We start from the raw sequence: 288,358 nt of genomic DNA, 5'->3' as shown, positions 1-288,358 counted from the left end.
TTTTGTATATCGTGCTTGTATCCTGCAACTTTGCTGAACTCACTTCATTCTTTTTCAATTCTAATATCTCCATTTGGTTCTCCTTTGTATTTCTATTCATTTGCTGAGACTTTCTATTTTTCTCATTCACAGATTTTATTGTGTTCTCACCACACAGAGAATATTGTAACTATGTGACCTGATGTATATGTTAATTAGCTTGATTGTGGTAATTATTTTATAACGTACACATATATCAAAACATCCTATTATAAACCCTCAATCGATGCCATTTGTATTTGTTGAGTATACCTCAATAGGGCTGGAAAAAAATTCTCACAAAACAAGAGTGGCAAACAATTTATCTCAAGAAATTTCAAAAAGGAATCATAGCAGCTACCATTTATGGGGCATTTCACCTATGTTGGAAATATGTGCCTCCTACACGTTATTTCATGTAATTCTTGCAATAATTATGGGATATAGGCAAATATTATCATCCCGTTCCAGAGGCTCAGAGAGGCTAAGTGGTTTGTCCAAGGTTACCCAGTCAGTATGAACCTGAGCCCAACTTGACTCCAAATTTGTTTGACTTTCAATCTAATCTCTTAAATCCTATGTGCATTGTTTTCCATAAACTCCCTCTGGCAGCAAAATAGGTATTGGGAGTTCTTTCCAATATTAAAATAACAATAAACTGTTCCATAATGAGAACATTTAACTATTTTCTTTAAGTGCTTGTCCACTTTACCATATAATGGACTATTTGCGGATGACTTGAATTACAAATAGGGAGACATCTTGAGTTAATTTCTGCTTCCCTCTTGTGTCAGAGACCGGTAATGACAATCGCAAGGGCTGTATACATTGACTTCTGCCTCATTTATCTCTCCCTTTTATTTGTCTTGTAAATGATTCCATTTCTTCTCTGTCTGAATGACTGAAAAGGCTGAATTTGAAAATTTGATCTGTTAGCAAAATATATCCCAGCTCCCTTGAAACTCTCAGTAAAATGTATCTATTTCCTTAAAAGCAACAATTTCAGTGTGTGATAGAAAGAGATTAAATCAATACAACACAACACAATAAACCTTCTTTGTCTCATGTCTTCTATAAAACCCGCCTCAAAACAATTTTCAATCTTAAGTAATACCATTACCAAGTTATAGGCAGCTCCCTGAGGAAACCTGAAGGAATGCTGAGCCGTAATGGGCTTCGGGGCTATTTCAGAGCATTAGTCTCTGGTTTATAAAATACAGGGGAATCTTTGCTTTTCACATAATGTCTCCAAAAATTCATGCTATTTATTGCACCATTAAATGCTTTAGAAGGACTTTCTATGTAAAGAAAACCTTTGGTGGATCATTTTCTAAAACAAATGAAGACTCCTCAATTTTAACTGCTTTACAAATTCACTTCTTATGTGGATCAGATTTACTTTGGGACGATCTAGAATTTTTATTTAAAGGGGCCTGTGGGTAGATTTGGCCACTGTTTTTTCTTAGATGGTGCATTTCTCCAGGGTGGTTTCAGGGGGTGGCTGTGGATGCTGTTGATTAAGATGCTCAAGGTTCGCCCATTACCAGTCATCCCCCTTGGCACTACCACTAGGATTACCCTTAAATATCTCTTATTTCTTCTACACAAATAGATAAGACTGTAGTAAAGTCCAGATGCCCACCTTTACATGTCCAATTTTTTCTTTTCTCTGGCTTATTGTGAATAATGTGTCACCCAAGCCAATACCAGCACCTTTCTGAAGATTACTATATCTGAAATGTGCAGAGCTGGCTTTGTTACTTAAGGATGCTGAAGCAAACTATATCATAACACAGAAAATAACTATAAGCCGCATGTTCCTCATAGCCATGCCTTGCTCCCTGAAGAAGCAAGTGCTGGGAAGTATGCCAGAAGGAAGAATAAAGGATACTTTGGGCACAGTGTGGTGCAACTGTCCTTTCCTCTTCTCGATTAGGGAAACTTGGTAAGTGATTGGAGTGGCAACACCCCAGCAGAACGAGACGTTTACAGAGAGAATCCACTAGTGTCTATACTATACTATGTAACACGGTATTCACTATACACACGGGCTTCTTAATTTTCAACTCATTAAAATTAAGTAAAACTAAAAATTCAGTTGCTCAGTTACATTAGCCAAAGGTGCCCATGGCTACTACGGTGGGTAACATGATATAAAACATTTCTATCATCACGGAAAGTTCTAAAGTGCTGATCTGGACAACTTCGTTTCACAGGAAGTTTATTGGCTCTGACAAGTTCATAATAAATGGCCCAAAGAATCAAGATTGAGAATCCTCAGATAGCTTTCCCTTTATAACTACAAGGGGTTAAGTCTGACATAGGTAACCAAAGAATCGAAAAAAGCAGGATTTACAAATTGCACAGGGCCAGGAGGGGGAGCTATGATCCTCTGACATTGAGTCTGACTCTTCCCCGCTACTGGAAATTGGATATTGCACAGCTGTGGCTGGATTAAGGCATCAAAATAATACAAGTCTAGTTTTGCTATAACTGTAGAATAGTTATAGCAAAATAAAAAAAACTTTTGTGACACTCTTAATTTTCGACATTTTAGAAGAAAAAAACTGATAGATTTTTTTATAGCAAATAAGCATCAGGTCATTACACAAAGTATATACAAAATAGCACTACATAATTTTCAAGGCAATGTACATATCTAAATACATTTATGGGATTCATTTGGAATGCACTGTCAATACACACAGTGACTTAGAGCTGTGATATGAGTGAACACCGATGACTTTTCCATCTCAGACTCCTGAAATGCAGTGGAAGAGGGGATGTCCAGTTACATGTTGATGAATAAAAATAGCAAAGGAAATATATAAGTAGAAAGCCCATAATAAGACAGAGTCTCCCAGTCATCCACACGACCACAACAGTCCCATTTAGTAAACTGTACTGCAGTTCCCTGAGTGATGGTCTGGTGTCCGTAATGAATAGTGCCTCTGTCCAATGTACCAACGTCTGGCCCTCAGGAAAAAAAAATATATATATATAAAATATATATAAAATATATAAATATATATAATATATATTTATATATTATATATCATATATAACATATATTATATATCATATATAACATATATAAATATTATATTGTATATATCATATATATAATTTATATATAAAATATATATATATATATATAAAATAATGTGCTGGGCTCATCTGACTTTTGTACGTAAGGCCCTGCACATGGAAAGTTGTCCACTTAGATAACAGGAATTATGCAGCATCAAATATGTCATTACCATACATCTAGAAGCATTTAGAGCCTTTCTAAATTTTATAACCACAGGACAGATTTGACATGATGGAGTTAACATTCATGCTTCAGCTATTTGTGAGTCATACGTGAAGGATATTTTATGTGTCCTTTTGTGGAGGCTTGATTTGGAGACAGGAGTCAGTCCCTGGGGTCTTTAGTGACCGTCTTCAACTAGGCTGCATTGCATCCCAATCGTGACACAACCTCACTGCGGCCAGGCAGTAAATTCAATGAGTAGATATTGTCAACCCCATTGCACTGATGAAGAAGCTGAGAAGAGTATGTCTGCAGTGGTGGTTTGGTAATGGACTATCTCAATGATTTCTAGACGCATCTCTTGTAAATTATTCATCCCAAATGTCAGGTATCTACTTTGTTGGCTCTTCTTTGAAAATGCCACATGGAAGAAAATCCCTCAACCATATGAGAACTGTCTTAACTGCCTTTGTCTGTTTTCTGTCTTCTTTTTTTCAGAACCAGCTCTCACAAGTGCCTCTAATGAATTTGGCTGCTTATTGGGCTTATCAAATATAGGGTAACTTCATATTTGCATTGCAAATTCATCACCTAAAGAATGAGCTGACATTTCATTTGTTTCTAGGCAGGTCTTCAAGTCTTCCAATTGGAGCACGTATTCTAGATATACTAAAATATATCCGAATAGATTTTTAAAATTTTTATTTCAAAAAATCATTCTATGAAAATAGATCCTCACACTGGCTTAAGGAAAAATAATTTATTATGAGAATGTGAAAAGGTCTTTCGAAACCTGAGAATGAGAATGCAATTGAACCTTATAAAAAACTAAAACCAGGAGCCTGAATAAGCTGCGTACTGCGCTCTGTCTCCTGTCTCTCCCCTCTACTCTTATCTGCACATCTCACTTGGTTTTTTCTCTTGTTCTGCAGAACCGCATGGCAGGAAACAGGGCTAACAGCATCTCTTGTGCTTTCCATCTCACTGCTTCAGGCACTAAACAGATACCAAACAGACTCTCAGTTTCAGACCTAGTATCTCAAGGAAGAGACTCATCAGCCCAGCCTGGAACAGGTCCTATGTTTGCACAGACCAACTCTGGACATGAATAAGAATCGCGTCTTTTTTTTTTTTTTTTTTTTTTGAGACGGAGTCTCGCTCTGTCGCCCAGGCTGGAGTGCAGTGGTGCGATCTCGGCTCACTGCAAGCTCCGTCTCCCGGGTTCATGCCATTCTCCTGCCTCAGTTTCCCGAGTAGCTGGGACTACAGGCACCCGCCACCGCGCCCGGCTAATTTTTGTATTTTTAGTAGAGACGGGGTTTCACCGTGTTAACCAGGATGGTCTCGATCTCCTGACCTCGTGATCCGCCCGCCTCGGCCTCCCAAAGTGCTGGGATTACAGGCGTGAGCCACGATGTCCGGCCTTTTTTTTTTTTTTTTAATGAACAGATAATTGTGTGGAGTGTGTGTGCGTGTAAGCACAAATGCCAGGAATTGTTACTACTGACTTTCTTAGTCTGTCTTTTATCTTTAAAGCCAAAATCTCAAAATATCACTAATGATTTTTCTCTATTTACTTGGCTAAGCAGGAATAAAATAACTTCATATTTAAATGTTCCTTTAAATTACACCAAAACGTTTTCTTTTATTTTTACCAAAGTATATATAAGTATATCAAGGCTATAATGTTTTTCATGAGTTTGTATTAGGTTGATCAGGTATCCAGATGATATACAATTATCATCCAAATATATTTTGAATTGTCTGAAATATTTGAATTGAATTTAACTTGATCTTCCTTCTCAAAAAATTTGTAATAACAAAAGCATACTGGAGAGTACTAAATAACACATTATGGATTCATAATATTTACACATCTGCAAAAATAATGATTAAGACATATGCTCCAAGCATTTTTTTAAAAGGAAATTAGCTATATTGTTACTTGCTAATTTCTTCAAAATTTTCCTTACTCTGTCCACATGATGGACCCTGGCTTCCTAGGTATGTTTTTATTCTAAATCACAACCACTTGTTATCTTAAGGATAATCTATTAGCTTGATAACAAGAGCAAAGTAATAAATGTTTTGAATGATCCTCTATAGCAGTAGGCAAGATTAAAAGGTAAACATGAAAATGTAGACAGATGATTGTTAAACAAATGTAGTAATAAATAAGAAATTATTTTTAAACAAATAGATACTAAAAATTGACGTATGATATGTATATAAAGGCCTAATAAATTGATTTGCTAATGGTTCCTTGGGTTCATTAACATCGATCTTTGGCATACCGTCCATTCATAAGTATACTGAATTCCTTTCCAAATTGCCAGTATCCTTATTCCTCAGCCAGCAATGTAATCACTTCAATTAGAATGAGAGAGAGTTTATTTAGTAGATACTTGTACAGAACTATCTCTGATTTCAAGGAAAACAAATTAAGCAATATAATTTGGGAGACTGAGTCATGAAATAGGAGTCCGAAGACCCCACTTTTATTCTGGATCCAACACAAAGCTATTATATGACCCTAAAAAAGTCATTTCAATATGCCAAGTCTCAGTTTTTGCATGTATCAATCATTTCACAGAGATACAGGGAAGATTTTATTTGACAAAAACAAATGTATATACAATGAAATGCATAGCTGTTGAGTGTCCAATTTGATACATTTTAGCAAATGTAAGCATGGAGTGTCACCAACACCCAGGTGAAAATACGGAACATTAGCCAGGCTTGGTGATGAGTCTCTCTAAAAAAAATTAAATCAAAATATCGAACATTTCTCTCTCCCCAGAAAGTTTCCTCGTAGAGTGGAAGAATTTCAAGATGTCTTCAGTACTGCATCACCTATAAATCTGGACTTCATTATGAATCACAACCAGGAGGATAGGCCCGTGAATCTACTTCCCTGTGACTAAATTATTCGTTTTATTCATACTATTTTCTCCCTAGACCAATAGTTCCCAAACTGTACTAGGATAATTCCTGGGACAAATCATCTGGCTTGAGAGGTGGGAAACAGCCAATACAGTTAGCCAGGTAACAGGGTCAAACTCATGGGAGCATCAGGCAAAGCTGAGCATGTCTCTTTACTGCAAGACCCGTCAGCACCTTTTCATTGTCTTAATGTGCATTGCAACTCTGTCCTATGAAAACATGCAATGCCTATTTCCAAAACTTATTGTCCACAGTGTATTTTTATTTCAAAACACCTACTTATATCTCAAAGGAACTCAAGTTGCTGCTAAGACAATTGGGAAATGCTTACCTTGATCATGACAGACTCAAAAACTGTCAAGGAAGGCTGAGAACATTCCAAAGACCTCAGCTGCCATCGACTTGTGTTACTGAGACGTCCTGTGAGGAAACCCTCTTTTCCCAAGGTTTCTGACTAGTTCAGTTCACTAATATTGTGGAATGGATAAAGTCAACATGGAAGAATCTCCCCTCTCCTACCATTTTGGGGGAAATTGGTGTCTAACACTGCAGCTTTGTTTTGTTTTTCATACTTTAAGTTCTAGGGTACATGTGCACAATGTGCAGGTTTGATATATAGGTATACATGTGCCGTGTTGGTTTGCTGCACCCATCAACTCATCATTTACATTAGGCATTTCTCTTAATGCTATCCCTCCCCCAGCCCCCCACCCCCTGACAGGCCTCGGAGTGTGATGTTCACCACCCTATATCCAAGTGATCTCATTGTTCAATTCCCACCTATGAGTGAGAACATGCGGTGTTTGGTTTTCTGTCCTTGTGATAGTTTGCTGATAATGATGGTTTCTAGCTTCATCCATGTCCCTGCAAAGGACAAGAACTCATCCTTTTTTACAGCTGAATAGTATTCCATGGTGTGTATATTCCACATTTTCTTTTCTTTTTTTTTTTTTTTTTTGAGATGGAGTCTCACTCTGTCCCCCAAGCTGGAGTGCAGTGGTGCGATCTTGGCTCACTGCAAGCTCTGCCTCCTGGGTTCATGCCATTCTCCTGCCTCAGCCTCCCGATTAGCTGGGACTACAGGTGCCCACCACCACGCCTGGCTAATTTTTTGTGTTTTCTTTTTTTAGTAGAGACCGGGTTTCACCGTTTTAGTCAGGATGGTCTCGATCTCCTGACCTCATGATCCGCCTGCCCCAGCATCCCAAAGTGTTGGGATTACAGGTGTGAGCCACCGCGCCTGACCTATATGTGCCACATTTTCTTAATCCAGTCTATCATTGATGGACATTTGGGTTGGTCTGTGCTATTGTGAATAGTGCCGCAATAAACATATGTGTGCATGTGTCTTTATAGTAGCATGATTTATAATCATTTGGGTCTATACCCAGGAATGGGATTGCTCAGTCAAATGGTAATTCTAGTTATAGATCCTTAAGGAATCGCCACACTGTCTTCCACAATGGTTTAACTAATTTACACTCCTACCAACAGTGTAAAACATTCCTATTTCTCCACATCCTCTCCAGCATCTGTTGTTTCCTGACTTTTTAATGATTGCCATTCTTTTTTTTTTTTTTTTTTTGAGATGGAGTCTGGCTCTGTTGCCCAGGCTGGAGTGCAGTGGTGTGATCTCTGTTCATTGCAACCTCCACCTCCCAGGTTCAAGTGATTTTCCTGCCTCAGCCTCCCAAGTAGCTGAGACTACAGATGTGTGCCACCACGCCTGGCTAACTTTTTTGTATTTTTAGTAGGGACAGCGTTTCACTGTGTTAGCCAAGATGGTCTTGATCTCCTGACCTCTTGACCCGCCTGCCTTGGCCTCCCAAAGTGCTGGGATTACAGGCGTGAGCCACCGCACCCGGCTTGGATTGCCATTCTAACTGGCATGAGATGGTATCTCATTGTGGTTTTGATTTGCATTTCTCTGATGACCAGTGATGATGAGCATTTTTTCATGTGTCTGATGGCTGCATAGATGTCTTCTTTTAAGAAGTGTCTGTTCATATCCTTTACCCACTTTTTGATGGGTTTTTTTTTCTTGTAAATTTGTTTGCGTTCTTTGTAGATTATGGATATTAGCCCTTTGTCAGATGGGTAGATTGCAAAAATTTTCTCCCATTCTATAGGTTGCCTGTTCACTCTGACGGTAGTTTCTTTTGCTGTGCAGAAGCTCTTTAGTTTAATTAGATCCCATTTGTCAATTTTGGCTTTTGTTGCCATTGCTTTTGGTGTTTTAGACATGAAGTCCTTGCCCATCCCTATGTCCTGAATGATATTGCCTAGGTTTTCTTCTAGGGTTTTTATGGTTTTAGGTCTAACATTTAAGTCTTTAATACATCTTGAATTAATTTTTGTGTAAGGTGTAAGGAAGGGATCCAGTTTCAGCTTTCTACATATGGCTAGCCAGTTTTCCCAGCACCATTTATTGAATAGGGAATCCTTTCCCCATTTCTTGTTTTTGTCAGGTTTGTCAAAGATCAGATGGCTGCAGATGTATGGCATTATTTCTGAGGCCTCTGTTCTGTTCCGTTGGTCTATGTATCTGTTTTGGTACCAGTAGTATTGTATCATTCTTATGCCTTTGTGTCCTCATAGCTTAGCTCCCACATATCAGTGAGAACATACGATGTTTGGTTTTCCATTCCTGAGTTACTTCACTTAGAATAATAGTCTCTAATCATTTTTAATGTTAATTGTGGCTTACATTTTTTGAATAGGCAAAACCAAATTTCCAATTTACAGTAAAACAGGAGCTAAGAATAACCACAGAGAATCATACCCTTGGATTAAAAAAAAAAAAAACTCTTAACTTTTTGTAATTTCTAATTTAATTTAATACACTTTGTATTAACTTATGAACACTTCTCATTTTTTTCTTTGATCCTGAAATAGAAGGCATTAAATTATGCACAGATTATTGAAAGGGGCAAAGAGAACAGGCTCTGGAACCAGATCTGCCACTCAGGTTGGAATCCTGACTATGTGCGAAGTGAGGAAGTCCCAGGAGGCAACATGAGAAGAAGATAAAAAGGTTCAGAGTTACAATTACTCCACCAAAATAAAAGGTCTGGGGCTACTACTGAGGTTTATGAAATTTGTGGGGCTGATTACAGATGGTTTTCTATAAACAAGAAGAAAAAAGATCACTTCTTTATTCCTAGCTCAGCAGACATCTCCAAGAGCTCAACAGACTGAACCAGAGATAAATTTTCAAAGTATAATTTACTATGCATTTATTATGTGCCAGGCAGTGTTGCAAGCAGTTTATATTTATTAACTTATATAATCTTTATCAGAAGGAGTTGAAGGATGTCAGCAGGAATGGTGGAGTAAAAACCTCTGAAAATCCACTTCTCCATAAAAGCAATAAGAACACTGAGAAAAAATGTCAAATCATCATTTCTGGAACTCTGAAAATTAGCCAAAGTCTTGAAATAATTTGGGGAACATTTTCTTATTTATTTATTTATTTATTTCATTTGAGATGGAGTCTTGCTCTGTCGCCCAGGCTGGAGTGTGGTGGCACGATCTCAGCTCACTGCCTCCTGGGTTCACACAATTCTCAGCCTACCCATGGTAGGCTACCCATGTAGTCCCATGGTAGCTGGGACTACAGGCACCTGCCACCATGCCTGGCTAATTGTTTTGTATTTTTAGTGGAGACAGGGTTTCACCGTGTTAGCCAGGATGGTCTCGATCTCCTGACCTCGTGATCCACCTGCCTCGGCCTCCCAAAGTGCTGGGATTACAGGTGTGAGCCACCGCACCTGGCTGGAGAACATTTATTTTTAAAAAATGGCCAAAACTTCGTAATAACAGTGATCTTTGCATCATTTTCAGTTCCTCTATACTCACTTTCCTCTCTAGCTCTACAGTAGCCTTGAAAACAAAGAGCCCTGTGATCATAATGAAAACAATCATCCTAGAAGCTCTGAAGAAGGGAGAATAGCTTTGGAGCTCCCCTAAAACATTCCCAGAGAACTACCGTCATTTGCCTAGAAGTTCCCTGGAAACTTCCTCTCGAAGGGGTTGTCTTTATTTGGCCTGAACCAGTGATCACTGACTGTGAACAGCCATTCTCCAGATGTGTTTGTCAAAAACAATCAGCAGTAACTATTTAACATTAAAGCTGCCTAAAGCTGTGATAACATTTGGAGACAAAAAGAAGCTAGCCAAAAAAACTTAAAAGGAAAATCTGAGGAATAAGATGTCATAGGGAACTTTGAAGAGTTCTAATATATTCCTGAAAATCTAAACAGCCACACACATGAGAAAGAATGTGTGACTGCCCAGGGCTCTGCATATGACCAGGAAATACCTCAGAGGGCCCTAAGCTCTCACCTCTTTATTACCTGGGGAATCTGCACAAACAGGAAGTGAAGGATAAGGCAGAATTATAAACTGCCTTCCTACACATTGAAGGCATACCTCAAAACCCACACAGCCCCTTATCAGAGGCTTGAAAGACAGGAATTCCAGGCATTTCTGAAAATCTGTGTCCAGATATTAGCTGACACAATAAACTAATCATGCAGAGACTCCAATAAATACATGTGAAAAATGATGCAGACTTGAAAGAGTCAGTCCAGAAAATTAATGAAATAAACAAAGAGCAGCAACAAAAACAAACCCTGTGGAGAAGAAAGAATATGATTTCCAGAGTGGCCACATATTATTATTTAAAATGCCCAGTTTTCAACAAAAACATCCCAGCAGTTTCTTGAAAACTTAAACATAGACTGGGACCCACAAGCCACTCCCAAGTATATCCCCAAGAGAAGTGAAAAGAAAGCAGTAACACTGCCTCTATTTGAAGATGACAAGATCTTGCATATAAAAAAAATCCCAAAGAACCCACAACATAAAAACTCATACGCAACGTCTGTATAAAAACTTGTATACAATGTTTATAGCAGAATTGTTTGTAATGGCTGAATAGTGAAAAAAATCCAAAAGTACATCAACTAATGAAAACATAAACAAAATGCCGTATATTCATGCTGTGGAAGAGGATTCAACCATGAAAAGGAATGAAGTACTGATAAATGCTACAACATGGACGAACCTTGAAAACATTATGCTGAGTGAAAAAAGTCAGAGACAAGAGGCCACATACTGTATGATTCTATTTATATGAAATGCCCAGAATAGGAAAATCCATAGAGGCATCGATTATTGGTTGCCAGGACCTAGGGCAAAGCAGGGTGTATGGAATGACTACTAGAATATATGAAGCTTCTTTTTGGATAATGAGCTTGTTCTGAATTCCATAAGGGCGATAGTTCACACCTGTGTGAATATACTAAAAACCACTGTGGGGGTGGTTGTGGGGCTACTGCAGTCTTCTCTATTCAACAGATGATAAAATGGAGGTACTAGATATTAGGCAATTTATGCTAAGTCACAAAAGTAGTAAGTGATAAAAATGGGATTCAAACCTAGACACTCTGTCTCCAGCATCCAAACTTTTAACTACTATGTCATGTGGAACTTGCAAAAGTCTCTTTCCTAGCAAAATTCAACTAACAAACCAAACAGGTGATATCTTGTTTCCTTTTTAGCTGGAGACAATGATATAAAGCAGAGATATTTGTACCATTTTTGTAGATTAGGTGATATACCCAGATATTCTGTAAGATTACAATGACATATAATGAAACCTATAAGTACCTTTACAGAAATTGCCTCTCATCAGATCATTTGGTTCCATCTTTGCCATATGTAAAATCTTCTACTATAATGGCACAGGAATAAGACTTTTTCCGCAGAGACTTTACCAGTGTGGACTTGTCATTTTCTGTTTCACAATGTTACTCAAGCCCTTGGTGTTTACCTTCCTTGTTTATAACACAGGGATAATAGTGGTATCCCCTTAGAGGACTGGAATTAACACAATACGCTTAGGCTACTGCCATGAACATAGTGCTCCTTCATAAGTGCTAGCTATCGTAGTAATAATTAATATTATGCTCATACCGATACCATAAACTAATCATCACTTTCCTCATAATTCTTGTTAATATAGGCAATATGAGAAAATAAATAACTTAAATGAGAATATGATCAATGTTCACCAGCCACTACAACCATTGCAAGAATAGCTAGTAACTCACGGACTGGGTGGATGGAGAGTGAACTACACAAATAAGGTGAGGACACAAGGAGAGAAGTATTCTGCTGAATTAGCAGATATTTTCCCTAAGTGAAAATTTTGGAAATGGATGGAAACTATAACCAGTTGAATTTTCAGAGTAGGATTGTGAGGCTGAGTAACATTTTCCAAACATTTTTAATCCATATTTGGTTGAATCCACAGATGTGAAATCCACAGATATGGAGGATGACTGTGTGTTTAAATAGAATAAATATGTTAATTAGTTGGATTTATTTATTTATTTTTTAATTCTCAGATGGTACTTGGACTGGGTCACTGGTCACTAGCTTAATTTTTGATACCTAGGGAAATTTTCTCACACAGGCACAAGACTGTAAAGAAGTCAGTGTTTATCCTCAGATGCAACACCAATTCCACTTAGCAGAAGGTCCCTGGATTTCAAAAGAAGGAAATGAAGTATCTTGGTTTGATGAGGGGAAGTCACCGACTATAAGAAGGATGCCAAGTATTTTGGATTGATAAGCAGAAGTTGATGAAGAAAACAGAACGAATTCAGAAGAACTATGATCTTGTCCTGTGGTTTTTCTCTGACTTTATAAAGACCTAGGCTTCATATCTTTGCTTCTATGGAGACCAGATGCCTCATTTCCAACATGAAGGGCTTGATCAGTTGATCTCTGTGTTCCTTTCTCAGAGGTCTAATGTTCTACAATTAAATGCCAGTCAAGTCAAGAGCAGGCATCTCAGATTCTTCAGAATAACCACCATGAAAGGAAAAGAATGGAGAGAAGAAGAGGAGTGACTGAAGGAATAAACATTCTGCTTTCTGAAAGGGCTGAAGACACTTGACAACATAGCAATTAATAAAAGGACAAAAGAGATCTGGGAGCAGAGTTTTCATGTTTGAGTAGACGGACTCAGCAGGAGGGTTAAAAGATGGACAAGGTGGGCAAGTCACCAATGAGAAATGTAAGGTGGGGGGGTGGGTATGGTGTTGTGCAAAGGGCATGGGATTTGGGTCCTAAAACCTGTTTGAAGTCATTCACTAATTTATATAACTGTGGGTAAGCCACCCATGTTTCTGAGCCTTATTTCCTCATATGTAAAGTGTGAACAATATTTGTACTAGATTCCCGAGGATTCACATAGGATCCTTCAAATGATACATAATAGTAAATTAATTAATATATCCTGCACCTAGTTTCTGCCCACAAATTTCTTTTTGGATGCAATCTACAAAAACACAGAGTTATCTTTATCCCTCGAGTTTTGTCCCTGAAGTTATCCCTGGAGTCTGGCAGAGAGGCACAACAAAGGTCATCTCCTAATCCCTTCCCTTCTCTGTCCAGAAGTCTACAAAATCCCCCTCAAAACCTACAAATATTGTAAAGCCTTACCAGTAAAACCTACTGTGATAAATAGAAGCCACACAATTTACTCATATAAAATGCAAGTTCACATTATATGAGCTAAATGAAATGAACTCAGTAGCCTTCAGAGTATTCCACTGAGGGTTCTGATCTGTCCCAACAAAAATCCCAGCTGTACTTTGGCACACATGGTGAGTGTTACCTTCTCCTGCTTAAATATTGATGGAGATGATTCTGGGCTCTGTGGCTCAGCAGCTCCAGGGATCTTCTGTTCATTTGCATCTTGAGAAGATTGGGCCAGGAGACTATGGTGGCTGGGAGGATACATCCTCCTCCTGCCCTCTTTCCAAGATGGGCTTGTCTGTTTCATCCTTCCCTCCACATTCCCCTCCTAGGTCAGAAGATAAGAACTTTCGGAATCATTCTCCCCATTTAAGAATGGGGGCTTGGCAAGGAAGAGATCCAATCACTAATTTTAATGTGATATTGGGATATTTTACTGTAACTCCCAAATCTGAAAAGCATCCTATCAATGAGTGTTTGTGTTATCTACTATTTTAACTGATAAGGGCTGAATTCTGTCTCCCCAAAATTCATACGTTGAAGTCCTAACCCCCAGTACCTCAGTATTTGGAGACAGCACCTTTATAGAGGTCATTAAGTCCAAATGAGGCCAGTTAGGATGTGTCCTGATCCAATATGACTTGTGAATTTATAAGGAAAGGAGATCAGGACACACAGAGGGATGCCAGAAATGCACACAGAGAAAAGACCATATGAGGTCCCAGGGAGAAGGTGGCCATCTGCAAGCCAAGAAGGGAGGCTTCAGGAGAAACCAACCCTGCCAGCACCTTGATCTTGAACTTCCAGACTCTAGAATAGTGAGAAAATAAATTTCTGTTGTGTAAGCCATCCGGCCTGTGGTATTTCGTCATGGCAGGCCTGCATCAGTCCATGTTTGCATAGCTATAAAGAAATACCTGAGACTGGATAATTTGTAAAGAAAAAAGGTTTTGTTGGTTCACAGTTCTGCAGGCTGTCCAGGAACCACGGCACCAGCATCTCTTCCTGCTGAGGCTCCGAAAAGTTCCAGTCATGACAGAAGGTAGAGGGAGAGCTGGTGTATCACATGGCAATAGCAGGAGCAAGGGGTGGGGGAAGATGCCAGGCTCTTCTCAATAACCAGATTGCACATGAACTAACAGAGCAAGAACTCACTCATTGCAATGCGGATGGCCCAAGCCATTCATGAGGAGTCCACCCTCATGACACAAACACCTCTCACCAGGCTCCACCTCCAACATTGGGGATTACATTTCAACATGAGATTTGGAGGGGACAAACATTCAAACCATATCACAGCCCCGGTGGACTAATATATTAACCAAGTGATAATGGTAACCTCTAGTGAGGGAAATGGACAAAATGGAGAAAGAAACCCACATTGCTGAGTCTTATGCACCTTCTCCTTCCCTATTCCTTAAATAATGGAGGCTAACTCTTCCCGATGGGAGTTAAGGCTCAGAGAAACACACTGATTTGAAGAAATTATTCAAAGCTCAGGACAGCCTTTCTGCACAGGAATGGTTACAATAGGCCATTCTATCAGTTATCTATTACTGCTTAACAGAGTGCCCCAAACTGAGCAACTAAAGCAACAAGTGTTATCTCACAGTTTCAGTGGGTCAAGAGTACAAGACTGGCTAATCTCACTGGTACTGGTGCAGGGTCACTCATGAAGCTTCAAGCAACCTGTTAGCTGGAGCTGCAGTGCCATGAAGTTCCTGAAGCTGTAGGCTCCAGTTCTAAGCTCACTCACATGGCTTATTTCCTCATCTCACAAACCTCTGTTTGGGCTGATCACAATGTGGCAGCTGACTTCCTCCAGAGCAAGCGTTCTGAGACCAACAGTAAGAACAACCAACATGGCAGCCGCAGTATGTTTTATAACCCACCTGCAGTATCTTGTATAACCCACCTGCAGTTTCTTGTATAACCCACCCGCAGTTTCTTGTATAACCCACCTGCACTATCTTGTATAACCCACCTGCAGTTTCTTGTATAATCCACCTGCAGGAGGGACATATCATTGGGTCTTCCATGTGCTATTGGTCACACAGAAACCTCACACAATGTAGGAACGGACTAACACAAGGGTGTGAATACTGGGAACTGAGGACCAGTTATTTGCAGCCACCTTGGAGGCTGACTACCATTTAAAAAGTCTCAGAAGAGAGTGTGGAGCCCAAGTATCCTTACCAATTCTCCGTGCTCACTCACCTGAATCCATTCCTTTTCCCAAACCCATCCCCCCTGACTAAATAAAGGTCAATAGAACCCAACATTTCCTTTACATGTACTCATGAAAAAGAAAAAAAAAAGAAGAAGAAAGCTAGTGTCAGGTAAAGTAGTAAAGTGTGAAGAGAGTCAAATAGTTATTTATCCATTATATTTGTGAGCAAGTGGCATGTCTGGAAAGACCCATCTAATCATAAAGAAGACAGAAAGAAAAGGCATGTTATATAATATTGACATCACACAGTTAGAAAACACACACACAACCCACAGCAAGGGAAAATTTGGGTCCTAACCTAGGAGAAGGTATAAATTGGCTCTTCACAGTTGGTTTCTGCTACAAAATAACTTTAAAACAGTATTGATTCAATAAAACAGCATCCTAAAGATAAGATGATGAAACAAGAGGGAGATTGGAAATGAAAGAAATTAAATTGTCAACCACAACCACATCCCTTTGGAAGTCATTAATTAGAAAAAGCAGGAAACAGAATAGTCATCTCTGAAAATCAAATTAATGACATAAAAGAAATACTCCAATATAGATTAAATAGAAAAAAACAATGAGGGAGAAACTAATAAATAGAAAACACATGAGAATATTATTGTACCTACAGCAGAAAAATCCAACAGATTGACAAAAAGATGTATGAAAAGATAGAAGTGAATGTCTCTGAAATGGAGAAAGTATTGAAGCTGCAAATCGCAAAAGCAAAATGTGCCTAGGGAAATTCGATATAGAAAGCCTACCACCAAGATTTGTCCTAGTAAAGATTTTGAAATTCAATGATAAAGAAAATAGTTCTTCAGGCACCAAGCAGAGAGAGCGAGTCGCTCTAAAGAAAGATGTGATCATGGTTGGTTTTACAGTGTTCTACAAATACCATTCAATAAGAGAAGACATCAAAAAATACCTACAAAGTTCTGAGAAGAGAAGGCACGGGGCCAAGAATATCATACCTAGTTAAGATGTCATGAAGACATAAAAGTGACACATATATATTCTCAAACAAGGAAGAACTAAAGAAATGTAATGCCTAGGAGCCTTTCTTTCATTTAAAAAAAAAAATTCCTTGGCATTAAAATTCATCGGCCGGGCATGGTGGCTCACAGCTGTAATCCCAGCACTTTGGGAGGCCAAGGTAGGCAGATCACAAGGTCAGCAGATCAAAACCATCCTCTCCAACATGGTGAAACCCCGTCTCTACTAAAAATATAAAAATTAGCCAGGCATTGCAGCATGTGCCTGTAATCCCAGTTACTCGGGAGGGTGAGGCAGGAGAATTGCTTGAACCTGGGAGGTGGAGGTTGCAGTGAGCCGAGATTGCGCCACTGCACTCCAGCCTGGCGACAGAGCTAGACTCTGTCTCAAAAAAAAAAAAAAAAATTATCCATTGCAGAATGAATTTAAATGTAGAACTCATGAAGGTAGAAGCTATGACGAAAGGGTAGGTAATCAGCACCTAAGCCATTTAAATATAAAGCTAACACTTAATAACTATACAAGTTATGGTCATAGAACAGAATATGCATGCTATAAACCTAGACAATAAAAAATAATAATAATACTATAAGCAACAAAAATTGTCATTGAGGGAGGGGAGCTATGAAACATTGAATGATTGTGAAAGGACTCATTCCTTCATTTTTCAAAGCAAAGTATCAACAGATACTTTCCTAAAACCTGAATATGAGTTTACCAAAAACAAAACAAACAAACAAAAAAACCCCCTCATGTCATAAGGAGTGCAATCTTGTAATATTTCTGAAAACTTCTCTTAATTTTAAAATCATCTTTAGGTAATAGTAATAGCTGTTCTTGGGATGGTATTTATTTAAAAATTAAGAATTTGTTCAGTATTTTTCTTCTATTTAGTTAAATCTAAAAAGCCAAATTTAAAAATAACATCTGGCATATCATTCCATTTTTATAAATGTATTAAAGACATAATTATCTATTTATTCTTCCCCTTCTTTCTGAATAAATATATAGAAAAAGTGCTGAAATAACAGCCTAACAATTGTGATAACAATTTCTGGGTACCTGGCTTGGATGCTTATTTTTAGTTTTATCTTTATGCTTTTACATTCGTTGATTTCTTTACAATTTGTAAACATCATTCATTGGAAAAAAAATGGAGACAAATATATCAAGATGCTATCCATGGTTAAAACTGGGCAGTAGGACCAGAAGTGATGATTTTTTTCTTTATATTTTGATGTTTTCTTAATTACGTTGAAGTGGAAATTTTTTTTTAAAAAAGGAAAAACATTAAAATTGGGAGAGATTTTAAAAATCATCTAGTCCAGATCTTTTATTTAATAAATTTAAATAAATGCAACACACATTTATTAAGTGCCTACTGTATGCAGATCAACTGAAAGATGAATAGGATATAGACTTTGCCCTTAAACCAGTGATGTGCTTGAGTTGGCTTGTGATCGCACACAAGGGTTTATTTTTAAGTTTTCAGGAATTTAGGGTGCTTTTTGTTACATACAGTTATTATTTAAAATTAAATTATATACTTCACTGTAGTATTTTTCATGCTGGTGAATATCTTTAATCTTATTTTGATATGCCACATTATAACTAAAAATGGGCTACCAACAGTGCCTTTCTTAAAAAATTATATCCAGATGTAGTGGCTCATACCTGTAGTTCCAGCTACTTGGGAGGCTAAGGCAGGAGGATCACTTGAGCCTAGTTGGCTGAGGCTGGAGTGAGCCATGATGGCATCACCTGCATTCCAGCTCAGGTGACAAAGCAAGAAAAAATTAATAAATTTTGTCCAAAAAATAAATTATACAAACTTACAATTAAATAAGTTATATTGAAATTCTTAAATTTTATCTAAAAAATTATACAAACTTATAATTGAATAAATTATATTAAAAAGAAAAGTATGGTGCAAATGTAATTGTGGTTTTTGCCATTAAAAGTAATGGTAATTTTTAAAAGCAATTAAAAATATTTTTGCCATTAAAAATAATAAGTACCCAGACACTTCCAAGTGATTTTATTCCATGCGCTGTTTCCTGGGCTCTTGGGAGCCGGTTCGCATGTTGCCTCTGTCTGGTGGAAACCTGTGCCGTGAGGGCTACTGCACACCTCTTCTCAACTCTCCTTCAAGGACATCGCATTAAGAGGCTAAATTTGGCTTTCGTGGGAGGATTTTCACCAGAGAAAGCATTAACTATTACACATTTGAGCTTCACTATTTTAAAGAAGCCATGAGAAAAAATGGGAATGATGTAGATTGTACTTCAATGTTTGCCACGCTTGTAGCTATGACGTGAATAGCACAAATTTAAGGAAAGAAATATTCTTCCAGTATTTGGAAACTGTCACTCAATTCAGTAATCACTCATGTTACTGAAAAATGAATGAAGTTACAACTATGTCTTCATTGTTTCAGTTTTGTCTTGCTAATGCAAATGGAAATACCAGCCAACTGTCACAGCAGAAGTACATTCGTTCTTCAGTTGCAACCATGCGTTGGCGGCAGTTACTGGAGTACAGTTAATACCAACGAAAGCATCTCGTGAGAATCAACTGACTAACTGGAATTGACAATAAAAGGTATCATATGATATAATATTTTATTATTATTTTTAAGTGGCATGCTATATACTCTTTACATTGGTGAAAGCTGTAATAAACATATGAGTGTGTGTGCACCTGCTCACATATAGTTTCTTTTAGAGTTGGTCATTACATATGCCAACGCAAAACTGTTCATAATCTAGTGTGAAAGAAAAATCTGTGAAAAACGATCAATAACAAAAGGCAGAATGAAAGAATCAAAGTCTTAGCCTATAAGGGAACAGTGTGATCATCTGCCTGGTGAAAGAAAGCAAGGAAAGAATCCAAGGTTCAGAAGGATGATGAGAATGGTGCAGTTCATTCCGTTTGCCAGCAAAATCAATCATTGCCAGAACTCAGCAGCCTTTCTCCCAGCAGCCCATGGAGAATGACAGACTCTTTTCCCTCATTCTGCTTGTATGCTGTATGCACATGAAATCGTGTTCATTTTAAACCAAATTCACTGAGATTTTGTGCTATCAAGATGCCTAGGAGTGACGTGATCAATAAACCGAGAACCAAGAAGAGATTTCTCCTCTCCAAATCACCGTTCCATCCCTTCCGTCATTCCTCTGTGATTCTTCCCACAGGAATCCTCTTACACCTACAAGCCTGAGCAGTCAAGAGAACTATGGCACATTACAATACATGACAGGGGAATTTTCTAAAGAGACACACATCCCTGACTGATGCAGAAGCTTCATCTGAGGATGCAGGAAGTGGAACAGCCACTGCGTCATTGCCTCTTCTAAACAGAAATGGAATCAGTGGGAATAATTATAAAACTGGAGAATATATAAAAATTGCCTCTAAAATAAACCTATCTCCTTCCTAAGAAGTAGCCATGCTCACCAGATGGAGTGGAAAGGCAATTGGGGAAATGGGTCAGTCCCACCTGGGCCTCCACCCAGCTGGGTGACCCAAGACCTTCATTTTTATCACCTATAAAATGAAAGTGTTCAACAGGCTGCTTTTCATGTCTCTTTTCAGCCCTAATGTTTCTTAATTCTAAGGACTAGCAGAGTAGAGATCTCTCTCTAAGGAAAGTTAAGAAGTTCCTAGTCCCAAATAGAGTCTGTTTTGCTACAGTGCATGTTTGTGCAATCTAAATTAACTCATCCATGACTGACGATTTGGGGAATATCCGAATGGGAGAAAAGGCATGCTGACTCACAGTTTTTACCAGGAGTTTAGATTTTGTACCTCCCGGTAACAATAGCTTCCTGCAAAGTCCACTAGCCCAGCTGAACACAGCCAGGCATGGAGGATTCAACACAGTACTGCATATTCAGGCGACCCAAGTGTGCTCCAAAAGCTCACAGTCGGAGCATCTCAGGTAAGCCTGTTGGAAATGCAGAATCCCAGACCCTACTCCAGGCTGACTAAATCAAAATCTGCATTTGAACAACACCTCAAGGTTATTCATATGCATATTGGAGTTTGAAAAGCCTTGATACCTTCAACATTCATTCGTGGCACTTTCTGCTACTCAACTCAGTTTTACCACCTGTTCTTTCTTGGACCTGCTTATTAAGTGGCTCACCCACTTCTGTTAAGCTACTGATATGGTTTGGCTGTGTCCCCACCCAAATCTCATCCTGAATTGTAGTACTCATAATCCCCATGTGTCATGGGAGGGACCTGGCAGGAGGTAATTGAATCATGGGGTGGTTACCCTCATGCTGTTCTCATGATAGTGAATGAGTTCTCATGAGATCTGACGGTTTTATAAGGGGCTTTTCCTCTCTTCGCTCTGCACTTCTCCTTGCTGCTGCCATGTGAAGAAGTATGTGTTTGCTTCTCCTTCCGCCATGACTGTAAGTTTCCTGAGGCCTCCCCACATTGCAGAATTGTGAGTCAGTTAAACCTCTTTTCTTTATAAATTACCCAGTCTCGGGTGATTCTTCTAAGCAGCATTACAATGGACTAATACAGCTACCTACAATTTTGTTTTGGTTTTAAGGGATTGAAACTGTCATTTTTACTCTGATTCTTTCTCCTAGGATTCCTAATGTTTTTGTCAGTACTGTGGTTAAAAATTTGCAACATTCTTTTTCCCAGAAGCCTTATTATATTTTAGCACATGATTTTGCAGTACATAAAGTTTTTTGTGATCTTATATATAACATTATAGCAGAAATGCCAATATACTGCTTCAGTTCAGTTCTATCTTTAATAAATTAAGTTATTGAAAAATAAACTTATCCTTTTTTAAGCTAGTGTGGACTATTTGGGAAAAGAAGGAAAAGTAATTTTCCCTTATTCTTTACCAACCCAACCTCAGGAGGGTTGCTTTCCTTTCCCTTTTCCCCAAACCCACACACTACTACTGAAAGTGGTGTCTCTGCTCTTGGCTCTTGGTATGGGAACCACAGTGAGTATGAATTACTGATTATAAAAATTTTGGTCTGATATTTTAAAATTCATTGCATCCTCACCCTAATAAACCTAGTAACCCTTTGTGAGGCTACAAAAAAAAAAGGCATATTTGCTTGCCCAGGGGGCTTCTCTTCCAGTTCACCTGGGTAGAATTCTGGGTGTAGTCCCCACTTCTACCACTAGGGACCACTCCCGTCCCCAGGGACCTTGTCTCAGTCCTGGACCCACAGCATCCGTTCCAGTCCCCAGAGCTCAACCACTGGGCAGGGAAAGCTCCCAGGAAGGGGCTCGGCTTCACTGTGGTTTTCTGTGAGCCACGTTTTCTGCTTATAGACCCGGGAGGTAGGAGCTGACCCAGTCTCCCACCGGCTCCTCCTCTGGTGGTTATGGCCAAGCCAGCCTGCACACCCCTGAGGCTGGAGAGGAGCATACTGCCCAGCCCGCCGGGCCCCGCGCTGCGGCCCTCAGACCTCTCCTGTTAGCTTCAGCGCGGTTCTCGTTCTGGCCTAAGGAAGCTGCTCTTCTTCCAAACCATCTCTCTCAAAATAGGTTGCCAGCCACTATGGTCTACTAGAATTGAGTTTCCCTATTTGAAAAAAAGGTTTTGTCTTTAAAAATAAAAAAAGAAAAAAAAAAAAAAGAGTCCAAGGAAGAAGCCGATTTTATTTATATTTGATTGAAATATTATTCCCTAATCCTCCATTATCATTTTCATTTCCCTCTATCTTTCAGCATTCTTTATTATTCCAGGGGTAGACCTGCCGTGGGTCTGATCACACCATTAATAATGTGACTTAAAAGCCTGTAGGTGCACACCCGGGAAGGCTGCCTTATTGGTCGAGCACTGCAGGGCCCTTCTCAAACGGACCACCATCACTGGGCCAGAGGCACTGACCCCTGAACATTACTTATACCTCCATGAGGAACTAGTGAGGCTACAGTGCCCAGACATTTAGCCTACAAACAGTACTGATGTTTCTGTAAAGGTATTTATAGATGCAATTAACATTTAAATTATAGACTTTGAGAAAGGAAGATGGGAAGGAAGGAGGGAGGGAGGGACAGAGGAAGGGAAAGAAGGAAGGAAGGGAGGGAGGGAAAGAGAAAGAAAGAAAGAGAGAGAGAAAGAAAGAAAGAAAGAAAGAAAGAAAGAAAGAAAGAAAGAAAGAAAGAGAAAGAAAGAGAAAGAGAGAGAGAGGGAGAGAAGGAGGGAGAGAGGGGGAGAGAGAGGGAGAGAGGGAAAGGGAAAGGGGCAGGGAGGGAGGGAGGGAAAGAGAAAGAGAGAGAGAGAAAGAAAGAAAGAAAGAAAGGGGGAGAGGGAGAGAAGGAGGGACAGAGAGAGAGAGGGAGGGAGAGAGGGAGAGAGGGAAAGGGAAAGGGGGAGGGACGGAGGGAGGGAAGGAAGGAAGGAGGGACGGAGGGAAGGAAGGAAGGAAGGAAGGAGGGAAGGAGGGAGGGAAGGAAGGAAGGAAGGAGGGAAGGAGGGAGGGAAGGAAGGAAGGAGGGAAGGAGGGAGGGAAGGAAGGAAGGAAGGAGGGAAGGAGGGAGGGAAAGAAGGAGGGAGGGGGGAGGCAAAGAGGGAGGGAGAAAAAAATAACACCAGGTTGCAATGAGCGATTTCATGACTTACAAGATTTGAAAGTGGACAGACTGACAGCTTCACTGCTAAGGAGCTTCTAAGCTGAAATGAAAACTGGAATCCCAGACTTTTTCCCACATCTGCCTCCCACGTTGCTGTGCATATAAGCACTAGGTTTCTGTCCCTCTGACTTCACAACAGAAAAGTAGATACTGGAATTCCTCTATATATCACCTTTTTAACCACTGCTATATCTTTCTGGGGCTCTTGCTAAAGTAGTAAGATTAATTTATATGATGAAAAGTGTTTTTCTTTTCTTTTCCTTTTTTTTTTTTTTTTTTTTTTTTTTTTTTGAGATGGAGTCTTGCTCTGTTGCCCAGGCTGGAGTGCAGTGGTGTGATCTCAGCAAACTGCAACCTCCGCCTCCGGAGTTCAAGTGATTCTTCTGACTCAGCCTCCTGAGTAGCTGGGATTACAGGCGTGTCCCACCAGGTCCGGCTAATTTTTGTATTTTTAGTAGAGATGGGGTTTCACCATGTTGGCTAGGCTGGTCTTGAACTACTGACCTCAAGCAGTCCACCCCACCTCGGCCTCCCAAAGAGCTGGGATTACAGGCATGGACCACCACGCCCGGCCTGAAAGTGTTTTTCTACAGGACACATTAGCACTTTCAACAACCACTAGTTCAGAGCCTCAGAAGTCCCTAAAAAGTGGTTCGCAACCCTGGGGGCACATGGAAATCACCAGAAGAGTTTGTCAAAGCTAGCGATGCTCCAGCCCCATCAAAAAGTATTAACTCAGAATCCTCTGTGTAGACCATGCAGAGGAAACTCCTTTAAGCTCCCGTAGTGACCCAGCCATGCAGCCAGAGTGGAGAAACCCCATCCTGAAAAACCAGGAGTGGGCCACCACCACTATTTGTCCCTGAACTGATGTCACAGTCATTGTTCAGTGGAGCTTGTAGTAAATTGGCTAGCACAGGCTTATTTCTCAGCTTGACTCTCAGCTTGGCTCTCTGGGGGACCCGATGTCCTTTCGGGCTCAGCTTACCAGTCATTTGACATTTCAGCCCCCATCCAGCATCGGCAACACCACCAGCACCATGGTGGAGTGGTGTCAGGAGCAGAGGTTCAGGGTCAGATACATGGTCACCTGACCTACAAGCCAAGGCATTGGGCAGTGACCCTTCGTTTTCATCTCTGTAAAATAGGAAGAATTATCAAAATTCAACCAATGGGATGTCTGTAATATTAATGGAATATGTGTAATATTCACTAACATACCCATCAAAATAAATTGCTGCTGTGAGTAATAGAGGTTCTTACCAAGAGCTCAACAGGTAAGAGTCAGGAGGTGCTTCTGGGATTCCAATAATTTGGAATGAAATGATGATGAATTGCAATTTGGTCGCAAATAAAAACAAGACAAACTAATAGGACTTGAGGTAGGAAGTGCTTGTGTTTGCTCTCTATGGCAGCCATTGAGGCTGCTCTCAGATCTGTGACTTGGGCCTTGATCCTTTATGGCATTTCTTGACACCCTTTCCTGCCCTCCCCACGATTGCTGCCTTCTCAACCTGCACGAGCCAGCCAGGATGATGGTGACTGATACTCTCCAGTCTCTGTCCATTGCAGCATGATTTGTAATAATAAAGAGTGAGAATAACAGACATATTGAACAATAAAGGGGAATTTGAATACATGATGTCTTTGTTTTTCAATGGAATCAGTTTGAAGAATTTCAAAAGAATTACAAAATGCTCACAAGATAATTTTAACTGACCCAAAAGCAAGATCAAACTGATTCTGTAGGTCAATTTTAATTGTGCATGTAGGTGTGTGTTTGGAAAAATAATCACTGTATCGAGCACCTATGATTAGAAGCCTATCTTGAACGTTACCTCACATGCTCATCTGAGACTAGCCAAGTATTCCTTGTTTTAAAGAGTCAGTTACCTTGTCAGTATATCTAATAAATGACAGTATCTACGCAGTCACCTTGAGTGCTTTAGGAATTAGGTGGGGAGGAAGATTAATTAATAAAGATAGATAATTTTTTTCTAAAAATGTTTACCTTTAGACATTTCTCTGGCTCCTCAAGACATCTCAGAGATTAAATTTCATCTGTTTTTTTTGTGTCCCAGGTTAAGGCTTTCCACCATTTTTCCTTGGGAGCACATGAGACAGCTGACATGCACAGATTGGACACACCTCCATGCACTGACAGATTATTCTGTGAGCTGTGTGTTTATCTAAAAGTCTTAATACCAAGGAAGATGAGGGAAAAAAAGCCATTGAAGGGCAACTGGAAATCTCTCCCACAGTGAACAGATATAAAAAGCCCCACGGGCTCTCAAGAAGAGCTTTCGGGAACTTTGAAAATGGATTCACATTCAGAAAATGCTGTTTTGTAACTCTTGTTTCTCACCCAGACCAAATCTGAGTTACAGGCAGTTCAAAACAAGCACAAACAGGGCTCGTGGTGTTACTAGGTTGGCTTATTTTCTGGAAATACAAGATCTTTCCAGAACTTCTTTATTAATTGATATGAGTAAAACTTTCCCCCTTTCCTGTCCATCAGACAGAAATAGTCACACCTCAGAAAATGACTAAGTGTTTTTGTAGTAAACCTCAGATGAAGACTTCAAGGAAGTGATTGGGGTGCCTCTTGCATGTGAATACTTTAAATATTATTTCAGCTCCAGCGTTTATTACAGTCCCTGTAAGCTTCTCAGAGGTAAAATGCAATAATCCAATAGTCAACCAAGTGGTGACTTGGAAATGGTATTTATGCTCAGCCTTCCACTTGTTATGTTGTTTTCCCAAACACCCCTCATCAGGTTGAGAAGCTAAATGCCAAGACGTCACCCTGGCCTCCTTTCTCCAAGGTCAGATACTGTCAGTCTGGGTTAGGTTCCAGGAACCTGTATTTTCCAAAAGTTCTGAACATGATTTTAGTATGTTTAAGACTTGAAGTCCGCAAGCTTGTCAGGGAAACATTATACTACGTTGTAAATAATTATATTGATAAATTAACATACAGAGGCAGAATGCTATGAATTAACAACTATAATATTTAGAAATGTTTTTCAGCAATGCTGTTAAAAGAATTTTGCTGTATGTATAATAAAAGTTAATAACCCTTAATAACCCACTTATTGTTAGCTGGGCATGGTAGCACGCACCCTGTAGTCCTAGCTACTCGGGGGCTGACGTGGGAGGACTGGTTGAGCCTGGGAGGTTGAGGTTGCAGTAAAACGTGATCGCATCACTGCACTCCAGCCTGGGTGACAGAGCAAGACCCTATCTCATAATAATAATAATAATAATAATCTACTTATTAAACTACCGATAAGTAGCTCTTGCTATATGTAAAAATATATGGAGGTGCATCTCATTTTATGTAAGAACTAAATGAAAATCTTGCATATTTTATTGGTTACTGACCCACCATTAAGAATCATAATTATAATCATTGATACTAGTATAGACAATCTGAAAATAGGGCAGTTTGTAAGAGATAGTGTCTGTTAGCATTTAACTGGGAAAATGAAAAACTCTTCAAGCATGTACACAAAGGAAACTCATTGCAGGGAGAGGGTAACATGGGCGCGGAAGGAACTGAGAAGCCACATTGAGGCAGCAGATAACCCGGGGATTTGCAACAGCAGGAAACGACTGCTGCCCTTAGGCTGGGGGCAAGAGAAGGAAGTAATGCCACCTGGGACCTGGAGCCGCTCCATCTAATGGAAGCTGGAACCACCTCAGGTGTGTCTGTATGGTCAGAGCAGGATTCACAATGGGGTGCAGGTGCTAACAGACATACCACATAAGGCTGTTGGGGAGGAGAGCAATGCCCCACCCTCTCCCTCCCAGCCCTCCAGTCTCTCATCAATTAGCTGAACCCAATGGAAAGCCAATGGACCTGGGAGCCCGGGAAGCACAGACCGGGAGTCAACCCTCCTGGATACAGAGCAAGGCAGGGGCAGGATGAGGAATGGATCTGTGGGCAGCAGACAGAGAGAGGCCCAGCATAGAGAGTCAGAGATGCTGTGAAGGTAAGTACCTGGGTGATTAAAGGTGTAAAGAGAGGGGAAAGATGGTCAAAAACCAAGAAGGTTGACAAAGTTTAATTACGGGCCAAGACAGAATTATTGACTATGAACTTCAAACTGGAACAACAGGCAGAGATCAGGCTTTCTGCTTCTGCTATGAATTAGACCCTCAAGCATTAAAAAATACTGAAAACATATAATATATTGTGTAAGGATAAAACATATATTGTGAACCCCAATAATCTGAGACAGGTCTCAGTTAATTTAGAAAGTTTATTTTGCCAAATTTGAGGATCTGCACCCCTGACACAGCCTCAGGAGGTCCTGATGACATGTGCTCAAGGTGGTCAGAGCACAGTTTGGTTTTATACATTCAAGGAAGACATGAGACATCAATCAACATATGCAAGATGAACATTGGTTCAGTCTGGAAAGATGGGACAACTAGAACCAAAAGCAGGAAGACTCAAGCAGGGAGGGGGCTTCCAGGTCATAGGTAGATAACAGACAAATGGTTGCATTCTTTTGAGTTTCTGATGAGCTTCTCTAAAGGGGGAATCAGATATGCATTTGTCTCAGTGAGCACAGGGGTGACTTTGAATAGAAGGGGAGGCAGGTTGGCCCTAAGCAGTTCCCAGCTTAACTTTTCCCTTTGCCCTAGTGATTTGGGGACCCGAAGGTTTATTTTCCTTTCACAATATCAAAAGTCATACTGATGTGGTCACTATTAAGAATTGTTCTTGTGTTCTTATTGTTCAGTTCCCACCTATGAGTGAGAACATGCGGTGTTTGGTTTTTTGTCCTTGCGATAGTTTGCTGAGAATGATGGTTTCCAGCTTCATCCATGTCCCTACAAAGGACGTGAACTCATCATTTTTTATGGCTGCATAGTATTCCATGGTGTATATGTGCCACATTTTCTTAATCCAGTCTATCATTGTTGGACATTTGGCTGGGTGCAGCACACCAACATGGCATATGTATACATATGTAACTAACCTGCACGTTGTGCACATGTACCCTAAAACTTAAAGTATAATAATAAAAAAAAAGAATTGTTCTTTATTTCAAACATCTCATGACTGTCAGGTTTCAGAAATATAAATTAGTCTGAGGTATATTATACATAATAGAGAAAAGAAAGATGGAAAAGGATATCTGATTTTCTTAGAATCACTTGTAAGTAACTCGGTTGAGAGTGAATAATTTTTCTTACGTATAATGAACTTTTATTAACATTCTTTTTTTTTTTTTTGAGATGGAGTTTCACTCTTGTTGCCCAGGCTGGAGTGCAATGGCACGATCTCGGCTCACTGCAGCCCCCGCCTCCCGGGTTCAGGCAATTGTCCTACCTCAGCCTCAGGAGTAGGTGGGATTACAGGCACCAGCCACCATGCCCGGCTAAATTTTTTTTCTTTTTTGTATTTTTAGTAAAGATGTGGTTTCTCCATGTTGGCCAGTCTGCTCTCGAACTCCTGGTCTCAGGTGATCCACCTGCCTCGGCCTCCCAAAATACTAGGATTACAGGCGTGGGTCACTGCGTCTGACCCTAGTATTCTTCTTTTCTTTTGTCTGTCACAGCGAATTTAAATGGACAACACTTCTGATTTATAATCAGTTTTATTTTCTTATTCTTTGAGTTTTTTTTAATGTCCAATACTTCAAATAATGTCCAATAACATCTGATACTTCAAATAATTCTATATTTTATGAAACTCAATTTGGAGATAAGATATATTAACTTCATTGCTAAGCTTCATTGAAATGTTTAGTCTTAGAATTTGCATTTTTATGCTAGTTTGGAAATTTACATCTATATTATATTAGAAATGCTAGTTTCTGGATGGTCTATAGATAAGGAAAATAATGAAAGAAGAGAAGAGAAGAGAAAAGGAGGGGAGGGGAGAGGGAGGGGAGGGGAGGGGAGGAGAGGAGAGGAGAGGAGAGGAGAGGAGAGGAGAGGAGAGGAGAGGAGAAGAGAGGAGAGGAGAGGAGAGGAGAAGAGAGGACAGGAGAGGAGAGGACAGGAGAGGAGAGGAGACAGAAGAGAAGAGAAAAGGCATCCAAGCAAGGATTTGAATCCCTTCAAAATCTATTGATTGAAATGCAGGTAAATAATAGCTACACTAAGGAAAAGAACTATAACCTATTCAAAGAAAATACTTTTACTTTAAAAAGTCATTGGCTAACCTTGTTTATATCAACTTATTTTTTACCTTATAAAATATACTTTGTATCAGATAGGTAGACTAAATTTGTTTTTTTCTAATCTCCGTATGTGCAAAAACATCTTTGTACTATGTCATTCTGCTCACAGATTTACTTCTAAACTTTCTTTGCCACAAATATCTTAAAATAAAAATTATTTAAATGTTAGTTTCTGTCTTGCTGTGGTTGTGAAAAACATGATCTTACATGACCCAACAAGAAAAACATGATCTTACAGACCCAACAAGCTCAGTGATCTCTAACAGAATAAAAACAAAACACATTCGGCTTTAAGCATATCATAGGCAAACTTCTAAAAACTAGAGGCAAAGAGAAAATCTTGAAAGCAGACAGAAAGAAATGACACATTACATAAGGGAACAAGAATTATTTCTAACTTTTCATAAGAAGAAATTTCCCCCAAATTGATTTATAAATTTCATCCAATCCTTATCAAAATTGTAGCATTTTTGGTAGGCATTGACAGATTCTAAGATGTATATGGAAATTGAAAGGATTTACAGTTGCCAAAACAATCTAGAAAAAGAACAGTAAAGCTAAAGAGCCTATCTACCTTACTTTAATACTTTCTATACAGCTACAACTGAAAAGTTAGCATGGTATTGGCATAAATATAGAAAACAAAATCAATGGAACAGAATAAAGAGTCCAGAAATAGACCTAAATTCATATGGTCAATTTATTTACAAGTGAGACACCAAAGCAACTGAATGGGAAAGTGTAAGTCATTAAGTAATTGGAGATGGAACAGTTACATATACGTACAGAATAAAACATACCTGGAAGCATATCTCACATTGCATATAAAAGTAAATTCATGGTGGATTATAGGCCTAAATGTAAAAATTAATACTATAAAACTTCTAGGAAAAGCATAGGAGAATATCTTCAAGACCTAGCAGACAAATATTTATTAGACAGGATCCAGAAATCACTAACTATAAAAGAAAATATTGATTAGCTACACTTCATCAAAATAAAAAATTTCTCATTAAAAAACACTGTTAAGAAAATGAAAGGGTGAGCCACAGACTGGGCAAAACTATTTGCAATACCTAAATCTAAAACAGAACCTGTATCCAGAATGTATAAAGAATCCCTTCAATTTAATAATAAAAAGACAACCCATTAAAAACATGGGCAAAACAACTTGAATAGACACTTTACAAATACATTTGTGTTAATAGTCAATAAGCACATGACAAATACCCAATGTGTTGTCATCATCAGGGAAATGCAAATTAAAATCATTAAGAGATATCACTATAGAGCCACTAAAATTGCTAAAATTTAAAATATTGAACAATCAGAAGCGGCATACATTGCTGGTAGGAATGTAAAGTGGTAAAACAATTTTGGAAAAAATTTAACAGTTTCCCATAAGGTCTTTCCCCTACTACCCAGCAATTGCACTCCTAAATATTTACCTAAGAGAAATGAAAGTATGTGCCCACACAAAGACTTGTAAACAAGCATTTACAGCAGCTTTCTTTATAGTAGCCCAAAACTGGAAATAACCAAAACATCTACCAACGGTTGAATAGATCAACTTCAGAAAGATCAAAAAGCCAGTGTATTCAGTTAAATAAAGGGCCCTTTTAAGAGAGTAAAGGTATACGTCAATCACGTCAAAGAGCCTCTAGGGAGAACTAGGGTATCCTTCAGCCATTTCCACAGAAGCTAAAGAGAGTGAACTGATTACCTTGAAAAGATCTGTGGATGTGGCTTTTATCAAATACAGTGACATCCAGTGAAATTCACCAAAGACCCACTGACCTTTTTTTTTTCTTTTTTCTTTTTTTTTTTTTTTTTTTTTTTGAGACGTCGTCTCGCTCTGTCACCCAGGCTGGAGTGCAGTGGCGCGATCTCGGCTCACTGCAAGCTCCGCCTCCCGGGTTCACTCCATTCTCCTGCCTCAGCCTCCCGAGTAGCTGGGACTACAGGCGCCCGCCAACACGGCCGGCTAATTTTTTGTATTTTTAGTAGAGACGGGGTTTCACCGTGTTAGCTAGGATGGTCTCGATCTCCTGACCTTGTGATCCGCCTGCCTCCACCTCCCACAGTGCTGGGATTACAGGCGTGACCGACTTCTTAAGAAAATTGTTCCAGCGGAAAAACTGCCAGCTTGGGCTGAAAGAGACACAGTAAGAAACGAAAAGATGCTATTGAATCCGCAAAATTCTCTGTCAGGGAGCAAGCTGACAAAACTACTCAACTGCAAACAGGAGCTACCTTTCATGAAAAAGGAAAGATGATTCCTAGGATGGAATCACAAGCCCCGGGGGGAGATCCAAGAGCCTGGGAAAATTATTCTGCAATCTTGAAATCTAATCAAGAAACTTCTATTTGCTCAGATGCATTTTGGAATTGCCTTTAACAGGTGGCTTTTACCTTTCATTTCTCCATTTTTTGAACGCAAAGTCTGCAGCTGTGATTCTATGCCTATCCTACCACTGTATGTTGGGAGCAAATAATTTGTAGTTTTAGTTTCACATATCAGCAAATGAAGAGAAGTGGTGCCCCAGTAGCTGTACGCAATGGATTACACCTAACAGCCTCATTTCCATTTGGTACTGATTTAGATTTTAGATTTGAGCTGATAAAATATAGATGAGATTTTAGGCTTTGAACTAATGCTGTAAATGAGACTTGCGACTTTTGGAGATGTTGATGTAGTTTGCATTTGGGATAAATAAATCATTGAGGGCCAGAGGGTGGATTGTGGTAGGGAGAATTCTAATAGCATCTCCAAGATTCCCACCCCATGTGTCATCCCCCTTCCCTAGAATGTGGATGGGAACTGTGAATGTGAGAAGATACAGCCGTGATTGGGTAGCAAATCAGTTGACTTTGAGTTAACCATAAGGGAGAACATCCTGGGTGGATATGATCTAGCCAGGCAGGTCCTTATAGAGAAAAGAAGCAACAGTAGCCGTGCTCCTGCTGGCTGGAAGGAAGGAAACAAATGGTCATCTTCTGAACTTCCTGAAGGGACCACATCATAGGGAGCTACCAGCAGCCTCCAGGAGCTAAGAGCAGTGCCTGTTAACAGCAATCAGGAAAATGGGACTTCAGCCATACAACTGCAATGAAACGACTCTAGCCACCAGTGAGCTTGGAAGAGAACCCTGCACCTGAGATGAGATTAGCAGCCCTGGCCCACAGCTCCCTTTCAGCCTGGTGAGATGCCAAGCACAGAACCCAGCTGAGCCCTCTTGACTCCTGACTCATGGACACCGTTTTAAGCTACTGCATTTGCAATCACCTGTTATGCAGTATAGAAAACCGATGTTTTACTTAAAGAGGTGATCTTTGGAAAATAATTATGGATCTGTTTCCTTTCTCTTCCTCAAAATCATGCAAAACGTGCAACTGAAACTGAGACAGGGATGAATGACATCCTTCACCCAGCAGCTCCTCAATCCTGAGAATGGCAAACATGCAGAGGGGATGCATGTAGCCTTTTAGCAAATGTTAAAACTCTCCTATTTGAAGATAGATGGCTGAGTGGATGGATAGATGGACAGATGATGGAGGTGAGGGCTTTGCCAGGAGTTTGCTGCCTGAGTTGATTAAGGTGCTGTGCCTGCAGAGGTTTTCATAATCGTTCCCTACTTCAGACTTAGCAGTCTCTATTTCATTCTCACCAGATTTTCTCTCCAAAGTGAGATCATTTGACCATGATTGGGAGATAAAAAAGGTAAAGTATTTTTTTTTCTAATGTCATCCCTGTGGCAAACCCATTGTCTATGATGTATCTGGGTTCAGAATATCCTACGAGCCTGCCTTCATGCTAATGCCTTGCTTCACCTGCCTGGACTGGACCACTCCCATGTATTAATGGCACCTTGATTAAGGGATGACTCCAGACACTACTGTTTTCAATGGACCATTTGACTGAAGGCACAGAGGATTTTGCATCCTGGGGCAATGCATCCTGTTAAGATACCAGATGGGTGAGAATTCACAGAGGTTTTTGCAGCCTGGAGCAACGCATCCTGTGAGGATCCCAGGTGGGTGAGAGTTCTACCTTTCTTTGAGAAAATAAGAGAAGGGTGATTGTGAAGAGAAATGGCAAAAAAAGAAAAGCATGAGAAGTTGCCCCAAATGCATTCTCAGACATCATCTTTGGGGAAAGGACACATGAAACTCGAGTCAAGAATCTGGACATTAACTCTTTTAATACTACCAGGCCCTTGTACCACCTGAAAAGACTTCTTGAAGCCTAAGTCTCCACTTTGGAAATTGAAAATCAAGATATTTCTGAATAAAAAGCTGAGAAATGTAACTGCTAAAAGCATGAGCCAGGGCAAAACAGGTCTTCCCCAGTTCTCCTGACTTAAAAGAGATATTTTAAAACAATTACTGGAAATTACTACCAGAGACCTTGATTTGAAACAACCAAGGTCTTTAGTTTCATTTTAGCTAGACATCAGAAAGTTTTGTGGGGTGTGCATGGGGGATGTGTACGTCTGTCTGTTCTTCAGTGTGTCTCCGTGTAAGTATTCTGAATAAAAAAAGGAAACTGCTACCTGAGCTGAGTTGATAATACAGTTTCAAATATTTATGCATTAGTTAAATCTTCTCTAACATAGGGGCTCCTGTGTGAATCTGGACACAAGACCCCACTCACAGATAGTGTCCAGTCTAACTGCCCCATTGCCCTATAGTAAAAACCTGAGCATAAGAGTTACTATTGCTTCGTGACTCAAAATATGATCATCCAAAAGGCAAATAAATTCAAGGAGATGACTTCTTTTTTGATGAGATTTTAAAAAACAACAATGAACATTTTTGCCAATTCTAGTTTTGGTGAATGGCAATAGGAAGGTAATATAATTTCAGGACTCAATAACATTGTAGACCTACTCTTTATGGCAATATGGATGGAAAGAAGTTTATGTCACGCCTCTGAGCCCAAGCCAAGCCATCGCATCCCCTGTGACTTGCACGTATACCCAGATGACCTGAAGTAACTGAAGAATCATAAAAGAAGTGAATATGCCCTGCCCCACCTTAACTGATGACATTCCACCACAAAAGAAGTGTAAATGGCTGGTCCTTGCCTTAAGTGATGACATTACCTTGTGAAAGTCCTTTTCCTAGCTCATCCTGACTCAAAAAGCACCTCCACTGGGCACCTTGCGACCCCCACTCCTGCCCGCCAGAGAACAAACCCCCTTTGACTGTAATTTTCCTTTACCTACCCAAATCCTATAAAACGGCCCCACCCCCATCTCCCTTCACTGACTCTATTTTTGGACTCAGCCTGCCTGCGCCCAGGTGAAATAAACAGCCATATTGCTCACACAAAGCCTGTTTGGTGGTCTCTTCACACGGACACGCATGAAATTTGGTGCCGTGACTCGGATCGGGGGACCTCCCTTGGGAGATCAATCCCCTGTCCTCCTGCTCTTTGATCCATGAGAAAGATCCACCTATGACCTCAGGTCCTCAGACCGACCAGCCCAAGAAACATCTCACCAATTTCAAATCCGGTAAGCAGCCTCTTCTTACTCTCTTCTCCAACTTCCCTCACTATCCCTCAACCTCTTTCTCCTTTCAATCTTGGTGCCACACTTCAATCTCTCCCTTCTCTTAATTTCAATTCCTTTCATTTTCTGGTAGAGACAAAGGAGACATGTTTTATCCGTGGACCCAAAACTCTGGCACCGGTCACGGACTGGGAAGGCAGCCTTCCCTTGTTGTTTAATCATTGCAGGGACGCCTCTCTGATTATTAACCCACGTTTCAAGGGTGTCAGACCATGCAGGGATGCCTGCCTTGGTCCTTCACCCTTAGCAGCAATTCCCGCTTTTCTGGGGAAGGGGCAAGTACCCCAACCCCTTCTCTCCTTGTCTCTACCCCTTCTCTGCTTTTCCAGGGACAGGGCAAGTACCCCAACCCCTTCTCTCCTTGTCTCTACCCCTTCTCAGCTTTTCTTGGAGAGGGGCAAGTACCCCTCAACCCCTTCTCCTTCACCCTTAGCGACAAGTCCCGCTTTTCTGGGGGAGGGGCAAGTACCACTCAACCCCTTCTCCTTCACTCTTAGTGGCAAGTCCCGCTTTTCTAGAGGAGGGGCAAGTACCCCAACCTCATATCTCTGTGCCCCAATCCCTTATTTCCATGCCCCAACCTCATATCTCTGCACCCCAATCCCTTATTTCCATGCCCCAACCTCATATCTCTGCACCCCAATCCCTTATTTCCACGCCCCGACCTCTTATTTCTGCGCCCCATCCCTTATTTCCGTGCCCTGACCTCTTATCTCTGAGCCCCAACCCCTTTTCCCACTTTTCTGGAAGGTAAGAACCCCTGAACCCCTTCCTTCCATTTCTCTACTCTCTCTTTTCTCTAGGCTTGCTTCCTTCACTATGGGAAACTTCCACCCTCCATTCCTCCTTCTACTCCCTTGGCCTGTGTTCTCAAAAACTTAAAACCTCAACTCACACCTGACCTAAAACCTAAATGCCTTATTTTCTTCTGCAATGTCTCTTGACCCCAATACAAACTCGACAGTAGTTCCAAATAGCCAGAAAATGGCACTTTGAATTTTTCCATCCTGCAAGATCTAAATAATTCTTGTTGTAAAATAGGCAAATGGTCTGAGGTGCCTGATGTCCAGGTATTCTTTTACACATCAGTCCCTTCCTAGTCTGTGCCCATTGCAACTCGTCCCAAATCTTCCTTCTTTCCCTCCCGCCTGTCCCCTCAGTACCAACCCCAAGCGTCACTGAGTCTTTCTAATCTTCCTTTTCTACAGACCCATCTGACCTCTCCCTTCCTCCCCAGGCTGCTCCTTGCCAGGCCGAGCTAGGTCCCAATTCTTCCTCAGCCTCTGCTCCTCCACCCTGTAATCCTTTCATCACCTCCCCTCCTCACACCTGGTCCGGCTTACAGTTTCGTTCAGTGACTAGCCCTCCCCCTCCTGCCCAGCAATTTACTCTTAAAACGGTGGCTGGAGCTAAAGGCATAGTCAAGGTTAATGCTCCTTTTTCTTTATCCCAAATCAGAAGCGTTTAGGATCTTTTTCATCAAATATAAAAACCCAGCCCAGTTCATGACTCCTTTGGCAGCAACCCTGAGACACTTTACAGCCCTAGACCCTAAAAGGTCAAAAGGCCGTCTTATTCTCAATATACATTTTATTACCCAATCTGCTCCCGACACTAAATAAAACTCCAAAAATTAAATTCCAGCCCTCAAACCCCACAACAGGATTTAATGAACCTCGCCTTCAAGGTGTACAATAATAGAAAAAAGTTGCAATTCCTTGCCTCCACTGTGAGACAAACCCCAGCCACATCTCCAGCACCCAAGAACTTCCAAACGCCTGAACCACAGCGGCCAGGCGTTCCTCCAGAACCTCCTCCCACAGGAGCTTGCTACATGTGCCGGAAATCTGGCCACTGGGCCAAGGAATGCCCGCAGCCCGGGATTCCTCCTAACCTGTGTCCCATCTGTGTGGGACCCCACTGAAAATTGGACTGTTCAACTCACCTGGCAGCCACTCCCAGAGGCCCTGGAACTCTGGCCCAAGGCTCTCTGACTCCTTCGCAGATCTTCTCGGCTTAGCGGCTGAAGACTGACGCTGCCGGATCGCCTCGGAAGCCCCCTAGACCATCACGGACGCCGAGCTTCCGGTAACTCTCACAGTGGAAGGTAAGCCCGTCCCCTTCTTAATCAATACGGAGGCCACCCACGCCACATTACCTTCTTTTCAAGGGCCTGTTTCCCTTGCCTCCATAACTGTTGTGGATATTGACGGCCAGGCTTCTAAACCTCTTAAAACTCCCCAACTCTGGTGCCAACTTAGACAATACTCTTTTAAGCACTCCTTTTTAGTTATCCCCACCTGCCCAGCTCCCTTATTAGGCTGAGACACTTTAACTAAATTATCTGCTTCCCTGACTATTCCTGGACTACAGCTATGTCTCATTGCCGCCCTTCTTCCCAATCCAAAGCCTCCTTTGTGTCCTCCTCTTGTATCCCCCCACCTTAACCCACAAGTATAAGATATCTCTACTCCCTCCTTGGCGACCGGTCATGCACCCCTTACCATCTCATTAAAACCTAATCACCCTTACCCCACTCAACGCCAATATCCCATCCCACAGCACGCTTTAAAAAGATTAAAGCCTGTTATCACTCGCCTGCTAAAGCATGGCCTTTTAAAACCTATAAACTCTCCTTACAATTCCCCCATTTTACCTGTCCTAAAACCAGACAAGCCTTACAATTTAGTTCAGGATCTGCGCCTTATCAACCAAATTGTTTTGCCTATCCACCCCATGGCGCCAAACCCATATACTCTCCTATCCTCAATACCTGCCTCTACAACCCATTATTCTGTTCTAGATCTCAAACATGCTTTCTTTACTATTCCTTTGCACCCTTCATCCCAGCCTCTCTTCACTTTCATTTGGACTGACCCTGACACCCATCAAGCTCAGCAAATTACCTAGGCTGTACTGCTGCAAAGGTTCACAGACAGCCCCCATTACTTCAATCAAGCCCAAATTTCTTCCTCATCTGTTACCTATCTCTGCATAATTCTCATAAAAACACACGTGCTCTCCCTGCCAATCGTGTCCGACTGATCTCTCAAACCCAAGCACCTTCTACAAAACGACAACTCCTTTCCTTCCTAGGCATGGTTAGCGCGGTCAGAATTCTTACACAAGAGCCAGGACAACACCCTGTAGGCTTTCTGTCCAAACAACTTGACCTTACTGTTTTAGCCTAGCCCTCATGTCTGCATGCAGCGGCTGCCACTGCTTTAGTACTTTTAGAGGCCCTCAAAATCACAAACTGTGCTCAACTCATTCTCTACAGTTCTCCTAACTTCCAAAATCTATTTTCTTCCTCATACCTGATGGATATACTTTCTGCTTCCTGGCTCCTTCAGCTATACTCACACTTTGTTGAGCCTCCCACAATTACCATTGTTCCTGGCCCAGACTTCAATCCGGCCTCCCACATTATTCCTGATACCACACCTGACCCCCATGACTATCTCTCTGATCCACCTGACATTCACCCCGTTTCCCCAAATTTCCTTCTTTCCTATTCCTCACCCTGATCATGCTTGATTTATTGATGGCGGTTCCACCAGGCCTAATCGCCACACACCAGCAAAGGCAGGTTTTGCTATAGTACAAGCCACTAGCCCACCTCTTAGAACCTCTCATTTCTTTTCCATCGTGGAAATCTATCCTCAAGGAAATAACTTCTCAGTGTTCCATCTGCTATTCTACTACTCCTCAGGGATTATTCAGGCCTCCTCCCTTCCCCACACATCAAGCTCGAGGAATTGCCCCACCCAGGACTGGCAAATTAGCTTTACTCCACATGCCCTGAGTCAGAAAACTAACATATCTCTTGGTCTAGGTAGACACTTTCACTGGATAGGTACAAGCCTTTCCTACAGGGTCTGAGAAGGCCACCGCAGTCATTTCTTCCATTCTGTCAGACATAATTCCTCAGTTTAGCCTTCCCACCTCAATACAGTCTGATAACAGATGAGCCTTCATTAGTCAAATGAGCCAAGCAGTTTTTCAGGCTCTTAGTATTCAGTGAAACCTTTATATCCCTTACGGTCCTCCATCTTCAAGAAAAGTAGAAAGGACTAATGGTCTATTAAAAACACACCTCACCAAGCTCAGCCACCAACTTAAAAAGGACTGGACAATACTTTTACCACTTTCCCTTCTCAGAATTCAGGCCTGTCCTTAGAATGCTACAGGGTACAGCCCATTTAAGCTCTTGTATAGACGCTCCTTTTTATTAGGCCCCAGTCTCATTCCAGACACCAGACCAACTTGGACTGTGCCCCAAAAAACTTGTCATCCCTACTATCTTCTGTCTAGTCATACTCCTATTCACCGTTCTCAACTACTCATACATGCCCTGCTCTTGTTTACACTGCTGGTTTACACTGTTTTTCCAAGCCATCACAGCTGATATCTCCTGGTGCTATCCCCAAACTGCCACTCTTAACTCTTGAAGTAAATAAATAATCTTTGCTGGCAGGACTATGCTGAATCTCCTTAGGCACTCTCTAATCAGATATCCTGAGTCATCCCAATTCTTAGACATTTTATACCTGTTTTTCTCCTTCTGTTATTCCATTTAGTTTCTCAATTCATCCAAAACCGTATCTAGGCCATCACCAATCATTCTATATGACAAATGTTTCTTCTAACATCCCCACAATATCACCCCTTACCACAAGACCTCCCTTCAGCTTAATCTCTCCCACTCTAGGTTCCCAAGCCACCCCTAATCCCGCTTGAAACAGCCCTCAGAAACATCGCCCATTCTCTCTCCATACCACCCCCCAAAAATTTTCGCTGCCCCAACACTTCAACATTATTTTGTTTTATTTTTCTTATTAATATCAGAAGGCAGGAATGTCAGGCCTCTGAGCCCAAGCCAAGCCATCACATCCCCTGTGACTTGCACGTATATGCCCAGATGGCCTGAAGTAACTGAAGAATCACAAAAGAAGTGAATATGCCCTGCCCCACCTTAACTGATGACATTCCACCGCAAAAGAAGTGCAAATGGCCAGTCCTTGCCTTAAGTGATGACATTACCTTGTGAAAGTCCTTTTCCTGGCTCATCCTGGCTCAAAAAGCACCCCCACTGAACACCTTGCGACCCCCACTCCTGCCCGCCAGAGAACAAACCCCCTTTGACTGTAATTTTCCTTTACCTACCCAAATCCTATAAAACGGCCCCACCCCTATCTCCCTTCACTGACTCTCTTTTCGGACTCAGCCTGCCTGCACCCAGGTGAAATAAACAGCCATGTTGCTCACACAAAGCCTGTTTGGTGGTCTCTTCACACGGACGCGCATGAAAGTTTGTGTAAAGATTTATTATACCAAAACTCTGTGAGCAGTTCATTAACCTTCAAGGAACTACCATGTATTACATTCAAAGACAAAGAAAATCAAAACTTTATCTATCTTGGGGCAGCCACGATATTGAAGACAGGTCCGTAGTATTTTCTTGATTCTGAACATTAATTTTGAGCTCTTTCAGAGAAGTAGAGGAAGATGCAACATGGAATGTCCTTTATACATCATTATAACTCCTCCCTGGCTTTCTAGCTTGCCCTGAGGTGACCCACGTTTTAATATGCAACTTGAAAGTCTGTTTAATTTAGAAAGAGTCATGACCAGGAATTTTCAGAGCAAATTTTAAAAGTCATGATGGGGACTGGAAACTAGACCTAAACTTGAAAGATGTTTGTCAGCAAGGTTTTATTGTATTCCATTCGAATCTGCAAGCAGACAAAGCACCAATGATAACGTAGCACCAGCAATAACAATTATAGTAATAATATCTGCCATTTTTGACCATTATCCTGCAATAAGCATTGTGCTTGATATGCATGATTTCGTGCAAGTCTCACACTAACCCTTTGAGGAGACAATACATTTTGTATCCTCATTTTATATACAGAACAAATGGTAGGAGAATTGGGTTATAACAAGGAATCAATAAACAATGTAAATGCATGCTATATGATAGTAGTAGTATCTTCACATTGAAAATAATTTGGCTTCAGTAAAACACATTTTAATCTGTCCTGTTAAATTGCTAATTCTACACTTAATCTTAATTTTTAAGTTTCATGTTTAAGGACTATGAACAGAAGGGTTTTAAATCTTAGGTTTAAATAATAAAAACTAATTCAGTCAGTAATCAGATATATATATATATATATATATATATATATATATATATATATATATATATAGAAAGAGAGGGGAAGAGAGAGAGAGAGCATAATATTGTGATTTATTTTAAGGAATCTGCATTTTACTCAAATTTATGAAGCATTGGAGTACACACTGATAGCTGCAAGAAGACAAAAGCAATGGCCAGGTGTGGTGGCTCACGCCTGTAATCCCAGCACTTTGGGAGGCTGAGGTGGGCAGATCACTTGAAATCAGGAGTCTGAGATTAGCCTGGCCAACATGGTGAAACCCCATCTCTAATAAAAATACAAAAATTAACCAGGCGTGGTGGCACATGCCTGTAATCCCACTTACTTGGGAGGCTGAGGCAGGAGAATCGCTTGATCCTGGGAGGCAGAGGTTGCAGTGAGCCCAGATCACACCACGGCACTCCAGCCTGGCTGATAGACCAAGAGTCCCTCTCAGAGAAATAAAAAAAAAAAAACAAAAAAAAAAAAACAAGAACTGATTATGCTAATCCTGGAGGAAAGAGATCGATGGTAAAGAAATAAAGAAACATGTCAAAAGAGTACTCAGTCATCTAAAAGCCTCCTGCCCAGAAGAGTTGTTGCATTTTTCTTCATGGCCCCAACTGCTAGAATTACAATTAATGGGTGGAGGAAGCCACACACACATGGACCAACACACACATACACACATGCACCCACACATTTACACACACGCACACACACACACAGTTGTGGCAAAATTGAATGAGCTACCTTGGGTGGAAATGAACCTCCTTTCACTGGGGGCATTTCAACAAAGACTTCCATGACTAGTGTGGGCAAGAAGGGTTGACCAGAACATTAAGACCCCTTACTGTGCTAGGATTCTCTGCCTCTTAGGGGAAGAGTGTTGAAGCTGGGAAGTCAGAATTAATGTCACCATTTTGCCATGACTAGATCTGTTTGTGTTGAAACCTCAAAAAAATAGGCAGTATCTTGAAGACACAGAGACACCAACCAGGGGAGGGAAAGTACTTGTTTTTTCCAAGGAACTCCTTAACAACGACAAGGGGGTAGAGGAAGGAAAGTATTAATAACTGGGCTGATGACATGTGAATGACAATAGAACAGCCTCTCATGCCTTGCAGATGATAATCTCCCCAGTGACCTTTCTCCTTGCTACACGTTTTCACAGAGAATCCAGCTCCCCAAACCTCCTTTCCGCAACTCACCACACTCCCACCTAAGACATGCATTAAATTGGCTCATTCCTCATGCCAGAGAAGTCTAGATAGGAGAAAATGAGTCTTTATTGGCAAGAAAGAGCCAGCAGACAGATAGCAGATGAATGGGAAGGAAAGATCACTCGGCTATTTTAAGAGAACTGACAGGAGGCGGGTACAGTGGCTTATGCCTGTAATCCCAGCACTTTGGGAAGCCAAGGCGGGCAGATCACTTAAGATCAGGAGTTCGAGACCAGCCTGGCCAACGTGGTGAAACCTTATCTCTACTAAAATTACAAAAAGTAGCCAGGCATGGTGGTGCACGCCTGTAATCCCAGCTACTTGAAAGGCTGAGGCAGGAGAATCACTTGAACCTGGGAGGTGAAGATTGCAGTGAGCCAAGATCGTGCCACTTCATTCCAGCCTGGGCGACAGAGTGAGATTCCATCTCAAAAAAAAGAGCGAGAACTGACAGGAGATGCACAGATGAGCATCTCTGAGAAGTGAAAGAGCCCAGGTCACTGAAGCTGATGGAGACCTAGGGGAGCTTGGTGACAGTGGAAATGGCCACATTCGTGTCACGGTCCAGCATCTGTGGCAGAAAAATATAACAATCAATTAAAGTTACAGTAAATAAACAAATACAGACCAATTACATATCTTCCTCCTTTTCTGCAGTATAAAAAGCAGTGATCACCGTTTCCAAATTTTACAGGATGTTGATAAGTGGGAAAACATACTTCAAATTATTTTGTTTCCATAAAGAATGTACGTAATATTTCTGTAAAGTTGCATTGATTCAACATACCTAAACCTGATTTCTTGTATATAGTAAATAAAACAGTGCATATCTTATTTTTCCCTGGTTTATAAGTTATCAAAAAAATGGATAAAAAATTATGCCTGAGCGGTTGTGTATTTCCTCCATATAATGGTTCCGTATACACTCATCATAGCATACCCCCTCTGCCACCCAGTTTAATGTTGCAACCCTTGCCATTCCCTCTTACGGGTGTCATTCCTCTAACTCTGCTTTTTCTTTTCCCCATAATTACCCTCAAACGCAATGGATAACATACTTCTTTGCTTTGTTTATTGCTTGTCTCTTTCTGCTAGAATGAGGACTCCGTGAGGGCAGAGGGTCTCTGTCTGTGCTTTCCTTCATATTTCCCGTGTCCACAACAGAACCTGCCCCATGGGGCACTTGGTTCATATTTGTTGACTAATTAATTGCCCATTGTCTATTTTCCATCTGCTTTTAACACTCATTGTAGATCCCTTAAAGACAGAAACCATTTCTACTGTGCGACCCCAGCACTCAGTGAGCGCTTTAGCGACGTAGAATGGATGAGGAAAGAGAAAGCAGCAGCCCTTCGCATTCAGAAGCCGGCCTGGATCCCACAGCCAGGCCATGTTATTCTCCCACCAGACATCAACAGTCACACAGAACACCAACCTCAACGAAGCTTACTCTGAGGCCACTGTCAAATGAAATGAAGCAGGCCCACCTCCGTGATCTCAGACACCATCCTTTGTACTCAGTGTGGTTGTTCATCTGGGCACCATTTATAATTTCATAACTTCATAATTTTATAATTTTATTTATAAATTATAATTTTCATAACTTCATAATTTCATCTAAACACAAAGAAAAGCAAGGCCACTGTGCCACCCACAAATGTCAAACATCCCCTCTCTAGACTAACATGAGTGACTGCTACTTCTTTGCCAATTGCAGCTTTATCCTCAGTTTAGTCTCTCCTCTGCATACAGAAGATTGACTGAGATCATAGGCATAATCCACTCTAGAGAAACCTCTACTTCCTTAGAGCCCCCTCCCAGCTCACCCAGTCAAAGCCTAAATCCTATCATTGTTTGTTTTCAACACCTCTTACGGGGCCGCCCCATTTCCTCCGTGGTGTGTGTTCTCTCTTGCTGCAATAAGTCATAAGCCCAACTTTTAACTATAGGGGTGTTTCGGTGGCCTGTGACTGAGGGTCATTGATGGAATAAGTGAATTACTTAATTGATGCTAGCATTTCATAACACATCTGCCTTGGTATTCCTTGGGTATCTTAGACATTACAACTCCCCAAAGCCTTTTGAAGGAAAAGAGTTTTACCTCTTTGCTTCCCTAGCAAAATAGATGGATTCTTCCAACTCCAGGAAAACCTCAGGAGATTTAGCTCAATGGGATTTAGTCATCTGAAAGTAAACCCATAAGCCAGACATAAGGGATGTGAAAGACTTTTGAGTAATTTTTAAATTACAAAATTTGCTACATTATACATTGGTATAGGTATTTATTCACAACCACAAAGTTGTCACCTATAAAAACAATTTCAAGTTACGTCTCTAAGCCATAGCCAGCTACTTTTTCAAGGTATTGGTACATGGAAGATTTCAGCAGTTCTTCTAAGTACAAAGTAATGAGACAGAGTAGCCCACCTGTTACTCAGCCCACCCTGACTAATGTATTTTTCTATACATGTCTGCTGACCGCCAGAGCTTGCAGCACCCGCCAGCTGGCGCCACCCCCACTGATCAGATCTTGCAAACTGCGTGAAGAAGCTAACATCAGGAGCATTCCACTATAAATCTTACTCAAGGGAGTTAACCCTGTCACCTGCATGTGCACAAGACCATGAGAATGACCAATCCGGACCCTTGCCTCATTATAATACTAAAATCCCTGCCCGATGAGAGGCTTATCTGCCATGTGATATATGAAAAAGTATGTCTCTACACTGCCCTTGCATGGCTGAAATTCCTTCCAAATCATGTTTACATACCTTTTATTTAACGTTGACCCCTTTTCTTCCCCCAAATAAAAGATCCCAAGCAGCTCTTCCCAGGGAGCCAGCCAGGGAATCCTTCATCCTGTGCTGTCTCCCTTGTGCTCAAGCATAAGCCCTCAATAAAGCCTTGTCTGGGAAACTTGCTTGGCTTTGTGTCAATTTCTATTGCGTGGGAGCTTAAGAACCTGTGGTCCATAACAATAACAGGTCTTACTTTAACTCTGTGTTCTACAAACACAAACCACAATGAAGAGGGCTGGGAAGGAGTAGGGACTTGGAAGTCATTCTTAAAGAACATGGTGCCAATGCTGGACGCTAGTTAAAGTTGATGAGAACAGATTTTATTCAGTCTATTGCAAAGGGAAGTGTCCAGCATAAACTGAGTTCATCTTTTGTTCTGTGCACAGGTGACTGGGTGTTTCAAGGAAAGAATCAGAAAGTAGGAGTAGGGATGGAACATAGGCTCAGTGGAGTCAGGGAAGCAGAAACTTAAAAAAGCGGGAAGGAGGTGGTTGGTTTACGTGATTAGTCCATCTGTGTTTGTTAACTGGCGATTATCCAGTTAGGCTTCTGTCCTCCCATGGAGACTAGAAGGCAGGTGCCCTATCTTCAGGGGTTGGCTGGAACAAAAAGTAAATCATTCTGGCAGCCTTGAGTTTTCCCAGGCAGGAACTTAAGGAGCCTGGAGTCCTCATCCCAGGAGTGCATCCTTGAGCTATTAGGAACCGTGCTGTGACAGTGCTGACTCCTTGTTAGAGAAAAGCTTGCTTGAATGCAATTATTGCTTCGCTTGAGTTTGTGCATTATTTACTAATAACAGCTACAGGAAAACAAGATCTTCAACAGAGATAAAAGAAAATTTGCCAACCAACAGCTCTAAGAATGGGCTGACGAACCTGTAGAAGCTCACGAAACACTGATGAAGAAAGCAATGATTAACTGGCTGCCTATTGTGCACATTTCACAGAAATGTTTTGGTCATCATTTCCCCTAATTTCCCTTAAACCCCCCCTGGATCAAGATCCAGAAGCAAAGCTCCGAGAGGTGGTCTCTGAGTGCTAGTTCACTCCCTCCTCTGGTTTGCCGGCTTCTTGAATGAAGCGAACTTTCTTTTCACCAAAGCTCTCTTGAGTTTTTGGCTTTCAAGCAATGAGTAGCCCAGATCTGAGTTCGGTTACAATGATAGTGTTTGTTTGTGTCTCTTAGTGTGGGAATGGGTAGAAAAAATTGTCTGTGCTGAGAGTCAGCCATCCTCATGGGCCAAGGTTAAGGCCTAGTTGAGAAGATGGCTCAGAGGAGCCTTAGCTTAATCAAGAAGAGAGTCTTTGTCAGCGGGCATGTAACCAAGTATCCCCATTTATTAAGACAAAGAGAACGCGTTATTTTTTCATTATTATTTTCTTCTTTTCTCTTTTCTCCTTTTCCCATCTCCCCACTTCCTACTTAGCTCTTTAGAAATGCAATTATAACATTCTGCCTTCTCCAGATGTTCTTTACAAGGCAAGCTTATCTAACTGTATACTTACTTAGAGGCTCCAGAGCAGAAACCTCTCCCCAAGGAGATGCCTCAAGAAACAACAGTCAATTTACAACCCAAAGTATTCCCGGCATGAAACTCTCTCCCACCTGGAGCATATCTTGAGACAAGTCTGCTTTGCAACCTGGTTCTGCCTGTGATGGTGCCGGCTTGAGCAGTAGATAAAGCACCGAGGCAAGTCCCATGGACCCCCAGCTGCTCACTCCCTCCCCCGCATGCCGCTCATGCCAGGCCCCCTTTTAAAAGTGCCCACTTTCTCCTCCAAAATTGAAGCAGTACCCTTAAGGCAGGAAGCCTGGACTTCTTCCCGTAAGCTAGCTTTAGAATAAAATGTCACTTTCTTTATACCAGACCTTGCTCTTGTTGATTGGACTCTGCAGGTGGTGATCAAGTGAACCTGTGATTCGGTTACAGGGAGATTGACCAAGCAGCTCCGGAGCTCAGTTTCTCCCAAAAAGTATCGTATGTAGCTTCTCCCAACGTGGTGATGAGGTTACTCGTGGACACGTAAGTAGACATAGTAGTTATCTCCACACCTTCCATGCTACCCTCCCTCTACGTGTAGCACCCATGAAATTTGAGTGTCAGAGAAGGGCAGGGTGGAGAGACACATCAAAGACTAAAACCAGGACTCTGATTCAAGAGCTAGGCCTGCTCTGCCTCTAGCCGCTAGATCTCCCTTTTTGTTTAAGACAGTCTGAGTTTGCTTTTTGGTTACTTACAACTGAAACCATCCAAACTGAAATATAAATTTTAATATAATCTTTTGGGGTAAATAAGAGAACAAATCAAACATAATCAGAGGACAAACTCTTCATTTATTGTCAAGGGAACTGCAGCTGGAAAGAATAAATACAGAATGGTTTTGCAGTTTAATAGTTTGGTGCTTCATCCATAGAAGGGATAAATTTCCAAACCTATGATTCTATTTGGAAAGATGGTGGCTAAGTCGGGCCCAGTAGTGATCTCAGACACCATCCTTTGTATGCAATGTGGTTGTTCATCTGGGCACCGTTTATTATCCCCAGCAGTAATGGGTTGCTCTAAGCATATGTTAAAATATAGTTAGTGAATAATGACCCCTTTTAAATTCATGTACCTACATAATGTCAATTTATTTGAATACTTGGCTTAAAAACCATTGTATTGAACTAGGCATGGGCACATTGACATGCTACTGCCTTTTATAACCCTGGTCTCTCTACAAGCTCATCCATTATCTCCTAATTAAACAACAAAGGTTCCTTGGAAAGGAACCCCAGTTAGACATCATTACCAAGCATTTTGCCATCATTTGCTAGATTAATGAGACTAATTATACAACCTGCAGCGATGAGTCAAGACCTTGGCGAAACAGGAGAGATGAGGTATCCAAATCCTTTTGTAAATCGCTTTAAATCAAAGCAGTCCATCTCCTATTGATAGACTGGATTACTTCAAGTGTTAGTATCTCTCTTCCTCTCAGTCACTGCATGCTCTGAAAGGGGAATGGATGACTCATAACTCTTGGGAATTCACTCTCTGCCTCTCTGCGACAGCATTGGATCCATTTTCAGCTTTACAGCATTGAGCATGTGGGCTGGGTGAGAACACTAGATATTATATTGGGTCTTCTGGTTTCGATTAGAAGAGGAGATAAGAAGAAAACTCAGTGAAACATGCAGCACATGATTAAGAACCATTCTTATCTAAAAGAATTGGAAAGAAGATTAACATTGGTTCAAAAGGTGGACTCTGAGGGTAAACGACCAGGGCTCCTGGCCCCCTCTCCTTCCTACTTGTGCAACCATAGGGAAATTACTGCATTTAATGTTTTTAAGCCTCATTTTCCCATTCTGTAAAGTGGGAATAATAATAGTACCTTTCATACACTGTTGTCTTGAGAACTCAGTGTGAGAAGGTGCTCAGCCCCAGTGCTTATTAATGCTCAATAAATGTTAGCATATGGTTTCACAAAAAGGATAATGACACTGTTGTTTTAAAAAAAGCTAATATAGATATGTTTATACTTACATGTATTCTTACTGCAGTCTTAGTAGCATTTCAAAGGAGGGACTTGGACGTTTGTAAGATTTTGAAGTCTGAATTAAGATAGGTCTTTCAATGTGGGTGTGTAATTAGGATTGAGTAAAGATCAAGATATAATAGTTTAGGATTGGTAGATAAAGCAATTGTACGGGTTTCCAGGTAAGAGGTTCACACAATCTTAGGATATAATCTGTCGTTTCATGTTTTCTAATGGTGAGTTGATGCGTCTTTCAAGATATTCCTGAAATGAGCAATAAGGTTATTTTCAGGTTTATTTTCCTGGGCAAGAGTTTAATAGACTAGCAAATTATGTTGAAAGAACATAGTGGAATAATAAAGTCAATAAGTTCTGTGAATTTCCATGTTCAATGTAAAATAAAATAGTGGTTAACCCGAAATTCATTTCTATATAAAACTTTTGGCAGTTAATTTTGCAGCAAATTTCTGTGTTAAATTTTATTTTATGAAAAGTGCTGCTAATAACTTTGTATGCATTTACCATCTCTTCATGGACACAAAGGAACCATTAAGGGAAAAGTTGGCCTTAGATCAAAATTTCTCTTCAAGAGAATTCATATTTGTAAAATCAAGAAGCAAGTTACCATACTAAATAATAAAGGATTCCCTGAGGGGCCAGTCTCTTCTTTACTTAGGGTGTCATTAAGGTTTAATTTGTGGTCACACTACTGAAATCTTATTTTTAGAGGAGAAAAAGAAAAACATTAAAAAGAACATGGCAAAAATTCTTCCTTCATGTCAATCAGTAGACTCCATCATATTTTCTCATCATTTAACCACCCCCATGACTACATTCCTCCTAATTCAGTTTAGGAGGATGAATATTCTACAGATCCATAGTGCAACCACTCCCATTGCCCATCCTTCAGATCTCTTGCCCCTTTCATTCTAGGTCCCACCCCCTGGCAAAACACTATCCATTGGTAAACCTGGCTGTTGCAAACCGACAGCCATTTCCACTTGTACTTGACCATGAAAAATTCTTGGTTATTTTGGAAGAGAAAACAGTAGTGTGGAAAGTTCTATGTGAGTGAGGGTTGGCTACTTTCCTGCCACCTGGTTATAATAAAACCAAGTCACAGATTCAACACCACCACGTATTTAGACATTTTTATACGTAATCGTTTATTAGCAGGCAGATGGGGAGGGTTCTGCAAGCTTCGTGGAGACTGAGCTCCCCGACCTTTTAGAGATCTGTCCACATCTTGCCAGAGACTCTCTGGGTCATACACAACATCGCAGAAAGAGGACTCTGTGACCCCAACGCCTGTCACCAGGCAACAAAAAACCGTCTGACTCATTCTAAACACAGGCCCAGATAGGGATGTAATTTGCTATTCTAAGTGTAAGTAATGTCTCTAAAATATTTTAGGCCACCCATACCGCTTTACTACCACTAATCTTTGTAATCTCAGCACTTTGGGAGGCCGAGGAGGGTAGATCACGAGGTCAGCAGTTCGAGACCAGCCTGATTAACATGGTGAAACCCCGCCTCTACTAAAAATACAAAAATTAGCTAGGCATGGTGGTGCGCGCCTGTAGTCCCAGCTACTCAGGAGGCTGAGGCAGGAGAATCGCTTGAACCCAGGAGGCAGAGGTTGCAGTGAGCCAAGATCATGCCACTGAACTCCAGCCTGGGTGACAGAGTGAGACTCCATCAAAAAAAAAAAAAAAAAAATTCCCATTTCCAACAATTGTGTTAATTAATGAGTGTCAAACTTCACAAAGAAAAATGCACTCTTAATATTTATTAAGCTACTTTTTTAAAAAGCCTGGAGTTGACCAGGGATAGAAGGAATCAAATTCCTTGTTGTAAATGCCTATGGAGGATGGACTTTCTGACACCCTGAGAGTGAATTTCTAAGACAGCAACTGAAGGCCCCATGAGCAGACTTCAACTTTCTAATCTGGAGGGAAGTTTTAAATGATGTTCAGGATACAAAAGGCTAAAGATGTGTGACACATAGTACATGCAAGTGGAATTTGTTTCCCTTGTTTAAAACTAATCATATCTTTTTTTTTTTTGAGATGGAGTCTCGCTCTGTTGCCCAAGCTGGAGTGCAGTGGCATGATCTCAACTCACTGCAACCTCCGCCTCCTGGGTTCAAGCGATTCTCCTGCCTCAGCCCCCCGAGTAGCTGGGATTACAGGCGCCCACCACCATGCCCAGCTAATTTTTGTATTTTTAGTAGAGGCGGGGTTTCGCCATGCTAGCCAGGCTGGTCTCAAACTCCTGACTTGAGGTGTTCCGCCCGCCTTGGCCTCCCAAAGTGCTGGGATTACAGATATGAGCCACTGCCCCCGGCCTAATCATATCTTTTTAAGCAATCAATTGTTTCCTAGAGAAAAATATAACTAACTTACCTTTTGAAATTAAGCTCTTCCCTTTTGCTTCAGGAAAAACTCACTCAAACCAGGCTTCTCCTCTGTTCTCACACTAGAACAATAAACACAGAAGACTTCTGTGACCAAAGGTGTGGGAGTTTCTTCTCACCACCAAGCAGTGGACACCAGCTGGGTGTCCTCCAACTGAATTCCAACTCTATCTACCTGGAGATAGTGACCAATCCCATTGGTTGTAGGCTCAGTCCCCAACCCCCTCCTTCCTCCTAGTTGCAAGTCCAAGCCTCCTGAACTCTGACCAACTGGCATCAAGTCAGGGTTTCCACGACTCTCCCTGGGTTTGATTAATTTGCAAGAGCAGCCCACAGGACTCAGGGAAACACATTTACTGGTTTATTCTAAAGAATGTTGCAAAGGACACAGATGAAGAGATGCATATGGTGAGATACATGGGATGGGGTACAGAGCTATCATGTCCTGGGCATGACACCCTCCAGGGCCCTCCACGTGTTCCACTAACTGCAAGCCCTCTGAATTCTGTCCTTTTTAGTTTTTACGAAGCCGTGACTGATTAAACCATTGGTCATTGGTGATCAACTTGACCTTCTTTAATGTGACACATGTGCTGCCTAAAAATTCAATTCTGAGTCAAACTTGAGGTACACACAGATGTCATTGTCAACTGAAGGGCTACAACTTTTTCCCTTGCTCTTGGTGTTTATTAAATAACAGAAAATTTGTTCCTATGTGCGGGAAGTTGCAACTGCAGTGAAGTGTTCATGGTTTCCCTGAGGCTGACAGAGCACTCTCTTACCCAGAAACCCAGGACTCGCCTCCAGAGTGATATGTGAGTCCCATCTAGAGAGTCTGGGGTTGCATGGGGTGCAGGATTCTTCCTCTTCTCTCCAGACTCTGTTCTCAGACTGAGTCAAAGATTCAACGAAACGCTCCCTCGCCTGGTCATGCACTTGTGTTTAAAGAGAGGGTAGGTATGGTTCAGTTTCATTCTACAGTGCTGCCAGGTTCTGCTCAATAAGAATTGAGACTTACTGATGGCCCCAGGCCCAAGCAACAATGGAAACATCTCAAGGATTTCTTTTGCCTCATGGTTTTTTCCAAAACTTTAGTTTTCTTTTAAATCCAAAAACTCTTGACATTTTTGGTGAAAACATTTTCTCCAGGGCTGTGCAGAGGCTTATTCAACTGGTTGATGTTATGAAAAACATCTGCCAATGTGACTAGTGTTAATAAGCCATTCTCCATCTTCAAAGCACTCCAAAAACCTGGTTTTGTGTCATCTTGAAAGTATCCCTCAAGCACAGTCATGACATTTCTGTTTGGAGGAGAAGATGATGTCTCTTTATCTGACTTTTCACAAAATTTTAAAAATCTCAGTTGAACTTATCCCTGTTTGACTGTATTTGCAGGAGCATTCAAACCTTTTGTTACTTTCTTTTCTTTATTTTTTTTTTTTGAGACAGAGTCTCACTCTGTTGTCCAGGCTGGAGTGCAGTGGCGAAATCTCAACTCACCCCAACCTCCGCCTCCTTGGTTCAAGTGATTCTAGTGCCTCAGCCTCCCAAGTACCTGGGACTATAGGTGCCCGCCACCACACCTGTCTAATTTTTGTATTTTTAGTAGAGATGGGGTTTAAAAAATTCTGAGCAAACTATTGCAAGGACAGAAAACCAAACACTGCATGTTCTCACTCATAGGTGGGAATTGAACAAAGAGAACACCTGGACACAGGAAGGGGAACATCACACACCGGGGCCTGTCGCAGCGTGAGGGAGGGGGAAGGGATAACATTAGAAGATATATCTAATGTAAATGACGAGTTAATGGGTGCAGCACACCAACATGGCACATGTATACATATGTAACAAACCTGCACATTGTGCACATGTACCCTAGAACTTAAAGTATAATTTAAAAAAAAAAGAGAGATGGGGTTTCACCCTATTGGCCAGGCTGGTCTTGAACTCCTTACCTCAAGTGATCCGCCCACCTTGACCTCCCAAAGTGCAGAGATTACAGGTGTGAGCCACTCTGCCTGGTCATTCCAAGAGTTTTTGACCCCAAGCACTACTGCATGAACAAATCAGTGTGTTGTGACAATGCCAGGTTTTTTTCTTATTCTACAAAAAATGTGAAGCCTCTTATCAAGCCAACCCTGGATGAGGTGTTACCGGTACAGATGCTAACACAATGCCCCCAAGACAGATGCCTTGTTTAAAGATACGTAGACAAAATTTAAAGTAGATCTTGGCCTTTGCTTGGTTTGAGCAGCTCTTCATAGCTGAAAATATTGCTTGAATTTCATTACTATTTACCAACCTTACTTACAAATGACATGACTGGTGTCAAGTTAGATGCTGCTGCTGCTTTTATCAGTTTATTATTCAGAACTTTTCAGGGTCAAGAGGCTTTTCAGCAATATCTCAATTTGTCTTACCATTTGAGAGTGGATTATTTTTTTCCAGTTTCTTGTACTAAAAATGGGACTAGGATTTAACTCAGTATAATTTTACATCCTAGGGATTATTAAGTTTTCACAAAAAGTGTGGCCTTTCCTTTTATGGGCAATAAGTTCTGCTAGTACGTAAGTCGAATTCTGAGTCATTTCTCAGAAAGTGACTCTTTTTAGCAAATGCTTTACACTGTTTTGAGATTCCAATGGCGATGTCAAATAATCAGCATCTTTACTTCTGAGATGTGAGGTAAAGGGTCTTTTCCATTCTGCTGGAGCCATCACTGTGGTCACAAGTTGTTTGCCAGGAAAGACACAAAATCTGGCAAGACACAAATGCCCCGTGAAATTCATTGATAAGCAGTTTCCGTTGTAAATATGAACATACAAATTTATTACATACCCTTTATTGCACTTATACAATGAAATGACTAAGAAGATTGTAGTTCTTCATCACTTTATCAGCACAATCTGTAGGTCTAGACTTAAATTATCCTCTTCTTTCTCACATCTCGTTTTCAGAAATCACCACATGGACTCTCCAACATGATTGGCAATATAAATGCTAATAAATGATAACACAGAGGGCATAATAAATACTTGAACAGAAATTGCAAAAAAAAAAAAAAAAGAAAATGTCACAATAAAATTCTCTTCTAACCTATATAAACCTTGCCTTGCAATGCTTACCACAGCAAAATGCCAGAGCAGAAGCTGAGTTGCAACACACACAAAAATTCCTTCCTTAGAATGGAAATGTCCCTGCAATTTACTATTAGGTTGGGTGCAACTTGCTTGCTCCCTTGTATCTGTCAGGAGTGCAGAAGGTTGGTCAGGGGAGGTGATCTTGGGAGGGAGAGACTGGTATCTTCAGACTAGAGTCTTTCCATGGGCACTATAGCATCCACCGATTATCAACAGCCTTCCCCAATTTGCACAGAAAATTGAGAATGGACTCCTGCAAATAAACACAGTCCTGTTCACAGCAACACAACAAGGATTAAGGATCCCTAACAAAATCCCAACAGGGCTGCTACATCACCAGCATTGTGCAGTATGTGAAGTTCAAAAACTGGGGTTTATCCGTAATGTGATACCAACTTACTCCTGCAAGAATGGCCATAATCAAAAAATCAAAAAACAGTAGATGTTGGCGTGGATGCAGTGATCAGGGAACACTTCTAATTGCTGGTGGGAATGTAAACTAGTATGGCCACTATAGAAAACACTGTGGAGATTCCTTAAAGAACTAAAATGGAACTACCATTTGATCCAGCAATCGCATTACTGGGCATCTACCCAGAGGAAAAGAAGTCATTATAAGAAAAAGATACTTGCAGATTCATACGAAAAGTCATTATACGAGAAAGATACTTGCAGATTTATAGCAGCACAATTCACAATCACAAAATTGTGGAACCAACCCAAATGCCTATTAATCAACAAGTGGATAAAGAAACTGTGGTAGAAATATACAATGGAATACTTCTCAGCCATAAAAAGGAATGAATGAACGGCATTTGCAGTGACCCAGATGAGATTGGAGACTATTATTCTAAGTGAAGTAACTCAGGAATGGAAAAGCAAACATTGTATGTTCTCACTGATATGTGGTAGCTAAGCTGTGAGGACACAAAGGCATAAGGATGATACAATGGACTTTGGAGACTTGGGGGAAAGGGTGGGAGGGGTCAAGGGATAAAAGACTGCAAATAGGGTGCAGTGTATACTGCTCGGGTGATGGGTGCATCAAAATCTCACAAATCACCACTAAAGAACTGTAACCAAACATCACCTGTACCCCCAGTAACCTACTGCAAAAAAAATTTTTTTAATTAGGGTTTACTTTTTCATTCACACTCCCTTGCAGAATCACCAGTGACATCTCACAAGATGCCATTAGAGAAACTGTGTCCTAGAGCGTAGCTTAAATGAGCATGCACATTTATGTCTGACTATTTCTGCTAAAGAGTTCTTAAAGAACAGATGTCAGCCTGCTGATGCTCCACTCTCTCATTGCCCTATGCATTTGAGTGTTTCAGAAGAAATTCATATGACCCCGCTGGGGCAGAGATTCGTCTGATGCCATGAAACTTCGAGTAGACACGAAGGAAAGGCAAGAAATTAAACACAGGAGAACTTGGTTCAGTATCTGGGGCCAGCAAGGAATTATGCACTTAGAACCCAGATGATAGGTCTCAGTGAGGCAGGTTATCTCCACCTCTCCCTATCCCCACCCATCAAGCCCAAAGAAGGTGGATTAGTCTGTTTTCATGCTGCTGATAAAGACATACCCAAGACTGGCTGATGTATAAAGAAAAAGAGGTTTAATGGACTCACAGTTCTGTGTGGCTGGGGAGGCCTCACAATCATGGTGGAAGGCAAAAGGCACATCTTATATGGCGGCAGGCAAGAGAGAATGAGAGAGCCAAGTGAAAGGGGAAACCTCTTATAAAATCATCAGATCTGGTGAGATTTATTCACTACCACAAGAACAGTATGGGGGAAACTGCCTCCATGATTCAATTATCTCCCACTGGGTCCCTCCCACAGCACGCGGGAATTATGGGAGCTTCAATACAAGATTTGGGTGGGGACACAGCAGAACCATTTCAGAAGACATAAAGGCTTCTCTCACCTGGAGGATCCTTCACACTAAAGGTTCCTGGAACAGGCACCACCGAATCCTGGATTCATCTATAGCAGGAACAGGTAAGGGATCAGAGAACAATGATCCCTTACCCCATTACAAAATGTTCATATTTTAAATGTCTCCTTTACTTTCTTGCTAAGTACATGGTAAAACCTAGTGAAAGCAACATTAGGCAAGCCCAAGTCCTTATTTTTGTCGATTTTTTCACCCAGACCAATATTTGGGGTCTGCTCTAGTTCACAGATTGGTCTCATTTTGAACTCATGTTGATAAATCTCCAATAAACACTCTTCATGGCCTGGAAATTCTTAGAGGCTTTTCAGGTAAGCCTGCTCTACCAGCTCTTATCAAAGTGACCGCTCTCTTGCGTGTTACCAAATATGTTGGATATTTGTATCCTGATTTTACACCACCTTTTAGTAGCATTTTGTGCATTTCACTATCTCATCTTTTATTTTTTGCTACAAGAATATGTATTCATTGTAACAACTTTATTGAGATATAATTTACATACCATGCAAATAATTCATTTAAAGTATACAATGTGGTGGTTTTTAACACAATCTGTTTTGGAATATTTCATCACCCCAGAAAGAAACCTGTACCCACTACCCATCACTCTCTAATCCCCCCAGCCCTCCTTCCAGCCCTAAGAAACCAGTAATCCACTTTCTGTCTCTAGAGATTTATCTATTCTGGATATTTCATATAAATTGAATTATATATCATGTGATCTTTTATGACTGGCTTCTTTCACAGAGTATGTTTGCAAAGTTCAGCCATGTTGTAGTATATATCAGTATTCCATTCCTTTTTATTGCCAAATAATATTTCACTGTATAGATCTACCACATTTTGCTTATCTATTAATCACATGGCGGGCATTTGGGTTATTTCCAGCTTTTAGCTATTATGAACAATGCTGCTGTGGTCATTCATGTACAAGTCGTTGTGTGGACATATGTTTCATTTCTTTTGGGTATATGCCTATGAGTAGAAGTGCTGGGTCATATGTTAACTCTGTGTTTAACCTTTTGAGGAACTGCCAGACTGTTTTTCAAAGTGACTAAACCATTCTTACATTCCCATCAGCAATGAATAAAAGTTCTAATTTCTCTGCATTCTCATCAACACTTATTATATCTGTTTTTTTTAAAAAAAATTACAGCCATCCTAGTGGGTGTGAAGTGGTTGTGGTTTTCACTGGCATTTTTCTGATGACTAATGAGGTTGAACATCCTTTCATGTATGTACAGGTTATTTTTATATCTACGTTGGAAAATGTGTATTTAGATCTTTTGCCCATTTTTTTAAATGGTTGACTTGGTGTTTTTTTTTTAATTAGTGAGTTGTGTTATTTATATATTCTAGACACAAGTCCTTTATCAGATATATGATTTGCAAATATATTCTTCAAGTCTCTTGGTTGTTTTTCCACTTTCTTGATGATATCTTTTGAAGCACATGTTTTCATTTTTGAAGTTCCATTTTTTTTCCTTTTGTTGTTTGTGCATTTGGCATTGTATTTAATAAAACATTGCCTAATCCAGAGTCTCAAAGATTTACCCCTATGTTTTCTTCTAAGATTTTTACAGTTTTAACTCTCACATTTAGGTGTTTGGTCCATTTTGAGTTAATAATTGCATATTATGTGAGGAAGGGTCCAGCTGTTTTCTTTTGCATGTAGATATCCAGTTGTTCATGCACCATTTGTTAAAAAAAATTCTATTCTGTTGATTGTTTCGGCAACCTTGCTAAAAATCAATTGACCATAAATGTGAGGGGTTATTTCTGTGTTCTCAATTCTCTTCTATTGATTTATATGTCTATTTTTATGCAGCACCACACATCCTCTTCTTGAAACATTCTTCTCGTGGCTTCCAGACCACAAAACTTTTCTGGGTTTTTTCCAATCTTTCCATCTCCTGTGTAGTTTCACCTACTTGTTGCAGCCATATCCCTGAGCTCTAAATTTGTCTATCTGACTGCTTCTGCTGCATCTCCATTTAAATGTCTCATTTAAGGCATTTCATACCTTACATGTCCAAAACTAAACTTTTGCTTATCTAAGATAGCAAAATATTCTTATTCAAGTCTTCCCATGAAAATGGCATTTCATCCACCCAACTTAGCTAGAAACTTGAAAATCACTTGTCTCCATTTCCTAACATCATCTGTATCAATTGGGATCTAGTCAAAAGACAGAAATCTCACTAGTTATTTTAACAAAATGAATTTAATATAAATAATTTCAACCAGATGTTAGAGAATGCAAAAAGACAAAAAGAAAACATTAAGATATCACAAAACTATTAAATGCGGTGAAAAACTATCTGCCTTAGGTCTGGGGGAACACAGAGATAAGGTTGGAGTTATTAAGAGCTTGGGATTATGAGACACCTGGAGGAAATATTCCATAAAGCAGGACTTAGACCTCTAAGGAGGACTCTCCAGCCAGCCGTTGCTCCTGTCTCAGGATGGGTTTGGAATGGGAGTGAAGCTGAACCTAGCAATATTAGGAAACGTGCAAACTGAAATCTACTGTCACTGCCAAGGTGTATTAGTATCATCTTTGCTAGAACCTTGCCAACAGGAACTGGAAGCAAAAAGGAAAGAGCAGGTCTCTTCCTATGATGCCTCTAGCCTTTCAGTGTCCCTTAGTGTCTTCCTTCAGCAGAGCTTAGCAGGTTGGCAGCTGATAATGCAGAAATTTTGTGATATAGAGTCTCCATCTCAGCATCCAGAAGAAATGGGTGTGGAAGGACAGCTTTGAAGCTGAGAAGCAGTAACTTAGTAACCAGCTCAGTCCATCCTTTTGATTACTCAGCACCCACACTTCCTGTTGTTTCTGCCTGAATGCTCTGGACCCTACCTGCCTCTCTAGCCTCAATCCCTAACTCACAGTATGTTGACCATTTTAACATTCTTTCAGATCCCCAAATCCCCAAAATGATTTCTGGCCTTAGGATTATCACATTTCACCTGGACCACTCTCTACCCCATATCCATACCAGTTCTTTGCCTGACTGGCTCCTTCTCATCTTCAAGTCTCAGTTAAACTATCTCTTCCACAGAGCGGGCATCCTTAACCATGCAATTAAAGAAGCAACTGACTCTTGCGTATAACAATTTTTCTTTTCCATCATTGTATTTATATATTCATTGTATGTTTATTCATGTGACAATTTTTTATGTCTGTCTCCATCAATAGAATATGAGCCCAATATTTACCTTGTTTATCACTTTATATATAACATCCATCATAGCACCTGATATTTCGTAATGCTGAATAAATATATGTTGAATGGATGCTACTGAACCAACCCACTGTGTTGTCAGGGGTACCATATTCATCTGCAAAAGAGATCCGTTTTGTTTTGGGCAAGTGTTAAGTCAAGAAGTGGAGGTGAACATTTAAAAAACCTAGTGGAGAGAATATTTTTCTTGGCCTAATTGTAACCATGGTGCACCCAGACCTGAGATGCATTTAAAAACTTTTTTAGTTAAAAAAAGAAACATTTCAAGAAACAGGATCATAGTCATCTGGAAAATAAAAACAGAAAATGGGTATTTGGAAGAACTGGAAAATAGGTAAAAGTAGTTCAGATTATGAATACTTTGAAGGCCAAGCACAGGATACACAGCTGTTTGATTTCCCCTGAAAACTCAGCAAAAAGGATGAGCTTCTGTTGCAGTAGCAGTGGTCTAGTTTTACCAACAGGAAGAAATTCCAATAAAAGTCATGTGTCATTTGAATAGATCAACAACAGGCAGGTAACATGTGTATTCAGTAGAAGAAAGGGGATGTTTGGGACTTGAAAGTGGAAGAGAGGAATAAGGAAACAGTGTCTTTCAAATTGACTTAGAATTTCCTCTTTTCTGTGTTCATGTTTTTCACTAGCTGTTCCCAAGTGTCCTCAAACAAGTCATTTTTCACTGCAAGGATAAGTCTCAGCCAATACCTTTCACCAGATAACATGGAAGATTCCTAACTTATAGTAGGGGCCAGCATCATGGGCATGCAACCCATGTAGTCACAAAGAGCCCTGTGCCCAGAAGGGCAACACACTTGACATGAGGTTCTGCTGTTGCCATCATGAAATTCATCGATTTCTGATTAAGAGATCCTGCATGTTTATTTTGGACTAGACTCTGCAAATGGTGTAGCTAGTCTTACTCATAGTCTAAGTTCTGAGCCATATTATGCTAAAAGAATTTCCACATATAAGTCCTTCCCAACCCTGGGCTTCATTTGATAACTTTATTTTATTAATATGAGTTTAGAAGGTACTATGTCCAATCACCCTTCCCAGTCCCTGAGATTCCCTCCCCTGCCCTTGATGACATGCACGATTTCTGCTACATAATAAGCATGGGTGGGAATTCACTATAATTTGAATTTCCCAAAATAAAGATCACAAATTAATAAATCTGCTAAAGATGATCTTGCACATAACTAAATGACTTTTGTGCAAGGGGACATTTAAAAATATATTCCCCGAGTGTAAATTGCCTCCCTCCTTTCTCTGCTACCTCAGATCCCTGACCTCACACCAACTAGAAATACAGTGGAAATTATCAGTACAGCATTATTAATTCTAGTTTTCCACTAAAAGACCTGTATTGTTGAAACAAGACTTTATACATGAAGCATTTTGTAGTTCTGTGAGTGCTTTCACATACTTTGCATCATTTGACCATCACAACAGATGTGTGGTAAGCAGAGTGGATCTTATAATTCCATGTAGTAACAGTGTCAAGGGCAAATACAAGGAGATGGCAACTCAGGGTCAAGTCTAGCCTAGACCACTTCCTTGGTTGTAAAATGAAGATGAAATGTGATCATATGTGTGAAACTCCTAGTACAGTGCCCAGCGTGGAATACATAGGCATTTTTGCTGTTGTGTGCATGCCACCCTGGAGAAATTGAGGACAAACATGGTCCTGATTAGAATCCCATCCACTCACCACCATCCGTCTCCAGCAGTTCCCACAAGCATCCTGCTTTCTCATGGCCCCTTGACTTTCCACCTGCTGCTCTGTCCAAAATTGCTGCTGCCCATTTTCCATCTGGTTAACTCCCACTTACTGTTAAAGACTTATCTCATGTGGCCCTTTTTCTAAGGCTTTCCCCTCTCAGCTCTTCTCCAGGCTGTGTTAGGTGATCCTTCCTGGGACTCCCGTCTCCCTCTCCTAGGTATGGCTGCACCGTGTTGTGCTATAGCTGCCTGCTCCCAAGTTTGTCTCCTCTGTTGCCAATACTTACCTTTAGGTCAGGTAATCTCTGTTTTGCAGTTCTTGAGTAGATGTTCAATCAATATTCTTTCCTTAAATGAATGAATACATAAATGAATAAAAGAAGGTAGGAAGGAAGCAATTAATTTGCTTTTTGTGTGTGCCCCTTGTAACATAACTGAGATGCCAACAGCTTTTCCACTATCCTGGAGATAAGCCAGCACTCTGTTTTAAAGCAGAAAGCAGCAGGGCATGATTTCCCTCAAGGAAAGCATTTCTTGAGTTTCCAGGGATCTAGCCTGTGGCCACAGGTTTAGAAATGATAAGACAGCTGAATCTGAGTTGGGGGAAGGAGCATCAGTTCATTGCAAAGATCATTTTTCTTGGCACTAGTCAAAGAAGAGGACAGAGACATCTGCATGTCCCAATGACATCACTTGGCCCTGCCTTGCACAATAGAGGAAAAGAGCTGTCAGGGCAAATTTCCAGTTTATCTAGACATAGCTGGGCCAAGGCCAAGATTTTCCACCCCTCTCCCTACCCCTACTGCTCCCAACACCGAAAATGGCCTTTGGAGCATTGAATAAAACTGCCGGGAAAGAGCCAAGCTCTTCATCATGAGTTCAAGGTGGTGTCATCCTATACCCCTCACCCTTCTGTGCTTCCACTCGCCACCCCCAACTTCCACCCAAGAAGCCACTCCCTGAATTTGAAGATTAGCATTACTCCACATTTTTTATACTTAAGCTATATATGCATATATCCTCAAAAATGTAGAGCCTTGTTTAACATTTCTTAAACTTTATGTATGTTTTATCATGTTGTACACACTCACCTTAACTTACGAGTGTCTTCTCAATATTACATTGTGAAATTTACCCATTTGAATATTTGTAGCTCTGCTTCATTCATTCCCTTGGGTGACTCTCAGGTCCCCAGGGTGGGTGTCAAATGTGACAGAAGCTAGTCAGAAATGTGCTCTGTGTGGTATGTGAGGCTGGTGGGAGGGCATGAAGGGGCATACCACTCTCAGCTCTTAGCCTGCTCTCATCTTGGGGTAAACGTGTATCCGGGGAGGATCTGTGATCTGCTTCATCACATGGAGACTGGGCTGATCTCATTTCCTGAGCTTTGCTCCCCTCTTGAGTGATTCTACAATCAGACAGTATATTGTCACCAAAACAACGCTGGGCTGGAAGTCAGAAACCTAGATTCTTGTCCCAGTTCTGAAATAAGAACCCATGTGACCTCTGGTAAGTTATTTCACCTTAGCAAGCCTCAGTTTCCACGTGGAGTATAAGTTGGTTTTCAGAAGCCTTACAAGTCACAGAGTACCCATGCGGCACATTTCTAGGGTGGCCTGCCGTGAAGTTGCCAAACTTTGTACGGAAGGACCCTGTGGTGGTCTCTGCACCCCCACTTCCCACCTAAAGATAACCACGCAGATTACCTAACTTTCCTAAGCCTCCCTTACCTCCTCCCCACAAGTTGAGAAAATGATGAAGTTATAAAATGCATGTAGGGTGGGCACGGTGGCTCACGCCTGTAATCCCAGCACTTTGGGAGACTAAGGTGGGCGGAACACCAGGTCAGGAGATAGAGCCCATCCCGGCTAACACGGTGAAACCCTGTCTCTACTAAAAATACAAAAAATTAGCCGGGCGTGGTGGCGGGCGCCTGTAGTCCCAGCTACTCGGGAGGCTGAGGCAGGAGAACGGCATGAAACCCAGGAGGTGGAGCTTGCAGTGAGCCGAGAGAGATTTCGCCACAGCACCCCAGCCTGGGTGGCAGAGCGAGACTCCGTCTCAAAAAAGAGTAAATAAATAAATAAAATGCATGTAAAGTGCTGAGCACAAGGCTGGCACATAAAAAGTGATAAATGTTAGTTAATAGTATCAGCATTTTTCTGAAGATAATATTTTCCCTTTTTTGCATAATCTCTGTCCTCCTAAAAATATGCATCCCCCATACCTATTCCTATAAGTCTTTGGAGGGTATTTTGTCTTCTCCTGTAACTGCCACTGATCATGCCCCTACACCCAACCATGTCACCACAAGGACACAGAGGCCACGGCACTGGTGCTGTGCTGCCTTTGACCACCATAGCCAGCCTCCAAGTCTGGAGCACCAATGCTTCTTTAATACTTTTCCCAAAAATCCTAGACTTTGTTCCATTTCCCAAAAGTAAAAAAGCCAAAGCAAAGAAGGAAACCTCTCAAAGTCATTCTTGCCTTATTTTGGTTGCTGATTTTGATCATTGTTGTTTATTTTCAATCCCTTTTCTTCTGAGCACTCATGGAATATAGGCTGGGAAACAAGTCTAACAGAACTTTGCCTCTCTCTCTCCCAACAGCCAAGGGTAGTTTTGTCTCTTGAGCGTATTTCTGAGATCTAGGTCATATCTATGTACCTTATGCTCATCTCTGCAAATAGGCTGTTGCCCAAGAAACTTTTTGGTTCCTCAGAAACTTCTGGTCACCAGCCGGGCGCGGTGGCTCACGCCTGTAATCCCAGCACTTTGGGAGGCTGAGGCGGGTGGATCACGAGATCATGAGATCGAGACCATCCTGGCTAACATGGTGAAACCCCGTCTCCACTAAAAATACAAAAAATTGCCAGGTGTGGTGGCGGGCGCCTGTAGTCCCAGCTGCTTGGGAGGCTGAGACAGGAGAATGGCGTGAACCTGGGAGGCGGAGCTTGCAGCGAGCCAAGATTGCGCCACTCCACTCCAGCCTGGGCGACAGAGCGAGACTCCATCTCAAGAAACAAAAACAAAAACAAAACTCCTGGTCGCCATGCTCGCTTTGGTTCTGTCTCTAGCTCTGCCACCCTGGGACTTCAGGACCCTTCTGAGCTACAGTATTCCCACCTCTGCCCGTCAGTGCAGAGGCCCACCCCTCAGCACTCTGTAAAGACCCTCCCCTTCCCCTTGTTGGCCGATTTCTCCACCTCTTAATGAAGGAGTAACCATCTGGCCTCTCTTAGGGGACATCATTAGAGGGTGTCATAGAAAAAAAATAATTGTCCCCCAAAGATGTTATTGTAATCCCGGAACCCGTGGATATGTATTTTTTATGGCAAAAGGGTCTTTGCAGGTGTGATCAAGTTAAGGCGCTGGAGATAGGGTGATTATCCTGGATGACTGGGGCAAAGATAGGGTGATTATCCTGGATGACTGGGGTGGACCCAATGTACAAGAAGGAAGTGGGCTTTGGAGTTAGAGAAGAAGATGTAGTGGGATGAGCAGAGATGGGAGAGAGAGAGACAGAAAGGGACTTGAAGATGCTATGCTGCTGGCTTTGAAGGTGGGGAAGGCAACACGAGTCAAAGAAAGCAGGAAAAGGCAAGAAATAGATATAGATGCTCCCCCACTCCCGCAACCCAGGGTACCCAGGAGGAACACAGCCCAGACCACACCTTGATTTTAGGACTTCTGACCTCCAGAACTGACACATAGTAAATGTGTGTTGTCTTAAGCCACTACATTTGTGACTTTGTTACAGCAGCAATCCGGACCTAATATAGGTGAGTGAGCAATTTCCGTGTGAAGGATCCACTCAAGTCCTCCCAGCTCCTGAAGTCTTTTAGTCCCCTCTTCTGCCTTAACGTGAGGCACTCTGGAGTCTCAGAGTCCTTGAGTCTGGTCAGCTACTTCCTGAGGGCAAGCTTCAGCCAACCTTCCCAGAAAACGTTTAGAATCACTCTCTCTTATTTGAGCTGGTACATTGAATCCAGAATCTCTGGTAAGTGCCCCTAATTTGAGAAATTCAGCCTCACCTAAAATTGCGTTCCTTTCTTCCTGGTTTATGACCTTAAAAATTCATTCTCACCTATGCTTCTCTGGTTTCTGCTGGTATTCATTGGCAACATCTTGTAATTCATTGAGTCTGTAAGCATTCTCCTCCCAGGTAAGACCGTATTTACCCCCTGAGCCTTGCTGGGATATGGCTCTGGAGTTACGAGGGATAGAGAAATCAAGAGTCTGGAGGCCATGAGAGAATGGTCCTGTGTGAGAAGCGTGATCCCTGTTAGAAATCACCCAGGTGAGATGTTTGCATTAAGCCTTAGGGGAGGAGGGCTTGCTTCTGTGGCTGACAAAGCCTCTCTGGGGTTTGAATCTGCCCAAACATCCTCTTTCCAATCCTCTCTTTCCCAGAATTGTCCTATTTTCACACACACACACACACACACACGAGAATGGGAAGGCTGGAAAGGCAGAACCTGTGCTGTAATTCAGCAGCCCATGAGGACAGACCATGCCTGATTGCCAGCTGCATCAGCCCCATGCCTACAAGACATGAGCACACGCAGGGAAGTGCTGTGGTCCTCTGCCTGTTTCTTTAAAAGAAAATCTCAACCCTGAGCTCATCATATTATTTTAAATTAAGCTTTCTGGCACAGTTAAAAACAGGTAACCCATATTCTGAAGGCAAAATATCCTTGTTGCTTTCACACGTAATCTGATAAGATTGACAATCCAGATTGCCCATTTTCTTGAGAATAATCACACCAATTAGGGTAAAAGTTTACTGGCAAAGAACAGACTTCACTCTGGCTAGTTTACGTAAGAAGAGATTCTTATCACAGGCTAGTAAACACCTTCCAGAATCATTGCGAACGCTGCAGAAACAAACTCTGGGCTGTGCTTTTAGGAATAACGTTCAAATTATACTGCAGTCTCTGGCAGACAAGAGAGTGGTTGCTTTTGCCGCAATCAGGCACGGGGAATATGCTGCTTGAGGGATGAACCTGCCTCTGCACACAAGGGTCCCTGTGCCAAGCCGGCTCACTAGGATCCGTTTCAATGGAAAGGAGGTGTGTTGCCCACCTCAAATCCAAGTTCTGAGCAAATGTTTCTGCTCGCAGAACCTAAATCACATCCCAAACTCCAACTGCAAGGGAATCTAGGAGATGTCATTTTTAATATTCCAGCCTCTACTCCAAGAAGGCAGTTGAAACCAATCCGCAGTGTCTGCCCACTCCCGTGGGGATTCCTCAAGGAAGTACCACCAAGGGACTATCTGGAAAATCATGCAGTGAGGGTAATCCAAGCCCAACAGCTGCATTCGTGAGCTCTGGACATGCCAGAGACTTCTTGGCAGATGAGCTGGGAGTCAGAGCCTTGAGAAGAATGCAGGACCAGTTGTTTGGCAAGTGAGGGAGGCAATTCAAACTCAGCTCAGATGTTATGCGGATCAGGAATTTGAACTTCGAATTGTGCTCCATTGTTACCTTTTTGTGTGTTGGATTTTTCTTCATAGTTACTTTTATCTTATTGTTTAAAGTTCTCCTATTTTATTTCAGAAATGGAGAAAAAAGATTTCTACACCATAGTCAAGGTCTCTAATGGGAGAACTAACTAGTGAGAGAGGAATTATTCCCACCAGAGGGGAATTCCCTCTGACAAGCTTCTCAATTTACAAATTCTCAGCTTATGTTGAATTTGGCAAATGAGAGCCATATACACATTGTTTTTATTTTGGAATTTGGATCTATACAATTAACTAAGTGAAAGCTAGTATGCTATATGAATGCTAATTAATTGCTCCTCTTTTAAATAACAACAATTAAGACATTGTTAGCTGTACTGGTTTGCATACACAAATTGTTTGTCTTTGCTACTGGAGAAACTCACTGATCACAGCTGCATGAAAAATGTCTGGTCTACGAAACTTCCATCCATCTTCACATGATAATGCTTAGTTATGCACAATTAATTAACACTTGTAGATCAAAGGATTTTACTCTTATTTATGTCTACCTTTAACTCCTAGAATTGTGTACAATTACTTCCTGAGAAAATTTGTGCAGAATAATCACTTAACATGAAATAAAGTAATAAAACATTGAAACTGGGATGTGCATATGTGCATGAGTCTGGGATTGGGTGAGTTTCTGACAAATTGAGCATATGGAGCCTTGTGATTGATACAAAAGTAGCCATCTCTGAGAAGCCCCAAGCAGCTCGTGTTTGCACAGATTCTCTAGTGACTAAGACTGTTCTTATTTTCTCTACGCCTTTTTCCACTTTCCCATAAGCATTTTTAGACTATGCACTGTTTTTCTACACTGAAATCATCAAGTCACCTCCAAATCTTAAAACCAAGCAGAGAAAGGCCATTATTTAATCATAGCAGTTATGGGGTACAGAAGCAGTCTTCACATTTCCTACATCACATGCAGCCAGAAATCATTTCCTCCCACTGTAAACCCACCAGATTTTTTTTCAACTCACAGGAAGAAACAATGTTTTGGTCTCACTTATTTGCAGGTATATTGGAGGTTTGTATATCTTAAAAGAGAAACTGTCTCTAAGCCCCCAAACCCAAACCAAGGTTAAAAAATGCCCCCTTTTTCCTATTTGGCCTGGAAGCCAAATAATGCTTTCAAAGTAAACCTGTGCATTTTTAAAAACCAATGAGGATAATTCAGAATAAATAAATAAATAAATAAATATTCAAGTTTTCTCTCAATTTTGCAGATCTGGCCACACATCACATCAGCCTCAGGGTCTTCAACATTTTGTGACTGCCACGAGCTTTCCCCAGAACGATAAGATCAACACCGGTGGCTGAATATATCTCTGTCTCTAATTAAAGGCTTCCTTCTGTGCTGTGCTATGGATTAACTTGTAATCTACCGGCAGGTCTTCTTATGCTAGTTACCAAATACACAGTTCCAGGGACGAATTCTCTTTGAAACACCTCATTGATGAGTATTTAAAGCAGGGATCCCTAACCTCTGGCCTACAGACATGTAGCATTCCATGGCCTGGTAGAAACCAGGCTTCACAGCAGAAGGTGAGTGGCGGGCCAGCAAGCCAAACTTCATCTGTGTTCACAGCCGCTCTCCGTGGCCCACATTACCATCTGAGCTTCGCCCCCTATCAGATCAGTGATGGCATTAGATTCTCACAGGAGCATGAACCCTATCGTGAACTGTGTGTGCGAAGGATCTGGGTTGTAAGCTTCTTATGAGAATCTAAGGCCTGATGATCTGTCACTGTCTCCCATCACCCCCAGATGGGGCTGTCTAGTTGCAGGAAAACAAGCTCAGGGCTCCCACTGATTCTACTTTATGGTGAGTCGTAGAATTATTTTATTATATATTACAATGTAATAACAATAGAAATAAAGTGCATAATAAATGTAATGCACTTGGATCATCCTGAAACCATCCCTGTCTCCACCCCATCCATGGAAAAATTATCTTCCATGAAACCAGTCCCTGGTGCTGAAACGGTTGGGGACTACTAATTTAAAGGACACCCCATCATGCATCTCAACTACTATTTTTGAGGACAGATGTTAGTTATCCTGAATAATCAATTTTGTTATTCATCTGTTTCTCTTTTATATTTCTCACAGATACGATTTATCAACTGGATAATTTCTCTGAGTAATCAAGAAATTAGTAGCCTACGCTTGTAGTATGTGTTAACTGGGGAGATAAAGATTCCAAGGATAAAGAGAGTAAATTGATGTACATCTAATCAATGGATGTAACACCAATTTAAATGTTTAATCAATTCTCACAAACTCTTCAAACCCCTTGAGATGCTCTGTGTTCTCAGGTGGCTGCCATGCAGAGCCTGCGAATCCAGCAAGGGACTCTTGAGGCACCAGCAGCCTCCTTGTGAATGGCACCTGTCCCCCTAGCAAGACCACCGCCCTGGCCTGGCTTCATTACCTGGTCGTATAAAGACGGCAATGTTTCACTACCTTCCCAGAATTAGTGCTGACTCCCTTGAGTACCCAAACAGGAAATCCACAAGTTTTAAAGTACCCGTTCAATCAACCATGCTTGGTAACTTTCACACAGGCTTATGCAAGAACTTGCTCCAGTACTGTTTTTAATCATCTCTTCTGGAGCTGGCAAATTGTTTGCTTAATTTTGCATATGCCAACTCCAACGAGCTCATAATAGCTCCCAGGAGCGCTGCATTGAGAAGGATTCTGAGATCCTATATGAGCTTATGGGAAAGCACATTGTGTCAGGCAGCATTTATGCCCCATCAGTCTTGCTCCAGCCACTGCTGTAGGAACCACCTGTGCACAAGTGAACCTCACAACACCTCACTTCAGTTTCCTGCTGTCTCTTTTGCCTTCTATCTGGGGGCAGTCCTGCTCCTGTGGTGAGGAATCTCTGTAGGAACCAGCCCAGCCATGCTGCCAGTGGGCTAATTGCTGGGGCAGCCCTTGACCAGTGGGCTGAGAGCCAACAGGGAAATACTCCATTTCTGTGTCTTGGGTGGACAGTGCTGAGGAACATCCTACACCATTCCTCAGATTGCCCTTGATATGGTTTGGCTCTGTGTCCCCACCCAAATCTCATCTTGAACTGTAGCTCCCATAATTCCCACGTGTTGTGGGAGGGACCCAGTGGGAGATACTTGAATCATGGTAGTGAATAAGTCTCATAGGATCTGATGGTTTTATAAGGGGTTTCCCTTTTTGTTTGGCTCTCATTCTCTCTTGTCTGCCACCATGTAAGACATGCCTTTTGCCCTCCACCATGATTGTGAGGCCTTTCCAGCCACGTGGAACTGTGAGTCCATTAAACCTCTTTTTCTTTATAAATTACCCAGTCTCAGGTATATCTTTATCAGCAGTGTGAAAACAGACTAATACAGTCCTCCCTGGGGTTGATCCCACAGCCATAACCAGCTAATAATGCATCTATAAACCGGCTGGAATTCCCACTTTCCCTCCTCACTCTCCTCAGTTCCCCATTCCTGTTCTCTCAGATCACTTCTCAAAGTAAATTGTTTCTATAAGAGTTCTTATCTCAAGTTCTGCTTTCTTGGGGGGAAATCCAAGCTAAGAAAAGTCGCTGCTAAATTATTGGGGTTAGCCATGAATGAAGGTTTCATGGGGAGTTCTACCTCTTAAGTTCTACCTCCTGGTGTCTTCCATCCCTTACAATGATTTCAACTCCAATCAGCAGCGGAGCAACTGATACAATATCACTGAGGAGGCGGTTCAGTTAGCTGACAGTTGTTATCATTATGTATAGTTTAGAATAAACAATGTGTTTGTTTTAACTCCAAGTTCAATCTTTCGTTCATCATCTTTAAAAATTAAGACAAATGTTTCATCCTCATTATCAACAACAATATCAACAATCTTTTCTGGGTGATTTTTTTTTCAGAGTACTGTCTGAAAAGTACTGTTGAGAATGACCAAGGAGACAAAAATAGAGAACTACTTGCGAGACTAAAGTATAAATGATAAAAGAGGGTAGGGAGCTGAGGGGATGAAGAGAGGTTGATTAATGGGTACTATACTAGTTCGTTCTCACACTGCTATAAAGAACTACCTGAGACTGGGTAATTTATAAAGGAAGGGGGTTTAATTGACTCACAGTTCTACAGGCTGTACAGGAGGCATGGCTGGGAGGCCTCAGGAAACTTATAATCATGGCAGAAAGGTGAAGGGGAAGCAGGCATGTCTTCATATGGTGGCAGAAAAGAAGGAGAGCGAAGGGGGAAGGGCTGCACACCTTTAAACAACCAGATCTCATGAGAACAGTAAGGGAGAAGTCTGCCCCCATGACTCAATTGCCTCTCATGAGGCCCTTCCTGTGGGGATTGCAGTTTTACATGAGATTTGGCTAGAGACACAGAGCCAAACCATATCAGGTACAAACACACACTTAGAAGAAATAAGACCTGGTGTTTGATACATCAGTAGGTTAATTATAATTAACATGAAGTGATTGCACATTTCAAAATAACTAGAAGATAATAATTTGAACATTCCTAGCATAAAGATAAATATTTAAGATGTTGGACATCCCAATTACCCTGATTTGATTATATGAATGTACCAAATTATTACATGTACCCTAAAAATATGTACAGCTATGGTGTATCAATAAAAATAAATAAATATTTTTATAGCAAAAAAGATCTGAGAGCAAAAGCTATAATAATAATATAAATTGCATATTCTGAAAACTAAATAAATGCCACCAAGAAAAAAATACTATCTTTAGGGAAGAGGTGGAACTTGAATTGGATGTGCAAAAAAAGGATTGGATTGGCAGAGGAGTAGAAAGGGAATTCCAGGCTGAGGATTGGTTTTAGCAAAAGTGCAGCATGGGAATGCATGTGGCATGTTCAAGAATTAATTAGGCAATGAGTTTAGGATAGAGAATATTTATGGAAATAGAGGGAGATAAATTTAAAGAAATAGACTGGGACTATACTACGAAGGATGATAAAGACCAGAAAAAGGAGTCTGAATGTTTATTCTATAACCCATAAGGTCTTATTGGCTATTTGGTGACTCAAACTATCAATAAGCCTTGAAGCTTGCAGACCAGAACTAACAAAATATCCCAGATAATATAGATGAACACAAGGAAGACTGCAGTGTGCTCTTGAACCACACAACTGCTACTCACAATTCTTTCGAATAATAAAAGGTGAAGGTGAGAACTTTAAGAAATGCTTAAAAGAAGGGGAAATAAAATAAAAATTGGGATGTCAGAGAGCTATATGCACTCCCATGTTCCCTATAGCAATATTCACAATAGCCAAGATATGGAATAACCTCTGTCCATCAAGGGATAAATGACAAAGAAAATGTGGTATAAGTAAAGCCTTAAAGAAAAGAAAAATCTATCATTCTTGACAACATGAATAAACCTGGAGGACATTATGCTGGGTGAAATAAGGCCGGCAGAGGAAGAGCAATACCACATTATCTCAAAACATCTCATGATGTGGAACATAAAGACGTCAAACTCATAGATGCAGAGAGTAGAATGGTGGTTACCAAGGACTGGAGGTGGGGGGGGAAATAGGGGATTGTTAAACCATACAAAATTTCAGTTCGACAGGAGGAACAAGTTCAATATATCCATTCTACAACATGGTGATTCTGGTTAACAGCAACGTGTCGTATACTTGAAAATTGCTCAGAGATTTTAAATATTCTCACTACAAACAAATGAAAACTGTTTGAGGTAATGTACATGTTAATTAGCTTGATGTAGCCATTCCACAATGTACACATATTTCAAAACATCATATTGTGCACCATAAATAGACACGGTTTTTAAAATTTCTCAATTTGAAAAAATGTTTTAGAGAAGAAAGCAAAGAAGACAAAAAGCAAGACCTTACTGCTGAGCCTGAATCCACCGGCCTGGATACCAGTGGATTTTCCTGAATGAAGTCACTGATTTTTTTTTTTTAAGTAATCATTACTTTTCAATTCTAGGACTTAGAAAATGCTTGTAACATATTTGCAAGGCAGTAAAGGATTAGTCACTGAATATATCAATGTGTTAAAATGATAAAATAATTAGGCAGGCAAGATGGAAAAGGAAAAAGGCTTTAAAATCTGCAGCGGAAGGATGGATTTAGATAGCTGCCTCATACCTCCTCCTTCTTGTTTTATATTTTTAATCCTGTTAAAAAAAATCACTCCCTCAACAAATATTCTTTGAATGGTGACTGTGTATCATGGGAAGGTTACTGGAGGCACAGGCTTAAAGTCAACACTGCTTTCAAATCTACACTCTGCCATCTACTCACCCATGGTTTTTGCAAATTGTGCGTATTTTCTGATCCTCAATTTTCTTTTCTGTAAAACAAAGATATAATATCTACCTCATAGTCTAATGTAAGAATCATATTTATAAAAGTTCTATAATATGCAATCAATTAATGGAAACTTAAAGATTAAAAAGTTTCATTTTCCATATCATCAAAAAAATGGAAAGATAAATTACTGTATGATAGGGCATTTGCTAATTTCCTAGCTATAATTTCAGCAATTGTGATAGGCTCTGCCTACAGAAATAATTTTAGTTGGAATTTAAATATCTCTATTAAATCTTTAAATTTCATTAGGAAACATAAATTCTGACTTCTCATTTAAAGATGGCCTATCCAATGTCCATGTATTTAGTTTCTCTGCTTCTCTGACTTAAAAAGAAATGGTATACTGAAAGTTATTTATTTGTTTCACATAATTCTACTTAAATCGCTTGAGATATCTGCTTTCTAGCTTCTCATTTAAAAAATCTCTCAAGTAATCTTGAAATACACAGTAACTTTTATTTTGATTTTCCCATTCAGCTTGGTGTTTAATTCTTTGAGATTCAGTGATTCAAGCTTTTAGTAAATTACCATTATGATTCTATTACATCATCAACTCCAGAATCATAGTACCAAGAGAAAAAAAATATATAAACTCACAAGTTTAAATTTGCTACAACTAATTATTGAAAAAAGCATTTTAATACTAAATCAGATTTTTAAGGCAGAGATCATACAACTGATACAAACTCCAAAAATTAGCAAAATCCCTGACACTCATTAATAAGCTCATTGTCTTTGATAGTGTCGTAATGATGTTTTTATTACATGAAAAGCTTTGTATAAGTTGGAAAAATACTTACGAGACATCATCAAATGTCTTTTTTTAACCTACATAAAAATAGCAACTAAAAAAGCACATCAGAAACATAATACCCTCAGTTAAAGAGTCGTTTTTGTCTGAAAATGGAAGAAAATCTAACATATTTACCATTTCCCCACAGTTGGCATGTCTCTATCAGTTAGAAAGGAGGACAAAAGTATACAGTGAAATGTGATTTCACTCAGTAGCTTGAGGCAGCCAGCAAAAGAATTTTGACCTTACAGTGTCTCCTTCAAAGGATGCTGTTCGAGCAAGTGTTTTCTTCACAAAAAGCAAAACCAGTCACTGTTCAAAACCAACATGGCTAGGCTGAAAATTTCAGCAACATCTGTGAATTTCTCTGCAAACTCATCAACAGGAACAGGTGGTAATTTACCAACCAAATAAGCAAGGTAAATGACTCCACAGAGAACTCCTTTGTATAGGACGGACTATGGGGGTTGAGGAAATCAGATTGCATTCTAGAGATCCACTACGTAACATTGTGCCTGTAGTTAACAACACGAAACTGTGCACTTAGAAATCTGTTATGAGGGTAGATCTCATATTAAATGACCTCCTAAAATATGCTGGAATGATGTCTCTCATCTTTTTTTCTGTTTAAAATTAGGTGTAGTATTTACACTGTTTTATTAATTTTACTATTTTTGTCAATAGTGTTAAGGAATAATTTACATACAATATAATTCACACATTGTAATTGTACAAGTCAATGATTTTTTCCAAACATGTATCATGTAACCACTATCCCAATCGAAACATAGAAAACCGGTGGCAGTGGGCTTGGGGGAGGGGTTGAGGGGGGGCAAGGGAAGACAGGGAGATGTTGGTCAAAGGATACAAAATTTCAGATAGAGGGGAGGACTCCTTCAAGGGATCCATTGTGCAACATTGTGACTCTAATTAATAACAATGTATTGTTATTACTTGAAATTGCTAAGAGAGTAGATTTTAAGTGTTCTCACCACAAATCAACCGTAAGTATGTAAGGTAATGCGTATGTCAGTTAGCTTGATTTAGCCATGCCACAAGGTGCACACATGTGGAAATATGTTGTATACCATAAATATATACAATTATATTAAAATTAAGCGTTAACTTAAATAAATAAATAAATAAATAACTTTTTCAAAAAGATATAAAATAGTTTCATCTTGCCAGAAATGTGTCTTATGTTCCTGTGTAGTCAAACTCTGTCCACCACCCTCTGACCCTGGAATCCACTAATCTAATTTTGACCGCCACAGATAAGGTCCTGCCTGCTCTGGTATTTGAGGCAATGGAATCACAGGGTCTGTGCTCTTCTTCCGAGACTAGCTCCTCTTACTCAGCATCGTGTGGAAGGGGGTCTTCCTCAGCCATTCATTTGCACAAGGTGTCTGCAGCAACAGCACCAAAGCCACACTCCAGACTAGTAGGAGTTATCCATATGGCACGAGTGCCATCTGTGTCAGTTCTTAAAATGTTTCTCCTCTGGCCAAGGGAGGGAGGCAACCACAGTGCTGCTCAGGACACTGAAGGGATCCCTTCCTCCCACCTTGCTGGAGCCTCCCGGTAGGAGCCCAGGCCAGCCAGCAACCCGACGTTCTGCCTTGTGAAACCTGAAGAAGTCAACTGAGTGAGCCTGGACTTCTGACCTACAGAACTGTGCAGCAATACATTTTGGTTCTAAGCTACTTAGTTTGTAGAGGTTTTTTACAGCACCTGTAGAAAACCAATACAGCTCCCTATCTGAAAGATAGGGACTCTGACTCTACACTGTTAGAATGATGACCAATGAATAAAGAAAGATGACCATTGTGTTATGACTAATGTTCACGGAGCCAATTTGATGCCAGCTGTCCAAAAGAGGATATTCCATGTGAGGTAAAGAATTTGCTCTTTGTTTATATTTGTAAATGAATTAAATACTTCTTAAGACGTGAAAGGACTAATTAAATCCATAGCTACCCAATTCTTCTGCATAAGTAAGTGAATTATTTCATATATCTGTGAATGTATTGTGATTAGTTACATTTAATTCATGCATTCATTGAACGAACGTTGTTTGAACGTCTACTATGTGCCAAGTACTCTCTAGTTGTTGGGATACAATAATAAGTGATACACGGGGAAAATCCCTGCTTGCATAGAGTTTCTATTCCAGAAAGGTGAAGCCAACTGGGAAGAGGGATGGGGAGGGAGATAGGGAAAGGGAGCATAGGGTCTAGTGTGTATGTGTGGACAGGGGTTACAGAGGGCCTGAAATTTAAAACAGAGTCATCAGGGAAATCATCCTGGAGAAATTGATGTTCAAGCCAAACATGGAGACTTGTGCCCTGGGCTCCAGCCTGCCGGCATGCTAAGAAGCAAACAGGGGCTGATGCAGCTGGAGCTGGGTGGGGAAGATGAATCAGAGGCGGATCTGGGGCCTAGGGACTGGCCAGGTCCTGTAGGGAGAAGGAAGCCCTGGGGGCTGGGACAGAGTGGCAGGTATGACTCTGCTGTTAGGGAATCTTTCTGGCTGCTTGTGCCGAGGGCAGGCTGCAGTGGAACAAGTACTGGAGGAGTCCTCCCACCCATCAGGAGTCCTCCCCAGTGCTATCCTGTATTGATACAAATGCATGTTTCACCATGCACATCTGTGCTTGTGTATAAATACGTAAGATAAGATCTTGTCTGGCAGATAAGAGCTTGGTACAGAACAGCTCAGTCCCGCTCTCCTGTTCTATGTATGCTGCGGTTCTTCCCTTTAAAACTGAACCTGCACGTGAACATGACTTGCATCTGTTTTTATTGATACCCTGAAGAGCTCTACGCATATTCTTATTTGATTGTCATCAGTAAAGCAATTAGAAGAAAAAAATCTAAACTACTATGTATGTATTACTCCGTTAACACATTTTTCTCTTGCAGGTTGAACAGCTGGTTTCTTGAACCAACGCATAACATTTATTGGAGTGGTTTCCCACCCCCTCCTGCTAGGTACCCCGGCCATCTGGAAAGAGGACTTCCGAAGTTCAAATACCAGTCTCTTGTGAAAATAGAATTTACTTAAAACTTACTCCATATCTCTAGTAGTTGTAGATGTTTACAATTTAGAAAATTCAAAAGAGTTTTTCTTTTGTGTTTTGCATTTCTTTCTGATTAACCAATTAACTCAGATGTGTGCGCATGTCGTAAACTTAGTTGGTGCTCTCCAAATATTTATTGAAGAATTAATTAATTTTAGGTATCAGGTAAATTCAACTGATCACAGCAAACTACGGAACCAGTAGCTGAAAATAACTGTGAAGGTAATTGCTACAGAGGAAATGCTATTTGAACAAGCTAATTTGCTTCAAGATGGGATCTGAAAAGGGATTCTTGGAGCTACTTGGGTATGAGAAGGACTGCCTGAAAAGACATTTTCTTTAGGCTTCCCAGAATTTGAATTAAAAGAGAAGAGAGAGACTGCTTGAAGACACAGTGGAAGATTAAAAATATCCCTGGCACTAAAGCCTTCAGAGTTCTTCAACCACAACTGCCCTGGTTGCAACAACAGAGGCCACTGGGCCCCATTTTCATCAACTTTTGAAAATTGCAACAATTAACAGTGTTCTTCTCAAGAGAAAACTCTTCTGACATGGGTTTTCATGTTTAAAGTAAAAAAGGAACACCCCACAAACATTCTTTCTGACCTACACCTTTTCTATTTTCTAGTGGAAATTGTAACCACAGGTTACCATGTTTTCCTTCCTGTGTTTGAAAACCACATGTGTTTTAGTGAAAACATTAAGGTGAGTAATGAAATGGAAGGTTTCAAAGTGCCAGCCACCTGTCACTAGAAATGGAAATATCTCACTTATTCTTTCTTCTACAGCAATAAATTAGAGTGAGCAGAAGGTGTAATTTTTAGTCAATCCATCTCAGCTGAATACAAATCATGCATCCTGCTGGAGTAAAAATATTATACAAATATTTGTCAGAGTTAGGTTCTTTTGCACTTTATGGATTTATCAAGTGGAAAGAAATGTTATCTCATCCATTGCTTTGTTTTACAGCAGAGGAAACTGAGGCCCAGAGAGATCATGGGACTCCCCAAGTCCTCATGGCTTGTCAGTGGTGGAGCCCAGACCTGTCATGATCATGAATCTGGGAGTTCTAGGACTCTGAAGTCCACCATCTGCCACCACAGCACACTGCCCTGCTCCCCTGCTCCCACAGCAGATAACAGCAGAAAAGGGGCAGGGAGGGGCAATACTGAGTGCTTCCTAGGAACTTCCACGTTTTATTTCAACTCATTCTCACCTGTGAGTAGATAAATACAAGCAGAGGCGTGTTGTACAAACTAGCCAGCACCTACTATGTGAGCATGTTCTTCAAGTATCAATGGAAGATGTTTGTTACGAGGATTTGTTGCCGTTACAGGTGAGGAAGAAGGTGACATGTTTCTTTAAGGCTGAGAGTCAGAAGCCAAACAAGTTAACATCTACTCTTTTCTAAAAGCATAGCTTGACATTTTCCTCTATTTCTCTGACTTTCTCAGCAACACCAGAAATATCCTTAGGACCATAAGCTAATTGCCAGCCGACTCACTGGAGGGGATGGTATCTCAGCAGCCACAGGTGTCTGCCAGTGAAAAGCTGAAGGTGTAGCTGGGTGAGGAGAGCAGTCAGGAGCCTGATGTCCATTCCCACCTGGCCATGTGCGGCTTCCTCTGCCTGCCTCACTCTGTCACCCTGTGCCCCTCTCTGCTCTGGGCACAGCTGGCTACTGAGGGATGAGCCCCTCAGGACACCTCCTCCTTGAATGACTACTATCCCAGCACTTGATCCTGGATTTAGCAGCTGTGCCAACTCAGTTTTGTCTGGGTAATCAGTACATGATGCAAAAACATGCAAGAGACTCACCTGTTATCCGTCACAGAGGGTCTGCCTCAGATCACCGGTATTGTTCAATCACCTGGGAGGCTAAACCACGGATCAAAATGGTTCTCCATGAGCAAAGACAAATATGGTGAAACAATGATCAAGAGGATATTTGTCTCAAGCTATCAGAGGTGTATCCTCCAGCAGTTTAGGAAGATTTTCAACTCCTTAAGGAAAGAAGTACAATTAAGTACAATTGAACAATTCAGAAAACAAGATGACAAATTCTTATCATCCAACCCTCTTTTATTTATTTTTCCATAAGTTTTTGGGGTACAGGTGGTATTTGGTTACAGGAGTAAGTTCTTTAGTGGTGATTTGTGAGATTTTGGTACACCCATCACCCAAGCAATATACTTTGCACCATATTTCTAGTCTTTATGTCTCGCCGCCCCCTACCCTTCCCCCCAAGTCCCCAAAGTCCATTGTATCATTCTTTTGCCTTTGCATCCTCATAGCTTAGCTCCCACATATCAGTGAGAACATATGATGTTTGGTTTTCCATTTCTGAATTACTTCACTTAGAATAATAGTCTCCAATCTCCAGGTCACTGCAAATGCTGTTAATTCATTCCTTTTTATGGCCAAGTAGTCTTCCATCGTATAAATATACCACAGTTTCTTTATCCACCAACCCTCCTTTTAAATATTCTTTGTCCAGCCCCAAGACTTTTAGCCTGAAAATCTCATCTCTTATTAACTCAAATTAAAATCTCCCAGATGATTATGTTCCCTGTACTTATACTTTATGTCAATGACGTGATGACACTTTCACCTCACAGATGAGACGCGCCACCTCTGAGGGACAGAGTGAGGAAATCCTCACCACTCCTGCTTGTTCTTTGTGCATTCTTGCTATTGGATTCCATTTAGAAATTGGCATGGACTGCCTTCTGCCCAGGTTGAGATAAATTCTACTTTTTAAGTGTTTGAGGCATTTAACCACTGACTACAATGTGAAATTCACACTTTACTGAACTTTTTCCTTTATCGAGAATTTTTTAAAGCATTATTATTTGCTCTACGTAAGACATGGTGCCAGAAAACCAGAGGAGATACCAAAAGAGATATAAAACAAACTCGGCCCTGGGGGGACAGAGATGGGGGTGGACAGGGAGGAAGCAGGAGAGAGAGGAAGAGAGAAAGGTGACAGTGAAATCGAGAGGTCGGAGGAAGCCCCACAGAGAAGGAGGGGGCTTGAATCACAGCAGCGAGGACGGGAAAGGGCTGGAGACACCATTTTAACTAGCACGTCACTCACCAAATAAGAAAAAAGGATTCAGAAAGCATGCATGGCTTATTTAAGGTCACACTGGCAGTAAGCCTAACTTGTCACCTTACAGAACAGCAGAGAGAGAGGGAGAGAGAATGAACACACTTGTCCCCTGCCCTCCACTCACTAAGCTCCTGACGACCTCTCAGTCACCTGGGAAACCAACCCTGTTTCTGGCTACGTAGAAAGGGCTTTGTAAATACAATAATATTATACTTGATTTTCAAGTAATCTTTTTACTGGAATTGACACATGCAGAAAAGACTGCAAGTCACAAATACACAGCTAGATGAACTTTTCCAAAGTGGACCTACCTATTACCTATCCCCTACATCAAGTCATAAAAATAGCACCATGAGCCATCCTGGTGCTCCTTCCCTGGCACTCCACCACCTGCCTCCCCAGATGCAGTAGCTACTCTCATGACTTTCCATTGCATGAATTCAGTTTACCTGTTTTGGGACTTAATGTAAATACAATCATACAGTATGTCTTTTTTTGGGACCTGGCTTCTTTCACTTGACGTTATGTTTTCAGCGTGTGTTCAAGCTGTGGCATGTTTCTACCGACGAAAGTACCACAGTTTTATTGTGCAGCCTCCAGCTGGTGGACGCTTGAGATGTTTCCACTTTGGGGTGATGATGAACTGGGCTGCAGTGAACATGTTGTACATGTCTTTTAGCGCATCTGTCTACATTTTTGTAGGTTATGTACCCATGACATTCCTGGGTCACTGGTTTTGCATATGCTCAGCTTTAGTAGGTACTGCTAAACCATTTTCCAAAGCTGTATGAATTTACATAAGAATTCCACTTTCTCCACTCCCTCCTCATGATGTACATAATGGACTCACTATGTCCAGGGAGTTACAAAGTAGAGCATTGAATTTTTTGAATTTTCTTTCGTAGCTAAGAAATAAAAGAAAGAATTTAAGTTGAGAACTGTAGGAGAGGTCTTCATTCTATCCAAATGCAATCACAAGGAAAAGAGAAAGCATGAGTCTGCAAAAGGTAAGTAAATGTAGAGAGGTTTGGGGAAATAGATACAGATACAAGTGTTTTGTTTTCTAAAAATCTTTTTAGGGCTTTGACTTTATGGAGTGCACAAAGACTATAACCTCAAGAACTCAAGTTTAAAGAATTTCAGTTCTATTGTTTGGTTTCTTTGGCTCAGGTTTTTACTGCGCTCCTAGGAAAGGTGGAAGCTTGGGAGTAAAGCTGTGATAGCTAAAATGTGTTGCACCAAGCTGAGTTTTATCCAGAAGCCTTTTAAGTTCTTAAATGTTTATTTCTTTTCTAGCTCCCTTGGCAAAGCAACGGACAGGACAGAAAGGTTCTAGAGAACAACCATCACGTCTTTTGCTCAAAGAAACTTCCTCAGTGTGATTAAAATCTGATCCACATTTCTGCAGCCCTCCCAAATTGATGTAACTCCTAAATTTACGTACCTACTCTGGCAGTTCCATATCAGTTGCTTCAGATTGACCTTTTCCTCGTGTTAAAAGCACGTGATCCCACTTATTAAACAAGGAGTTTGTGGTTTTCTTTCACTGTGCAGTGGAAAGGCTTTTAAAAGTTGCTTTGGAAGAAAGAAAATTTGAAGTCATTCTTTGGAGTTATAAGGGCAGATTTAAACAGTATCATTACTCATTCTTTGAGGTTTTTTATGTGTGTAGGAATAATATTTGTCCTTCAGTAAAAAACAAAGTAGCTAGTCCTATTCAGAGCAACCAGAACATTCCAATCAGCTGCCTAAAAATCACATCTGCAATTTTCTAAAAAATAAAACATCAGCAAATCAAGTAAAAACCAAAGAAACAATTTTAAAAATGATGTTGTGGCCTAAACTATAAACTGTATGGTATAGAAATTTTGTGCTTCAGTCTCAAGATATGTGACCTCAGCCACAAGGAGGATAAAATGCCAAAGTACTGACAGGTATCTATATTTTGAGATTAGCAATCATTTCAAATTTCTTTTATAGACAGTTTTATATTTTTCAAAATATTTATGGTGAATATTTATTACTTCATAATCAGGCAACCAGTAAAAGTTATTTTTAAAATAAAATAATTCAAAAAAGTATAGATAAAAGAATATTTGAAAACACCAAAATATTATCTGTCTTTAGGTGGTGACATTCTGGCTAATCTTTTTTCTTTTCTGTAATTTCTAGTTGTGTGTGTGTGTGTGTGTGTGTGAGTGTGTATGCATAACCTTTATCATAAGAAAAATAACAAATATTTCTCAAAATCTACATGTGGAATATGACCCTTTCTTTTAGCCTTTGCAGCAGGTGGTGAGAATTCTCTAGACAGAGTTCAGCAGAGCTCCTAATGAAGCCTGACTGGGTTCTGATCCTGGCTCTGGCAGTCACTTGCTTTGTGATCTTGTGTAAGTTATTTACTTTCTCCGAGCCTCAAGTTCTCATCTGTAATGTGTACATAATCCCCATATCATAGGATTGCTGTAGGGTTAAATAAGATAGTATTTGGAAAATACTGTGATACAAATGCTCTATAATGGGTAGTTATTAATTCAAATTGCACCATTCTCTTCTTGAGGCTTATAGGGATCAAAGCACTTTAGAGGTTATAGCTGCTCAATCTTGCCTATAAAAATGCCAGGATGTGATATGAATATACCCTCCTTTTACTAATTTTAAAATCAACACTTTGAGAAGAGTTTGTGAAATAATGCATGATATTTGTAATCTGTGTAGAAAAGCAAACACATTTTCTGATTTCAAATACCACGTATCTTTGATCTTCAAACATCATATCTCCATTAAATTCTCATAAGAGATGTAAAAAGATTAGTTCATTTTTAAAATTACTTTTAATATTATACAAATATTAAAAATAGAAACGGAAGCTAATAGAAATACAGATGTAAGCTATTAAAACTATTCCTTAAATATAAGATATTTTTCTTCAATCATCATAGTGCATTTTATTTAAGTACCAGGCAATCCAGGTGTGGTTTTGTTTGTTTTAATGAGTAAAATGGAGATAGAACATCTGCCTTCTGGGTGATGTGCTGGACTCCACGCGCATGGCTTTCCCTCTCTTATGTGCTGCCTCTACGTAGTGATAGGCAGACAAAAAGGAAAGGAAATGTCAGCTTGGCTCCACTCCCAGCAGATGAGCCAATCCAAGGTGAAAGAAATAACCCATCTCAAGGTTTGCCTCTTGGGTCCCAAACAAACATTTTGAGGGTGAGATGCTTGAGTTGAGGGATCAACTGTGACCAAGAAACAAAGCACGTCTAAGTGACTCACACAACAGGTGCACATGGTCAGCCACATTAGGCCACTGTGCTAAGCCACCAAGAAAAAAAATAAATCTTTATATTTTTGTTCCACAAAAGTTTTTCTTTAAAAGTGAATGGTCGAAGTGATGATGTAACCAAAAGAGCTGGACACCACACAGAAAGTAATGATTTTCAGCGTTTTCCTGGTACCACCAGTATAGGCTTTTTTGAGGGTGTTTGAAATTTTTTTATACCAGTGAATATAGGAAATGAGCAGTGAGTACCACTAGAAGCAAATAGCAGTACATCCCCCATCGCTGACAATTAGTACTTTCTTTAATTTGATATTTAGTCTCAGAATTTTATAGCTGGAAGAAACCTGATAGAATATCCTGTGTAGCCCAGCATACTTTCTGTAAAATGAGAAATCCTCTTCCCAATTTGTGTGTGTGTGTGTGTGTGTGTGTGTGTGTGTGTTAATGGCAGAATAAAGCCAGGCTATGGACAAAGGAGAAGGGAGTGATGAGGATCAGGTGTGGCATTTGCCTTTCCAAAAAAGAGATTGAGTGACTTACTCTAAAGTAAGTTCCCCTTCAAATCTAAAGCAATTGCACTATGTCAAACTATAAAATTGCAACAATCAAATTTATAAATATGATAGTTTTCATCTTGATTTCTTCCTCCTGGATTTACAGATAATAAATCTTCCTCCTGAGATTTATTAATCCTTCCTGGGGAGGACTTACCATTAAAATGTATGGTCTTTTGCATTTTCAGGCTGCTGTTGCTTTTACCCTGGTGGAAGATAATCACTAAAAAGTAGTCTCTGTGGATTATCTAATCAATATCTCTTCAATTTCAGATAAAATTTTATACTCACTTGGGCCTTAATTATTGTGCTAATATCTCTAGGCTTCCCAAATCCAGGAGAACTGTGTCTGTGGATCTTTAGAAATACTTGGACTGACTAGTTTTATGCTGGTTCTACCCTTAGAATCCAGAAACAGGCCAGAAGCATATCCTGTTAACTTGTATCTATGTTAAGAAAACATTGAAAATGTAATTATTCACTATCTGATTTAGAAACTGATGTTACAATTAGCATCTCTGTATTGGTAGTGGTAACAACAATGACAACAAATTGTACCCATAGAATTTCCACAGCCATAACTAAAACCAGATGGCAAATACTGTTTTTATAACTCCCACCTTTAAAAAAAAAAACCAAAGGAACCGTTTCTTGTTTAATTTCATTCTTTGATAGTTGTAATAGTAATTGACACCGAGGAAAAAACAATCTACTCTAAATATTCTACACAGTAAGGATTAAATTTCATTTTCTATGGTTTTACTATTTAGTGGGCATTGTGATACATTCTAATCTACACATTGCCCCTCTACCCATGCCTTGTCTTTTGTCCTCAGAATATCTTATTAATCAGAACTTTCATAAACATACACAATTCTTTGACTGTTTCAAGAGTCAGGCTATATTTTCAGCTCTTGTCTTGTTTCTGTGAATATGGTGGCAGAAATCATGGATTTGAGGGTCAACTGGACTGGTGTCAAGCAGTCCCCTACCGTTTATTAGCTGAATGAGCTTAGGAAATCATTTGTTTAACCTTTAAGTCTCAATTGTCTCATCTGTAAAATGAAGAGGATATTATCCATCTCAGGGGATTCATTGTTAGAATCAAATTAAATAATTGAAATTAAGTGTGTAACACTACGCTTCGACACAGGTAGTAAATGTACGATAAATATTAACTAATATTCACACATTATCTTTCTCTTAAATGAAGGAATAATACATACTTCCCTTCCCTTGTGTAAGATTTTTTGAAGTAACTTAACATTACAAAGCATGTCTAATGAATATTTTAAATAATGGAACTTTCAAATATATATTATGAACATTTTTTAAACCTTAACCTAGGGTAAGGTTTCCATTCACCTTTCACTGGTTTCGAAGAGTTGATATCAGTTTTACTATCAACAGTAATTGAGGTTTATCACTCCCCAAGAGGAGGGTCAGTTTTTTTTTTTTTTTTTTTTTTTTTCAGGGTTTAGAGCTATTTTCTGGCAATAACAATTTCTAACTTCTAATTACCCTTTTTCCGGCTTGAAAATCTAAAGTTGGATTGAAGAAGAGAAATGACAACATCTCCCTTTTACTTATCCAAGCTGTGAATTTAAAATACCTTTCGTTTTTGTTTGTTTGTGCCTATCAACTTTGACCCATAGCTCCCAGAATAATTTTGATATTTTCTGAATAAATTGACACTAGACTTTATACATCACTCATGTCTTTATTTAGGGTAGGCCACTGTCCTCTAATTCCATACTGATTCTTCTGGGTACTCTGGTGAGCCACTCAAAAAACAATTTCTGCCAAACCTTTGGGAAAGTATCAGTGGTTTGGTGGCCAAATTCCTCATCAAATAGTGCAAACTGGTTTCCTCCAAGCTGTGACTTCTGCAGAGACAGAAATGTCCTTGTTAAGTAACACTGTCCTCAAATTTTCTATGTGTATCATAGCCTACTTCCTCCTGAATACTACCTTTCTCCAAATCAAGACTCAAAATAATATGTTTTCTTTTTAATTTCTATCCTAAATCCCATATAGAAGGAAGGATGCAAGACGTGGTCTCCATGGGAGACAGAGTATAATCACCAACTAGGTCCAAAAGAAAAGCAAAGTCGTGTCCTGGGTTCCTTTTTCCAAGTTCCGAGTTGTGGGAAGATGGGTTGTGGCAGCTCCGGGAGCAGACACATAGGATTTCCTCCTTCCTCAGCTCTCAGGAGGGCCGCTGGATCCAAGGCAGGGGTCAGGTATTTCCGAGATGAAGTGAACTGAATAGGGCGGCTACCCGAAAGGCAGTCCTCAGCATTATTCCAGGAAACATCAGGGCAGAACCTGAAAGAGGAAAAGAAGTACACAGCTGAAAGTTAGGGTGTGTTTAACGTAGTGAGTGGAACCTCACCGCCCACGTGTCATCCCCTCCAGGAAATGCCATTTCCTCTTCCAGGAAACAAAGGTGTGGAGAACTTCTGAGAGCAGCCACGTTTATATAACTAAGAGACAGTGTCTAATAGAAAACAGAAACACCCCATGGCCTGGGAAAGGAGATGGCGGGTCTACAGGATGCTGGCATCAAGAATATCTAGAGGTGTCCACTACACCTAATGGATACCAAGAACAGATGTGAATTTTTTGTTTTAGATGAAATTTTACGATAAAAAAATCCCAATTTTGTAGATATATGATGGATGTTGTTTTAAAAGATCTGATCTTCAGGTTAACGGGTTTCCTGTTGTAGGACTATACGATTATAGGACAATTGAGTAGCCAAGAGTCCTCAAAGATCAGTTGTCCAAAAGAGAAAGAAAGAGAAAACTGAGTGTACGATGTAAGAATGGAGAATTGGCTGGGCGCAGTGGCTTATGCCTGTAATCCCAGCACTTTCGGAGGCTGAGGTGGGCGGATCACCTGATGTCAGGAGTTCGAGACCACCCTGGCCAACATGGTGAAACCCGTCTCTACTAACAATACAAAAATTAACTGAGCATGGTGGCAGGCACATGCCTGTAATCCCAGCTACTCAGGAGGCTGAGGCAGGAAGAATCACTTGAATCCAGAAGGCAGAGGTTGCAGTGAGCCAAGATTGTGCCACTGCACTCCAGCCTGGGTGACAGAACAAGACTCCATCTCAAAAAAAAAAAAAAAAAAGGAGAATTAATTATTCAGCAGCTCTTGAGATGGTGGCTCCAGCCTGACCTGGGTTTGAATCTTGGTTCTGGTACTTTAGTAATTGTGGGATCTTGAGCGAGGTACATAACCTTTCTAAGCCTTGTTAGTCTCTTCTGTTAAAGAGAGATGATAATGATGATGATACATATCACATCAGATTATGAATATTATATGAGTAGTGCGTCTAAAGTCATCACAGGCTGGGCATGGTGGCTCACCCCGATAATCCCAGCATTTTGGGAAGCTGAGGTAGGAGCATCACTTGAGCCCAGGAGTTTTAAACCAGCCTGGGCAACATAGTGAGACCCCGTCTCTACAAAAAAATCTTTTTAAATATTAGCTTGGTCATGGTGATGTGTGCCTGTAGTCCCAGCTATTTGGGAGGCTGAGGTGAGAGGATAACTTGAGTCCTGGGGGATCAAAACTGCAGTGAGCTATGATCACGCCGCTGCACTCCATCCTGGGCAACACAGCAAGACTCTGTCTCAAAAAGAAAAAAAAAAGTCCTTATCATACCTGGTGTATATATGAAACTTTTTCTAAAGCCACTAACTACTGATTAAATTAACAGGACATATGAGCTTCCTTTCAGTGCCTAATTGTCAATGAGAAACCCAGATATGGAGCGTGAGGAATCTACCATCTTCTAGGCACAGTAGCTGTTATCCGTTTGCCATTTCTTCTTTGCACTGTAACAGGATCCGCTGAAAAACAATTGGAGAAAGAGCCAGATGGATGGCAGTCTGAACTAGGGAAGCTTCTGTTTTGTAGTTTGCAGAAAGAATCTGCATGGGGATCACTGCTTAAGCTTTGCCTCTTTGTTTCCAGACACAGACGCACTTTCCTGCCTAATTTCCATAGCAAATACCCAATGAGCGCCTACTGTATGCCAGGTTCTGATGATGTCAGAGTGAGCCAGCACTTCCGAGGTACTGGCCACTCTCAAACCTCCTGGCTAGGATCTTCCAAGAGCTACAGCCTCTGGCCTGAGGGTCAGTCCAATGCTGTTAGATATTGACAAATGCGGGGCTAATTTTAATGGAATATAGTTTTATCCTTAAAAGGTGTGTGTGTTTTGGCTTTATTTGGGTTCATATAGATTAGGGGCATCATCATAACTCGCTTCCTAGTGCAGACCTGAGTGATTTAATCAAGTCTTGAAACACTTCGGGGCCTCAGTTTTTCATCTGCCTTCCCAACCTCTGAGGTTCTTTTTAGTTGACATCCTACATTCCCATGATCAGAAGGCTGCTAATTCAACTTTTGGCTTTTGTTAAACCTTTTTTTTTTTTGAGGCAGAGTTTTGCTGTCACCCAGACTGCAGTGCAGTGGTGAGATCTCAGCTCACTGCAACCTCCTCCTCCCAGGTTCAAACGATTCTCCTGCCTCAGCCTTCTGAGTAGCTGGGATTACTGGCACGTGCCACAACACCCAGCTAATTTTTGTATTTTTAGGAGAGACACGATTTTGCCATGTTGGCCAGGCTGGTCTCAAACTCCCAGCCTCAAGCGATCCACCCGCCTCAGCCTCCCAAAGTGCTGGCATTACAGGCATGAGCCACCGCACCTGGCCTGTTTTGTTTTGTTTTAATCGTTTTTAATGTCTCTCTCAAAACAAGAAAAGAAAAAAGGACAAAAAATTACTATTTTACTTCTCAGATTAATCTGATCTTAGTACACTACAGCAACAAAAGTCTTAATCAAGTACGTTTTAATTATTTGGTGTCATCATTGCAAGGAAACCATTCAGTAAGAATATTAGTAACCAGACATATAATTTTCTAACCTGAATGAGAAATTAGTTACATGGAGTATAGAAAAAGAAACCACCCCGTTTATCCTCCCTGTGACCATCATTAGTATTACCCGCAAGGCATAAAAAGTCCTAAAATGACACGCACGGCGGCAACATTACCTTTGCAGCTTCAAGCACAGTAAAGTTGAAAGCAGTCCCACCTTGGCAATTGTGTATAAAACGACAATGTGCAGATACAGGAAAAGTCCCAGGTCCGAAGCCACCTAGGAACGATGACCCCAGGACAGAAGTGTGCCCAAACAAATGCCTGGGGTAGGTCATTTTAAAAGGAACAATGTTTACAAGCCCTTTCTAGCGTGAAAAACAGAGAAAAGAGACCCAGCTCTTTCCACCCAATCTGCTGGAGCGCCGTTTCGTTTTCAGTTGGGCGAGAGGGAGACATGTGGCCTCTCGCCCCTTTTCCTGACTCTGAGAATGTGGCCGGAGCCGGGGCGCTCCTGCTCCGCCTCGCCGCCCTCCCGGGGCTGTCCTGGGCCCTCCGGCCGCCGCCTCCCGCTCCAGTTCGCAGCTGGGCGACAAGTGGCTGGTAAGGAGGCCAGGGGCGGGAGCCTGGGCGCGGGACCGGGGGCGCACGGCGGGGGACCGAGCGCGCGTCCCTGGCTAGAGGTGCCGGGTCCCGGGAGGCCGGGCTGGCGGGGAGGCTGGCGAGCGCCCCCTGGCGGGCACCGCCTTCTAGGCGCACCCGCAGTGCGCCGGGCCCGCCAGCCCCGCCAGCCCCGCCAGCCCCGCCAGCCCCGCCAGTCCCCGCGCAGTCCCCGCGCAGTCCCCGCGCAGTCCCAGCGCCACCGGGCAGCAGCGGCGCCGTGCTCGCTCCAGGTAGGGCCCCGCGCCCCGCGCCGCCGCCGGGAGGGAGCGGGCTGGAGGGGCCGAGACCCGTGGCGAGAAGGGCTACCCGGGCCCCTCGGAGAGCCTCCGGGAAGGGGTGAGGGCTGCCGGGTGAGCAGGCGGAGTAGGAAATGGAACCAAGCGGGCGCAAGAGCGCACCGGGAAGAATTTCCCCGCTGGGTTTCTGGGACGCAGGTCGCACGGGATGCGGGATGCTGGCGACCTTAGCCGGGTGGGGGCCGCCGGCCTGGGGGCGCTTCCTCCTTTCTTCTCCCTTTTCCTTCTCACCTGAACGAAAGGGGGCCTGCGGGGAGGGAAGAAGGTGGAAAGTTTTTGTATTCTTGGTAAAAAAAAAAAAAAAAAATGCGTGAGGAAACATGTTTTCTGGAGATGGTATCCTGTCCACAGGGGAGCATAACCCCTTTTCTGGGAATGTATTGGAGCACGGACGGGGGTGCCATTGCTCAGGCTTCTAAACAAGCCAAGTTTCTGGTCAAGGGCCTGGGGGAGGGGGAGGCAGGTCTTTGAAAGATACCAAAAAAAAAAAAAAAAGAAAAATCTGCGTGCTCATTCCTGTAGCCTCAAGTGAGGTTATTCCCCAGCTTTGAGGGCCAGGTTAACCAAGCAAAGTTTGTGCAATAAAGTATCTTTGTGGTATTGGATTTTCGAGAGCCACCGTTATCAATGGGAGAGTGACTGTTGAATGCTACAGGCGTGTGCACTCCCCCGTGGGCATGAAGAGAGGTCCACGGGCTGGCTGGATTGGGAGACTCCGGTCATTTCTGCAAGGAGAGCGCCACAGGACTGCCTTGTTCCCTGGGCTGTCCTGCCCCTGTGCGGGCTGGACGTGGTGCTATAAAAGATGATTCAGGAGTGGCACAGGCTGAGGGGGACTAGGCTGGAGAAGGTGGAGGGAAGAGGGAGCACTCCGTGCCCTCTTCCTGTCCATGGGAAATGAACCATCTGTGCCTGGTGTCCAAGTCCTTGACGTTCCAGTTGCCCTTTGAGAGCACACCTCAAGCCTGCTGAATTCTTTTAAGAACCACCTACAAGATCTGAGAAGTCCGCCCATGCTTTCTGTCAACTCCGGCCTCTTTGACCTTTTCTTTTGCCAAAGAAAATTCTAAACCACTGGGATTCGTGAGGCTCCGTGAGAGAGGCAAGAAGCCTGGAGGGTCCACTCCGTTGCTCTTTTCCCTTGGTTTGCTCCCTAGAAGCCATGGTCCCCACTGGGCCCTTCTTGCCCGAGGCTGTGTGATAGACAAGCCCTATTCCTAAGGTCCTGGGTCCCCCACCCCACCCCACACCCCGACCTTGTGAATCATCATCTTCATATTTTCCCTAACTTATCTTTGGTAACCCTTGTAAAATGGCAGGCTTACTGCGGATGCTTAATCTCTTTTAAAAGTGCTGTGTCTAGCGGGAAGAAGAGTGACATTTACTAATATGGTTGCAAATTACTTTTGAAGTTTATGCACAGCTGTTTAAAATCCCTCTGAGATCAGTGCCATTGTTTGATGCAGGTGCTTACCGCAGAAGGCTCTTGTTAGTCCCTTCCTCCTGCTGATTGAACATACATATATTTAAAGACGTGGCGTAGGGAGAGCTTCTAAAACCTGCAAAGCCAAAGCTGCACAGCTCCTGCAAGTTAGCGATCCACTCTAAGTTTTTCAGTTGTTGTTTCTGTCTTCTTGCCTCTCATGAACTTCTGTTTCTGATTTCAAGAGTAACCTGCTGGGCACCATCAGCCTTTGTTTCAGTGACCTGCGATTTTCTTCTACACTTTAAAAATGTCAATATCCAGGCAAGACTCTTGTCACCCACCATCCGCGTTGTCATGTTCATTTCCGCTACTGTCTTGTGCTGTGGTGCCTCGGGATGGCAACTGTTACTTGAGGAGCTAACTTCTACCTCTGTTCTCCTACAGACATGTCCTCATTGCGTCTTCGCTCACCATACACGGTGCAGCTCCTGGAAATTTGATTTGTTTTGCTGTCTCACTTCTCCTTCAGGCAACAAGGGGATGGTGTTCGATTATTCACACCTCAGCTCCTTCTGTAATCTCAAAGATCCCTTTCAACAATAATACTCTCTGTCTCTTGTTAACGCCAGGCATCAGAAGCCCCCTTACATAGCCGGCTTGTCACTGGTCATTTCTATAAAGTATTCTCATTCTAACACATGCTGTCTCTTCCGTGGAAAAGACTAAATTCTTCTCTGCAATGAATTAGATGTTTTAACCAAAATTCCATGTGGACTGGGTCCAGAATTTTCTTTCAAGAGTATGGGCTTGTGGTACAAGTATGTAACTTCGGGGATTCAGAAGTAGACCTACACAGACAAATCTCCTTATAACGTGTTATTTAATTATGGTATATTTGCCTTTCTGGAAATTAGGAATTAGAGTTAGTACTTCCTGTTTTTAATGCATTTGATTGATGTCTTAGAGTTGCTGATTATGTTGTTGCCCCTAAAAATGTTGCTAATGTGCTGGTTTGTTAACAAGGTTATATTTGATTTCAGGTGATTTCCTTTTTATGGAGTTCAGTCTTTAATTTTTTTCAATAATTTGCCTCAAATCATTTAAAATGATATATTGTTATATAATGAAAATCCCAGCAATATAGACGTGATTCCGTGTGTGTGTGTATGTGTGTGTGTAATCTGTAATTTAAAATAGAGAAATTAGTATTGTGACGGCATACATAGCATTAAACTCATGCTTGCTGTTTCTGTTGTTTTAACACTTTAAGCAGCTCATTTCTAAGCAGCTATGTGTTCAGCTCAGCTTTTTCATACCTATTCCAATTGTTAAGGAAGAAGTCATGAGAAACTATAGAAAAATGTGATGTTGAACCAGAGAGATGGATTAAAAGCTGTTTCCTTACAATGGTGAAAATATCTTTCATTATTTTAACATGCCAAGCATTTATACATGTCAAATTCTGATTGCTCTGTCATCTAAACACATTCTTGGGGACAAAATGAGCATCAGAGTTTTAAAATTAGGAAAGCTCACTCAAGCCCAGAATCATAGATTTTTGCTCCTGGATTAAATTAGCAAGTATTTGGCAGGACATCTTTCTGCAGGTTGCTGTAGGTTGATGTTAGCTTTTGAATTAAGCTAATAGTATTAATTATAATAATAATAATCAGCATCAACAAAACCAATGAAATATGGTTTTGAGTCTTTATTATTTAGAATTTATGTGCTGTATATCATACTCAGAATTTTATTTATATGTAAGAGGCATTACTGCTTCATTTAACCTCCAAAAGCCTTTATAAATTAGATATTATTATTATTCCAGTTTTTCAGATGAGGAAACTGAGGCTCAAGGGGTAGAGCCCCTTGTCCAGGTCTTATAACCAGTCAGTGGTAGAGTCAGGTTAGTTGGACCATCCAGATTAGTCTAACCATCAAGCATTTGCTTTAAACCGCAGTCCCAGGTGACCTACCAGTTAACTTTTTTATTGTGGTTAAAATACACATAACTTAAAATTTAACTTCTTAACTATTTTCTAGCGTACAGTTCAGTGACATTAAGTATATTCACATTGTTTTGCAACCATTGCCATCATCCATCCACAGGATTCTTCTCATCTCCTAAAACTGAAACTCTGTCCTCGTGGAACATTCGTTCCTCATCCGTCTTTCCTCTCAGCCCCTGGCAGCCACCCTTCTACTTCCTGTCTCTAAGATTCTGACTGCTCTAGGGACCTCACAGAAGCAGAATACAGTATCCATCCTTTTGTAACTGTCTTATTTCACTTAGCATAGTGTTCTCAAGCTGTATCCATGTGACAGCATTGGACAGGACTTCCTTCCTTTTTAAGTCTGAATACTATTCCATTTATGGATATACCACATTTTGCTTATCCTTGTATCTGTTGATGGTTGCTTCTATCTTTTGATTATTGTGAATAATGCTGCCGTGAAGAGGAACACGCAGATATCTGTTTGAGGTCCTGCTTTCAATTCTTTGGGGTATGTACCCAGCAGTAGAATTGTGGGGTCGTAGGGTAATTCTATGTTTAATTTTTTGAGGAACTGCCATATTGTTTTCCACAGTGGCTGGACCGTTTTACATTCCCACCAGTGGTAGAAAGGGTCCCAATTATTCCACATTCTCAGCAACGCTGTCTTTTGTTTTGTGTTTTTTGAGATGGAGTCTCGCTGTGTCGCCAGGCTGGAGTGCAGTGGCATGATCTCAGCTCACTGCAACCTCTACCTCCCAGGTTCAAGCAATTCTCCTGCCTCAGCCTCCTGAGTAGCTGGGACTATAGGCACGCGCTGCCACACCCAGCTAACTTTTGTATTTTTAGTAGAGATGGGGTTTCACCATGTTGGCCAAGATGGTCTCGATCTCTTGACCTCATGATCCACCCACCTTGGCCTCCCAAAGTGCTGAGATTACAGGCGTGAGCCACCGCACCTGGGCTTTTTTAAAAATCTTCTTTATAGTAGCCTTTCTAATTGGTGTAAGGTGCTGATAGTTAACTTTTTACCCAATCATTGAATGCCCAATGGCAGGGATCTCTGGGCTGATGCTACTCCTGAGTTCATTGTTTATTTCCTATCCCAGCTTGAGCATATACACCTTTTTCTAGTGTAGAATTAATGGAGGAAATACAACTCACACAGCACCTGAGGGACTAGGGAAGCCATGGAAAGGACAGTCCCTAAAACATAAACAGAATGTCCCGGTAGGTAGGGTTATCTCCACCTCCATGAGGAACCTTATGATTCAGAAATGAGTAGTTGTTGAGAATAAAGTGAACATGGCATCAGTGTTAATAACCCTGAATGTGTGGGACAGATGCTTTTTAGAAGATTAGTTACAGATATAATTATCTTTTGTATGTTATCAGAGCAGGACAAGTTCCCAGGACAATGGAGAGAATGGAAAGGGAAACTGCTATTGAATTCACCAGGCCTTTGTTGCAAGCCTCAGATCACACACCGTGCTGCAAAACCCACAGGGAGATGTGGTCAGGCAAATAGGAAATTATAATGAATTGTGATGAATTCATGAGATATTTGTACTATTTTGTATCAGTTTATAATGTCATGCAACTCTGTTTTATATTTGCTAGTTTCCTTTCTGTCTCTTTTTTCCTCTAGCATGAAACTCCATGAGGGCTGGCATTTTGTCCCTACATGTGTCCCCAGCCACTCTAACAGGGCCTGACACATACCAAGTTGTGAACAAATATGTGCAGAATGATTGTGTGTTTCAGTAGGGGACACACTTGGTATTATGTGCACAGCTAGATTTGGGGTGTCGCAGAGCTGTCAGTGACGGCTCAACTGAGACCTGAAGGGGAAGTGGCAGTGAGCCAGATGGGGGTTCTGGGAGGTAGGAACAGTGTTTGTAGAATGTCCCTGCAGCATGTGAGTCTGGAATCCCAGTGCAGTCCAGTCTAAGCCTTGCAGATGAGTGGAAATGAGCAGAGTAAGCATCACAGCTTCCATTTAAACCTCTGCTCCCCATCCTAATTTGCCATATGACCTTAACCAGTGAACTTCTTGGAGTGTCATTCTCTCCATTTGCAAAGTGAAGAAAATTGTGATCTCTGATAGCAGTGATGCTGCGAGAAAGGAGCATGTGCCAGTGTGTGGGCTATTGCTGGGTGGAGCTGGAGGAGTCAGCTGTGCCAGATCACATAGGACCTGTAAGCAGGTGAACCATATACGTTATCCTCCAGATGGGGACTGTTTATAGAGTGAAAGAGCACGTTATTAATCACTAAGCTTGGGTAACAGGTACAAACCCAGATTGTCCTGGGCAGACTGTCCCGTAGAGTTGTCCTGCGTTAAGTCATACGAAGGAGTTTGATCCTTTTCTAAGAACAGGAGGAACCCTTTAAATGCTTTATCTACCAATGTATACAAGTGCCATTCAGGTTCTCTCCAGCGTTTCAGAGAGTTTTACCTGCCCATGAACTCACAGCACTCGGCTTGCACTGCAAACTCACCTATACGTTGGCAGCTGTCTCCTCACTGGGCACTTAATTCATGAACAACTAGGAGGGAAAGACAACAAGACAGCCAGGGGTCTGCTCTTTGGCTCTTTGCATTTTTTTTTACGGGGTCTTGCTCTGTCGCCCAGGCTGGAGTGCAGTGGCACGATCTCAGCTCACAGCAGCCTCCGCCTCTGAGGCTCAAGGGATCCTCCGGCCTCAGCCTCCTGAGTAGCTGGGACTACAGTTGCATGCCACCATGGCCTGGCTAGTTTGTGCACTTTGTAGAGATGGTGTTTTGTCATGTTGCCCAGGCTAGTCTCTAACTCCTGGGCTCAAGTGATCTGCCCGCCTTGGCCTCCCAGAGTGCTGAGATTAAAGACATGAGCCACCACACCTGGCCTAGCTCTTTTCGCCTTTAACTGGAGTGTTAGCTGATATCAAGAACACATCTTTTGGGTTTTTCTTTTTTTAACCTTGTAACACCTAAAGGACTGCGGCTAAGTGTTAAAAGAAAAAAATTTCTATCTGGTGGTTTAAATATCTGCAGAAGCAGAATCCTTGTCATCCTGAAATTTTTTCCCTGTGGGCAAGAATTCCTAATAAGCGTACAATCTATTGGAAAAATCAAAAAGTAAACAAACTATGGCAATATATTCTAACATGTATTGACTTGTCACTATCGGCCGTTTGCTGTGCTAAGCACTATATGTAGATGATTGCTTGGGTGCTTTGAGAACATGTAGAAGGGAACCAAGTCCTGATTCGGAGGTTCAGGAAAGGCTTTCAGAGGACAAGGTATCGCGGGTGGGGATGGAAGATGTATGGGAATTAGCCAAAAGGACAGGGGTTCAGAGGTGAGCCAAGTCTGTCCTGAAAGTAAGCAGAAATGTTGTTGTTCTTGTCGTTTTGAGAGAAGTTCATCTCAGCTGTGTTCAGCATTTTTAGGGCATAAGCTTCAACATTTTCCGTTCTGTTTTCACTGATATGTTTTAGCTATACAAAAGCAGGCCTTCTACACAGTTTTTCAAACTCCAAGACACAGTCTACTAGTGGGCAATGACATTAATTTTGGGGGTGATAACAAGCATGAAATAGAATAAAACAGAAAATATTAAGATGCATTTCATGTAGGAAGGGTAATTATTTCATGAAACTGTATCATTTGGTTTGGGACACATTAAATCTGTTCGTACCTAAAAGAAGACATTCATGCAGCCAACAAACATGGAAAAAAAACCCTCAATATCACTGATCATTAGAGAAATGCAAATCAAAACCACAATCAGTTACCATCTCCTGCAAGTCAGAATGGTGATTATTAAAAAATCAAGAAACAACAGGTGCTGGCAAAGTTGCAGAGAAATAGGAACGCTTTTACACTCTTGGTGGTGGGAATGTAAATTAGTCCAACCATTGTGGAAGATGGTGTGGCAATTCCTCAAAGATCTAGAACCAGAAATACCGTTTGACTCAGCACTCCTGTTACTGGGCATATATCCAAAGGAATATAAACCATTCTGTTATAAAGATACATGCACACGTATGTTCATTACAGCACTATTCACAATAGCAAAGACATGGCATCAACCCAAATGCCCACCAATGGTAGTCTGGATTAAGAAAATGTACATACACACCATAGAATACTATGTAGCCATAAAAAGGAATGAGATCCCTGTCCTTTGCAGGGACATGGATAGAGCTGGAAGCCATCATCCTCAGCAAACTAACACAGGAGCAGAAAACTGGACACCTTATGTTCTCACTTATAAGTGGGAGCTGAATAATGAGAACATGTGGACACAGGGAGGGGAACAACACACACTGGGGCCTGTCGGGAGGTGGGATTGGAGGGAGGGAGAGCATTAGGAAAAGTAGCTAATGCATGTGGGGCTTAATACCTAGGTGATGGGATGATAGGTGCAGCAAACCACCATGGCACGTTTACCCATGTAACAAACCTGCACGTCCTGCACCTGTATCCCAGAACTTAAAATAAAAATAAAAATTAAAGAAAATTACATACCTATGGCATTTAGTTTTCTATACCATTCCTTTAAGTCATAGAATCAGATGAGCTCAGGGGCTAGAAGGAAGAGGGAGCGATGGGAAGGCAGTCGTTGGTCATGCCCTGGGCCTGGATCGCGGGAATCAGTCATTCAGAAAGCCCCATATGTTGGGTGGGTCTCACAGCTTACAGAGAAGCCAGCTGAGGTGTGCAGGTTAAGAAACTTGATCTAGGGTCACAGATTAAATTACTAGCGCTGACCCCTGATCTCTTGGCTTCTGATGTGGTGGTATTCTTTCCATACCTCCAGGGACTGTGTTCCCAAAGTTTGTTAGTTAGGTGGCTGTTTAGGGAAGGACCACACCTGGTTCCTGTTTGTTTGTTTCTTGGTTTGTTTGTTGGTTTGTTTGTTTGTTTGTTTTTGAGGCAGGGTCTTGTTCTGTTGCTCAGGTTGGAGTGCTGTGACTCAATCTCGGCTCACTGCAACATCTGCCTCCCAGGCTCAAGCAATTATTGTGTCAGCCTCGAGAGTAGCTAGGACTACAGGCATGCACCACCACACCTGGTTAATTTTTATGTTTTTAGTAGAGACAGGGTTTCACCATGTTGGCCAGGCTAGACTTGAAATCCTGGCCTCAAGTGATCCTCCTGCCTTGGCCTCCCAAAGTGCTGGGATTACAGGTGTGAGCCACCCCACCTATCAAGGGAAGATATTTTCTTAAGGGGAGTATGTAATAACAACCATGTCCCTGGTTTGTTAGGAAGGTTATAAACTTTGAAATATACCCATCAGTTTCATAAAGAGCAAGACAGGTTAGGAAGAAATAGTGTTCATTATACAGACTAGAGAGCTTTCAGCTTGACATTGACAAATATAAACTTGGCCACTGTCCCTCCACTAAAGCGTTTCCCTTGCTGCTGGGGAAGGACCGCCTGGTGATGTTGTGTGAGATGATGCACTTTCTTTGCCCCCTCTGTGGTCACTGGGATCACAGCTAAATCCAACTGTCTGCTTTTTCCAGTGTCTACACATAGGCTGATGAGTTCTCCCGGAAAACACGCCGCTCTGCAAATTCAGGATGCCGTAGCTCTGTGACTTCCCACTCCATCTAGGATCTCTGTCTTCCCCAGCTCCCAGACGTTTCCCTGGCCAATGATCTTCCTTCCCACGGCAGCTTCTCCACAGCTGCTCCTGCCTCCGCCGTCCCCTCGCACTCAGCAGCTGTCTTGCCTCCTGCTTCCCTGAGAAAGTACAAGTTTCCCGATTCAGAACTGCCCCCACCTGGGGATCACAGGGCTGCACGCCTCACTTTATCTGAATCCATCCTCTCATCCTTCTTTTCTTTCACAACGAAAGAAACCCCTCAGTTCCAGCCAGGCACAGTGGCTCACATCTGTAATCCAAGCACTTTGGGAGGCCAAGGTGGGTGAATCACTTGAGGCCAGGAGTTTTAGACCATCCTGGCCAACACGGTGAAACCCCGTCTCTACTAAAAATACAAAAATTAGCCAGGCGTGCTGGCGCATACCTGTAATCCCAGCTACTCGGGAGGCTGAGGCAGGAGAATCGCTTGAACCCAGGAGACAGAGGTTGCAGTGAGCCGAGATTGCCCCATTGCACTCCAGCCTGGGTGACAGAGCAAGAGTCTGTCTTAGAAAAAAAAAAAAAAAAAGAAGCCCCTTAGTTCCTGTCTGAGGCTCACCTCCCCTGGGGCCCTGGAATCCATTTCTTTCTTGTTCTTGGGAATCTCAATCTCTTATCTTCCCTGTCACCTGCATTTTCCTTCTCTCCCTCATTTCTGGCCCCATTCTCTCTGTATTAAGTGCGCTTAAATCCCTTCCTTCTGTGAAAAAAAGAATATATATCCTTTTATACCTTCCTCCAGCTACTTCCTTGTCTTGCTTCTCTTCACAATCAAACTCCTCAAATTGTTGTCTACACTTGCTGCCTTTGCTTCCTCACCCCACATGTCTTGAACGACAGATGCCTGGCCTTGCCTCTTGCACCCCTCAGAAATGATCACCCGCACTCTCCTCATGGCCGATTCCCGTGGAGTTCTACCCGCCTCTTACCTGACTTCCTGCAACCAGATGTGCCGTGAGCACACATGCATCCTGGGACATTGTCCCTCTGTGTCTCCCATGACCCCCCTGCCCATGTTTCCTTCCTTCCTTCCTCTCTTCTCCTTTGCAAGCTCCTCTTCTTTTATCAACCTGGATGACTGATGTTCCTCAATTTTCCCGCCCTGTGAGCATCCTCTTCCCTCATCAGCCTCCATACCTATCTCCTCGCTGACTGTGACCCAGTCATGACTGCCCCAGATCCTTGCCATTCTTCCCCAGAAAGTTCCTGGGCACGTCTAATGCCTCATGCCCCAAACTGGATGCACCACCTTCCCCTTTCTCTTTCAACACGTTTTCTCCTCCTGCTCTTTTCTGCAACTGGCATAGACATCACCTGCTGCACGACCTGAAATCTGTGTGTCTTTCCTTGATTCTGTCTCCCCTATCTCCATAGCTTGCCCCAAACCAATTTTATTCACTCACCCCAATTCCTCTGTGTTCCCTCCAGCCTGTCACACTCCCACCACCTCTGCTCTAATTACAGGCAGCACCGTTTCTCTTCTGGGTTGGTGTGGAACCTCCTCCCTAGCCGTGGTTACCATGGGCTGCCTTCTGGAACCCAGTGTGCCACTCCCTGCTCTTAAGTTCTCCAAAGGCTACCCAGTGCCCCCGGGATAAAGCCCAGCCTCCCTGATGTGGATTCGAAGGTTCTACTCCTTTCCTCTCCAGCCCTCACATCGGGTTCCTCCAAGTCTGAGCCTCTTTAAGCTCCTAGGAGGTCCCAGCATCCCCTCATCTCGTGGACGTCTGCTCAATCTCTGAGCTACTTCCTGTACATCTTCAGCTCCCAAGATGTCTCTTGTCCTCTGGAAAGCTCTTCCTGATCCTCCACATCAGGACTTGGCTTTCTTCCACATTGTACACTCCCTGAGGACTGGATCCACACTCTCTCTTACTCTTTTTGTTGCACTTCTAGCAGTCAGCATTGTGTCTGACACGTAGTAGGTGCTCAGTAAATATTAGTGGGATAAATAAATGAGTCATATATTTTAGAATCTGTAATGCCCAAGGTACTGTGTGCTAAGTGTTAGAGGAAAAGAATCCCAATCTAGTGACTTAAATGTCTGCACAACAGAATTACTATTGTCTTGGAAGATTTTGCCTGTGGACCTCTGGAGTTATCTAGATAAATTCTACCAGAAATCAGAGCTGAAGGGGGTGGGAAATGTTTAGAATTCCGGGAGGTGACTTGCTGCAAAGACTCCATCTCCCCTTGTCTATGGTGTGATTTTTCCCCTTATCATCCCCTTGGCATCCTGCTTTGTGGACCACTGTAATGTCAATAATTAAAAAAAAGATTAAACTGGCCGGGCGCGGTGGCTCACGCCTGTTATCTCAGCACTTTGGGAGGCCGAGGTGGGCGGATCACGAGGTCAGGAGATTGAGACCATCCTGGCTAATGCAGTGAAACCCCGTCTCTACTAAAAATACAAAAAAATTAGCCAGGAATGGTGGTGTGTGCCTGTAGTCCCAACTACTCGGGAGGCTGAGGCAGGAGAACTGCGTGAACCTGGGAGGTGGAGCTTGCAGTGAACCAAGATCACGCCACTGCAGTCCAGCCTGGGAGACAGAGCAAGGCTCCATCTCAAAAAAAAAAAAAAAGGTTAAGCTAAGAGTGATCAGGAAATAAAAGATAATATTAAAATATTCAAAAATATTCTATAAGCAAAAGAATGAGGCAACAGGTAAACATAAAATGTAGACATAGCAAAAATTCATAAGTGATTTTAATAAAGAAAAAATAGTAAAGGATAAAAGATAAAATTTTGTTTAAATTAAATGAAAAGATATTTTAAGTCTTCTTCAAAACAAAATCATAATTTTTTTTGTTAGTTTTGGGGGGATTTTTGTTTTTGTTTTTGTTTTGTTTTGTTTTTTTCTTTTTTGGAGACAAGAGTCTCGCTCTGTCACCCAGGCTGGAATGCAGTGGCGTGGTCACAGCTCACTGCAACCTCCGCCCTTCGCCTCACCTGAGTAGCTGAGACTACAGGCTCACAGCACCATGCCTGGATAACTTTTGTATTTTTAGCAGAGACATGTTTTCATCATGTTGGCCAGGCTGGTCTCCAACTCCTGACCTCAAATGATCTCCCAACCCCCTGCGCCACCACCAAAGTGCTGGGATTACAGGCGAGAGCCACCACGCCCAGCCTATAATCACTTTTAAATGTACTAAAATAGATACGAGTAAGAAAGGTAAAAGACTAAATTCAAGAATTAGGATGATAGAGGTATGCCCAAAACAAAATAAATGAAAGCATTCACAAAAAAAAGAATGTTTATCTTAAAAGGAAAGAGTAGTAAACTATTTAAGGGACTCACTTAAAAGTAGAATAAACCAACATTATGAAACCAAAGAAAAACATAATCTTTCAAAGAAGATTAGAAATAAATCCCAGCAGCAATAAAATAAAATGGGCACTCACATGTATGGGTTTCTAACAACAGCTAAACCCCAGCTAAAACAATGTTAAAGCCAGTGCTGAGGTTTCCAGCTTGTACCCCAGAAGGCCTTGGTGACCTCAGGGATGTCATAGAGGGAAAACACTGGGACATTTCCCTCCTGAGGAATGTAAGCACAGGGTCAGATAAGGGTAGAGAAGAGAGCTACACTCATCTTTGTCTGCAGAATTCGGGTGACGCGTCTTACTGTGCAAGACTTGGCACCTTGTGCATTCTGGCCCCAAATTGCATCTCCATCCGTGTGTTCTGCTATCCTTTCAGAAATGGGAAGATATGGTGGGCCCTTTAGGGCCAAGCATATCCCTGTCTTTGTTCATGGAGGCCTCTTCTCAAACAGAATCCCTATGTCCTGTTCATGAAACACTATTTGCCCCTACTATATAATTGGCATTTTTTTAAGTGTCCTATTGTGTTAGAGCTTTTCCAAGTCGCCTCTGATGTGTGGACTGACTTTCTGCTTCCTGTGTCTCTGGGAGCTTGAGGCTTCTATCCTTCTCATTAGTGGAGCTCCCTAATGACATTTTAATGCAATTATTGTCTCTTGAGTAAGCCTGAGAGCATGTACCGAGTCTTCTCTTTCTCTTTCTCTCTTTAACTCTCAGCACAGAGCTCAGACGGAACCTTGGATTGAGGAGGTTCATGAGGCCTCCTGTAGCCAGGGAATATATTTTATTTCCCTCCAGTTACCAATATGAAGGTTTCCAAACGTTCATATCATATTTTAGGCCCTAATCATTAATATTGAGAGCCCTAAGCACTCCGATTTGGGTCCATATCTAAAGGTGAGTTTTAGGGGATCTGACTGAGAAGTGTTCCGGGCCAGCTCCCTAGAAACCCTTGGGTGCACTGACTTCTTCCTGGCCAGTGTCGTCTGCTTGGTCATCAGTGTGTTCCTCCCCTCCTGAGTTCTCTCCATCTTTCTGTTCTTCTGTTTTCTTGCAGTAATCGAGGACAGGTGGTCGCTGGCACACAAGGATATTAGGAACCCATGAGGTTGTCCCTTGTAGGAGAAAAGACTGGAGAGAGGCCACTGAATCTCGTTGTGTCATTCACCCTACCTAGTCCTGCTCTGCCAGGGTCATGCTCACCTTCCAGACCCACCCAACAGTGAAGTCGGACTGAAAAATCCCAGAAGTGGGAATTGGGAGACAAGGTTGAGTGCATTAGGGGGATGTCTAGGATTCCCCCTGATTCGAATATTTTGTAGCTGTTTTGAGGGGTCCTTTTCGCATCCAGACCAGGATTTCACCTGGACAGCTGGAGTGGGAAAGAAGTGGATACATTTCAAGCTCCTAGGGCTGTAGTTAATGTGTCCTGTCATAACCACTGCAGAACAGCCAGTGTAGGTCAGAGAATGCAACCACTGGTGGCATGTATAACCCTTCACCAATAAACCGAAGTGCAGTCCCACAAACATGGGAGTCATTCAGCTACAATTAGCTTTGCTATGGACAGGAGGAATTAAAATTTAATACCGTAGCAACAGCAAAACATGATTCGTTCTACAGTGTTAGTGGGGATGGTAACACAAGGAAGGTTATGATAACCAAGTTTCTCTGAAAAGGTCAAGTGGATTTCCTCAGTGGGCTATGTTTCTGGAATATAAGGTAATGGTGAATAATAGAGGAAATCTCCCTCTAAGAATGGGAACTCTTTAATTCATCTGCATTAGTCATTCAATAAAAATAAATTAGCATACATTTTACTGGGGACCTATTTAGAGGGGTACTATGAACAGTAGCCATAAATAACTCTTGCATAGGAAGAACGTGAATTACTCTACTTTGTAAATATTAGTTTGCAAAAGTAATTGTGGTTTTGCAATTACTTTTGAGGAACGTAATTCAGTGGGAAGTAACTTGCATAATTCCAAGTTCTGAAGCAGAGGCAGCTGAAATATTTGCCATTGCAATGAAAAGGACTTTCCTCCCGGGATTCTTCCCTAGTTCCTGGACAAGGAGATTTGTTAATATTTGTAGTACACTTGAGATCTGCGACTAAAAGTGCTTTAGGAGAGAAAAGCATCACAAGAAGAAAGGGCTTTTTGTTTCTTTTTAAAATAAAATAAATGCAATTTCTTTCACCAAAAAAAAGGCGAACATTGCTAAGCATAAATGAGCACTTCCTTTTAGAAATGAATAAAGTAAAACTCAACCATTAGCAACTTCCCATAGCTAGAGCTCGCAGAGGAAAATGTTAACACATAGCATCATGTTTGAATTTTATTATTTTCATAGAGAAGAAAACCAGCAAGCAAACCCCTTCTCTTGAGAGAACAGCCTTGAAGTACTCAGAACAGAGAGCATATGTATCTATTGAAATAAAATAAAGTCACTTTTCTCCAGGAAAATACTATAGATATTTTCTCATGGAAAAAATAGACTAGACCTATGGGTCTAAATATGTAAACATAAAGAGAGATCACACTATTTATTCAAGTACTGTGCTATCTCAAGACACCCAGCCATGCTGCTAAGAAGGCGCATTATAAAGAAGCATCAAACATTCTGCAGTTTCAAAAAGTGAAACGTATATTTGCTTGAATGTTCATCTAAACACTACCCATAGGAAAATTCAAACGAAACTCCAGGGAATTTTAATCCACATGCCACATTTTCTTAGTCTTTTGCAAGATAGAGTCAGAGGATTACATTTTCTGAAAACCGCTTTTTAAAAAGCTTAAGCCCTAATCAGTTAAGTGTGACAAAGGCTTGAAATGGGATTTGGTAGCAAGTAATTAAGGATGAAGTACAAGTGGGTATATATTGACAGTGGACCCATGCTATTGTCCTGAAATTGTCAGCGGGGAGTTTATTCTTTATTTGACATTGTTTATTTGACCCAGAGCATTGCTTTGAAGATATCAATTGCTATGGAACAAACTGCTCCCAAACTTAGTGGCTTAAAAAAACAGCACCATTGTATTTGTTCTTGATTCTGTGGGCTAGGGATTTGGGTCAGCCTTGGCTTGGCGGTTTTGGTCTTCAGAGCATCCCTAGGGCCCTCTCATAAGGTTGCAGTCAGACCTGAGATGAGGTCACTCCCTTATATGGCCCCTGGGTGGATGCAGCTAGGAGGTTGAGATTCCCCCACCCCGTCTTCCTCCATATGTGGCCCCAAAGTAGGAAGTTCCTGCTGCTTTGGTCTTTGGGTGAAAAACAGGTCACGGGCCAGGCAAGATCAAGGAGGGGCAGCAGAGGGCACTTCTGGGCGAGCAGTACAGTGGCATCGCAGAAGGACAGGTGGGAGGGAAAGGGATAGGCTGCAGCAGCTGCCTTTGAAAACGCCATCGAGCAATAGTATTGCAGCCATTTATACCATAATATTTCCTACAGAGGACCTCGTTTAGTTTCCGAGATTGAGCCTCTAGTCTCGCTCTTCACACCGCTGAAGATGTGCGGTAGAGGATCTTGCTGAAACGAAAATGATTGCTGCACTCCCCTGCAAAGCTCTTTGGTTACTCCATATCACCTGCAAAATAGAATCCCGAATCTTTGCGGGGCCCGTGAGTTCTTCCCAGCCTGTGCCCTGCCTGCCAGACTCAGGTTTCCCTTGGGTCCTTGAGCACCTCGTAGCTCCCCAGAAGCCTCTTGCATTTTACAGCTCTGCACCTGATCCCAGGCCTGAGTGCACTTCCTCACGCTCACATCGTTACTTTGCTAACCCCTGAGACCTCACCTCCTCTGCAAAGGCCCCCACGGGCTGTGTCAAGGTGTCCCTCCTCTGCGTGCCCTGGCATGCTGTGCACATGGACAGCTCAGCAGCACTAACACACCCTTCCTCCCTCCCCAACTGCACTGTGAGCTCCCAAGGGCAGGCTCTGCATCTCTTTGTCTGTCTAGCCCCTAGCCCTCGGCTTGAGCAGAGAGTCCCACACATAGCAAGTGCTCAGTAAATTTTGGTGGAATGTCAGCTCAGTATAGGTAAATGACAGAGTGGAGGAGTGTCGGAGGGAAAAGACCAGAAAACCCTGTACAGGAAGAAGGCGGTGTGATCCCATGGAGAGTTGGAGCCTGGGGAGGCAGGAAGAGGAGGAACAAAGCGGTGGGCTTAGACTGCAATTGGAGGCTGAGAGCACTCTAGGTAGTCAAGAGACGCGAACAAGCATAGAAAGTAAAGCAGAAAATCTGATTCGATGTAAGAGAAATCGAGGCATGTGTCATGGTGAGGGGCTTATAGGGAAGAGGCAGTGACAAGGTAGGAGAGATGGCCCAACATCAGGACGGGCCATGGAGACCTGTCCCCATGGGGAGAGCCCTGACCTGGACTCAGAAGGCAGGGCACCCAGAATCCCACCCACGCACCTCCAGACATGCAGTAGAGCTCAGTCATAGTAGGCATGCAGTAGACCTCCCTGTCACCGAGAAGAGGAGGAGAGGCACTGGGCAAAGTGAGGTTGCTGCTTCCGGGACTCTTGGAACTGTGAGACTTACGCTCTGAAATCCTAGCTGTCACTTACTTCACTTTCGACTGAATATCTTCACTCTTGAGCCAAAGTGATTGCATGCCTTTAAAGTGAAACTGTGCGCTGGGATCTAGTTGACAAGGGACAGGGGCTATTGTTTTGTTGGGGGAGGGGAGGTGGCAGCTGAGAGCCAACCAAGGAAGCCCACCTTGAAAGAATCCATAGCCTTTTTTCAACAAAAAAACTAAAAAGTAATCACTACAGAAAATATTTTAGTGCTAAATCTTGGAAGAAAACATGATGAGTGTTCTTTTGACTCTGAGTATATAATAATTATAGCTAACATAGACTGAGCTTTTTCTGTCTACTAGTAACTGTTCTAATCACTTTGCATCCATTAACCCATTTAATCCTATTATGATCCTCATTTTTCAGATAAGAAAAGTGAGGTTAAATAGCTTGTTTAAAGCCACAGAGCTACCATACAGCAGAACTGGAATTTGAACTCAAGCAGTTTGATGCCATGATCTGTGTTCTTAATACTCCATGTAGCAAAGCCTGATTTTGGGACTATACCTTATCTACTGACTTATGTTTAAAAATACTACCTGACATTGGAGTTAATTCTGAGAAGTGGGTTTTGAGACTTCCTTCTCCCTTTATATCTCAATTACTGTTTGGGGCTATTTCCTTGTTTTGCTGTCCAATGTATTACTTATGTTAGTAATGGAGAGAACACTCACTCTGGTTGAGCATAATCATCAAGCCGGGAGCTCTGCTAAGATCCAGTCGGCTTGGCTGGGTTCTTCTCCAGGCATTCTCTGCTGGGCCCTGAAGCGTGCGTCTCTCTGCTGAAGCATGTGAACATTCCTCCTGGTGTTTAGAGAGATTTGGAAAAGGCTGAAAAACCGCATGGAACTCCGGAAGTTGTTGTCTTTTCAGGGAAAACTTGTGAGGGAGACAGGAGATGGCCACAGTGGTTTTCTTTGGGGTCCAGCACTGACCGGGGCATTTATGAGGCTGCCCTGCAGGAGAACCACACAGATGAGTTCATAGACAAGCCTGAGTGGGCTTCTCCTTCGTTCTTCCTTACCCACGAGCGTCCACCTCAATCCCTCTCTCTTTCCTTTCCGGTATCTCCAGATGCCAGGTCCGTGGCTCAATGTATTTCCTTCCTACCAGCATTATTTTGAACTGACAATGTTGTAAATTTTAAACTATATTTTAAGTAAACCTTAAAAGCTTATTTTAGAATCCTAATCTGCTTTTTCAGACTTTTATTCACCTCAGATCTCCAACTCCCTTTACTTTTTGCTTGAACTCTCCTCCCTTCTTCCTGCTTTCCTCAACTCTTTCATGCTGTGTTTAATAACATGCTAAACACATTAAAAACAGCAAGTTCTATCATATCAACATACATGCCCACACCCACACACATACGTACTGACGACTGTCACTTGCAAAGAGCTGTTAAGAAGAAAGTTTGTTTAATTAAAAACCAGCGAGAATGGTGGCCAGATTAACATTCTTGAGTCATAACTTGGAGGTTTGAACTTCAACTTTATGGAGCCGTTCTGAGAATTTAAAAAAGTAATCTATTCTGTCATACTGTGAGATCTACATAAATTATTTTTTGGCATAGGCCTTTGTAACTTTTTAATTGACTTTTGAGTCAGTGTGTTTCTGTGTATGTAAATCAATTGTAGGTTCACGTCAAATTTCTGATTGTCTCAGATATGTATTGTTTAGTAATATTTGACAGGGTCCTGAAGCACAAGATTCCAAAAAGTTCAAAAAGATACCCTTATTCAAGGAAACATTTCTTTTTTTCTTGTTTCTTTTTTTTTTTTTTTTTTTTTTTTTTTGAGACAGGGTCTCACTCTGGTGGTCCAGGCTGGAGTACAGCACAATCTCAGCTCAATGTAGGCTGCACCTCCCAGGCTCAGGTGATCCTCCCACCTCAGCCTCCTGAGTAGCTAGGATTACAGGTGCACACCACCACACCCAGCTAACTTTTTGTATTTTTAGTAGAGACACAGTTTCGCTGTGTTGCCCAGGCTAGCCTCAAACCCTTGGACTCAAGCAATCTGCCTGTCTTGGCCTCCCAGAGTGCTGGGATTACAGGTATGAGCACCCAGCCTCAAGGAAGAATTTTTTAGTCAGCAATTTGAAAAGAATAAATTTTTTTTTTTTTTTGAAATGGAGTCTCCCTCTGTCGCCCAGGCTGGAGTGCAGTGGTGCAATCTCGGCTCACTGCAAACTCCACCTCCCAGGCTTATGCCGTTCTCCTGCCTCAGCCTCCTGAGTAGCTGGGTCTACAGGTGCCCACCACCACGCCTGGCTAATTTTTTGTATTTTTAGTGAAGATGGGGTTTCACTGTGTTAGCCAGGATGGTCTTGATGTCCTGACCTCGTGATCCACCCGCCTCGGCCTCCCAAAGCGCTGGGATTACAGACATGAGACACCGCGCCTGGCCTCAAAAGAATAATTTTTAAAATTTCAAGAAACCTATACTTTGTTTTGGCTTGGTTTCTAAAATAGAAAATAAAATGGATTATTTATATTTGACCAAATAGACACATTTTCAGAGGCTGAACAATTCACTGAGTATGTAAGCATTAGGCCTGAAAATGAATACGGAGAAAAATTAGAATAGCCACGAAGTGCAGCATATCCGTGAAACACTATCTCAGGGGCGGAGACAAAGTCGCCACACTTTCTACGGGTTCATTTTGTCCTGATGGTTCCATGATGCGCTGCCTCCCAGCCAGTGTTTGCAGAAGGTTTTTAGATTCAGTCATGGAGGGGAAGAAGAAGCTGTGAAAACCAAAAACAGCACAGAGGGGTTTCTTTCTCCTTCCAGTAGGCTTCCCAGCAAATCAAGGATGACTGCCTGTAGCACGCCGCTCCTCACCTAGTCTCAAAATACTCCAGAAAGTTCTCCCTACACCTTATTCTATCCAGCACCTGAAATGCTGTCAGCTAGGATCTTAGGGGACACAGATCCTCTTAAAAATGCAAGCACTGCTGAGATTCCCTTCACCCATTAGGGTGGCTTAGGCAGTAACAAAGAGAAAATGGATATTTTCAAGGAGAAGGGGAAAGCTGGGTTTTATTCAGTCACTAAATGTTGACTGATCAAACACCTAACATGTCAGGGCTTTTTCTGGGCGTTTAAAATACAGGGGAGAAGAGAAGGAGAAAGGTACTGACCCTCGTCAAGCCTATGCCTACTTTTTTTTGGAGTAGAAAGACAATAGCTAAGTAAATAACACACAAATAAGGTAAAGTCAGGCACCTCAAATACAGTGACTTGACCACTACACATTCTGTGTACGTAACGAAATACCACATGTGCCCCATAAATATGCAAAATATGATGTATCAATAAAAACAAACACACACACACAAAACTCAAAGAACAATAAAACAAAGACGGTGAAGAGGTAAAGAGAATTTCTAGAACCTGGCCTGTTTTTAGATTATTAAATGTTTCCTTTTTTGATGGAGAGTGAAGAAAAATATCTGATATTGTACTTGCTGCCACAAAATCATGGTTAACAGAAAAAGATACAGGCCAGGCACGGTGGCTCACACCTGTAATCTCAGCACTTTGGGAGGCCGAGGCAGGCAGATCACCTGAGGTCAGGAGTTCGAGACCATCCTGGCCAACTTGGCGAAATCCCATCTCTACTAAAAATATAAAAATTAGCTGGGTGTGGTGGTGGATGCCTGTAGTCCCAGCTACTCAGGAGGCTGAGGCAGGAGAATCTCTTGAACCCAGGAGGTGGAAATTGCAGTGAGCCGAAACTGCCACTGCACTCCAGCCTGGGTGGCAGAGCGAGACTATCTCAAAAGAAAAAAAATTACAAAGGAGTCACTAGATGATCTAGAAAAAGGCATGTCCCTCCTTCCCTGGCCCAAACAATGCACAGCTCTTATCTGCCCCAGTCCTCAAGGGCTGGGACCAGGGCTCTTTTATTACCCAGAAGTTCCTTTGCCAGTTCTTTTCCTGGCACCTAGTTGGTGACTAATGAATATTTCTTCCTAGTGAGCGTAGTATAAGGTATCTGACTGTGGTCATTTATGTTCCTAATGAGGATACGTAACTTTTCTTTTTAAACCTTAACTTTTTATTGCCTATTGCTGAAATGTTAGCAGATAGGCCAATGAGTAGAAAGAACCCCAAGAATTGCCTGATTAATTCCCACTCATGCAGCCCAGGCCCAAGCTCTCACCTTCTGCCCTGCTTTTAACGGCAGCACATGTCACCGCTGACGGGACCTGCCTCTCTGCGCGTGACCATGCACTTGGGACTCTCTAAATGTCTCACCGGAGAATCAATAGCCCTAGTTCAGCTCTGAATGAAGTTTCTCGTCGCCCCCTTCTCTTACACCCTAAGGATAAAGACTGTCTCTGAGAATTTTCCCCAAATCTTCCTAACATAGAGATAAAAATAGTAAAATAAGAAATTAGACCCCTCAACTTCAACTTTAAAATCTTATTTCTCTTCCTGCATCACGGTGACCACCTCCTCACAAGTGCAAGAATAGATGACGATATTCCAGCATGCTGTGATTCTCCTAAAAACCTGCTGCTCCTAGGGACTCTGTGGAGTGAGTTTCCTGGACCGAAGTCACTTCTCAGATCTTCATGTTACACCCATGATGTTTGCTTGCTAAACCATCAGCTTAAGTTATTTATCCTGTATCTTTTATCTCAGTTTTCTGGTTGCATTTTATCTGTGTCATCTTTACTTTAGTCAAGCTAACGCTGTGGTTTTGCAAATTAAATCAGCTGTGGGTTTCAGTATGTAACTCCTCTTTGTGTTTACTAAGCCTTTTTTAAAAAAAACAAAATAGTACTGTATGTCTGTTTACATCTTTAGTAGTGTGTAAGGGAAGATTGTTTTCTTTAGAGTTCTTTTGAACAATTTCAAGGCTATTCAGAAGGATCCATTTTAAGAAACCAAAACATCTTTTTAAAATGCCTTGTTTAATATATATCTTTAGCCATAATGGAATCCCCTTAAAATTTTGAAGTTGATCTGTAATAAAGAGGTTGTGTGGGTCATGAGTCTGGACTTTATAGTTCAGACAAAGAGAATCTGCTTCATGTTTCAAAGCAAGGAAGAGATTTTTTTAAAAGACAGCTCACATGGCCCGTGTAGGGGTGGAAAAGGCAGCGTGAAAGAGCAAGGGGATAAGTAATTAAACATCTATTGGAATCATGAAATTATTAAGAGAAAATGTCTGAAGTTCCAGAGCTAAAAGACTGAAGAGCAGTGATGAAATGCAACAAAAATAACCAGAAAAATCCATGGGACTTGTTGCGTAGATGGTTGGAGGAGATGAAGATGAAGGAGAACTCAGCTGGTTCCAATATTTCTAGCTTGGAAGACTCAGTAAGTGGTAATTCCATTGATCAAGACAGGACAGAGAGGAGAGGTACAGACACTGGAAAAAGTAGAATTCATGTTTGTTTCAGTTGTGTTTGAGGGGCTGGTGGAACATCACCTGGAAAGGTCCAATATGGAGTTGAATACAGGGGACCGAAGAAAGTGAATGTATAGTTCAAGAAAGATATTCTTTTTGAGGCTACTACTAGGTAGAGGGTCATAGGAGCCATCAAAATAGATGAGATTGACCAGAAATGTTGGTTTAAAAAAAAGGGGGAGGAAAGTCAAAATGTATTCCAAAATAGTTAGGTAAAGAAGTGAAACCAACAGAATAAGCTGAAGAGTGAGCTGAGAGGGAAGGAGAGCAGGAGAGAAGAAGGGAGTCGACAGTGTCCTGTGCAGTGTCAAGGAGGAAGACCAAGAAATTGAATTAAAATACAATTGATAGTACAGAGTTACATTTGGTATAGAGAAAGGTCTCTGGAACAAAAGGAAGAAGGTCTCTGGTTGAGGAGGAAGACCATTTCCAGCCGCAGGGTCTGGAAATGACCAAGTCATCAGCGCTCTTGCAGGGAGCAAGATAGATCCACAGAGTGCTGGCTGGAGGAATCCATATGGCAGAGGGCAGAGAAGCGAATGGAAGGGGAGGAAGCAAAGATGGTTCAGGAAGCTGGTTGGTGAAGGAAGGGAGGTAAGGCCATAGCAGCGGGAGAAGCCACGGCAGAAGTTGTTAGAGGTTGCAAAACCGGAGGGTGTTTATAAGCGGGAGTGGGAGACAGGCAGAAATCACAAGAATGGCAAGGGGTTAAAGAAAAGAACAATTCCAAGAGTGTGTACAGGGTTAGGATCATGTATGCATGAGGCATTCAGGGAAGAACTAGATGGAGACTGGGATAAGTTGAACCAGAGCGAAGGAAGTTGAGCCATTTATGTCTTGCGGCTTCCAGTTTTTCCTTAAAATTAACAAGCTCATCTGCCGAGGTGGAGAAGGCAGAGTCATGGTTTTGGAGACATAAGGGGAACAAGTGTGGGACAGCCCGTTTAGGAAATTGGAAAATAAACAGGCCAGGAATAAGATCAAAAATAAAGCCAAGATTGTTGGCAAATTCAGCAATAAATCAAATGCTTACATAATTCATTGTTTTTTATTGTAGTGAAAATAAACATAAAATTTACAATTTTAACCACTTTAAGTGTAAAGTGCAGTGGCATTAATTAGATTCATGACTGTTTCCAGAACGTTTTCATGACCCAAGCAGAAGCTCTGTACCCAGTAAGCAGTAACTCTCCATTTCCCTCTCCTTTCAGTCCCAGGCCACCCCCTTCTACTCTTTGTCTCTATGAATTTGCCTCTTCCAGGTAGCTCATATTAAGTGTTGCTTTTTTTTTTTTTTTTTTTTTCCCAAGACAGGGTCTTGCTTTGTTGCTCAGGCTGGAGTGCAGTGGTGCAATTACAGCTCACTGTAGCCTCTAACTCCTGGGCTCAAACATTCCTCCCACCTTACCCTCTTGAGTAGCTAGGACTACAAGCGTATGCCACTGCACCCAGCTGGTTTCTTAAATTTTTTGTAGAGATGTGAGTTTTGCTATGTTGCCCAGGCTGGTCTCTAACCCCTGGCCTCAAGTGATCCTCCTATCTCAGCCTCCCAAAGTGCTGGGATTACAGGCATGAGCCCTCATGCTAACCTATTTGTTGCTTTTAAAGCATTAATCATGGGATAAGAAAAAGGAATAAGTTATTCTTCTGCTGTATAACACTCTGTAAATGAAGAGGTCATTCCTAAACCATATCCTGGTTTTGTTGTTGTTGTTGTTTGTTGGTTTTTTGAGGCAGAGTCTCGCTCTGTTACCCAGGCTTCAGTGCAGTGGCACGATCTCAGCTCACTGCAACCTCTGCCTCCCGGTTTCAAGCGATTCTCCTGCATCAGCTTCCCCAGTAGTTGAGATTACAGGCATCCACCACCACCCCAGCTAATTTTTGTTTTTTTAGTAGAGACGTGGTTTTGCCATGTTAGTTAGGCTAGACTTGAACTCCTGATCTCAAGTGATCTGCCCACCTTTGCCTCCCAAAGTTCTGGGATTACAGATGTGAGCTACCGTGCCCACCTGGCCCATACCCTGTTTTTTTTTAAATCCACCATGTGGTATCCATTTATAAAACCTTATTATTAATACAATGCTATGAAATTGATATAATGCTTTACCCTTAAAGTGATTCAAATCAGCTGAAGCTTTGAACCTCTCTAAATCCTACTTTGAATTAAATATTTTCTTTATCATACGCATACACAACAATGAATGTCTTTTTTCCCCCATCCAAATGATAGCACAGAATTGTGAATCTGTTTCTGTTTAGTGTTCTCTTCCAGAGGATTGCATTATTCACTGAATGTCTGTTGTCTGAAATAGAAGTTCCCACAGTAGTTTGTGTACGCATCATTTAGGAAGATAAGTGGTTTTTCCTGTTATGTATACAAATAACCAGTCTGTGTTAATGTCTATTATGGGTGACATGAACAGATCCTTCTCGAGGAGGTTTACATGTGTCACTATAGCATTAGATCTTTTTTTTTTTTAACTTTTATTTTAGATACAGGGAGTATATTACATGATACTGAGGTTTAGGGTGCGATTGATCCCATCACCCAGGAACTGAGCATAGTACCCAATAGTTAGTTTTTCAACCCTAGACCCCCCCCCTCCCACCTTTACTTGTCCCCAGTATCTATCGTTGCCATCTTTATGTCCATGAGTACCCAATATTTAGCTCCCACTTCTAAGTGAGAATATGCATTATTTGATTATCTGTTCCTGCATTCACCACTTAGGATCATAGCCTCTAGCTGCAATCATGTTGCTGCAAAGGACATGATTCCATTCTTTTTTGTGGCTGTATAGTGTTCCATGGTGTCTATGTACTACATTTTCCTTATGAGCATCTAGGTTGACTCCATGTCTTTGCTGTTGTTAATGGTGTTGCCACGAACATAGATATGCGTGTGTCTTTTTGGTAGGGTGATTTATTTTCTTTTGGATATATACCCAGTGATGGAATTGCAGGTTCAAATGGTAGTTCTGTTTTAGATTCTTTGTAGACTTAGTAATTTTTAATGGAAATGAATTATCTTCCCAATGAAAGTAAATTCTAATAAAAGACTTATTGAAAGAAATGTCTGATATTGGGATCATTTTCCTAACACAATTTCCATTTTCATTTTCTGTAAAGCCCCCACAAGAGTTGACAGAGTTCCTGAGGTGGCGATGAGTGAGCCGTGCCTCTTTCTACAGTGGATGTAGTGGATGTGGCTTACAGATGCCTTTTACATTTCCAGCTGTAGACAGAAAATGCCAGAGGCCACAGCATTTCCCCAGGCCCTGAAACTAAGCTAACACCCTCTAAATATTGCCAAATCAAAGTAATAGAAAGGAAAACTGTTCTCATATTGTCTCACTTCCCCAAACATATCTCCCCTAATTCAGTTCCAACCACACTTTAATTCCCAGTTTGGACCCCCATTTTTCTCCTGAAACTACTGCTGGAGAGTTCTCTCTCTTCGGAGTTGCAGTTCCTTCTGCAACGTTGCATGGACTTTGGTACCAACTGGCCTTGGTTGCTTTGTATATGAGTCCTGTATCCCAAGGAGACTATAATCTTCCTGACGGTCGTGGGTTTCAATTCCTAGAATCACGAAATAGCAGCACTTTACAGATGAGAACATTAGACCCAGAGAGGTAAAGTAACTTGCCTAAGGTCACACAGCTGAATTCAGCAAACAGGTGAATTAGTCTTTCTTCCCTACTTGAACTACTACTTGAATGAGTGCTCCGAGACTTGATGTCTGCGACACTCTGTTTTTTTTTACTGTTTCCACTGCACTTTTTTGTTCTAGAGACCTTTCTCCATACCAAATATAATTCTGTACTATCAATTATATTTTAATGTATAAAATTATAGTCACATTTCAGGTCCTGCCTCCCAGGGATAACCTTGACTAAAGTTTTAGGTGCTCAGAAATAATTTAGTGACACATTTATAGATTTTAAAGTTTGGTAAGAAATTTGGAAGTAACTGCCAAAGTTGAAGATATGTGCATACCGCAACTTTGTAGGTCTATTGCTTTGCATGTATTCTATCGAAACTCTCAAATATGTTCCCAAGGAGGTATCTACAAGGATGTTCACAGCAGCATGAGTTATAAGAAAGTGGAGGAGAAGGAGGAGGAAGGAAGAAGAAGGAAAAAAAGGAAAAGATGAAACATCAATAGAAGAAAAGATGGATAGCATATTTCTTTCTTCTTCTTCTTCTTTTGTTTGTTTGTTTTTTTTTTTTTTTTTTTTTTTTTTTTGAGACAGGGTCTTGCTCTGTCACCCAGGCTGGAGTGCAGTGGCACTATCTCGGCTCTCTGCAACCTCCACCTCCAGGGCTCAGGTGATCCTCCCACCTCAGCCTCCTGAGTACCTGGGGCCACAGGAACACACTACCATGCCCAGCTAATTTTTGTATTTTTAGTAGAGGCAGGATTTTGCTATGTTGCCCAGGCTGGTCTCAAAGTCCTGAGCTCAAGCGATCTGCCTGCCTCGTATGTCTATTCCGATGGAATCTGCAGCAGTGGTTCTCAAAGTGTGGTCCAGGAGATCATTAAAACCTTTTCAGGGAGTTTGCAAAGTCAAAACTGATTTCACAGTATTACTGAGGTCTATTTTTCCTTTTCACTCTCATTCTGTACCTTGAAGTTTTCCAGAGACTGCATGTTCTGATAGCCACAGGCTAAACGCAGAAACTGTCTTCTATTAAACCAGACATTAAAGAGATCACAAAAGTGTCAAACAGTGCCACTTTTTTTCAATGTTTTTTGCTTTGAAAAACATAATTATTTATCATAAAATATGTTGTCTTCACGTATTACATGATAGGTTTTCATTATTTTTAATTAAAAAAAAATTTTAATTTTTCTCCTTCTTATTTTCTGATGTGGTAAATATTGACAGATATAATCCCTATAAACCAAAGCTCTTTGTTTTTCTCACAATTTTTAAGAGAATAAAATAATTCTTAGAGTAAAAAGTTTGGTTGGGTGCAGCGACTCACACCTGTGATCCCAGCACTTTGGGAGGCCAAGGCAGGAGGATCACTTGAGGTCAGGAGTTTGAGACTGGCCTGAGCAACCTAGTGAGACCCTGTGTCTACAAAAAATAAAAAAGAAACTAGCTGGGTGTGGTGGTGCATGCCTGCAGTGTAACTAGTTGGGACACTGAAGGGGAGGATCACTTGAACCCAAGAGGTGGAGGCCGCAGTGAGCTGTGATTACACCACTGCACTCCAGCCTGGGCAACAGAGCAAGACTCTGTCTAGAAAGACAAAAAAAAAAAAAAAAGACTAACAGGTTTGAGCCCTGCTGTTGCAGACAGTGAGAATGAATGAATGGAGACTGCACGCACTGAGCCTGAATCTTGGAGGCACGATCACTGGAGTTGCAGGAGAATATAAACAGTGATTTATATTGTGTTTTATAACTAGTAAAACATGCTGTATGCAGAATACATGTTTTTAGGAATATACAGGTATATAAAACATGTATAAAAAGTTATTTTTATATTTGTGTATATCTGAAACACTTTATAATACACTTGAAAAACTATAAATAGCTATATAAGCTCAACAACCACAAAAAAAATTAGAAAATGAACAAAAGACTTGAGTAGACATTTCCTCAAAGAAGATATACAGATAGCCAACAAGCATATGAAAAAAAGTTCACTATCAGTGATCATTAGAGAAATGCAAATCAAAACCACAATGAGATACAGTCTCACACCAGTCCGAATGGCTATTACTGAAAAGCCAAAGAATAACAGATGCTGGCAAGGTTGTGGAGAAAATGGAATGCTTATACACTGTTGGTAGGAGTGTAAACCAGTTCAACCATTGTGGAAAGCAGTATGGTGATTCCTCAAAGAGCTAAAAACAGAGCTACCATTCGACCCAGGAATCCCATTACTGGGTACATAACCGAAGGAATAGAAATCGTTCTATCATAAAGACACACGCACGTGTGTGTTCACTGCAGCACTATTTGCAATAGCAAAGACATGGAATCAACCTAAATGTCCATCAGTGGTAGATAGATAAAGAAAATGTGGGCTGGGCGTGGTGGCTCACACCTGTAATCCCAGCACTTTGGGAGGCCGAGGCAGGCGGATCACAAGGTCAGGAGATCGAGACCATCCTGGTTAACATGGTGAAACCCCGTCTCTACTAAAAATACAAAATATTAGCCGGGTGTGGTGGCAGGCACCTGTAGTCCCAGCTACTCAGGAGGCTGAGGCAGGAGAATGGCATGAACCCAGGAGGCGGAGCTTGCAGTGAGCTGAGATGGTGCACTCCAGGCACTCCAGCCTGGGTGACAGAGTGAGACTCCATCTCAAAAAAAAAAAAAGAAAAAAAAAAGAAAATGTGGTACATATGCACCATGGAATACTATGCAGACACAAAAATGCATGAGACCAGGACTTTTGCAGAAACGTGGATGGAGCTGGAGGCCATTATCCTTAGCAAACTAACACAGAAACAGAAAACCAAATGTGGCATGTTCTCACTTATAAGTGGGAGCTAAATTATGAGAACACATGGACTCAAAGAGGGGAACAACACACACTGGGGCCTGTCAGAGGGTGGAGGGTGACAGTAGAGAGAAGATCAGAAAAAAATAACTATTAGGTACCAGGCTTAGTACCTGGGTGATGAAATAATCTGTACAACAAACCCCCGTGGCACAAGTTTACCTGTATAACAAACCTGCAGGCGTACCCCTGAACCTAAAATAAACATTTAAAAAAAAGAGAAGATGCTCAACATTACTTACCATTAGCAAATACAAATTATAATCCCATTAGAGAAGTGCAAATCAAAGGAGATATTGCCTTGAACCCATTAGGATGGCTAGATCAAAAAACAAAAAATAACAAGTGTTGGTGAAGACGTGGAGAGTTGGAGCCTTTTTGCACTTTTGCTGGGAATGTAAAATGGTATAGCTGCTATGGGAATCAGTACGGTGGTTCCTCAAAAACTTAGAATGACTGCATGATCCAGCAATTCTACCCTGAGTATATATTCAAAGGAATTGAAAGCAGGGTCTTGAAGAGATATTTACACACCCACATCGATTAGCAGCAGGATTCTCAATAGCCAAGAGGTGGAGACGACCCACATATCCATCAACAGATGAATGGATGAACAAAATATGCTACAAACATGCAATGGAGGCTGGGCACAGTGGTTCATGCCCATAATCCCAGCACTTTGGGAGGCTGAGGCAGGCTGATCACTTGAGGCCAGGAGTTTGAGACCAGCCTGGCCAACATGGCAAAATCCCATCTTTACTAAACATATAAAAATTAGCCGGGCATGGTGGCATGTGCCTGTAATCCCAGCTACTCAGGTGGCGGAGGCATGAGAATAGTTTGAATCTGGGAGGTGGAGGCTGCAGTGAGCCAAGGTCATACCGCTGCACTCCAGGCTGGGCGGCAGAGTGAGACTCCATCTCAGAAAAAAAAGTGCAATGGGATATTAGACTATTAGCCTTAAAAAGGAAATAAATTCCTTCACATGCTGTCATGTGGATGAACTTTGAGGAAATTATGTTAGGTGAAATAAGCCAGATACAAAAGAACAGATATTGCCCGTTCTACCTATGAGAAGTATCTCAAGTAGTCAAATTCACAGAAACGGGAAGTAGAACGGAGATTGCAGGGCTTGTGGAAAGGGAGAATGGGGAGTTATTGTTTAATGGGTGCAGAATTTCAGACTTGCAAGATGTAAAAGTTCTGGAGATGAATGCCCAACAATGTGAATATACAGAACACTGCTGAACTATACATTGAAAATGATTAAGATGGTGAATTTCAGCCGGGCGCGGTGGCTCACGCCTGTAATCCCAGCACTTTGGGAGGCCGAGGTGGCCAGATTACCAGAGGTCAGGAGTTTGAGACCAGCCTGGCCAACATGGGGAGAGCGCTGTCTCTACTAAAAATACAAAAATTAGCCGGGCATGGTGGCAAACACCTGTAATCTCAGCTACTCGGGAGGCTGAGGCGGGAGAATTTCTTGAGCCTGGGAGGTGGAGATTGCAGTGAGCCAAGATCATGCCATTGCACTCCAGCCTAGCCTGGCAGACAGAGTGAGACTCTGTCTCAAAAAAAAAAAAAAAAAAAGATGAATTTTATGTTATGTGCTTTTTACCATGATAAGAAAAGCTACATAATTGCAGTTTTTGTCATTACTTTTAATGGCAAAAATTGCAATTACTTTTGTACCAACCTAGTAATCGCTATGACAAACCTTTGTATGATGGGGGAATTTTCTGATTCCCTGCCCTCACTCCAGTTATCATAAAAATAAGTCGACTGTTTCTGAATTTCCCAAGTGAGTATCTTGCCCAGACTTCTTGCTTTAGTCCAGTCTTTGATGTTGGCTCATATGAAGCATTCTGCCCTTCCAGAATATCCCGTACTTCCTCCCTATCTACATAAATTCTACCCAAGGGAACTCTAATGAATCCCATTGCAGCATGCCCAACTCCATACTGCTTTCTCCATGATACAGTCAGAAGCCAACCCAGGGCACTTGGATTCCTCTTGCCTTAAGGACCCAGGACACTTATTTTGTGTACAACTAGATGTTCATTACTTATATGGCCCCATGTACTGCTTCTTAAGTTTTCAGAGCTGTTCCATCGCTCCCATTAGAATGTAAGCCCTTGGAAAACAGAGGTCCTAATAACACAACATGGCTTATACGTGCCTGCCTCAGAGCTTTGGCATATGGCTGTCACACAATAAGACTGGTGAATGAATGGATAAATGGATCATGGATGGATCAATGTGGTCTTTCACTGTAGCTGAGCTGGATGCATTAAGAATTAAGTATAACATCTTCTTTTTTTATTTTATTATTATTATACTTTAAGTTTTAGGGTACATGTGCACCATGTGCAGTTTGTTACATATGTATACGTGTGCCATGTTGGTGTGCTGCACCCATTAACTGGTCATTTAGCATTAGTTATATCTCCTAAAGCTATCCCTCCCCCCTCCCCCCACCCCACAACAGTCCCCAGAGTGTGATGTTCCCCTTCCTATGTCCATGTGTTCTCATTGTTCAATTCCCACCTATGAGTGAGAACATGCAGTGTTTGGTTTTTTGTTCTTGCCATAGTTTACTGAGAATGATGATTTCCAATTTCATCCATGTCCCTACAAAGGACATGAACTCATCATTTTTTATGGCTGCATAGTATTCCATGGTGTATATGTGCCACATTTTCTTAATCCAGTCTATCATTGTTGGACATTTGGGTTGGTTCCAAGTCTTTGCTATTGTGAATAGTGCCACAATAAACATATGTGTGCATGTGTCTTTATAGCAGCATGATTTATAGTCCTTTGGGTATATACCCAGTAATGGGATGGCTGGGTCAAATGGTATTTCTAGTTCTAGATCCCTGAGAAATCGCCACACTGACTTCCACAATGGTTGAACTAGTTGACAGTCCCACCAACAGTGTAAAAGTGTTCCTATTTCTCCACATCCTCTCCAGCACCTGTTGTTTCCTGACCTTTTAATGATTGCCATTCTAACTGGTGTGAGATGGTATCTCATTGTGGTTTTGATTTGCATTTCTCTGATGGCCAGTGATGATGAGCATTTTTTCATGTGTCTTTTGGCTGCATAAATGTCTTCTTTTGAGAAGTGTCTGCTCATATCCTTCACCCACTTTTTGATGGGGTTGTTTGTTTTTTTCTTGTAAATTTGTTTGAGTTCATTGTAGATTCTGGATATTAGCCCTTTGTCAGATGAGTAGGTTGCGAAAATTTTCTCCCATTTTGTAGGTTGCCTGTTCACTCTGATGGTAGTTTCTTTTGCTGTGCAGAAGCTCTTTAGTTGAATTAGATCCCATTTGTCAATTTTGGCTTTTGTTGCCATTGCTTTTGGTGTTTTAGACATGAAGTCCTTGCCCATGCCTATGTCCTGAATGGTAATGCCTAGGTTTTCTTCTAGGGTTTTTATGGTTTTAGGTCTAACGTTGAAGTCTTTAATCCATCTTGAATTAATTTTTGTATAAGGTGTAAGGAAGGGATCCAGTTTCAGCTTTCTACATATGGCTAGCCAGTTTTCCCAGCACCATTTATTAAATAGGGAATCCTTTCCTCATTGCTTGTTTTTCTCAGGTTTGTCAAAGATCAGATAGTTGTAGATATGTGGCCTTATTTCTGAGGGCTCTGTTCTGTTCCATTGATCTATATCTCTGTTTTGGTACCAGTACCATGCTGTTTTGGTTACTGTAGCCTGTAGTATAGTTTGAAGTCAGGTAGTGTGATGCCTCCAGCTTTGTTCTTTTGGCTTAGGATTGACTTGGCGATGCGGGCTCTTTTTTGGTTCCATATGAACTTTAAAGTAGTTTTTTCCAATTCTGTGAAGAAAGTCATTGGTAGCTTGATGGGGATGGCATTGAATCTATAAATTACCTTGGGCAGTATGGCCATTTTCACGATATTGATTCTTCCTACCCATGAGCATGGAATGTTCGTCCATTTGTTTGTATCCTCTTTTATTTCATTGAGCAGTGGTTTGTAGTCCTCCTTGAAGAGGTCCTTCACGTCCCTTGTAAGTTGGATTCCCACAAAAATCCTCAATAAAATACTGGCAAACCGAATCCAGCAGCACATCAAAAAGCTTATCCACCATGATCAAGTGGGCTTCATCCCTGGGATGCAAGGCTGGTTCAATATACGCAAATCAATAAATGTAATCCAGCGTATAAACAGAACCAAAGACAAAAACCACATGATTATCTCAATAGATTCAGAAAAGGCCTTTGACAAAATTCAACAACGCTTCATGCTAAAAACTCTCAATAAATTAGGTATTGATGGGACGTATCTCAAAATAATAAGAGCTATCTATGACAGACCCACAGCCAATATCATACAGAATGGGCAAAAACTGGAAGCATTCCCTTTGAAAACTGGCACAAGACAGGGATGCCCTCTCTCACCACTCCTATTCAACATAGTGTTGGAAGTTCTGGCCAGGGCAATTAGGCAGGAGAAGGAAATAAAGGGTATTCAATTAGGAAAAGAGGAAGTCAAATTGTCCCTGTTTGCAGACGACATGACTGTATATCTAGAAAACTCCATCGTCTCAGCCCAAAATCTCCTTAAGCTGGTAAGCAACTTCAGCAAAGTCTCAGGATACGAAATCAATGTACAAAAATCACAAGCATTCTTATACACCAATACCAGACAGAGAGCCAAATCATGAGTGAACTCCCATTCACAATTGCTTCAAAGAGAGTAAAATACCTAAGTATAACACCTTCTTTGAACTAATGTAGCTTCCACATGGCTAAGCTTTGTGTATATTCCTTGCACCACGCTGAAATTTCCTTTCCTCTGCAACCTCATCTTGCTCTACCCCAAGGGGCACTTCTACTGTAAACCTGGATGGTGTGTGGAGTGAGGCAGTCCTGACTCCCCTACCCTAATCCCACTGGCACCCCATTTTACTGCCCTTTTTGTTTTAAGACGCTTACTATTAATTGATACACAAAAACAGGAGGCAGGTAACAAAAATAATAAACATCAGGGCCTGTACACCATCATGAGTAACACCTAACATTTGCAGTTAGATATCTCTGAGCTCAGTTCCCCACCATCCCACTTACTAGCTGTAGGTCCTCGGACAATTCACTTGAACTCTTTCTTTTGTTGTTGTGCTAGAATACGCGTAACACAAAATTTACCATGTGAACCTTTTTTTTTTCTCGTTTTCCTGAGATGGAGTTTTGCTATGTCCCCCAGGCTGGAGTGCAGTGGCACAATCTCAGCTCACTGCAACCTCCACCTCCTGGGTTCAAGCGATTCTCCCCGCCTCAGCCTCCCGAATAGCTGGGATTACAGGCACACACCACCACACCTGGCTAATTTTTGTATTTTTAGTAGTTTCACCATGTTTGCCAGGCTGGTCTCGAACTCCTCACCTTGTGATCTGCCTGCCTCAGCCTCCCAAAGTGCTGGGATTGCAGGCATGAGCCACCGTGCCTGGCCTGAACCAATTTGAAGTGTACGGTTCAGGGACATGAGAACATTCACAGTATTATGCAACCATCGCCACCACGCATCTCCAGAACCTTTTCATCATCCCAAACTGAGACTCTGTCCCCATCAAGCATGAATTCCCCATTTCCCCCCTTCCAAGTTCCCGGGAGCCACAATTCTACCCTCAGTGTCTGTGAATGTGACTCCTCTAGGGACTCATTTCAGTGGAACTGTTTAACATTTGTCCCTTGGTGTCTGGCTTCTTTCACCGAGCATAATGTCCCCAAGTTTCCTCCATGTTGTAGCAGGTGTCACCACGTCCTTCCTTTTTCAGCCTCAAGAATATTCCAGTTTAACCTTTGAAAGCCTCCATTGCCTCTTCTGTAAAATCGGATCAGTAGGCCATTTTTCAAAGGTTGTTGTGAGGATTTAATAAAATCAGGTAAAGCAACAGACAGCGCCCAGTGCAGTGCTTTGAGCCATGATAAAAATTAATTTAGCCTCCTTCTCTTCCCTTTCTAAATGATAAGTTACATGAAGACCAGGTGCAAGAAAAATGCCTTTCTCATGTCCGTGGTTCCTGAAGTCACACATTTGTGAGTGCTCAGTAATTAATATTATTTTTAACTGAATTGGATAATCTTCTTATTTAGCAAGTTAGAGATTAACTCCCAGAGTCCCAGTATCGTAAAAATAAAAATGTTACATTCACATTTTCCCGCTATTTTTCCCCTATAGATTAAAAAAAAAAAAAACAGAAAGGAAATAATAGCAGACTTTGTCACTCAGGAAAAGAAAGAGTTGACTTAAGACAATGTGGGTCTGGGCGCAGTGGCTCACGCCTGTAATCCCAGCACTTTGGGAGGCCGAGGCAGGCGGATCATGAGGTCAGGAGTTCGAGAGCAGCCTGGCCAATATGGTGAAACACTGTCTCTACTAAAAATATAAAAATTTAGCCAGGTGCGGTGGTACGTGCCTGTTGTCCCAGTTACTTGGGAGGCTGAGGCAGGAGAATCTCTTAAACCCAGGAGGTGGAGGTTGCAGTGAGCCTGGATCATGCCACTGCACTCCAGCCTATGCGATAGAAAGAGACTCCTCAAAAAAAAAAAAAAAGAGTGTGGGGTAGGATCTCCAACTGCTTAGGCGAGAGAGGAGGTTAAACAGTCATCACACAAATTCAGATTCTAAGGGCAGGTGAATGAATAGAACCAATAAGTGAAGACCCAGTTTCCAGTTATCTCCATTTATCAATGTCCTTGGCCTAAGTCAATTAGAGTTAATCACTGTGGAGTTAATTACAGTGTCTCTCCTTGCCGTTAACAATATATTCTGTGGTCATCGCATTATTAGAATGGGCAAATTGGTTCTTCAGTTGACAGTGTGACCAGGTCATTAAACAGACAAATCTCCCCGATGAAAAACCTTGAGCGATGTTGATTTTGGTGGAAACATAAAGCCATCCACAAACCATCCTTTCCAGGATGGATGTCAGGTAGTGGGAATTAAGCTCAAAACTGTGACTCACAAACAGTTTAACTTCCTTCAGGTTGATTTTCCCCATTGGTAAAATTCCCATGAATATTCTACATAACCCTTTGATTCTTCCAACATCGTTTTTCCCAAACATCTTTCCTGAGAGCTCTTCAAAAGATGGTAAAGGTACCATAGTAAGATACATGATGTAATGAACTTGACCTCGCTGAGGGGAAAATGGCCATGGTAGCCTGCTTGGAAGAAATATGCAAACCATCTGAGAAAGAGACAGCTCTCTCAGTGTCGTGGGGTTGGAGGTCATGTCTTTCCTTTTCACAACAGGAAGGGCTGGCACCTTCTGCTCTTTCGGTCCTGACAACTGTCTGCTCAGAGCATCAGCCAAACAAGGCCCTGTCATCCCAGCCAGGAAGGATGCGCGGTGCATGGGAGTGGCAGGACATTTGTGGAAGGAGTACAGCCGACCCCCCAGTTTCCTCCAGTCCTTGTCCCCAGGCTGGGGTTCCTTCCAGCACTTGCAGTTCAGCCCTGCTCAGCGTGTTTCTCTGGAAAACAGAACCGTGGGCCTTGTCAGCAACCTGCTGTGTGAGTTGGGTTGTGTGTTTGATCATCGAGGACAGTGTTTCAGCATCTGGAGGTGTGTGTTTGCTTTCCTTAGGTAACCACAAAGTAGTGGTTAGCGTCTCTCTAATTGATAAGGGTGACAGAAGCTGCTGCTGGCTTTAGAATGATGCCTGAACTCTTCTTCTGAAAATGAATGTGGTTAATTTAGTCATGACAGACACATTTCTGACTTCTTCCTCCCTCCTTTTTTCCCCAACGCCACCTTTCCCCATGGTGTTGTGTTTTTGCTTTTGTTTTTGTTTTTGTTTTCCTCTGTCTGGAGACTGAAAGAGACCAGACTGCGCTCAGCTGAAAGCTAAGGGAAGCCTGTGCTGCTCCGCCAGGGCTGAGTATTTTGTTTTCAGCTCCGCGAACTCCACCTGTGTGACTTTTTCTTCCTTTCTTTTTAAAAGTAAACATGGCAGGATGTGTGCTCACCAATTACTGAGCGCACAGAAATACAGGAACTGCTGGGCTAACGAACACGACTTCAAAGGACAGTGGTGAGGAGCCCTTGCCTCCCTGCCAGGCTTGAAAGGGCTGAGCTCTCCAGGGAGGGCAGGGCCCACCCTCAGGGCTCCACCAAAATAGTGACTTCCCAGCCTGTGACTTTCTTAGAGCCCTGAGGAAGGACTCAACGCAGGGAAAGGACGTGATGGCAGTGGGGATTCCCTCTTGCTTTGAGCCCTTCTGAATGCAAGCAGAAAAAGAAACCCTTTTATATTACTTTTTAATTGAATATAATAACAGAAACAATGAAAAGAATGTGACCTTGACTTTGCAACTCTATTTCCCAGGCATATTCCTAACAACACCTAAGAAAGCTAGGATGTAGGTAGCTTTTATCACCTTCGTTCTTTTTAGGTAATGAGTTAGAAGCACAAAGCAGGCAAGAGACCTCGTAACGTCAAATTTAATATTAAGCTGATCTTCTGATGGCCCAGGACATACCCCTGGGTGCTAGAATCTAACACGGAGACATGGATGGTGACGGGTACCTAGTGATCCAGCTGTTGAACTACACACAATTCTGCTGTTGTCCCCGAGGGAGAACTGTTCACTCTGAAGCTGCAGATGCTGTGTTATAGGGTGTTAAAGTCTCTACAGTTTCTATCAATGCTGTTGCATTCATGTTTTATTGCTTCTGCCAAAATACGAGTATTTCAAGGATGAAGTTCATGTTCTCCCACCAGCTCTTGTCTAAAATCCATGCTCAATGAGTATTTACTGTATGCAGGTTATTACTGAAGAGAGGACTTATGTGTTCTTCCCATGACATCAGAATGCAAGGATATTTCTCCAAGAGAGCAGGCTTCTATCTGCAAATGCATTCACCTGAGGATAGTGGTGAGACAGCCACTGAGCCTGGCAAGTCAGCACCACTCCAGGTTGTTGGGCTGAAAATAGACTAGAGAGAGTAATCTCTAGGCCCTCATTTTATAGGCAAAGAAGCTGAAACCCACAGAGGGTAAGCAGTTTCCCCATGTTTACTCTGTCCTTCATTGAGCTTTGTATTGGCTTCGTTGCTCTTAGTGAAAACACAAGGACTGGCCACAGTTAGAGCCGGGGTCCATGTGTGCATCCCAGGCTTCTGCCTCTGACAGAGTTGAGGAACGTGTTGAGAAGGTGTGGTTGCTTTCCTTGACCTTAAACTTAAATAGCGCAGAATTGCTTTGGGCTCAGCGTTTTAATCATGTCACATAAAAATCAGATGCTATCCACAGAGAAGAAAAAAAATCATTTGAAATGTGCATATGAATATTTATTAGAGAAAGAGTAAAGAGTAGATATTACTTCATATGGAAACGAGGAGGCTTGGAGGTGGCTTTAATATGCAGCATCAGTAAGAATCAATGCAAAGAGAATGCTATCTAGCAATTTTAAATGTTCACTCAAAGAGAAATGGGCTTGAATTATAGCAGGAGGATTCCTGTTTAGTTGTTAAAAAAAAGATAAAAAGTAATCAGTAGGTCTCAACATGGACTTACTAAATTCATGCCAGATTCACCTAGTTTCCATTTTTGTAGAGTCCCCAGACTAATGAATTATTAGACCAGTGAGAGAACATGATTTCAATGAGATATCTAACAAAATGGCTCATAACACTCCTATTAGAAACGTGAAAAGTACCTAGTGGGCACCTAGGGGGCAACAATTCCTTCAGATCCAGGAAAAGGGGGTCTTTAGGGGCAGGTCATAGAATTCGGTACTGGATTCTGCCCTAGTCATCAGCATTTCTAGAAATAAATGTCCTTAAGATTTAGAAGTTAGGCCAGATTTATAGCAGACCACACAAAACTCAAAGGGTCAGTAGAATGCAGAATCAAAATGATCATGTAGACTGAAAAACTAGGCCAACGCCAAATTCAGATCTGACTTTGGCAAAAGCCTTTACGCAGAGTCAACAGCTTAACTGGTCCAGGGCCAGGTGGGGAAATCATGAGAACATTATGATGAACAGGACTCCGGGGTTTTAGTTAGTTGACATTTCTATCTGAGTTGGCAGTAGAATGTAACGTCTGCAAAAGTCAGTTCATTCATGGTCTGCATTTATGGACCTTCAGTGCATCTAGAACTTTTACCTTCTGCTTATCAAATAGTATCTGGAAATACTGATTATTCTGGATATGCATTGTAATGATATTGACACTCATGAAAAGATGCTCAACACCCTTCCTTAGTAGGGAAATACAACACAAATCAATAAGCTCTGCTTCACACCCATTAGGATGGCTATTACCAAAAAAAGGGAAGGTGGTGTTGGTGAGGCTGTGAAGATGTGGGACCTTCTTGAATTGCTGGTGGACATGTGAAGTGGTACAGACTCTGAGGAAAACAGTGCAGTGATTCCTCAAAAAGTTAAACAGAGTTACCACATGATCTAGCAATTCCATTCCTGGGTATTCTCAAAATAGTTGAAAATGAGGACTGAGATACTTGTACACTAAACTCCGTGGCAGCATTATTCACCATGGCCAAAAACTAGAAACAGCCCAAATGTTCATCAGCAGAGGAACAAACAAACAAAATGGGGCATATTCATACAATGGAATATCACTCATCCTTAAAAAGGCATGAAACTTTCTGACACCTGCTACGACACAGATGAACCTTAAAAACATGATGCTAAGTGAGATGATCCAGAAACAAAGGACAAATACGCTAAGACTCCACTTATACGAGGTTCCTAGAGTAGTCAAATTTATAGGCATAGAAAGTAGACGAGCAGTTATCAGGGGCTGGTGAGTGGGAGGAATGGGGCGTTAGTGTTGAATGGGGACAGAGTTTGAGTTTGGGAAGATAAAATAGTTCTGGAGATGGATGGTGGTGATGGTTGCACAACAATGTGAATGTATGAATGTCACTGAACTATACAATTAAAAATGGCTAGCATGATACATTTTATATTGTATATATTTTACCACAATAAAAAGGTTATTAAACATAGACTGAGTATCCTGGCAGCAAGAACTAGTACAAAAAGCAAACTGACAAACTTTGTGTGTCTGGGCAAAGATGATCAAGACCATAGGTCTAGAAACTCTGACAAAGAAAGATAACTAAAGGAATTTAGTTATCATTTACTGTCAAGAAGAACAGGCAGAAGAGGGTGCTGGCCACCCTTAATTAGTTGAAGGGATTTCCTGTGGCAGAGGCATTACATGAATTCCACTTATTCAGAGTAACCAGAGGGCAGAATCAGGACCAATGGAAGAAATTATATCCAAGGAGGTAAATTTCAGTGCAGGAAAGAACTTTCAGCCAATTAGAACTATATTTTGAAAAGAAGCAGGGGCACTGCTAAATGCACAACTGAGTGTTCACAGTATACTCAAGAAAGACATTTTATGCAATTTGTGATGCAGAGTGCTGCGCTGATGAGTTCTCTAAAGCAGCGGTCCCTAACCTTTTTGGCACCAGGGACCAGTTTTGTAGAAGCCTATTTTTCCACAGACTGGGGTGGGGAATGGTTTCAGGATGATTCAAGCACATTACATTAATTGTCCACTCTATTTCTATTATTATTACATTGTAACATATAATGAAATAATTACAACTCACCATCATGTAGAATGAGTGGGAGCCCTGAGCTTGTTTTCCTGCAACTAGATGGTCCCATCTGGGGGTAATGGGAGACAGTGACAGGTCCTCAGGCATTAGATTCTCATAAGGAGTGTGCAACCTAGATCTCTCACTTGCGCAGTTCATGATAGGGTTTCTGCTCCTGTGAAACTCTAATGCTGTGGCTGATCTGACAGGAGGCGGGGCTCAGGCAGGAACGGTCACTCACCGCCTGCTGTGCACCCCAGTTCCTAACAGGCCACGGACCACCACTGGTCCATGGCCTGGGGGCTGGAGGACCCCTGCTCTAAAGGGTCAACATAGGTGAATTTAGAAAAGTCAGCATCCTCCAAGTTCTCAGAAACATTCTCCGATTCACTGATGAGTCGTGAAAATATAGTGAGGCAGAATGTTAGGGCCAACAGAAAGGAAAGTAGGGCTCTAGGGATTACAGTCACCAAGGTTTCTACCCTTGTGCAAGAGAACCATCACTTAATACTTAGTCATGTCATTTTCAATTATTAAAAATAAATTCATCACGCCTGTAATCCCAGTACTTTGGGAGGCTGAGATGGGCAGATTGCCTGAGCTCAGGAATTCAAGACCAGCCTGGGCAACATGGTAAAACCCCATCTCTACTAAAATACAAAAAATTAGCTGGGCGTGGTGGGGCGCACCTGTAGTCCCAGCTACTCCGGAGGGTGAGGCAGGAGAATTGCTTGAACCTGGGAGGTGGAGGTTGCAGTGAACTGGGTGACAGAGCGAGACTCCATCTACAAAATAAATAAATGAATAAATAAATTCAAAGTCCTTCATTTCTAGAGAGTATGGAAATAGGTAAAAGTCAACAGCTTAAAATCTGAACTAGGAAAATCAGTCTTATTCCAACTCCGACTTTCCAGAGTCCATGACCAGCTGGCACTAGGACAACTCTGGCAGACTTATGTCACTTTGGTGACGTCAATGTGACATCACAGCCAAGCAAGGAAAGGCCCCCATTATCTTAGTGCCGACTAGATGTTCTAAAGGCAGGAGGAGCCAGGGAGGGGGCATCTTGGTTTGAAAAAGCTTTTCCCCATGTCCTTCAAACTGAGCCATGCCTATGATAGATTTGAAATGCAGCTTTTGTCGTGACATTTCCCAATGGAACAGCTTCTGTAAAACGTTTCCTCTCTCTCTGCTAAGAGGTCATTCCTGTCTGGAATGCCTCCAGTACAAAACTAGCCTTGCTTCTTTAGCTTCCCCGAGGTCCAGCAAGGAAAGACCTGAAATTGGTTATGAACAGGTTGGCCCAGGCTGGCATACCCGTCTTCTGACAATGCCGCCTCCAAGCTCACCCACCTCCAGGCTCCAGTCCTGGCAGCAATGGGAGTTGGACCACTGGAACTAGCACAGTGGGCCTCACCTTAGAGCAGGTACTCCTGTTTCTGAGCCCACAGAGTGAGGCACAATGAAGGGTGTTTCAGCTGGAACAGAAGGCACATCCTTGGGGAAGCCAGCAGGAGCCTTGGTCCCGCTTTCCCTGCTCCTGGAGGCAGTAAGCCCCAAGAGAGCAATTCCCTTCCCTCCTTCTTTTCCTTCCTGTTTTGCAGGAGGCCAGATGTTCTTTTCATGCCACTTAGCTTTTATTTCCAAACCATCCCCGGTGAGGAAGCGCTAAACTGCAGAGGCCTCGGAGGAGGAAGTGCAGGGAAGGGGGGCGCTGTGGAAGAGGAACCAGAAAAGGGGAAAGTTAGCTTGCCCTCCCTAGCCCTGAGTTTGCAAGTATCAAAGTCAAAATGTGTGGCTTCTTTTCTTGGAGCAACTGAGATGAAAGTGTCTTTGAGAGCCCCAGAGAAGTGTCAGATGAATAAGATCGGTCAGTCATCATATCTCTGCAGCAAGGACCAGCGAAGAGAGCTCAGTGGGAGCCAAAGGTCTCCTGACGAAGATCTCACCATAACCAACTCAGCCAGTTGCCATTAAAAATCCTCACAGAACAGCACTTAGTTTACAGGAGCTCAAAGACCTGTGAATGCTTTCAGAATAGATCCCGAGAAAGGAAGAGGTTCTGGGCAGTGCAATGTCCTCAGGTTAGCTTCTGTGGCACCTGAGTTCCCGTTCCCGCAGGGCTGGAACAAGCTGTGCAGCCTTGAGCAAAGGTCTTCACCTCTCTGAGCCCATTTCCACATCTGTAAAGTAAGGACAAGAGACCGACTTGGATATGTCACAAGATGGTGGCATTAAAATGGAGAGATGGAACTTGAAAACACTTTGAAAAAACATCGGATTTTGTTAGTCCTCCTCATTTATTTCCTTAAGAGGTAAACTGAGGTATAGATTAACAAAATGGCTTATTGGTTTCAGTCCTTTTAGAACAAGATGAAATTTTATTTTAGAAAACAAAGCGAGAAATAAAAAAAAGAATCACCAACTTCCCTGCAAGCATTCAACAAATGCCCATAGTATAAAACCAACAAGAGGAGTCAAACCGCCTCTTCTGCATCCCCACCAGCCACACTCCGACACCCCCACTGCGCCCCATCTTTCTGTCCCTGATGCTTGTCAAATTGTTCCATCGTCAGCCCCACCAGAGCTCATGCTACTCTGAGCCCCTGGCTTGGGAGAGCGAGAACTGGGATGGGGAAGGGTATTCTTCCAAAGGCACCGTAGGTATTGTTTTGTTTCTGGGAGGGAAGGTGGTGCCTCCAGCCTCTCCTTCCTCTTGCAGCTCGCAAGCAAACACAGATGGAGGAGATGCTCTGGCTGTTTTTAATTCTGCTTTCTCTCCCAGGGTTCTTACCCAGAAAACCTATTGGAATTTCAAATTTTCAAACCTCAGGAAAGTGTTGTGTCGGGAAGATGATTTGGGGTTGTTTTGTGCTATCAGCTGTGGGGCTGGGACAGGACACTGAAGCCCAGTACCCCATTTGGATACCGCTCTTCATCCTATTTTTGCCTGGGAGAAGAACAGGGAGAACTGGCTGGAGGAAGAGGAGAAGGGGAGCGGAAGAAGAAGAGATTTTTAGAGCATAATAATAAAATCGTATTTTACTATTAGAATAATTTTTTATCTTCCAGAACATGTTTTCAGTTATAGCCTTGTCTGCTTCTTACTAAAGTCTTATGAGGTGTGCTATTCATTAGTCTACAAGTCTGCTGCTGTCATAGGGCTCCCAAGTAACAGTGACTGAAAGAAGACAGTGGACATCCCTCCCATGTCAGAGCCCGGGCTCAGGCAGTCAAGGGCATAGCCAAGGTCATCGCCAAGGTCACTGCCAAGGTGATTTGACACCATCACATCCATGTTCCAGCCAGTGGCAAGTGGCTGGGCCCACCCTGGGGGTTATACCCCTCAGCAAAGGGACATTGAAGGAATCTGTGTCTGGGACCACCCAGGCTCAGTGCAGGTGGGGGATTAGAGCCATGGGCTGCCCGGACCTTCAAATGCCCTCACAGGTGATCATGTTTCACACATTCCATTCTCCTCATCCTCCTCATTCCACGGACACACACAAACCTCCCCACGCACATCTGCTTCCCCAGGGTCCCCCTTACTTCCTACTGTCCCCAAGGGTGACCTAGAACCAGGGGTAGGGCCTGACTCCACTGCTCAGTAGGAAGGAAGAGGGCTTGTGATCCACTGCCATGGCTGCCCTAGGGTGGTGCTCCTAGAACTCCATGTGGGAGGCTGGGGGCATTTCCTCATAGATCGATGGCAAATCCACAGCAGTTGGTTTCGTCAGCTTAAAATGAGTGACAGACAGACTGACTTTCCAAAGCATAGAGCTTATTTGGGAAGAGCAGGGGACTGTAATCGGGATCTGTCCGCTTTGATGGATCTCAGGTGCGTCTAAAGAGGCGCGGCGAGGGGAGACTTCAAAAGACCAAGAGGGGAGGTGGACACGGGCTGTTTTGAAACAGCGCTCAGTGCAGGAGGTGGCCTTGGCGCATGGCTGGAGACAGGCGTGTCAGGCCGGCAGCTTGTCTGGAATACTTTGGTTTTGGGGAATTCCTTGCCTACTTCCTTCGTAACCTCCCAGGTCTTTTTACTTGGGGTTTGACATAAGTGACTCCATTTTGATACTGGTAACTTTCACATTTTCATAGCACCATTTGGTACTGAAAAAAAAATGTATTAATACATATGTGGATTTAACATCATGGGTAACATTTCTATGGAAAAAATGTATATTCCCTCACCTAAACAAATAACTTATTAGTAAAGTTATAAATTTTTGCTGTTTCTTAAATTGGGAATCTCCCATTATGAGGATTGGAGGATTCTTGGAAACAGGAACTATGGCTTAGATACCCACAATACTTTCCACATATGGAACTCCTGATAAGTTGGTATTAGGTGAAAGAGAGACTTGTTAAATTACCAAATGTTATCAAAACTGGGCATCCGAATGGTGCCAGGTGATACCTGGGACCAGGTGAACAGAGAGGTCTTGTAGTGGAAAGAAACTAGTGTCAGAGTCAGCAGAAGTGAGCCAGGTTACTTACAAGCTCGGCAGCCTTGGAGAAAGTGTTAATTTCTGTACACATCCATTTTTCCCTTCTTTATAATGGGAACAATTCATCCTACTTCACAAAATTGTTAGGACTTCAAACCGAATAAATATATGAAAAACATTTTCCCTTTTTGTTACACAGAATTATTTTTTAAAATTTGAATTGCACATTCCAAAAAGAACTAGTTAAAATCAACTAATATCCAGTATACTGAAAGATAGCATTTTACTCCAAATTTTTTCCCACTGACAGATTTTTATCTTTGTAATGAGTTTATATATATATATATATATCTATATATATATATATATAGATATATGTTTCTATTTAACTTTTAAGTATATTCTGTAAATATCTTTGTTTCAATAAGTAATAAGCCACTGGTTATAAAATATTCCATTATAGTTACATGCCATTATATATTTAAACAATATCTTATTTTTGAATCTTCAGGCTGTTTCTAGTTTTATTATTATTAAACTGTGCTGCAATGAACAGTCTTGTAAGTATATTTTCTTACACTTTCCTTATCACTTTAAAGTCATTTAATACACATTTCCTTCTATAAAGCTTGTAGAGGTCTCTTATCCAAATTGCTATGGCGAGATCTGCTTCATAATTCATATTTTATAAAGGTAATAAAGTTACATGCTGTATATTACAAAATTTTCCCAAAAAGCTATGTACTGGGGAAGGATATTAAGAGTCATGTTCAGTAGAATAAATAGACTGTAAAGAGCTTCATGTCAGACTTTGGATTTTGCTACAAAATTAGTTTATATCACAGAATAATTATTTTCTATTTTTAGAGCTTTTTGGCATTTGGAATCACAGAGAAGGGATTAAAGACCTGGATGATTTACCTATCTTTTATTTCTAGTAAAATGGAACTTGTTTTATTGGCCCTTGATAACTTTACTTTTGTAAATTGCCTGTTGTTAGCCTTTGCCCATTTTTTCATTAGGGGATTTGCCCTTTTTAATGATATTAAATAATTAAATATTTTGCCACATATTTTGCAATTATGTCTCCCAGCTTTACGTGTATTAATAACACACAAGTTTTATGTAAAATAGTTTGGAAATGTTTACCTTTTTGGGGCTTGTCTGTGGGATCATATCTAAGAAGTCATTCCTAATTCCAAGAGGGCATAATTATTGATCTATGTTACCTAGTACTTTTAGTGGTTTAGCAGTTTTATTTCTGGATGAATATCTTCAATCTGTCTGAATTTAGTATTATATTAGCTTTAATGTAGGTTTTAGCTGGTAGACACAGTCTCATTCATTAAGCAATCTTTCCCTTTCCCGTTGAGTTTAAATACCATCTTCTTTAAACACAAAACTTTTATATGTAATTGGATCTGTTTCTGGACATTCTGTTTTGTTCCGGTAACCTGTCCATCTCTTTTGCTGCCAGAACCACATTATTCCCATTATAATATCTTTATTTTAATACCTATTAGGGCTGGGAGAAGGAAGGATGAAGAGACAGAGGGCATTTTTAGGGCAGTGAAACTTCTGTGTGATCCACTGTAATGGTGGATCCATCTCATTATCCATAGAATGTACAGCGTCAGGAGTGAACCCAGGCCAGGCACAGTGGCTCGTGCCTGTAATCCTAGCACTTTGGGAGGCTGAGGCGGGTGGATCACCTGAGGTCAGGAGTTCAAGACTAGCCTGGCCAACGTGGTGAAACCCCGTCTCCACTAAAATACAAAAATTAGCCAGGCATGATGGTGGGTGCCTGTAATCCCAGCTACTCGGGAGGCTGAGACAGGAGAATCGCTTGAACTCGGGAGATGGTGGTTGCAGTGAGCCGAGATCATGCCACTGCACTCCAGCCTGGGCAGCTGAGCAAGACTCCATCTCAAAAAAATAGAAGAGTGAACCTGAGGTTCACTTATGGACTTTGGGTGATAATAACATGCAAATGTAGACTCATCCCCAGCTCTGGTGGGGGATGTTGATAATGGGAGGAGCTCTGCATCTGTAGGCACAGGGGTTAAGTGGGAATTCTCTGTACCTTCTTATTTTACTGTGAACCTAAAACTGCTCTAAAAAATAAAACCTATTTTTTAAAAAAACAAAATCTAAACATTACTTTTGAAGTCATAGAGCTTAGATTCAGGGGGGAATATGAAAAAAATAGAAAATTAGAATAGATTGCAATTTAGCAAGTATTGCAGTAAAACAGGATCCACAGAATAGTGCTTCTTTAACTCTGTGGTAAAGGGCCAGTGAAGAAATAAATTACCAATATCTCTTAGATTTAGCAGCCTCTTAGTTATTCTCATCTTTGAAAAGCTATTTGTAAACTGTAAAGTGCTCTTGCCTATTAGTTATTTGCCACTAATCTATAATGGACTCCTTTTAAAAATGAAGGTATTCACTCCATCTACCTTCTGCTCTGGAGAATAATGAAATTGCAGTTAAAAAATGCTGTCATGTTCTCTTGAGAGATTGGTGTCTTGTAAGAACAGGCTGAAGTACGTTTCAGACAAGATTGGGTGCAGTCGGGGTGGGATGACTGTAGACTGAAGCACATGTCAAGATTGGGTGCATTCGGGGTGGGATGACTGTAGACTGAAGCACATGTCAAGATTGGGTGCAGTCGGGGTGGGATGACTGTAGACCGAAGCACATTTCAAGCAATGTCTCTTGTCACAAAATAATCTGAATGGCTCAGGACAAATTCACCAAGTAAAGTAGAAGCTTGACATTTGCCAACTATGTATCCCATAACCAAGTACTGTTTTTAAACCATGTTTTTCTTAAAGAAGCTAAGCTTTTAATCTCTTCATATTATATGCATATGATGAATATAGAAAAGCCCCTTTTAAAGTATGAAGAATGAGCATTTCACCCGGCCACTGGCTGATTGAATGCCAGCTACTGCACTGGATGCTGCTACACTGCTCAGAAATCAGTACAAGTCACAAGCATTAAGTCTGATAGGGTCCGACATCTGGCCGATTAAACAATCCTTCGGCATATGTAATATTAATACTCTGTGCATGAGCAAATCCAATCACCTATTCAAATCAGATCCTCACTGAGTGATGCCTGGAAGAGTCAAACACTGGCCCGGCCAAAAGAGGACCGAGGGAGGCGCTGGGAGAACTGGCTCCTAATCCCTTCCTGCTGCTAATTAGGTAGATAGCTTTGATCACTCACCTTAATTTTCTGAGCCTCAGTTCTCTCTTCTGTTACATGAGAGGGCAGACCACGAGATCAATAAGGGCACTTTCAGCTTTCAAAATGAAAAAAACAAAAAAACAAAAAACAGATCCACTAACTGATTTATTTCCTGTCTTATTATAATGGATTCATCCATTTACTTATTCCAAAGATGCTTATTATGAACATCTTACATGGTCAATTCCTGTGCCACGTGTGGTCCCTAAATGAGAAGGGAATATGGGAAAGAGAGAGAGACAGAGTCCCTCAATCTACCTTCTTCCATTCTCTGGGTGGGGCCAGAATTCACTGAACATGAGGAAGTGATGAGAAGTGGTGAGGAATGGGTTGGGGAGATATTCTCGGCATTGCCATTTATTTAGAACAGGGTTTCTCAGCCTCCGCACTATTGGTTTTGGGGGGGTGCTTGGGGGACTAGCCTGTCATCGTAGGTTGTTGAGCTGTATCTCTGACCTCACCCTACTAGATACCAGAAGCACACCCTCCCGCCATTTGTGACAACCAAAAATATCTGTCTCCAGACATTGCCAAATGTTGCTCAGAGGAGCAACATCACCCTCTGAGAACCACTGATTTAGAACCACCAGGCACTGTGCTGGATTCTGAGCAAATAGAAACGAGAAAGCTGCTGGCCTGGCCTGGTGGAGCTGACTCCAGGGCAGCTTTGCGAACTTCAATATGCATCCGTTCCCTGGCGGCCTTGCTAAAGCTCCATCCTCACCCCAGAGCTTCTCACCCAGCAGCTCTGGGTGGGGCTGCAGGATTTGCATTTTTAAAGAGGTCTCAGGGATGCTGATGTTGCTGTTTCTCCAGGACCATCTCTGAGAACATGTGGGCTCCACCCTGCTGACAGGTGAGAGTACAGATGTCCTTTTCTCACATCATAAAACAACTTAATAGTTTTCTGAATTCAGAAATTAGGCCTCCAGTGGATACTCAGCCTACAGTAACTCTGAAACGTCACAGTGAGGAGGAAAAATAGAGAGTCCCGTAAGCTAGAACAATGCCAATGGGTGGTCAGTTTCATATATTCCTTTTGGCTCCTTTCTGAATTAGCAGATGAACGGTCAGTGAAGGGGCTGGCCTAGGAACCTAAGTATTACCTAATTTTAGAGTTTCTGTGGATTCTAAACCCCAAACAACTGCAGCCAAGTTTTTACGACACTTGCATTTGTAAGCTGGCGACGTTTCTGACTGCAACTGGATGTGAGCAATTCACATTGCCCTAAACGCATGCATCTGCCCAGATAGACCCAGCTCTTTCTTTCTGCACTTTCTTTCTCTTCCCCCGGTGCCCTTCCCTAGTCCACCCTGTCCCTCTATTTGCAACAACCCCCCCTGTGACTGTGATAGCCCAGTCCCCCGTTGCCGGGCAGAGCCGGCACATGCGGGCTTCCGTAGAGTATTCTCTATAAAACTGTTAGCTCACTGCGGACTGAGCACTGCTGCTTCCGCTTGCTGTATTGATACTACCAAATACTGTATTTTCTTTGAAAAGTGTCACACGCCCGCGGGAGGAAGTGGGGTGTGGTGTCACAGCAGCATAGGAGGACAGGAGTGTTTTTGCTACTGGTGTACCCAAGGGCGACAGCTCACTTTGCCATTTCTTGCTCTGACTCTGACGCCAAGTTCATGGGAACCAGCCATGTCTCTATTCATGGGATCAAAGGTTAAGAAAGTGGAGCCCAGGCTCTCGAAGGCTCCTTCTCTGACCGCGCCCTAGGAAGGAGAGGTTTGCCCCATACCTACCCCATGATGTGTTGAGAACATGACCCTGTCCCATATGCATATCCAGTGCAGTGCTTTGCAATATAGTAGGCAGATATTCCAAATGCTTCGTGACTAACAGCAAAAAACAAATGTGTGTGTCACTTCATCCCCTTGGCAAGTGGTTCAGAGGTGTTCTGGGCCATGTCTGATGACCCATGAAACAAGTTCCTATGGTATTTTCATGAGGGAGAATTTCTAAGGATGTTTTAGAAAAGTGTGGTGTGATCATCGTAGCCATCTTTTCCACCAAACACTGTCATACGCATTTTCCATGGATTAATTCATTAAATCATCACAACACAGACATAGACCCAATCCTTCATAGACCCTGATGAAGTGGGTCCATTATATACCTTGTTTTGCAGATATGATAATGTAGTCACAGAAAGATTAAGTCACTTGTCCAAGACTGTACAGCTTGGAAACTGATAGAGCTGGCCTATACTCCATGACACCAACATTTACAAACTGCAAGCTCCTTCACATGTTAACTCCTTCCTGGGTCTCTGTGCCTTTTTGAACTCGGCCATGCAAAGGTTCGAGAATGGCAAAGCCTCATGCCCAGGGGCTTCAGATCCCCTTCTCAGTCTAGGTACCCTTTGACCAGAGCACCTGAGTCCCTGGCCCCAACTTGACGCCCCTGTTTTGGGTGGTGTGCTCTTCCTCACTGAGCACCTACATGACAGGAAGAAATGTCAGGAGGACTGCAAGGGATCCAGCATCTCAGTTAGAGCTGCTGGGTCACAAGATGGTAGAGTCAGAGAGAAGGTTGTCTTTTCAGAGTAAATTTTGACACAAGAAGCAGAGTCCTACATTTCCATTTACTCCTACAGAAGGCAGCATCTTTGTGTCTAGTAAGTGATTATCCTAACCATGGTTAGAAAATGATGCCAGGGAGGCTGAGTTCCTCCCAACTTTATCTGATGAAGTTAGCTTCTTTCTAGACTTTGTCCATAGAAATCCTCATTGATCCCAATCAGCCACTTCTAAAGGCATGAATGGCAGAAGCTTGGAGGGAATTGCACAGGCTTATGACATGCTGAGAAAATTACCCAGATAGGCACAGGCGCCCTGACATCCAGAAGAGAACTTAGGGTATTCCGAGAAACTCCATCTCTGTTTATATCACCCAATTCTTCATTCTTCAAACCACAGCCATGGAGTAGAAAGAAAGATCATTAAGCCCCAGGTACAAGGAGAAACATCCTAATAGTGCTTAAGATAATTAAGCAAGTTGCCAGGAAAGCCTGTCCCTACAGTCATAACATGTCCTTTGCAAGTAGGGACAGGTGGGAGCAGACAGAAACAGTCTACAGCGAAAACTCTATGCATTCATGTCCTCCCTGACCTAACCTTCAAAGACATTTGCTAACAAGAAATAACGTATTAGTTTGGGTGGAGACACTTAGCCACCAAAGCTGGGTTCAGGTGCTGTTGCTTACTCACTGTGAGTCCTTTGCACAGTTTTGTGGGTTGTGGGAGATCCAACACATAAGCCCTCTTGGCTATGCTTGTGCTTAGAACAAACGGAGAGGCAGATCAGGAGACAGGGAGATGGAGAAGCATGTCCACCAGTTATAACAAAGGCCAGATCGATGGAGATGGCTAAAACGTTCAGGCAAATAAGTTGGTCGTCTGTTCACAGCGTCCCAGGCGATGCTGGACTGTGTCAGGGACCCTCTCACCCCTGCCAACCGAGGAGGATGCGCCCCCACCCCACCCCAGCCTATGACATGGCCAAGGATAGTGCAGAAATGGTTCTGCAGATCAGCAGATCCTGCAACATGAGAAGAGGAGGGTGGAGATGGGTGGGAACGGTTTATTCATGTAGAACATGTTAACCAAAAAATGAGTGACTGAGGCAAGTTTCTCTATCAGTTGAGGTTTATTGAGCTAAAGTTTGAGGACACACCCGGGAAAAACACCAGCCCCAGAAGCACCTGTGACCTGTGCTTTCCAAAGAGGGTTTTAGGAACTCAGTGCTTAAGGAGAGGGGGCAAGCAGGAGGGAAGAGGGAGGAGGGAGGCAGTGAGGCTCTAATTAGCGCTTACCAAATCCATGTCTTACATAAGATAAGGTAAATGTGTGAGAACAGGGAGCAGAGGAACAAATCCATTATGCACCTGCCTCAGAGTCAGGAGAAGAGTGACTGATCTCAGCTGGCCCTTCTTCTGTACCTGGGAAGATGAGCTTGAAATCAACATTGTCAGTTGAGTTCCTAAAACAGAACTCAGTTTTAGAAGTTAAGCTTAGGTTGCAGTCCTAGGGTTGCAATCGGCATAGGCTTGTTTTGTAGGGGAATGTGGATCCTGAAGGATTTAGGGGCCAGAAAGGAATTTCCTCGTAAGCAGTGTGTGACGGTGGCCATCTGGGAGAAGCTCGGGGCCTTTTGTCATTGTGGGAGCCTGGCTTACGTAGAATGCTGTGACACAGGGTTGTGAAGTGACCGCTGTCTCCTGGGGAAAAAGAATGGCACGGTGGCAGGACTTGGCTTCCAGGCTTACCTCTCCCCTTGGCATAACTGGTTTGGGGGGCCTGAGATTTTATTTTCTTTTACAAACGTATCCATCAGATCAATCACTCTTCTTCCTGGGGTACAGGGATGAGGAGTGAGGATAGGTTAGAGGGATGCAAGCCTCTCTGTTTGAAAACACAGGGAGGGAAAATATGAGCCTTCTCATAATGACCATGATTAGCAACTGCTCGGTAAGTGATGGGTGCTGTTGTCCTCATAACCAACATCATCATCATTACAGTTTTTATATCTTTTACTGACTGCTGTTTTCTAGATATGGAAATTATATGACATAGACCTCAAATATCTAGTCCCATGATTCCCAATAAGTACCCACTTGCCCAAGAAGTTTCAGTACCTGGCTGCTGAAAATACAACTTTTACATCCTTAGTTCATGTGTCTTAATTCTTGATTCAGAAAAGCTATCAACTGTATTCTCCATATCTCAAAGTTAACGTGTCCAAAATAAAATGTCTCATCTTCTCATGCCATCTAGTTCTTCCCGCAGTGCTCCCATCTTGTGAATGGGGATGGCCTCCTACCATGGGTTGGGGCCCCAAACCTTGAGGCCGCCCTGCTCCTCCTTTTCCCTCCCCTCATCTTCAGTGGCTTGGTACATCCCATCAAGAGATATCGGAATCCCTGCACGCTGCCAGGGTCCTTCTGCTGGTGCCCTCCGACCATCAACTGGAAGAGTGAAGTCGCCCCCAGTAGTCTCTCTTCTTCTGCACTTGCTCCTTACAGTCCTCTCAACACAGGGACCAGGGTACCCCCTTTCTAGGTGTAAATAAGTCTGCTCTGCACTCAAAGCTGAAGACAGCACGTAGACCCCTCGGGCGGTGTCCTACCTGAACTCCAAGTTCTCACCATGGCCTGTGGACAGCCCCATGGGCACACCCACCTCGTCTGTCTTCTCTACCCCTTGCTCAACTCCACGCAGCCCATCCGCCTTCCCAGAACGTGCTTGGCAGCTCCGACCTCACACCCATGTTTCGGCCGGGAACGTTCACCTGCCATTGTCTGTGTGACTCAGTCCTCTCCTCGTGCAGGTCTTTACTCAACGTCATTTCACAGAGACCCTTCAGGACCAGCAAAGCCCTCCCTGCCGCCCCACCCAGCACTCCCCACCTCCCTCCTCTGCTTAGTTTGTTTCATGGGAGTCACCTGGTGTATTTCATATTATATTCTTCTGCTTTCTTGTCTGTCTCGTGCATCTGGACCTCTGCACAAAGGATGGGTTTTGTCTCTTTGGCTGACTGCAGTGTCCTAAGACACTTAGTGCCTAGTAGCTCTAGTAACTGTTTGTTGAATGAATGAATGAGTGAATGGATGCATAGTCACTAAATCAGAAATCGTGGATACTGTAATCATAGAACATTAGGTCATAAATACCAAGGATCCTGAGGAAGAAGAAGAAAGAATATCTATGATTTGGACAGCCATTTTTCCAATTGTGGAACATTGTTTAGCATTTCAAATAATGAAAATAAACACATATAGAAGGCTTACTATGTGCTGGGCATTGTTCTGTTTTATACATATTAACTCGTTTAATCTGTGCAATGCACGTAGGAGTTTATGGAGTTTCCTCATACCTTATCTCATTCAGTTCCCAAAATAATACCAGCAGATTGTGGGTGATTACAACATTTTCAAGGATTCTTCCCCAGGGCAGCTGCTTGTGGGAGAGCTGAGGTCTAGAAAGGAGGAGTTGAGAGCAGGAAAGGAACCAAGCCTGACCCCACCCCCATGCCAGCATTTTGATTTATGGAACCCTGGGAGAAGAGTTTCTCCAAAATGATACTTCATGGCCTCCAGCAGATCCCCCTCAAAGAAACCAACCTGGGAATGACCCTCTGTGTGGAGATCAAGGAGGAAAGAGGCAAGTGAGCCTTTCTTTTCTCCTGCTCGTGGACTTAGAGTAAGAGTGTCTGGGACATCCAGGTATATACTATTTCCATTTTTCCTTTTGACATCTTCGATGATCAAGATACCTGCTAAGGATTTGTTCAGAAATCAGAATTAGTTGTAAGGCAGTTGCCTGAACAACTGAAAGCGTAATGACCCCACAGAGAGCACTAAGGCAACAGAAAGTACGGCGAGGTGGGATTATTAGGTTGGTGCAAAAGTAATTGTGGTTTTTGCCAATACTTTTAATGGCAAAGTTTTTTTAAAAAGTATTTTTAGTAGAGGCAGGGTTTAGCCATGTTGATCAGGCTGGTCTTGAACTCCTGACCTCAGGTGATCCGCCTGTCTTGGCCTCCCAAAATTCTGGGATTACAGGCATGAGCCACCATGCCCAGCCTTTTTTTAAATTTCCATTACTTTTAATGGCAAAAACTGCAAATTACTTTCACACCAAATTAATAGGATATTTGATGAGTTTTAATATAATTATCGTTTTTACCACAATTGACCTTCCCCTACTCTTACCCTCAAAAAAAAAAAAAAAGAACTTAAAATAAATCCATAGTCATTTCAAAAGTGACTTCAATAATTTTAAAGTCATTAGTTGTTGGGACTCTGAAAATGTAGGAATCCTGTTATGCATGACAGATTTCCACGGTGGGCAACAGTCACCTAGCACATGCCTGGTAGTTCAGCTGTAATGTGGGCTAAAAGCTGATGGAAAGCCTAACCCCTTTTTAAACAGTATTTCTATGACTGGCTGAACTCCGTGGTGGATGGCAAGGCTGTGTCCTACATCAGTGAGAGCCTGCCCGCTGCAGCCAGGAGGCACCTCACAGAGACTGGAAGCACAGAGGGAGGTGGGCCAGCTGGGGCCCGAGGATCCAGACTTGGTGAGACTCACAGACCTTGGCCCACTACCCTCCTCCCTCCTCCCTCCTCACCCACTTTTCTCCCTTCTTCACATCAGTACTGGTGGCAGCACCCTGAGCTGAAGGAGAAAAGTTCATATTCAACATCAGAAGTTATTTTATTTGTATGTCGCTTTGGTGAGAGCTCTGTCCTGTAAGAGGGGACCTTTCTCATCTAGGAGAAAGTCTACCCGTACCTGTCCCCATCTGAGCTATTAATTCTATAGATTCTGGAAGGAGAAAAATGAAAGTGAAAAGTAGGTAAGAAGAAAGCATGGCAGACATGCGCTTGGAATACGGCTGAAGACGGTAGATGTGGCAGGTGGTAGGATGCTGTGGAAAGGGACTGAAATCTGAGGCCTGAGTTTGAATTCAGGCCCTCCAAGCACTTTGTAACCATAGGCAAGTCACCTAAACTTGCTGAGCCCCAGCCATAAAATCTATAAATTAATAAGATGGAGATAACTACCATAGTTGTCCTGTCCACCTGACAGCTACTGGAAGGGTTTATGGAGATAACATAAGTCAAAGTGTCTATGAGAGTTCATTACAATAATTAATGTGATGACTATTTTTAATATTATTAGGTGAGTAACTAGTAACACCCACTCTTTCTCATAGGATTTTTTAAGGACCTCATGAAGCATGAGAAAGATTTTGAAAGATGGTAATTGTGCTTGGGTGGAGATGGCAGAGCTCAGAAACAGAAGGAATGGCGTGAACAGAGCCATAGAGACAGATATTCAGGGAACCTTCAGCAAATCGAGAGAAGTCCAGGCAGGCTGGGACTCCGCTGAGAGTCGTGCTGTGTGAAGGAGGCAACTTGAACCCAATAAACGGAGGCTTTTTAATAACAGGTTAAGAAGCTGGGACTCCACTGAGAGTCGTGCTGTGTGAAGGGGGCAACTTGAACTCAATACACGGAGGCTTTTAAATAACAGGTTAAGAATTAGGCTTTAACTCAACAAACACTGGGACAGCTTTCTTAAGTAACAGTGTAACTTGACCAGGGCTATGCCTTAGTGGGACTATCTATTCATGTAACCTATTAAAATTTGTGTCAGAAGATTAATAATGTCATCCCAGGTGTTTTATTTTCTATATTTCAAGGTTTAACTTCAACACTATTGTTGGTTTTTTGGGGGAAAGTGCAGAGTGTTGTTAATGTTGGCAGGCAGGAGGGCAACACTTGGTCTGTCCACGAAGCCTCCTTCATCTCTAGTTCTGACTGAGGGTTGACTGTTAGCCTTCGGTTTCCTTTGTCACTGTATTGTAGGGGTTATTTTAAAATATTATCTTCAATTTATACTTTATTATTATTATCATTATTTTGAAAAGGGTCTTGCTTTGTCGCCCAGGCTGGAGTACAGTGGTGCAATCACAGCTCACTGCAGCCTCGACATCCTGGGCTCAAGTGATCCTTCCACTTTGGCCTCCCGAGTAGCCGGAACTATAGGTGTGTGCCACCATGCCCAGCTAATTAAAAAAAGAAAAAATAGAGACAGGGTCTTGCATTGTTCCTGAGGCTGGTCTCAAACTCCTAGGCTCAAGTGATCCTCCCACCTCAACCTCCCAAAGTGCTGGGATTACAGGCATAAGCTACTGCACCTGGCCCATACTTACTATTTTAATTCACTTTTGAGATCATTTTTGTTGGTGAAAGCTAATATTTAATCTCTTTATTATACTACTTAGTAGAAGTCTTAGCAACAAAGCAAAACGCTACCCAACTATGTGATTTTTTTTTTACTAGTTATCATCTTTCTTCTGTGCACATTGTGAAAAAGTTTTTTTTTATGTTTCTTTTAACAGCAGTCACTTTTACCTAAGAAATCTTTCTATCTCATAAAGAAATGCAAAAGCTATTGGTGTAGCTTAATTTGCCAAAATTTTTCTGAATTGATGTTTACCAAATTTGGCTGAGCAGATGTAATTGGAAACCATTGAATGCTTTGTTTCTCATTCCCAGATTTACTATTGATTAATCTGTGTTCTTTCTTCCACATGTGAGAGGTTTTGATACAAGTGATGACTATTGTTATTTTAATTCTGTGAGACTCTCCCCCAACACTGAGCCATCTCCCACTAAATTATAGTAATACAAATGCTGTCCAAACATTTTATTAAATGAAGAAGTTTGCTATTTCTTATTTCATTTGCTACTGAGGAAGAGAATGCTTGATATTTTTTTCAATTGATGAGAGTATATTATACTTCTATTGCTTTCTATTTATATGGAATTTGTCCCCATCAGGTTCAGTTATGTGGACATCCTCAGCATCTCTATAAACGCATTCTGGGAGTTTGAATTGTGGAGGGTGAATCAGCCTAGCTAAATAGGTGAGTCAGTGTCCAGAGAATCAAAAGACCAGAATTCTCAGTTCAGTACATAATAGCGTGTGACCTAAAGCACTGAGCAATTATACTTGATCATGTACCTGCATCGAAGCTACACACAAAAGACAAATGAGATCACACTTAAAGCTGAAAATAGTGAGCCTCTAAGAGTAAAGATCCTTTGTAATTTTAAAGTACATAGGGGCCGGGCGCGATGGCTCACTCTTGTAATCCCGGCACTTTGGGAGGCCAAGGCGGATGGATCACCTGAGGTCAGGAGTTCAAGACCAGCCTAGCCAGCATGGTGAAACCCAGTCTCTACTAAAAATACAAAACTTAGCCGGGCGTGGTGGCACGCACCTGTAATCCCGCTACTCGGGAGGTTGAGGCAGAAGAATCGCTTGAACCCAGGAGGCAAAGGTTGCAGTGAGCCAAGATCGTGCCATTGCACTCCAGCCTGGGCAACAGGGCGAGACTCCGTCTCAAAAAAATAAATAAATAAATAAATAAATAAATAAATAACATAACATAACATAACATCACATAACATAACATAGTACATATCATGATGGTGTTTTGCAGCTGGGGTAGCAAAAGCTTGGAAGATTGGATGGACATACCTGATATCCATCATGATAATGACTGCATCCAGATGAGGACATCAGAGGGTAGTAAGTGCTCTGCAAGAGATAGATGGAGGGTTTTGTGGGAGCTCCGTAGCAGAGTGCAGAGGAAGGTCACATAATTTAACCCAGATATGCTCCTGAAAGACTATTTCTACTTTCCTCCTGCTCTTTTTGGTACACACCAATGAAGTTGAGAAGGCCCATTAGAAAATATATCAGAGTTGTAATAATAATAACTAACATTTATTGAGCATTTACTTTGAGCCAGCCCCATTCTAAGCACCTTGTGTGTATTTGCCCATTTAATCCTCATGGCTCTTTGGGATGAGTAATAGTATTATCAGTGATTTCCAAATGAGAAAGCAGGCTTAGAGAGTTTAAATAACTCCAGCAGTTCAGTGTATGAGGGCATCGATCTTTTGTTTACAACAAGTGCTGGGCTGAATCCTTTGCTCTTGACTCCCTCTGTAATTGTCTGTCACTTAATTTGACCATTGTATTCTCTTGCAAGTAAAACAAATGCATGAGATGAAGAGATTTGGTAAAATGTTGCTTTTGAAAATGAACTCCCTAAGCAAAAATGCAGAGTCTCTAGCATATATCAGACAGGGGGATCAGCTCTGGAGGCACATAGATGATGAAGTCATGGCCCCTTCTCTCGGAATTGTTGAGGAAGACAGACGTGAACCCATAAATCCAACTGCACATTGTAGGGAAATACAGCAGCATGGGCGCTGGCACTCTGTCTCTTCCCCTATCCCACAAGCTGACCACATCTCCAAAGGAATGTGATCACAAAGGGAAATTGTTTATCTTCACTGGGGATGAGGGAAGTAAGGCACCCAAATGCACTCGTTCTGAGGAGTTTTTGCTGAATGTATTGCAGATGAGACCAGAGAGAATTGTGTAGTTGGAGTCAAACCCCTCTTCTGAGTGTATGTAGCATCTCAAGAATCAAGTAGGCGACATCCTGGTGGGGCTCTATAAGTCCCCACATTAGAGGGCTGAGAGCTGGGAGCCACAGGATCAACCCCACTCGGACTGTAGAAATGGCAGGTGTGACGCAAATCAATATGACAGGTGCTGTCTAGCAGTGCACTCAGAGAACTGCAGGAGCCAGGGCTGAGAACTTCCCATGGAGATGTGTTGATGGGAGGGCTCTAGAGGAGGGGAAGGAAGGCTTCCAAGAGGAGCTAGAGACTGAACAGGAACTTGAAAGATGAGGAAGGGGGCAGGGAGGATGGAGTGAAACAGGGAGGCGTTCCAGGGAGAGGTTGCAGCTTTCCTAGAAGGCTGAAGCTGTGAAACACATGGCACATTGGAGAAACAGCAGCAGTTTTGCAAGATCCTAAGATCATTCAGGCTGGAGCATGGAGATTGGATGGAGACTGAGAGGTGACCAAGGCTGGACAGAGGAGGCAGGGTAAGAAGCTGCTGTGAGTCACAAGAGAGGTGGTGCAGAATCGGTGGAGCAGGAGATGAAGCAAGTGGGTCGTGAGGCACAAGGGGAAGGGTAAAGTTGAAGCAGCGGGTGAGGGCCGGGCGTCGCGGCACCCAGCACCGAGCTGGCAAAATGAAGGAAAAGGCAAGTTTGAAAGGGAAGGCAGGGAGTTCTGTATGGGACCTGGTGAGTTTGGGGTCCCCTTGGAGATTTCCAGGAGAGAGTCGAATGCGTGACTTTATTGCTCAGACAAGGGGTCTATGGGGGGACCTAGCCCCTGCCTTGTTCGGAACAGCCTGGCCAGTCAGTCTTCTTGTGCATAGATTGTTGTCATAAAGTATGAGACTACCATGTGTTACACAATAGACCACCAGGATGGCTGAACAGTAGAAAAGAACTTTATTGGCAATATCAGTTTGCACACCGGGAAGAGACAGTCTTTGGCGTGTATGGAAGGTGCTCTCTCTTCAAAGAGGGAAAGTGCAGGCTGGTTTTATGCCTCCCAGGTTCCATATTACACAATAGAGTCAGATATATTCAGAAAGCTTTGGGGAAAAATCTATACATATTTATGAGGGGAGTTAAGTGCAGGTGCCAGGGGTAAACATATGTCCAACATACATCCCATGTTCACTTTGGGGCACAGTTGTAGCATTAAAATTAGATCCTAAATTTGGCTCTTTACATCAAAAGGCAAATGATAGGACACAATGACATTTAGTGTGCAGCACCTGTAAGCTGCTGAAACTGGCTTGGGGTCTGCATTTGCTTATCGGGAAAGAATGCCTGGAAGCCTGGTTCCCTGTCCAATCAGAGTTGCAGGGGTCTGGGTTGTAAATCAGAGTTAGGAAGAGTCTCAAACTTCGCCTGATTATTCTTGTTATTAGGGAGACTAACAAGGGTGTGGCTTTTCCTGTAGCTGTAGGAATTTAGGAGGTTGTGATGCCAGCCAAGCCCTGAATCCTCGACCCCTGGGTAACTTTTGTTTCTTTAACCTTAGAATCCATCTTAGCTGATGAAGGGGCAACTGTCTTGGTCTCTCAGATCACACGTGAATGGAGAGTGAAGATGAGACCGACTGAAATTTAGAGTGCACAGAGGACAGATCACACAGCTTAGTCCTGAGGCAGGCTATTCCAGCACATATTTTTGTCTACAGAAACTCTCATTTCTGGTTAAACACCCAGGGAAATCCCCTTCCCCCTACTATCTGCTCCGAACACCAAAAGGCAACCCATGAAAATCTTTTATGTTAATTTCTTTCTTGTGTATTCATTACACATCTTCTTGGCTCTTAATATAGATGGATAGATACGCATATTTTTACATCCACACATATACATACATAAACACACACATATATACTTACATATACACAGGTGTGTATATCTGTTAAATGTGGTAATTTACATACCCAGCAGCATTGTATGAAAGTGTATGATTCATTTTGTCCTTACCAACATTAAGTAATAGCATTTCAAAAATATTTGATAATTGCATGGGCAAAAACATATTATTGTTTTTATTATATATTTTTCTTTTCTTTTCTTTTCTTTTTTTAAGACAGAGTCTTGCTCTGTTGCCTAGGCTGGAGTGCAATGACATGATCTTGGCTCTCTGCAACCTCTGCAGGGAGCAAAGCGATTCCCCTGCCTCAGCCTCCAGAGTCGCTGGGATTACAGGTGCCCCCCACCATGCCTGGCTAATTGCTGTATTTTTGTAGAGAGGGGGTTTCACCATGTTGGCCAGGATGGTCTGGAACTCCTGACCTCAAGTGATCTCCTCGCCTTGGCTTCCCAAAGTGCTGGGATTACAGGCGTGAGCCACCATGCCCAGACTATTTTATTATATATTTTAAATATTATAATTCTTTTTACAGCTTAAATTAGGACTTAAAATGTTAATTTTTCCTCAAATAAAATGCATTATTAATTTCTAATGTTATTTTATTCTCAGCTGTGTTTGCCTAACTGCAAATGTTCAAAAGAGCTTAAATACCACAGAACCAAAGCTATTTTAATTTTTTAAAAGATCTGATCATTTCCCTTTAGTAATTTGATTACTTTAAGATTTTAATTTAATATGCAGCTTTTTCATATATATTCTTTTTACTTTACCTCTATAATCTCTGTATTTATAACACATGCCTTAAAATACCAATTGCATATATTTCTTTTCTTTTGGTTTTTGAATTATCATACAGTAAAATTGACTTTTGGCTTGGTGTAGTTCTGTGAATTTAAGTCTAGACTTCTGTGACCACTAGAACAATCAAGCCGGAGAACAGTTCTGTCTTTCCCCAAAATTTGCTCATGCTGCTCCTCCCTGCTGCAACTCCTGGCAACCACTGATGTTTTTCTTCATATAGTTTTGTCTTTTCAGGAATGGTACATGCAATTACATAGTATCTTATTCTGCATGTCTTAAATTGCTCACCTGGCTAAACATTTTTCCACAATTAGTTGGAACTATGATTTTTGTATCCTGTATAGCTTGTGCCTTTGCAATTTATTTTCTTGGGTCATAAACAGTGCCTTTCTTACAAATTTGTATACCCATATTATGTAAGAATGGCGTTTACTTACTTCTGTTACACTAACCATAGCTATTTCCCTGGGTAGGTCTTTACTGTTAAGTTTGGTTATTTTCTTTAAATGTATAAGACCTTACCAATAGGAATAACACTTGATAAATAATATTGTAATACTCTGGTGATCCAGTCTGATGCAGTATCCCTAAATCTGGGAAAGGTTGTAAAAAAAAAAAAAAAAAAAAAAAAAAAAAAAAAAGATGCTATCTTAAAGATGCATTTTTTTCTGGCATGTAGAAGTTGGAAACAGACTAAATATGTAGCTACAGACTTTAGTAACGCAGATCGTAGAGCTACTGTCAATAGGATGTCATGCAAGAATGACAAGGAAGCCTGAGAAAATGTCAGAGAAACTTGAAAAAAATTTTATAGTAAAATGTTAACTTAAAAAGCCAAATATAATTCCATACCCACAGGATGATCATAGCATGTAAGAAAAAAAAAAACACAAAACTTGCTAATTTAAAAAGACTAGGGAAAATAGATCAGAATAGTAACTGATTTCTTTTATTGGTGGAAATCTGGAGAGACTTTTTACTAACTTTGTGTGTCTTCTTTATTTTTCATCATGATCACCTAAAAAGTGCTCTGAACTACACAGAGAAAAGCACTCTGTGTAGTTCGGGTGTAAAACGCTGCCATCTGCCTGAAAAACTCACACCTGAGCTTGCGGTTCTATTGAATGATGTGTGAAGATTACCACACAAATACCTATTCTGTCTTCTAGATGTCAGGTGTATGTCAGGTCATGTCTGACATACATTTCTAAAGGTCTGTGAGCAGACCTTTACAGAATAGTGCAAGTGAATCTGGTGAAACGGCCGTTTAATCTGCATTGCTTATTAAGTAAGAAATCATTGTCTAGGAAGACCTTCAGGGGGACAGAGGGTTTTGCCCCAACTCTCTTCCTTGCTGTAATGGAAGCCCTGGTCACCCTGGAGGTTTCCATCTTCTCTTCCTGGGGCAGCATTTCCCAGACGCCTGCTGGGCTACTGTTGCCTGATTAGAAACCCACCCTGGGAATAGCAGGGTGACACCAGAAAAGGTCAGGGTGCTTTAACTCTGGCTTTGTGAGTTAGTGATCCCTCTAGACTCAAACAGAATTAAGGAAATCTTCAGAAAGTCCCAACAGGGCAAAAACTCCCGTAACTGAAGATGATTCTTAGTGATTTTTCCTGATTTGTGGAGAAATGAAGTTTTGTCTAAAAGACCCAATTGGCCCAGGAAAGAAGGGATTCTCAAAGAAACTCTCTCCAGAGAACTCACAGCTGTTAGCCCCGCTCCTGCCTGGGAATTCTAAACTCACAGGGCAAAGGGCGCCTCCTAAAGACAAATTTGTAAGTCATCTACCTGCTAATTCAGCAACGTGACAGATACGGAACCCAGCAAATCATGATGTTTACCCAACCATCTCCTTTAGATAAAACTTCCAAACTCTGCAGGAAATTAGGACTTCATTAATATCTGTGAAATTAATGCCCGTCAAAAGCTCCTAATTTGTCTCTCTTGTGGAGTCAAAGAACACTGGTATTTAGCATACTGGAGATCCCTTTTGTCTTAGCTAGATGAGGTATTACAGGCCCAAGATCTCCAGGTATGTTACTGATTCTCCTTCCAGGTCTTTATTATTTCAAATAGTTTTCTTTCTTTATACAAAGGCAGAAAAGACAATCAATGCTTTGTTTCTTATCTTTGGCTTACTTATGAAAGCTTAGAAAAAATTATAAGTATAAATCATCAAAAAGAGAGACGGAGCAAGGAAGTAACTTTTTTGCTGAATATCAGATGATAGTTTCAGATTAATGGGACCTCGGAAAAGTAGGTAAAAAAGAAGAGGTATCTAGTTCACATAAGTGGCCAGAACACTCAATAATGGAACAATAGATGAAGAATTAGACTAGATTCCTGGATTTGTAGCTAACACTTTGATAACTATCATCTAAACCTCTTGGAAAGCATAATTACTGATTTTTGGGCTTTTATGAAGTATTTTGTTCATCCTTATATGAGAAAGCCCTATTTTATAGTAGTCAATTAGTTTGGAGTTTTCTACGTGGTTTGTGATGTTCAAAGGCTTAGAGTGTGTGTGTGTGTAACTGTGAAGAAAGCAGACCTTTTTGAAAATGTCCAGAGTAAATAAGGATCAGCTGCCGAATGCCTTGGGCCAATCCCATTACACACATAAATAGACCATGTAAGAATTTTGCGGTGTCATATTTAACTAGTGTGACTAAAATAGACTCGCTCTATATAAACTCATTTTCTGATTACTGTGTGCTGTTTCCTGGGCACCTACTTGAATAACAGAAGACATAAAATATTGGAAAACTTTTGCCTCACTCTCCAACCATTGGGCCTAACTCCATTAGGTTGAATGGAACTAACTCTTGAGTTACTTCTCAAAAGCAAGGTTGAGTGCAGACTTCCAGAAAGCCTCTCCCCTCAGCAAGTCAGTGTGTGGTTTTGGGTGAGTCCAGCAGTGTCCTCTGCAGAAGGGGAAGTGAAAACATTTGTTCACATGGATAGTGGACCTATGTGAGGTTCTGGCTGTCCATGATAAAGCACTGGTTAAGTAGACATGGGGCACCAAAAATAATATCTTTTATAGCCCCCAAACAGCGTTTGTCTTTTGTCTTTTTCCAGGGCGCAACCATGTCGCCATTTCTTCGGATTGGCTTGTCCAACTTTGACTGCGGGTCCTGCCAGTCTTGTCAGGGCGAGGCTGTTAACCCTTACTGTGCTGTGCTCGTCAAAGAGTATGTCGAATCAGGTAAGCTTGAGGGGATTTTCAAAGCGGGGGAGGAGGAGGAGAATCCTGCTATGAACTGTGTATGAAGCAAGGTCTTCCAGGACATTTGACATCATCTGGTGGAACCAAATCCTGCCATTTAGGACGCTGATGCCCAGCAAAGCCAAGGACTTCCTCATGGACACACATTTCGTGATGGACTCTAAACCAGGACCCGATGGCCCACCGGTGCTCTATTGCACTGTATCATTTTTCCCACATATACAAAGGGAAAGAGAAAGCTGGGTTGAGGAAATTACATAAGGAGTTAATGGGAAGGAACTCTAATGAGCTGAAGTAGAACATAGCCCTATGTGGTTAAGCCTGGTTACTTTAAATAAGTCTAGGTAGATTAAGACTGCATAATCTTCCAACCAACTCTAAAGACTGCTTACTGCTGCTTTGGCGAATCTTCAGTGGATATTACAAAGCATCTATAATTAGCCATTAGAATCCAAATTTCAGAAAACGTACTTTTGCACTCACTAAGGTCTTGGCTGAATGAAAGAATAGTGATGTTTCATCAAGTTCAAATACAGGCAGCTCAAGGTGAGGGGGAAAGTGGGACAGCCACCCAACGTCCTGTTTGTGGGTTCAGAATGTTCCATTCCAACAGTCTTATGTGTAGGGAATGTCTCTGTGGTCACGTCGGCCGGCTTCCACTCTCCAAGATCTTCACCTCTGCATTGGAAGTTTGCCACGGATTTCCAAAGGAAAAGTAGGAGGGAGTTTAGATCCCACAACTCTCCTGACTGCACACCTTTTCTTGTTTCCCTACGTGCATTTTGATTTTAGCAGACACTTTGTAGGGAATGATAATGATGATGGATGCAGGCTTGCAGTAACTATGGAAGCCATCACAGTTCACTTACACAAAAGTGTTTACGGAGAGACCACTGCAAGAGTGCTGGGACCAGAGCATAGAGGGAAAAAAAGTCAAACAAGTAAGCTGAAGGAACTCAGGAAGACTGCCTTCCCTTTAGAGCATCTATTCTTGCAGAAGAAAGTGGCAATAAACAAAAATACAAACAGCAGGTAATGAAGGAACAAAAAGCAGTGTAAAGAAGAGAGGGACTGGGGGCAGGGATGTGTGTTATTTTATATAGGGTTGTCCTGCAAAGGCCTGTGAGCGAGGGACATTTGCAGATACAAGAAGAAACTGACTCAGACTTTGAGAACCTCCTGCCAGATGCTCAGAGTTCAGATTCTGGGGTTCCCAAACCTACTATTTTGCATCCCCCACCAAAAGCCTTTTTGCTTCACAGCTGACTTTGTCCTTCCAGCCACTCTGAACACATCAAAGCCAGAGAGACTGTCTGAATCATCTTGATTTCCTTTCTGCCCAGAGTTCTCTCCTGTTTAGTTAAAAGTGTGAATGCCACTTGCTCCCAACCTAAAACCTTTCAGATGTCACAGACATCTTTGAAGTGTAAAACGTCTGAGTTTTTCAAAGCCGCCTTTGACTTAATGGGTCTCCTGGATCCAGTTCTCTTTACCATCTCAGGTCTCCCTGACATTTGCTTCCTGAGGGCTTTTTTTTTTTTTTTTTTTTGCATTTGGCCTTGCCTTTGAACTTGGTCTAATGAGCCATGTGGATCGAGAGTCCTTGTCAGAAAAGAAGGAAACTGGTTTTCCTAAATATTAGCCTGTGGAGTTGGAGGGAGTTTAGAGATTTTTGCTTTTGATTTTATTTTGGGCTTGTTCTGAAAAGAAATCACTCTGAATATTATCATTCAATATTTACTTCTACAGGATTTAAACACATTTCAGTTCTTGGGGTGTAAGGCTGCATTTTCCACAATGAGCCAACAGAACAAGGACAAACAGGCTACGGGGCTGCGGGGTTGTGAGTCGTTAAAACGGTAACACTCTACATAGATAGGGCCCTCTGTTTAGGTGATTACAAACGTGGCGAATGAAAATGTAAAAAGTGCCTTGCTTTGGGGACTTTTGCCCCTTCTCAGGGTATTTTTGGCCCTTTTCTCCAGGCACAGAGAATGGTTACCATCAAAAGGAAGTATCGGAAAGGGAAGCTTCAGGTCTGTGGAAGTAAAATGTTACCGTGATCATTAATATTGCCGTTGGTTTCTAAAAAGCCCAATCTCCAGTCCAATTTTTTTTTTACCAACCCACAAAAAATGTCCCCTTTCTATTCCACGTTTAGTAGTCTCATGGTTTATGTCTTTCCTAGCCAAGTTTATCTAACATTTGAGTTTCAAGCTTATTCAACTCCTTGTATACCCCCGAAATAAATATTAATTTAACAAATGCTAAATGTCTGCTCTGTTTAGCTTTGTGTGTTGGACAGAAGGGGCCCTCGAAAGTTAGAAGGGCTTTATTTCCTGGCTTTAAGCAGATTTTTCCCCTTTTGCTTAATCGACATCTCTGAATTGCTAAATCTGCCACTTAATGTGCTTATGTCACAAGAAACAAACACTCAAATGCAGGTTTCTGCTTCTGAAATGATTAAAGAATAAATACCAGAGAAAATCCAATGTGCGTGAAAGACAAGAAAAAACTTCTTAATTAGTAAACTCTTTGCCAATCACAGAGCGGCTTTAGGGAGGTTTCCCCTAGACTGACCTTCCTGTCTACAGATTTGTTACTATTTCCAGGGCTCCTGCCTACCTGCCTTTACTCACTTGCAGGCTGGCAGTCGGCTTCAGCCTTGCTGGCTCCATGGGTAAAGATCAGCACCACCTCTCTGACTTGCTCATCAGCTTTTGCTGAGGGTGCATGGTACATGTAAAATGTATCTTCACCCAAGAATTAGAGAAGGAAATAATGGCTCATTATGTTTTAAAGATCATTGTCTCTTACTGTATTTATGTCAAATGGAAAAAAATGTAAATATTTCTTAAAGGAGCATTCATTATGCGCTGAAATTACGCCACTATGTCTTTCAGATGAACACACAGTAGTTTTGTATTGACTATGTTTAAGCTGGGGCCAGTGAGGTTAATCAGTCATAGGATCAACACTACAGATTAATAAAGGAGAATCTCAAAGGCATAAAAGATTTTTTAAAAAGTTTGTTGCTCAGGTGTTTAAACCCAGAGTGAAGCAACTAACTGTTGAATAGGAAAATAACATTTTGAAACCAACCCAATAGTCCCATAGACAGTTGTTTTTGGCTGATTATAGAAATGGACCCTTCTGATCTTAAAGCTTGGAATTTACATTTGTTTTATCTGAGTTTCTTCCTCAAGAAAGGATCCCCACACCTCTCAAAAAAAATATTAAAGAACTGAAACTCACCAGATCATGGCATCCAGAGACTGAAGCGCCAGGCCCCTGGTTCATCATGATTGCTTACTTACCCCTCCCAAGTTCCTGTTTTCTCATACAAAGTTACATTTCTTCCCTGCTATATAAATCCCTAGTTTTAGTTGGTCATGGAGATGGACTTCAGACTGAGCTCTCATCTCCTCGGCTGCAGCACCCAACTAAAGCCTTCTTCCTTGGCAATTCTCGTCATCTCAGTCATTGGCTTTCTGTGCGGTGAGCAGCAGAACTTAGAATGCCTGGTGTTTTGGTAACAATTTCCAGTCCAAGGCATTAGCAGATTGTTGTCTGAATTATCAACGCTGGACTTATAAGGTTCAATGCATCACCTTGCATCTGGACCCGGGGACTGTCTCATTCTGTCCCATATTGTCTCTGATTGTTTATGTGCTACTTTTGTCTTCCCAACAGAATTCTATATCCCAGAGAACAGAGGGAGCAGGTGCTACTGTTGAGTTGAACTGAATTATTTTCCAGGCCTGGCTGAAGGAATAATGAGACCTTACGTTTCTGTTCCTAGAGAACGGGCAGATGTATATCCAGAAAAAGCCTACCATGTACCCACCCTGGGACAGCACTTTTGATGCCCATATCAACAAGGGAAGAGTCATGCAGATCATTGTGAAAGGCAAAAACGTGGACCTCATCTCTGAAACCACCGTGGAGCTCTACTCGCTGGCTGAGAGGTGCAGGAAGAACAACGGGAAGACAGAAATATGGGTAACGTTGCATAAAGTGTATGCACATAAGGGATAAGCATGATGGTAGCCGATGACTGGCTCAGAACTCCCATGTCAATCTGAGGGTGTGATTACACTGGCCTCGGGTCACCAGGCTCCCTACCACTTCCTACTGGTGATTTGATAATGGCGATGGTTATTCTTTATGGGCTGTAGAACACATTGACATCTTCAGATCTCTTTGATGCCTACATCAAAGAGATGTAGAAAGTCTCTTAGACTATGATAAATTATTTAAAACTGTTAAAGCAGGCTTGGAATATCTCAAATTCCCCTTAAGTGGGGGATGAGTTTTTGTCTATCAATCCAGTTGTCAGTTTCATTCACTTTTTCAGTTTTGGGAAGAATATTTGTATATAAAACTTAATCAAGATTTATGAAACAACAACTCTAATGCTTTTTAACTTAGAAATTACTTGTTTAACCCAGTAGACTCAGAACACGTTAAGATATCAAAATCTTAATTTTATTAAACTTCATCAATACACTTTTAAAGTAAGTAAAAAGCTATCAGAATGCGAGAGGATAGAACAAAGATCCATTTAATGTTTGGTCTTCTCTCTCTATACTTTGACAATTCCTACAATTTTTTTCAGCTGTAATGAACTTAGCTTACTTTGACTAAGAAGTGCATCATACACAATTCATCTTAGCACACCAAGTTGTCAAAAACCTGGATTATGGTAGTAAATATTTAGAAATGTTAAAAGGAGGAGTAAAATAATCAAAGCGTTAAAAAAATTCCAATGAAAATTTCTGGGGCACAAAATAAAAGAAAATATATCAGTAAGAAACTGCTTTTACATGATCTGAAATCCAGAAAATGTTTTCAAATGTTTATATCATCTGTGCCAAAGGAGAGAATCCTGACTTTCTGCTTCTTACTTTCTATAACTCAGATTTTTAAACATCCACCCAAAAGATTTTAAACTCAGATTTTAAGAAATCCACCCAAAAGATTTTCAAGAACTCAGATTTTAAGAAATCCTCCCAGAAGATTTTCAAGTCACAGGTTTCAAATGGGAATGATACAAGCCTAAAAACTAGGTTTTTGTGTCAGTTTTGTATTTTTGACCTAAAAAAATGGATGCTTTTTAAGAAAGTATAAAAATCTTTGCTCGTATCACTAAAGTAATCTTTAGAGACAAATATATGCCAAGATTTTTTTTAAAAGGTGCTCAGGCCCATGCTTAGATATGTCCAGGTAATTTAGTTGGGCAGTATCTACTCAGCACTTGTGTGTTGGCTTGGGAAAAGGGTTCCTGGGGCCGGGTGTGGTGGCTCATGCCTGTAATCCCAGCACTTTGGGAGGCCAAGGTGAGCAGTTCACCTGAGGTCAGGAGTTCAAGACCAGCCTGGCCAACATGGCGATACCCTGTCTCTACTAAAAATACAAAAATTAGCCAGGCGTGGTGGCAGGTGCCTGTAATCCCAGCTACTTGGGAGGCTGAGGCAGGAGAATCACTTGAACCTGGGAAGCGGAGGTTGCAGTGAGCCTAATTATTTTATTAGGTAGAAGCAGGAATGGGAGAAACTGAGGAAGACCAGTTTATTTGGTCTACCTAATTTTTTTTTTAAAGAGTCGTCAATTCCCCAATTTTAAAAATACGATTCTATTCATGTTTCCTTCTCAATTAATGAAAGGATAAGTCGGAGGGTGAGTATCTTTTTGTTAAGTAGTCTTCACTGATAGGCAGGTTGCTGTTCTATTTGTATCTCTTCAAGTTGCATATGATTTCTTGCCTAGGATTTTGCTGATTTCATCCTTAACAGACTTTTCTTTGCATTCTAGGATTATTTAGACATAAGCACATGGTGGCATTCAGATGCTCATTTAACCAACTAGCACATTTTTTGCACTTTTAAGCTTTGGTGGGTTTTTTTGTTTTCTTTTTTATTTTTTTGCCAAGGTTATTTCTTAATTTACTTTTATTTTAAGAGCCAACAGGTTGTTGGGACTTATATTTTCCCTTGCTTCTATTGGAATCTGCTTTTCCAACACTAATTTCTCTAAAGAAAATGATTCTCTCAAATTTGCCTTTCATGTTTCTCAACGCCGTATTGAGAGACACCTTTTGTTTTCCCAAGGTTGTGACTGTTTTCATGGTTGTCTCCCATTCACTCCCCAAAATGTGCTGGAATGTGGCTTTCTATGGGTGCTGTTTTTCCAGTAGCTAATTGGTTTAATTTCTTCCATCACTACTAAGTACTGAATACTGCCAACCTTGTGGTCACCTGGTGCCAATTTTCATTATTCCATTTGGAAGCAGGCCCCTTACCATAGCTCTTCCATCTCCATTTTTGCCTCCATCTTTACTCCTTATTCACAAGCCAGAGAACAATGGTGCATACATGCCATGTCAAAAGCACTTTTCTTTTCATTAATCTGTTGAAACTCATATGAAAATTTATAGTTGTTGCAGCAATGCAAGCTTATTTTATCATAAAATTCTCATGGCAGTAATGCTGTGACATAGGCATTGCTATTATGTCTGTTTTTCAGAGATTTCCCAAGACTTAGTGACTTGCACAAGGTCACATAACCAGAAAATTATTTAGCCACGATTCAGATTCAATCCTGAGTTCCACAGGACATTACTTGCTATTTCTTAGTTACTCCGGCTCACGTGGATAACCCATGGACATAATGACCAATAATGACCTTCAAGTCATCTTCTTTCTTATTCTTTTTGGTCTGTTAATGGCATAGTGGGATGGTTTAATAGATTAACAACAGCGCTCAGCTTGTCTTGAACTTGGATTTGTCCTTTCTTCTCCTTATGTCACTTTATGGGAGATCCTACATCATCCCTTAAAATGACACTTTGTTCCGCCCTCTTCTACATAATAATACAGTACTGAAGTATGTATTTATATACATTTATAAATTCCTTCCCAGATCAGTGTAATTAGAATTTTCTTTAGTGGACCATCCAAGACTTTCCTAAAAATACAATCTCTCTTTGTGAAAGAGAAAAGCCATCCCCATTGAATGCCCTGATTAACCTAGACATGCATCCCAGGTAGAAAAGAAGACAGGGGCCTGGAGGCGGCCTCAAAGAGGCAGGATTTATCTTTCCCTCCAAAAGAAGAGCTTTTTCCCCAAGGAAGCCAGTCCCAGTGCCTGTGATTCTTTTGTCATGATGAAGATCTGGGTCTGCCCTGTGACAGTCCTTCAGATACGCAGCATTACAGGGCAAGAAAACCAAATAGAATCTGTTTTAGGATTTTATTTCTTCCTTATGTAAGTTTTTCTCTCCAAATAAAATTAATGAATTGCTGGGATGTTTTAAGAAAAGAAAGGCGATTGTCACGGTTGCTACAGTCGTCTGATGACAATGAGTTTGAGTACAGTGGAGAGTAACAATGATTGTATTCTGTGGTGGAAATCTCCTGCCATCGTCAGTAGCCAGTGATGTCATTGAACTCAGGGCTTGTTTCACATTCTGACTGATGTTTCTCTCCTTCTCCCAACCAGTTAGAGCTGAAACCTCAAGGCCGAATGCTAATGAATGCAAGATACTTTCTGGAAATGAGTGGCAAGTGACATTTCTTCTTCCTGTTTGGGGGTGAGGAGGGCATGGCCTTCTCCTCAAATGCAGCTTATTTTACCTTTGCAATTATTGTAGAAGAGAATCAGGAGAAAAGAGAGGCACAAAATTGTTTTAAAATTCTCAGAGGTGCTCAGGCATGACTTTAAAAGACACTATCTGGGCCGGAAAAACGTAGAAATATAAAACATTTATAGCACTTGTTTTAAGTGATGTGAATCCATATGCCCAAAGCTCTTATACTCTGTCTTTAGTTTAGTTTGGGAATTCAGTCTAAATACAAAAGACTGTTGATGTGTGGTTATGTGTGTACACATTGTCTATGGTTAAATGATGTGCTCTAAGAAGCTACCATATTATCAGTAGAATACAAAATAAGTAAGAAGTCAATCAATATATTCCATAAAATTAGTAACAAAATGCTAACACTTGAAGTTAGTCACCTCAAGTCCTTTTAGGAACAAGAAAAGGTGAGAAAACACATTGCTAAAGGGTTTTGATTCCATGTTACATGTGGACTTTGGCCACAGAAGTGAAATTTCCCGGTACGATGTGCTGAGACAGGCTGTCAGGGCTGTGTATGTGAATCAAATCCCCCTACTTAGAAAATCCTAAGTCACAGCATGGACATGTAAACTTACTGATGGTAAATTCACTTCATTTTTTCCTAAATTAATTTTACTACCAAGAAGAAGCAAGTTTAACTTTATACATTTATGGTGCTTTCTGAGTTTCGGCTTACCATATATAATTCCTCCGTGTCTAAATTCAAACAAATACATCAGAGAAAACAATATTATGAAATAATCATAGAAAACTTGAACACTCACTAGATATTTGATGATATTGAGGCATGGTGAATTCATCTTTTAGGTGTGATAATAATATTGCGGTTATGTTTCTTTAAAAGGCACACTGATCTTTTACATATATATGCTGAAATATTTTAGTAAAAGGCGAAAGATTTATTCGATCTGAAGAAAAACCAGTGAATAGCTGAAATATTTTAGATAAAATAATATGATACCATAGTTTTGCTTCAAAATAATCCAATGGTATGGGGTGTAGGATGGACAGGGTGTATTGAAAGAGAGTGGCCATCAGTTAATAATTGCTGAAACTGAATGATTGATATATGAAAATTGATTATAGTATTTGCTCAACTTTTAGGTATATTTGAAATTTTCCATAATAAAATTTTTTTAAAAGAAAGAAAGAATTACTGAGATGGGAAAAATGTACTCTGAAATTTTATTTATTTTTCCTCTTGGAAGGTGTAGATATACAGTACACATAGTACAACTTTTGAGTTGGCTGAAATAGAGTGATTGCAGGATATCCGAATAACCAGATTTGCATAAAATGTGAAAGTGCTGACCTAAATAATAGTATCAATGATGTTTAATTCCTTGAATAAGAGAAATACATTCCTCCCATTAGTTTAAATCATGACCCAATGTAAATTGAAAAAGGGTCTTGTCTGGGCATGGTGGCTCATGCCTGTAATTCCAGTACTTTGGGAGGCCGAGGTGGGCAGATCACTTGAGCTCAGGAGTTCCAGACCAGGCTAGGCAACATGGCAAAACCCATTCTCTACCAAAAATACAAAAATTAGCCAGAGTTGGTGGTGCGTGCCTGTAGTCCCAGCTACTTGTGAGGCTGAGGTGGGAGGATCGCTTAAGCCCAGGTTATTGAGGTTGCAGTGAGCAGTGATTTCACCAGTGCACTGCAGTGTGGATGATACAGTGAAAGAAAGAAAGGAAAGAAAGGAAAGGAAAGGAAGGAAGGGAGGGAAGGAAGGAAGGAAGGGAGAGAGAGAGAGGGTGAGAGAGAGGAAGGAAGGAAGGAAGGGGAAGGGAAGGAGAAAGAAAGAAAGAAGAAAAGAAAGAAAAAGAAAGAAAGAAAAGGAAGGAAGGAAGGAGGAGGGAGGGAGGGAAGGAAGGAAGGAAGGAGAAAAAGGGTCCTTCAAAAGAAAGAAAGAAGGAAGGAAGAAAGGAAGGAAGGAAAGAAAGAAAGAAAGGAGAAAAAGTGTCCTTCATCAGAATGCAAGTATTTTTGGTAAATGATTTTAAGATCCCTGCTTTGAAAAACAATTCCATGGATGGTCCTTCTATTCCTGTGGAACTTAAATATTTTATTAGAATGAGAGAGCAAATTCAATCGGGCAAAAACAATGATATTCCGTAAACAATAATGACATAAGCCTAGGAAATGTTTTAAGAATAAAGCTTTGGCCGGGCACGGTGGCTCACGCCTGTAATCCCAGCACTTTGGGAGGCCGAGGCAGGTGGATCCGAGGTCAGGAGACCGAGACCATCCTGGCTAACATGGTGGAACCCCGTCTCTACTAAAAATACAAAAAATTAGCCGGGTATGGCAGTGTGTGCCTGTAGTCCCAGCTACTCGGGAGGCTGAGGCAGGAGAATGGCATGAACCCGGGAGGCGGAGCTTGCAGTGAGCCAAGATTGCACCACTGCACTCCAGCCTGGGAGACAGAGTGAGACACCATCTCAAAAAAAAAAAAAGAATAAATCTTTGTAATATTTAAAACTTTTTATATCTAGATCCAAATTGACACTCCATCTCTAAATTTTTATGTGTCAAAAAAATCTAATTTTAAAAACCAAAGTTATGGAATAACCTAACTAGAAAATTCCTTGTTGATGACAAGGAGGAGAGCATTCTTTTAAGAAAGCTCATTATTAGTATAAGAAATCGTCTTCTGAAGGATTCAGAAAAGCAAAACGTGTTCTTCTCCTCAGGGAACATATACCCAGAGGTGGTACAGATTAGACAATTAGATAAAATTATAACCTAAACCACACAAATACTGATTAACCAAGAGATCAGTGTGTGTTGCTTTCATTTCAGTAAGTTCCACAGTGTGGGCATTAAAGGTTAGCAAGAGTTGAGTTTTCTAAAGAAGAGGGATGGCCTTACAAGGAGGAAAAAGTGAAGGCTTGAGCAAGAATATGCCTTGTGTGAGGGCTGTGGGGAGAACAGCCTAGGTAGACCAGCAGGCTCCTGCTGAAACCAGAATGAAGAGTCAGAGACAGATGTTGGAGGGCAAGAGGAGTGCATAGTCTTGGGTCATGCTTTGAACTAATGGGAAGAATATACTTTCTCTTACTCAAGGAATTACACAGTATTGGTCTACAAAATTTCACTTATGTTATGGAGAGGTGATAAAAATCTGTTCTAAGGGTGTAGCTACAGGAATAAAATAAAAGGAACAATCTAAAAGAAAATACTGTTGCAGAGAGATTTCATGGTAGAGTAGATGAAATATCTACAGAATGCCTGTTAAGTGTACATAGTTGAAATGCTTTATAATTCTTTAAAAATTAGGCTGGGAGCAATGGCTAATGCCTATAATCCCAGCACTTTGGGGGCCAAGGCAGGAGGATCACTTGAATCCAGGAGTTTGAGACCAGCCTGGGCAATGTAGAGTGACCCCATCTCTACAAGAAAATTTAAAAATTACCTGGGTATGGTGGCACATGCCTGTAGTCCCACCTACTTGAGAGGCTGAGGCAGGAGGATCACTTGAGCCCATGACTTCAAAGATAAAGTGAGCCAAGATAGTGCCACTGCACTCTAGCCTGGGCAACAGAACAAGACCCTGTCTCCAAATAATAATAATAATAATTAATCCTTAAAAATGTAAGTTGAATGAAGGGAAAAAATGTTGAGAATATCTCTTAAAATAGCTAGACTGGGAAAATGGTAGGAGTCACAGAAGTGGGAGATATGGAAAGAGGAGGAAAATGATTGGGGGATAAGGAATTCAAATTTGGATAACACTTGAGATAATACCATGTCTCCCATGTTTCTCTTCCATGGAAGCCTCACCTCCTCTACCTCACCAGGAAGTAAATGGCTCAGCTCTCCATAACAGACTACTTTGTTCTTTCTCTTTGAAATCCCCTTCTGTTGGGTTTTTGAGCAGGAATCATTTTTTCTCTTCTTCCTCTGTTCTCCTATTATTACTCTTGTAACTTCAGAATTCCCCAATGTCATCTCATGCCCCCCTGCCAACTTTCTATTTCACACCTTCCTGTGCTTCTCTATCCATTCAGTAACCAACCTTCAACCCACATATCATCACTCAGAATTCTCCACCTCCAGGGACTCACACTCAGAACTTGCTTTTTCAGAGCTCATCTTCCTCCCCTGGCAATTCTGCCCTTATTCTCAGACAATAAGTACTAGCCTTTAGTCCAGTTTCTCTTTTACCCTATTTATTAGCCCACTTTCTGGCATTAACTCTACCTAGCCTGGCTCCCATGATAAGCCTTTGTCAGCACTCTGCTCTCATTAGTTCCCCTTTGCCATGGATAGTCTGATCTCCAAACCTTGCATTCTCCCCTCTCATTCTCCCCGGCTTTGCTAGAAAAAGTCATACAGCTAAGTGTGTTACAAACAGATGGTATTAGATGACATTCCTATGGTTCAGACTCTATGTTTGGCTTCTTAGCAGACCTCTCTGACCAGATTTCCTGTACTTACACATTTTAAGGGGTCAAATTAAACTAAGTATCCAAAATTACATTTGCCACATTCACGAGTAACCTATTTCTTTTGTAACTTACTATCGTACTTAATTATATAATAACTCACTCCACAAAACCTGGAAGTAATTTTTATAGCCTCCTTTTCTTTCAACTTCCACATGAATGCATCAGTCAATCATTTGTGTTCGTGTTGTCTAGTCAATATTTTTTCCATTTCATCATCTAATTACATCATTACTACCTCCTGCCATATCCCATCCATTCTCCTATGGTGGTCCTAGAAGTAACGATGCCAAGCTCAAATCTGACCATATCAAGCCTCTGCCCCTACTGCAGTGTTCCAGCATCTGCAAATTGTCTGCAGGAAAGTGTTCAAACTGATCTGACACCTACACATCTTCTGGAAGTGACTGCTGATCGTTTCTGCTTCACCCTCTGCACTCTGGCAATGCCCAGCTAGTGCTGGACCCCCACCCACACCCTGAGGAACCTTAGCTCTGTAGCTTTGCTTGTTCCCTTCCACCCAGAGAGAGCACCTTTGGCTTTTCCCCACCATACCTTCTCCCACACATTAGTAGGAGTTACCTGTCCAGAATTCAGCACAGAAACATTTCTGCCAGGACGTTTCTTTTCCAACTTCCCTCTTTCTCTCCTTCACCTACCTCCACCTGCCTTAGCTGGTATAGTTTCCTCATTTCCGTGGTCCCACAGCATCCTGTGAATACCTCTGTTCTGACACATCGATTTTCTTTCCCTCTGGACTCTTAACTCCTTGCAGAACAGCCACTGTCAAAACACGTCTCATTAATTCCTTTAACTGTGGTGCCAAGTTTCTGGTGAGGCATGCAGGAAGTACACAATGAATGCCTGCTGAACTGTTCAGCTGGACTCACCTTGGCACTTAGAAATCTCCTTCATTTCTTTTTGATTCCCACACAATGGCTATTCCTACCATTCCCATCCTCCTTGGTTTCTGGGGATGCCTCAATCTCCTCTGATTCTGGGAGGTTGACCTTGCCTCCAATATAAGTGGTAGAGACCCCATCTTCTTTTTATTTAATTTTTTTATGTATTTTTTTTTTCTTGAGACAGAGTTTCGCTCATGTCGCCCAGGCTGGAGTGCAATGGTGCTATGTTGGCTCGCCGCAACCTCCGCCTCCCGAGTTCAAGCGATTCTCCTGCCTCAGCCTCCTGAGTATCTGGGATTACAAGCATGTTCCACCATGCCCAGCTAATTTTGTATTTTTTTTAGTAGAGACGGGGTTTCACCATATTGGTCAGGCTGGTCTCAAACTCCCGACTTCAGGTGATCTGCCTGCCTCGGCCTCCCAAAGTGCTGGGATTACAGTTGTAAGCTACCACGCCCAGCCGAGACCCTGTCTTCTGTTTGTCTCTACACTTTAGGATGCAGTTGCTTCCTCCCGCCTTCTCCTCCTGCTCCTCTGCCTCAGAGACAGCTGCTCCCTTTCTTGGTTGCACACCTCTCATCCCAGCAGTCCTGCTCTATCAATAAACTTTACCTCTGACATCCTCAACTCTTCCTTCTCTCTGCAGTTTCTTCCTTATTCCCAAGACATACTGCATTATGCATCTTCCCCAATCTTGAACATCATCTCTTCTTTTTTTTCACCTTTTTACCTCCTTGAGTTTTTTTTTCTTTCCCTAACACATTCCTTTAAAAAGTAGTTTATATTTATCAGTTTCTTTTTCTTCCCTTCTACTTCTATTCTTAGACCCTAAGACTCTGGGTCTCCAAGATTATGAGTTCTCACAAGTGGTTCCTGCTTCTTAGCCTTCAATTTCCTTGATATCTCTCTATCATACAATGCTGAAAACTTCATTTCTTTTCAGCTTGCCTGATGTGATATTGTCCAGGTTTTCCTCTTAATTTTTCAGCTGCCTCTTCTTGGTCTCTTTTGCCATTTCTTTTCCTACCTCCTAAAAAATATGGGTACACATATCTCGGAGCCTATTCCACACCATCATATATTGCCTCTTAAGGTTGGCTGTTCTGTGCCTGTGCCACGTCTCCCTGACTTGACTGTTAGCCATGCAAGGGTGAGGAATAATGTGTTTCTTCAGCACACTCAGCAAGGCAGTTTACTCACAGCTGCTCAGGAAACTTGTAATTTGATTGACTACAAACAAGTGATAGGTTAGACCACATAAATAGATTAGAATCCATTAGTATAAAAGAAAAAAAATTGCAAAAACCAATGAGCTCATTCAAACCAGTAAATAGAGAAATAAATATAGTCAATACAAAAAAAATTAAAGAATTCTATGTTTTTACATTTATTCTTTTGTAATGATTGAAATAGAGAATAATGAAAATCACAGAAAATAACAGGGTATTAATTCATTTCTAGAAATTCCTGATATTTTAAAAAAATTATAGTACTATAGTCTAATGTAGAAATTGTGTATATAACTATATATTTATAGTTTATAAAAATATAAACTATATGTAGACATATATGTATATAAACATATATGTATAGATATATGTATAAAATATGTTTAATATACATATAAACATATATGATTTTTACAGTAAAAACCTGTATAGGGTCCCCATAATAATTCACTTTCATTCCCTGCATTTAAAAGTGTATTTATACTTATTTTTATTTTATTTTATTTCATCTGGACCAAAATAGAAACAAGTCACATGTTATAAACAAATGACCTACTATACTAGTCACAAGTTGTAAATAGATTTGGACATTTAGACCAGAACTTGTGGAAGAAGGTGATTAACTCAGTGATCCTTAATTTAACCCCTCATTTACCAAGCCAAATCTATTATTTCCAGCCTAGTTCCAGGTAAAAAGACCAAAATTACCTACTCTTAAAGTATTAGGCAAAGTATTATGTCCCATCTGTGGAACTGTTAGAGGGTTACTGGAAATGCTTTTTGTCTGGAAGTTGGGGTTGCCATAAAACAAATCTGCGGACACTACAGAAAAGACTTCAGTCCTACAATGTGTCCTGGGATGTGGCTGGATTCCTGGGGGAGGTTTCTACCCACACAGCTCCTCCTTTGTCTACCTAGAGTGTTTCTAATCTAGCCACTGTTAGGGATTGGACAATAAGGTATCTTGGAAGATAATTTGCCCCAAACGCATTGTCAGGCTACTGCCACTGCTTAGCCACAATAGAAGAAATTTAGTTTGAATATTATTAACTCATTGTGAAATATGATGAACCTGCTTTTTAAATGAAACCTCAATGTTTTGTATTTGTAACAAAATAGAAGAAGTAATCCAAGAGTCTTCAAGCTATTACAAAATTATAACTCTGGGATTTAAATTCATTATCCTTATTTATTTATTCACATATTTATTTGTGTATCATTTTTGTTACAGCAGTGGATATTTTTATTTCTTTACTGTTCCTTGTGTTATTCTCTCTCACCTGCTGTGTCCACTGTGCTGTTTAACCATGACTGCCTTACAATTTGGTGTTTCATGAGGACCTGGGCTTCAGCAAGGGCATCCTGAGCATTCTCATAATTTGACTATCTTAGTTTTTCAACCCTTTGGAAAGATGTCATTCAGGTATAGGGCACTGTAAACAGTGACTATCCAAAGCACTTTCACCAATATTTATGAGCCCAGAGTAAAATGAATAGATTGAATCTGATGGTTTGATGCTGATGACTAGGTAATGCACAGGATTACCTAGACACCAAAAAAATGCAGTGAGCTATTAATTTTCTGGCCTTTTTCACATTGGTAAATATGGTTGGCAGCTGGTGTGTCTGATCACTGTGGACATCAGGAACCAGGACACAATGTCCCAAAGTTCCTTTCTCCTCACACAAAATCCTGGTCAGCTCCCCCTAGTCTACTCCAGCATGTCTCCAACAACCTGCTATAAAGCATCCTGGCACCTCTGAAATGCTGTTCCCAAGAGGCTGTCAGTAACCATGTGATTCTCTAGAATTACAGACAGGAAAGCCTTTGCCACTTCCTGCCTTTTCTGACTGAGTCATCATTGATGGTGACAAAGAGAGGTTGATAGATCCCTTCAAAGTTCTAATCTCTGGTTTTGAAACTTGAAGAGGATATATCGCTCAGCCCAGTCAAAGAGGAGCGAAGGATTGAGCCAGCAATCCAACATTGTTTTCACCCTCTAACAATATGCCCTATGATGAATCTGTGTTGTAGAATTTGAGGAAAGATGCTTAGTGTGGTACCCACCATAATGAGTACCTGGAATGTTACAGCAGGTACTCAGAGCTGGTCCTCCTCCATCCCTTGCCCATCTCCCTCCCCTCCTGACCCAGCTTAGAATAGGAGTCGTCCTTTTGCAGAACTTCACTTTCTTCCCCTCTCTCTTCCTGTAGACACAAAGGACATGAATGAATTTGAGACGGAAGGCTTCTTTGCTTTGCATCAGCGCCGGGGTGCCATCAAGCAGGCAAAGGTCCACCACGTCAAGTGCCACGAGTTCACTGCCACCTTCTTCCCACAGCCCACATTTTGCTCTGTCTGCCACGAGTTTGTCTGGTACAGTAACTTGGCATCTCCCTCCAAGCTTCGGGTTATGCATTTTGTTGCGTCTTCTTAATCCTCTACGCTGGCATGCTCCACTGTGGGGGGTGTGCTGGAGTAAATGCTACCTCAGCGTTGTCAGGGACCTTGCCTGAACTGAGAAGGTTCAAATGGTGTGATCCAATAAAAGAGGTGCATGAGGAAGCCAGGTCTAGTCAGGAAAAATGCCCATGGGATTTTAGTTTCTGCCTCAATGGGGGGGCTATTGGGGGTAAGTGGGAAGAAACAGAAGTGAAAGGTATCTTTATTACAAACAGTTTTCCAGTTTTATAGTCAAAACTTCCCCCACCTAATGGCCCAACCCTGCTGGTGCTACTTTTTCCAGCAGGCAGCACTCTGCCATTGTAGCTAATGGTTTAAATGCTTATGAGGCTCTTGGGTATCTTAATAGCCATCAAACAGATCAGTTTAAACCTCAGTAACCACATAGCAAAGGCTATGACAGAGTGGAGACTTGAAATAACTCCTGTTTCTGGCTCTCAGCATCCTAGCCTATTAAGGGATACTCTTCCCTTTAGGCTACTGCAGAAACTGTTAAAGCACAGCTCCTGTGTAACCAGGGTATCCACATGCCAGATCGACTTGGCGGGTTTTCATCAGCCTGCTTTCGTCTAATCACTTGAACCTCCTTTCTCTCTAATCATGGATGTCACTCAGGAATCGGTCCTGCATGTGAGACTTTGTTGGTTGCAAATATTCTCAGATGCTCAGAAAGAGGAAATAAAATGTTACAGATGTCTTTGTTCGTCTGTAGTGAGCTCAGCGAGGCCATGAATTTTTAAATCTAGCACAGGGAAACGTGCTACGAAGAGTCTGTGATGCATGCATTTTCATTCATGCATTTTAATCTCTATATGTTTGGAAAATACAAGGATGATAAATCAGCCAGTTCTCATTTATTTAATTATCAAACTTTTTAAAACGCAGCTTCAAATGAAAAACACTCTGTTAATACTCTTGGCAAATGATACAACAGGGCTGCTGATCAGAAACTGCTCTGTGATCTTAGGGGGTTATGAGATCTCATCCATCTCTTAAATGCTGTTGGTGCTGATGTTGATGCCAACATTGAAATAAATCAGCGTGTGCTTTATTACAGGGGCCTGAACAAACAGGGCTACCAGTGCCGACGTAAGTAAGAGGGTTTTGGTTGCATTACCATCATTCTTTTTATTTAGTTATTCCTTAGGCTATGAAAATCTTAAGCTGTGATTTTTTTCTTCTTTTCAGAATGCAATGCAGCAATTCACAAGAAGTGTATTGATAAAGTTATAGCAAAGTGCACAGGATCAGCTATCAATAGCCGAGAAACCATGGTGAGTATTTACACTCCTCTTTGACGTGCAGTGATTTTTATCAGAACGTTAAATGTTACAGCCCACGAATTCTTCAGAATAATGCCAGAACTTGCATCCTCCCATTTATCAGTGAACATCCATCTCCCCAAAACTCTTTCCTCTTCAATAATGATTCTTACTGAATTACCCAAACCAGAGGATGAATTAGAAATTAGCCAGGCCTGGTGGCATAAGCCTGTAATCCCAGCTACTCAGGAGGTTGAGGCAGGAGAATCTCTTGAATTCGGGAGGCGGAGGTTGCAGTGAACCAGGACCATGCCACCGCACTCCAGTCTGGGCAACAGAGTGAGACTCCATCTCAAAAAGAAAAGAAAAAAAAAAAAGAAATCTGCACTTGTACCTCCTAAATATACACAAATTATATACAGGAAGAATTTTCATTGCTCTACTTTTCCAGAAAAATGGCATAGAAAGTGGCCAGAAAGCATAGTTTAGATTAATTATATGAGAATAATCCTTGTGGCACCCCCAGCTAGAAGTGACAGTAAAAGAGTAAATAAAGGCAAATGATGATAAGATACAGCAACATGGCATTTACAAGGTTAGAGATAATAACAGAGGCATAATTTTATGTTGAGAAGCAAATATTTCTTTTAGAGTAAACGTTGAGGTATAATCGGAAGACAAATTACATTTTACCTAATGGAGGGGGGAAACTGGGCTAGCACATGGGCAGTGTATCATTATGAATTTTAAATTTTTAAAAATTTATATGTATTTAGGAGGTACAAGTGCAGATTTCTTTTTTCAATTTTTTTTTTTTTTTTTTTTTTTTTGAGATGGAATCTTACTCTGTTTACCCAGGCTGGAGTGCAGTGGTGTCATCTTGGTTCACTGCAACTTCCACCTTCCAGGATCAAGAGATTCTCCTGCCTCAGCCTCCTGAGTAGCTGGGATTACGGGCATATGCCACCACGCCTGGCTAATTTTCGTATTTTTAGTAGAGATGCGGTTTCACCATGTTGGCCAGGCTGGTCTCAAACTCCTGACCTCAGGTGATTCACCTGTCTTGGCCTTCCAAAGTGCTGGGATTATAGGCATGAGCCACCACACCTGGCCTACAAGTACAGATTTCTTCTATGCCTATATTACCTGGTGGGGAAGTCTGGGCTTCTAGTGAACCCACCATCCGAAGAGTGAATATTACACCCAATAGGTAATTTTCAATCCTCCCTCCCTCCCATCCTGCCATCTGTAGTCTCCAATGTCTATTACTCCACTCTGTCACTCATTATGAAATCTTTTGACTTCCTTCTCCCACCGTTTCCTTTTTCATTCCACAAATCCTCACTGGGTATCTGATTCATGGAAGATACCGCATTCTTCCAATGACAGCATAACACAAAACAGACGTGGTCCTGCGAAGTTGGAGAAACAGATAATAAACAGCTATGTATGGCTTCGATTTATATTAAGTGCTACAAAGATAGTGAACAAGGTGCAAGGTGGAGAGTAAGCATGTGGCCTACTGAGACTCTGTGGTCCGGGAATCTCCCCAACGGAGGGAACATTGAAACTGACAGCTGAAGAGTGACAGAGCTGGTTAGGTGAAGAGCAGGAGGAAGGAAGCTCCTTACAGGCTGGAAGACCCTGCTGAGGGAGAGTCCAATGTGTTCCAGGAACTGAAATGGGACCAGTGTGGTGACAGCTGCAAGGGCTGCGCAGACTGGAAGCCCACACTGGGGAAGGCACCAAGGCCTGGGTCATGCGGGGTTTCTTTGGAGCCTGGAAAAATGATTGTATTTTGTGCAACTTGTAGTAGAAAGCCCACTTTGGGATGCTGTAGTAGAAATAGTGCGTTGAGATGTGAAAGTGAAACCAGAGGAGATGGAAGGAATCCTCCAAGCGGGGAGGTTGGTGGTTTATACCAGTGAGACGTCAGCAGAGGTGGAGCAAAGGGGCAGGTTCTCAGGTGATTTTGATGTTAGAAATGACTGGATTTGCCAAAAGATTAGATGAAAGAGGTGGATATAAGGATGATGCCGCAGGTTCTGGCTTCTGCCCGAGGCCGAGCAGTGTGGTAGATAACAGAGCCACGACGGAGTGAAGAAGACTGGAAGGAGAGATGAATTTTTCCAGTTTGGACATGTTGAGTCGGAGAGGTGGACATCCAAGTTGAAGCATCAAATAGACAATTTCACATGAGCTTGGAATTCCTCTGGGACAAGGGCCCAACCCTATAAATTTGACAGTGACCATCATATAGGTAGATTTTAAAGTTGCTGAAGAGATTGCCTAGTGAGGAAATAGAGAAAGTTCAGGACTGACTACAAAGGAATCTAAAATGAGATGTTAGGTAGAAGATAAAGGACAGAGATAGACATTGAGAAACTGGGCTCAGAGACCGCTCCTCCTACACCCAGAGTCTATGAAGTTACAGAAACCAGAAGAAGAAGAGGTGGGTTGTGTTCTGTGCAGTTGAGGTGTTGAAATTGAGGCCCACGTGCAGATCTTCACAGGCTTAAATCAGAGAAATGTCAGGGGCATCTTGGAGGCATTAGTCTGATTGACCTGCAGAAGGGTGACTGAGGTGATGACATGAAAACAACCTGTAAGTTGATATTATGAAGAAGGTGAACCATGAAGGAGATGATGGACAGAGAACAGTGGCTGGGAAATGAGACCCCAAGGATGGCAAGTGCTCCCGTGGCCAGGGAGAGATGGATAAAGCTGGAGAGACAGATAAACAAAACAGTCAAGTCTGTTGGCAGGAAGCGAAGAGGGCCTGAGCTCTGGTGGAGACTGGTCCCTGGAGCTTCCACAGTTTAACCGGAAGGGAGTAGGGCAAGACAGTTGCTGATGGGGATGGGTGTGGAGCTTTGGTGATGGGCACACAAAGGCGCTTCCCTTAGACTGCATGTGTCCCCCATGGAGTTTGATGGCTGGAGGAAGGAAAAGAGAAAGCAACAAGTGCCTTCGAGGAAAAAGGAAGATCTATGAGATAATTATCTTAGAGAAAGCAAGGTGACTCGTGAAAAGCAGTCAGACTGTGGAGCAGAGCTGAAAGTCCATTTGAATTTGACGGAGTCAGCCTGCTCAGGAGTATGATTTTCTCCAACAAAGGGGCAGGTTCAGAGAAGGCGAAGTGGCTGGGTTTTTCCAGAGTAGAATTTCTCCTAACATTTAGAAGCAGAAGGAGATAAACTTGTGCTAACCGGTGATTCTGCTAAGACTCAAAGAGGTTAAAGTAGTTTGTTCATGTTTGATCACCTGTACGTGGCAGAGCTGGTACTAAAATTAAGATCACAATCTCTCAGACCATGTTTTTGCTTGCTTAGATCAAATTTTCACCTCCCAGACTTCTTCCTTTACTTGATGCCTTCAGCTTTTCTAGAAAAAAACGCAAATCTCTGAATCACTGTTAACCTCAATGACTAACAAAGTTCCTGGTACAAAGTCTTGAGAAACTGTCAGCTACATAAATAAATGTCTGTGATATTATCTTCTCCCAGGATATTTTGATTTCTTGTTCACTCAAGGGGACATCATCTTTGGGATTCTTTTGTTCCTCTACCCCTGGAGCAGTATTGTCCGATAGAAATAAATAGAATGAGGGCTACATGTGTAATTTTACATTTCCAAGTAGCCCACATTAAATAAAGGAAAAAGCAATGGGTGAAATTAATTTTAATAATACATTTTATTTAATCCAATCTGTTCAAATATCATTTCAACAAAAAATCGACATTTGAAAAATTCAGATATCTTAAGTAATTTTATACAAAAGTCTTCAAACTCCAGGATGTATTATTTTACACGTCCAGCACATCTCAACTCTAACTCACCACCTTTCAAGTGTTCGCCAGCCCCATGTAGCTCATTGGTTTTCATACTGGAAAGCGTGTACATAGCGTCTTCATCAGCCATGGTGTCTTGAGCTGTTTGCCCCTGCATTCAAGATTCGAAGTGGTCCCCTTCCAGCCTGGACCTTGACCTATTAATTGTCCATATTTAAACTGTGGAATATAAGTGAGTCCCGAAAATTATTTTTTTCTTGGTTGAAAATGGCTGTAGTAAGTGCTGAGCAATTTTTAATCGATTCTACACAGGCTTTCTAAAGAACCAACGCTGACCAGTACCCCTGGCGGGAACGTTAGATCTATTGCTGTGCTGATGAATAAGGCATCTTTGCTATGCACCTTCCCAAAGGAACTGTTGAATTAGAAACTTCTGCAGAGATTATAAACCTTTAGAAAATAAAGCATTTTATCCTGCACAAGAATATTCACATTCTTACCAGGAATCCAACTATCCAAGTGTTTTGTTGTTCCTGCAATAAGTTTGATTTAAACTCTGGAAAACTGTTTTTTAAAAAAATTCCATGTCGATCACTAGCATCCCTCTCCCACTCCCCTCTCCCTACCCCGATAAGCCTTCACATTTATTTTGAGACAGAAAAGAGAATGGCTGGGCTCTGATTCTGACTGCCAAGCTTATAGATATCCCAGCTCTAGAGCTGCGTGTCCTGGGCAAGTTTCTTACCTTCTCTGTGCTTCATTTCCTCGTCTGTCAAAGGAGGATACTAATAGAAGCGACTTCAAAAGGGGTATTCTGAGGATTACGTGAGATATCACCTATGTAATAGATGATGCGTGTGACATATTTGTTAACCGCACCTGGCAGGAACTGCTCCCTCCTCTTGCCACCTCAGTTCATGAATAATAGGTGTGAAAATGCTTCTCACATTAGGCAGTAATACTGATAAACCCATAGAAATGTTTCCTTTAAAGAAGGCATTTTTTTTTTTTTTTTTTACATCTTCCAAAGGTTAAAAGCACTAGTTCTGGACTGAAAGAGAAAAGGAAATATTTATAGTAAAACAGGAAGGGAATCTTCATCTATTTAAATGGGAGCACTGTTTCCTTAGCACTTTTTAAAATAACCCTCATGCAGTCTTCCTGAGCTTTTAGCCTGTCTGTGTGAATGCCTCAGATTTCAGCTGTCTGCAAGGTTCTTGCTACATGCAGAAGGCAAGCATGCCCCGTCACGTACAGTTGCTGAGGCTGCCTGCCTTCTTCAGGCATGACTGTAGGGCTTGACAAGTGACAATGATGGTTTAAAATGCACACAATGCCAGTGTTTTCATTATGATCTCTGTTAGTTATGCTAAGGTATCTGCAAGAACATCCAAAGTCGGGGCCCCAGGAATACACAGATTTCACCTTCTGCCTTTCTTTCAGTTCCACAAGGAGAGATTCAAAATTGACATGCCACACAGATTTAAAGTCTACAATTACAAGAGCCCGACCTTCTGTGAACACTGTGGGACCCTGCTGTGGGGACTGGCACGGCAAGGACTCAAGTGTGATGGTGAGTCCAGTGGGGGATGAGCATGGCCCGACGTGGACCCCCTAGGGGATGGAGCAAGGCTTTCTGGGGAACTGGAGGGAGGATGTAGGGGGTACCACTTCCACACCCAGCCCAGACAAGTCATGATCATAAGTATGGTCTTCTGGGGCAATAAGCCACTATGTTCCTTTCCTTGCACCCTGCAACACCCCCACCCACACATCCCAGAAAAGAGCACAACAGTTCAGGTTCAAGGTCAAACTCCTAGCTCCATCACCTTCTGCCGTACCATAGCCCTGGGGGAAATGAAGACAGTGTTTCTCCTCTCACTGGTCTTTCTACTACTAGTTTCCTCAGTGGGCTCTGGGCTGCCCCTTCCTAATCCCAACAGGTCTAGCTGTGTGGTACCCTAACCCTTCTCCTTTGCACCAGCCAGTAAGATTCTTTCTGTCATCTCATCAAGGAGCAAGCCCAGCACATTCATTTGGCTGACACATGGTCCTGCACAGAAATTCTGTAACATTAGCTTGAGCATCCATCCCTAAACCATTGCTGTGAACTCCAAGTGCCCAGTAAGAGGCTGGCCCGGTTGTGACCGTCATTGCCTGTTTTCTGGTCTTTCCTCCAAGGCCAGGATCGCAGCAGAGCCTAACCTGCCATTCATTATTGATGGAGTTTCTCAGACCTACCATCAAAAAAGGAAACAAGGCAAGGCTTTCTTGCTGTACAACTCCAAGTTGCTAAGGCGATAACGTTTAGAAGCTGAGATGCTGTTACACTAGGATTAAGGACTAGGGAAGAAAAAAAAAAACCCTCAAGAACTGACAAGGCACTCTGCTTTCTGGTTGGGGAGAGACGTGGGCAGAGCCCAGAGAATAGAGCCACAAAAGGAGAACCACCTGTTGCATACAGACAGCTTCTGATTTTTTTCTTCTTCTTTTACTTTTTTTCTGAGACAGGGTCTCACTTTGTTGCCCAGACTGGAGACTGGTGTGCAGTGGCTCGATCACAGCTCACTGCAGACTTGACTTCTTGGACTCAAGCAATCCTCCCACCTCAGCCTCTCAAGTAGCTGGGACCATGGGCATGTGCTACCATGCCTGTTTTTGTTTTTTTTGTTTTTCTTTGTTTTTTTTTTTTTTTAGAGGTATGGTCTTGCTATGTTGCCCAGGCTGGTCTCAAACTCCTGGGTTCAAGCGATCTTGTCTCCTCAGCCTCCAAAAGTGCTAGGATTACAGGAGTGAGTCACCATGCCTGGTGAGCACAGACCTTTTCTTATGATGAAGTATTAAATATATAAGCCACTTTATTTTTTCTTGGCAGCCCTATTTTGATCAGTGCTACTGACTAATGTATGTCCTCTCTTTTGAGCAATGAGGTACGTGATGGAAGGCGGCACAGCATCTTCCGCATTCTCCCCTTCTTCATCCCAATCCTGTTCACATGTCTGGTGGAACCCAGAGCGACCTCTCAGTGGAGGCAGGAGGGGTTAGGTTTTCAAATCATTACCTAAAGCAGACATCACAGGAGGCCAACATTAGCCTCAAGAATCCGTTCCTGGCCCCAAAGGACACTGACACGCTTTTCTCTACACCCCTGTTCAAGAAGACATGGATAGGCAGGGTATTAAGAGTTCATTAGGAGGTCAGAGACAAAACGTAGTGTCCCGGCATCCTGCATCCTGACGGTATCCACAGAAACAGGAGAAATTCTCGCCTCTTGGTTCTCCTGTGATGGTCTCAGGTCGGGTTCTCTGTCCTGGGAGCCCGAGAATCCACTTGCAAGAAGAGCTGGTCCCAGCAGCGCCGCGGCACAGCTTAGAACTTCCCAGGGGTTCCTGGGCGTTATTTCATGGCTCTTCTGCCTGCTTCGTTTCATTTCTTTCCTTGAATACTCTTTCCTTTCCGCTCCATTCTGTTCCCCGCTCTCTCCTACCACCTACATTTCAAGTGCTCCCCTCCCCTTTTTCTTTTGTCCCCTCTCCTCTCCCTCCCCTGCCCTGGTTTGTTTTCCATTCTTGCTTCTGACACTCCCGGGTCCCTGCCCCTCCACTGTGCTCACCCCGCCTGCTCCGCTCACCCCGCATGCCCCCGCGTCCTCCTTTCTCGACTCTTCTCGCCCTCTTCTCCAGCTCTCTTCCCTCCCTCTCTGCCTCCCTTTCATCCTGCCTCCTTGCAGGCCGTCGTCTTAAGTAGGGCCTCCTTAGCCTTTTACCCTGCCTTCTCTTTCTCCCCACAATAATTCCCAAGAAAATAGTCATCCAAAGGGACTCTTTGCCCTCCAAGAAACTGAGTTACGGCCTGATAGGTTAGTAACAAAGACTTAGGACCTTCTCGTGGAGATGGTGGTGGCCTTTCTTCGCGGCCATGCAAGTCACAGAGAAGCCTAGATGTGGCTACAGTTTTAAGGAGCAAAGTAAAACTCCATCCCTCTATGTTCAATCCTAGCTGACAACCTCACTTGGTGTCACGGTGATGCATAAGAAAATGGAGCTGGGGCTACCGAAGTTGAAACCTGACACCTTCTAAATAGGGCGAATGTGAGTTATGCGAGTTTTGCCGACAATGTGGAATTTGGAGCACAATCATGAAAAAAAAAAATCCTTTCTATAGTAAAGATTTTAGGCCGGGCACGGTAACAGACCTGTAATCCCAGCACTTTGGGAGGGCAATGCGGAAGGATGGCTTGAGCCCAGGAGTTTGAGACCAGCCTGGGCAACAAAGTGAGACCCCCATCTCTACGAAAAATAAAAAAATTAGTCGGGTGTAGTGGTGTGCACGCCTGTGGTCTCAGCTACACAAGAGGCTGAGGCAAGAGGATGGCTTGAACCCAGGGGTTTGAGGCTGCAGTGAGCTATGATTGCACCACTGCACTCCAGCCTGGGCAACAGAGCAAGACCCTGTCTCAAGAACAACAACACAACAACAAAGATTTTAAATATGCAGAAAAGATTTTGCTTCAGGTGAATTTTTCTGGCTATATCTATGCCTATATACTCGGTCTAGTAATGGTTAATAGTTGACCGGGCGCGGTGGCTCACACCTGTAATCTCAGCACTTTAGGAGACCGAGGTGGGCAGATCACTTGAGGTCAGAAGTTGGAGACCAGCCTGGCCAACATGGCGAAACCCTGTCTCTACTAAAAACAAAAATTAGCTGGGTGTGGTGATGGGCGCCTGTAATCCCAGCTACTCAGGAGGCTGAGGCAGGAGAATCTCTTGAATCCGGGAGGCCGAGGTTGCAGTGAGCCAAAATCGTGCCACTGCACTCCAGCCTGGGTGACACAGCGAGACTCCATGTCAAAAAAAAAAAAAAAAGTAATAGTTATTTACATAGAAAATTCTGCTTTATTTTATTATTGAGCTATTTGAAGAAGAGTGGACCAGTGAAAACTACAGGTGAGGGTTGCCCAAATTTCACCTAAATATTTTAATATCTACATCTATGCAATAAATGATGAAGATGAAAAGGAAGTTGTATTTGTTGAGCGCCTGCTCGATGCCAGTCATTGTGCTAAGCTTCTTTGCACACACATGTGCAAATCAGCAGATAAGATTAAGACTGCATGATGTCATAGCACCTGGTGCCTGCTTCTATTACAACACTCTCTACTCACAGACTCTGTCAGCTGGAGTTTGGAAATCTTTATATCTGATTTTTCTGTATTTTAATGGTGATGTTTCTTTTTTTTTTTTTTTTTGAGACACAGTCTCGCTCTGTCTCCCAGGCTGGAGTACAGTGGCACGATCTCAGCTCACTGCAACCTCCGCCTCCCAAGTTGAAGTGATTCTTCTGCCTCAGCCTCCTGAGTAGCTGGGATTACAGATGTGCACCACCACACCTGGCTAATTTTTATTGTTATTATTTTTAGTAGAGATGAGGTTTCACCATGTTGGCCAGGCTGCTCTCAAACTCCTGACCTCAGGTGATCTGCCCGCCTCGGCCTCCCAAAGTGCTGGGATTACAGGTGTGAGCCACCACGCCTGGCCTTTAATGGTGATGTTTCATTAGCAAAATTTGAATTTCTAAAACTAATAATTGTCTTTACACAGTCACATGGGCACACGCTCTCCAGTCCAAGAGGGATCTCTTGGTCACTGGCAATGGAAGTTAGATTCTATGCTACTGTTTTCAAGATTCATGAATCAGAATACTCACCCTGAATTGTAGGATCCCCAAGCTAGAATCCTGTATAGATCATGAGTCCAGTGCTGGAGATCCTTAATCGGGAGCCCCCAGAGCGTTCATGACTTGCCCAAGGTCACACAGTGTCCACGCTGTGCAAGCTGCCACCAGCACCCCGTTCTCCACCCACCTGACAGGTGCTCGAGTATTTCCCTCTCCTCTTTCTTTTTCTTTAACATCTTATGTGACTTATAAAGATGACAGAAAACTTTGGTTCTTTTTCTTCGAGTTACCTTTCATAACAGGTTGTAGATGTCAATTTACGCCATCAGTTCATGCGTGCAAGAAATATCACTTTCTTTATGACTGTGAGATCCACTTAGTTAACATTCTCATCTAGTAATCCTTGGGGCCCTCTACCCTTCCCATAATCACACGAGGTTTTCAGGAGGCATGGGTACAGGGGCCTGGAAACTGGGGAATGTGCTCAAACACCCGGTTGCTGTTGGCCTCCTCATCTAAGCCCACACTGGTGAAGCCTGTGGCTTTATGTTTCCACACCGTGTGTAGAGTTTGTGATTTTTTTTTCAAAGCTGAGGTCCTCATGCCTGGTCCAGTCTTGCTAGGTGTGTTCTGCCGTGACCTCTCCTGGCATTGCTAGCCTCCTCCTACTCCATCCCTTCCCACATATACACTCCGGCTCCACCGTCTGATATCCATCTGCAGGCTGAGGCTGCCTCCTGGGCTTCAACCTAAAGGCTGGGGGAAGCTCTTCATGGCCCAGGTGGGAAAGGGGATGTTTTGGACCCAGACTGGAGTGGGCAGGAATATTCTTCTGATGCAGGGCAGGTGAGCCCCAAAGTGGGGCTTAGCCCAGGAGAGTTCTTGGCTTCGCCCAGGAAGAATTCAAGGGTCGGCTGTTGGTAGAAGAAAACAGCTTCATTGGCCAACGGTATTACAGTTCTGTTGGTGTTACAGCTCCATGACTGCTCCTGCAGAGCAGGGCTACCCCAGAGGCAGAGAGTAGCAGCTCAGGGCAGTGCTGCAATCCTATTTATACCACTTTTAACTACATGCAAATTAAGTTCCTGGAAAAAGGGTGGTAACGTCTGGGTGTTGCCATGGCAACACTAAACTGACATGGCACGCAGGTGGGCATCTTCTGGAAAGCTGCTTCTGCCCTGTCCCTGTTTTAGCTAGTCTTCAATTTGGTCTGGCGTCTGAACCCCACCTCCAGAGTTGAGTCCCACCTCCTACCTCACTTCCCTTCCAGCACGAGGATCACTACCAGGGAGAGCCAGGGTCAACTTCCTCCCAGCCGTGGCACTTTAGGCTTTCCTCCCTATCCGCAAGGCTCTGTCTTACCTCCAGAGAGAGTTGTTTAGCACCAGGGGGTTCTTCCACTCTTGCTCACTATCTGCCTTCTTCCTTCCAGCATGTGGCATGAATGTGCATCATAGATGCCAGACAAAGGTGGCCAACCTTTGTGGCATAAACCAGAAGCTAATGGCTGAAGCGCTGGCCATGATTGAGAGCACTCAACAGGTAGGAGCATGTGCCGTGGACACGTTCCCGCCATGGCCGCTCAGCAAGGATGTCCATGCACTTCTGCTGCTTCACCTGTGGCAGCCCTATGGGAAATGCCGGGATGTATTTCTGAGCACCGGCCTTGCCCTTGGCTTTCATATCCATGCCCACACCCCCTATCTTTGAGATATTTATTTAATGCATTTGTATTATGCAGATCTTTATAAAATCTTAAATTCTTCATGGCATGAGCATTGCAGAAACAAATAAATTCATTAAAGTTATTGAAGATTCATTGACAGCTTTATGTGAATATATTCGGGTTATAGAATAGCCTGGGGGAAAACACTTATGTGCTAGCATCATCCTCATGGAACACCGAGTCCAGGGCAAATTTGGCCTGCTGTTTACTGTTTTGGCATTAGCTGAATTCCTAGATCCAAGGATAAACCCTCTTTAAGACTTGGCATTGCCTGTATCAGCTGTTTTCCCATCCATTAACTACCTGTCCTTATTTGTGATGGAATGATGTAGACAGCATGAGAGAATCCTGTCAGCCCCAGAAAAGTGTGAAGGAGGCAAACGTGTTCGGCTAATGCATAAAATACAGTAGATAGACTCTCCCAGAATATGGGGTTCCAAAAGAACGTTGAGGATAAGGAGATCTTTGTTGACCCTATGCATTTAAACATTTTAAATGGCCTTTGTCCCCATCGTTAGCAGGCTGAGCTGTTCCATCAATGGTGGGTGGGTGGGTGGTCTGACTCTCTGTTTGTCATCCAGGCTCGCTGCTTAAGAGATACTGAACAGATCTTCAGAGAAGGTCCGGTTGAAATTGGTCTCCCATGCTCCATCAAAAATGAAGCAAGGCCGCCATGTTTACCGACACCGGGAAAAAGAGGTAGCTGTCCTGATCAGCAGTCTAATCACTGTCAGTCATTAATCTCAATTAACCCTAACCTAATGCCCTTGGATTTAAGTTATCAGCTTACCTGGTCTGATAGGTGATCCACCTCCAGCTACCAACTAAGAGGCTCCCACTTCTTAGAAAAGAAACTAAAACCTTTTACCTTTGTAAAAGGCAGGAGGTGGGGGTTAGAAAATGGGATAGGTCTGGAGGGAACAACCACAAATGTTTTCTTAGAGTTTCAGCATGTTACATTCTGTCAGTGTCAAATGGTTTCACAGAAATAAATCTGTCTTAAAATTTGATGGTGGGAAGGCCACAGAAGACATTCTTACTCTGCACCTTTGAGACTTAAATTTAAGGGTAGGAAAGAGAAGGACTCAAAGCCACTTTCATGACATTATGGCAGTTTTTCCAGCCTACTGTTTGAAAGCAGTTCATGAGTGGATATGACCCATGTTTCTGAGACCTGAGTCGTTTCAGCATACATTCTAAAATACTTAGTGTCCTTGGAAGAGTATGAAAGATAAACCTAGGGATTTAAAAATATAGAGACTATTGTAGGCAGGGGGAAATTCCTAAAAATTTCTCTTATGTTTTCTCTGACTTCAAATCAACTTAAAAATGTAAATGAAAGGTTTGGGTTACATTTAGGAGGGGTTGCCAGGCAGTCAAGGAGACTATGTCTTAGCAATGATCAACATAGGCAGCATCTTTTTTTTTTCTTTTTTGAAGACAGAGTCTTGCTCTGTGGCCCAGGCTACAATGCAGTGGCACAATCTCAGCTCACTGTAACCTCTGCCCTGTGGGTTCAAGGGATTCTCCTGCCTCAGCTTCCCGAGTACCTGGGACTACTTGCGCACACAACCGCACCCAGCGAATTCTTTGTATTTTAGTAGAGATGGGGCTTCACCATGTCGCCCAGGCTGGCCTCAAATGCCTGAGCTCAGGCAATCCGCCCACCTCGGCCTCCCGAAGTTGTCAGATTACATGTGTGAGCCACCATACCCGGCCAACGTAGGCAGCATCTTGACTTGAATTCTGGGATGAATGATGCAGTTCAGATCTTTAAAAATCTGCTAGATTTCATTTCCTGTCTCTCTCACGCTGTAAATTGTAGAAATTGATGCCACTGTGTTTGTGAGCCATGCAAACAATTGAAAATCATTTTTTTCCTAAAATTTGGTTAAAATCCCTAGATGTCCTTGATGTGGCATTATTAACAGTGCTTGTGTATTTTGCATATATGGTCTTTTACTGATTGGAATTTGTTTCTTAAGTTGAACTATTTCCCAGTCTATTGAAGAAAGAGACATAGTCCACACTCCAAAATCCAAATGCCAGGCTCACAGACAGGGGGTGCTGCCCTCACAGACAGATGGAAAGGTATTAAAGCTGCCTGAACTGTAGGAAACCCTCTAAACACCCCCAATTACTATGATGGAGCCTCAGCATGGGAAGTAGAAGAGAAAGCATGTGCTCTCAGTAACTAGAATGACCTCCATTACTCCATGTTCATTTTTAACCACCAGCTTGCATTTTCAGAGCCTCAGGGCATTTCCTGGGAGTCTCCGTTGGATGAGGTGGATAAAATGTGCCATCTTCCAGAACCTGAACTGAACAAAGAAAGACCATCTCTGCAGATTAAACTAAAAATTGAGGATTTTATCTTGCACAAAATGTTGGGGAAAGGAAGTTTTGGCAAGGTAAGCTAATGCACGGGAGAATGCTATGGCCCAACTCCAGGAACTGATGAGCCAAGTTCCTGGTCAAAGAAATTAAACTCATAGGGCCACTAGGATTGCATGTGAGTGTCAGAGACAGCTTTCCTGAGGGAGCGCTGAATAAATAGGGACCCCGAGGGCTCTAGGCCCATAGTAGCCTCAGCTTTCTGGAAACCTGTGTCTCCAAAGCTACTTTGCTTGGAGAGTGTACATCTCACACGCCTATGAGTTTGATGTCTTTGGGCACCAAAGAAATAGGAAGGTGCCTCAGCCACTTCCTGTTTCACACGGTGTTTGTGTTTGTTTCATTTTGTTTTCTCTTCTTTTGCTTCATTCTCAAGCCTGGAGTGTTGTTTTAGTTTGCATGTGATTTTTTTCTCTCTCTATTAAATATCTTCCAGCTTGTATAAGTTTCCTTGGGGTGTGATAGGGCTCGGCTCTGTGTCCCCACCCAAATCTCACGTTGAATTGTAATAATCCCCAGGTGTCATGGGAGGGACCCAGTGGAAGGTGATTGAATCATGGGGATGGGTTTTTCTGTGCTGTTCCCATGATAGTGAGTAAGTCTCATGAGATCTGATGATTTTATAAAGAGGAGTTTCCCTACACATGCCCTCTCACCTGCCACCACGTAAGACGTCCCTTTGCTCTTCCTTTGTCTTCCACCATGATTGCGAGGCCTCCCCAGCTGTGTGGAACCGAGTCCATTAAACCTCTTTCCTTTATAAATTATCCAGTCTCGGGCATGTCTTTATTAGCAGTGTGATAACAGACTAATACAGGCTGCTATAACAAAATCTCACATACTGGCTGGCTTAAACAGCAGAAATTCATGTTCTCGCAGGTCTGGAGGATGGAAGTTCACCATCAAGGTGTTGTCTGGGTTGTTTCTTCCCAGGCCCCTCTCCATGCTTTGCAATGGTCGCCCTCTCTCCATGCCTTCATATCATCTTCCTCCTGTGCATGTCTGCATCCAAGTGTTCTCCTTTTTTGAGATGACGTCTCACTGTGTTGCCCAGGCTGGTCTTGACCTCCCGAACCCAAGTGATCCTCCTGTCTCAGCTCCCTAGTAGCTGGGATTACAGTTGTGCCACCACACTCTGCTTAAATTTTCTCTTCTTGTGAAAACACCAGTCATATTGGATTAGGACCTGCCTTAATAACCTCATCTAACCTTAATTACCTCTTTGAAGGTCCTGTCTCCAAATACAGTCACTTTCCAAGGTCCTGGGGATTGGAACTTCAGTATAGACACAATTCAGCCCATAAGAAAACTGTAGCTTGAGAGTCCTGGAAAAAAATTGTGGAGAAAGTCCCTCCTCTAAATTCTTCCTGCCATACATGCAGGTGGGGGGTTGTCTCCATCACTCACAGATGACAAGGAGAGGAAGGAAAGAGGGAGAGGAGGAGCAAAAAAAAAAAAAAGGGGAGGTGAGAAGAAGGAAGAAGAGATAATTTAAGAAATTATAACCAACTACCGGTGACTGCAGAAAATTTTCAAGCTGGTGATTTAAGGAGGGATGATATGGAATATAGGCTTTTAGGTAATTTTTGATATTAAGGGTATCTCATGTATTAACGGGGCTCCTATTTGTTTTACATTCTTGGATGGGACTCCCAGGAAAATTTTAATCAGAGATGACTGTTCTATGAATCTGTGCAGCCAAAGGCAGCATTATACACCACAACTGCTCACCAGACTTTGGCAGGATGTCTTACCCAGTTTATTTAATATTAAACAAACTAAAATGCAACTGAGCGGTCACCACAGCTGAATAATATTGAGCTCCATTTGGGGTTTGGATTTAAACACTGATGCCTTGCCTTTCAGCAGAATCGACTCTGTCCAGCACATGGTAGCTGATATTCAGGAATTCTTTTTGTTCAGTTCCACAATAATATGAACCACAGTAGGCTCATTTGGTGCTAATCTGAGCATAATAGGCAATGTTACAGCCAGTCTTCATTGTAATTTAGCAGCAATTAATGTGCAATTATAACCTGTTACCAAAAATTGAAAGCACATTATATAGATGGAAATTGTCTTTTTGGCTTCTTAGTTTATGGCTGGTTTTAGGGTGTTTTACTGAAAGAAGCAATTACTAAAAGAGGACTTTTAATTGTTAATGAAATGTTTATCTTTCTTTGTTCCCATGTGGATTTCCACATTTGAATAAGGTTAATAAGGAAGACATTAAGTTAAACCTACAAGCCTTAGTCGGTATCCCAAGGTGCAGCTGGGAGCCCCAGGTTTCCCCCACTCCATGTCCAAAGCTGTCTACTTCTTTTCATCAGGACCCTGGGTCCCTATACACGGAGAGGAGAGGAGGGGGAGATATCAAAGCAAGACAGGATGGCTGTTTCTCTTTCTCACAACACTGAGAATACTCCAAAACTTGTCTTTTCTCTCTCTTCTGGCTTTATGTGGAAAGTATGTTTCCTCACCAAGACCTCTATACCCTTGTTCTCAAACAAATTTTAAGCCTAAGAAAACAAATTGTGTGTTCTCTGGGGATGTGAGCATCATTCATTTGCCTGAATTCCCATCTAAGTTTCATCCCTTCCCTTCTATCAAGTCAGCTACCATCAAGCTACGAACCTGCTCCGTCGCTTTTAAACCTAGACACTTACATGTTCAGGGCTGTTGTCACATCATTGACTTCGGCCTTTCCCAAAAGTCAATAACAGAAACAAATGACAAATGACTGAATTTTAGCAACTGTGATTCAGAGATCATTTTAGAGTCTACTTTCCCAGGTCTCATCTTACCTGACTTTCACAACAGTCCTGTAAGTTAGAGAATGCAGTAGTAATTGGAAACTGAAGCCCAGAGGGGCTAATTCATCTGCCCACATTTCCACAGCTAATAAATGTCTGTGAAATAAAACTAGAGCTAGAATTTTCTGTATCCAAATGCCATGCCCTTACCATTGCCAACAGTGTGTTGCTGCATCATTTGCAAAAACTAAAATTGTTGAAACCCTCCATCATATGCCATCTGGTGTCCTTTGATATAAGAGCCACAAAATCAAGTGGGAAAAGTAGATTTTGGAGTTAAATCTTCCCTCATAGCTCCAAGAATCTGAGCAAGTTATTCTTTGAACTCAGTGTTTGTTGTTGATGTTGTTAACTTCTGTCTTGCAGAGTGTGATGAGCTAAGAATTAAATTAGATAATACAATTAGGTCGTAAGTGTAAAGTAGGTAGCAGAGTGTATGACACACAGTAGGTCCTAAAATGTTTCATTCCCATTTTGGTGTCCTTTGATACGAGAGCCACGAAATCAAGTGGGAAAGTAAACTTCGGAGTTAAATCTTTCCCTAGTAGCTCGAAGAATCTGAGCAAGTTATCCTTTGAACCCAGTGTCAGTCACATTTTAGGACCTACTACATGCCATACATTCTGCTATGAATAATTCATTGCTGTGTTGTCAGAGAAAATGGTGTTTACTTATTTATTTTTTTTTATTTTGAGACACAGTCTCACTCTGACGCCCAGGCTGGAGTGCAGTGGCATGATCTCAGTTCACCACAACCTCCGCCTCCCAGGTTCAAGCAATTCCCCACCTCAGCCTCCCGAGTAGCTGGGACTACAGGCACCCACCACCATGCCCGGCTAATTTTTGGATTTTTTTTTTTTTTTTTTTTTTTTTTTTAGTCGAGACGGGGTTTCACCATGTTGGCCAGGCTGGTCTCGAACTCCTAACCTCAGATGATCTGCCTGCCTTGACCTCCCAAAGTGCTGGGATTATAGGCTTGAGCCACCGCACCTGGCCGGTGTTTATTTTTTAAGTACACAAGGAGAACTATATCCCTCCATTCTTCTTTTGGCCTGGAAAAACTGGGTAAAACGTAAAGCTAGGATTTATGTGCACTTGCAGTGATGTTTCGAGTACAGTTTCTCCTCTCCACACTCAACTCTTCTTTCTTCACTGTGCACTTTATCTCTCTGGATTTTTATTGTACCTTCACTCAGATCCCTGAGCAGGCAGGGCACACTTTTAAAAATCCATTCAATTGCTTAATAATTTTGTGAACCCTTGGAAAGAGTACAAAGATAGTATGAAATAGTGATGTCATGTCCGAAACCAGAGAAGTGCTCCATTTTGTCTCAGGAATGGCCTATGCAGGATGGATGGGGGTTGGAGAAGGAACCCCTTTTCCCACCCAACACAGGTGTCTCTCAGGACTCTGTCTCTTTTTTAAGAAATGGGAATCCAAATTCTAAAATAAAGTTACTTCTTCCCTCTCCTTCTAGGTCTTCCTGGCAGAATTCAAGAAAACCAATCAATTTTTCGCAATAAAGGCCTTAAAGAAAGATGTGGTCTTGATGGACGATGATGTTGAGTGCACGATGGTAGAGAAGAGAGTTCTTTCCTTGGCCTGGGAGCATCCGTTTCTGACGCACATGTTTTGTACATTCCAGACCAAGGTATGGCTTCTGCTCCGACAACCCTACCTCCCCTCTAACCTGTCTCAGCATGATACCTTCAATGGCGCCCTCATTAGGAGACACGAGTCATTGCCTCCATATTTATCTTACATTTCGGTGTACCTGCCATCCATCCAAACATCCCTTCTACACACCATGGAAGTATTACTTAGAATGTTTTAGTGTCATCAATTGGGAAAGATCTTTACTTCTAGATTTGTTTGTCTGTTTTCCTGTTTTTTAGAATTTGGTTTCATTTAGCATAACAACCAGGCTTCTCAGCAGTCCGTGACTTAGGGGAAAATGTAACAAGTGTTTGTTCATCTACCCTGCATGTACTGGAAGAGATAAAAGTTGGAAAATAGATCAAAACGCACGTACACTATTATTTTTCTCTTCAAGGCTGGCAGAAAAAGCAGCCTTGGAGTGGGCTCATCAGTGAGCAAGCCCCTGAGCTGGGAGGTGGAGGTTGGATGCGTCTGCATTCCCACTCGGTGTTGGGACCCTTTCCTTATGCTGAATTTGCCAGAAGGCTGTGCCGTTCTGGGAGGACTTGCATCCTGGTCTCCTTTTTCCTTAAAAAAACAAAAATTATCCTTTTCTTTCCTGACTCAAAATTATTCAGGATCATTGTAGAAAATTTTTATAAACTCAAAGAAGAAAATCACTTATAATCCCACCACTTAAGATATACTCGCCATTAATACTTTGAAGTTTCTCCTTCTATAGATTCTCTCTGCAGTGGACTTCTAAAAACAAAAATAGCAACCCACTGTAAATACCTACTGCACTGTACTCTGCATTTGTTACACTCTATTTTGAACATTTTCTTACGTCTTTGGATATTCTACAACGTGATTTAACTAGAACATCTCTAATTTTTTGTTCTGATTTAAATAACACTAAAATGAACATCCTCGAAGATTAGTTTTCATGCACATGCATTATGATTCTTCTTACTGGTTTGTCTCCTCTCTGCCACCCCATCCCGGCTGTCCACCACCCGCACTAATTAGCAGCCTCAAGTGGGACCATATGACTAAGGGCCAAAGAACACAAGGGGCGGAGGCTTTTCCATTTTCTGTTTTCTTTCTTTTTGTTTGTTTGTTTTGTTTGTTTGTTTTGAGACGGAGTCTCACTCTGTCGCCCAGGCTGGAGTGCAATGGTGTGATCTCAGCTCACTGCAACCTCCGCCTCCCGGGTTCAAGTGATTCTCCTGCCTCAGCCTCCTGAGTAGCTGGGATTACAGGTGTGCACCACCACACTCAGCTAATTTTTGTATTTTTAGTAGAGACAGGGTTTCACCATGTTGGCCAGGCTGGTCTCAAACTCCTGACCTCAGGTGATCCACCCCCCTCAGCCTCCCAAAGTGCTAGGATTACAGGCGTGAGCCAACGCACCCAGCCCTTTTCCCATTTTCTATCTCAAGCCATGACGACTGGAGAGTGAATGAGGGAAAACTTCTAAGGAGACTTGAGCCATGGGAAGAATTAATGAGGGAACCAGGGAATGAATGAGGAAAGTGGATGGCAACTGGGGCATCCATCACCACCTCTGCAGTTCCCAGTAGATTCTCAGCATATGTGCAATAACCAAATCAATGAATAAATGCACTTACCTAAGATAAAGAGAAGCCAGACCATGGCAAAGCACTTACTGAGCATATGCTGTGCTCAAAGCACTGTGGAGGATACAGAAGTATATAATACAGCTCCCGACCTTGAGAACTTCACACTCTAATAAGAGTCAAGGCTGCATTTCTAACAGTATGAGTAATATTAGATCAGAAGGCAGACACAAAGTACCAGAGCTGAGAGAAACTAGAAAGAGGAATTTGAATGGGCAGAAAGGGCCTTGGGCATGAAAGGTGTGGCTGCAGGAGAGGAAGTAGAAAAGAGTGAGGTGTCCTGGTCAACTATTTAGGAGAATGCAGGCCCGCTTCCTGCTGCAGGGAGCAGGCTGGAACTTCCCATGATGAAGGCTAGAAGAGATTTTGTACTAGAAACTCCCTCCTGGAGATGATAAATACCCATTGGCCTGGGAGGGTGAAGGTATGTCACCTGCAGGCAAAGGGACAAACTCTGCCACCCTCTCCATGCTGTTGGGAGGGTGAAGGTATGTCACCTGCAGGCAAGGAGACAAACTCTGCCACCCTCTCCGTACTGTTGTCTAGATTTTCTGCACATGCTGGGGCTCCCTGTAATCTTTTCCCTTTGCAGTATTTTGAGGCTTGTAGCAAACTGCTAAACACATTTTTTCTTTTTTGCCATAAATAAAGATTTTTACTGTAAAGCTTTCATAGTAGCGAAAAATTGGAAACAACACAAATACCCAATGACAGATTTATTGAATAAATTATTATATGGTCAGAGAAAATAATACTATATAACCATTTTAAATGATGATGTAAATGCTTAAACATCAATACAGAATGTTGTTTATGAAATCATAAGTGAGAATATATAGTATTTCCTTTTAAGCAAGAACATTTGCATGTATAAGCATGAAAAATAATGAAAAACTAACAGTTGTTAATTGGGAGGTAGGATTATAACTGATTTTATTTTTATTATATCTTTCTGTGTATGTTACTATAAACACATTTTAGACTGGGCTTCTGGGCACTTAGGCAGTTGTGCTTCTCTTGGTGCCTTTTCCCCATTTTTTTTTTTTTTTTTGATTTGCATGTATGACAGTTTTCATGTCTTACGGGGAAGGCTATTGGGAATCCCACTTTGTAGAAGATAGGTATGCTCCTTTCTCTTGCCTGTCCATCACAGCTTCAGGCAGCATTTGTTTCTGTCCCTCTTATGAGAGATCTCCTTAACCCATTTATGCCTGAGGTTGCAACTTTTTGAATTTTGAAATCAGACCTTGGTGATGACCTTGAGCAGTAGGATATAAATAACTCCCACATGCTTAGCGTTCCAATAATGGAACACTAGGCATAAATGAGTTCCGTGCAGCTGGGATGCTTTACCAAGACCTGAGCCACAAGTGCATCCACAGCATTGGTGCTGGGAGAGAAAAAAAAACTTCAGCAGAGAATGTTTACATGAAATGTAAATCTGACTGGCTCAAGACTCAGATCTCAAGGAACTGAGTCCTTTTAGAAAGAGGAAAGAAACAAAGGAAGAAGCTTGAATCACCTTTTCCAACACCCCGAGTTGTTGTTTTTGAGATGTCTTAATTATTCAAACCTTGCTTGTCAAAGTAACTGATTAAATACCACAAGTGAATGCAAAAGGCAACGATTGATACGTGATATGGATAATGCTTTGTTCTGGGAACATGTTGGGAATGACCTTTCTTGGGAGGACAGTTACCTGTGTATGCTAGTGTAGACATCAGATAAGATAAATTAACTATGTACTTCTCCAGGGCATTGTTATTTTTTAAAGGAAGTTATTCATCTGCTCTCTGCCTCCAAAGAGCGCACCTGTTGAATACCAGATTATTCAGGAGATTCTGAGGACAGGTATTCACTTGTTATTAATTAGGGTCATTTGGATTAAATTGTTAAAGTTTTTAAAGTTCCTAGATGAGGGATATATCACCTATGGAAGGGTGAAAATATGATAAAGCCATTTAGGAAGCTACAAAATGTGAAAATTCCTGTGGACTTGGATTCCGAAGTTCAAGCCCAGCTCTGCCGTTTATCAACAGGGCTCTGAGGCACCCACTTTACCCCTGCCCAGGACAGAGAGTAAGAGTTACAGGCAGAGGGGCTGGGAGCTGTAAAACCAGGGGCCCTAATGGGACGGCACCGTCTGGGGACATAGATGTACAGGATAATTCATGAAATCTGAACCTGAATCTGAATGAGGCTCAAATCAAAAGAATCTTCACAATGAATTTTCTGTGTGCTAGATCAAAATGACTTTGTACATCATCCAGGCTCTGGCATAAATTACTGGCTCAGGGTCTAACGTAGATCAGCATTCTGAGAGGCTGCTGTCTTGGCAAGAGGAAAGAAGGGCTAGCTCTTCTTTCTTTTACTTTTTTTCTAACATTTCTTTGTTGTTAATATTTACATTTTCTGTCTTACAAAGTCTGCAGGGCTTGAAATTGCACGATCCCTTCTCAGTACCCCCTTCAGTGCGGATGCCAGCCAACTTTTGCACTACTAGATTTCCAACTTAGATTTTTAACAGTTTCCATTACTTACATTTTAAAAAGTAAAAAAATAGGAAAATCCACAATAAAATTTGTCTACAAGAAGAGTTGTCATAAATCTTTTAACTATCCACTTACAAGTAGATTTAAAACAATTAGAAAAAAATAATTAACCATAAAACTTTGAAACACAGGGAAAAATAAACACTGAAACAGTTTCCCTCTTTTTAGTTATGCTGCAGTAAAAGAAAGATTAATAACTCAAGTATCCAAAGTTTCTGTGTTCTATCTCTGATAAAACTGTGGAAAAATAAGAGGATTTATTTCTAAAATTTGTTTGGAAAGGAAAGATGCATCTAACACAGTAAGGATGCTATTTCTTTTTAATTTCAAGGAAATAATTTTCCCTTAAAAATTAAAAGTGAACTAAAGTCTACCTTCCTCTGTGTCTCCTTTGAATTCTGAAAGGCCGATCTGTATTCTGACATTTAAGTAGTGTTACTATTTCACACCTAAGTAGCTCTAGATCCTATAGGAACAGCTCTGTCTCTGGGTCGTTCCCTCAGGTTGGATTTGAGGGCAGGCCGCCGTGGTTTTGCAGGCCTCTGAAGAGAGGCCTCCCAGGGTGATGCCAAGAGGCAGAACGCTAGTGTTCCTGGATTCACATCACTGCCCTTGACTCCCACACTCCCAATATGCACCAGTTGAACATTCTTGGTCAATATCACTTTGAAATTTTTCTTTTATGAAAAAGAAAACTGAGTTTCACTTTCTATTCATAGAACACACAAAGCTCTACTTCCGGTTATGGCTTCAGGGCATGAGTGTGTGAGTTACTTTGAACAAGTCACCTAACATTTCTTTGTGACACTGGTTCTCCTTTTTTGCTTCCTAAGGATAACGTGAAAAATAATAATAATAACAATAATAGCACTTGCAGAGAAGTTTGGATCTTTTTTGGAGAAAGTACCATACTAACTACAAGATATTATTATCATTTAAAATTAAAAAGAAAAACTCCTTGAACTTGATACTTTTTAAAAAGTATGTCATCCTGGTATTTCCATAGTTTTAAGGCAAAATCCATCTAAGAAAGTTTTTAATTTCAAGCATTTTATTCAGAAACTGCTTCATCTGAAGCTCTCAAAAATGCTGCAATCCATGAACCTTTCAGTTGAGCTAGGAGCCCTGGAAATTACCACAATTGTAGCAAAGAAAAGAAAACCCACGGAAACCACATCCTTCCAAAGACGTGTCCCTGCACTAAGACAAGAATTAACTTTTCATGCTGCCCCCATCTGTAGTGACAGATAAGCCTCTTTTCTTTAACGTCCTCTGGCGGCGTTCTGATCCTGAGAACGCTTACACGTTGTTATTTCAGAAACTGGGGATCACTCAGACATTCTGCAGGTTCCCCTGCTATGTAACCAAACTGTGATTTGGCAAATGTTAGATTTTATAGCAAATTTACAAAAATGAGTCGATTTACAGCTGTCAACCTGAAATAATCAAAAAGGCCAGAATCTAATTTAAAGAGCATTTATTCAAACTCAAAGTTTGAGGATGGCCCACCTGGAAACACCCCAAAAGAATGAAGTCAGAGTTGTAAAGGAGGGAACTTTAGGGTTTCCATAGGGAGAGACAGAGGCATTTTTAGCAGGATTACATTTTTTCATACAAGGCTGGTGCATAGTTCCAGGAACTTGGTTACAGGCAGTGTTTCTTTTTGGGAAAGGGACATTTAACATCTTTTACAGAGTGTGCTATAGTCATGGGTTTTCTGTCATCTGGTCTAAGGAAAATAGGACAAAAAAAGGAAAAGGTAATCTTTAACAAGATTCATTAATTAAAAAGGCAGGAGGCGGCCAGGCACGGTGGCTCACACCTGTAATCCCAGCACTTTGGAGGCTGAAGCGGGTGGATCACCTTGGGGTCAGGAGTTTGAGACCAGCCTGGCCAACATGGCGAAACTCTGTCTCCACTAAAAATACAAAAATTAGCCAGGCGGGGTGGTGGGCACCTATAATCCCAGCTACTCAGGAGGCTGAGGCAGGATAATCACTTGAACCCATGGGGCGGAGGTTGCAGTGAGCTGAGACCACACCACTGCACTCCAGCATGGGCGAAACAGTGAAACTCCGTCTCAAAAAGAAAAAAAGAATAAAAGAAGTCAGGAAGTGTTTGTCCCTGACAATTGTTTAATTCTCTCTAGTCATTGTACAGAACAAGAGAAAAAAGGAAGCAAGTTAATCTATAATCTGAGAAACAGAAGTTGTAACCATATGTGACTCAGATCACAGTCGCATCTCTCTCAAGGCGTAAAACGCATTTTAGGAATTCTAACACCTTTTAAATGTTATTTATTTTCACACAGTAATTTATGGGAAATTAATGTTGCACTCACAATGTTTCCTTACAGTTTTCTCGTCCAAATACACAGGAAATAACGGGCAATGAGTGAATACATATTCAGGAATTCTTGGACTAAAAGAACAAGACACTCACTCAGTGCATCTGAAATGCCGCATCTTTCCTACATGCCTGCTTTTTTTTTGTTTGTTTTTTTCTGAGATGGAGTCTCGCTCTGTCGCCCAGCCTGGAGTGCAGTGGTGCGATCTCGGCTCACTGCAAGCTCTGCCTCCCGGGTTCACGCCATTCTCCTGCCTCAGCTTCCCAAGTAGCTGGGACTACAGGCGCCCACCACCATGCCTGGCTAATTTTTTGTATATTTAGTAGAGATGGGGTTTCACCGTGTTAGCCAGGATAGTCTCAATCTCCTGACCTTGTGATACACCCACCTCGGCCTCCCAGAGTGCTAGGATTACGGGCGTGAGCCACCGCGCCCGGCCCCTACACGCCCACTTTTTAAGCTCACAGATCTGTTCTCATCTTGATGTGACTCTGTAATATTCTTCCAGGCTCATGGCCCATATTATCTGCCCATTCCTTTGTCAGCCATTCTCACAAAGTCCCAAAAGTATTGTCACCAGCTTCCCAGAAGACATGAGCATTTGACATCTCCTTCAAGAGAGTGCCTCAGGAAAGTGCATGCCTTCTGTGAATCTACTATCCCTCTTTTGTTTTTTGTTGTTGTTGTTGTCATTGTTGTGTTTGTTTGTTTGTTTTGAGAAGGAGTCTCACTCTGTCGCCCAGATTGGAGTACAGTGGAACGATCTCGGCTCACTGCAACCTCCATCTCCTGGGTTCAAGTGATCCTCCTACCTCAGCCTCCCAAGTAGCTGGAATTACAAGCGTGCGCCACTGCGCCCAGCTAATTTTTTTTTCTTGGTATTTTAGTAGAGATGGGGTTTCACCATGTTGGCCAGGCTGGTCTCAAACTCCTGACCTCAAGTGATCCACCCACCTCGGCCTCCCAAAGTGCTGGGATCACAGGCATGAGCCACCATGCCCAGCCTACTCTCCCTCCTTTGAAACCTTGCTGACAAACTACCTACTCTATAAATCACGCTCAGATACACTAAATCCTACTTGTCATTCAGACGCTCAGGCTTCTCAGCTTACGTGACCCAGAAAGATGATTTTGCTCCTGTACTGCTGGGTGTCTTCTGTGACTTCTTTCATATGTTCTGTTTAAATAATACCTTGTCTATGTAAATAATACATTCCTTGATACCAAGATGCATGTTTCGCTCTTTTCTTTTGTTTCATTTGCCCGTAGAGTGCTAGATAATGTTCAGGGGCTGGGCACAGGGGGGAGCGGAAGAGAAAAAGAAAGATAAATGGTCTGACTGTAGATCATACTGGCTAACTCAGGTGCCAGGAAGGCTGGTCCCGAATAGAACTGCAGAGGAGAAGTCTATCTTTGACAAACCCTCTTCCCACCCCTCTCTGACCTCCTGTTTCATTATTTTCCCCTTCATCCCAGAGTTCACATGATCTTGTACCCACTGTAGCTATCAGGTCTCTGCCTTGATTTTTTTTTTTTTTTGCGACAGTCTCACTCTGTTGCCCAGGCGGCTCAATACAACCTCCACCTCCTGGGTTCAAGTGATTCTCCTGCCTCAGCCTCCCAAGTAGCTGGGGTTACAGGTGTGTGCCACCATGCCTGGCTAATTTTTGTATTTTTGGTAGAGATGGGATTTCACCATATTGGCCAGGCTGGTCTTGAACTCCTGACCTCTAGTGATCCACCCACCTCAGGCTCCCAAAATGCTGGGATTATAGGCATGAGCCACCGCGCTTGGCCTCTGCCTTGATCCTTGATGGCAAAATCGTTCTTCTCCATCTCCTTGTCTCTCCCCCTTAAAACTTCTGTCACTTCAGGAACCTCTTCTCCACCACCAGTCTTAGAGAAATATCTGATAAATAGCATAGAGCAGTTTAATATGTGTTGTTCCTAGCAACGATTTCTTCCTAAAGTGGAGCAGAGTGGAGTTTCCTTATTAGACCCAACATTACGTTGTATTTGAGGTGATTACAGTTCCCATCCTGAGGAGGTGACACGCATGGGACTCTTCAGGGGAAACTGTGGGAATATATGAGCGTCAGAATCAACGTACTGCAGAAATTCAAGTGCTAAACCACAGAAAAGCCCTCTTTTACAAAGTAGGAGGAAGAGCAGGGGGGAAAGGTGATAGGGAGGATCCCTTGGGGTGGTAAGAAGAGGAACAGAGGAGTTAGGAGTATCGGAGGACAGGAGAGGAAAGAATTTCAAGAGAGAAAGGATCATATATTTAATGTGGTGAAGAGTTGACAATCAAAAACTGAGTGTGGAATGTGTCATGGAGGAGGAACAGACAATACAGTGTGAAGGAGTGAGTGGTGGATAGGCAGATTCAGTGGTGATACAGAAATCTTCCAGAAAGAGTTTTCAGAAGATGGAAGCTCATTATGACTGCAGAGTGTAAGGGATGAGAATCATGGGAAATGCTTGAGCCAGAGATGGAGAAACCAGACAAGAGGGAGACTATTCAGGTTGTAGCCTTTTCAGATAGGCTTCTTTCACTTAAGAATATGCATTTAAGGGTTCTTCTTTTCTTTCTGTGGCTTGAGAACTCATTTTTCATTGCTCAGTAATATTCCATTGACAACTAATGATTTGTTATGTTCTTTTGTTTTCCTTATAATGACAGACTCCATGGATCAAGAATTTTAGAGTAGGGAGGGGTGGTAGAGGTTATCAAGTCAGATCCCCTCATTTTGCAGCAAAGGAAATGGAGCTCCAGAGAAGATAAGCCTAGCTGGTCACAGGAGAGTGCTCTTTTCTGTGGTCAATCCAAAATTATTAGTAAAGTTGAGACTTCAAGATACCTAAACACAAATCCAACTCACAACTTATTTAATTGGAAAATTGTTCATTCCATGTCCTAAACCTTAGACCCAAGCAAGAGGGGTTCCGCCCAGCCCCTCACTTAGAATCCTCCCTTTGGCCTTTCTCAAACCACACTCCTTCCTGTGAAGCCAAGAGGTCGTCTCTGTTCCTAAACTACTCCCCAGGACCTCGGAATTCCATACCTAAACAGCCTCAAGCCTGTGTAGACATCTCCCTAGGTTCTGTCCTTGAAAGGGGCAGGAGGAGACTTTCCCGATATGGCCAATTAACTGGTGCAGAATTTTGAGGGATCCTGAATTTGTCACGATCCTTCTTGGTCATTATGAAGTTATATTTCCCAAGAGACAGAACATATAGGAATGTAGAGCATATTTAATTGAATTGTTGGTGAGCTTGATTAATAACACTTAAACCTGGGGACCCACAGTGTGGGGCCTCCCTCTGCACACTCGCTCCAAATCTTGCAAAGGTTGGGGCTGTCCTTTTTCTGATTATAATGCAACTTAATGCTTTTCTTCCCTGTGTGATAAATAATAACAATGTATGTGATAAAGTTAATACATAAGGAGTTCTTGCTATATGCCAGGCACAGGGCTAAATACTTTATATGAATTCTTTCATTTAATTTTAAATATGAACGATAGCTCCCCTTTCTTCTTCAGAGCAGAATTCCCAACTCTTTCCATCGGCTGTCCTATGAGATGTCCCAAAGAAGAGTTGAATTCTATCTCTGGTTTTCATCTTGTTGTACTACAGTCTTCGCTGTTGTAACATTTGTTACGTGTCCTTAACATATGATACTTTGAAAGGTGTGATGGTAAATTTAGATGTTTTGTCATAAATATTTTGATCTTAATTTTATTTATTTTGCAGAGATTGCAAATATTCTCTTGTGTAAAATTTATTACGTTGGTTTACTAGCCTTCGGAGAAAAAAGATACCTCGAAAAAAATGACTATAATTATTCTTTTCCTTCTTTTCCCATCTTGTTTTTCTGGAGAGGGAGTCTACAAATCTGATCTTATTTGCATGATATTTGCCAAGTTCTCAGTGCATTTACAAAATTAACTGTTATTAGTCTGATAAAAATCATGAGTTTATTTCTTTAATGCTATAAACCTGTCATTCATCCTATAATATATGCACATTTGCCAGCCATTTCCTTGTTTACTCAATATTTGATTAGCTGTGTTGAATAGTCATCACAACTAAACACTTTTCCATTCTCTTTATTCTCATTCTCTCCTTTGAAAAGTGTAATCACTGTAAGAAGAAAGCAGTGTAGAAGCTAGGTTGTATTAAATAACTTTTGAGGCCACTTTTACAATTCACCCTTTACTAATTCTAGAATATTCACAAAATGTCCTATTCCTCCCTTTAAAGAACTATCTTGTGTTTTAAATAATGATATATTTTGACAGCTCTAGGACCTTTATCTGCTCCAAATGATATTTGTGTATGCAAACGCAGTCCTATGAGAATTATACAACTGATTTTGTTAAATCTATCACTTTGATCTTGTATTTAATCATCATTTTTTTTAAGACAGGGTCTCACTCTGTTGCCCAGGCTGGCTTTGGACTCCTAGGCTCAAGTGAACCTCCAGCCTCAGCTTCATGAATAGCTGAGATTACAGGCATGCACCTCTGCACCCAACTTAAATACCATTTCTTTAAAACATCAATAACACAAACATAAGAGTCATACAGCTTTGATTACCCACCTATCTACAGAATGTCAACATTGTTTATTGCCTTCAGTTGTCTGGAAATCACAACAAAGCTGTAGGTAATGGTGACTCTCTCATTTTCATGGACAGGGTTCATTTTTCAGAGGAGGAAACCAAGGCCCTGTGATGGTGGGATTTACCTGATCACACAGCTGATTAGCGACAGTCTCATTTCTCACAGACTAGAATTTCCATTCGACAGATGCTTTGCCAGGAGTTGTTGACAGTCGGCAAGACTGGGACGCGTTTGGCATGTCCCATCCCCCAATGCCATCACAGCTTCAATTCTCACCCACCGGAAAGAATCATTTGCCTCGGTTAATGTATTACCCGCCATAAAGACGTGAGGTCTAGACTAGTAAGTGACATTTACAATTAACCCAACACAGGCCACATTCTCTCCCTCCCTCCCTCCCCACCATCTCTCTCTCTCTCTCTCTCTCTCTCTCTCTCTCTCTCTCTCTGTCTGTCTCTCTCTGTCTCTCTCTCTCTCTCTGTCTCTCTCTCTCTCTCTCTCTGTCTGTCTCTCTCTGTCTCTCTCTCTCTCTCTCTCTCTCAGCCTGCTTGGTATCCTCTCTCAGCAGGTGGCCAGAACCTAAACGGCAGCCCAGGAGGGAATCTAATTCTGTTTTCTTCTTTCTTTCGAGAGCCATCGGCCAGAGAACTGTTCATTTGCTTCTTCTGGGAAGTATTTGCTGGTTTTTGGATTGGTTTTGGTTTTGTCTTTCCTGGCTTTTAAATTGCTTCCTAGAAGGACAGCTGCCATCAGTTATCAATTGCCCACTGAGGACCAATGCAGAGATTCATTTCCACACACACTATTTTGTTTAATACCCACAGCAACCCTAGGAGGTAGGAGTATTACTACCCCATTTCACAAACTAAATGAAGCTCAGGAGAGGTTAAGTCACGTCTCCAGAGTTATAAATAGAGGGGCTTTGAACCCAGGGCTGAGTAAGGATGAAGCCCACATTCTTTGCAATTACTCTGAGTCTCATTCTTCTTGGTTTGTTTCTATCTATGCCAGCCCAGAGTCTTTCCAGCAGGCAGACACTTCTTTTTGCTTGCGGTTCTGCAGAGGTTCTAGTCAGCTGTGGGTTGCCTTCAACTCTGAGCTCTCCTTCCCCAGCTGTTTATGAAAGTTTGAGCCTATTATATTTGTATTTACCTTTTATGATGGGATTTTGGATTCAGCTTTTAAAAGGCTTATCCATCCCTCAAAATGTGCTCCTCAAAATCCAAACCTCTGGACTGTGTAGTTTGTATGTGCATACATTTGTGCTAATTTTATCACAGAGCAGAACAGATATTTGACAGATTTATTGTGGAGCCTGCAGTTCTCTTGGGAGGGTTAAATGTGGGGCATCCAACATACTATAAATCTCCATTGCTGTTAATTAATAATCACTAGTAACGTAGTCTTCTTCTCACCCTCATGTTAGTAAACACTGACTGTGCCCTGTGATCTCTTAGACTTTAATGGCCAATTCAACCCCCCCAATGCTCACCACTAGTGTGGCGTCTGATTCAGACCTGAGAATAGGTGGGAAGGTGTGTGGAATGCATGGGAGTGGGGCTGAACTGTTGCCTCCAGTCCCCTCCCACCACTTTCTCCACATCTAAATTGACAGTGTTAAATTCTGAAATGTCAGCCTTTCTAGGAATTTGTAAGCATCCAAACACTTAGAAGAAACCGTTCACTCAAGCACTGTTGGAAATGGTTTCGCTCTACACTTTCATACGCTTTGCTCTCGTGACTACTTAAAAGAAGATTCCACCTTTGTGGCTTGTATAGGGCCATTATAGTTTGAGTAAAAAGCTGAGGTTAGAACAGAAGCTCTTTCTGTGGTGCTGATGAGAGCAAGAGGTAGCATGAGAAAGCAGGTGTGTGCAGGCAAAGCCAATGACGACTCTCAAATTGGGTTTGAAATCTGTGTTAAGTCATGATTTATGTCAGCTGAGAATTTGGGCCTGTCCAGAAGAGAAAAGGGTGGGCTTCACTTAAAGATATATGGAATTAGTAAATCAGATCGGAAACTAACATTGAAAAAAGACGGATGCTTACCTTGACCTGGATTATTGAGATAATTGCCACAATACTTGGTTTCCCCATTCTGTGGTGACCAGGCAAGGAGTCTCACTGTCAGACCAGAACAATGTTTCTACTATTACCTCCTATGCCCCACGGCCTCGGTTGGGTTCACATCAAAACGTAAAGGTTAATTCTGTTAAGAAACCACCCAGGTGAGACTTTCAGATGCAAATTCATGCCCAGACGCACCGAAGGTCCTCACACTTTATGGATTACTGATTCTGTGATGCATTACAACCCTTTAAAAAATCAGGTTTCTCTAAAGTGTTATAAATACATTTATTGGAAAAAAAAATTGTCTCACATCATTGAGTTGCTGAGGCTGGTTACAATCCTGGCTGATATGCCCACCACAGCCTGAAGACCACCCAGCCCTACTTCTGACTGTGGCCACTCGAGGGCCCCAGCTCTACTGACATACATCATGTCCTCTGCCAGAAGAACTCCGTCATAAACTGTGGCTTGCCTCTGCCATGAGTTAAGTCAGGACTGGAGAAAAATAAGGTTAAACTTGATTGCAAGCTTCAGGGAGGAATGACTGACATGACCCGCCCACTCCCCCCACGCCACGCCCACAGAATATGCTCAGTAGCTAATTACTGAGTGTTGAGTGAATGAATGTTTTCAAGCTCCGCCCTTGGAGTCAGAGACCAAAACACATTCTCCTTATCACCCTGCACCCTGTCACTTTCAATAAGTATACAATCGGCACATGCTAAGTGCCCTAAGTGCCTGGCACCATCCCATTGTCTGGCCAGCAGGTCAACTGGACTCTCCCTTGTGCCCCCCGCTCATCTGCTGGGTTGTAACACGCAAGCATCTAGATGCCACAGGGCATCCCACCTAGATTCCCCAGGCTTCCTGGGGCTCAAAAACATAGATTGTTTAAATGATTTTGACAGTCTTCTGATAAGTGATTTCACAACAGAATTAGTTCCCCTGAAATGATCTAATCCATTTAAAAAGTAGTCCTCCTTGTTGTATTTTCTCTAAAGAGCTAAAAATTGGAACTGTGACTGGGTATGGCGGCTCACGCCTGTAATCCCAGCACTTTGGGAGGCCAAGGTGGGCGGATCACCTGAGGTCAAGAGTTGGAGACCAGCCTGGCTAACATGGCGAAACCCCATCTCTGCTAAAAATACAAAAATTAGCTGGGCCTGGTGGTGCATGCCTGTAGTCCCAGCTACTAGGGAGGCTGACGGGAGAATCTCTTGAAGCCAGGAGGCGGAGGTTGCAGTGACCCGAGATCACGCCACTGCACTCCAGCCTGGGAGACAGAGTGAGACCCTGTCTTGGACAAAATAAATAAATAAAAATGAAATGAAATAAAAGTTGGAATTGTTTTGTTTTTCCACAGGAAAACCTCTTTTTTGTGATGGAGTACCTCAACGGAGGGGACTTAATGTACCACATCCAAAGCTGCCACAAGTTCGACCTTTCCAGAGCGACGTAAGAGGCTTTAAAGGGTTTGGGAGTTTTCCACTGTTCTTGTCAGTTCTTGCTGGTTTTTTTTTCCTTTTTTCCCACTTGGCATGCCTGAATCCCAGGGCCAGGTGAACCCTTGGGAATACATCGAGCAAGGCGACAGTTTTCCCAGGTTGTGAAACTGAAATTCGTGTCAGTTTGGTTTCATTTCTCTGTGATTTAAAACTAACTACTTAGTTTCTTAAGGAACCATCCCGATTCATCAGGCTTCTAACTAACCTGAGCACAGAAGCAAATATGTAACCTTTGGAAAGGAAGCAGTGAAATGGACTGCAGACCTCAAGGGTGGTCCCCAGGGATGGAGCTTGTAGCTGAGGCATCTTATGGAAAGCCTGATGTGGAGGCATAAAGCTTTAGGGAGCAGGAAGAGGCACTTAGTCCATCTGAGAACAAAGCTTCTCCTTCCTAGTGCCGGCAGCCTGAGACACCTGGAGACGGGGCAGGCTGTGTGTACCTGGTGGGACTGCACCTGCATCCACAGTTCTCACCACCACTCCTGCCCATGCTGTTCCCTTTGGGTCCCACTTCCTGCTCCCCATGACATGCAAGTAAAAGAAAGCTCTGCCACTGGGCTCCTTGGAAAATGATGAGTACATGCTAGCTTCCTTTGCTCAGCGCTCAATAATCCCTCCCTCCCATCTGCATGAACACTTTGAGTGGTTTAGGTTGAAGTGGGTTGAGAAATGGATTTGGTCCGCCAGCTTCTTAAAATCCCTGGCTGGAATGGCTGTTTATCACATCTAGTGGGTAGCACTCTGCTGAGATCATTGCTCTGGGAAACCTCAGCAATGCACCCAGAGGTAATTTTACTGGATTTCTGCAGCAGAGAAATCATCGGGCATTTTTCATGCCGGAAAGAATTCACTTAGTCCACTGTCGTCTCCAGCCAGCCCGGACCCACGCTATCCATCCTGTCCTAAATGCCTTCCAGGAAGGAGAATTTTGCATTCTTCCACAAGATCCAGCAAGCTTCCCTTCCAGGAAGCTATCTCTTATATCCGACCTTAATCCCACCAGTGATGGGGTAAACTCATTTCCTTTAACCTTGTCACCATTGAAGATGAAGTGTAACTTATCTTGCATCTGCTAATATCCTCTTTTCCACCTCATGGGCTGTAAGTGTTGCCCAGGCTAAAGGTTCTCAGTACGAAAATAAACCAGCTAGTTCTATTCAGAATGGTGCATACAGGTCTATGGGTGCCAACCAGAGTTTAAAACAAAGGGAGAAATTATTTGCCTATTATCTATACTATTACTTTTTTTTTTTTTTTTGAGTCAGAGTCTTGCTCTGTCGTCCATGCTGGAGTGCAGTGGTGTGATCTCAGCTCACTGCAACCTCTGCCTCCCAGGTTCAAGTGATTATCAAGCCTCAGCTTCCTGAGTAGATGGGGCTACAGGCGCCCAACACCATGCCCTGCTAATTTTTGTATTTTTACTAGAGATGGTGTTTCACCATGTTGCCCATGCTGGTCTTGAACTCCTGACTTCAAGTGATCCACCTGCTTGGGCCTCCCAAAGTGCTAGGATTACAGGCGTGAGCCACCGTACCTGGCCTATACTATTACTTTTAATGTCTGTGTATGTTTTATTAGCAATAGCAAAAACAACAAAAAAAATGACAATGTGAGCATTATTGTTTAAAATATAAGAACAAGTACTAGATACAGGCAGGACTCACTTAAGATGCCAGCTCTGTTTTATGCTGTTAGGACTGAGGCTGGAGGTGTCTGAGCCTCTACTTTCTTATGTGTAGAATGAATGGACAACATCTTCCTTGTTAGGATTAAACAGAGTTATGTGTGTATGCCATTTAGCCATACACAGCATGTCAGAAAAAGGTCAGTCTGGGTTTGGGATTTTATTTCGTTCCATGACAACATTCATGTTGAACCTTGGTTCTCCTTCCCCCAGGTTTTATGCTGCTGAAATCATTCTTGGTCTGCAGTTCCTTCATTCCAAAGGAATAGTCTACAGGTAAATTTTGCTTTGTGGAAACAAATGCTAAGATATCGGCTTTCCTGGCTCAGTTAATTTAATCATTGCACCGAGTGCTGTGAGACAGCCCATGTGATTTCCTGGGAGTAAGCTCCACACATAGGTCTGCTGCCCACAATGATTACATGGATGATGACTTACAACCAAGGAAGACATTCCAGTCTCAACAGCAGGAAAGTGCTGAGCTCATTCTGTCCTTTATGCTGGTTCTCACTTGAATTCCTTCTTTCACCTTCCTTTTCCCATTTTCACTGTCCTGTTTTCTCTTTCTTATCATACCTTACGGTTTCTTTCTCTTTTGTCCCCTTCATACCTCTTATTTTTGCTTGTCTTTGCTTTGAGCCACCTAGAAATGCTTATGGAATTTTCTTCTTCTCTGCTGTATGACATCATTTCACGTTCTTCTGTCCAAGCTCTTAGATTGACACTATTGTATCTCAATCTCCTCACTTCTTTTCTCAAAATGTAGTTGGCACTTATTTAACATACAAACCTTTACAAGCTTACTGTCAGATTTCCAACTCACTGCAGATTAGGAGGAAAAATAGAAAGGAAAAAAAAGAAAGGATCTAGTGAGGAGGATGGCTGAGCTGCTGGAGAGCAGATAATTAGTATTGAAGCTTTGGTGCTTACAGAGTGTAGAATTCACTTAACAAGGAAGGATCTCTCCATTTTCTGAGGGTGCAGTCAAGTGAGGGTTGCCCTATTTGGAGTCACACAACTAAAGGCTTAGAGGAGGTTTGAGAAGTAAGTATTCTTAAGCAGCCTCTTTGAATGTAATTTTTTTTGGTCTATCTACAAAATCATAGATTAAGAATCTGTTTTATAATTTTTTAATCTTCAGGAAATTGAGAAATACTCACCAGAATATTATTTTAAAACTCTTAGCAGAATTTTTTTAAATTTTTCTTTATATGTGTAAGGCCTGCAATGTATCTAAAATATTTTTGTACCTAGGCACTGACTAAATTGTGTGGGGTGGATGGATAGATGGATGGATGGATGATGGATGAGTGAACAGATGGTTGGATGAATGGATGAACAGATATTTGGATGGATGGATGGGTGTGGATGGTTGAATGGATGGACAAATGATGGATGAATGATGAATGGATGAACAGATGGTTGAATGGATGGATGAATGGATGGATGTGGATGGATGGATGGATGGATGGATGGATAAATGATGGATAAATGATGGATGAATGATGAGTAGATGAACAGATGGTTGGATGGATGGATGAATGGATGTACCTGGATGGATGGATGGATAAATGATGGATGGATGAGGAATGGATGAACAGATGGGTGGATGGATGATGTATGGATGATGGATGGATGGACAACGGATGGATGAACAGATGGTTGGACGGATGGATGGATGGGTATGGATGGATGGGTGATGGGTAAATTGAACAGATGGTTGGATGGATGGATGGGATGGATGGATGGATGGTGATGGATGGGTGGGGAGATAAATAAATGAAAGGGGCTGGGCACAGTGGCTCACACCTGCAAATCCCAGCACTTTGGGAGGCCAAGGCAGATGGATCACCTGGGGTTAGGAGTTGGAAACCAGCCTGGCCGACATGACAAATCCTGTCTCTACTAAAAATACAAAAATTAGCTGGGTGTAGTGGCCCTTGCCTGTAATCCCAGCTACTTTAGAAGCTGAGGCACAAGAATCACTTGAACCTGTTAGGCGGAGGTTGCAGTGAGCTGAGATCACACCATTGCACTCCAGCCTGGGCAACAGAGCAACAGTCCATCTCAAAAAATTTAAAAAGTTAAAAAAAAAAAAGGGGAAGTAGGAATAAAAATTAGGAGGGACTGGAGAGAGAGAGAGACAGAGATCTTAGACTGGAAGGGACCCCGTGAAACCTAAACCCACATGCCTCGGGGCATTTTATTTCCCTGTGTCACAAAGCTTCTTTCTATCATGTCACCATGTAAATTATTAACACTCAGAACAAAAAAAAAAAAGCAATAGATGTCCATAAGTAGCTTTACTATCACAACAAATTGTACCCATTTTCGAGTCTTACCCTGCCCATGCATGGAAGTTATGTTCTTTAAGCCTTCTTAGGCACCAACAAGAAAAAAAAATGAGTTTATTTTTTGTGCTCATTAGGTTGCAGGAGACCCTTGAAAGTCATCATCAAATAGTTATAACTGAGGATAGGTCACCAGACAAGTATGCTGGCTTTAAAACTGGCCTGCTGCATAATAAGAAATAAGTTGCCTTATAATAAGTTGAATAGTAAGAAATTATTCAACTGTCTGTGTGTAATTTGACTCACCTAAACTTTTAATTTGGCAACTGAATTAACAAAAGGATTCAATTCATTTCTTTCTTTTGACCTCATAGGATAATAATTTTCTGAATTTGTTCACAAAACTGATACATTAGTTTTGAAGGGCTGCCATAAGAAATTACCCCAAATTTGGTGGCTTATTCTGGAAGCTAGACATTTGGAAGCAAGATGTGGGCAGGGCCATGCCCCCACCAAGCCCTCGATTTACCAGCCTCTGGTGGCTGCAGGCATTCCTTGGCTTGTGGCTGCATCACCCAGTCTCTGCCTCTGTCTTCCCATGGCCTTCTCTTGCCCCCATCTGTCTTTTCTAAGAACACTTGATGGATTTAGGGCCCACCTCGATAATCAAGGATAATCTCACCTTGATATCTTTAACTTAATTACATCTTTAACTTAATTACATTTGGAAAAAAAGACCCTTTTTCCAAATAAGGTCACATCTACAAGGTTCTGGGGGTTCTGACATGAACATACCTGGACATATCTTCTGGGGGCCACCATTCCACCCATACAGCTGATATCACAGACCATGTGTGCTCTGGATGTGCAGGTCTTTGTCAAGCATGGCAGTGGGTACTAAACATAGAGAAGTCCCAACCCCCAGAAACCTGATGAGCCACTTTCTGGGGTTTCTTCAGAGGTAGAATGGATTGATGATGAATGGATGAACAGATGAAAAGACACAAGCTGTACATTCAAAAAATGTCCAAGTGAATGTTATTCCAATTAAAAGTGCAAGAGCTGAAAGGAAAAAATATATCACCAGACTTAAGTAGGGGAGATGGCAAACAAAAATTCTTCTGTGAAGGTAGACTTTTTAGAGTGGAAGAGGCTTTGCAGATGGAAGAAGTGACTCCAGGAAAGGCACAGCAATAGGAAAATGGAGGAATATTCAACAGGTGCATCCAGCTTCAGGGGCAAGGCTGCTGTTGGTCGATGAAAAGCATGAGATGTGGAGAAGCAGGTGTGGTGGCGTCACTCACCATCTGCCAGAGGAACCACAAAATCGACGGCATCTTCAAAGATGATGTAAGCCCTGGTTTGGGTCAAATGTAAAACCACAGAGCCGGAAAGTATGCAGATGTGGAAAGAAGAATCTAGAACTTCCAATCTTAGAGTATTAGAACTAAGAAGAACCTTAAGATTATATTTTATTGACAATAAAACTGGGCCCAACCCATGTGTTTGAAGCCACTTTCAATGCTTTCACGTGATTCTCATTGGACGTTACAGGACCCCATGAGACAAGCAAGGCAAGTGTCATGGTCCCTGTTCCTTGGATGAGTCTTGGAGGCTGCCAGAGGGGAAATGGTGAGGCGGAGCCAGCCGGCCGTAATGCTGGGATTGGGAAGCCAACTGTGATGCCCACTCCACCTCTTCCAAATAGAAAAGCTTTGCCTCCGTTAACCTCATGATGGAATGAAAGGGTGCCCCTGGATGTTCTCTTCTGCTTGATGCCATGATGGCCTGCTTCTCCTCTGACAGATGAAAGCTTGCAGAGACATGCACAGGCTGTGGACTCTGAAGTTCTCCCCTGGGTCCTGATGCCCCATAGGGTGTAAGCATGACATGCCTCAGAATACCCTGGGCCTCTGGGTTCTCTGCCCTCTCCAGCTGGCTCCAGGGGTCCTCACTGGTCTTCCTTGGCACTCCTTCCTCACCCCCATGGGGGGCTGGCTTCACATGGCAGCCTTTCAGAACCTTTCCCATATTGACCTAGATCCCTCAGAGCTGGCCAGGCGCAGTGGCTCACGCCTATAATCCCAGCATTTTGAGTCTGAGGCAGAAGGATTGCTTAATGTCAGGAGTTCATGACCAGCCTTGGCAACATAGTGAGACCTTGTCTCTACAAAAAATTTTAAAAATTAGCCAGGCATGGCGATGGCACACATGTGGTCAAGAGTCTGAGGTGGGAGGACTGCTTGCTCAAGAGGTTGAGGCTGCAGTGAACTGACATCATGCCACTGCACTCCAGCCTGGATGACAGGGAAAGACCTCGTCTCAGGGGAAAAAAAAAAACCTGATATCAAGGGAAGCACCTGAATTATCTTTAAAAAATCAATTTCACAAGTACAGAATGAGAAGAAACTGGGATAATGGCACTTCATAAAGGAAAGCAGAAAAACACCTGAAGGTTTTAGTTTACAATAAACTCAATATTGGGCATTACTGTGATGAAACTATGAAAAATATGGTGCAGGATCTTAGTCCACCGTGGCAAAAGGCAAGAGGATGGTAATGGAGCTCTGGGTGCCGCTGTAACCTGCACCAATCAGATTGTCTCTCTGGAGGATTCTGGCTTCATTCTGAGCCAAGTCAGTCGAGAAGAAAACGGACAAATTCAAGATATTTGGAAGGTAGAGGCCAGAATGTTTGCCCTTCATCCAGTTTCCCCCAGTGGCCACATCTCATGCAGCTGTGGTACAAGGTCAAAAGGGTCTGAAAACCACATCATGAGGAGCGAAGTCCCTGATCTTGGTGAGAGAAGAGAAAACTTGATGTCATTTTTTTCAAATATTTGGGGTGTCACATATGGTAACAATAGAAAGCCCCCTTGGACCAATAGGTGACATCACATGGAAGCAAAGTTCGGTTAATTGTTTTTTAAAAAATATTATCAGTTACATTTCCCTAAGAATGGAATGGGTTCTTTTAAGAGGATACTAGTTCTCCAAGGAAACAGAAGTTTGTTGGCATGACATTCTGGCGTTGGATGGATTCCGGTTCTCAAGGGGTTCAGTATTAGTTAGGAACAAACTTCATCAACTGGACTTGGAATTAGGTGCAGTATAATTCATTCACAAATATGTAGAAAATGGCATACAGTAAGTATATTTTTTAGGTTTTCCTCCTTCGTCATTACCCTCAGGAAAGTCCTGGGATCAAGGGTCTCCAATGGGTATGGGTGCTCTGTCCTCCTTATACTGAGCTGCACCCCTTGGTAAATCAGAGAAAGAATCCATAGCAGCCAGCGTGCCCTTGCAGAATCTGCTTTGTCTACACCCCACTTGGTGTGCAAGTGGATAGATACATAAGCGCCTCTCGTGAGCCCCTCTCAGGCTGCAATGAGACAAACTCCCTCGCCTCCTATGGAATTTTATGTTAACCAAATTATATTGATTAATGTGAGATTTGCTTCACTTTTGTTTTTCAGGGACCTGAAGCTAGATAACATCCTGTTAGACAAAGATGGACATATCAAGATCGCGGATTTTGGAATGTGCAAGGAGAACATGTTAGGAGATGCCAAGACGAATACCTTCTGTGGGACACCTGACTACATCGCCCCAGAGGTAGGAATGCAGTGACAGGCTGCTCCCACCTCACCATGCCCTGGCCACATGCCATTGCTTCTTTAGCCCCTGAAAATCAGAAGGTTTTAAATATCTTCATTCAAGATTTGTACCTGTTTTCTTAAGTATCTCATAAACGCCACCATGCATGTGGGTTTCTATTATTATTTTGTGGGGAGCGCTACTTTTACAAATCACATCTCTCCAAGGCTTGCAGAGTTTGGCATTTCCTTTCCCCCAGCCTTAAAACATATTCACTCTGCTCAGACCTACCAGAAGGAACAGCTAGTGAAGAGCCAGGTGGAGCAAGCGTCCACCCAAGTCAAGTGGTGAAACTGTGGGGTCAGAAGACCTGGACTGAGTTTCTAAGCCACCACTGATGTAAGCACAGAGTGATTGCCAAAGTCTCACTGACTTCCATTTCCTCTTCTGTAAAATGGGTATAATGCTGATGTCATTGTGTTATTGTGAGCATTAGATGAGAAAGAGTGTGAAAGTTAAAACTCACCCCTGCCCCCATTAAAAAATAAGAAGAAGACACTGCTGTCACATTCTGGACACACAAAGAAGTGACATTTGCACAGAAGGCATCCATCAATTCAACTAAACCCACCTCCCCCCTTTTCACAGAATCCTCCCCAGCTGCCCACCCAGGGAGATTAGTGACACCCCTCCCACTTGGTCTTTCCCATGGCACAGCACTTGTTCTGGTTGCTTTTTCATCTTCAAATCTCCCTGCATGACTGGATATTTGCTCTGCAGTCATGGACAGATTCATATTCACTTTTTAAAAATTTTCATTTCGAAATAATTGTAGATTCACAGGAATTTGCAAAACATAGTCCAGAAATATCTCCCAACTGTGCCCTTCATCCAGTTTCCCCCAGTGGTCACATCTCATGTAGCTGCAGTACAATGTCAAAGCCAGGAAACTGATGTCCATCCAAAGTGTACATGGTGCTATGCCATCTTCTCTCATGGGTAGATTTGTGTGATCTTGTTCACTTTTACATCTAAGGACCTAGTGCAGGTGTTGGCATATTAAGGTGCTAATAGATACCTTCTAGAAGAGTAAATGGATGAACTAACTAATAAACGTGTGATTGGAGATGGTTGTTTGATAAAGACTCTGGCAGACCTCTGATTTCCTGGGTAAAATTATTCAGCAGCAAGTTCCTGTCATTGCCAAAGGAGTTGTGGCCATCTGAGTCCTAGAACTATGTAGCTTTGCCCTGTGGTTGGGTGATATGTAATTTGAATTTAGCCTTGGCTTCTATTCCATGAGGAATGATGTCTTTTAGCTTACATGGCATTGTTGAACTCACAGAGCGAGGCTTATTGATTAAATAACTTTCTGATCGTAGAAATCTATGTTTCATTCAGTTTGGCACAGATACAGGTTTTGATGCTATAAACCATTTTCATTTGAAGTGAAACCAAAGCTCATCAAAGCACGAGTGATGGGGACTTAAGAGGACGGACTCAACTCAATTACTGAATTCCCCTTTGTAACAATTCTGAAATATGCCCAAATGCACTCTGCTCAGACCACCCTCACTGCCATCCCCAGCAGCAGTCTCCTTTGTCACTCCCTCAGCCTCACCTGAGCCATCTCAATTTCTTTCCTCTTCACCTTGCAACACCTTGGTGTGGCTGCCTTACTCTGATGTATTCCTGTCTACAGATTTTGGGTGCCGGGTCTTTTCCACGGCAAACCTTCCTTCCCGATTTCCATCTGCTTCTTGCAGAATCCGGCTTCCACAGCTTGCTTCTCTCTGCAGCTTCACTCCCTTCTTTTCTTTTACGTGTGCTTGTCTCCACGTGATTCAGTGCTTGGTCCTCTTCTCTTCTTACTCTACATCCTCCACGAGCAACTTCATTGATGACTGTGGTCTTCGCTGTAGAGTCAATATGGCCCACCTGCACTTCTTCCTGCTGCAGACACTACGTCCACTTTCCTGCTTGAGACCTCCAAGTAAATGCATGAGTCCTTCAAAGACAGCAGGTCCAAAACTCTCTCTGTTGAACTTGCTCCCTACTTCACTCTTTCCTTTTCTTTCTTGGTGAATTACATGTCATCCATCCAGTCTTCTAGAGAGAAAACTAGGAATTATACAAATTTCCCCTTTCTTTCTTACCCTTCAAATCCACCCAAACACCAACACCTTCTATAATTGGACCCTCTCATGTCCATTCACTGCCCTAAACTTGTGACTGAATTCAGACTCTCCCTTGATTCCTTCTCCAAGCTCAAACAAATCCCCTTGATCCAGCTCCGCCCAGATCTCCAGGTCCTCTCGCCCTTACTGCTGTTACCCTAGTGCAGAACATGAGCATCTCTTGCCTGGCTCTTGGTGACACCCTTCCATCTGCTTTCCTCCCTTATCATCCATCACCAGGGCATGCTCTTTACATATCTTCATGCCTTTTGATCTGTTAGAAAAGCATCCCCAAGATCTGTCTATTTATATATGAATCATATACATTGTCACCAGCTAAGATAGACTGTGTGTTATCAATGCCTAAAAAGGAATATGATCAGGTTATACTAACAATAATATATAGTTTAAAATAACTAAATTGCATTAATTTATTTATTATTATTATACTTTAAGTTTTAGGGTACATGTGCATAATGTGCAGGTTAGTTACATATCTATACATGTGCCATGCTGGTGTGCTGCACCCATTAACTCGTCATTTAGCATTAGGTATATCTCCTAATGCTATCCCTCCCCGCTCCCCCCACCCCACAACAGTCCCCAGAGTGTGATGTTCCCCTTCCTGTGTCCATGTGTTCTCATTGTTCAATTCCCATCTATGAGTGAGAACATGCGGTGTTTGGTTTTTTGTCCTTGCGATAGTTTACTGAGAATGATGATTTCCAGTTTCATCCATGTCCCTACAAAGGACATGAACTCATCATTTTTTTATGGCTGCATAGTATTCCATGGTGTATATGTGCCACATTTTCTTAATCCAGTCTATCATTTTTGGACATTTGGGTTGGTTCCAAGTCTTTGCTATTGTGAATAGTGCCACAACAAACAGATGTGTGCATGTGTCTTTATAGCAGCATGATTTCTAGTCCTTTGGGTATATACCCAGTAATGGGATGGCTGGGTCAAATGGTATTTCTAGTTCTAGATCCCTGAGGAATCGCCACACTGACTTCCACAATGGTTGAACTAGTTGGCAGTCCCACCAACAGTGTAAAAGTGTTCCTATTTCTCCACATCCTCTCCAGCATCTGTTGTTTCCTGACTTTTTAATGATTGCCATTCTAACTGGTGTGAGATGGTATCTCATTGTGGTTTTGAATTGCATTTCTCTGATGGCCAGTGATGATGAGCATTTTTTCATGTGTCTTTTGGCTGCATAAATGTCTTCTTTTGAGAAGTGTCTGTTCATATCCTTCGCCCACTTTTTGATGGGGTTGTTTTTTTCTTGTAAATTTGTTTGAGTTCATTGTAGATTCTGGATATTAGCCCTTTGTCAGATGAGTAGGTTGCGAAAATTTTCTCCCATTTTGTAGGTTGCCTGTTCACTCTGATGGTAGTTTCTTTTGCTGTGCAGAAGCTCTTTAGTTGAATTAGATCCCATTTGTCAATTTTGGCTTTTGTTGCCATTGCTTTTGGTATTTTAGACATGAAGTCCTTGCCCATGCCTATGTCCTGAATGGTAATGCCTAGGTTTTCTTCTAGGGTTTTTATGGTTTTAGGTCTAACATTTAAGTCTTTAATCCATCTTGAATTAATTTTTGTATAAGGTGTAAGGAAGGGATCCAGTTTCAGCTTTCTCCATATGGCTAGCCAGTTTTCCCAGCACCATTTATTAAATAGGGAATCCTTTCCCCATTGCTTGTTTTTCTCAGGTTTGTCAAAGATCAGATAGTTGTAGATAAGTGGCATTATTTCTGAGGGCTCTGTTCTGTTCCATTGATCTATATCTCTGTTTTGGTACCAGTACCATGCTGTTTTGGTTACTGTAGCCTTGTAGTATAGTTTGAAGTCAGGTAGCGTGATGCTTCCAGCTTTGTTCTTTTGGCTTAGGATTGACTTGGTGATGCGGGTTCTTTTTTGGTTCCATATGAACTTTGAAGTAGTTTTTTCCAATTCTGTGAAGAAAGTCATTGGTAGCTTGATGGGGATGGCATTGAATCTATAAATTACCTTGGGCAGTATGGCCATTTTCACGATATTGATTCTTCCTACCCATGAGCATGGAATGTTCTTCCATTGGTTTGTATCCTCTTTTATATCATTGAGCAGTGGTTTGTAGTTCTCCTTGAAGAGGTCCTTCATGTCCCTTGTAAGTTGGATTCCTAGGTATTTTATTCTCTTTGAAGCAATCGTGAATGGGAGTTCACTCAAGATTTGGCTCTCTGTCTGTTATTGGTGTCTAAGAATGCTTGTGATTTTTGTACATTGATTTTGTATGCTGAGACTTTGCTGAAGTTGCTTATCAGCTTAAGGAGATTTTGGGCTGAGACAATGGGGTTTTCTAGATATACAATCATGTCATCTGCAAACAGGACAATTTGACTTCCTCTTTTCCTAATTGAATACCCTTTATTTCCTTCTCCTGCCTAATTGCCCTGGCCAGAACTTCCAACACTATGTTGAATAGGAGTGGTGAGAGAGGGCATCCCTGTCTTGTGCCAGTTTTCAAAGGGAATGCTTCCAGTTTTTGCCCATTCCGTATGATATTGGCTGTGGGTTTGTCATAGATAGCTCTTATGATTTTGAGATACATCCCATCAATACTTAATTTATTGAGAGTTTTTAGCATGAAGGGTTGTTGAATTTTGTCAAAGGCCTTTTCTGCATCTATTGAGTAATCATGTGGTTTTTGTCTTTGGCTCTGTTTATATGCTGGATTACATTTATTGATTTGCATATATTGAACCAGCCTTGCATCCCAGGGATGAAGCCCATTTGATCATGGTGGATAAGCTTTTTAATGTGCTGCTGGATTCGGTTTGCCAGTATTTTATTGAGGATTTTTGCATCAATGTTCATCAAGGATATTGGTCTAAAATTCTCTTTTTTGGTTGTGTCTCTGCCTGGCTTTGGTATCAGGATGATGCTGGCCTCATCAAATGAGTTAAGGAGGATTCCCTTTTTTTCTATTTAGTGGAATAGTTTCAGAAGGAATGGTACCAGTTCCTCCTTGTACCTCTGGTAGAATTCGGCTGTGGATCCATCTGGTCCTAGACTCTTTTTGGTTGGTAAGCTATTGATTATTGCCACAATTTCAGATCCTGTTATTGGTCTATTCAGAGATTCAACTTCTTCCTGGTTTAGTCTTGGGAGAGTGTATATGTCGAGGAATTTATCCGTTTCTTCTAGATTTTCTAGTTTATTTGTGTAGAGGTGTTTGTAGTATTCTCTGATGGTAGTTTGTATTTCTGTGGGATCAGTGGTGATATCCCCTTTATCATTTTTTATTGTGTTTATATGATTCTTCTCTCTTTTTTTCTTTATTAGTCTTGCTAGCGGTCTATCAATTTTGTTGATCCTTTCAAAAAACCAGCTCCTGGATTCATTAATTTTTTGAAGGGTTTTTTGTGTCTCTATTTCCTTCAGTTCTGCTCTGATTTTAGTTATTTCTTGCCTTCTGCTAGCTTTTGAATGTGTTTGCTCTTGCTTTTCTAGTTCTTTTAATTGTGATGTTAGGGTGTCAGTTTTGGATTTTTCCTGCTTTCTCTTGTGGGCATTTAGTGCTATAAATTTCCCTCTACACACTGCTTTGAATGTGTCCCAGAGATTCTGGTATGTTGTGTCTTTGTTCTCATTGATTTCAAAGAACATCTTTATTTCTGCCTTCATTTCGTTATGTACCCAGTAGTCATTCAGGAGCAGATTGTTCAGTTTCCACACAGTTGAGCAGTTTTGAGTGAGTTTCTTAATCCTGAGTTCTAGTTTGATTGCACTGTGGTCTGAGAGACAGTTTGTTATAATTTCTGTTCTTTTACATTTGCTGAGGAGAGCTTTACTTCCAACTATGTGGTCAATTTTGGAATAGGTGTGGTGCTGAAAAAAATGTATATTCTGTTGCTTTGGGGTGGAGAATTCTGTAGATGTCTATTAGGTCTGCTTGGTGCAGAGCTGAGTTCAATTCCTGGGTATCCTTGTTAACTTTCTGTCTCATTGATCTGTCTAATGTTGACAGTGGGGTGTTAAAAGTCTCCCATTATTATTGTGTGGGAGTCTAAGTCTCTTTATAGGTCACTCAGGACTTGCTTTATGAATCTGGGTGCTCCTGTATTGGATGCATATATATTTAGGATAGTTAGCTCTTCTTGTTGAATTGATCCCTTTACCATTATGTAATGGCCTTGTCTCTTTTGATCTTTGTTGGTTTAAAGTCTGTTTTATCAGAGACTAGGATTGCAACCCCTGCCTTTTTTTGTTTTCCATTTGCTTGGTAGATCTTCCTCCATCCTTTTATTTTGAGCCTATGTGTGTCTCTGCACATGAGATGGGTTTCCTGAATACAGCACACTGATGGGTCTTGACTCTTTATCCAATTTGCCAGTCTGTGTCTTTTAATTGGAGCATTTAGTCCATTTACATTTAAAGTTAATATTGTTATGTGTGAATTTGATCCTGTCATTATGATGTTAGCTGGTTATTTTGCTCGTTAGTTGATGCAGTTTCTTCCTAGTCTTGATGGTCTTTACATTTTGGCATGATTTTGCAGCAGCTGGTACCAGTTGTGCCTTTCCATGTTTAGTGCTTCCTTCAGGAGCTCTTTTAGGGCAGGCCTGGTGGTGACAAAATCCCTCAGCATTTTCTTGTCTGTAAAGTATTTTATTTCTCCTTCACTTATGAAGCTTAGTTTGGCTGGATATGAAATTGTGGGTTGAAAATTCTTTTCTTTAAGAATGTTGAATATTGGTCCCCACTGTCTTCTGGCTTGTAGAGTTTCTGCCGAGAGATCAGCTGTTAGTCTGACGGGCTTCCCTTTGTGGGTAACCCGACCTTTCTCTCTGGCTGCCCTTAACATTTTTTCCTTCATTTCAACTTTGGTGAATCTGACAATTATGTGTCTTGGAGTCGCTCTTCTCGAGGAGTATCTTTGTGGCGTTCTCTGTATTTCCTGAATCTGAATGTTGGCCTGCCTTGCTAGATTGGGGAAGTTCTCCTGGATAATATCCTGCAGAGTGTTTTCCAACTTGGTTCCATTCTCCCTGTCACTTTCAGGTACACCAATCAGACACAGATTTGGTCTTTTCACATAGTCCCATATTTCTTGGAGGCTTTGTTCGTTTCTTTTTATTCTTTTTTCTCTAAACTTCCCTTCTCACTTCATTTCATTCATTTCATCTTCCATCACTGATACTCTTTCTTCCAGTTGATCGCATCAGCTCCTGAGGCTTCTGCATTCTTCATGTAGTTCTCGAGCCTTGGCTTTCAGCTCCATCAGCTCCTTTAAGCACTTCTCTCTATTGCTTATTCTAGTTATACATTCGTCTAAATTTTTTTCAAAGTTTTCAACTTCTTTGCCTTTGGTTTGAATTTCCTCCTGTAGCTCGGAGTAGTTTGATCATCTGAAGCCTTCTTCTCTCAACTCGTCAAAGTCATTCTCCATCCAGCTTTGTTCCGTTGCTGGTGAGGAACTGCGTTCCTTTGGAGGAGGAGAGGCACTCTGCTTTTTAGAGTTTCCAGTTTTTCTGCTCTGTTTTTTCCCCATCTTTGTGGTTTTATCTACTTTTGGTCTTTGATGATGGTGATGTACAGATGGGTTTTTGGTGTGGATGTCCTTTCTGTTTGTTAGTTTTCCTTCTAACAAACAGGACCCTCAGCTGCAGGTCTGTTGGAGTTTGCTAGAGGTCCACTCCAGACCCTGTTTGCCTGGGTATCAGCAGCGGTGTCTGCAGAACTATATTTATTAATACTACAAAAATATCTATGCTTCATCAAAATAATGAGATTAAATGACTTTTTAAAAATCTTGGTTTTGGCCAGGTGCAGTGGCTCACACCTGTAATCCCAGCACTTTGGTAGGCTGAGGCGGGTGGATCATGAGGTCAGGAGATCAAGACCATAGTGGCTAACACGGTGAAACCCCGTCTCTACTAAAATATAAAAAATTAGCTGGGTGTGGTGGCACGTACCTGTAATCCCAGCTGCTCAGGAGGCTGAGGCAGGGCAATTGCCTGAACCCGGGAGGCGGAGGTTGCAGTGAGCCGAGATCGTGCCACTGCACTCCAGCTTGGTGACAGAGTGAGACTCTGACTCAAAAAAAAAAAATTAAGTGCTACCTTCCCTGGCCAGGCCACACTGTGCCTCTCTGCCATTGCACATCCTTGGTCTGTGACCCTCCCCTCAAACAGTCACCTTCTCCCTAAAGTTGCCACCGGCTTTAGGAATCACCTGCTGTTCCCTTCCCTGTGCAACCACAGCACCTCTACATCCACCTGACCAATCCATTGAGCTTCTCCCCATCAGGGACCATGGCTTATCCACTCACAGGCTGGAGCAGCAGCCCTCAGCTCCTTCCTGAATAAACGACCACACAAAGTCAAACACCCTAAAAGTTCATCTCTAAGTGTATACTGAATTCCCCACCTCTGGGCGTCTTTTGTTAAATAACCCTCCCCAGCTTCCCCCTACTCCACCTGGAAAAATCCCACCCCTGGTCGGAGGCTGCCCTCCCACCATCCACTTGGTGAAGTTTTCTTTCACCTCACTCAGTTCCCCATTGCCCCTTTTGCCCTCAAAAACCAAACAAAACTGGAGCTGTGTTCTCCCTCCTCAGTGCCTTAGAGAAATGTTAGCCTCTCTTGTGTGATTCTAAGTCGATGCTGCCCTGCAGGGTCTTTATGAGTGTTCCGCTGCTGTCTCACCTACAAACGTGTCTGTAAGCACCTTCAGGGAGGGGACTCTGTGGCCTGGGGAAGGCCGACTAGGTGAGGCAGAGAATTAAAACACAGGAACACACAACTGCTGGGACAGAGGCCATCTGGCAGGCACCCATCGTTCCTGTGAGGAGAACTCAAATCTCAGAAGCTCATGCATTTCGTAGCAGAGTCAGGAGCTACACATGAAAAACACACCTGTGCTCCCTCAACTGGGGATCGTCTCACTAGGCTGCACCTCCTGAGAGCTAAAGTGCGTCTCAAAAGCCCCACTGTTCCCCCTGTGTTCCTATAATAGGAGCAAAGAGAGGCTGATGTCTCTTTGGAGGTGCAAACTCATTTTGACAAAGAATAGGAAGGCAGTTAAACAGGGAAATATCGTACTTTTTTTTTTTTTTTTTGAGGTGGAGTCTTGCTCTGTTGCCCAGGCTGGAGTGCAGTGGCACAATCATGGCTCGCTGCAACCTCCGCCTCCCAGGTTCAGGCAATTCTCCTGCCTCAGCCTCCCGAGTAGCTGGGACTACAGGCGCGTGCCACCATGCCCGGCTAATTTATGTATTTTTAGTAGAGACAGGGTTTCACCATGTTGGCCAGGATGGTCTCGATCTCTTAACCTCATGATCCGCCCGCCTTGGCCTCCCAAAGTGCTGGGATTACAGGTGTGAGCCACTGCGCCCAGCCGGAAACATCATACTTTCTATGGCACACTAGACACTCAGTAAATCCAGATGGGATTGCAATGCATGGAAGCAGCTCCCTGGAGAAAGTCGGATTTCCCTGGAAACCACACTGGTATTGGCCCCAGGAGGTCACTGACTGCTGGGGCAGCACTCACCCAGTTGCACATCATGGTGGCAGAGCCCCGCCTGTCCAGACCTGACTTCCCAGCTTCTGAGGCTGAAGGAGAACAGATGAGGCTTGCTCTGGCGTCGTTCGGTGAAACCACTGTTCCTCTCTCGCTGCTTTCCCGGGTTTCCTTGTGCATTTTGAGCTGTGCATCTGATTCTTTGGGTCAAAGCAAGGACTGAAAAAGAGCAGAACACAAGAAGAGATCACAATGAGGCAAGGTCCCGGGGCTGAGAGAGAAAGGGGCCACCCTTGCTGGTGTTTCTCCACCACAGTCTCTTTAAAAATTGGGCATGGGCCGGGCATGGTGGCTCATGCCTATAATCCCAGGACTTTGGGAGGCGGAGGTAGGCGGATCACCTGAGGTCAGGAGTTCGAGACCAGCCTGGCCAACATGGTGAAACCCCGTCTCTACTAAAAATACAAAAATTAGCTGGATGTGGTGGCACACACCTGTAATCCCAGCTCCCCAGGAGGCTAAAGTAGGAGAATCGCTTGAACTTGGGAGGCGGAGGTTGCAGTGAGCTGAGATCGCGCCACTGCACTCCAGCCTGGCCAACATAAGCGAGACTCTGTCTCCAAAAAAAAAAAAAAAAAAAAAAAACTGAGCATAGTGTGACCATGACAGCTTGAGGTTTAAAACCAAGAGGCACATTATGCTATGGAAGGAACATCACGTGGTAAAATCCTGAAAGACCAGATTCAGAACATTGCTCTCAGCTCACTAACTAGGAGACTTTAAGTAAGACCTTTGGCCTTTCTAAGCCCAATCATCACCCCCTATAGGAGAGGGATAACTGTGCCTAGCTCAGGGGGGTTCTTATCAATAAAAGACATAACGTCTGCAAAACTCCTAACACATATCAGTATTCCTGAGGCGAACACTCTGCTGCACGTGTGAGTTTGCGTTTTACTTCTTCCTCCTAAGGTAAAACTGAAATTTTTTACCAACATCGCCAAGCTTTGAAGCCTTAATTTGCACCACAGCTGTCTCCTGTCCTTCCAAATTTTCTTTTTGTTTGTCCTGCCAAAACGAAGTTGTTTACAAAGATATGTGGTTCAGAGACGTTTCTGGTTGCTTTGACGCCGCCTTGTGGGCAAGTCTCGGAAATTGCATGTGTCCCTGGCCCAGCAAATTGAGCAAAGATTGTATTAGGTGCATCTTATATTTCCTTATCATTCTCCCTGGGTCTACCTTCAGATGATTCCTTAAGGCAAAGCCTATTTTTTCTAAATTATAAAGTAAACTTTAGCATGTAAATATCGAGGTAAGAGTAGTGGGTAGCATTTTTATATTGGAAATCAGTAACATTGCAAAATTCTGTTTGCAACTTTATTTTCAGAAACGGGGACAAGTGCATCATCAAAGCAGATATTTATCATAACATTTATAGTTGTCCCATAAGACAAATCATCTTGACTTTGCTACTTTTCACTGGATCTCACAAGAAGCTTATAAGAAGCGGGCCAGATATGATTCCCGTTTTTCACAAACAAGAAGGGTGAAAGGGTCCTCCCAAAACTACACAATAAGGGATTAAGCCAGAAGTAGAGCCTGTGACGTTTTACATGGCCAGAAAAACTCTTGTGCTGCTGTTGATATTGTTCTTCTGTTTGTTTAGCAAGTCTGCCTTAGAGAGACTTCACAGCACCCCTGGGCCTCACTTAGCACTGATCTGTCTCCCAGGAGTGGGCCCCGGGGTGGTGGAGGGTCAGGGATGGGGTTGCCGTGCACATCAGTCTGCTCCATCTAAAAAAGCTCACCGACATCAAAACATCTGGCTTTCCTAGAAAATACTGGAATGTCTGGAATTTTTTTTTTTTTTTTTTTTTTTTTTTTGACAGAGTCTTGCTCTGTCACCTAGGCTGGAGTGCAGAGGCGCGATCTTGGCTCACTACAGCCTCCACCTCCCGGGTTCAAGCGATTCTCCTGCCTCAGCCTCCCGAGTAGCTGGGATTACAGGCGTGCGCCACCACACCCAGCTAATTTCTGTGTTTTTAGTAGAGACGGGGTTTCGCCATGTTGGCCAGGCTGGTCTCAAACTCCTGACCTCGGGTGATCCACCCGCCTCAGCCTCCCAAAGGGCTGGGAGAATGGCTGGAATTGTGGTGTCATTTTCTTTTCAAGGCCATCAGTGCTGCAATTCTGCCATTCATTCCAAAGGCCCATTAGAGAAGGAAGAGAAAAATTCCATGTCATACGAGTAGCGCCAACAAAAAAATACCTTCTGCGTGCGTGTGTGTGTGTGTGTGTATTTATGTGTGTCTGTTCACAGATGCACCCAGCTAAGCCCAAACACATTACAAGGTAGAACAGATGTTCATCCCCAAGAGAGTCTGACTGTCTTGCTTTTAAGTTTAGTGCCTCAATCCTATTATTCCTTCTCCATTTTGTTTTGGCTAATAAAGCAACTTGCCCGCAACTCATCCTTGGAGCAGCAGTCATGAATTAACGAAGATTTTTTTTCCCTCTTTTCCATTAAAAAAAATTTTATGTGCCACTATTATGTCCTAGGGTTTTGTTTTTAATTGTGGGAAAATACACGTAACATGAAATTTACCATCTGAACTATTTTTGTGTACAGTTCAGTAATGTTAAAAATAGTGCCAGGTGCGGTTAATCCCAGCACTTTGGAGGCCGAGGTGGGTGGATCACTTGAGGTCAGGAGATCAAGACCAGCCTGATCAACATGTGAAACCCTGTCTCTACCAAAAATACAAAAATTATCTGGGCATGGTGGTATGCACCTGTAATCCCAGCTACTCGGGAGGCTGAGGCAGGAGAATTACTTGAACCCAGGAGGCAGAGGTTGCAGTGAGCCGAGATTGTGCCACTGCACTCCAGCCTGGGTGACAGAGCGAGACTCCATTTCAAAAATAAATAGATAAATAAAATAAAGTGTATTGTATAGTTGTGCAATCAATCTCCAGAAGGTTTTCATCTTGAAAAACCAAAACTCTGTCCCCATTAAATACCAGCTCCCTATTCCCCCTCCCCACAGCTCCTGGCAGCCACTATTCCACTTCCTGTCTCTAGAATTTAACTATTAGGTTGGTGCAGAAGTAGTTACGGTTTTTGTCACTGAAAGTAAGGGCAAAAACTTCTGTTAATACTTAAGGTACCTTATGTAAGTGGAATCATTCAGTATTTGTCTTTCCCTGCCTGGCTTACTTCACTTAGCATAATGTTATCAAGGTTCACTCACGTAGCATGTGACAGGTTTCCCTTCACCTTGAAGGCTGAATAATATTCCTCTGTGTGGAGGTACCACATTTTCTTCAACGCCTTCCCTATCCCTCCTCCCTACCCTCTGCCCAGACCCTGGCGACTGCCACTCTCAGCTTCTATGAGTTCAACGTGTTTACGTTTCACATATAAATGAGATCTTGCAGCATTTGTTTTTCTGTGCCTGGCTTGCTTCACTCAACATCATGTTTTCCAGGTTCATCCATGTTGTTGCAAGTAGAGATTTTCTCCTTTTTCAGGGCTGATACTCCCCTGTGTATATATAGCACAGTTTCTGTATCCATTTATCCACTGATGGACACTTAGAGTCCATATCTTGGCTATTGTGAATGAAGCTGCAATGAGCAAGCAAGTGCAGCTGTCTCCTCTACATACTGGTTTTATTTCCGTTGGTAATTTACCCACCGGCACATTTTCCTTATTTCTTTCATCCATGGATGGGTCCTACCATGTACCATCTCAGAGAAGCTTAGGCACAGTTTGTTGGGATGTCAGACGCTGAGCAGAATGGCGCGTGCCCTCTACCTTCCAATGTCCAAAAAGGAATTCATTGAAAGATCAACATACAAAGCCTTTTTTGCCAGAAGAGTGGGTTGGTGAAAGGATAGGAATCTTTCAAAATGTTAGGTAGGCTTCCAGACTTTAAATCCTCCTCCCTAACAGATAGACTCAGACCCCGCTATCGAGCTGTAGGTAGCTCTTAGAGATCTTTCATTTCTAGATTTGAGTGCTTTGGGGTTTTTTTTGTTTTTGAGATGGAGTTTCTCTCTTGTTGCCCAAGCTGGAGTGCATTGGCATGATCTTGGCTCACTGCAACCACTGCCTCCCAGGTTCAAGCGATTCTCCTGCCTCAGCTTCCGGAGTAGCTAGGATTACAAGCACCCACCACCACACCTGGTTAATTTTTGTAGTTTTAGTAGAGATAGGGTTTCACCACGTTGGCCAGGCTGGTCTCAAACTCCCGACCTCAGGTGATCCACTAGCCTCGGCCTCCCAAAGTGCTGGAATTACAGGAGTGAGCCACTGCACCCGGCCTAGATTTGAGCACTTTGCTATCCTAGGTTCTCTTTCCTGGCACAGGACACAATTTGATTCTGCATGTCAGTGATTAGAGTTGTGCCCCCTGAACTGAACAGCCATAGATAGCAAGGCTTTAAGGAAGGGAACTGTCCAGATGACCTCTTTGGATGCCTGATTACTACAGAGTTTATGCAAAGACTCAGGACAGTACAAGTCAGCAAAGCACGTAGGCTTGGTTTCCAGGCTCACACCAGAGCCACTGAAGAACTTAGACACATACCAGCTTTCTTAGGTCCAATATCTGCCACCTAAGTTCCCATGTCACTGATGGGAAAATAAAAACTAATGGCATAGTTTCATTGTTTCTTTATAAGCAGAGGAAAAGTACAAATTGAAACTGAAAAGTGTTTACTCAGACTCAAACTCAAAAATTTCAGCATTGTTTAGACACTGCTCTCCAGTCATTGGCTTCCCAAGAGATGGGTTTCAGGGTGATCTTTCTTGCACACCATCATCCTCGACCATTTACTGAGTGGCCTTGAGACGCTCAGGAAGAGTTGTCACTCCTCAGCCTCATTCCTGTTAATTTCCTGTCTGCCTTTTGGTTGTGCAGATCTTGCTGGGTCAGAAATACAACCACTCTGTGGACTGGTGGTCCTTCGGGGTTCTCCTTTATGAAATGCTGATTGGTCAGTCGCCTTTCCACGGGCAGGATGAGGAGGAGCTCTTCCACTCCATCCGCATGGACAATCCCTTTTACCCACGGTGGCTGGAGAAGGAAGCAAAGGACCTTCTGGTGAAGGTAAGAAGCGAAGCCAAGAGCGTCTTCATAAGACGAGCATTAGGTCTTCTGGTCAGTTTTCTGTTCCTCTTAGTTTCCAACTTGCATGTGGCAAACAATGATTATTATTGAACTGGGTTTAAATGGGATGTGCACCGTCTGTGTTTTAATAGAGGCACCAATATTATGAGCATTAAATGTCAAAATGAGTGTAAGAGAAACCCTCATGTGCATCAGTTATAACATAACGGCCCAGGAACCAGTTCCATGACCTTGAATACGCTCACCTGGAGATGTAGTTGGTTCATTAAACAAGCACAGTGTGTGGCTTAAAAATCAATCTTCTAGCTACTTGGGAGGTTGAGGCAGGAGGATTGAAGTTGGAAGTGTGAGGTCAGCCTGGGCAATGTATCGAGACCCCTGTCTCCAAAACAATAAAGGGGAAAAAAAAAAGAAACAAAATGGGCATTTAGGCTGGGTGCAGTAGCTCACACCTGTAATCCCAGCACTTTGGGAGGCCAAGGTGAGCGGATCACCTGAGGTCAGGAGTTTGAGACCAGCCTGACCAACATGGAGAAACACGGTCTCTACTGAAAATACAAAATTAGCCAGGCATAGTGGCACACGCCTGTGATCCCAGCTACTCAGAAGGCTGAGGCAGGAGAAAATGGGCATTTATGTTATATAGAGGGTTTTTTTTTATTTTACTCAGTCTTTTGTTTCCCATAGTTTTTTATTAGAAATATTCAGTCCAGTTCATCTTCCCCTGCCTCTGGTTGAAATCTTGGACAGGATGTATGACTTTTTGGCCTGCTCTTAGATAAAAGACAACCTATTGTCACTCTTATGTTATGAAACACTGTCTCAGTGGGGAAATTAAAACCATCCAGTCTGGGATATTATTCATCACATAACTTTTTTCTTTTTTGAGACAGTCTCACTCCCTCACCCAGGCTGCAGTGCAGTGGCATGATCTTGGCTCACTGCAACCTCCACCTCCCAGGTTAAAGCGATTCTCCTGCCTCAGCCTCCTGAGTAGCTGGGATCACAGGTGCACGACCACACTCACCTAAATTTTTGTATTTTTAGTAGAGGTGGAGTTTCACCATGTTGGCCAAGCTGGTCTTGAACTCCTGACCTCAAGGGATCTGCCCGCCTCGGCCTCCCAAAGTGCTGGGACTACAGATGTGAGCCACCATGCCCAGCCTCATCACATAAATTTTAATTTTAAAGCTGGGACTCCTGCTTCCTTTCCTCTGCTCAGAGCTCGTGATTGGCAGCTGCTCACTACTGGAGGAGACAGTGTTGTCATGCTCTTGCTGGCTGTGTTCTTGTTCTCTTCCATTCTAACTCCTGAGTTTCTGCTTCAGACCTTACCAGGTAGAAGCTGAGAGAGGAAAGAGGATGAGCAGAAAAAAACAGTTCTTATTCGGCTGGCAGCCTCCTACCCCTGAACTGGAGGATGGCTAAAGCTGAGACTTCAATGAGGCACTCTACTAGGTTCTGCAGAAATACTTATCCTTGCAGATGTGTTTGGCTGAAACCCTTGAGATACAGGCATTCAGTCCAGTCCCTGGCCTATATACTGTACCAACGCTGATTCTGCAAGACTCTCTCACTGTTGGTTTCCTGCCCAGCAGATTGTCTTGGGCAGTGTACTAGTCTGTTCTCATGCTGCTGTAAGGACATACCTAATACTGGGTAATTTATAAAGGAAAGAGGTTTAACTGACTCACAGTTCTGCATGGCTGGGGAGGCCTCAGGAAACTTGCAATCATGGCAGAAGGCACCTCTTCACAGGGCAGCAGGAGAGAGAATGAGAGCCAAGCGGGAAGGGGGAAGCCCCTTATGAAACTATACTCTCACTATCATAAGAACAGCATGGGGGGAAACCGCCCCCATGATTCAATCACCTCCCATCGAGTCCCTCCCGTGACACATGGGGATTATAGGATTATAATTCAAGATGAGATTCTGGGTGGGGACACAAAGCCAAACCATATCAGCCAGTACAGTTGACCTTTGAACAGCTCAGCAGTTAGAGGAGCCAACCTCCTATGCAATGACAAATCTGCATATAGCTTTTGAGTCCCCCAAAACGACCACCAATAACCTACTGTTGACCAGAAGCCTTACCAATAACACAAAGTCAATTAACACATGTGTTATATGTTATATGTATGATATACTGTATTCTTACAATCTAAGAAGCTACAGAAGAAAATTCTATTAAGAAAATTATAGGAAAATGTGTTTACTGTTCATTAAGTGGAAGTAGATCATCATAAAGATCTTCATCCTTGTCTTCATGTTGAGAGGGCTGAGGAAGAGGGGGAGTTGGTCTTGCTGTCTTAGGAGTGGCAGAGGCAAAAGAGGTGGAGGAGGTGGAAGGGAGGCAGGAGAGGCAGGCACACTTGGTGTAAATTTGATTGAAAAAATCTACATATTAGTGGACTGGTGCAGTTCAAATCCAGGTTCATCAAGGGTCAATTGCACTTAAAATACCTACAGACCAGCTCTCCCCAACCTGCCCTACCCACTGTCCACCAGAAATATTGTTGACTTCTTCACTCTAACAAACTCTGAGAGTACAGGCTATTACCATCTTAGCAGCAATCTCCAGAATTCACCATCAAAACGGAATTCAGCGCCCTATCCGTGGTAGCCCAGGATCCATCGAGAATACAGGCACAGTATTACAGGTGGAAACTGGGCTCTGAGAATCACAAGGTGTGAGCCAGGAGCTCCCAAGGCAAACCCACGTGGAGACAGAGGAACACCTGAGAGCCATCAAGAAAGATCTGGACTCTAGACAGACTCAGAGTTGGCCTTTTTTGAGGATGCGAAATATTCTCCACAGTGTATGGGCGTAGCAAGTTGTAGAATGAAATGAATCATGTCAATACAACATGCTAAATACATAGAAGAATAATAAGGACCTACATATACTGAGCTGTCCCAGCAAATATTTGGGTCAAAGAGACCCATCACTGTAATCAAGAGCCTAGCACATCTAGGCTGGGTGTGGTGGCTCATGCCTGGAACCCTCGCCCTTTGAAAGGCTAAGGTGGGAGGATTGCTTGAGCAGCCCGAAATTCAAGACCAGCCTGGGCAACATAGCAAGACCCCATCTCTACAAAAAATCTAAAAATTAGCCAGGTAGGGTGGCTGGCGCCTATGGTCTCAGCTACTCAGGAGGCTGAGATGGGAGGATCACTTGAGCCCACAAGGTGGAGGTTACAATGAGCCATGATCACACCACTGCACTCCAGCCTAGGTGACAGAGCAAGACCCTGTCCCCCCCGCAAAAAAAAAAGAGTCTAGCACATCTAAAGGAAGTGGACCAAGAATGCAGGTGTTTTGGAAGAAACATTGTTTTGATTTCTGGCATTTCATATGTCAGCTGGTTAAAAAATAATCATCATTTAGAGAAATAATTTTTAGCCTTGTTCGTGCTATATTGAAAATGGGAATAGGATAAGATCCTTCAACATTGGAAGCTATCCATGGGTTCTAAATTAAAAACTAGAAAAATATTAGCAGGCTCATCTTTTTTCACTAATCTACTTTTTTGCTTTTGAAGAAGTACTTAGAATTAAATGTAAAGGGAATACACTTCCACCTCTCTAATAAAAGTGACAACTTGTCTTGGGCATTAGAAACTTGGAGGCAACTCCAGGGCTCTCCCTGGAAAATCAAGATCTTGAATCTGAGAAGTGCTGACAAAGCCCTCACAGGATCCCCAGCCCAGGGGTAAAGGAACAAGATGTTTAAAAATTTGAGCCACTTCCATTCAGCTTTCACTTTCTGACTATGATCCAAACAAGCAATAGCTTAGAAAACTCCCTCAACAATCAATTAAAGGCACTTTTAATGACCAAACACAGATAAAATGAAAACTAATCTCAAAATTAACCAATTTTTTTAAAAAGGCTGACAACAGTAAAAATAAGTTAGTGGGAGCCGGGCACGGTGGCTCACGCCTGTAATCCCAGCACTTTGGGAGGCCGAGATGGGCGGGTCATGAGGTCAGGAGATCCAGACCATCCTGGCTTACACGGTGAAACCCCATCTCTACTAAAAATACAAAAAAAATTAGCCAGGTGTTGTGGCGGGCGCCTGTGGTCCCAGCTACTTGGGAGGCTGAGGCAGGAAAATGGTGTGAACCCGGGAGGCGGAGCTTGTAGTGAACCGAGATCACACCACTGCACTCCAGCCTGGGCGACAGAGCAAGACTCCATCTCAAAAAAATAAAAAATAAAAAAAATAATAAGTTAGTGGGATCTGGATATAAAGTTTTTTATTTTATATAAAGGCAGGTTCAAACACTATTACAATTGCTACATTTGTAGCAATAAATGTAGCAATCGTAATAATGAACTCAGTGTGAAATGTGTCAGCTTGGGCTCCATAACAAGATATCACAGACTGAGTGGGTTAAACAACAGACATTTCTTTCTCACAGTTTTAGAGGCAGAAAGTCCAAGATTAAGGTCCAGCAGTGTCAGTTCCTGATGAGGACTCTCTTCCTGGCTGGTAGACAGCTGCCTTCTTGTTGTGTCCTTACAGCAGAGAGAGAGAGAGATAAACTCTGGTCTCTCTTTCATGTGAGACTTCTAGCCCTATTGGATCAAGACCTTACCCCATGACCTCATTTAACCCGAATTATCTCCATAAAGCCCTTACCTACAGTTACATTGTGGGTTAGGGCATCAACATGTGTATTTTGAGAGGACGCCATTCAGTCCAAAGCATGAGGCTGCACTGCAAAGCCTGGGCCAGCAAAACCCACTGGAAAAAAGTGAGCACAAGGCTTAGTCTGTACAACCTGAGGCGTGAGAGCACCTCCAGACTCAGGGGCTGTCTCCAAGTGAGTCCCAAGGTGGAGGCTCTGGAGGGAGAGTCACAATCCCCCAACACCCCTCATGGCCCATAAATGCCAGCTTCCCCCTGTGCTTCACAAACCCAGCCTACCTTGAGGATATGCAATACTTCAGGCCAGGACGGAGAGTGAAGGAGGGACAGAGGTAACCAGAAGTAATTCCGTGGAGAGAAGTTGGAAGTGATGATTTCCAAGGAGAGAAAGATTGGATGGGAAGAAAGGGTTCCTTCCAGTTGGAGGAGAAAAGGTGAAAAGCCGTGTGCTGGAATCCTACTCAGCAATGAAAAGGAACAAACTATTGATCTATAAAACAACCCAAGGCATTATGCTGAGTGCAAAAAGCCAATCTCAAAAGATCACATACTCTCTGAGTCCATTGATATAACTTCATTAAAGTGGCAACACCATAGAAATGGAAGTCAGATTAGTGGTTGCCTGGGGTTGGGGTGCTGGGGACAGGAGGGTGGGCGTGACTCTCAGGATGCAGCACAGGTAGATCTTTGCAGTTATGGAACAGTTTGTATCTTGCTTGGCGTGGAGGTTGCCCATATCTGCACATGTGATAAAATGGCATAAGTAGTATATACACACACGGTACCAGGCCAGCTCCTAATCTTATGCTATCATTACGTGGGATGGAACCGTTGGGAGAAATAGGGTGAAGAGCACCCAGGACATCTCTGTACTGTCTTATCAACATCCTGTGAATCTATAATTATTTAAAAACAAAACTAAATCTAAGGCTAAATGCCTTGCAAACACCCAAATAAAAAGTCATCTGCAGAGTTTCAGTGGCAAGAGAAAGAGTTGCCACAAGAGAAGAAAATAAATTTGGTTGAATAGAGCAGAAACTAAGATAATAAAGTTTAAAGAAGCAAACAAGAGGACTGGTGGGTGAAAGAGGTTCTTTTCTTTTTTAAGACAGAGTGTCGCTCTGTCACCCAGGCTGGAGTGCAGTGGTGCAGTCTCAGCTCACTGCAGCCTATGCTTCCCAGGCTCAAGCAATTCTCCAGCCTCAGTCTTCCATGAAGCTGGGACTACAGGTGCATGCCACCAATGCCCAGCTGATTTTTGTATTTTTTGTAGAGACGGGTTTTGCCATGTTCCCCAGGCAGGTCTCAAATTCTGGAGCTCAAAGCAATCTGCCCGCCTCAGCCTCCCAATGTGCTGGGATTACAGGCATGAGCCACCATTCTCAGTAAAAAGAAGTTCTAAATGAAGCTTGCCCAACCCACGCCCTGCATACAGCCCAGGATGGCTTTGAATGCAGCCCAACACAAATTCCTAAACTTTATGACATTACGACATTTTTTGTGATTTTTGTTTTAGTTCATCAGCTATTGTTAGTGTTAGTGTATTTTAGGTGTGGCCCAAGACAATCCTTCTTCCAATGCGGCCCAAGGAAGCCAAAAGATTGGACACTGCTGTTCAAAGTTGACATAGAAGAGTTTGGACTTGTTATTTCCCATGTGAGTTAGTAAAACTTCCATGAACTTTCTCTTACACATATTCTTGCAGTTGGGCTGATAAAATTAATTTCCATTATGCAATCTGCTGCCCATAAACTGGCTTGCAGCTTTATCTCTATTCCTCCTTTGCTTTGATCCAACAGCCCCCACATTCTTGAGCCCCATTTGTTGCAAAAATAAAAGGTAATGCCCTTTCTCAGAAACGTCTTCTAGGGAATTTGACAAAATGTTATGAAACCCAGAAGTCATAGGTCCTCCGGAAAAGCTGAGGATAGCAGCATTTCATGGCATCTGTGACAGCAGCAGTGCCAGACCCGTTGCCATTGGCCCACCTAGGGCATGGATGCATGTCGTGCACTGAACAATTGCCCACTGGGAGAGGCTGTGCTCTGGCAAGAATTCCAGTGGGGACACTGCTGTCCAGTTGATGATTGCCAAAGAAACACCCTTTACTCCCCGTCTCTACTAAAAGTACAAAAAATTAGCCAGGTGTGGTGGTGGGCGCCTGTAGTCCCAGCTACTCGGGAGGCTGAGGCAAGAGAATGGCATGAACGCGGGAGGCGGAGCTTGCAGTGAGCCGAGATCGCGCCACTGCACTCCAGCCTGGGTGACAGAGCAAGACTCCATCTCAAAAAAAAGAAAAAAAACACTCTTTACTTCCTCATTTATCCATCCAGGATGTCCTGTCTATTTGTTTGAAAATGATGGGAAACTAATGATATAGAACATAAATATCTCTTCCTTTCATAGAAAGACATATCTGAGGAGGGACTGAAGAGGGAAGGCAGGTTCCAGGTACAATCTGTCAGCACTACTGCTGGCTGTCCTCTGCAGCCTGGAGCTGCTTTCTTGCACAGACTGTCCAATAAACTTAAACAAACTTCAACTACATCCTGGCTATTTTTTCCCATCAATGTAAACCTCCGTCCTGACAGCTTTTACAGACAAAATCAAGTCTTCAGGTATTTTATTTCCTCAGTGCAGCTTTCCAGGGGCGGAGCTTCCAGCCTGGCCCCACTCCCATGAGGTCACCTGTCATCCTCAGGACCTCAGTGGGTTGAGTCGCTGCAAGGCAGAACATATACTAATTTACCGTTCTGTGCAAAACTGGAAAGAATATTGACGCTCAGAGCTGGAGACCATATGCTCTTCTCATTACACATTTAATTTTTTAAAATATATTTTTAAATTTTGCAGGTACACATCCAAGCTAAGAAAGCCCATTGACATGATCCTCTTGGTACAAATACCACATGTTCACTGGAAGAAATAGAATAGAAAACCCAGCCTGCAGCACACACGGCCCAGGGCAGTTACTTCCAGCCTACTTTGCTGAAGCATCTCATTAGAACAACATGAGCGAGGTTTTGGCCCCTTCCTGAGACACTTACGCCATCTATCTAATCTCGTTTCATCCAAATGTCCTTAAGAAGCAGAGACCAATCATTTATCATTTAGTATCATTGTTTCAGGAGAAGGGATATAGGGCAAGTCACTTATTCCTTTTGCTTCCTTTTTTTTTTTTTTTTTTTAAGGAGTCTTGCTCTGTTGCCCAGGCTGGAGTGCAGTGGTGGTGCGATCTCGGCTCACTGCAACCTCCACCTCCCAGGTTCAAATGATTCTCCTGCCTCAGCCTCCCGCATAGCTGGGGTTACAGGCGTCCACCACCACACCCGGCTAATTTTTGTATTTTTAGTAGAGATGGGGTTTCACTATGTTGGCTAGGCTGGTCTCAAACTCCTGACCTCAGGTGATCCACCCACCTCAGCCTCCCAAAGTGACGGGATTACAGGCATGAGCCACCGTGCCCAGCCCCTCTTTGCTTCTAAAACATCAATCAGCTCCATGTGATGACTCCTGCTGTTTTATGGTTTGTATAAATGTATGGGGTGCAGGTGTCATTTCGTTACCTATGTGGATTGCACAGTGGTGATGAAGGGCTTTTAGTACCCACTCCATTTTCTGAGTCTACAGAAAAATATATCTTACCGTGAACTTGGTGCTTCTTTTCTATGCTGAAAACAGGCAACCGAGATAAAATGAGGATAGAAGATGCGTGATCTGCAGATAAACAAAATGGAAAGACAGCTTATTCACTTACTCTGCAGGCATCTACTGAGCATCTATGTTGTGCACGGCACTATGCTAGCTTCTGTAAGGAATAGATATGTCAATGGTGCCCGGCCTCCAGAGCTTACAGTGTGGTAGGAAAGAAGACAACCTTGGAAAAAAGATACAATGTGCTAATTCTCCAGTGGAGCGAAGATGTTGTGTGGTACACAGATGAGAGATTATCCATCAGGATGAGGGGGAAGGAGGCCGCTTGTCATCAAAGTGCTAGATCCTCTGAAGCTCGGCTTCCTCAGCTGACAACTGGGATGATGAATTTGTTTCTCTTAGAATTTGTTTGAAAATCACTGAGGCATCTAGCACAGTGCCTGCCTCTCAAAGAACATTGGTTGGAGTGGATGATGTATCAGTCGTAAGAATCATGAGTGATGTGAATGATGTATGATAGGGTGATCAATCCTGAATATGACTTGAACAGAAGAGAGAGAGCTCCCTGTCAGGGGAGGTAATCAAAGAAAGTTTCACAAGGAAAAGGGGGTGAAAGCTGAGCCCTGAAAGATAAGGCAGAATTTAAAGATGAGGGGAGGGAAGCAGGAGTCGACTAGGGGAGGGTATCTCATGGCAAGATGGAAATGTCATTAGTGAGGGACAGAGACAGGAAGGCAGGTGGTGTTTTCGGTGAGCAGAAATGTCTGGACTGGAGAGGGTCCTAATGGGAAATGGAAGGTCCTGTGAGTCAGCGTCAGACTCCAGAGAGCCTTGAATGCCAGCCGAGGACCCGAGGATGTCAGAACTCTCCAAGCCCTAGAGATCACCTTGTCTAGCCCTTCCTTTACACACGAGGAAACTGAGACTCAGAAAACTTATCCAAGGCGACGTGGGTAGTCAGTCTCTCGGATAGCTGTCGTGTTATTTCCACCGTGCAGTGGCTTTCTAATTGGGTACTTTGGAACCCCAAGTTTCCCTAGAGAGTCCTCAGCAGTCCCCATATGGTAAGGGGGAGAGAGGAAGTTGAGACTGCTAAGAATTTGCCAATCAGATACACCGGGTGATTGCACAAACATTTCACCCGGAACTTTAAAAGATTCTCCTACTTTTTTTTAAAAAAGCGAAAAAACTTCACTTTACAATAGCATGTTGTTTGGTCTTTATATTTTTTTGGTAGAACGGAGCCTTTGAAGATTTTCAAGTACTCAGATAACACAAGTGAAGCACTATTTCAGAACATGCAGGCTGGCTATGTTTATGAGCAGTAAAAACAAGAGACTCGCAATTTAGGTGTGAATGGAGGTCAAGTCCCTGGGAAAGCCTCCTGGAAAATCACGCGTTCCACCATGTTTTCTGTTTTAAAGAACCTTAGGCTCCTTAAAATGCCCTATAACTCATGGTTACTTCATAAATAAACATCTAGCTGATGTAAGAATAACCGGTAACTACTCCAGACACCCAGGGGACCTGTTACTTTTCTAAGTTAATGTTTAGACTCTCCTGTTTCTTAATGCCCTTGACAGGTTTTATTTAAGTTTGAAAAATATCCAAGTTTCTTTCCTGTCTTGCCAGTGTTCATTTTAACTTCTTAGGCAGAAAGAACAGGAGAAGGAACAGTGCAGAGAGGAATGTACATATGTATGTATGTGCCAGCTCAGAAATTATTAGATGGACCTTGAATTAAATATTGCTCCTCCAGCAGGTTTGCAGGAGCTGAGGGTAATTCTCTTCACTCAGATGCCTTGTAGAGTCCAAAGCTGACTGTCTGGGACTAGTTTCTATTATACCTGAGTCCCCACAATGCTGGAATCATTCTAAGAATGCAGCTTTGTAAGAAATCAGACTGGAGTGATGGATAATTGATCAAATGACAAATTATCACTGACTCTATGCTGTTGGGTGTAACAGACCAGGAGTTATACTGCACAAATGCGTGCGTGTGTGTGCATGTGTTCCTGTACGTGTGTGTATGCGTGTGTATGCCTGTCCGTGTGCGTGTGCTCACATTTGTGTTTTAGTGGGTGTGCAGGTGTATGTGTTCATGTCCATGTGCATGTGTATGCATGTGTTCATGTGTATGTATGTCTGCACGTGCTCACATTTATGTGCATGTGTGCCAGTGTGTGTTTATGTCCATGTGTGTATGCCGTCACATGTGCCTGTCTGTGTGCACGTGTGTGCCTGTCTATGTGCGTGTTTGTGTGTGTATTGCTGTCTTATAAATCGTCACATCAGCCCTGTTAGGAGGGCACTTGGCTTACTTTACAGGTGAGGAAACTGACTCAGGTTTGTCAGTTGCCTAAGGTCCAATTAATAACACAGGGCAAAGCCGGTTTCAAATCAGGTCTATGCACCTCAGAAGATAACGTGTCAGACTCCAGCAAATTTAGAAAGGCTTCTTCAAGGGAGAGTGCCAGGACAGGTTGACTTTAGTCAGTCCTGATGAAGGTGAGTAGAAAAATGAGGTTAGAAAAGAAGGGGCTGGTGCACCAGGAAGCACCACGACCTCCTGATGCAAAAGGGTCATCCCTGGAGACCTCAGGGCTCCTGCTCTGCTCCCTTTCAGCTCTTCGTGCGAGAACCTGAGAAGAGGCTGGGCGTGAGGGGAGACATCCGCCAGCACCCTTTGTTTCGGGAGATCAACTGGGAGGAACTTGAACGGAAGGAGATTGACCCACCGTTCCGGCCGAAAGTGGTAAGGACTCGCTCATGGGCCGCTTGGTGTCAGCCACTCTCCCTCCGCTCAGGGCCGTCTGCCTGTCCAAGTCACCGCAGCTGCTCACCCCTGCCGGTGCCCCAACTCCCCACCAGCCCCACTCTCCAGGAGGAATGCACGTCTCTAACACATGTTACTGGGCTGGTGGGGCAGGGAGGGGAGGTCACTCTTGTTTGCAAAATTTAATCTCTGTCGTCAAGATGCGCCTGCATGAAGAATGGATTGCTGTGTGTCCACGCCTTAGGTTGAATATGAATTTGTGAGGGTGACTATTAAACAAGATGGGGGTTGTGCACATGACACATACGTACTTAATGGTCCAGTCTGGGTAACCCAAACTTGGACATAAACCCTGCATCCTACGTCAGGAATTTTGGAGCTGTTTTTTCCATGATGTTTATTAAAGTATCTGTAAAGTGCTCATATAACGACATTTCCTAAGGGTAATTGTTAGGTGTTCTTTGGTTTAAGGGAGAAACTAACTAAATCCGTGCTTTAAAAAAGATAGGTCTGTACATTTCCATTTATGTCCTCACTGGCAAAAGTCATTAAGCTACATCAGCAAAGGCAGAATGACCTGGCTCACCTGCGAGACGGGCCACCATAAAGTGAAGTCAAAAATAAAGCAAGGTTGGGCTGGGCATGGTGGCTCACGCCTGTAATCCCAGCACTTTGGAAAGCCGAGGCGGGTGGATCACCTGAGGTCAGGAGTTCGAGGTCAGCCTGGCCAACATGGTGAAACCTTGTCTCTACTAAAAATACAAAAATTAGCTGGGCATGGTTGCGGGCGCCTATAATCCTGGCTACTCGGGAGGCTGAGGTGGGAGGATTGCCTGAGCCCAGAAGTTTGAGACTAGCCTAGGCAACATAGTGAAACCCCATCTCTACAAAATTAAGTGGGCTTGGTGGTGCATGCCTGTAGTTCAAACTCCTCAGTAGGCCAAGACAGGAGGATTACTTGAGCCCAAGAGGATGCAGTGAGCTGGGTTCACACCACTGCACTCCAGCCTGGTGACAGAGCGAGAGACTGTCTCCAAAAATAAAACTTTTTAGAAAAACAACAAAAAAAAGTCATTAAGAAAGTAAATTTTAAGTTATGTATATCACAATTTCTAAAAATAATGATTTTTAAAAGAGTAGAGCAAAGTTGTGGGTTTGCCAGCCTTAACCATTCCCTGTGATTGCCTGGATAGACATGGGCCATATCCGTGCTGAAGGGGGCCAGGCTCATGGACTTCCCAACAGATTCCACCCCAGAGAACGCACAGGCTATTAGTCATGATAGCGAATGGCCAGAAGAAGCAGGTGCATCTCATTCCCAGGGCAAGAATAGTTGTTCTCAACATCTGTCCCAAGCTCCAGTGATGTTCCAAGGACCCAACAGGCCAGCCTCAAGCACTCTAATTACTTGTGACAGAACCACATCTAATACGTGGGTTAGTCATTTGTGATAAAATAAAAATTTTACCTTGTTTTTAGCTATCAGAACTATTAAACCATGTCTCACCTTCCACTGCAGATTAAAATTGACTTAATATTTTGCACATAAAAATCAAAACTTTGATCTAAGCTTACCCTAAAGGACATTCCCAGTTCTGCCAGTAGGAAACTTTCCCTGACCTGTGGTCTGAGCTGCCATTGACCTCACAGCCCCAGGGCCCCTTGGAGGGTGGGAGGGGCCTGGTTCTTCATTTCGCTTCTCTGTGTTCATAGCACTTTCTGTTGATAATGGTTGTTCTCAATCTTGGGACACTGAATTGAACACCATACTGAACAGCATGTATGAAATAGATGTTTGCTTTCCCTTTCTCTGTTGTTTGGTTTGGTTTTGGTTTTTTTGCCATGAAAACCAATGGACCAAGTGGTCTGAAAGGAGTCTGTCCCAGTCTGTGCTGTCTAAAAAAGCCCAAGATACTTACTAATAAAATTAACAAGGGCAGGGGACTGACAACAGCCAAGAACGTTGATAAAAGAACAGGAATATGTAATTGTGAAATTCCTTCTCTCTTCCCATCCCTCCGCTCACACCCCCTCACTCCCTCTCCCCACCACCCTCCCTTATCCCCACCTTGTGTTCCATGAAAACTGAAGAGGCAGAGGTCAAATTCAGGTGGATCACTTTTTCAAAGGTTGCCAACCCTGCTTCATGTAAACCATTAGAAACATTAGATCCCATTTGAATGTCTACAGTCGTAGTCTTTCTGTGAATTTATGAATTTATATTATTATTAAGCTGAGGACACAGGATCACAGCCATGTTCAATGAGAGCTGGGCATGGTCATCTGTAGGCATTGCCTCCATTTAGTGTCTCTGCAAACACCAACTTTGCCATACGCAGATCACGGCCTAGATAACAAAAGTGAAGATCATGAACTTAATGGCTGATTTTTCTTCTCTTTCTTTCTTCCCTTAAACTCTGACTAAGAAATCACCATTTGACTGCAGCAATTTCGACAAAGAATTCTTAAACGAGAAGCCCCGGCTGTCATTTGCCGACAGAGCACTGATCAACAGCATGGACCAGAATATGTTCAGGAACTTTTCCTTCATGAACCCCGGGATGGAGCGGCTGATATCCTGAATCTTGCCCCTCCAGAGACAGGAAAGAATTTGCCTTCTCCCTGGGAACTGGTTCAAGAGACACTGCTTGGGTTCCTTTTTCAACTTGGAAAAAGAAAGAAACACTCAACAATAAAGACTGAGACCCGTTCGCCCCCATGTGACTTTTATCTGTAGCAGAAACCAAGTCTACTTCACTAATGACGATGCCGTGTGTCTCGTCTCCTGACATGTCTCACAGACGCTCCTGAAGTTAGGTCATTACTAACCATAGTTATTTACTTGAAAGATGGGTCTCCGCACTTGGAAAGGTTTCAAGACTTGATACTGCAATAAATTATGGCTCTTCACCTGGGCGCCAACTGCTGATCAATGAAATGCTTGTTGAATCAGGGGCAAACGGAGTACAGACGTCTCAAGACTGAAACGGCCCCATTGCCTGGTCTAGTAGCGGATCTCACTCAGCCGCAGACAAGTAATCACTAACCCGTTTTATTCTATTCCTATCTGTGGATGTGTAAATGGCTGGGGGGCCAGCCCTGGATAGGTTTTTATGGGAATTCTTTACAATAAACATAGCTTGTAACTTGAGATCTACAAATCCATTCATCCTGATTGGGCATGAAATCCATGGTCAAGAGGACAAGTGGAAAGTGAGAGGGAAGGTTTGCTAGACACCTTCGCTTGTTATCTTGTCAAGATAGAAAAGATAGTATCATTTCACCCTTGCCAGTAAAAACCTTTCCATCCACCCATTCTCAGCAGACTCCAGTATTGGCACAGTCACTCACTGCCATTCTCACACTATAACAAGAAAAGAAATGAAGTGCATAAGTCTCCTGGGAAAAGAACCTTAACCCCTTCTCGTGCCATGACTGGTGATTTCATGACTCATAAGCCCCTCCGTAGGCATCATTCAAGATCAATGGCCCATGCATGCTGTTTGCAGCAGTCAATTGAGTTGAATTAGAATTCCAACCATACATTTTAAAGGTATTTGTGCTGTGTGTATATTTTGATAAAATGTTGTGACTTCATGGCAAACAGGTGGATGTGTAAAAATGGAATAAAAAAAAAAAAAGAGTCCTCTTAATCGTTTACTTCCCCGCTTGCCCCCCACAAGAACTTGCTTCTGCTGTGTCAGTCCTCAAAATGTAGCTAGCATTGAGATGATGTTTTACAGTTGGGGGATTGGCTGGGCACGATGGCTCACGCCTGTAATCCCAGCACTTTGGGAGGCCAATGTGGGCAGATCACCTAAGGTCAGGAGTTCGAGACCAGCCTGGCCAATATGGTGAAACCCTGTCTCTACTAAAAATACAAAAATTAGCCAGGCGTGGTGGCGGGGGCCTATAATCCCAGCTACCTGGGAGGCTGAGGCAGGAGTAGAGTAAGACAAAGGGTGAGGAAGTCAGATGACATTAAGGCAATTGTAAGAAAAGCAAGTCTGCATAATATTCGGAGTCACTAGCCTACCTCATCACATGGCTGGAAATAACTTTAGATATTATATTTAAAATAGAATAATTAATATAAGCAGACTGTTGACAGTCTGCAGGTGTGCTGGAACATTTTCCTGACTATACGGAGCTCTTGTGATTTTTTTTAAATAGACACTCCCCTAAAATGAACACGAGTAACCTCATTTAAGGATGGGCATCTATCTTCAGATGTGTCCATTCAGGTGTCCGGGCCCTTTGTTCTGAAAATAGCACCATGACTACAAACCTCTAGTTATGTGAGAAGGCGACACTTGTCCTCCCCTTGCTCCAAATGAAAATGCTCACACATGTTTACCAAATTCACCTGCTTGAAGGAGGGAGAGGGTCCTTTAAGGCCCTGGATGGGCCAGTGGAGGGCAGGGAGCCGCCCGTTCTGTTCTGATCTCTGCTCTGCTTTGCATTTGCTGTGAAGCCCTGAACAAGTCATTTCATCTTTTGGGGCCTCCAAGTAATGGAGGTGAAGATGCTGTCTAAAGTCCCGTCTCACTAGAGTGATGGGGTCGGTGAAGACGCTATCTAAAGTCCCTTCTCACTAGAGCAATGGGGTTGGTGAAGACGCTATCTAAAGTCCTCACTAGAGCGCTTTCTGGTTCTAAATCTGAATCAAAATCCTGCAAAGTTAAAAGGTCAGTGAGCAACACTTTCCAAAACACAGACACTCGTGGATTCCACTCGCTGCAGGCCTGGGGGCAGCTCTACCCCATTTTCCTTCCAGTCGTCCTCTCCTCACTCTGGGTTCCCACATACCCCTGCCCCAGCACCCAGCATCCTCCTGACACCCAGAGACCCCAACAGGACCCCTACCAGGAGACAAATAAGTGAAGACTGTTGGCTCTTAGAAACAGGAACCAACGCAACTTTTATCCCCTCCACTAGACCAAAATAAGGTCTATTCATCATTTGGTTTTGTTTGTTTTATTTTTTATTTTTTTGAATTAGAGACAGAGTCTCCCTATGTTTCCTAGGCTGGTCTTGAACTCCTGGACTCAAATGATCCCCCTGCCTCACTCTACCAAAGTGCTGGGATTACAGGCCTCATCATTTGTTTTTAATAAATGTCATCTGTATGAATATGTCAGGTGACTAACAAGCTTACTATTTGCTTCGTATTTCTGAGTGTGCGAAGTACTTGTTACTTCCTTCTATTCTTTCAGGTGTCCTCTGAAATTGCTTATTAATATCCCTATTTAATAGGTGAGAGACCTGGCCAGGTGCGGTGGTTCACGCCTGTAATCCCAGCACTTTGGGAGACCCAGGCAGGCAGATCATGAGGTCAGGAGTTTGAGACCAGCCTGACCAACATGGTGAAACCCCGTCTACTAAAAATACAAAAAATTAGCTGAGCATGGTGGCACGCGTCTGTAATCCCAGCTACTCAGGAGGCTGAGGCAGGAGAATCGCTTGAACTCGGGAGGCGGAGGTCGCAGTGAGCTGAGATCGCGCTACTGCACTCCAGCCTGGGCGACAGAGCAAGACTCTGTTTCAAAAAAAAAAAAAAAAATAGAGGAGAGACCTGAGGCCCAGGGAGACCATAAAGCTTACACTAGAGGGTTGACCAGTGGAGACTTGAACCCAGAACTCTTAGCATCAGATCTTGCTTCATTCCAGAGTGCAGGGTTTCAGCGACATCCACCAATCAGCATCTGATGATTGTTCACTAAAGTTTTAAGTGGACTTCCTAATTCAGGGCCACACCTGGCTTACCTGTCCCCCTTCTAGGGGACGCAGTGCGGGGGCCAGTCTCTTCGATGCCGGTCCTCTCATCACCACTCCCAGTTCCCCTCCACTTTGCACTTTAGCCTAGACTCAACCTTGCCAATAGAAATGAGAACTTTACCTCAGGGTATAGTTAAAGGTTTTGGAAAAAGAGAGATCAGTGCTTCTTTTTGGAAGATACAGACTGAGAGTTTGGCTGAGAGCTCCCTGTGCACGAGAGGCTGGCCACAGAGAGAGCATTGACCAGGATTTTCTCAGATCCCGTCCAGCAAGACCATGCTTAGGAGAGAGGAAGAAGTCGTAAATCAGCCAGAGAAGAAGAAATGCCTTTGTTACATCATAAAACTGCAGGCAGGGGTCTGAGCTCTCAGAGCCTCTGTCTCCAATGGACCCATCAATGATGGCCAACAGAGGAAGCATCAGCCTTAAACACCCACAGACCGGGAACATCCCAGAACCCACTCACAACAATGCAAACCAAGGAAGACTTCTCCTGCCACCTCTCTCCTTTCTCTGTCCTTTCCCAACTTCGGGGAAGAAGGAGCAGAAACCATGGTCATCGGACTGCGGAAGGAGAGGACTGAGCATGGGCGGGTGAGAAGTATGAAGACGCTGACCACGTGCCTTCCCCACCACAAGCCACCAGCACTGCCCTCTCGAGCTAGATGAGAGGACAGGGTCAACTTTAAATCGGTTTTCAATTATTCATGGCATTGCACATGTAAGTTACAGAAATGAATCTTGAGGGAGCAACTGAAGGACATGTCTAATGTCACCGGAAAGGTCATGGGACCTCTGAGATTTCAGCCAAAGTTTGGAAGAATGAGCCCCACAGAGCAGGTCTGAATGGATGGTGGGCGCAAATAATAAAGGTGTTGGTTTGGTTTGGTTTTGCCCCGAGAATTTTGCTTGTTTACACACAGACAAGCCCTAGAGTGACAGTGATGTTGCTCTTGGTGCCACAGCTACACAGGAGATTTCTTGCACGTAGGGACCACGCTCTTTACCACCGAGCCTACCACCCTGGCAGACACTCCTCCATCACGTGCATTTGTTGAGTGAGTGGGTGAATAGGATGTGGGTGAGCACGTCTCTACAATCCTCTGTCTGTGTGGGGCCTGGCACACGAGAATGCCTGGTGGAAATTACTTCGTCCTACAGGCACTACAGGATTAACTGGACTTAGGTATCAGGTCCTCTCTCCTGAAGAATTTTAGACAGAGGCAAAAACCAGATGGCCAAGAGAAGAGGCATTTGGTAAAGACCACAAGGCAGCCAAAGGGATGGGCAGCAGAAGCCAGGAGGTAGGGTCGGTCACAGTAGCAGAGACACAGGGTCGTCCTGCCACCGCAGTGTGGGTGACTCAAGGAGGGCTAAGACTAGCAACTTCCAGTAAGTTGCTCTCACTTCCCGGAGTTACTGAGGGGTCCCCAAGGTGCTGGGAGTCTTGCAGGCAGCCCTCCAGTCAGTCCTGTGTTATTCCTCTCTCTGACTCAGGGAACCATCCTGATGGGCAGCAGCCCCCAGCCGACGGCAGGCCGGGGAATGAAGCCACTGGCTGCTCTCCTTCCCTCAATGCCGTCTGCTCAGTCTCCTGGAGGGTCAGTGATGAGGGAAGGAGCCCCAACTTCCTTGTTTCTCCCTGCGTCCTAAATAAGTCCGGAACCCAAAGAGACTGAGTGTGTCCCTGGGGCATGCGTGTGCCTGTGTGTGTATATCAGAGCAAGACACCACACTGCCGTGAGCACCAGGCTGGCTGACTCATTGTTCCCTACATGCCTGATGTCTGCTCCTGCTCTAGGGCTTTTGCTCATTCTCTCCTACCAGGCTGAAAGGGCCAACACATCTCATAAACAACCCCAAAGCCAACCCACCCCAGGCCTGGCTGCAGCATCAGCCTCCTGCCTTTGCTGACCACACCAGCTGTTGCTGTCCAGAGATGCCTCCCACCTCTATTTGTCCTCTGAAATAAGCATAGTGAAGAGCTGGGCCAAACTCCCAGAGCCCAGAGATATTTGGAAATGGAGTAGGCGCCACCCAAGTTTGTTTCTGTACAGCACCCAACTCACTGTCTGAGAAGGACCCTCAGAGGTTGGCAGCAACTCCCACCAGGGGGTCATCTGAGAGGCACAGTGACCACAGTGATCAATGATGTCTCACCATGAGGACAGGAAGGAAATGCCCAGCCAGGGAACATGTTTTCTGCCCCCAGCTTCTGCCTTCCATGTCGTTTCTTCACTCTACTGCGGATGAAGCTTTGACTATAAAATATGCTGTTGGAATGCACCAACTGCCCTACTCCCAGGTGGCAGAAGGAGAGCTCAGTTTTCCTTCTGGAAAATTCTTGCAATTACCAGGTACTGGGTGAAGTGCTTTGTGTATATTACCTCATTTAACCCCTGACGACAATCTCTGAGGACAGCATCATTGTCTCCATTTTATCAACAAGGACACTGAGGTTTGGAAAGATTACACATCTTTCCCAGAATCATAGAAGAAGAGCTGGAACTAGATCCCAAGCCTGTTTGATGACAAAGCTTGTCCCTCTATCACCATAAGGGGAGGGACAGCAAGTGGGTTATGGAGTCAGGATGCCCGGGTCACACCCAGCCTCACCCCCGATGTGGTGTATAACCTTGGACAAGTCACTTAAACACTCAGCCTCAGTCTCCTCCTTTCTAAAATGAGGACCAAAAAATAAAGACAAAAAATAAAATAAAATAAGGACAATAATAGTGCTAGCCTCACAAGCCATATGAGAAGTGAATAACGCCATCTATGCAAAGCACTTGGAAGAGTACCTAATGTGGAATAGGTACCCACTAACATAGTATTATTATTTTATTGCTGCATCCCAACATAAATCATTTAGAGACCTCTTTCATAGGAAAAATAATTCTATCTGATTGATCACAAAGAAAGGGGGTATCAAACCTAAATATGAAGAAGTAAAAAATAAAAACTTCTGCTTTATTTTTCTTATACAGCTATAAAAGCAAGATACAATTTGTAAAAGTTAATACAAAGAAAACTACAAAAGTAATAACACTGACAGAACAAGACTGATTTTATGGTGATGATGACATTACGAGGCTAAAACTAAACGACTACCCTCCATGTCAATGTGTCTTAACTACCATGGTGTGGTTTCTTCTGAGTTCAGCACGGTTAGATGAGCACACATGGTGCAGTGACTCGATCTATGCACCACCTTTCTCTACTGGAACTATCAAGGAAGAGCCAGCTGTGCAGTGTGTCTTGATGTCATTCAACCTTCATTTGTCAAAAATGCTTAAGTGCATCTAGGCTTTTTCTTATAGCACATGACAAATTAATACCATTGGTGGAAATGAAGTCATGAACAAAATGCACCACAAACTCTGAATTCTGACACCGTCTAACAGAACTTTCTGCTGTGATGGAAATGTACCACATCTGCACTGCACAGTATGGTAGCCACTAGCCACATGGAGCTATTGTTGGCTTGAAATGTAGCTGAGATGAAGAAACTGAATTTTTCTTTCTTTGAGACAGGCCTCACTGTGTCACCCAGGATGGAGTGTATTGGCACAAATACAGCTCACTGCAGCCTCCACGTCCTGGGCTCAGGTGATCCTCCAATCTCAGCCTCCCAAGTAGCTGGGACCACAGATGTGCACCACCATGCCTGATTAATTTTTTGAGTTTTTGTAGAGACAGGGTCTCACTTTGTTACCCAGGCTGGTCTCAAATTCTTGGGCTCAAGGGATCCTTCCCCCTTAGCCTTCCAAAGTGCTGGGATTACAGGCATGAGCTACCATGCCCAGGCTACAACAATTATTATCTTCAGAAACACTAAGGATGTATTACATTCACATTCCATCCATGAACTAGACCAGGGGCTATAAAAATTCAGAATGTTAAAGAAACTTCCCAAAAGTAGATGAAAACTAGAGCTAGAAAATGTTGGGAGAATAAACAAATTAGAGTTTCAGTTCCAAAGTCCATGTCTAAATAATAATAATTAGAGAGGAAAAAAAGATCAAAGGGGAGGAAGTCATGAAAGACATAGTATAAGAAAACTCCCCAGAACTGAAATACATAGGTTTTCAATGTGAACAGACTATTTTGGTGTCCAATAAAACAAATGAAAAAAAGATCTACACCAAAGAATATAATTTAAAAAATGTCAGAACACTAGTGATGAGAGAGAGAGAAGTTTTTCTGAAAGCCTCCCATAAAAAGCAAAAGAGGCCACACACAGTGGATCAGGAAAATGGTATTGGACTGCTCACAGTAACAAAGTTACAAGACACTGGAACGATGTCTTCAAAATTCCAAGACAAAATAAATTTGAACATACAATTCTATAACTAGCCAATCTATGATTCAAATGTTAGAATATAATAGAGACATTTTCAGACAACCAATTTCTCAAAAAAATTATCCTCTGCCTACCTGCTATTGAGAGGATATATTTTACCAAAAAAAAGGCGGGAGTGAGGAAATAGGTCATCTCAGGGGAGGGAACTGAAGCAAGAGAGACAAAGACACAGGAACCTGGAAACCAAGGATCCCATGGAAGACTGACTGAAACAAAGGAAGTTCATGCAGTGATTATGAAAAGAAGTTAACGCCAGCAGCCGTGCCATAGTGGTAAAGTCTAGAGAACAACCAGTCAGACGGCAAGGGAGTGGAGCGTCCACACAAAGCAGCTCCCTTAGGGAAGAAGCCCAACTCACAGATTCGAAGGCATGGTGTGTTTAAGTGTATTAAAAGGAGATTTCGAGGCCTAGGCGGGTGGATCACGAGGTCAGGAGTTCGACACCAGCTTGACCAATATGGTGAAACCCCATCTCTACTAAAAATACAAAAATTAGCCAGGTGTGGTAGTGCGCACCTATAATCCCAGCTACTCAGGAGGCTGAGGCAGGAGAATCACTTGAACCCGGGAGGCAGAGATTGCAGTGAGCCGAGATCGCACCACTGCACTCCAGCCTGGGCGACAAGAGTGAGACTCTGTCTCAAAAAAAAGGAGATTTCGGCTGGGCACGTTGCCTCACACCTATAATCCTAGCACTTTGGGAGGCCAAGGAGGGCAGATCATCTGAGGTCAGGAGTTAAAGACCAGCCCAGCCAACATGGCGAAACCCCGTCTCTACTAAAAATACAAAAATTAGCTAGGCATGGTGGCATGCACCTGTAATCCCAGCCACTTAGGAGGCTGACAGAGGAGAGTCACTTGAACCCAGGAGGTGGAGATTGCAATGAGCCAAGATGGCGCCACTGCACTCCAACCTGGGTGACAGAACAAGACTCTGTCTCAAAAAAAAAAAAAAAAAAAAAGGAGATTTCAGTTCTGTCAGAGATTTGAGAGTGGGTGATACACAGAAACCCAAGCATATTAATAACTATTTTATTAATTCCAAATAAAAGAATACTTTGTCCAGAAATGCAAAGATAATTATAATACATTAAATGGATCCACTGTGAGTAATGATAATGTAAATGCCAAATTAATCAAACTGAGAGTTACAACCTGACTGAGAGAATGGGGGAGCATGGAGGGTATGTGTGTGGGGAATTGATTAAATAAACTGTCATCTTCCTCAACAGGAAGTCCAAACATCATCTCAAAATTTAAACATTAGGAAAGAGCAAAACACAAATCTACTTAAGATACGGTAAGGAGAAACAACTAAAGGATTTTTAAATTATGTGTATTTATTACTTTGAATACACAAACACTTAATGTATACGTACACACACGTATACACATATGTACACACACATAAATAGATTTGATGATAAATATAAAGATATAGACAAATAGAGAGATAGAGAGATAGACAGAAGTAGATAGTTAATGGATAAGATAGATATAGAAAGGAGATAAATGGACGAATGGGTGGATGATAGATGGGTAGAAAAATAATACAGAGGTAGATGATTGATAGAATAAATAGATGATACATAGATAGAGATAGATGGATGATAGGTAGATAGATGATAGATACATAGATAGCAAGATAGATAGATAGATAGATAGATAGATAGATAGATAGATAGATAGATATTAGATAAGATAGATATAGAGATGAGATAAATGAATGGACAGATGGATGGATGAGTAATAGATGGATAAACAAATAATATGGAGACAGATGATTGACAGAATAGATAGATGATACATAGGTAGATAGATGGATGATAGATTGATAGGTAGGTAGGTAGACAGATGATTGATAAATAGACAGACAGGCTCTCTCCCTGGAAGGTTGACAGTTCCTTGAGCTGGGACTGAAAAAGCACAGGAAATATAACTTTATCAGACACATTTAGAGGGTTTTTGAGCTGAGGTTTCAGTTATGATGGATCAGTCGCCAGGCTTCCCTCTGACTCTATGGTCCTGTAATTAGCCACAGGAGTTTGGGTGGAAAGGAGCACTGAGGGCTCCTGAGCTGAATGCCAGGGGTCGGGTGAGGATAGGGAAAGTCTCTTAAGGAGTGGTGGGCAGGTATTCCTTCCTCTTTTCTGTAGTAACACATGAGAGGGGGAGAAAGCAGGGGAGGAAAGGATGGAAACAAAGAAGGAACCAGACTTTGCTTTGCTTTCCACCTCCTGGGGACGTCAGAGCCGGCCCAGACTGATCTCTGCCATGAAGGAGCACGGATTCTTCCCAGTGTCCTAAGCCCTGCCTATCAGCTCTTTGTCATTCATCAGCATCCACTGGCAAGAGAAGAATGTCAAGAAAGTTTAGTGATCTAAGAATTTTTTTCCAAGCCTCAGAGGTTTTAGAGATGCATCTTTTCCTTTCTTTTTAATACATCCAAAGGTTCTGCGACTTCACAGGTGATATTTTAAAATACAAACAGCAACACGTAATGAATTTTAAATCAAGGATGTTGTTATTTGGAAAAAGTCAGTTAGAACTCTTGCTGTCAAATACGCTTTCAGAAGAAACAAGTTTTGGAGGAGCCTGAGAAGGCTCATAAGACAAGAAGACGGGCATCTGGGAGATGACGGAAGAAGGCGCGCCTCTGGGAGATGGGGGAAGGAGACCCATGTCTGGGAGATAGCGCCTCTGCGAGTTGGTGAAAGAAGGCATGCCTCTGGGAGGTGGTGGAAGTGAAGGGACTTTTGCTGGGAGCAAGCACTGTTGAGAAGCTGGAGATGTAGGAATGACATTAAAAATCTAAAGTTACTTCAGCCACTAGAGAGCCAAGGGACATGGAGTGACAGGAAGGACTCCAACAGAACTCACTGTTTCCCTTCTCCCAGCATGTCCTGGCTGCTCACCTGGCTGGATACTCTCACCTGGCTGTGCACCTGGATTCTCGACTGAATGTTCACGTGGCCACTCTATCGTCCAGCTAAGGCAACATTGGAAGCTCAGGGTCTAAGGCAGCCACCATCGGGGAAGATGCCAGGACAAGCATGGATGGATCAACAGATTCTGAGCATCACGCTGGCATCGTTTTAGATCGCACGCATTCCGAACATCAGAACAGTTACGTCAATTCGAATTTGGGGTTTGACCGAAATTGAACTTGAATGTGGATTATCTAAGTAAAATCTAGAGAAGAAAAGAATTTCTCTGCAGGTGCATGTAATAATCACCACAAGGTTATTGTTTTTTGTTTTTGGTTTGGTTTTTTTCCAGTGCTGCAGGCTTTAAGAAGCTCTGGGTGTCCAACCAAAGACACAAATCTGAAAAACAAGTGGAAAATCTAACTCCAGCAAAGCCTACTCAAATTTCAGTCAGTATTTCAAAATAACAACTGATGACATCCACCCAACAGAAACTAGAAACTACCCACTTTTAACTGCCCCTGTTTTCCTCCTCGACCCTCTCCTCCTCCCACTTAAGGACAAGACACCTATTTCATGTTGCCATGGAAATTGTGCTTTTAAGGTTTTCCTGAGATAACATTGGTTATATGGTGAGGTGGAGACCTCTAGTGTCCCAAACTTGTATTTCCTTTAAGAATACATTACAGGAGTGGTGTCTAGGATGGTGAATTTATCAAGAGGAAAGTTGAGCCTGCTGACCAGGTCTGGCTATAAAATGACCAAATCCCAGAGTGAAATAAGAAGAAGAATCATACCACCTTACTCCTGCAAGAATGATCATAATTTAAAAGTCAAAAAATAATAGATGTTGGCAGGGATGTGGTGAAAAGACAACACTTTTACGCTGCTGGTGGGAATGTAAACTAGTACAACCACTGTGGAAAACAGTGTGGAGATTCCTTGAAGAACCAAAAGTAGAACTACCATTCAATCCAGCAATCCCACTACTGGGTGTGTACCCAAAGGGAAAAAAAGTCCTTCTATGAAAAAGACATTTGCACATGTATGCTTATAACAGCACAATTCACAACTGCAAAGATATGAAACCAACCTAAGTGCCCATCAACCAATGAGTGCATAAAGAAAATGTGGTCTATATACACCATAGCACACTACTCAGCCATAAAAAGGAATGAAATAATGTCTTTTGCAGCAACTTGGATGGAGCTAGAGACAATTATTATAAGTGAAGTAACTCAGGAATGGAAAACCAAACATCATATGTTCTCATTTATAAGTAGGAGCTAAGCTATGAGGATGCAAAGGCATAAGAATGAAATAATGGACTTTAGGGACTCAAGGGGAAGGGTGGAGGGGCTGAGGGACAAAGGTCTGCACAGTAGGTACAGTGCACACTGCTCAGGTAATGGGTGCACCAAAATCTCAGAAATCACCGCTAAAGAACGTATCCATGTAACCAAAAACCACCTGCACCCCCAAAAAAACTATTGAAATAAAAAATTCAATTAAATTTTAAAAAAAGAAGAATCTTTGTATTTTGCACTCATTGTATGTCTGCTCAATCATATCAAGAATCCAAATGGCTATATCCTAATAAATATTTGATTCCTACAGGCTTATTTGCCAAGTATTCTATAAAGTGGTCCATTCCTTTTTCAAAAGAGGAAAACAGGCCAGGCATGGTGGCTCATGCCTGTAATCCCAGCACTTTGAGAGGTCGAGTCGGGCATATCACCTGAGGTCAGGAATTCAAGACCAGCCTGGCCAATATAGTGAAACCCCATCTCTACTAAAAATACAAAAAATTAGCCAAGCATGTTGGAGGACACCTGTAATCCCAGCTACTCAGGAGACTGAGGCAGGAGACTCTCTTGAACCCAGGAGGCGGAGGTTGCAGTGAGCCAAGATCACACCACTACACTCCAGCCTGGGCAACACAGCAAGAGACTCTGTCTCAAAAAAAAAAAAAAAGAGAGAGAGAGAGAGAAACATTAGCAGCAATTGTCAACAATGGGGCTTCATTTATAATTTGACCCAAACAATCCCAGAATAGTACAAACATATGGTTCTGGGGATCTCAGCGCAGAGGGAATTCTACAATGGCAGTGACCAGACTTTAACCACTGGTGTGCAGTATGACTTGTTCCCTCCACCTTACCACAAGCTTGTTCTCATGCCTTCACCTCCTTAAGCTAAATTAGAAAGTTCTTAACCTGAAGTTCATGAATGAGCTGAAATTTCCTGTAAATTTTGAGTAAGTGTATATATATATATATATATATATATATATATATATATATATATATATATATGTATTTTCTTGGGCTTAAGATTTTCTCTTTATCACTAGGTTTAAGAAATTTGATTACAATATGTGTTGGTATCGTTTTCTTTGGTTTCTTGTGCTTGGGGTTCATTGAGCTTATTGGGTGGTGTGGATTTAAAGTCTTCATCAGGCCAGGCGCAGTGGCTCACACCTGTAATTCTAGCATTTTGGGAGGCCGAGGCGGGTGGATCACTGGAGCTCAGGAGTTGAAGACCAACCTGGCCAACATGGCAAAACTCCATCTCTACTAAAAATGCAAAAATTAGCTGGGCATGGTGGCTCACAACTGTAGTCCCAGCTACTCGGGAGGCTGAAGCTGGAGAATAGCTTGAACCCAGGAGACGGAGGTTGCAGTGAGTGGAGATTGCACCACCGCACTCCAGCCTGGGTGACAGAGCAAGATTCTGTCTCAAAAAAAAATTAAATTAAAATTAAAAAATAAAGTCTTCATCATACTTGGAAAGTTGGAGGCCATTATTTCTTTAAATGTATTTTCTGTCTCCTCCTCCTTTGGGTCTCCAATTGCATATATATTTGGCCACTTGAAGTAATCCCATAGTTCATTGATGTTATGGGGGTTTTCTTTCTTTTTTTTTTTTCTTTATCACTTTTATCTCAGGGTCTTGGATAATTTCTATTGCTATGTTTTCAGATGTACAAATCTTTACATGCATACAAATATTTTCTTTGTAATATCTAATCTCCCATTAATCCTAATCAATGTATTGATTATCTCAGACATTATAGTTTTCACCTCTAGAACTTCAATTGTTAAGAGATATTTTATGTCTAGACTTAATGTGTTCAATACTTCTAGCTTTTTGAATGTATGGAATGCAGTTATAATAATACATTGAATGTCCTTGTCTATTAATTTTATTATCTGTGTCATTTTGGGGTCAGTTTGATTTGTTGATTCGTCCCCTCCTCATTTATTTTTCTGTTTCTTTGTGTGCCCGGTAATTCGTTATTAATGTTGAATGTCAATACTTTTTCTTTGGTGAGAACTGGACATTTCTGTATTCTTAAAAACAGTTTTGAGCTTTGTTTTGTGATGTGGTAAAGTTACTTGGAAATTGGTACTTTCAGATCTTGCTTTAAATTTTACTGGAAAAGATCAACAAAATGTTTGATCTAAGGGTAGTTTTCCCCACTGCTTAAGATCTCCTGCAGACCTCAGGATTTCCCTTTCTCCAGTCACTGCCCTGTGAGCCCCAGCTGCCTGGGACCCTCTGGACTCTCTGTTCTACCTACATGACTCAGGGAACCTTCCGGAGTCACCTTGAGTTCCCCACGCATTTGCTGTGCCCTTGAAACCTTCTCCAGGTAGGAAAGTGCTACAATCTTGGGGATCACCTTATTTGCTCCCCATCTTTCAGGGACCACTGAGATTCTTTCTGACCTGATGTCCAATGTCGTCAGGGCTGTTATTTATTGTTAGATTTTGGTTGTTTCTGGTGGGAAGGCAAATCCAGTTCCTGTTACTTCACCTTGGCCAGCAGTGGAAAGCTCAAATATTTTTCTTTTAGCTGTTTAATCCAGTGCTTCCTAGTGTGTGTGTGTGTGCACGCGCACAAGTGGCATTTAATCCAGTGCTTCCTAGTGTGTGTGTGTGCACAAGTGGCATTTAATCCAGTGCTTCCTAGTGTGTGTGTGTGTGCGCGCGCACAAGTGGCATTTAATCCAGTGCTTCCTAGTGTGTGTGTGTGCACAAGTGGCATTTAATCCAGTGCTTCCTAGTGTGTGTGTGTGTGCACAAGTGGCATTTAATCCAGTGCTTCCTAGTGTGTGTGTGTGTGTGTGCACAAGTGGCATTTAATCCAGTGCTTCCTAGTGTGTGTGTGTGTGTGTGTGCACAAGTGGCATTTAATCCAGTGCTTCCTAGTGTGTGTGTGTGTGTGTGTGTGTGTGTGTGTGACATAATTTTTTATCCTCCCATGTCTACATCTTCCTAAGGATTAAAAATATTCATGTTGAAGAATAGGTTGTTGCAGAGGAGCCCAGGGAATGTAGGGAGATACTGTTTTTATTGGTGACATTGATGAGAAGTTTTAATATTTATATTTCATTTGTTTTTGCTGTTTAAAGTAAGCCTAACTTTTTTAGAGTGGTTGAAAACATAGAAAATTGTGATGTTTAAGGCCGGGCAGAGTGGCTCACGCCTGTAAGCCCAGCACTTTGGGAGGCCTAGGCGGGCTGATCACAAGGTCAGGAGATCAAAACCATCCTGGCTAACATGGTGAAACCCCGTCTCTACTAAACATACAAAAAATTAGCCGGGCGTGGTGGCGGGTGCCTGTAGTCCCAGCTATTCAGGAGGCTGAGGCAGGAGAATGGCGTGAACCCAGGAGGCGGAGCTTGCAGTGAGCCGAGATGGAGCCACTGCACTCCAGCCTGGGCAACAGAGTGAGACTCTGTCTCAAAAAAAATAAAAATAAAAAATAAAATTGTAATGTTTGTACAGAAAACTAGAGTACACGAGCAATTGTGCTCATAAGTGATTGTGGAAGGCAGCAACCAGCCTAGGAGTACTGACAATACCAGGCTGTACCTAGTGGCCCACTGAGGGATCAATAACTCAAGTCACTTGTAACCCGCTTACGCTATACCAGTGTGCACATTGGTCAGGAGGTTCTGATCTAATCAATCATGAATTTAATATATGACGTGAGATAGGCATCTAACCTTATTGATTTTCCAAATGGATAACCAAGTGACTCAATGCTGTTTTCTGAATGGATCTGTCCTTCCCCCACTGACTTAAAATTCTATCTTTGTTGTGAATTATTTTACCATACATATCTTTGCGTATCTTTGAATATCACCTGTTATGATCTATTGAGCTGTTTGTTCTAACATCGAGAACCAAGTGTTTTGGTTGTTATCACTTTATAGCATGCTTTGATATCTTAGCAAGGCAGTTCTTTTAGATGTTTTTCTTCTATATTCTTACACATGTGCTATTAAAAATGAACTTTAAAGTTAGCTTTAATTTCACTTTTTAAAACTCCCTTTTGATATTTTTATTGGAATTCCATTGAATCTCTAAACTGATTTGAGGATGATAAATTTCTTTTACATCTTAAAGCGAATTCGAAGATAACTAAACACTCCTTTGCCCAAATATGACTTTAGAGTCTTCTTACCATAAATCCATCACATTTAAAAGTCACTCCTCTTTTCCCAAGCATGATGGCATATGCCTGTAGTCCTAGCTACTCAGAGGCTGAGATGGGAGAATCTCTTGAGTCGAGGAGCTTGAGCTATGATGGCACCATTACTCTCCAACTTGGGCAACAGAGGAAGACATCATCTCTTAAAAAAATAAGTTTCTCCTCAACTTCCAGCTATTGTCTGGGTTCATAGGCTAATTTTGCCAGTGACTGAATAAACTTGAGGGAGTACTGAGATGCTGGGCATTTTTGTGTTTATCAAAAAGACTTAGTATCTATCAAATACTTAGAAGTGTGTGTGACCATAGTAAACAAATAAGTGTTATCTATCATCATCATCATTATATGGCATTACTATCCCTGTAAAACACTTCATCCTAAACCCTTTGTGTTTATCTCTCTGAGCTTTGATAAGATGTGGCCCTCAGGTGACAGTGATGAGTAGCCAACTCATAATGTAAACTATGTACCAGGGTCAGCAAATGTTTCTGTAAAGGACAATTTAGCCAATATTTTAGGTTTTGACAGCCATACAGTCTGTGTTGCAACTACTCAACCCTGCTGTGCAAAAACAGTCACGGCCAATACGGAAACAAATGGGTGTCCCAATGAAACTTTACTTACAGAACAGGGTTCGGTCTAAAGGCTAAATTTGCCAATCTCCAGACAAAATCAGGAAGTCAGTTTTATTTGTTTTTGATGTCCTTCTATTGTGTTATTATGATCCCTTTTTTCAATCACTTACCACCATAGGAATTTGTCTCCTCCTAGGGAAAATATCACCGGACCTTTTGGAGATTTCTGAGGCTAGAGTGATGTTTCTGGAATAACTGTCAAGCAATGCCAAGTTTTCCCAAGGGGCATGAGGAAAAAAATAATCATAGCTAATATTTACTGAGTGCCTACTATGTGCCAGGGAACTTTCTAAGTGCTTTAAATACATCAACTCCTTTAATCTCCATAATGACTATAAAAGGGAGGGGCTATGATTGTCCTCACTAACTGATAAAGAGCTTAAAGAACAGAAAGCCGAAATACTATCAGATAATTGAGTCCCTCTATGAACTATGTAGACTCCTCTCTCATTATAAGCTAGAGGCTACAAAATATACCGATGACCTAAGAACAATTGATTTTTCCGTAAAACTCAAAGATCAGCGTGCTAGCTCTAATCGTCCGCCGTGTTTCTCAACAGGGATGATTGGCATCTTGGAATGGACCTTTTTTTTTTTTTTTTTTTTTGAAACGGAATCTCACTCTGTCGCCTGGGCTGGAGTGCAGTGGTGTGATCTCGGCTCACTAAAACCTTCACCTCCCGGGTTCAAGCGATTCTCGTGCCTCAGCCTCCCCTGGGATTACAGGCACCCGCCACCACGCCCAGCTGGTTTTTGTATTTTTAGTAGAGACAGGGTTTCACCATGTTGGCCAGGCTGGTCTTGAACTCCTAACCTCAGGTGATCCACCCGCCTTGGCCTCCCAAATTACTGGGAATACAGGTGTGAACCACTGCACCCTGCCAGACAAGACTATTCTTTGCTGGGTGGAATTGCTCAACTCATTGTAAGACATTTTGTCTACCTGGCTCCCAAGCACTAAATGCCAATCATGCCCACCACCAACACCCCCAGGCTATTTTGAAAACCCAGATGCCCCTGTGCATTTCCAAACACCACTGCTACTTAGAGCCCTGGGTGATGTCATTGTTTTGAGTTAACCTCAGCAGCTGCTGACCTAGAAATAAAGCCCCACCCTCTGCCCTACATTTCCTCCCAAGAAGGCAGCAGCTTCACTCAGCTGGTATGATGGAGTATTCCAAACAGAAAACCAGCTGTGATCTCTGGCACTTCCAATTCCAATTAAGAGCTTTGTTCATTTAACTTAAGGATTTACATCACTTTAACATATCTTGTCAAGTAAGTAACACTTGAAATGACCCCATAAATGTCCCTTAAGAAGAACAAATTGCAAATCATCTCAAAAGGAAACAACAGATCATCAGACCAAAGCAGGAAATAAGAAAGGCCTGAGAACAGCTGGGTAACAGCATTTCAGCTCATCCAAGGAAGCCTAGGATTTCTTGTCAGTGGTAAGTAATGGCTATTGAATGCAACAGGAAGAGCGTGGAGACATTCGTTGAGCAGTGAGTAGCCCAGAGGGTAAAAGGGCTGACTTGCACTCCTTCCCCTTCATAGTTTATGAGCTTCTGCCAATCTTCTTCCAATGGAGAAGCTGAGCAGGCTCTTAAACTTTCTGTTTGTCGTGGCAACAAACAGCTTTTTAACACATTTCACCAAGGCATAATGAACTAACCTTTCTACATTATAAGACTTGTAATTTTGGCATTGGAGTAACTGCATGAACACAGAGACTTTATCTTAGCTTGCTATCTTAATTCTAGCTATTTTTCCCATTCCATGAAAATGATAGCTTTTCAATATATCAATATTTATGCTACATTATCTCCTCCAAGCTATAAAAAAAAAACCTTCTGTAGAGTTACCCACATTTAATCTAAATGGAAGAAAACATATTATCAAAACTGTGTCATTTGAAAGTTCTTTCAGGAATAGCTGAAATGAAATTCCAATTGGAAATTCCAGAAAGTGTATGTAAAATGAAAAAGAGGCCAGGCGCAGTGGCTCACACCTGTAATCCCAGCATTTTGGGAGGCCGAGGCGGGCGGAGCACTTAAGGTCAGGAGTTCAAGACCAGCCTGGCCAACTTGGTGAAACCCCATCTCTACTAAAAATACAAAAGTTAGCCAGGCACAGTGGTGCATGTCTGTAATCCCAGCTACTCAGGAGGCTGAGGCAGAAGAGTCGCTTGAACCTGGGAGGCAGAGGTTGCAGTGAGCCGAGATCGTGCCATTACACTCCAGCCTGGATGACGGAGCAAGACTCTGTCTTAAAAATAAATAAATAAAATAAACTAAAACAGAAAAAGAAATAGATACTTCAACTTCTGGCTGCGGGGAACACCCATATTAATGCCTGTTCTATAAGGTCACAAGCAACATACATCCAGATTTCATTCTTTTTCCACTGTCCTCCTTGGGCCAGTTACTAGTGGATGGTGACAAACAACCTTGGTCACTTAAAACACTAATTTCCTTTCCCCTCTCTCTCACTGTGAAAATGAAAAACCAGTATATATCCATGAGACTGGCAAAACTTGAAAAGTGAGACCAGAAAGCAAACTGCACAAAATTCACTTCATGAATCCCCTGCTGATCAAAGTGTAAACTGCAACAGTAGCTTCGGAAAACAATTTGGAATTGACTAGTAAAACTGAATCTGAACATGCTCTATGACCACCGTTCCACTTCTGCGTAAATTCATATTCAAGCTATTACCAGGAGGCAGTGTAAGAATATGGAGAGCAGCATTGTTCATAACAGCAAAAACCTATCAACAACCTAAATCCCATAAACGTTTGAGTGGATAAATAGCATCTTCCAATGAGTTAATAAACAGCTACTAACATCTCCAAAAGAAAGACAACTGGGTCTCAGGAAATGTTTATCACATGAAGAACAGAATACTCTCTCTAAAGCAGTCTTGCCAAGGCTAGGCGCAGTGGCTCACGCCTGTAATCCCAGCACTTTGGGAGGCCAAGGTGGGAGGATCACCTGAAGTCAGGGGTTCAAGACCAACCTGGCCAACATGGTGAAACCCCATCTCTACTAAAAATACAAAAATTAGCTGGGTGTGGTGGCAGGCGCCTGTAATCCCAGCTACTTGGGAGGCTGAGGCAGGAGAATCACTTGAAGCCAGGAGGCAGAAGTTGCAGTGAGCTGAGATCTAGCCAGTGCATAGCGGGGGCGACAAGAGTGAGACTCCATCTCAAAAAAAACAAAAAGTGGCCTTGCCAAAAAAACTAAATCCATCAATCAAACCTGAGTTTGGTCAAATGTCTATGTCCAAGTACTAATTTGTAAGAAATACAGAACACAGAATAATATGTCAAAGTACACCCTGGAGATGTAATCAGCAAAATCTAAACTGAGCAATTCCCTAAGATAAGTGTCAATAAATAAATTGCAAGGAAAAGTAGGGGAGATAAAACTATAGGTCCAATACAACTTAAAAGACATCAGTGAATCACAGTATATGGCCCTTATCCGGATCCTGATTCCAAAAAATGTAAAAAAAAAAAAAAAAAAAAAAAAAAAACTGACACAAGACCACTGGAAATTTGAACAACTGACTAAAGACTTGATACTACTAAACATTAATGTTAATTTTCTTGGTGTGATAACAGTATTGTGGCTAGGTTTTAAAAAGAACATTTTTAGAGAAGTTTCAAGATAGATATATCATTTTATACTTATTTACAAATACACATAAGGATTTTACAGATAAAATGATATGATATATGGGATTTGCTTGAATACTAGGGAGAATGAGTTAGGTGGGGATATGGATGAAACAAAATTGGCCATGAATTGAATCTAGATAATGGGACCATGGAGATTCATTACACTGTTCTGTCTGTTACATGAACACACACACCACACACACCATGTATGTACACGTCACATGCACATACCACACACATTCATTCACATGCAACCCATATACACACATCATATATGCGAACACCACAGATGTGCATGTCCCATGCACATACCACACACAATCACACATTCACACGCCATACACACATGCCATACACACACATGAACACACCATACACATGACACAAACACCATACATACACACCATACACACACACACACACACACACACTGAACATGTACACCACACATGCATGCATGCGCACACATGTAGCTTTCCAAGCACACCACATGCTTGCTTCTGGGCCCGACACAAGCTGCTGCCTGGAAGTCATTCCCCCTCACTTGAACGCCTCCTCCTGATTTCTGCTCCAATATTGCCCCCTCCAGATGCCTCTTATGCCCCCACTCATCCCCTCACACCCCCCACACCCCGGCACCATGCACGCCCACTGCATTCAGGACTGGGTGCTCGCTTACCTGCAAGCTCAGCCGGCATGGGATTGCATCTTCTCTGTCTCATGTCTCCAGCCCGCAACAGAGCTGAACATTTGCAGAGTGAAAGTTGGATAGATGAATTACCAAATTCTTTAGAGTGATCTGTTAGAACCCATAGCTCTTTTTGGGTTTGTGAAATTAGAAAAATGATGCCTGTGGTTTTTAAACTTCACTCATTGATCTTTTCAAAGGGCTTTACCCCCGAGGAAATACAAAGGATGGTATATTTTGCATATTCGAAGTGCATTCGTTCATTTCAACTTTATTAGCTGTGCTTAAATCATCATACTGAAAATGCATGTTTCTGTACTCATATGAGACATTCTAATTAATCTTACACTAGATCAACCAAACATTTGCATCTTGTAGCTGAAAAGTATCGTTTAAAAGTGGCTGAAACTCTGCTTCCTTGTTGGTTTTGACAGTGGTGAGTGAGTACCCATGGTAATGACGGTGAGCCATTCCCTCAGTGCCTCAGGCGGCACATCTTACTCCAGAATGAACATATTATCATAAGATCTGCACAAAGACATATTCGTTTCATGGCATTATTCAGAACTGTTTTGTGTCTATAAAAATTATAATAGCCTTCTGGTTAAACATAACACATTGACTAGAAAGTGACTCTCTTTTTCCTTTTTCAAAAAAACTTTATTGAAACATTAAAATAAACTGGGAAAGTAATTTAAAATTGTAATTAAAAATTACTCAGTACCATACAACAAATTCTGCATTGGTATAATCTGCAATCACAATTTTAGCCACTGGGGAGCGACTTCAGCAAACATTATTTTACAGCCGAATTCTGGAACCACAGGTTAGAGCTCAAAAGAACACGGGCCCCATTGTGCAAATTTTTCCTACTTTAGTCATGAAAAAAAAAAAAAAGTAGTTTGATTATTTGGTGTTAGAAACTGTCTGGAACACAGTTCTGAATTTTAAAAAGAACAATTTTAGGATGATATAGGCACTCTAAGGCATCTCCAGTTTCTAACATAAGTTAATTCTAACCCAAGGATTTTTCTAAAATGTTGTATATTTTAAATTCACACAATGCTTTAGATTTCACTCCTTATAATCTAATCTCAATTCCAAAGGGCATTATTATCATAATGCTCTTTCTCCATGTTGGTAAAATATGAAAAGTGTTAGTTGCAACAAAGGCCCAAAACAAATGGCCCAAATGTCCTCCAGGATGGGCCCTCTGAATGTGCGAGCTCTTGGTAGCAACATGCCTGACTTGAGGTTATACCAAGAAGAAATCATCATTCCCACTGAGGGTCTCCCAGCTGCATGGAAATGGGACAACATTGGTAACAGGTGCCAACCTGTGAGATTTTGGAGCTGTCATTGCTCCCCATGGGCACATGGGTGCACCAGTCATAGAGTACCATAAAGTAGCCAGCACTCCCGCACTTGTCCTTCAAAGCCTGACCCTTCCAGTAGCAGCAATCAGCTTCCTCTAGACCTAGAATCATGCGACAGTCCATTTGCAAAGAGCAGGATAAAGAACTTGAGCCATCTAGTGGGCTCTTGGGCATAGTTGGGAAGACGCAAGGCAAATTCCCTCTTCCAAAATATCCACCTTCCCATTCCACCACACTTAACACTTGGCTATTAAAAACCTTATTCTTGAGGTCAGAAAGACTTGCGGGGCGCTGGAGTTCCCCAGTGAAAATGCCAATAGCACTGGGTAATAAACACGTAAGTTATTGTCATGGGTGATTTGCAAACCTGCCAGCAAGGCAGTGAGCAGTTCCCTGGGTGGGGTCCAGGACGCAAAAGGAGAGAGTTCACGAAAGTCAAGATGAGAGGACGGCAAACGGAGAGCTGCCCAGTGCACAGATCTGCCTGAAGGAACACTGCTTCCCAAGGAAACACATCTGTTTGTTGTGAAGCTCTCACTATGAAAAACAGAATCTGACCGGGCGCGGTGGCTCACGCCTGTAATCCCAACACTCTGGGAGGCTGAGATGGGCAGATTGCTTTAGCTCAGGAGTTTGAGACCAGCCTGGCCAACATGGTGAAACCCTGTCTCTACCAAAAATACAAAAAATTAGCAGGGTGTGGTGGCGTGCACCTGTGGACCCAGCTATCTGGGAGGCTGAGGTTGGAAGATCACTTGTGGGAGGCAGAGATTGCAGTGAGCTAAGATTGTGCCACTGCACTCCAGCCTAGACAACAGAGTGAGACCCCATGTCAGAAGGAAAGAAAGAAAGAAAGAGAGAGAGAGAGAAGGAAGGAAGGATAGAAGGAAGGAAGGAAGGGAAGGGAAGGGAGGAAGGAAGGAGGGAGGAAGGAGAGAGAGAGAGAAAGAAAGAAAAAAGGAAAGAAAGGAAGGAAGAGAAAGAAAGAAGGAAAGAAAGAAAGAAAGAAGGAAAGAAAGAATGAAAGAGAGAGAGAAAGAAGGAAGGAAGGAGTGAAGGAAGGAAGAAAGGATGGAAGGAAGGAAGGGAAGGGAGGAAGGAAGGAGGGAGGAAGGAGAGAGAGAGAAAGAAAGAAAAAAGGAAAGAAAGGAAGGAAGAAAGGAAAGAGAGAAAGAAAAAGAGAAAAAAGGAAAGAAAGGAAGGAAGAAAGGAAAGAGAGAAAGAAAGAGAGAAAGAGAGAGAGAAAAAAAGAAAGAAAGAAAGAGAAAGAAGGAAGAAAGGATGGAAGTAAGGAAGGAAGGGAAGGAAGGAAGGAGGGAGGAAGGAGAGACAGAGAAAGAAAGGAAAGAGAGAAAGAAAGAAAAAAGGAAAAAAGGAAGGAAGAAAGGAAAGAGAAAGAAAGAGAGAAAGAAAGAGAAAAAAGAAAGAAAGAAGGAAAGAAAGAAAAGAAAGAACGAAAGAAAGAATGAATCCATTGTCAGAGTCTGGCATGGAAGAGGGTTTTTTATCTGAACATTGCAAGTATTTGAGTTAGACCTCTGGCCATGCAATCTCTCTCTCTCTCTCTCTCTCTCTCTCTCTCCCCCCCCCTTCTCTCCCTTTCTCTCTCTCTCTCTCTCTAGTTTTTTCTTTTCTCTTTCTCTTTAATGCCATTAAAGGATTTTTGCCCTTATCTAATCTTGGCAAGGAAAGGGTAGAATTCTGCATTTTTTTATTCTTGCTACTAAAACTGTGACCATAATCCTAAAAATTGTCTCTCAGTTATTAGAATCTGTAGGCACTTTTTCTCCATTTCCTCTCCCCCTTTTTAGGCCTTCGTATCCTGCTATCTCCTATCTTTTCCTCATATGCACCCTAATGTCTTATCTGTCACCATAGAGATTGTAAAATCATGAAGACCTGTTGGCCTAGCATCTGTTCTTAGGAGGAAATAAATGAGTGTGTGTGTGACTTTGGGAACAAAGTATTGCTGAGGCTAATGATTACTCATTCATTTTTTTTTTCATTCATTTATCCCTGAAACAAACAATTATCGAGCACCAACTATGTCTTAGGCACTGGGAATACAAAATTCAGTTAGCATCATGCAGACCCTTTAGCTGTCTCCATTTCAATAGGAGAGATAAACACTGGATTGCAATACATTGTGCTCAGACACAATAATAAGAGGTGCGTAGATTAAAATGGTCTGACACAGCATTTGAAACATCCATATAACACCTTTCCAAAGCTTCCTCAGGCCATGAGCATGGGGAGAAGCTTTGTTTCTGTGGTTACCAAAGGTCTCATCTTAGACCCACCAAAGTCGGCAGAAACCTGAGAGTGAGCCGGGAACTCACGGTTCAGGGACACTGGATATGCCCCAGAGATAGCAGAGGGGAATGAAGACATGAATGCTGAGCTGGGCTCTGCAGGTGTTGGATGGTCAAACCAAGCTGCCTGGATCATTATATAAAAATAACATCAGAAGCACTTTTCTCTTTTCCAAATAGAAGGGACCCTACTCCATAGCCTTGCCCTACTCCGACTAAGACACTGGCAGCGAACTCCTTAGTGTTTGCCACACTATGGTGTCCTTGAGAAGTCTGAATCCTGCCGCACCCCACCTCTGAGTGTCCACCGTCTGCACATTGCCGGAAACTAGGTGTTTTAGCACAGAGCTTCAGGCATGAGAGCGACCAGCAGGGCCGGCCAGTGCCCGGTGCTATGCCTGGCTTCCTTGCCCTGCATGTTGATTGGCAGAGGAGATAAAACACAAAAGGAGCACCAGTGAAGGGATAGGAGAGTAGAGCAAGGTAGAGAGGAAGGGAGGACAGGAAGCAGGGAGGAAAAGCAGCAGCCAGGTGGTCAGGAGATAGTGTGCAGACACTGAATTAAAAAGTGGTCCTAATTCCCTTCATGGAATTCTTTTTGTTTCTATTTGGTTTTGAGACAGAGTCTCATTCTGTTGCCCAGGCTAGAGTGCAGTGACACAATCTCAGCTCACTGCAACCTCCACCTCCTGGATTCAAGTGATTCTCCTGTCTCAGCCTCCAAAGTAGCTGGGACTACAGGTGCCCACGACCACACTTGGCTAATTTTTGTACTTTTAGTAGAAACGGGGTTTTGCCATGTTAGCCAGGCTGGTCTCGAACTCTTGACCTCAAGTGCTGGGATTTACGGGCATGAGCCACCCTGCCCGGCCCTTAATAGAACTCTTAAAGGCCACACAGTGCTTCACTTTATACAAGAAAGCTCGGAACAGAAAAAGTAGTTACTGCCACTCTTCTTTGAAATTGTTAAGTCCCCTTTGCTTCTTTGGGTACACGGAGAAGTTGCCAAGGCAACCCGAGCAGGGAGATGCGGAGTCAGGCTTTTCTGTCTGTGTCCTTCATGTTGGGTACAGTGCTTCACACATGGTAGGCGTGAGGGAGGAAAGAGCGGAAGGAATAGATGAAGCTCAGCTTTTTTTTTTTTTTTTTTTTTTGGCATTGAAATTGCACTCTTTTGGGGTTTTTTAAAATTATAGTTTAAGTTCTGGGGTAGATGTGCAGAACACGCAGTTTTGTTACATAGGTATGCACGTGCCATGGTGGTCTCCTGCACCCATCAACATTAGGTATTTCTCCTAATGCTATCCCTCCCCTAGTCCCCAATCCCCCAACAGGCCCCGGTGTGTGATGTTCCCCTCCCTGCGTCCATGCGTTCTCATTGTTCAACTCCCACTTATGAGTGAGAACATGCGGTGTTTGGTTTTCTGTTCTTGTGTTAGTTTGCCGAGAATGATGGTTTCCAGCTTCTTTGCAGCGTCTGTGTTCTTCCAATAGTTCCCAGCCGCACTATTTTGGACTTGAGTCACTAGAGGGAGGCAGAGGAACATGAAAAAGCTGCAGTTTCCGTCCCTGCTGGGCAGGGCTGCCTCAGACCTGAGCTGAGGACTCAGGAACTTCAGTGACCAGGCAGGATTAGAGATGGGAAGAATTCCAGGCTTCAGCCTTCCCCTTAATTCAAGATGTGTATTCTGCCTTTAATCAGAGTGTAACCTATGTATTTGTAGGAAATAATAAGAAAAAAGCTGCTTATTGCAGAGCCATGTAGAATTATCGGGTGGAAGTCAGAGAAAGAGACGGCGGGTCAACAGCTCCCAGCAGACAGCGTGACTCAGCAGGAAAGCCCGTGGGAATCAGAGCTTTGGGACCAGAGTGCCCTGGCCCCGCAATCCTCACCAAGTGGCTGGCGCTCAGAACCCCAGGTGTTGTAATCAGTAAAAGGGTGGCGGTAATCACTTCTACCTCATTGGGTTACTATACAAAGCACGAAAATGGATCAATATTTAAAAAAAAAAAACCAGCCCTCTCCTAAAACAGAGGAGAACTATATGGATGTCAATCCAATTATTACTATTAACCATGTGTTCAAGTCATGAGGTTGTCTACTTAATTATGTCCTTAAAGTTTGTTGACCTTAAATAAGGTGATACAGAAAATATGATGAAGTATGGGGTTTATTTGAGTACAGAGCTTGAGAACGGTCACCCGGAAAACACAGACCCCAAAGGGACATGCTCTAAAGTGGGGAAGCTAAGGCTGTGCTTACATAGGTAGAGATGGTTTCGGCAGGTTGCAATGTTTTCCGTGCAAGGCTAGATACATGTCATAGCGATTTGATTAGGGTGGCTTGCTCCATTCCATGGAAGATGGCTGTAATGTTCTGTGAGGACAAGAGTAATGTTCTGAGGGGTCACCACTCAGAGGGTCTTATTTCTGGTGCTACTCGGTCATTCCTAATCGTTTACGGGAAAAAGCAGAAGTTGCAACGGCATGCTATGTGACTCAGTCCATTTCTCTCAAGGCTCAGAATAAAGTTCCAACAGTTTTAAATTTGAATTATTTAATTTTGCAAGTTCTCCAGAAGACAGTAAGCTCTAAAAGGGAACGAACTATGGTCGTTGTTCTTAGCATCTAACATGGTACCCATTCAATATTTTTTCTTTCTTTCTTCTGCTTTTTGTAGAAGTGGGGTCTTTCTATGTCGCCCAGGCTAGATTTGAACCCCTGGGCTCAAGCATCGTCCCACCTCAGCCTGCCGAGCACCCAGGACTGTAGGTGCATGCCAGCTGGCAGATTTTTTTTTTTTTTTTCAGTTTCTTAAATGAATGAGTAAAAACACTTACATGTAGCCAAACCATATAATTTACTAGCTAAAATGAGCCTTTTTTTTTTTTTTTCTGAAAGGAAGCACTGTTAGCAATTACTCCAGGAAACAGGTTAAAAGCAGAACTGTCCTGGGCCTGCCGAGACACGGGACGTGGGATTGCTCGAGAGATCCAGCTCTCGCTGTGTGTTGAAATATAGTTCAGGGCACACTGCTCAGGGCTGGGACTGCCCTGCGTATATGACAGTATTAAGTCATCTCACCTGCATAACAACACAGCGAGGTTGGTACTGTGACTACTCACATTCAACAAATGTGTATGGACCACCTGCTGTCTTCCAAGTCTTCCAGAATCTTGGAATGCATCAAAACACAACAAGCAAGATGTCTGTCCTTTCAGAGCAGGAGATGAGGAAGACAGACAGTAAATCACAAACATAGCAAACAAGTAAATTACATAGTTTGCTAAAAGGTACTGGGGCTACAGATGAAAGAAGGGCAGAGCCGGGGGATTCAGTGTTGAATGAGGAAACTCAGGTAGAGAACACCAAGTCAGCAGCCGACATCTCCAGCTGGCTAGTAACAGAGCCCCATTCTAACTTGGGCAATCTGGCCACGTTCCTGCTCTTCACCTGGACTCTGCCTTCTCTTTCAGTTCTGACGTGCGTCAAACCGTGCAGCATGTTCAAATTCATTCAAATCCATCAGTGGCACAGAAGAACACACAAAATCTGGCAATACTTCCTTGAACTAAACTCAGTGTCCGCCCCCCCAACCCCCGATTGATGCCAGACATTTGCCACCCTGGGGACTTGATCTGAGTGACCTTGGGTTCATAGGAGATGCTGGGCCCTTGGAATTGATTGTCTACCCTGTAGGAATGGAGGCCACATCTCTGTTCTGCCTGGAGAACTTTTTCATCATGAGTTTGTGGAATCCGCCAGCCAAGCCCACCAGACAGGACTAAACAAACGACTCTAGGGGGAAAGGCCAGGCTTCCTGAAAGTCTAAATTGCTTGAACTAATGCTGGCATTTCAGCATTTTGAGCCATTCAAGCCACATGATGTCAAACTTCCTCTCCTCCACCCCCATCTCCTCACCCTGCTCTCTTCTGCCTCTTGACCTTCCTCATCTTGTGGCTCTGGCAAAACTCCAGGGTGGCTATTCAACCTGTCTCAACACACCCTGTGCCAAAAAAAAATAAAAAGAAGGAAAAAAAAAAGGGGGCAATTTCTGTCTCCAGGGCAAGGGCTGCTGGGCTCAGCCGGGTGGATGTTGCCAAGAGCGCAGCAATAGCTCCAGGCTAGGCAGGGAGCACAAAGGAATCTTTAAATTTAAAACTCACTGCAGAAAGGAATTGAGCACATTCTCAACATTCTGAGTCTGTGTGTTTATGTTTAAATATTCCAACCACTAGCTTACATACCATCTAGTAAGTAAATCACGGTGAATATTTATCGAGGACCTACTATATGCAAGGCACTCTGCTCACCATTATTTACTTGTGGGGACACTATGGCTTTCACCCAAAGCTGTCATTCTCTAGGCTGCCTTTTCATATCTACAAAGCAAGGGAGTTTACATTGACAGTCTCCAGAAATTCAGCTTTAATGGCTGGGTGCAGTGGCTCAGCCATTGTATCATTGTATCATTGTATTGATATGCCTGTAATCTCAGCACTTTGGGAGGCTGAGGCAGGCAGATTGCTTGAGTTCAGAAGTTCGAGACCAGCCTGGGCAACATGGTGAAATCCTACAGAAAACTCTATAAAATTTTTTTTTAATTAGTTGGGTGTGGTGGCTTGCACCTGTGGTCCTAGATACTCGGGAAGCTAAGGTGGGAGGATGGCTTGAGCCCAGGAGGTAGAGGTTGCAGTGAGCTGTAATTGCGCCACTGCACTCCAGCCTGGGTGACAGAGCCAGACTGTGTCTCAAAAAAGAAAAGAGAAAAAAAAAGAAAAAGAAAAATTCAGCTCTAAAATTGTGACTCGTTCCTTGCTCTACTGTGAGCATCCTGAAAGCAATTGTGTCTCCTTTCTCTCTCTCTCCCAGCATCTAGCACAGGCCATGACATGGAGGAAATGATGGGTAAACGTCCATTGAGCAAATCAAACTTCTGAAATAAGGCTCTTCAAGAAGGTTTCAACAACCAACCAAAGGCTGACTCACATGCCCACTCCAAATGAATGAGAAAACATATTATAGAATTTTCCTGTTGTTGAACAGCTGGGCACAGAAAGCTTTTTTCCTCCATGAAAGAATATTGACTAACTTATGCAAGCCTCTCAAAATCTAAAAGTATTTTCCAACACACAGTCAAATTATATGACAAACAGCCCTTTATTTTAAAATAAATATCATCTTTTGAAGAACTAAGTTGGAAGACTTACACTTCTTAATTTCAAAACTTACTACACAGTGACAGCAATCAAGATATTGTGGTACTGGCGTAAGACTAGACATGAAAATCAATGGAATAGAATACAGAGTTCATACATAAATAAGCCTATACATTTATGGTCATCGACTTTCAACAAAGGTGCCAAGGGAATGCAAAGGAGAAAAAATAGGATTTTCAACAAATGATGCTAAGAACAGCTGAATATCTACATTCAAAAGAATGAGCTTGAACCCCAATCTCACACCATGCACAAAAAGCAGCTCAAAATGGATGATAGACTTAAATGTAAGAAGTAACACTTATGAGATTCTTAAAATAAAACATAGGGATAAATCTTGACTTTGGGTTAGGCAAGGATTTCTTTCTTTCTTTTTTTTTTAGACGGAGTCTCGTGCTTGTTGCCTAGGCTGGAGTGCAATGGCACGATCTCAGCTCACTACAACCTCCATCTCCCAGGTTCAAGCGATTCTCCTGCCTCAGCCTCCCGAGTAGCTGGGATTACAGGTGCCCACTGCTGTGCCCGCCTAATTTTTTGTACTTTTAGTAGAGATGAGGGTTCACCACATTGGCCAGGCTGGTCTCAAACTCTGACCTCAGGTGATCCACCCACCTTGGCCTCCCAAAGTGCTGGGATTACAGGCATGAGCCACCGCACCCAGCCAGCAAGGGTATCTTAGATACAATATCACAAATATGGAAGCTAGAGGTAAAAGTTGATAAATTGGACTTTCATCAAAATAAACAATGTCTGCACTTTAAACAACACTATCAAGGAAGTGAAGAGACAGCCAAGAGACTAGGAGAAAATATTTGCAAATAATATATCTGATAATGCAATAGTATACAAAATATATAAATATTACAACTCTACAATATGATGACAAAAATTCAATTTAAAAATAGGCAAAGGGGTCGGACATGGTGGCTCATGCCTGTAATCTCAGCACTTTGAGGGGCCAAGAGGGCGGATTGCCTGATGTCAGGAGTTCGAGACCAGCTTGGCCAACAGGTGAAACCCCGTCTCTACTACAAATACAAAATTAGATGGGCAAGTTGGCGCATGCCTGTAATCCCAGCTACTCGGGAGGCTGACGCAAGAGAATCACTTGAACCCGGGAGGCAGAACTTGCAGTGGGCTGAGATCATGCCACTGCACTCCAGCCTGGGCAACAAAGTGAGACTCAAAAAAAAAACAGGCAAATAATTTGAATAGACATTTTTCTAAAGAACATGTGCAAATGGCCATTAAACACATACAAAGATGGTCAACATCGTTAGTCATTAGAGAAATGCAAATAAAACCACAATGAGTTGGCACTTCGCTCCCTAGGATGCCTACAGTAAAAAAGATGGGCAATCGCATGTGTTGACAAGGATGTGGGGAAATTAACCAACATACAGTGCTGCTGGGAATGTAAAATGTTGCAATGCATTTGAAAAATAGTTTGGCAGTTAAATTTTCAACACATGGTTACCATATGACCTAGCAGTTCCTCTCCTAGTTATATATCCAAGAGAAGTGAAAACATATGTCCTAGTCAAAGACATGTGCACCAAGCTTCGCTGCAACATGATTCATAATAGCCAAAAGGTATGAACAACCCAAATGTGCATCAACTGATGAATGGATAGACAAATGTAGTGCCATACTCACACAACAGAACGCTACTCAGCAATAAAAAGGAATCAGGTGCTCTTACATGGTATAATATAAGTCAGCCTCAAGAACATTAAGCTAACTGGAAGAAGCAAGTCACAAAAGACCATGTAGTATATGATTCCACTCATGTGAAATATCTAATGGAAGCAAATCTATCGAGACAGAAAGTAAATTAGTGTTTGCCTAGGGCTTGACATGGGGAGACTGGGGAGTGACCTCTATGGGTACGGAGGCTCTTTGCGGAGTAATGAAAATGTCCTGAAATATGACTGTGATGGCAGTTACACAACTCTGTAAATATATGAAAAGCATTGAATTGTATACTTTAAAAGGGTAAATGTTACGCTGTGTGAATTGTATTGTATCTCAATAAAACTTGTTTTAGTAAAAACATCAACTCTTGAGGGCAAAAAAAGCCTTAGTTTTAGCCAAGTTTCTAACATCTAGCAAATGGCAAGGGGAATTAAATGCTGGAGTCTAGTACTTAGGGGTGACTTTTTACATTTATTATCTATTTAACTATGATAATAGTAGCATCTAAGTTCCCAGGACAGAGATGATATCATTATCGATCGCCATTTGCTATTGGGAAGTTTTAATATCTACTAATGTTTTTCAGTCCCTGGAGCTAGGAAGTCTCACTGCTTGAGGATTCCATTAAGTCTTCCTGCATCTTACTGATGGGGAAAACTGAGGGAACGCTACAATGGTGTATTCAGACCCGTCACGAGAGCTAAATAGAGTGGGAGCAGAGAAGGAAAAGGTTGGCCTCTGAAAAATATACTCAGTACAGGGCACTGACGGTCAGGACCTCGGCAATGTTGGTAATGAAACCGCCATTGCAAAATAATGACTGAGACAGTGAAAGAGATCTGACCTGACTCCGCCTTGCTTCTAACCTCCAAGCTGTCCTTGTTTATTCCTGGGCTGAGCTAACTTTGGGAGGGACTTAGTTTATAGTTTAAAACAAAGACGATAATACCCCTTTCCCAAAACAAACCTCCTTCTTACCTGGGGACTAGACTGCCTTTGTAGAGCTAAGAAATTAGCCACAAGATTAGAAATTATGGTTTAGGAGTCACGCAATTGGAGGCTACGGGATTCTGACCCTCCCTAAGCTGCTCCTAAGATCAGGGCTTGAGATATTTTGCAGATCCTGCACTTGATGGATCAGCTGGTACCTCCTCAGGAGCCTTCTCCCCATTTACCAAATTATTCTTAAAAACTCTGATCCCTGAATGCTCAGGGAGACTGGCTTGAGTAATAATAAAACTCCAGCCGGCCGGGCGCGCTGGTTCACGCCTGTAATCCCAGCCCTTTGGGAGACCGAGGTGAGCGGATCACGAGGTCAGGAGATCGAGACCATCCTGGCTAACACGGTGAAAACCCCGTCTCTACTAAAAGTACAAAAAATTAGCCGGGCACGGTGGCAGGCACCTGTAGTCCCAGCTACTCGGGAGGCTGAAGCGGGAGAATGGCGTGAACCCGGGAGGCGGAGCTTGCAGTGAGCCGAGATCACAGCCACTGCACTCCAGCCTGGGAGACAGAGCGAGACTCCGTCTCAAAAAAAAAAAAAAAAAAAAAAAAGACTCCAGCTTCCTGCACAGCTGGCTCTGTGTAAATTATTTGTTCTCTATTGCAATTCCCCCGTCTTGATAAATCGGCTCCCTCTAGGCGGCGGGCAAGGTGAACCCACTGGATGGTTACAGTAACAGCAAAGGTCGCACCGTTCCGGCACAAGGAAGACCTTCAGGGAAGAGTCATGAAGAGAAGGAGTGAATGATGTATGTGTGGAAGAACAGTATCAAGCTATTCCTCTCAACCATTCTTATTTGACACAATCACTATTTGTTTTTGAGAAAATAGATTATAAAATGGCCCTGCTTCTTGCGAGCAGCATGGATTTTCTTTCTCCTCCTGGGTTTTCAACTGTAACTTGCCCTTTTCTCAGTCAGTTGCTGGGCTGAATTCATCAGTTCAACAGCTGACCCACCGTGGACTGCACGTCTGACGATTTGGCGTATGTATTTACAACACGTATCTGAGAAAGCCGGTGCCCCTGGCACGTAACACTACCCATTCCGAAATGCCGCTGAAGGTCAGAAAAAGGAATGGTGCTGCTCAGTGAAGCTGACAGTCAGAAAGCTGTTTTTTGTTTGTGTTTATGTTTTGCTTTTTGGTCTCTCTTGCATTTTTAGATGTTTGTGTTCTAATTCTTCCCCCTTCTACTCCAGGAGACAAGTGGCAAATGGGAAAAATGACTGACCTAGTTCAAGAACCTGACCATCGGTGGAGTGCTGTGTGCCCTGTGAATGCACAAGCAGACTGCAGAGGCGCCAGGTGTCCTGTCTCTGGAGATCAGGCCACTACACTTACGACAACAAAGGCAGATGGGGGAGGACCCAGAGTGTGTCAAAGTCGTAATCACAAGGCCAGTGCTACACCCTGCTTATCACCAAAGATAAGGAATGAACGACATGACACCTTCACATATAAACTAATCAGAATTTAACATCATACATAAATGGCAGTAGCAGCTTCCTTTTCACATGTATTCTAAGAAATCATTTCCTCCTGCCTCTTCATGTATTAATTTAACATGCATTGATTATCTACCCCATGACAGTGTGCTAAGAAAGTTACAAGCATAAGTAAAGCTCAGACCCTACCATAGACCTAAGATTTTACAATCCAAGAGCAGGGCAGACCTGAACACAAGTATGCATGGTAAGATGCAATGTGTGATACAATTAAAAACACACTGTGATCGGCCTGGCGCAGTGGCTCACACCAGTAATCCCAGCACTTTGGGAGGCCAAGGAGGGTGGATCACGAGGTCAGGAGTTCAAGACCAGCGTGGCCAAGATGGTGAAATCCCATCTCTACTGAAAAAAATACAAAAAAATTAACCAGGTGTTGTCGGGGACGTCTGTAATCCCAGCTACACAGGAGGCTGATGCAGGAGAATCGCTTGAACCCAGGAGGCGGAGGTTGCAGTGAGCCGAGATGGAGCCACTGCACTCCAGCCTGGGTGACAGAGCGAGACTCAGTCTCAAAAAAAAAAAAAAAAAAAAAACACTGTGATCAAACTGTGGGACAATAAGGCACTCCCCCACAAAAGAACTTTCAGACCCCAGATTCTGTGAAATGTCTCTGAGACAGTTGACTAAAAACACACAGTTCCTCCTGCATTTTCAGATTAATGGATTGATATTCTGTGAAGGACCTCCTGTGTCAGGAGTCTGCAAACTACAGCCCATGTACACCAGTCCAGCCTACTGCCTGTTTTCATAAATAAAGTTTTATTGGAACACAGCCACGGTCATGCACTTAGGTATTGTCTGTGGCTGCTTTTACCATAGTGGCAGAGCTGGGTCGTTTAAAAGAGATCACATGTGAAAATATCTACTCTCAGGCCCTTCACAAAAGTGAAGGTGAAAAATATTCACTCTCAGGCCCTTCACAAAAAAAGCCAAACACTTTACTGAGAAAAACATATCCAATATATTTAACAGCAAAGGGTTCACATAAAGAAAACTATAAAATCAAATCAAAGCACCAAAAACAGGTTTGAAGTAAATGGAAGCATATTCTATGATGAAAAGACAATAACAATAACATATATATAGATACACATATACATATAAAAAAACTCTCCCAACAATTAACATACAAATTTAATGTCTTTCCAACTAGTGATACAGGAGTTAAGAAGAAATCACTAAGGCAGATAGTAAGGGTATGGGAGTCCTCGATAAGGTTCTCCTCTTTAAGGAAAAGCATCCCCAAATCCTTTTCTAACAAACAGCAGCCTTAAAGTCGAGCTGCAAACATAGACAAGCAAGCTGGGAGCTCGCTCAGGTGAGTGCTGGGCAGGAACTAGGGACTAGACATGTTCAAGATGGCGGCTCAATCTTTCCTTCTCTTTGTCAGCCACCGGTACAGTGAAGAGCAGGCAAGATGGCCCTGATCAACTGGAAAGCCCATTTGCATAACAAGACTGGTGGGGCAACCAGCCTTCCTTGTAGGCTATGTAAAAGTTGTAAGTAATCTAACCAATCTGTGAGGCCTACATAAATCAGACACCACCTCCTCAAACCGGGCTATAAAATCCGTTGCCACCCAGTCTTTTCCACTTGGAGACTCCTTTCTCTAAGTCGTTTCTCTTTCTCTTTTCTTCTGCCTATTAAACCTCAGCTCCTAAACTCCTTTTGTGTGTCTGTGTCCTAAATTTTCCTGGCGCGATGACGAACCCCAGGGTATATACCTCAGACAATGTAGCCGTTTCACTAATATCTCAATAAGGTTTAGGGGGTTTTTGTTGTTGATTTGTTTTCGTTTTGATTGCTTGCTTTATGCTTAAAATTAAATCATATTATCTTAACATTTATATTATGTGAAATAAATGCCCAAGTATAATCCAAAATTTTCTGGAAAAAAGAGAAAAGGGGAACTTGCTTTAGAAGTTATGAAAAACACTTTTAAGGCACTGTAATAAAATTAACATAATGTTAACGAGGTAATTAACATAATATTGACAAGGTACAGAATCCAAAGGCGATATTTTAATTTCGTGGGGGGAAAGGATGGATTATTGAATGCTATTAGAAAACCTTTAGGTAAAGATGGTGGATTTAACATGTGCATCTATTTTCACTTCTTCCTCAAAAACAAAATGCACTAAAACAATAGCAAAATAACTTTTTTTTTAGCATAAGCCCTCAAAGATAGGGGAGCTGGAAGGATCTACAACTGTAACAACATTTTAAGGAGAGAAACCAGATAAGGAGTAGAAAAAAGACCAAGCCGGAAGTAGAGAGAAATCCTAGGACCAAACTGAGGCAGGCTTTCCCAGAAGCTCAGAAATTCTGTACATCTAGATAAACGTGGGAATAAAAGAAGGGCTAAAATAAAGACAGTTTGTTGAAAGTTTGTTTAAGAAACAGGGCCACATGTCCTCTTCCCCGTTTCAGCAACTAAGCTCCTAGTTCTTCCTACTTTTGCAAAAGACAGTAGGTTTATAGTCAGAGGAGGGTACAACAGAGAGGGTCTCTGGTATGAGGGACACTAAAAGGATGAAGGAAAGGGATTAAATGTATATATGCTGAGATGCCCTCCCCAGCATGCAGAGTCAGGCTTTCAACCCAGGTGAGCTCTCAGTTGAGTTTTCTGTGGGACATGATCAGGCTGAGAGGACAAGAGAGCAGCCCAGCCAAGGAAGTTCTCAAGCTCAATGGTGTAGCCAATTAGTCCTTCTCTAAAGTACACAGTTAACACACTCCACTCACATGCACACAGGTCTATCTGCCTCATAGTCCTGTAACCACCCACTGGGGGTCACCTTGCCCACTGCCTAGATGGAGCTAATTTACCAAGACAGGGGAATTGCAATGGAGAAAGAGTAGTTCACACAGAGCCAGCTGTGCAGGAGACTGGAGTTTTATTATTACTCAAACTAGCCTGCCTGAGCATTCAGGGGTCAGAGTTTTTAAGGATAATTTGGTGGGTGAGGGAAGGCTAGTGAGTCAAGAGTGCTGATTGGTTAGGTCAGAGATGAAATCATAGGGAGTTGAAGCTGTCCTCTTGCGCTGGGTCAGTTCCTGGGTAGGGGCCACAGGATCAGATGAGCCAGTTTATCGATCTGGGTGGTGCCAGCTGATCCATCAAGTGCAGGGTCTGCAAAATATCTCAAGCCCTGATCTTAGGAGCAGTTTAGGGGGGGTCAGAATCTTGTAATCTCCAGCTGCATGACTCCTAAACTGTAATTTCTAATCCTGTGGCTAATTTCTTAGTTCTACAAAGGCAGTCTAGATCCTAGACAAGAAGGAGGTTTGTTTTGGGAAAAGGCTGTTATTATCTTTGTTTTAAACTATAAACTAAGTTCCTCCCAAAGTTAGTTCAGCCCATGCCCAAGAATGAATGAGGACAGTTTGGAGGTTAGAAGCAAGATGGAGTCAGTCAGGTCAGATCTCTTTCACTGTCTTGGTCATAATTTTGCAATGGCAGTTTCAGTTCCCCACTCTAAAATATTAGGAAACAATCACGGATTACAAGATAACTGAAGAAAATCTCTAATAAGGAAGATAAAAGCCAATACAAATAAATAAGGGGGCAGGCAATTTAGAGAAAACAAGCCTATGCATGAAGGGGAAAAAAAAGACTTTCTAAAGAGAAGCTATCACTAACAGCTTTAGAGAGACAAAAGAAGAAACAAGAACAGGTACTATGTAAACGTAACTCAAAGAACAAAATTCTTAAAAATTAAAAATATGATTTCAGACATAAAAAGCAATGGAAGGATTAGAACATAAAATTGAGGAAATATTCTATAAAACAGAGTAAATAAAATAAACAGAGGAAATAATAGGAAAGAAAAGACTGAAAAATTACAGAACCTGTCCTGTGGGTTGAATACCTGTGTAATAAGAGTACAGAAAGCAACAACCGAGAAAATAGATGAGAGAGAACCATCAGTGAAATAAGCCCAAGAAATGCATCAGAATTAAAGGGCATGAATTTAAAGATTAAAAGGTATCACCAATTATTTAATAAAAGAAAACATAGTGTCAGGCCAATTAATATCTCAAAATGTCAGAACACCATGATCATAGACAAGATCCTACAGGCTTCCAAATGGGATAGGAAAAATGTTATTTTCAAAGGTCAGGAATAAGAATGACACCAGATCTCTCAATAACAGCACTAGAAGCTAAAAGGGAATAGAGCAATGTCTTCAAATTCCTGATGGAAAAGCACTCTCACCCTACACAAGTATATCCAGATAAAACATCAAGGAAGTATCAGGATAAAGACATTTTTAACATGTAAGGACACAAAAAGAAAAAAATGTACTGCCCATGCACCAATCTTAAGAAATGAGAGAAAACTCCACCAAAATGAGAGAATAATTAAGAAAGAGGAAAACAGCAAGAGTAAGAAACAGGAGACAGTGAGGAGCCCCAAGATGGCAAAAAGGAGAAATCCCAAGATGACAGCTGTGCAGAGGGCATGGAGTTCAGCTCGCCCAGACGGAACAGGTCAGAAGGCTCCAGGGGAGACCTCTTCAGGGAGATGAAATTGCTAGAACACCTGAAGTCCCTACATGTCTTAAGAAGAGATTTAGATGAAAGAATTGAGAGTTTTATTAGCAACACGTATATAGAAAACAAAGAAAATGAAATATCAAGCTTGGTTTCACTTCAAAGAAAACACAAAGCTGTGTCACAAAGGAAAAGTACGTACAATTTAACAGTAAGGGAAGGGCACATGTGGACTCTGTGCTATTTTTGCCACTTTTTCATGTGTCTAAAACCATTTCAAAAGAAAAAGCAATCACAGTGTATGTGGTAGACAGTCTCTAAAATGGTCTCCAATAACCCCCACCTCCTGAAATTCACACTCTTGCATTGCTCCTCCCCTTGAGAACATGTGGAACCTGTGACATGCTTCTAATCAATGGAATATGACAAAGATGATGAACGCATGTGATTCCATTACATAAGGGTTGCTGGAGCTCTCTCTCCTCTGCTGACTTTGAAGAAGCAAGCTGCCACCTTGGGAGAGCCCCCCATAACAGTCAACTGTGGGTACCCTCCAGAGCCAAGAGAGGCCTCCATCAGGGAGCTAGCAAGAAACCAAAGTGCTCAGTCACACAACCACAGGGAGCTGCATTCTGCCAGCAACCTGCATGAGCTTGGACATGGACTCTTCCCCGGGCAAGCCTCAGATGAGAATACAGCCGTGGCCAACACCTTCACTGCAGCTTTGCGAGACCCTGAACAGAAGGCACAGCTCAGCAATGGCCCAACTCAACAACCCACAGAAACCATGAAATAATCAATGTGTGTGGTTTTAAGCTGCTAAGTTTTTGGTAATATTGTTATGCTCAATAGATAACTAATGCAAACCTTCTAGGCTTAAGTGTGGGTTGGACCTAATGAGTCGTGTCTAGTGAATAGAATACAGTAAAGGTGATGGAGTCTCACTTCTGAGATTAGGTGGCAAAAAGACCTGCTTCCATCTTGTTCTCTTCTTGTTTTTCTTCTAGCTCTGAGGGGAGCCAGCTGCCACACTGTGGGCTACTGATGGAAAGACCTGAGCAGTCAGGAGTTGGTGGTATCTCTGGCCAACAGCCAGCAAGGACTCACGACCTGCAAACCCTACATGAGTTAGCTTGGAAAGGGAGCCTCCCACTGCTGATCCTGGGGACATGGCAGCCCTGGCCAGCAGCCTTCACAGCAGCCTTGCAACAGACCCTGGGCCAGAGACCCCGGCTAAGCCACACCTAGTCTCCTGGCCAGAACCTTGAGATAATAAATGCTTATTGCCTTAAGTGGCTAAATTATGGGGTAATTTGTTACACAGAAATCAATAACCAACACAGTAGACTACATGACTCAGCTTTGAATGGCCTTCCTATAGTCCTCCCAAAGTAAATGTTAAAAATTAATCTGACCGAAACTCGGGGGAATAAGAGATGGGAAAGTTGTGAGTGCATGGTGAGAAGGTAGTGGGGGAAAAGGGAAGCCTTCATTTCCATGGAGGGAAGTCAAAGAAGGGTGTCAAAGACTAAACATAAAATGGAGAGGTAGCAATAAAAGTAAGAACAGTAAAGGTGGTTACCCTTCGAGGAGGGTAGGAGAAGTGGGGAGGGGGAGGAAACACTGTTTTCTATCCTGACCCTTGTAAAGCTAGGCGACTCTTTACATGTGGACATGTATACCTTTGATAAAAATTTAAACTTAGAAGAGACTTCCACACCTAGTCCAGATGTGATTCTTTCACGCATTTCAGATGTGATTCTTTTGTCCAATCTAAATTGCTTTTTCATTTCTTTCAAAGATAAAAGACCTGAGTTGTTTTTCTTTTTTTTTTTTTTTTTTCTTTTTTTTGAGATGGAGTCTGGCTCTATCACCCAGGCTGGAGTGCAGTGGCGTGATCTCAGCTCACTGCAACCTCTGCCTCTCAGGTTCAAGTGATTCTCCTTTCTCAGCCTCCTGAGTAGCTGGGATTACAGGTGCACACCTGCCCAGCTAATTTTTGTAATTTTAGTAGAGACAGGGTTTCACCATGTTGTCCAGGCTGGACTCAAACTCCTGACCTTTGGTGATCTGCCTGCCTTGGCCTCCCAAAGTGCTGGGATTACAGGCTTGAGCCGCCACGCCCAGCCAAACATTTTTGATACAGACTATCAAAGCTTCTGTTTCCCTAAATCCCTAATTCTTTAATCCCTTTTGTCTTTCCCTTGTGTGTGTATATGTATGTCTGGGTATGTGTCTGTGTGTGTAGGTGTGTTTATATGTGTGCATGTGTGTGTGACTATGTATTTTTTTGCGTATGAGTCTGTATGTGTGTCTGTATCTATGTGTATGTGTATGTGTGGCTGTGTGTGTCTATATGTGTGTGCATATATGTGTGCATGTGTGTATGTGTGTGTTGGTATGTGTGTATATGTGTCTGTGTGTCTGCATGTGTACACGTGTGTATGTGTATATGTGTGTATGTATATGTGTGTACGTGTGCATATGTGTATGTGTGTGTCTGGATAGTACACATGCGTATATGTCTGTGTATGTGTGTGTCTATATGTGTACGTGTGTGTAACTGTGTGTATGTGTGTGTTTGTGTGTGCAAATGTGTCTGTGTGTATATGTGCATCTGTATGTCTATATGTGTGTCTGTGTATGTGTGTGTCTGTATGTGTATGTGTAACTGTGTATGTGCCTGTATGTGGGTGTATATACGTTTCTGTGTGTATATATGTGTCTATGTGTGTGTGTATCTGTATGTGCGTGCACACGTGGCCATGCCACACTGCCGGGTCTTGTCTACATTTTCCTTAGCAGAGAGGGAGCCCCACAGTGGACTCTGCAGTGTCCACATCCAGCAGTGGCCGGCACATGGCAGGCACTCAGTTTAGGCAGCCTGAGCCTCCTCACCATGCACACCTCCTACCCCAGGCCCGGGCAACGCAGCAGCAGTGGAGGCTGGGTGAGGAAGGGGAAGGCCCAGGGCTAAGACCCCACTTCAGCCCTCAGGAGGGACCATGGCTGTCTGGCTCAGCACTAAGCCCTGTGAGACCAGCACCAGGCTGACACTGATGAGCATGGAGAACCTGGGGCCAAGGCAGCCACGGGGCTCTGAGCTGACCAGCTCCCTTGGCCTTCGCTTCCTCTTTGTGTCATCCTTCCCTGTTCAACCTGCTGATGCTTGACTTTTTCCAGTTTGTCTTTTCTGTTTTGTCTCCTCGTTCTGGGATCACTTCTCACTCACCAGCCACGAAACTCCCCAAAATGACCTCCAGGTCACATCTTCCTTACAACATCTTGATTAGTTCTTCAGAGAGTGCAAGCTGTCCCTTGACTTGCTACTATGCCCCTGAGAAATAGAACAGATGGAATTCTCACCTGCGTTTATACTGTCTTCTGCACAACAGCACACCTTAGCCATCGCTTAGTGAACAACTTTACTGATCCCTGTCCAAGGGCCTAAATGATGCCTGGGAATGGAGGCTGAGCTACATACAGGACGACAGCCAGGAGGGAACTTATGTGGGAGTCCTAAGTAGCCCAGGACAAACATTGCCAGCCAGATAGCCAGTCCACAGGAGCTGAAAACTCACCTTCTTCATCCTGCTGCAACTTCTACTGACCACGCCATACCCAGCTGGCCCTGCCCACCAACAGACTCTAACTTACAGACATAGGGCCAGCTGCTCTTGCTCCTGAAAGGGCCATGAATCCAAGGATTGCTCATCAGTAAGCTGGTCAGCTACCCATGAATCGACCTTACGCAACACAAAATATTTGCCCAGCAACTGCAACCTTCATTGGATATGACAATTCACTGGACTCCTTATGAGGCTTGGCATTAAAAATATGGAAATAAATTGGTGAATTGAGAAGAAAAGGAGGCCAAAGCAAACACATAAAAACAGATACCTCCATGATAAGGAAAACCAAGGTATTTAAATCTCCTATGACCACGTCAAAAGAAACCAGGTGAAGCATGTGCATAGCTTTCTATGTGCAGCTTTACAACCAGCCCCTAATGACCTGTCCTCCCTTGAGAACAAAGCCTGAGGCAAATCTTCGCAGCTCCTGCTTTGTGAGGAGATGGGTGCAATCCCGGGGCAGCAAGAGTGAGGGCAGGAAGCAAAGCGGGAGTGGGGAAAGCAGATGCAAGGGATGTGCTGCCAGCTGCTCATGGCCTCAGAAGACACAGCTGGCTGTCCAGGTATATGGGACGTTCAGGGGCAGGCCAAAGGCATCACCATACCTGGAGCAATGTGAGTGTGAGTGGGAGGAGGAGGGAGGTGGGCAGGGAAGGGAGAAAAATTCACAACTGCCACCACCTCCTGTCTCAATGGTCAAACCTCCTTGTGTGGGGCATGAAGCCCCCTCCTGCCCACACCTCCTTCAGGCTGTCTTCACCCTGTACAGGTACGTGAACTCACCTGCACTTCCTGGTCAAGGCCCCAGGCCCTGTACTTTGCAGCTGTGCGCTCAGATCCACACTTCACCTGAGTCGGGATGTGGTGGGAGCAGCCCAGACCACATGAGACCACAAGGCCAGGACTAGGGAGTAGGTGCCAGGCTGCTGTGGTTCTCAGCCCTGAGCCAGATACAGGGCACCTGGGGGCAGGCAGGTGGGGCCAGGTGAATGAATGTGGGAGGCAGATGCAGACATTTGGCCCAATATAACCCCTCTTAGTAAAGTGACCTGAGGTTTACATTCTTACAGTTCAAGAGCCTAACTCTTGAAAATTCACATTGAATTATTCTCACCCTCATCATGCCTCCTCATCTCCCAGTGCCAGCTACAACCACTTCCAAAATCAGCTCTAGTCGAAACATCACTTCACACATTCAGACTCAAGTTATCCTATTACGGCACCCCCACCAACACCATAGCCTTCATACATCTGTAGGCCAACATTTCCCTATCCAAAAACCATGTGCTCCATTCAGAGGCAAAGCATTCTCAGACTGCATGCCCCAAGAATTGTATCTGGAAAATATAATTGCAATGGTCACAGCACTATGGTATGCCAAGGCAGGTGGTTCCTGGCCTGTTCCCAAAGCTTTACATGCTTGTGGGGAGAGGTTCACAAAGACTTTATAATGCTTTTTGCTTTGAAATACCTCAACGTGCACAGGCTGGGCAATGCTATGTAAAGTTTGATATGTTTCATTGCATAAAGTTACATGAGGATTTGGATATTAGGGAGGCTGTGGGTACTTGGGGGAAAGGTAGACCAGAAGTCAGGATTGTTGGCTCCTTGTAGTCCCTGCTCAGACACTAACCTCACGTGACGTGGGGCGTACAGATGTCAACTGTGGCAAAAAAAAAAAAAAAAAAAAAAAAGGAGAGACGGAAAAAGCCTAGGAACAGTCCACAAAGCCTTAATGCTGCTGAGCCGCTGGCTGTTATTCTTCCGACATCACAGCATACAAGTGCTGCAGTCCCCCATCATTTCCCACAGGCCTCAAAACCTTCTGGGGAGCTGCAAAACACAGATGCCTGGACCTTCCACACAGAAATCTCTTCGTGGAGAAGGCAGCCAGATTCTAGTGTGATCTGAGGGACTCCACATCCAAAGGCTCCACAGGTCCCAAACATCTTCCTAGGCCAGAGTCATCATTCCTGATATGCCAGCCACTTTTGTCACTGCACAAGTAGCCATGCTCTCTTTTGAGTTAAGACATTATGTTTTGTTTTTGTTTTGTTTTGTTTTTGAGGCAGGGTCTCACTCTGTCACCCAGGCTGGAGTGCAGTGGTGCAAACACAGCTCAAGGTAGCCTCAACCCCCTTAAGCCTCCCACCTCAGCCTCCCAAGTAGCTGGGACCACAGGCAGGCACCACCACACCTGACTAATTTTTACATTTTTTGTAGAGACAACGGCTTGCTATGTTACCTAGGCTAGTCTTAAACTCCTGGACTCAAGCAACCCTCCCCCATCAGCCTCCCAAGGTGCCAGGATTACAGGCATGAGCCACCGTGGTCAGCCTATTATGTTATTTTTTCAAAGGTGCTCTATTCAGTTAGCTAACACCACAGCAAGGATCCATCTAACTGTTTAGTTAAGGACAACCCAGAGCAGGGCCTGAGGCCACAGGACAGAGAAGTCAAGTTTTGATGGGGAAAGCCATTTGGGCCATCTTCCCGATAGGGCTGTCTGTGGTGCCATAGATACGGCAGGATGGCATCGGGCATCTGGAAAGGAGTGGGGAGGCCCTGGAAGCTGGCCTCGAGGGACACAAGAACAAACTTTGTGAACTTTCCCAAATGTGCCCAGGCAATCTCAGTCCCATGGTTACATTTTGACTCCCACAACGAATGCGAAGCCTTGGAGAATGAATGGGTTTTGTTTGGATTTTCTGAGAAGCATCTTAATTCAAGACCTTTTGCCTGAGTGAGTCAGAGGCAGGAAAGCCTCCAGTCCCACACCAGCTGGTACTTTTCCATTGCCTCCTCCTGGATTATATAACACAGCACATTTTTAGAAACTTGGTTCTAGTTGTAGACTTCTGAGCTAAAATTTCAGCTTCCCAGTCCTCACACTGTCACTTTTTCAAGAGAGGAGATATTCGTGGTTTTGAGCAATGGAGAGACGCTGGAGAATAATATACTCATTATATGGAAAAGGAATACAGAGTTCCATGCAGTCATCTCAAAATATTTCCCTCCCACACCTGTGTTTATATAGGGACATGATAAGAGACCCCGAAACTGACTGTTTCATCTTGTTGCACCTGGGAGAGTGCCTCTGCTGGGATACTTTGAGTGTACAGTCACATGTGGAGGTAGTGTATTAGCTAAATTCATACTAACATGTAATCGATTGATATAGCATCCAGAGAAGCATTCTGTGGCAAGGAAGTTTCATGGGGCCATCTTGAGAAAACTGAGCCCCTGAAATAAGCAGAGGCTGGAGCAAGAGGAGGGAAATGTGTCGACAGAGATGGAGGGAAGAGCTTGTGGTAAAAAGGAAACTGAGGTGTAGACCATTTCCACAACAGTCAAGTCCATGTTGCAAGATGACCGATTACAAGGACCAGATTCCAGGTCTCTCACTTCTCACCTCCCTTCTTAAAATACCCAGCCTCACCTTCCGTAAACCGTTTGTCCAAAACAGCTCCTTGTCCCAAGGACCAAGTTTGACCAAATCCTCTCCTATTTAAGTAGAAGCAGAAAAGCACCAGCCCGATGCCAACCTGTCTTCTTCAGCAGCATTTCGGGCAAATCCATTTGCACAGTGAGTGGCGTTTCTTGTTTTGATGTCTACTTAGCCCCCAAAGACACGAAAGCTTAGTCACAGCCCAAAACATGGGACCAAAGCCAAACAGGAATCGAAAGAATCAAAGACAAAGCAAAAGCATGCCAGCTGCAGCTGTTAAGTCTTCTCCGCCAGCCCCATGTCTGGTTTCCTTCCCTTTCATGCCCACAAACACTGACATTTGTGTACATGCCATTCCCGAGGGCCTTCAGATTTAAAACACACACACACCCATCATTTTCAGCTGCACTTCAGAGAAGTGTCTCATAAACTATGCAGAGAGCTACAGCTTAATTCTGGCTTAATATGTTTCTAGACACCTGATTTTTTTGCTGCAATGGCCATTGTATTGCCTTGTATAGCCTTTCTCCAGGTGAATGGGACATCCCTGTCCCACAATTTCTGTTGGAGTTGCATTTTAGATGAATGTCGACAGTAGACCCAGAGAAGTAAACT

General features: G+C 42.5%; 1 protein-coding gene and 4 long non-coding RNA genes across 14 annotated transcripts, besides 12 other annotated features; 2 read left to right on the top strand and 3 right to left on the bottom strand.

Annotated features, from left to right (window-relative positions):
- Positions 20,770-21,435: an enhancer, noted in NCBI's record as "OCT4-NANOG hESC enhancer chr10:6690794-6691459 (GRCh37/hg19 assembly coordinates)". NCBI's record gives its function as "activates a minimal SCP1, AML or CMV promoter by ChIP-STARR-seq in naive H9 embryonic stem cells {active_cell/tissue: H9 hESC(naive)}" and the evidence as "EXISTENCE:reporter gene assay evidence [ECO:0000049][PMID:30033119]".
- LINC02648 (long intergenic non-protein coding RNA 2648) lies at positions 30,486-51,551 on the bottom strand. Its single transcript, NR_120634.1, has 6 exons — positions 51,491-51,551; positions 49,094-49,349; positions 48,405-48,557; positions 44,868-44,950; positions 41,890-43,337; positions 30,486-31,954 (listed from the first exon to the last, which is right to left on the bottom strand). It is a non-coding gene; the product is annotated as a long intergenic non-protein coding RNA 2648 (long non-coding RNA).
- Positions 39,947-40,518: an enhancer, noted in NCBI's record as "OCT4-NANOG-H3K27ac hESC enhancer chr10:6671711-6672282 (GRCh37/hg19 assembly coordinates)". NCBI's record gives its function as "activates a minimal SCP1, AML or CMV promoter by ChIP-STARR-seq in naive and primed H9 embryonic stem cells {active_cell/tissue: H9 hESC(naive and primed)}" and the evidence as "EXISTENCE:reporter gene assay evidence [ECO:0000049][PMID:30033119]".
- Positions 51,552-84,905: 33,354 nt separating the features above from the next.
- PRKCQ-AS1 (PRKCQ antisense RNA 1) lies at positions 84,906-89,842 on the bottom strand. Of its 2 annotated transcripts, NR_036502.1 has the most exons (3): positions 89,340-89,842; positions 88,066-88,129; positions 84,906-86,591 (listed from the first exon to the last, which is right to left on the bottom strand). It is a non-coding gene; the product is annotated as a PRKCQ antisense RNA 1 (long non-coding RNA). The 2 variants fall into 2 exon arrangements; NR_036503.1 differs by lacking the exon at positions 88,066-88,129.
- Positions 86,486-86,780: an enhancer, noted in NCBI's record as "tiled region #12587; K562 Activating DNase matched - State 5:Enh". NCBI's record gives its function as "activates a minimal TATA promoter and a strong SV40 promoter by Sharpr-MPRA in K562 cells {active_cell/tissue: K562}" and the evidence as "EXISTENCE:reporter gene assay evidence [ECO:0000049][PMID:27701403]".
- Positions 89,580-89,729: a silencer, noted in NCBI's record as "silent region_2109". NCBI's record gives its function as "represses an Ori minimal core promoter by ATAC-STARR-seq in GM12878 lymphoblastoid cells {active_cell/tissue: GM12878}" and the evidence as "EXISTENCE:reporter gene assay evidence [ECO:0000049][PMID:35858748]".
- PRKCQ (protein kinase C theta) lies at positions 89,621-276,170 on the top strand. Of its 9 annotated transcripts, none has more exons than NM_001323265.1 (18): positions 89,621-89,766; positions 155,123-155,249; positions 159,073-159,272; positions 162,771-162,831; positions 171,709-171,871; positions 173,016-173,047; positions 173,147-173,232; positions 178,455-178,584; positions 184,123-184,232; positions 184,998-185,115; positions 186,667-186,827; positions 191,102-191,275; positions 205,863-205,954; positions 207,902-207,964; positions 213,455-213,593; positions 228,186-228,374; positions 239,329-239,457; positions 241,905-243,124. In NM_001323265.1, the coding sequence occupies exons 2-18, from the start codon at positions 155,132-155,134 to the stop codon at positions 242,058-242,060; spliced, it is 2,121 nt and encodes a 706-aa protein (NP_001310194.1). In that variant the 5' UTR covers positions 89,621-89,766; positions 155,123-155,131; the 3' UTR covers positions 242,061-243,124. The 9 variants fall into 9 exon arrangements, with proteins under 9 accessions (NP_001310194.1, NP_001269574.1, NP_001229342.1 ...); NM_001323267.2 differs by lacking the exons at positions 89,621-89,766; positions 241,905-243,124 and adding exons at positions 89,991-90,056; positions 275,858-276,170 and having other exon boundaries at positions 159,075-159,272; NM_001282644.2 differs by lacking the exon at positions 89,621-89,766 and adding an exon at positions 89,991-90,056 and having other exon boundaries at positions 159,075-159,272; positions 241,905-243,119.
- Positions 89,740-89,989: a silencer, noted in NCBI's record as "silent region_2108". NCBI's record gives its function as "represses an Ori minimal core promoter by ATAC-STARR-seq in GM12878 lymphoblastoid cells {active_cell/tissue: GM12878}" and the evidence as "EXISTENCE:reporter gene assay evidence [ECO:0000049][PMID:35858748]".
- Positions 98,088-98,257: an enhancer, noted in NCBI's record as "experimental_14215 CRE fragment used in MPRA reporter constructs". NCBI's record gives its function as "activates a minimal promoter by MPRAs in K562 erythroleukemia cells, with activity observed for the introgressed 10:6614057 variant allele {active_cell/tissue: K562}" and the evidence as "EXISTENCE:reporter gene assay evidence [ECO:0000049][PMID:34662402]".
- Positions 176,891-177,798, bottom strand: LOC107984202 (uncharacterized). The gene is made up of 2 exons (XR_001747350.2): positions 177,757-177,798; positions 176,891-177,208 (listed from the first exon to the last, which is right to left on the bottom strand). It is a non-coding gene; the product is annotated as an uncharacterized LOC107984202 (long non-coding RNA).
- Positions 196,088-196,267: an enhancer, noted in NCBI's record as "active region_2968". NCBI's record gives its function as "activates an Ori minimal core promoter by ATAC-STARR-seq in GM12878 lymphoblastoid cells {active_cell/tissue: GM12878}" and the evidence as "EXISTENCE:reporter gene assay evidence [ECO:0000049][PMID:35858748]".
- Positions 210,957-211,126: an enhancer, noted in NCBI's record as "experimental_14123 CRE fragment used in MPRA reporter constructs". NCBI's record gives its function as "activates a minimal promoter by MPRAs in K562 erythroleukemia cells, with activity observed for both the introgressed and non-introgressed 10:6501188 variant alleles {active_cell/tissue: K562}" and the evidence as "EXISTENCE:reporter gene assay evidence [ECO:0000049][PMID:34662402]".
- Positions 227,207-227,376: an enhancer, noted in NCBI's record as "experimental_14068 CRE fragment used in MPRA reporter constructs". NCBI's record gives its function as "activates a minimal promoter by MPRAs in K562 erythroleukemia cells, with activity observed for both the introgressed and non-introgressed 10:6484938 variant alleles {active_cell/tissue: K562}" and the evidence as "EXISTENCE:reporter gene assay evidence [ECO:0000049][PMID:34662402]".
- Positions 237,304-237,473: an enhancer, noted in NCBI's record as "experimental_13978 CRE fragment used in MPRA reporter constructs". NCBI's record gives its function as "activates a minimal promoter by MPRAs in K562 erythroleukemia cells, with activity observed for both the introgressed and non-introgressed 10:6474841 or rs944712 variant alleles {active_cell/tissue: K562}" and the evidence as "EXISTENCE:reporter gene assay evidence [ECO:0000049][PMID:34662402]".
- Position 237,388: a transcriptional cis regulatory region, noted in NCBI's record as "Neanderthal adaptively introgressed variant 10:6474841 (GRCh37/hg19 assembly coordinates) or rs944712 in the experimental_13978 CRE". NCBI's record gives its function as "modulates activity of the experimental_13978 enhancer by MPRAs in K562 erythroleukemia cells {active_cell/tissue: K562}" and the evidence as "EXISTENCE:reporter gene assay evidence [ECO:0000049][PMID:34662402]".
- Positions 259,672-260,173: an enhancer, noted in NCBI's record as "NANOG hESC enhancer chr10:6452056-6452557 (GRCh37/hg19 assembly coordinates)". NCBI's record gives its function as "activates a minimal SCP1, AML or CMV promoter by ChIP-STARR-seq in primed H9 embryonic stem cells {active_cell/tissue: H9 hESC(primed)}" and the evidence as "EXISTENCE:reporter gene assay evidence [ECO:0000049][PMID:30033119]".
- Positions 259,837-271,938, top strand: LOC124902370 (uncharacterized). Its single transcript, XR_007062044.1, has 2 exons — positions 259,837-260,134; positions 268,466-271,938. It is a non-coding gene; the product is annotated as an uncharacterized LOC124902370 (long non-coding RNA).
- Positions 276,171-288,358: the final 12,188 nt, after the last annotated feature.

Source organism: Homo sapiens, chromosome 10, assembly GCF_000001405.40.
Source record: "Homo sapiens chromosome 10, GRCh38.p14 Primary Assembly".
Taxonomy (NCBI): domain Eukaryota; kingdom Metazoa; phylum Chordata; class Mammalia; order Primates; family Hominidae; genus Homo; species Homo sapiens.
This window is presented reverse-complemented; position numbering and strand designations above follow the sequence as displayed.

Bases quoted from the DNA above. Each gene is read 5' to 3' on its own strand.
- PRKCQ (XM_005252496.5), top strand. From the start codon at position 154,854: ATGGAACTAACTCTTGAGTTACTTCTCAAAAGCAAGGTTGAGTGCAGA. The intron at 207,965-213,454 runs GTAAATTTTGCT...TTTGTTTTTCAG, and splicing joins TCCAAAGGAATAGTCTACAG to GGACCTGAAGCTAGATAACA. The intron at 228,375-239,328 runs GTAAGAAGCGAA...GCTCCCTTTCAG, and splicing joins CAAAGGACCTTCTGGTGAAG to CTCTTCGTGCGAGAACCTGA.